Genomic DNA, 224,419 nt, shown 5'->3' with positions numbered 1-224,419 from the left:
AGATGTATTTGCTATCATCGTCGGCAATGTAATGTGGCCTACCTGTGGCTTATGGGCCTATATACCTGTCCCGTTGTGCAAGGTTTTTTTTTTAAATAAAATGGAAGCTTTTTCAAACAAATCAGCTACATTTTTTCCATTTTTTTTCTCACATTTCTGCTAGGAATGATAACAAAATTCATTCTGCTAGATTTTCTGTCAAACTCGTCCCCCCCCCAAAAAAAATTCCGTCAAATTTAGCCGAAACTCGGCTAAACCGGTCCCTCTGTTCAGGACACCACTGTTGTGGAGACGGCACGCTGTTGTCACACTGTTGTGAAGGCATGCACTAGTATTGGCCTATATCTTTCACCTATTAAACAGTTGAACAAATTTCCCGCACACATTTTTTGTTGTACCGAATTCGTCGTAGTCGTGGAGAGATCTGAGAGTAAACATTGTCCATTGTTGTTTTTATTTACACGCACATAAACGTGATGAATGAAGTGCATTGTCGCTGCGAGTTTGACAAATACGGGCCAGGTATTACATATATTTGTAGAAATTTTCGCAGTTGTAAATCGCAAGAACAGTAAATAGTACTTATAATACAGTCTCGGATATAATTCGCATAATGACTTTGTATCCGAATGTCGGATGAAGGCCATGCATTTAAGTGGGGGAAACACGAATGCCAAAGGATCTCAATAATTAAAACGTAATTAATCTAGCTGACAGATGGCCAATATAGATGGCAAGTCCCTCGGGTTTGTTTTTAATCCGCAAATCTGCAAAATGCTTTGAAACCGAATGTCATCTGAAGTGTATTTTGGTGGCACGACAAACCCTATATTTTGGATACCAAGGAATCTTAATACGTACTTTATATGGGTCTACCCGATGTTCCCCAATACCGATGTTCCCCGAAATCCTTAGGATTAGGGTTAGGGTTAAGGTTGGGGAACATCGGTATTGAGGAACGTAGGTATGCACCCTTTTATATGAGGTGTTGCAAATCAATCTCAGATATTTCTAAATAACCCTAGTTTTAAACACTATAATGGACCTAACTTTTGATAGTGTCAAAGAGAATTTAAGTTTGCTGTAGAATTCAATTTATACATTTAAGTATTAGAACTTCACACGTGATGCTATCCCAGTCCCATCATGTCGTGCAAAGTCGTGTGTTCAGACGATCAACCCGAAAACATTCCCCGTACAGCACAATCCGAACACCGCTTGGTCATATTACAGTAAAGTATCCTGCTGACGAACACAAATAAGAGACCGCTGATCGAAGAATACACCATGGTCCCTGAAGCCCATCTGACAAGGTACAGGTGGACCACGTCGTCACTGAATTATTCTTCAATGCGTGTATATGCACAGAACAAAAATGTTGGCTCTGAGAAAAATAAATAAATATATACTCTACTTCAGATTGGATTTTCAGATTTTATCTGTTGGGCAAATCTGCATGGTTTACAAAGTGATTCGGGTTTCAAAATTTCAATAAGAATGGACGCAGACCCCCTTTCTTGACTTTAAATCTTCAACGCATGTTCTTCTTTAGCGAGCGAGTGCTCATATTCGCAGAAAGCTAAAATTGTCATTCATAAGAACAGTTTTGAAAACTCAAAAGGAAATGCTCCTGGGCAATTTTCAATGCGATAAATAGTTGGACGTCAGGCAACCTATGAAACCCATGCTACGGGTACATTTCGAAACGTGCGGTACTGGTGTTTGCTGTCTGATATGGAACGCCATTCATTGCATTCAGTGAGAGAATAATACCCCGATCTACTACAAACAGAATTTGGCTGAGTTCAAGACCCCTCGTCAAAATGAGTGAATTGAATTCCAGACTTGAGCACATCAGACAAAGGGGAACTCGTTGACGAATATTCGTAATGCCAGCTGCAGATGTGGAGGAACTTCAGCCAAGTGTATAGGCAGCGCACACATTTTTTTCCCTCAGAATTTCCTCATGGCCACAATTAATAAAAACTTTGTTTCCTGCAAGTATGAATTTGGAATCGGTCATTTTCTTCTTGTCACAATGTTGAAAGTCACACCAAATAGACTGCAAAGCCATGTAAATATACAGGGTGAGTAAAAAGAAAGCGGAACCCGAACCCCAAAATTATATTTCATATTTTAAAAAAAATGTAGCACCAAACATAATGATGACTGGAAAGCCAATTTCATATGCTACTTTAAGATGAAAAAAATTACTGAAATTGCTCAATCCGTTCAAAGAATATCACCATTTAAACACAATGACCCTAAAACCTCTTTGTCTCTCCCCGGGTTCGCCAGTGACTGTACAGCCTGGAAATAATGTGAGGTCGTGTTCTTTCGTACATTACCTTCTGTTTTGAATCTGTAACTAGGCGACAATGCGAACGTCAATGCGAACGTAATAGGGATACATCATCACTAACACAATGTTTGCGATGAACCGTTGAGTTTCACCGCGAAACAAACATCATTGCTCAGTTTCTCTTGCCAAATGGTCCTCACTTTGGAATACGAAATCAAAATGCAGGACGGATCTGCAAAAAACAAAAGAGCCGTCTAGACGCCCCCACCGACAAAAGTAGGGTTTTTGTCAGGAGATAAAACACGAGTTGTAAGTTGGAAAGAAAAACGTCGATCTTGATGAAGAGCACTAGGAGTACATCTTTTACGACGAATGACTGTTTTCATTAAATTAAGGTCATTAGTCAAGTTTGTTACATACGATTCTTTCTTTGCCGTTTTTTTAGCCAGTTATTTGCACATCTGTTAATTTTTATCTCCTCTCTGACTCTCTACTTCAACGTTCAGCGTTAAACGCAAACATCTCCAGTTTTATTTTTAAATTTTTTTTTTTTTACAAAAGGCACCATTTTAAAAGTCGAACAGCAACGGAGTCAACTACATCAGGTTTTTTTTATTCGAAAAAAAGAAGGAATCTCAAAAATCTTCAGTGGTTCCCACCAGACAATAAATTTATACAATCACAAGTTTGTGTTAATTTAATACAACCATGCAGACTGACAAAGTACACAGTTATGATTATGGTGATGCATGACGATTGATTAACAACTCTGATGTCTGCCTAGATACTTCAACTGGACACAGAAAAAGTTATATGCAAATCATAGGGAAAAAAATAAAAAAATAAACCCAGACCGTATAGACTTAACCTCTGGTCTGATTTACCTATAGTCATTACAGTCAATTTTATAAAGGCAACACTTAATGGCAACACTTAGTTGAAAATTGGTGCACGAAACTTTCAGTTGGATGAATTGGAGGCTAAGGAGTGCTTACAATCTGAAGTTGGTAGATTCTACACTACGATACAACAATGGCGGGAAATATATGTATTAACACCAAAATAATGTTTGAACAGAAACGCGGCGGCCACCTTTGTTTTCCTACGCCCTAACATTCTCGGAGAGAAACCCAGGCAATTATGCTGAAGATGACGTTGTGATCTTCACGAAGCCCTCGTCGTAGCTATTTCAAAAATGGCCGCGGAGTTTCGGTCAGAGTTCGCGATACCGACGATATCCACACGTTAAAATAAAGCCCGGTTCATACTTCATGCGAAAGCGAATGCGAAGCGAATTTGACGTCATAAAACATTCGTTGCGAAATTCGCCCGATTGAAATATGTTCAACTTTTACGAATTCTCAGCGCGAATACTTGCCACGACGTCACAAATTCGCGTTCGCTTTCGCTTTCGCGCAGAGTAGGAACCAGGCTTCAAACCATGCTGCGAATTCTCCACGTATCGTTAGTCCCATCTTGGCATCCGGGTACTAACGATAGCTTCATTTTTCCACAGTGTTCATTGTCTCTCGTCGACTCATCGGTACATATCCAATTATTGCTCAAAAAGCACTGCAAAAGTAAGAGACACTGGAACGTGTGACAGTAAACCTAGAAAGTCAGATATTACAAATCGTGGATGTACTGTGTGTGTATATTTGACTTGGATGGACCGATGCCCTCCGATCTCAAATGGAGCTACTGCCTCGCGAAAACGGCCATCAGAACAGACGACACAAGGACTGCAAGAGCGGCTGAAACCTGGGTGGATCCACCTGAAAAGAAATGTTAACTTGATCAGTCCCGAGTCGAGTTTCATCATTTTCGTTAGTCTAAAAATCCTATGTTGGCACGTGAAAACAAAATTGATTTATTTGTTTTGTGTTGCTTTCTTGGCAAACTTGTTTCTTTGAGACTTTGAAAAGTTAAATATTTACAACATCATCTCTATGAAAACCCTCCTAAACGTATCGCCATTACGCAAAACATAACGTACATGATGAAAAATGTTGCAGGACTGCTCAAGCATGGTTCACCACGCCCACTTGGGGTCAACATACAAATTGAGGTCAGAGTTTTTATGACCCCGCCCAGCTGGCGGGTGTTGCACGAAACTAGTGATTGAAAAGAGGTAATCTTCACAGTTGCCACCTCTTTTTTTAATTTTTTTAATTCCACTGATAAGTGTTTACATCGAATGATTTCATGAGTTGCATCAGTTGATTTCCACTGATCTTGGTCATGGATTGTACGGGCTCATGAGCAAAAAACGCTGGCTGTAAGATCGAACTTTTGCAAGCGCTAGTAAACATGGTGCGATTTCACTGATCTTCTGAACAGAACTTGCTTAACAATTTTTCTTGCTAAAAACAAGTGCAAGTGCACAACTTGAAGCTCTGGCCGTCTTGCAAGAAGTCTTGCATGAAAGTTTGCATGAAATCGATCGAAATCATCCCTGCCAGAACTTAAAATACTCTATGAATTATACCTTCAAGTTAATTAATTGTAAATGAATTAAATGAATTAATTAAATTGTTAATGCATTTTTCCCCCCCAGAAATTATGTCTTTTTAAAAATTGTACATTCCTTGTAATGTAATATTAAGCATATTTAAAATAATGTGAATTATTATTACAACGTCAAAGCTTGAAAAACCCTTCCATTTACGTTATGAGCAACGGGTTATGCATAGGAAAACATTTATTCATATTTAAAAATACAAATAAAATGGTTATTTGTATTTTAAGGCAAAAAACTTGAAGCTGGTCTCCATATTTGAACACTTTTAGGAAAGTTGTGGACTTTTTAAGCAATCGCCGCTAGAGTCCTTCTTGATTGCATTTCTCGGTCTCCGCCGCCTCCCCCCCCCCGAAAAATATTGATAAGCATTGCTAAATCTCAACGTACTATTTCATTGACACAGCTTTAATCCCCCTTTTTATTCATTTATCCGTTCATTCATTTATTCCTTTATTTATTTCTAAATTGATTTCTCTGTGTATTCGTATTTTTAGAGTTTTTTCTTCCTCAGTGAAATTCCCGCTGGCATTTTACACCCGGTGTTCTATCAACGGGTTAATTCACCTTATAGCGTCATGCGCGTTTACCTACCTGCCGTAACCGGCGCCCTTCCCCATAAACCCAACTTGATAACGTCATCGTGTTTCACAGGTCACCGTACAAATAGATACCCAGTGTCCTATCTTCCCCTCCCTTGTATCTTTGGGACCATCCAAATGGTAAAATGACTGCCGGACTCACTTGTTGGAGTGACTGGTGTGTTAGTAGGATTGGGGGCATCAGTGCCGCCGCCTCCCGGTGCCGCGGTAGTGTCGGCCGCGGCCGGCGGATCCGTGGCTGTCATCCCCGTGGTTTGAGATGTGACCATTTGGAACAGCAACACGCTGACAAGAAGGGCAACAATAACCTGAAAGGCAGATACAACGATACACAATTTAGTCATCAAGATTAACTATCCAAAATGTTCTTCTCTGGATTATATTTTTCCATTTTTGTATAATTGATCTGAAATTGGATGGATAGGGACATTGCAATTACAAAACTCGAAGATAGTACGGATTGTGACGAGACTCGAAGATAGTACGGATGTAATTGCAATGTCCCCTATACATTGCAATTACATCCGTACTATCTTCAAATACTTGCAAATACGAAAAATTATTCACTTTTCAACCAGACATCGAAATAAGTCGGTTCACATTAAGTTACGGGATACGAAATTTTGACAATATTTCAGTCCTTGCTGAGTAGACGACTGGATCCAGCCTCTATCATCGGAGTCGATAATGCCTAATGTTGGACCGCACCAGCCTACTCGCAGGATGGATCTGAAAACGTTACCGAGCGTCACCATTGTGTGTGGTTATTATTTCACAGGCCGAACTATACAACTATAAAAAGTACGAACTATACCCAAAAAAGGGCTTTCTTTTAGTTCAAGAATCATTCAAATTACAATAATGTGGCACCAAAAATAATAATGACTGTACAAAAAAAGTGTTCCTCCAGCAAAACAAAACCATTCACATACATCCCTATCACGTAAATGTTTCGCTTGGCTGAAAGAACACTTATTACCTTTTTGTGATCAAGGGCGGATCCAGAACACAATTTTTTTTGGGGGGGGGCAAAAAAAAAATTTGGTCCCCCCAAAAAGTGGGTCAAAAATTTTTTGGATTCTAGATGCTCTGTGGTGCGATCTGAGGCAATTTCTGAACACTTTAACCAATGATTTTTTTGAGGAAAAGATGGTGGTGTACTCATTGCCTGCCTTTATTGCGATATCACATAAAAAAATAAAAAAAATTGGTTTCGTTTTTTCTTGGGGGGGGGGGGGGGGCATGGCCCCCTTTGGCCCCCCCCCCCCCCCCCCCCTGGATCCGCCCTTGTTTGTGATGCCGTGGACAGAACTTACTACGGTGCGTTCAAAATTCCGTAACTTGATCAGTACAGTCATTATTATTTTTGGTGCCACATTATTGTTTTAAATATGAAATGTGTTTTTTTTTTTTTTTGGGGGGGGGGGGATGGGTTCCGCTTTTTGCACCCTGTATACAATTTTTTTTCAATAAGATACAAATGTGGATTCATATGAAATCTTTAAAGGGTTGAGTGTGCGCCTGAACTGACATCACAGCAACAACAACGAAATTGTCAGGATGGGCATTGTAAATATTGGGAAAAAAGGGTACTTCAAAAGATTCCTATATCACCAAAAAACAGGTGTCGTAGTTTCATTGATTCAACAGGACGGGATACTAGCTCAAAATATGTTTTCATTGAAAATCCATTTCGTTGAGCGCTTGTAAGATGTAATTGCAACGGGGATGATCTTTTCTTGTTTCATCGCCGGAGTAAAGGCACCATGCGATTACATTGAATAAATTATGTTTGTTGAGCAGTGAGGCAACGCAAACATTTCGAGTGGTTGGGGTGAGTATAGAGAAAGTGGGGGGAATAAACCTAATCAAAATATTGGTTGAATTGTAACGTCGTGACCAATTGGAGAGACAGCGGAGCACGCGCCTTCAAACCGGACTTTGCCCCTCATCATTAATCAAGATGCGAGCTTGCCTGTGCATGCTTATAGCAGACAGTGGAATATATTCGAAACATAGATTCTTTTTTGCCCTTATTAAATGAAAATGGCATAGGTCATAAAGAAGCAGGAACAAAAACCATGAAAATACATAATAAAAGCAGAACAGAAGATCCTTGCAACCTTTTTTGTACACAACCTTGTCCTTTGAGTGCTTCCTTTCTCTTACAATAGCATTTAATAATAGCAACTCAGCATGAACATTAAAATATGCAATTTCCTCATACGAATAACAGGACACGCCCATCCGCCGCACCATTAATTCCAGATGTAGCTACGATGATAGGTCTGGGTACAATAACGGAGACAAAATCTCAATCATAATCCGAAAGTTCACAGTGAAAAAATATAGATTACGATTGGGCGTGATTGTGCAGACAAGATGCACGATAAGACTCCCAGTGAATAGACGCTCTGAATCAAATATTGAATTGTGCGGGACCATTTTACGATTAAATGTCTTCGTTCTTTTATTTCCCTCGGAAAATAGCTCACGTGGTATAGTGTGCACGACGCGACGCCTGGCGCAAACGAGAGTTTGCTATAACGAAACCGCCTCCCACAGTATTGTGTAAGTGTAATGAAGACCAGCACAAGCGCTGCCGCATTGTTATGTTTCACTCCGTTACAGAACGAAACTGAATCATAAAGCACGTGACTCCATATCCTTGTTTAGGGAGACATTGGATTTGTTCACATTTACTTCCTCTTGTGACTTATAGCAAAAATACGGGCAGCCCTATAGAAAACATGCACATCACTAATTGTAATATTATTCCGTAAACGGCTGTTTGCCACATAGCATTATTAAGTGTTGGGACATGGGGAGTCGCCCCCATCAGGCAAATTGGTGTTACGCACACAGGCGCAATTTCATCTGGCTTTTACCTCTAACATCATTTCCCACGAAAACATAATTTCCCACGAAATTATAATACATGGAACTATCAATGAAAACTGAAATATGATAGGTGCACACAGTTTACTTCAAAAACATGCGTTTGAGACAAATATGAACTTAAGTGTATTAATTTATTTTGGTCCTTGACAGTCCAGCCGTTTTAATGCTAATGTAAACGTTAATTAATTGCTTGAAAATTGAAAATTGAAAATTGAAAATTGAGGGTTTTAATGTTGTAAGACCTGCTGGTATTCCAACACTAATTTGCACTATATGCATCGCCAGCAGGATGTTGATAGCTTTGGCTCGTATATGTCATTTGATGATGTTACTGTTGGAAATAGCATAGCGTCTGTATTTCCAGCGTTTGTGCAATATGGTTAGTGAGCAATATAACTAAGTCAGCTATTGTCTGCGATCTACGAACTTGCGCCAGGATGTCGCAACATCATAATTTAGCAAAGCCCAGGGGTTTTCGTTTGAGATGCCCTTGTGATGTAGGCCGTCTCAAGGCGTCCTATCGTTTAAAGTTGCGTTTCGCGTGCTCTTCAACCAATTCGATTTGTGTTCTAGTATTGATATAAACTATACGATTTATCTTTAAAAAAAAAATCCTTTTTGCCTTTTTGGGATGTCTGCAGCCCCTTGCTTTGGGCACAGACAGATCCGCTTTGCGAGCAGACTGGCTCCCGGTCCATACAGTGATTTGTGGGGCGGGAACCAGCCTTTACTCCCGCGAGAAAGGAATTATTGTCTGACACTCCTTGAACAAGAAACACGGTGTCGATGTCTCATTCAAAAGTGAATAACTTTTGCATTTCTAGAAACAAAAAAAAACAATTTAGAAAACGAATCCATTTTTCGGGATACTCTAAAAGAGCATACGGGGAATTGGAGAACGCCCCTTTAAGCAAGGCGTCGATGTGCCAGACTGTTCTGCCGGGTTACAATGCGATTCGAAAGATGCAGAGATGAAACATAATGATTAGATTAGACGCCGATGCGATAGGACACAATCGAGACTATTATAGCAAACGATCAGTACAAAAATACATAGATATAACATAAGTAGAATAACAGCTTTAGCTCCTAACAATGTGGCGGTTTTTCCTTTTTAGTCGATCCAAAATCTGTAAAAATATAAGAAAACCTATTAAACATAAACCACAGCTCTTGAATGCAAACAAAACATCATAGCTTAAGTCTTCTATAGAGAAACACATGTCGCCTTCTGCACCCAAAATCCTTAAAAATATTTTTTTTTAAAATTGTTTACAGAAAAGTAAATAAATGCGACACTAAAAACCCGATACTGACCTTATACATCATGGTGATCTGTTGTAGCTTCGCTAGATTCCTGGTTCAACTTACTCCTTTTTTTGCGCGACGACGCGTCACTTCGGCAGTGCGAATCCGTTGACAGCTAAATAACTAAATGTCGGCCGGCGCGGGGACGTCGAGCTATATCTCCAACGGCCCGCCCTCGGAAAGCAGCGTTACATCAGCTGTCGCTCCTCCCTCTGGGCTGTTGACAATAGGGACAAATGAGAGGCACTGAACTTGATGTCGACTGAAAACAGTGACTGATATAATAATTGAATTGGTTAAACTCTTCTTCGTTTGCGTGGCTTTATTATAAAGACTATCATCTGATGCCTAGCTTGGCAAAAACAACATTTTGTTCCTTTGTAACTTTTTGGGAAGTTTCATCATCAGGCCACTTTTGAATTTCTCCCTGTTTTTGGCACAAGTTCTATTTTTCTCAGTAGTCTTGTACTTGCAATAGAAATAATTATAGGTTTTCCCCGATATTCTAAAAGATGTTTCATTTCACCAACTCTATCATTTAATTTCGTCCACGACAAATTTCTCACGCTTTTAACAAAAACAATTTAGTCATTAATACCATTCAATTATAAAGTTTAGTCACCCTCTTTAGTCACCGGGTCGAGAATGTTCGTCATTACAGATCAAATCCGTCTAAGCTGTTGCCGAGAGGCAGCATTCAGATATCGAATTCTTCTCATATAAATCAATAATTAGACGAATTTGATTTCTGAAGAACTCGATTCGGCGCAGATGAGACGATACTCCGGATCGAAAACATGTGCTCATTGTTTGAATTTGTTTTGGACTAAATTTGAAATTGTCTGACAAAAGACGAAATTAAATATTGCAAGTGCACTAAATCGATGTTGCCGGACGAATTTGAATATAAGAATTGGTGAATTCGAACGAAAAATGTTTTAAAATGGCCGGGAAAACCTATATTATAGGGCAATACTTCAAGAAAAACTGAGAAAAAAAAATATCATTTTTTTCCCAAGCTTAGACGGCAAGGGAAGACAAAAAAACATATGCTTTTTAGTAAAACCCATTAAGTCTCATTCATTGTAATTTTATGCAAATAGCGGGGGGGGGGGGGGGGGGGGTGGAAGGTGGGGGATGTTAAATCCTCTTGCGATGCCTGGGTCCAAAGGTCGCTGATGATGTTCATCGAGGCCTAGAATACCGTGGCATTCAGAGACGAAGTGACTCAAATCGGGATGGAAACAAACAAAAACTGTAGCAGGGAGATGCGTATTCACTTCCTCACGAAAGGGGGCAAATAAAGCTAAAAGGTGCGACAAGCTAATGATTGATTGTCCATGCCATTATCGAGTTTCACCCAGAAAAAATCATTTCTTATTAGTTTGCTATTTTTTTCTAGCAATACCAAATTTATTCCCTTTTGAATTCGGCACTGAACGAAAACAATCTCCAACGTTTAGTTATATACGGCATAATTGTTTTACAAATTTCGAATTATTTTGCGACCCGACAATGATTTTAGTTCTCCTGGGTGGACTGGTTCCGCTCTCAAGCAGAATAGATAATGCATAGACCGGGAACCAGTCTACTCGCAGGACGGGCCTACTTGTGCGCAAAAGCAACCAAAAAGAAAAGTCCCAACAGTACCCCCCAAAAATTCCCATTTGCAGAACAGCATGGTCATCACGTGTTTAAAGTGAGTCGGGGGCAGAATAAGACCGAAAATCGGTATAGGGGTGTTGCATGTTATCCCGATAAGCTGCATTTGAGCGGGCCAAATGTTTGGAAATGTCTGGAAACTCGGCTATATTGTTTGTAGTAAATTATCAGGAAACTGTCATGTTGTCTAAAAACAGACACCTGAAAAAAACTTGCTTTGTACGAAATTTTAGTGATTTTTTTCGGGGAAACCCCCGACTGGTCTATAAGCGGCAGCTGGCGGGAAATTGTTCAGCTCAGTACACTGCAGTACTGTGCCTTTTTAAACTTAATGATGAAATTGAGAAATGTTGTGTTTCAAAGAAATAAATATTACAACTTAACAAAAGCGCGACTGTGCACAAAGAAGCACATTCAACAGTCTGATGAAACTTCGTCCACGACAAACCAACTTCGTCACGGGGACACTGACACAAAAATTAAGGGGAAGTCCCTGGCATTGTAGAATCTGACCTGTGTACGTACGTATTCAGGTTCCATGCACACACGCACCCTTTCATGTTCAAGGTTCTCGTCTGCGTTTATTTACATTACCGTTTCAGTAAATGCCGACGAGAATCTTGAACATGTTGATATCTGAGGATCGTTTTCAAATGGGCGGACTACCATTAGAACCACACTCTTGGAAAAAAATGGTTCGGTTAACTTATTCTTTATGATGGGACTTGCGGTTTTGCCGAAGTCAATTGAGTGTGATCGGCTGACTGATAAGGTTTACGCACAAAGCCCTAGGCCAGTGAGGCTTTTGTATAGAAGGCTGGCCGAACCACTTTTTGCAAAAGTGCGCCGGTAATGACTTTTAGGGGTGATCATATTTGAAGGAGAAACTCCGCAAAAAGTTATTAGACCCCCCTCCCGAAAAAAAAGAACAGAAAGTTGAACGAGCTTAAATAATCTGATCACGTGTCCTAAACAACCTGCAGTTAAAAGTCATAATCAACCTGCACAAGGACTAAAACTTGACCGCAAGAATAACCTCGGGTCACTGTTAAAAACAGCTGTAGGCATATCGTCGCTTTGCTCACGAAGTGACAAAAACCTCAAAATTGGACAAAAGTTCATTCTGAGATAATCGCATTTGAAGTTATTCATTTTTTCAAAAGACATTTTCGACCATTTTGCAGTAACGGAATTCGGAAATTTTTACATTGTCCGATAGGATATGATTAGCTCTTTGTTAATTCATAGTTGTTTGTTAAAAATAGTTCGTAATTAAACAGTAATTCATTAATAAAACTTTTTTGCACTTCGTGAGAACATCAGAACTTTGGCTCCCATATTTTGCCAATTACTTTGTACACAGTTTATGTCACTTCGTGGGATCATGAATCGCGGAGGCTTTACTTATTTTGTACTTTTTTCGATGCAACAAACTTGTTACTTTTGCGCGTCACGACAGTTGAGCGCGCGCGCGTCTGTTCTTTTTCAACATCGAGGGCGCGCGCGTGTATGCTTCCATGCTGCCGCGTATAGACCATTGTATAATTTCTGGCCCTGCTCACGAGGTTACTTTTTGTCACTTCGTGAGAACATTTTACACTTTTTTACACTTTGTGAAAATGAAAATCACCGATTTCAGGCTTTTTGTCAATTGTTTGTTTACAATAATTAAGAAAGTAAACAATATTTTGCCTTGAAACTTGGTCAAATTGTTCCTTGAGACAACTATAATAAAATGGCTAGTAAAACTCAAATCGAATAATTATCGATTTTCGAGGTTTTTGTCACTTCGTGAGCAAAGCGACGATATGCTCTACACGATGGAATTACCCATAAGATGGAATTTGCGTCGGGCGGGCATGTAAATCAATATAAGGTTGATTACCAGGTGTAGGCCTATCCAACCAGAGCCCAAAGAAATTGAAGCAGAAAGAAATGAAGAAAAGAAACGGTATAATTATTACAAAATATCATTCTAACAGAAGACATTTTTAGTACTATTGTATTTGAATACATTTTCTTCCAGAAAATATAACACTCAATACAGTGTTTACGTTATAGTACAGAAACAAATGATGTATTAATTTTTTTGCTGCTTCCAAAATGACTAGCCTATACTGGATGAGTCACGAAGAAATTGACCGAATTAGAAAAAATATTTAAACATATGTGGTTCGCTCAATTTCATAAAAGCAACATAGGGACAAAGTACAAGTTATTTCACGCAATTCGCATACTCTATTCCCAAGTTAGGTCAATTTTAATAAAGAGATCACAAATTCAGCTGTCCACCACTGGTGATTCACCGTTCTACGAACTGATGAATACCCATTGAGTACAATGAAACATAGATGTTTCCCACCTCCATGAATGAACAACTTGCAAAGGAAAACAGGCAAAACCCACTATCACCATTTCAGAGAAACAGAGTTGACTTGTTCCTCATATACGAAATCCGACAGTAAAAATAATGTTTCAGTCTTGATTCAAATGATTCAAATCTCATTTGTAATGTTATGCCACGCCTGTGTGTAAAATAATCTGTAATTCTCATTCAGCTCAATAGTTTCCCATTGCATTCCATGCACATCTACAAAAATAGGTTCTTTCTGTAAAAGACATAACTTCTGATGGCATGGATCAATTTCAGCAATTCGTTTTTTTCAGATGAGTGGAAGAACGTGCTCTTATAAGACATACTTCATTGGTGTATCAAATTGGATTGCCTTTGAAGAAGTAAATCATTAATCCAGGTCGCTTTCCTTTTGACTCAGTCTGACTCAACATATCCGGGCACTCTATCACATCAATCTGCGACCTTTGTTAGGCTGCATATATACCAATGCTCCCCAATACCTATTTTCCCCAACCCTAATCCTAACCCTAAGGAATTTGGGGCACATTGGCATTTGGGAACATAGGTATTGGAGAACATCGGGTAGACAGACCCCATTTGTTAGTCATTCTGAATCAAGTGAATAGAATTTTGTGCACTCTGAGGCCAGCAATACTAGGCTTACCTAGTACAGGGCGAGTCAAAAAACACGAAACCCAAATGTCGGGACTATTCTTTTATTGAAGTTCTGCATGTAGCACTTTCAAAATCTAGGATATGAAAGCCCAATTCATAAGCTTTCTTTTAGTACAAGAATAATTAAAATCACTTACGTACTTTTGAAGTTTTCAAACCACCATTTCAAAGTTCTGTCCACGGATCACACAAAAGGTGTGCGTTCTTTCAGCAAACCGAAAACAATTCACACAGATCTCTATGTGATTTGTTTTCGTTTTGCTGGAAAAACACTTCCTTTTTTGTGATCCGTGGACAGAACTTTAAAACGGTGGTTGTGTTTAAAATTCCGTAACTTGAAAAGTACATGAGTGATTTGAAAGCTATTGAATTGGGCTTTCATATCCTAGATTTTGAAAGCGCTACATGCAGAAGGCTTCACTATAACAATGGTTCCGACATTTCGGTTGTTTTTTTATTTACTCAACCTGTGTTGTTGTACTAACATTAGGCTGTGGTGGGAAAAAACGTATAAAACGGGTAAATAAAAAAACATGTCGATATCACCTGCAACACATCAATCATATCATATCTACATTGACATAATTTTCATTTTAATAAAAAAAACACCCAGCCAGACATGCACATATTGCCATTGTGTTTGCTGACTCTACTCGCACATTGAACCGTGAACAATTGAACATTTTGTTGCAATACCGAGAACCAAGTAACATATTTTGAAAGTATCCTATACTGATGGTTCTATGATATTTGAGCAGATTGACGCCTCTTGACCTGTAGATTTTGACCAATCAACGGGCGCTTTCTATATTGGGTCTTCGGTCATTTATGTCACCCGTTGTCGCGTCATAGACATTGGATAAAACAAATCTAGACACAGCAACAAAGGCTGTTATCACGCGCTCTGTATTATGTTACGCGATACGCGCCCTGCCGTTGTTGTATTACAAAACACTGCATTCGAATTGACCAATCAAACATTTAGTCCTGATTTGGGAATGAAATGACGTCAAGATTTAGTAAAATCGACCCCTATTTGCTGAGGTGTGGGATCGCATAAATCTGCATGCTGAGATATATCAGACGTTTTAACGGAGACTCAGCCTAATTGATAGAAACTAGGAAAAGCGAAGTTTATCCACTGCCCTCAAGCTTATATTGTCGGCGAACTATAGGGGCCCCAAGTGTGCCTTAAAGGGCTCATGAAACAAAGTTGTCGTAGGGACATGTTTCGTAGAACTTTCTTCTCCTATCAAATGTATGAAAACTATTTGAAATCATTTTGGTTAATTTAATTGAAAGTGCACTTCTATATACATACAAAAATGTCCATGCTTTTCCGGACAACCGAGGGCGCTATTGCTGTGATGTCATTTCAGGAAGACACTGTTCAGTTTAGGGGTTTTCTGTTCAAATTGTGTAGCCAAAAATACGGAAGCGTATTTAGGATATGACCGATTTTTTTTTTTAGGCCCACTACTTCGCAAGGGCGGATTACTATTTCGCCCGGGCGGATTACTATTTCGCCCCGGGCGGATTAGTATTTCGCCCGAGCGGATTATCATTTCGCCCGGGTGGATTACTATACCGCCCGGGCGGATTACTTTTCCGCACGGGCGGATTACTAATTCGCCCGGGCAAACTACTAATTCGCCAGGGCAGATTACTATTTCTCCCGGCTGGGCAGACTACTAATTCGCCCGGGCCAATTAGTAATCCGTCCGGGCGAAATTCGCCCGGGCGAATTAGCAATCCGCCCGGGCGAAATAGTAATCCGCCTGGGCGACATAGTATTTCGCCCGGGCGAATTAGTAATCCGCCCGGGCGAAATAATAATTCGCCCGGGCGAAATAGTAATCCGCCCGGGCGAAATAGTAATCCACCCGGGCGAAATAGTAATCCGCCCGGGCGAAGTAGTGGGCCTAAAAAAAAATCTGTCATATCCTAAATACGCTTCCGTAAAATACACTTCCGTACAAAAATGTGCTCAGTGAAAACGTGGATGACAAAAGTTTGCTCATTGGCTTACTGCCATGTACTGACACAACGAATCACCGAAGAACAAAAAAATTACAGCCAAAAATATCCAAAATTCTGACAATTTGCTGCTGAGATATTTGTAACATTGAGGTTAATGCCTGAACTGACATCACACTTTTGCTCATGAATATGGAAACTACATTAGCATAAAAAACCCAAAACACCCCTGAGAAATGGCAAAATAAAAATTCAAAATAAGGTTAAGTAAGACACAAATGCATTTTCAAGAACTGCTTTGAAAAAAAAAAAATTCATGAGCCTTTAAAATAGTCAACCCATAAATTAGGCAACAATGTGTCCCCTTTTTCAGCCAAGTTCCAAAGTTCTTCCCATTTCCAGTAAATAAGGCTCAATAATCGCTTTGACACTTGAAATAAATTTGGCGAACAGAACGGTGTCTGCTTGTGACTGGTGTATGACGACCCTAGCTCACTCACACCCCTCACGACATGAATTGATTGGGTTTGTCAATGTCAACAAAGGTTTGCATGGCCTTTTTTCACGAAAGAGTTAACCAGGGGGTTCCCGGTATCTGAACCGAGTCCAGAAATGAATCAGACAAGTAAGCAATGACAAGTTTTGTTATTTTCCTGTTCATCGATTTCACATGCAACCATATTGATACATCAATGGAAACCATACACACCCTTACACTGGTTTCGGTTCTCTTTCTAAAAGGAATTGCTATTTTACATCAACAGGGTAAAACAAAAACGAATTAGACTAAATAAGCACAGGTTAATGGTTACAAACCCCTTGAGAAGGAAACAAGTAAAATACCTTTGTGCTTGTGTGGTAAAGATGAAGTCAAAAGCGATCGAGTTATTATTTCCAAGACTTTCAACAAAACGAAAGTGCCTGCAATAAAGAAGTCCACTTTCACGATGCTGTTCAAGCGAATAAATCATTCCATTTATTGCCAATAACACTATTGCTCGAGTCATTCGAGAGCACATGATCTACTTGACAAACAATACTTATGAGAAATAAGTGTACAACAGATTCCACAAATGAGAAGTACGTAATTTCACGGGTGATCTACTTTTGGCAACCAGGGATGCACAAATTCGCAGAAGCAATTTGCAACAGAACAGTTTACTCACGTAATTATTCAAATGACACACATTCCAATTTGCATCTTATTAAAATAAAATTACACTTACGAACAACTGCACTGAAAATCTCGAGCAGGATGTTACAAAACGTTTTAGTTCCTATCCCTTTATTTCGTCGCACGAAGCAAACTCAACCAAACACCAAATTCGGCCCCAGGTTCAAACTGTATGAGTGCATGTCTGCTTAAGATTTTGCTTCACTTTCTTACCTTTCCAAACGGGTTCTACCCGATGTTTCCCAATACCTACGTTCCCCAAAATCCTTAGGGTTAGGGTAAGGGTTAGGGTTGGGGAACATAGGTATTGAGGAACATTGGTATTGGGGAACATTGGTATTAGGGAACATAGGTATTGGGGAACATAGGTATGCAACCCCCCCCCCCCCCCAACTGTCCAACGCAAATTCGAGGCTAGGTTTTATGTTTTTTTTTTTTCGTGGGGGATCGGAGGCATGAATAACCGTTTAGGATAATATAACATCATATAGCATTTGAGGTAGTTTTACATGTACATCAGGATCCAACTATATCATAAACCCATAAACCAAACGTACACGTACATATTCAGAGTCAGATTCTGTTGGGTACTATAAATTACTCCAAGTTGGACTCTGTTGGATCTAGCAGACAACTAAAAATTAGGCACAGTTGGATTCTGTTGGATTGTACCGTTGGACCCTGTTGGATTTAGCAGGGTAGTCCTGTGGAACCCTTAGGGGGTTAGGGTTAATATATATACACAAATCAATGAATGCAGAGCGAGACAGAGACAAAAAGAAATCCACCTCAATGGATCCTGGACCGCCACTGTTTTCACCCAACAAAAGCTCCTGACAAAGATGGGTGGCCATTTGAAATTCAAGGATATTATCCACAGCTAGATAAGAATCACTCTGCTGTCTGACATTTCATAATGATTTTTCTTCTCATACTCAACAAACAATGGGACCTTTGATATTTCACATTCAAATGCATGGACTTTGAATTCCCCCATCACCCCACAAAGCGCAAAGATGTGTACAGTGTAAACGTGTGTGTACTTCTCAAGTCACAAGTGGATCGCCCACGAAGCCTGGTGAGGCAAAGCCTCATAAAGTATAAAATGCACATATTAGAATAGGCAGCACGACAAGCATGCTGATGCTAATGAATTTATCGAATGGGTGATAAAATCTATCAAAGAATATCTTTCTGGGGGAAGCAGTAGAAATAATAATTACATTGACGTTCTGACTTTCAAAATCACACACTTCTTTATGTTAAATGTGGACATTCCTTTGTTTTTGTGGAGTAAAGAAAAACCAGTGAAAAAAACTCATTTCACTCAAACTGTGAAAACTCTTTCAACCCAATTTTTTTCTATGATTCCCTTCAGTGTTTCTCTTTATTTATTAGATAAACCTAACCCCAAAATGCCTCTCGACCTGTTTTCCAGAGAGGGGGAAACGTTGTGTGTGGACGTGGGCAAGTCCGCACAACGTCACTGCTGCAGGTACCTAGTTTATGTGGACATCTTTTGTTCGGAAGTCCACACGGTGAATGTAATGCTTGTACACCCATATGTGGCAGAAATCCTGGATCGTTGCAGTTCAATAACCCTAGAAAGTACATGTATCAGACTGCCTTAATTTACGGTTGGTTTAGAATTATTGTAGTGTTCCTGGACCATCTAAGTCATTAGGGAAGGCTGCATATGCCTTGGTCTTTGGCAAGTCTGTAAAAGCTCTAGGTGCTAGTGCGAACAGTCACAACTGCTCTTTCTGACTCACATTTCAGACTTGATGGCAAATCTTGTGGAATAGGAGCTTCACTGCTGATAGTTGTGACAAGTATGTGTACAAAGAGATACCTAAGGAGAATATTAGTCTCATCTCTAGGGCTTTAAAACCATTCAAACAAGAAAACTGTCCAATTTAGAAGAAACACTAATGTCCGAGTCTACGGTATTTCCGGTGAGAATATGTATCCAAGTCTACTGAAACACCTTTCCGGTTAATTTTCCCAAAATTCAGAGTTGAAACATTCCCGCACAGGAATGCTGACATCTTTGGACAACTTTTCCTGGTTGAACTTTTTGGCATCTTTAGGACAAACCCTGGTCCTCTTGCCTGTTGACTAGACACATCTGCAGAGCTGGCACTAACACAGCCTCTCTGGTGCTTTTTTGGGTATAGGTAAAGGAATGTAGAATCTAAATCTAGAATCAGTCATCTAGCTTCAGAGGAGGATCCGAATGGAGCGGTCAATTTCGGGTGACTTCAAACCATGCACGAGAATCTGTCTTCATCCACCAATCAGTATTCCTCTTGGCTTATGGATTAAATCTAATAAGAGTATCTTTTGGATCTTTTCAGTGGTTTCACTTTCAAAGTTGCTCAACAAGGATCCTTTTTAGATGGATGTTCAAGTCAGGTCCCACTAGCTTAGCTGTCTTGTACTCCCTTGGCTCCATACAAATATGACTCCAACAGTGGTACTTCGCAAAAAATGACCAGCTTATCCCGAACCTCATCACAGTCCCTTAAATAATAGAGGGAATGTCAACCTCAATGTTTCTGCCAACAGGTACAGGCCAGCAGAACCCTGAACACTCTTTGGTGCGATGCTAAGAATCTGTTTTTCCTGAGAGGTCCAACCCTGGTGCTTGGGGTACTACTCCAATTTCGTATTAACAAGCCAAGGAAAGGTAACTTCTTTTTCCTGATCTTCTCAGAAGACGGTGTCCAAGTGCTGAGACAGTTCCATCCTGTTTTTTTATTTTGCGGCAGGAGGCATCAGTTGCCCTCCAGTGACAAAACTCCTGTGTGGATTATCACAAGGCACAATGCTTCATTTGTTGGATGTGCGACTTCTTTCTGGCAACCTGTCACCTAGCACTTGGAGGATTACTCCGGTCCTTCTTTGCTTTCTTCACTTCCTCCTTCCATTCTGGCATCTCCTGCTCCACCATGTTCCAGTACTTCTCCTGTTTACAAGGGAAACCAGAGGAAAACAAAAAAACAGTGGATACTGTGAAATGGTTATAATGACAGAATAATGTACAGAATATGTACTGGTGACTATTATGTTAAGTAAGATTTGAGTGGATACTGTGAAATAAGTGGATACTGTGAAATGGTTATAATGACAGAATAATGTACAGAATATGTACTCGTGACTATTATGTTAAGTAAGATTTGAGTGGATACTGTGAAATAAGTGGATACTATGAAATGGTTATAATGACAGAATAATGTACAGAATATGTACTGGTGACTATTATGTTATGTTCCACTTCCACATGTGGTACAACAGAGAGTAAGGCCGTGTCCAAAATGGGCTTCCAGAGCTACGGCTACGTCTATTGTCAGCGCGTCCCCGCGTATTTTCAATGGGGGCAGACCTAGATCTAGCTCTGGACAGCTGATTCGGATGCAGCCTAACTATGGGAGAGCTCGGTCATAGGTCATATTAGCATACAATAGTCCCATTACTGACATTATCATTAGTTGTAGAGTACACTGCCACATTGATTTACATCTGGACAACTTACAAACATGTATTATTTTTTCTTTTTTTTGTGGGGGGGGGGGGGGAACAACTCAAATGCATTGTTCTGAGAAGACAGCTTTTCAAAGATTGGCTTAATTACAGATGGATCGATGCACCTCAAGAAACCTTTCGGTTTTGGTAGCATTATTGCACAAAAACCTAATTAATCGTAAATGTATGCTCCTCTTATCTTCTAACGACTGAGTCGCATAACTTATGTTTTAACGACCTTTGGGCATCATTGCAATTGACAAGGGACTACTACACGTACTACATTCTTTGCTGTCCGTGAAGCATTGTTTCAGCATGATCAAATATCTTCTGAGGTGGAACATAGTTACAATTCAAAAAGATGATGCATTTCTTGGTAGAGGACTTCAATGTTTCCATGAAATGTGTTGGAGATTCACATGTACCGGTACATGTACTATTTTAACCAGTTCGCTCCGGCATTATTTTTGCCGAAAATTTCCATTTTCGGAAAAAAGGCAAAATATTAGCCAACTTCTGATATACAGCCAAACACCACAAATACTGATTTGCAAGAGTCATTTGAACAGTATTTGTACGATATTTCTTGCCGAAACCTCATATTTTTCAACACTCCTGGGTGTAAAACAGAGCGTAAATTGTAGAACAATAGACCGTGCACACCGGCCAATTCAAGATCAACGCACGTTCTGACTCCACAGACTTCACAGACTTTGTGTGTTGTTTGTACAAAAGACACGCAGTGTGTTTGTACAAAAGACACGCGGGATAAGCGTGTGTAGACGTCACTTGGAGGCGAGTCGAGGCATGCTTGAGGTTTTAACCCGTCAGCAGTGTATAAAAACAGCTAGTGTGTTAACACGGCCTCCGACGCCAACTGGTTTAAGGTTGGGCAAACAAATGTGTCAAACAAAAGACATTTTCCAACCACGAAATGTAGTGCTTGCCATTTCACATTAAAACAGATGACTGTTTTCCCACAACTACATCTTTTCCCCATTGCAAATATGTTGTTTTACTGATTTCAAACTAAAAACCTACAGATTGTTACTGGTATTCTTGTCTGTTGCCTAAATACAACTTGCCAGAATGTTAATTTGGACACGCATACAACTTCTGTACCATACTATGTAAATTACACGTATACATGTATGTAAATTCCATTTTTTGAATAGTAATACTATTAGTATGTAATTGTACATACTGAACATGCATAGCTGCTTACGGATTTTTCAAATTGCATGTTCACCATCTGTTGATGTCTTTTTCATATAAAAAGGCCACTCTGATTAGCATTTGGCATCTGCAGGCAAATGTTTGGTTTTACGCACACATAAACTGCACTATTTGTGGCCAAAAAAATATGTATGTCATTAATTGAACAGCTGTTTAGCCCAAGAAATAACTTAAACGTACCGGTACAGTCCATCATTTGCAGCTATCCAAAAAGTAACTGACGCAATTATTGTTGAAAAGCATACTTGGTTTAAAGACAGTAATGGGACTAAACTCCCTGTGAAATTATTCTTTCTGGCAAGCTGTCGTCAAGCTGGCAAGGTGAAACCAATGAAAGAAGGCAGATGTATCATTGAAAAGTTCCGTTAGAAGTTCATTTTTTTATTCGGCGGAGCACGTGCAAGGGTTGACACAATGATGGTGAAAAATGAGAGTGCTAGTGTTGCTGTGATGCCATTTCAGGAAGACACTGTTCAGCTTAGGGGTTTTCTGTTCAAATTGTGAAACCAAAATATGCCCACTGAAAACATTGGTGAGAGATGTTGCTTATTTGCTTACTGTCATGAACTGAAACAACGAATCACCAAAGAAAAGAAAAGTTACGACAGCAAAATATCAAAATACTGGCAACCTTTGGTGCTGAAATAGCTGTAACATTGAGGTTCCTGCCTGAAATAACATCACACTCATGAATATGCAGATTCTCATTAGCATAAAAAACAAAAAGGCACCAAAATACCCTAAAATGGCACAATGAAAATAGAAAATAAGGTTAAATAGGGTACAAAGGTGCATTTCCAAGGACTACATTAACCCTAACTCCCTAGGCCTTTTTGCTAGGATGTAGCCTCAATCCTGCAAAATCCTCCAATTGGCCAAATGGAAAAATTGCATAGCCTCAATCCTGCAAATTCCTCCATTATTTCTTGAAAATGGTCCATGGAGGGGTAATGACCACTGCCTGAATCCTGCAAAATTCTGCGACAGTGAGTGTCAATAGGTTGAGGCCTTGACCAGTGACATCCTGGAGCAGTACGGTGGATTTCAAGCATAAACTAGGCCTATATTTATGCATGGCTGAGCAAAAACAATGCAAGGTCTGGTCCAAGACCTTGACAAAGTGCATCTTATAAAACAGTAACGCACTTTTGCCATGTAAACTCAATCCTCCAAATTCCTCCACTTTGTCAAAGAGGATTTTGAAGGATTTAGGACGGTTAGGGTCAAACCAAAAACATACATTACATGAGCCCTTTAAGCCTGTAATATTTTTGTCTTCATGTGTGACTGAATAATTTGGTATAAATCTTGGAAAACCTTGATGACATGTAAACTGTCTGTTACGGGAATTTTACAAGGATTACGAACCGAATGGCATCAAAAAGTTACTCAAAAGTGTGAAGACTGCATAATACAACTAACAGGGTACTAAAGGAAGAACAAGGGTTTCCAACTCAAATCAACAAAATCCAACACATTTTAACATATAAAAATATGTTTTATATGCATACTTTGTGAACTGTGAATAATGACAGAGACTAAATTTGATTGTTTACATTAACAGTTCATAATCCTCCTGTGCCACAGTGCCCTGTGTGTCTTTAAAATGTTTGTGATGTTCATTCTTTAAAATTCGTGTGACATTAAGGATCCCCCGATCTTTTCAGAACCTCAAACTCATTAGAAATTTGTCATATTATTGCTACCTTCACTATGCAAACCTTTACTTAGGCCAAAAAAAAAAAAAAAATAGTTCTGCTTCTGGATACCCTACCTATTTTTTGGGCGGGAAAATGAGGGACCCCCCCCCCCCCGGAAAACATCAATTACTACCTTTTAACCTTGACTACACACAGACATCTCCATATGATTGTACACACCAAAAAAATTGCCAAAAAAGAAAAATTCTGAAGCAGAAGTAATAGAAAGCAGAAGTGTTTTTTTTATGCCTTTTCTGATATGTGATAGTAAGTCTGTTGTCTGTTCCACAGTGTAGTTTTACACTCAGCGAGAAAGCATTGGAACACAGACAACTCATCAGACGCCTCTGTCGGCAATGTTAGGAGAAAAGACTAATTACTTATTTAGGATTCGGATAAAAATTTAAGCAGGTACAGTATACAAAATTGATCGGCCTGTGAAAAATGCTTCTTCATACCGGTAGCCTTGACCTTACCGCTTTTGAGCATTCTCCTTAAAGTACCAGTACATTGCAATGGTGGAACTCCGAATGAGATTTTACTGTGTAAAGTATTGTACAGCGCTCATGTTCGTCATGAAGTGACGCTCCTGGTGCTCCAATATTACTCTGGCCTTAGCACGGCTGCCATTACGGCGCTCAAGCATTGAAGGAATTTCTTCCTACCAGGTACCCATATACTACACCTGGGTGGAGAGAGGCAATCATGGTAAAGTACCTTGCCCAAGTGCACAAGCACCATGTTCCCCATCAGGATTCGAACCCATGTAACCACGGCACACGAGTCGAACACCGTAACCGTTGGACCACAGCAACCCAATACCTTAAGTTTTGGGACTCTCATACATAAATATAAATTTCAACACTTAAAAACCCGTTCACACGTTTTAATACTACATTCATTTGTTCACAATGGAGACAAGCAGGGCTACATGTAGATAAGAGCTATCCAAAGCATTGACATACATGTACGTGTACACATGTACATTGTACATGCATGCATGAACTGAAGTATTTAGCTAACATAACAGTGTTTGAAATAGGGTTATCAGTTGAAAAGGGTTGACAATTTAGGTCATACTGGTATTTCAAAATTGACCCTTTGTCCTTGCTAAATCATTGTGCAAAGGCGCTTCTAAGAAATTGTTTCCTGGTTCAACCAACCTGATCTTGTGCCACTTTCATAATGCTGATAGTGTACATGTAGCGGGTGCATACCTATGTTCCCCAATACCTATGTACCCTAACCCTAACCCTAACCCCAACCCTAAGGATGTTAGGGAACAAAGGTATTGGGGAACATCGGGTGGACCCCATGTACATGTAGTTTAGTAGAAAACCTGTGACAACTTGTATTTCATGGCTTAGACATGCTGACAATTGCGCTTGCATGAAGATTTCTAAGGTTCAGTAGCTATTTTAAGCCAATTTTGCCCCTAACTTTTGCCTGTACTTTGCTGCTCATACTGCTGATCACGGATTCCCATGACTGCAATCAGCACCATGAAATAAGGCCTCTGACAATTGGAGAGAAAAAAATTACCAAAAAGGTGAATACAGGGTGTCTAAAAAATGTAACTGTTAATCTATAAATATTAGCATTCTCTTTTTGCAAAACTTATCTGCAGAGTCTGGAGGCTTTATCCCATCTTATTTGGACAAATAAGTACAGAGATACAGCTAATTAAATGAAAGGACTTGAATGCCAAGTTGGGCCACTTGGTATCTAATAAAAGGCATTCACATACGTCCACCACATAAAAGGTAAAGAAAGTGGCCCAAACAGATGTTGACAGTGTTTACAATTTTTGCCGTAACTTTTTAACAAAAGGTCCAAATCACACAGAACACAAATCCCGTCAAGGGTAAAGAAACACTCTTTCGTCTTATTTTACACTTTTTTTACCACCCCCTCCCCCCATAAAAAAACCCGAATTAGGTTCTTCAGCAAAAAATGCTGTTTGACTGCTACATTTTTTTTTTCAGACACCATTTACATGGCACAGGAAGCTGCTTGAATAAAAACAACAAAATCTGAAAAAGAGTTTAACCCATCACAAACTGTACTACATTGTATTACATTCGTTGATGAATCCATTAAACCATTAAGTGCTCAGGCAGTTTCCAGCGTTACACTTAGTGATATGAATGGTGGTTTGGGGATGGAAAAGCGACTAATGGATTAAGATGTTAACAATTACATGTTGATGTTGGTATGTATTGTGACAGCTAAATTATGCCAAATGTCAAATGTCAAATACATGCACATGTACCAATACATGTACATGTACCGGTACATGAACCATTTAAAATTCAATGAAAACCATGCACACACCTTTGCAAATATGCTTAAATAAACATGGGTACAAGTCAGAAGATGTTCTGCAAAGGAATATGTCATCAGGAATTAATTATACGCAATAGGTAATGAACAATTTTAGAATTACACAAGGAGGATGAGCAGAAGTATCTAAGGCGCACAAGTAGGGCCCGATGTTACAGAGAGGTACGGTTATACAAAGGCATGTGAATGAATAACCAGAGACTCTTGGGTTTTGATATTTCACAATATTTTTTATACCGAACAATACTGAATGTTGTTGTTAAAATACCAAAATACCGAAAAACTTAAGTATGCATGGAATATAAATATCCTCTTTTAGTGTTCCCTCTAAAATGTGGCCAGATGTGTGCAAAAAACCCTTTAGAGGAAGTAAAAGGAAGAAAAACTTGAACTGCAATTGTTTAAATTATTAGAGGTTACGGTATCTAGACTATAATAATTGGGGTTTTTGCTTACTAGTCTTTTCAGCAGGGCCTATATGAAGTTCTGCTGATGCCACCTGGGTGCAATTTGCCTATTATTACATGTGCCAATAATTTTTTTGTTTATGACGTATATGTATGTTCAAATGTATCTGGTAATACCGCATGTCGTGGTATTTTTTTTAATTAACAACATACGGCACCAGGGAGTCTCAAAATCAAAGCGAGCAAGGTGAGGTCTAGTATTTTATAATGTCTACAGGTACACGATGTACATAGTGCATGTACCCCGTCCACAATGAATTTACAATGCACACACTGAAGGAAATACAATGGAAGTTTGATGTAGCTACAGGTGCCAGTGGTGTATCCACATGTACATAAGAGGGGGCATGGGGCGAAGGGGCGAAGGGGCGAAGGGGCATAGAGGGGGGCGGGAAAAAACAGGCCCCCAACTCGAGGCCTGTGTCTCCACCCACAAATTTGGGGAAGATTGTGTTTGGGTTATAAAAGTTCCCTCGCCAGGAAAATGAGCTGAAGCCTCTCTCCAGTGCCCCTGCCCTTGCAAATTGGACCCCAGTTTAGGCTTCTGTCTGCTTCACTTGTTGCTCTGCTAGCTGCCGTTCATATTATTAGCCCCTCGGCAGCCACGTACATCCAGCCGTACATTTTCAGAACATCTGCCGGGACATCAAACAGATCTACATAACATGTACCCGATATGTTTGTTTTTAAAACAAAAGCTGAGTAGCTTGAACTTTGTAGCATTATACGTGTGTGCATTGACAGGGTTACTCTGGTTGTTTAATTGATTTCCTTTTCATTTGATTTTCAAAGATGGTACATGTAGTGTAACTGGGAAACGTCAATGGAAAATTCAATATATGTGCCAATAAACCAAGCATGCAACTGTGAAGTCACAAAATAAGAGGCAATTCCAAGATTTAGAAGACAATGTTGTTCACTTATTAAAGGCAGACATGTATTAAAAGAAAGACGACATTGGCAGATCAAAGGATATGTGGTAGATAGGGACTATTTAAATCCCTTCAATTTTATCAAAATGTTGACACTTTTATTGTTTAAAAATATGAAGATAGCCTATGACAGGAAATTGACTCCAACAGGATTTGAACCTGCACAGGATTTTTTTTTTATAAAATCGTTGTTTCCTTCTAAAGCTCTGGTTTTGTCCCTTCCCAAATGGGCATTTATTGATTTTGACCGAAACCAAGTCTTTGCCTCCCCCTTCCTCCCTTCCATGAATGGGAAAAAAGAGAGAAATGTCCCACCTTGACCAGTGATGTGGATTGGTGAGATCCTACGCCTGCTTGAGACTGGCCAAATTGTTTGCAAAATTTGGACATTTGAAACATTTTGGAGCGAATGTGTTGGGAGATTGGACTACTGCCATCGTTCGTAAGGACTCTTCTTAGACTCTAATCGATGGAAAAGAAATACACAAAAGCTGTGTGACTGAAACCAAAATCTATTGGGGTAGACCTAATAAGTAACTCTAACGATAAAACTCAACACACTTAGACGGCCTCATGTTCAGTTCCTCAAAGGCAAATGACAGTGGTACAGAAACAAACAAGTTGGGGACACATCCAAGATCAAAGGGGACGACGAGAGGCCATGGGGCAGGGGAATAAACAAGGAGTGTTCCAGCGGTTGAAAATCAAAGTGGATGAAGAGAGGCCATGGGGCATGGGAAGGAACAAGGAGTGTGCCAGTGGGTGAAGATAAAAAGGGATGAAGAGAGGCCATGGGGCAGGGGAATGAGCAAGGAGTGTGCCAGTAGGTGAAGATCAAAGGGGACAAAGAGAGGCCATGGGGCATGGGAGGGAACAAGGCGTGTGCCATAGTGGGGGAAGATCAAAGGGGATTAAGAGAGGCAATGGGTCATGGGAAGGAATAAGGAGTGTGGCAGTGGTTGAAGATCAAAGGGGATGAAGAGATAGAGGCCATGGGGCAAGGGAATAAACAAGGAGTGTGCCAATGGTTTAAGATCAGAGGGGATGAAGAGAGGCCATGGGGCAAGGGAATAAACAAGGAGTGTGCCAATGGTTTAAGATCAGAGGGGATGAAGAGAGGCCATGGGGCAAGGGAATAAACAAGGAGTGTGCCAATGGTTTAAGATCAAAGGGGATGAAGAGAGGCCACAGGGCAGGGGAAACAAAGAGTGAGCCAGCGGGTGAAGATCAAAGGGAATAAGAGAGGCCATGGGGCAGGGGAAGGACAAGGAGTGTGCCAGTAGGTGAAGATCAAAGATGATCAAGAGAGGCCATGGGGTAGGGGAAGGAACAAGGGTTGTGCCAGTGGTTTAAGATCAAAGGGGATGGAGAGATGCCATTGGGCAGGGAAAGGAACAAGGGGTGTGCCAGTGGGTGAAGATCCAAGGGATCAAGAGAGACCATGGGGCAAGGGAAGGACAAGGAGTGTGCCAGTTGGTGAAGAAAAGATCAAAGAGGATCACCAGAGGCCATGGGGCAGGGGAAGGAACAAGGAGAGTGCCAGTGGGTGAAGAGCAAAGGGGAGGAAGAGAGGCCATGGGGCAGGGGAAGGACAAGGAGTATGCCAGTAGGTCACCTACTGTAGGTTAAGATCGAAGAGGATGAAAGGAGGCCATGGGGCATAAGAATGAACAAGGAGTGTGCCAGAAAGTGAAGATCAAAGATGACCAAGAGAGGGCATGGGGTAGGGGAAGGAACAAGGGGTGTTCCAGTGGTTCAAGATCAAACGGGATGAAGAGATGCCATGGGGCAGGGAAAGGAACAAGGGGGGGGGGGCAGTGGGTGAAGATCCAAGGGATCAAGGGAGGCCATGGGGCAGGGGAAGGACAAGGAGTGTGCCAGTTGGTGAAGAAAAGATCAATGAGGATCAACAGAGGCCATGGGGCAGGGGAAGGGACAAGGAGAGTGCCAGTGGGTGAAGATCAAAGGGGACGAAGAGAGGCCATGGGGCATGGGAAGAAACAAGGTGTGTGCCAGTGGGTAAAGATCAAAGATGATGAAGAGAGGCCATGGGGCAGGGGAAGGAACAAGGAGTGTGCCAGTGGGTGAAGATCAAAGGGGACGAAGAGAGGCCATGGGGCATGGGAAGAAACAAGGTGTGTGCCAGTGGGTAAAGATCAAAGATGATGAAGAGAGGCCATGGGGCATTGGGAAAAAAAAGGATTGAAGGGGGATATAAAAAAGAGGGGGGGGGGGGGTTGTAAAGAGAGGGATGATGCAGGGGGAAGGAGCAAAGGAGCGTGGCAGTGGATGAAGTGATACAAAAAAACCTAATAATATTCAAGTTTGGCACAATTCTGGAATGTGGGTCGAATTGCTCCTTTGCAGCCAGTCACCTCCACATTCTGTATGACAAACAATCCTCAAAACGATACTTGATTACAGATGTGCATCTATTCCACCGCTCAATGGGTTTCCTGGGCACATGCACTGAGTGGGCATCGTTAAATCTCTCCGAGTGGATTTGGTGACTCATGTGCATTTCTGTCTGGTTCCCATGACGATGAAAATGACATGTATCACCATCAGCACTGCGTCCATACGAAAATATTTTCTATAGCCATTATGTGTAGTGACACCGGTACCAAGCTTTGCAAGCTGAGATTTGCCAATATAATGTGTTTATTTATTTATTTATTGATTACATTTCTTTACCCAGGGTATGCCTGAACAGTTCACAACATGTACAAATACAATACATTACAAATACAACACACATTGTAAAGCAACTACCGGTATTATAAGGCCAAATTTTTTTTTATAGTTCTGCTTCCTGTTACCCTACCTACCCTATTTTTACAGCCCCTACCCTAATTTGTTTTTGGGAAAAGTGAGGGGAAAACCCCGAAAAGCATCAATTACCGTAGGCCTAATACCATTTACCCTTGACTGCACGCAGACACCTCCATTTGGCCTAAATATTGTACAACTACAAAGAATCAAATTAGGTTTTTGCCCTTCACCGACGTTTAAACACTGTATACTCAGTGTGTTACCTCCCGAGTGAAAGTTGGAAAAAAATCACTCGGTAGGGACTCGAACCCACGACCTCCTGCTTTCTAGTGCAGATGTCGAACCAGCCAACCGATCCCATTAGCTCGGTGGTCGAGTGGTAAGACATCTGCACTAGAAAGCAGGAGGTTGTGGGTTCGAGTTTCACCCGAGTGATATTTTCCAACTTTCACTCGGGAGGTAACACACTGAGTATACAGTGTTTAAACGTCGGTGAAGGGCAAAAACCTAATTTGATTTATATCACCCCGACGCAACATTCCATCTTATGATATTACAAAGAAACAAGTACAGTTTGAAATGACATCGCTAACAGACTTTCCCAAAGGCCCAAAGTGAAATAAGTGAACACGAAGAAATTGGACATTTCTTGTGCTATCAGGAAATATATTCTATTCATTGGCTGAGTATGGGAGGTGCGAAAAGCCTGCAGAAAACCGTTTTGGGAGAAAAACAGGAAAATTCCCAACCAGCTCCTTATTTTCGCAACCATGCCTCCTTATTATGGCAACCATTATGTTCAATACTGCAAACTATGTACATTTACAAATCGACTGGTTAAAAACTAAAACTAATTAAGTTATACAAACAAGAAAATCTACAACAATCACACTGTTGACCCTTCAACATCATTATCTGCATGTAAATGTACCCTTCCAAAAGATACATGTAGCTGAATACCGCTAATTGAGGAAATTGAAACGGCGTACAGTAGGCCTAATCCTTTTGAAACTATGTAATTGAACCATGTGGTCGTGACAAGGGGAGCTAAAATTTGGGGAGAATAAAACTACTACAATAGAAACCGACCCTGTGATGAGCGAGCATGCTCAATCACAGGTCATATTTAGTCATAACTCTTGACAATGAAGTCTTGGAAAAGCACAATGCACTTGCATTGTGCTGCAAACAAAAGTTCAAACCTGAGGGAGGAACACCAACTGAATGCACAGCCAGGGCAGCTTATTATTGCAGTGGCTCAATGAGAACAAAAATGTGTTTCTTGAAACTAGCTAGGCAAAACATGTTTAGCTTCCTATGGAGCGGGCATGCACTGTCGTTGGATGATTGGGTACAAATTCAGAAGTCAGAATAACCAAACCTTTAATTTATGAAGACACAAGGAAGTAAAATAACTTGAAAATTGTTCTTATCAGCGGCTTACACCTTCTACCATCTTCAGCAGGAGAAAAATAAGGACAAGTGCTTTTATTTCCTTGTTTCTTTCAGAAATGTATTGTTTACTTTTGATATTGTCTGCCTGAATTGGACTCAACTTTGGGCACACACAAACGTTACACAGGGAACTAAGGGTCATCGTATTTTGTGTCATTTCCTTCTTTCATTTTAACACTTGTTTTTTTTTTTCTATTTCATTTATGCTCCGTTGTTCTTAATCATATTTACCCTGGCTTCTTTTGGTAACTGCTCTCTGAATTACGCACGTCTACTTGGCCTGATAACACGTGCAAATGTGCCGAATTGAGCTCGAGAATGCAAGGAAAACGCTTTTAGCAAGCACCAGACTACATTGTAAGTAACTTAACACAAGTATCAAATTGATTGATATAAGACGACTATCTCTGAATGCTGTCAACCAGCAAAAGCTGAGACGAATTCTATCTGCGTTGACAAATATTCTTGACCAAATACATAAGTATCGTACAAGGATGACCAACTTCGAAATTGAATGACAGCCTAAATGACTAGTTTGATTTTGTTAAAACTTGTGAAATTCTTCTCAGACGAATTGGAATATTAGAATTGGTGAATTGGAAAGGAAAGCGTTTTAAAATTTCTGGGAAAACCTATAGTCTGCCCGCTCACTCTGCATGTCAAACTCAACAAAGGTAAATCTCTGGTTCATTTTTTTTCCATACACGTGTTGACATTCACAAAAATATGGAAAGACGGTGCTCCCTGTTAGACTGTAGAGTCATACAGTGTACCTGGTACATTCCTGGTACATGTACAATGTACCGGTGGATCAATTCCAATTCAATTCAATAGACATCTATTTCCATACATTGCAGAGAAAATTATGAACACAGTATAACTACAGGTAAGATAATTAAACAAATATATGGAGGCCAGAAAGCAAAAGCCTGCTACGGAATGGCCCCACTAGTGTGGTCGATTGCTGCACTGTATCTCTGGCCACATGCCAGGTTCTCCCCATTACTGAGGAGTTTCTCAAAAAATTACGCAAGTTTCCTTACATCTGGTTGTATTCTATGATGTCTAAGCTGTTCTCCTGTTGAATGCTTAGGTGTCCTAATATCCAATTTTTCAAGAAATTTAGGTATCTTTTTGGAGCCCATATGCACGCGAAAATCATCTGTTGATGGCAGCCATTTTGAATGTACCGTCAGAAGCGAAGACCCCAAAGCTGTGATGTTGCGTTTATGCAAATCGATCTTGTCACTCAGGCACGCCAGTTGCGAAGTGACGGCTGTTTTCTGTACAATCTCTCAACCGACAGTATTATAGCACGCAGCAATAGTACAGTATTGGTGAATCAATTGTACAAGGAACAGCCGTCGCATGGCAACTCGCGCACCTGAGCGACAAGATTGATAAACGCGACGTCACAGCTTTGGGGTCATCGCTTCTTACATTCAAAACGGCTGTCATCAACAGACAATTTTCGCGTGCATATGGGCTCCAGAAACATACCTCAATGTCTCGAAAAATTGGACATTAGGACATCTAAGCATTCCAGAGGAGAACAGCAGAGACATCATAGAATACAACCATATATAAGAAAACTTGTGTAATTATTTGAGAAACTCCTCATAGTAGTGAGGAGAACTGGCGGGTGGCCAGAGATACAGCGCAGCAATATCGCAGCCACACTAGTGGGGCTATAGTTACGGAAGTCCGATAAACTGTATTCTGAAGAATTAAATAAGAACAGTAAGTACTATATGTTGAAACCAAAAGTAGAACTACACTCCAAAAATTGAAGCGTTTAATTCCACACCCACATGAGCTCAATAAGCATGATAAGCAACCACACCCCAAAAGTGCCAAATCCAACACTCCAATTTATGCTAAATGGGGGATTCTGCCAACCCGAAGTAGATCTTGGCCATTGAGTGACGAAAAAGTATGACACTCAGTGCATACATAGAACAACTTACATGTACATGTAATATGAACATACCCAAGAAATATCATGAACCCACGATCAGAATTTTAGGGTTTTGATATCAAAAGATATTCAAGACTCGAGGCTAAAAAGTCAGGAAAGCTCGGGTCAGGAAAACAAAGCAAGGGTATCGCGGAACAAGTTGAGGGGGGGGGGGCAGATTTCAACCCCCCCCCCCCCGCCCTTTCAGGGTTATGGAGTGCTGTGGCCTCGTGGTTAAGGGCACTGGATTCGTGGTCTGTGGGTAAAGCTGCAGGTTGTGGGTTCAAGTCCAGCACGGGGTCATGGTGCGTGTGCCCTTGGGCAAGGCACTTTGTCACTCATTGCTTCTCTCCACCCAGGAGTAAATGGGTACCTGTGAGGGCAGAGATGGTTATTGTGACTGAATTAGCTTCCTTGGGCCTAACAGGCTGCATCGAGCTGTATACTCCCCAGGGAGCCGAGGTGGTATTTGGATTTTGGAATGTTTAATTGGCCCAATGATCAGGGGTAATAATAATGTAAAGCGCTTTGATCTTAGTTAAAAGCGCTACAGAACCTGTTATTTTGTTAAAGGAACACCCAAGGGACTTAAGTTGCATCGCCAGCCAAACTCTGGAACTGCTGATCATATTTGGTTTTTAGCATTTAGCACAAAACCAAATTGCTCTTTTCAGAACAAGGAGAAATAAATACTTTAACATCCCTCATTGTGTGGGAGAGTTATTCTTTGTGTATGAGTCATAAACAAACTCAGTTTACAATGTACATGTACAAGTTATGGCTGCAAAATTCCATTGACCACAAATTGTGATTTATGGATTGCTTGCAGTGTGCACTAGCGTTTCCTCCTACCGTAGCTTGTTGCGCAAACTCCAAACACCGAAACAGTTGGTTTTTGTGACAAAGGTACAGTGACAATGAAGTACTTGCATTAGTAATGAATCATATTACATACATATGTGGGTCCAACTCCACTCACTGAAACGGCAGGTTTTTGTGAGGAAGCACGGTTTCAAAGCCGCCTCACTTCATTTACATGTAAAAAGGGTAAACCTCATTGTTGGCCTTAACACGCAATGTGTTGTGCTATGGCCTTGGAGTCTTTGCAAAATGATGAAATCAAATGTGGTCTTTTTTTTTTTTTTGAATTTAATTTCTGCACAATGTGGGCGCCATTTTTGGGCAATAGCTTTACAGCGCAGTTTAACGGGGGCGTCTTAGGCATTGAGGGGATCTGATAAATCATGATAAAATATGTATCATCCAAATTGTTTATGCTGTCATTGGAAAATCTAGCTGCTGCCGTTGATCATGCGGCACAGTTTCATCTCTGTTGTGCATTAAATAAAGAAGTGTATTCAAGTGAAAAAAGCATCAGCTCTAAATTCTTCCCACAATAATTTCTGCCGTGATGATGTCACCATATTGGAACATTTTGATATTTTCACCACATTCAAGATATAACAGAGGATTTTGCGGGATTGAGGCTGTATGCATTTTTACATGGAGGCAGTTTGAGGATTCTGCAGGATTGAGGTTGCCTCCTAGCAAAAACGTCCATGTAGTTAGGGGTGATCATTTGAATTTTCCTTGTTGGGGACCTGAGTATATCTGCGCTCAACAAAATCGACCTGAACACACAGCAGGCTTTGCAAGATTTGTGAAATGCATGGTATCACAAACCAGCAAGATTTTGTAATTTTTATGAGGCTAACACACATCTGTGTGGAAGTGCAGTGCCACAATGCAAAATAATTCACACAGGCAAATGCCCGCATTCATACATTTTTCTTTTATCGCCAAGCCTGCAAGTTGTAACAGCATGCAAACACTCTGATTCTAAACCAACAGACCGTGACAAGTTCAGGTAAAAAGTCACACACAATAGCCCAACTATTATAACTTCATGTACAATGCACATCCCGTGTACATGTATGCAGATCACTGTTAAGGCCAAAAAAAAAAATAATAGTTCTGCTTCCGGTTTCCCTACCTACCCTATTCTGACAGCCCCTACCCTAATTTTTTTATGGGAAAAATGAGGGGAAAAAAAACACCTAAAACCATCCATTACTAGTACTACCTTTTACTCTTGACTGCACGCAGATGCCTCCATATGATCGTACACATAAAAAAATGCCCCCCCCCCAAAAAAAAATTCCCTACCTGCCTACCGTATTTTCAAATGCCATGTAAATGCCAATAATTTGGCCTTATTCCTTTACATACCTTATTTCAAATATTGGTAACCTGACAATTAATTAATAGTAATTAATTTCTCACGGGGTAGGCTGGTGCCAGCCAAACAATCAATATCGAATTTGCTGAAGAGCATGGGGAATACAACTTAAAAAAAAATTTCAAGTTTTCCTCACAAACTAACGAAGTTGTGAATTTATACACAGGAACATGTTTGTGCGGAATGGGAAACAAAGCAAAAATGAAATAAAATTAAACATCCATTAAAAATACAAACAGAACGTGGCTAAACTGAACAAACAACTACCAAATAAACAAAAATATTACAGTCAACAGATGTTTGAATCCTATTGCACTATTAGTTACCATGGTAATATTACGGATACCAAGAAATATTCTGCATTCATTTTGCATTAATTTCTATGCATTAAATTTGCATTATTTCCAACCATATTTTTATCAGTTCTGGATCCTCCCATGCGAGCTTCTAATTTGCATTTTAGTTTTATTACCCTTGCCATAACAGATGTGAATATATTACAATTATTAAAGGGAATATATACATCATTTGCTTTTGCTGTAATTTTCAGAAATGGATGGAATTGGGGGGTTGGAAATATAAGAGAGAGTTTAACTCGGCCTCCGAGACGATGTTTGCTCATGAAAGGATCCGAGACCGCGGGCTCCCGCGTTGCCAAAATTGCTCCACGTCCGTGGAAAAATGCGGAGGGTGTCTTCCGCCGAGTCAGACACTTCGGGTGGTCCTGATTTTCCCGTACGGACCGGCGATCCGTTTCGTCGATTTTTCGTGACTGCGTTTTGCGCAGGAATTTGCCGTCGTGTGCGCTTTCACGTTGACTGCCTGGCCGCCCCCTGTGCTGGCTTTTCTGCGTGTCTAGACTGTGCGAGGTCAGCGAGGTCAACGTAGGGGTTCCGTTTACGTGTTCTACTCGGCCGTTCTGCAAAAGCGTTCACCAAACGGTTGTATGGGGTGACCTTGGTAAAATATTTTTTCTCCATGGTGCGTGGCCACCAAGTGTCCCTATTCTTTCATATGCTTTGCTTGCCGCCCCTGCGCTGAGTGCAACGAATACTCAGAATGACTACACATTCATGACATTAGTATGCCTTACGCGGTCTGACCAATCGAAAGTCTACACTGCGTAGTACTTCCGGGCTATGCGTAAAACCGTCGATGGCAACGCGTACTGCAGCCTGCTCCACACCCTGGAAACGAGGTTGGGTCTGCGGTGCTCGCTATTTGAAGCGCAAGCATGTGACGTGATATAGTATAGTGCTCTGTTGCTTCCACACGTGTGTTAATACAGCTCCATGCTTCCACCAAGGCTGAGCGTTGTGAGTTCGCTGCCCGCCACGTATAAGTGGTATAATTCAGTGTTGCGTTATAATTTCGGGGGCCTGTTTGGGATCAACGAAGGATCGATGCATTGCTTCAAATATTGCGATCTTAAACGCAGTCACAAAAAAATCGACGAAAAAGTGTCCGACCCGGCGGAAGACACCCTCCACATTTTTTCCACGGACGTCGAGCGATTTTGGCGTCGCGGGAGACCGCGGTCTCGGATCCTTTCAGGAGCAAACATTTCCCGGAGGCCGAGTAATTAAACCCTGCTCTTATTTAGATGGTTGAACCAACTTGAATAAAAGTTGAATCGACTTTTTCCTCGCAGACGGTCTCGCAAATTATAATTAGAAGTTCAAGTTTACGTTTTTTGAAGAGTCCAATACTGAAACTTAATTATGACCTTCCTCCATCATTCAGACCGTTTTTAATTTTATGGTAACACTCAACATTTTCATTTCAAATGACACCTTCACGTTTTATTGCATTATGATTTATTGTCAAAACTGTACAATCAGCCTTCGCCTGTGTACTACAGTAACATTTTCATGTTTTCCCAAATGCGACTGCCTCACAAAATGCCAATACAGACCAACAGGAACATTTACAGGCAGTTGCCATGGTACATAATTATCATGTGAAATCGACTGGGGACAGGTGGAACCCACCCGCACCCCCCCCCCCCCCCATTTTAAAGCGGGGGACATTGTTTGCCCCCCCCCCCACTTTTTCTTCCCCGAATAACAATTGTAGCCTACAATAATGATTCTATTGTTCAGAAAAATGTAGCTGATTCAATCACTCCAAACTCAAAACTTTAAAAGATGATCTTTTGCTCAAACACGGTTTTAGTGGTCAGAAATTGTCTCAGATCACACCACAGAAATTGCTTTTCTATAACCGCATGTCTCCCCAACTATATCCCCCATTTACATTTAACTCCCAACATTTTCATCCCCAACACTACGCCCTACCCGATCTATGATCGGGTAAATCAGCTTGTAGCAAATATAGTTACATTGACTTTTTTGAGGTTTTGGGTTCGAAAATGCTATAAAAACCAAGAAAACAATCATTTTCCTGTAGTCTGGTTCCCTGACTCCATTTAAGAAGAAACAGAGCAGTTTACATACACTGGGGAATTGTAAGGTCAGGGAACCAGTCTAGCTGGCTTGTACCCGTTCATAGGTGTGTAATGGATTGCAAACAAGTGCGATGGTCAACTGGGGCCAGTATTTGAAAAAAAGCCAGTTTTTCCAACGCTGGTCGGCCGATCAGCGTTGGAAATTGATACAAAAATACCACTTTTCTTGAAAATGACAGTATACCAGGTGCCATGATTTGACAGGATGCTTTACACTGTCATTCACTAACAGTCCAGCAAGGTATTTCAAAATGATTTGGTAGTTTTATTTTTTGATGTTTGCAAATGTTGTATTTTCCCTTTAATGCAATGGTTCACTGAACACTGTTGATGACACAAGTCTGTTGTTGACAGTGGTGTGTGCAAGATCAATGACAGGAGCCCTCTTGTGGTCCAACTTGTCCAATGAATGAAAACTGACTGCTGGCATGTTTTGAATTCACATTTTGAGTAAACCCCCATAAAAAAAACAAGTGATCTACGGACTGCATGTGTCGCCTTTTTCCGCGGACAATCTCTATAGTTATGTTCTTAAAAAGAGTGAAATTTTGTGCATTTTTAAGTGATGACATCCAATTTTGGAAGTGTTGTTGTGAACCCCCACCCAAGGATCACTCTAAGTTACATGAAACTCCATCAAATTCTGTCGACAAAGAAACATTTGAAGCATATTTGAACAATGACCTCTAATGACCCCTACATGACCTTTGACCTCAGTAATCCGACGAAGAATTGTGTCTTCCCACCCAAGGGTCACTGCATCTAAGTTTCATCAAAATCCATGAAAGCATGTCAAAGTTATACATTTTTTTTCAAAAACTCAACTGAAACTTTACCATGTATGGTCATCCCAGCAGATGGGAGTTCTGGGGTACTTCCATTGTTGTCCTTTTATTCCTTTTCTTTAGAATATCACCTCTGGGGTACCATTTTTCTAAGGGTGAGTAGTGGGGTAGCATTGTTCCCTAAACTTCCCTTTGTATGAGTACCCCACAAGTAGCTGTCAGAAGTACCGACGTACGGGTCTACGGTCATACGATCATACAGAATTTAGGACTAGTTGGTGTCTCCCAAAACTTCATTTAGGCGACACAAAAAACAACCTTATTACCAAAATGATTTGTTAACTTAGTTTTCAAGGTTTTCTTCAAATATTCTAATTTGATGGATTCTTGCTTTTGTGAAAGGGGTTCCCAAAATCTCAATGTGGACCGCGGTCCGATTTTGAATAGTGGGAAAGGTTTAGAGTTGATTTATTATGAGTCACATACAGATCCTAAGTTACAAGACATGCAGGAATTAATCCTGATCAATTCTGGCACTTGAGTTGCCCAAGCCAAATTGTAGGACTAGAGAATCTTGTTATTTGTAGCTCACTACCTTTTGTGCTAATAATGTACATCCAGAGATCAGCTTTCTCATTCAAATGTCTCCAATACAATTTCCTTTATCTCTAACTCATGAGTTTGGACATTCTGATTACGGGAAATGGGTCATTTAGGAGACATTCCCGTAGTCTTGTGCGCAAAATGTTTCCGTCTTTAATGTCAACTAATCCCAATTTTACCTTATCCTACCCCAACGAATTTCGGTATATTTATGTCTTGGACCACGAGCAATCGATTTAGACTATTTGCGACAATAAAAATTTGCCTCTAAATAGGAGCTGTGGCATTAGGGAGACCTTGGAATGTCTCTCTCATGTCCGGTGTCTCCCTAAGGTATAATTAATGACGACAAAATGTCTCCCAAAGGTATCATTAACATGGTTTCTTTCCCCATTTTTTATATGAGTGTTTTTAATGACTTCTAGAGGTTTCCTTAACAACTACATAACCAAGAAGAGCTGCTGTACATAAACATGATCTGGTACACGGTACCCTGTGGAGACATGTGCACAGTAGGGAACAAAAGATTGTATATGTCTCCACAGGGCAATTTCTATAGATGAACACGTCTCCACAAGGTTATCACGAAAAAGATATATGGATTTTACTCCAAAATTAGGAATTTCCAAGGTGTATTGATCCATCGCAAATTGAAGTATATTATGTAAGGGATGTTAAGTCCGAATTTCAGCCCAGGAAATTAATTCTGGTAAAAGTAGGAGACTTTTGGAAGTGCACTTTCAAAACTCAAACATTTTATTACACAAGAACAAAGAAATGACTCCACAAGGATACAAATTCCAGTATGTATGTACGGTACATGTATGTGTCTGTTTCCAAGTTTCTTGTTTTTTTTGCTGGGCTATTTTACAAATGAACAAACTTATTTCATCCAAGTCAAATGGTTAGATAGTCTGGTTCCCAGACCAAAAGATTCTGACTATTCCTGATGAATCTTAGGTCAGGTAGCCTCCGGTAATACATTGTATTACAATTTAAGTCACGTGACTAAAACGGGAGGAATTCCTCCTTTTTCTGAAAATTTCGAAAGTTTACCGAATTCGTTTCGTCGACAATCGGATAGTGCCCGAGTATTTCCGAGTATAATATAGGTTTAATTAACTGCTGATTGCTTAGGCCTATTAAATATTTTTTTTAAAATGAGTTGATAATTAAAATTCATTGCTTTCATTCAGAAAACTTGAAATTCAACGAAAATTTTGTGCATCAAATATACTCAGATTGTATGGGCGAATTTTTCGCTGCGTCATATACAATTTTGAATTTGACGACCGTTACTGAGATTTTCCAAAACTCGGTCTTCATTCGGCTCCGCCTGCTAACAGTGCTAATTGGGTGCCGAATTTGGAAGATTCCAGATCAACATAAGTCAATGTTATCTTACAGAAACATCAAACTGTATTATCATAACTGTATGATATTACGAAGCAAGTGACTTATTTAAAAATTTGATCAGAACATTAAAAGCTAAAAGTGATAAAGCGAAATCTGAACCGAAGTCGAGCTTTGAAAAAGGGCCGTCAATGTCGTCATGTTTATTTTTAGCCACGGAGGCTGCCTGACCTACAATTTAGACGTGAGCGTCGGGAATAATTGTCAGGTCTGGGAACCAGACTAATGGTTAGGTTGAATTACCTTGAGTGTTGTCAGAGTCACAGACAGGGGTCTGGCTGCCTGTATCTTAGCATCAGTCTGGCACTGTACAATCTCCTGTATCAGTAAACAAAAAGATCAACAGTTGATCTTTTTTGACTCACACAGATACCTCCTTGATTCTTCATAAAATTCCCCACATTTTGGGAAAAAATCCTGGACATCTCTCTCATCCTGTCTGGCACAGGATGCTGAGAGTCAAAGGAGCACTGTACATGGGGCCAGGGATGTAGACGAGTCCATCACAAGTCCATCACATTAAGGCCTCCAGTCCAAACTCAAATCACAGGCTATTTACATGAGCTTTGACAAAGGCACTTCTTTAACATTGTTCATCCACCGTTTCTTGTGACTGGACTTGTGATGGACTTGAACACATCCATGCATGGGGCTTGATCACTGATGCCCCTTCAAAATTGATGAAGAAGAATATGTACCATTGGTTTTGTGCACAGTGTATCAGGATTTTGGAATATCCAGGGAGATTCCTAGAAAAAAAGGAAGAATGGGCCAATTAGAATGCCATGGTCCAGTCACTGCGGTGGACTTGATTCCAAAACACTTTTAACCCTCTGCAATACCTGCCTTTTTCAGAATAAAATATGAATGTACCGGTATGAATATTTGTTGTAACAAGAACATACAGTTCCCTCCCCCCCCCCTCCCTAACACATCCATTTCCAGGTTAACCTCGGAATAGAAACTGAAAAAAATAGTTGGGTTGTGGGTCATTCCATAAATTTGGGGTCCAAAGTGTCACATTTGTATGTGTCCCTGTTACACCTGACCTGTGTAGTTTTCCATTCAAGTATCATTAACATTGACTTCAAACTATTTTTTAAAATTAGTTTGGCAGGTACTTTGCCAGCTTTACATAATCTCTCTTGGAGATAGTCATGGAGTGTCATGGCCTAGCGGTTAAGAGTACCAGACTCATGCTCTGGTGTTTCAGAGGCAACAGTGGCGTAGGTTCGAGCCCGGGCCCGGACACTTGTGCCCTTGAGCAAGGCACTTAACCATAATTGCTTCGGATGGGACGTTAAGCCGGAGGTCCTGTGTGCCTAACGCATGTAAAAGAACCCAGTAACACTTATCGCTAAGAGAAGGGGTTTGCCCCGGTGTTTCTGGCCTCCTAGTTATACTCTAGTTATACTGGCATCCTAGTTGTGGAAGTCCTTAGGAGAAGAACCAACCAAGTACAAAGATAGAAGGCATTAAAGAGTGTGTCCTGAATTACAAAATCTTACACATGTCAGATGGAACAGGGACACGACATATTGAACCCCAAATGTATGGAATGACCCTTGTAATACCACATGTAGCTACTTTACATAAAAGAATACATCTAGTACCCTAAGCCCCACCTCTATTAAGTCCTGGTTCCTCTGTTTAGCCTGGTTCCAGTGGTGTGCCACCGATGCACTTAGATCTTGGCTGTCTCCAAGACGTATCTCTGCCTGCCTCAATAACGCCTCACGCCTGGCCAATCTGTTAATGTATCAGCAGGAATAATTCTGTCATGGAGCATACTTTTTGGTACATACTGACAAAGAACCCAAACTTCTTTTCATGAAGGAACAAACGGGAGAATACTTCACCTGATCCGCCACTTTAGAAAGTCAGGCATGCCAAATCAGGCATGCCAAATTGGGCCTGCCAACAAGCTTTGCAACAAGCAGTTCAGGCCGCGCCTGCCAACAAGCATTGAACATGAGACTCACACATTTTAGGTATATTCTTACGCTCTCACGCACACATAGGATTTCTCAAGCTAAAAAAAAGAAAATAATTGACTCCAAACTCAAAATGATGTTTAAATTATTATCTTTTGCTGACAAAAAGAAATGGTTAAAGAGGTCAGATATTGGATTTTTTTTAATAAAGGGAAATAAAGTCCGAAATTGTAAAATGGTCTGATTCCCATCTTGTGAATACGAAGTTACAACGATAATGTTGACATGGAGCTAGACCCGTGAACGTGGCTTGTAAACTACGCCACGCTCTTGTACATGTTCGAACCAAGCGAAATCGTCCTTCCGTGACAAAGACTGAACATTGCCTTACCGTGTGATAAGTATTCACATATCAAGCTTTCTTGAACATGTTGAAATCTGCTTTTAAGCCAAATCTGGCATTTAAACGATATTCGAGGTAAAATCTGGCAAGATCTCGACGTCCTGCAACCTCCTCCTGATGCATGTGATTTACCACGTGATACATTCTGCGGATAATTTGGTATCGCACTGACGCTCCGGGCACTCCTGATGTCCGGATCATAAGTGCGATTCAAAATTATTAGCTGCGTTTATCACGTGGTCTTGTTATTGGCCAATCATATGCGCCACATGAAGCAGACGGGTAGCTCGGAGGGCTCCGATAATGTTGCACGCAAATGACCCTGGGTACTCATCCAGGGTCATTTGTCAGGGTCACTTGTCGGGTTAAAATCTAATTTCTACATGTTCGTATGGGTCTTCATTGATGGCAAATTTTGTCGAAATGACACATCCTGAACACGCGGACAGGCAAATTTAGATTTCTAGGTGAGTACTCAACATCCATACGAAATTATGTATGGCGGATCGATTTCGCTAGTTTCGAAAATACACAACAGCATGGCGTTGTATACAACGCCACGTTCACGGGTCTAGCATGGAGCCAGACTAAAATTTGTCACTGGAAAATGTCTAAGAACAAAAAAACAGTAACTGCGCATGTTCAGTGCATATCCGGCAAGCTAATGGTTACTAAAGGTTTGCTGTCTCCGGCTAAATATCGGCAATCGTGTAGTGTAGGGCCCCTGTTTTGTTTTGATCAAATTAGAGTCAAAAATGTTTTTTATTGCTCAAACATCTGAACCAGAACATCACCTTTACAATCAAAAGCAGACTTTTCTCAATTTTAATGACACCCGTTTTGCAATTTCCCTCAAAAAATCAAAACCCTGCCCTGTATCTATGACATACCGGTTTATTGAGAATGTCGCCAACTAGTTTGGTAGGTCCAATAATTTTAAAGTAGATTTTTGTTCCCTTATACTTATAATAGGAACCGGGGTAATCCTTACTTTTAGGACACCTCTATTTTTTACAAGTTCTGTTCAAAACTGACTTTTGCAGATGACTGTCCAGTACCAAAGTGACTTTTGCAGGCTAAAGCAGTCTTTTTTCTTCATATAAACTCATGTTAGTACTTAGTTGTAATTTTGAAAGCACTTTCAAAGAAAATGTGACTTTCCTACCTTCTTCTTTTTTCACAGTCAGACGTGCATGTTGTAGTTCTCACACGCATGAAAGCCCTACATAATGAATGCCCAATGCTGATTGGCTGCTAAAAAAATAATAATTAAGATGTTTATTTTTTATCAGCCAATCAGCATCGAGCTTTCATTGCATCGAGCTTTCACGTTTGCCATCTTGGTTTTTGCATGGGTTTTTGAGTCTGTTTTCTGGTTGTCATCGTCGTCTTTTACCCCTCAATTTCCCTCTAAAATCAAAGCCCTGCCCTCTTTCCACAAACTTAAACCTGCTGATACTCAAGAAGGTGTCATTGCCAACTGTTCAAATGTGTCAAGAAATATCAGAATGTCACTTTTGAGTGTCATTTAGTCAGCTGTTTTGGTGAGTCTTTCCCTTCCTATATAGGAACGGGGTCCTAAAAGTAAGGATTACCCTTAATCTTATGGTCTGGGAACCAGACTAAAAATAAATAAGTTAGTCTGGTTCCCAGACCAAATGATTCTGACTAGGCCTATTCCTGTATCTTTTGGTCTGGGAACCAGACTAAAAATAAACAAGATGTTTATTTTTTTATCAGCCAATCAGCATCGAAGCTTTCATGTTTGCCATCTTGGTTTTTGAGTCTGTTTTCTGGTTGTCATCGTCGACTTTTACCCCTGAATTTCCCTCATAAATAAAAGCCCTGCCCTCTTTCCACAAAATTTAACCTGCTGATATTCAAGAAGGTGTCATTGCCAATTGTTCAGATGTGCCAAGAAATACCAGAATGTCAATTTTGAGTGTCATTTAGTCAACTGTTTTGGTGAGTCTTTCCCTTCCTATATAGGAATGGGGTCCTAAAAAAAGTAAGGATTACCGGAACCGGGCCCTACACTACACGATCGCCATATCCACTGCCATTATCATTAACCCTAACCGCCCTGAATCCTCCAAAATCCTTTTTGCAAGTTGGAGGAATTTGCAGGATTGAGGTTACATGGCAAAAGTGCGTTGCTGATTTCGGAGTACGCACTGTGTCAAGGTCTTGGGCCGGACCTTGTGTTGTGTATGCTCAGCCATGCATAAATTTAGTCCTTGATTATACTTGACATCCTCCGCACTGCTCTAGCCCCACTAGTGTGGCCGTCGGTATGCTGCGCTGAACCTTTGGCCACACACCGTGGTACCGCGCGCTACTGAGGACGAAGTTTTTCATAAAATTCAGGGCAGTTTCTTACATTTTCAGTTTCTTACTTTCTTATGGTTGTATTCTATGATGTCTCCTATCACTTCTGGGATGCTTAGCATGTGCTTAGGTCTAATGATGTTCCATTTTCCGAGATATTCTTCAATCTTTCTGGAGTCCATATGCACTCGTGAAACGTCTGGTGATGGCAGCCATTTTGAATGGGACAAGAGATGACCTCAAGCTGTGACGTCGCGTGTATGCAAATTGCTTGTCGAGCGCGCGAGGGCGCGAGTTGCAAATGCGACGGCTGTTTCCTGTACCATGCATTTATCGTCAGGGGGCCACGTGCACCGATCTCTATTCAGGATCTACGGCACAGGAAACAGCCGTCGCATTTGCAACTCGCGCCCTCGCGCGCTCGACAAGCAATTTGCATAAACGCGACGTCACAGCTTGAGGTCATCTCTTGTCACATTCAAAATGGCTGCCACCACCAGACGTTTCACGAGTGCATTATGGGCTCCAGAATGATTGAAGAATATCTCGGAAAATGGAACATCATTAGATCTAAGCACATGCTAAGCATCCCAGAAGTGATAGGAGACATCATAGAATACAACCATAAGAAAGTAAGAAACTGAAAATGTAAGAAACTGCCCTGAATTTTATGAAAAACTTCGTCCTCAGTAGCGCGCGGTACCACGGTGTGTGGCCAAAGGTTCAGCGCAGCATACCGACGGCCACACTAGTGGGGCTACGCACTGCTCCAGGATGTCACTGCCTCTGCCTCAGCCTATTGACCATGTTGACAGTCATAGCCGGAGGATTTTGCAGGATTCAGGCAGTGGTCACCCCTCCATGGACCATATTCAAGAAACAACGGAGGAATTTGCAGGATTGAGGCTATATGCAATTTTTCCATGAGGCCAATTGGAGGATTTTGCAGGATTGAGGCTACATCCTAACAAAAAGGCCTAGGGAGTTAGGGTTAAACAACACATGTGCTTACATTTCTTCGTGTTTTTCATTAAGTTCGACTTCCTTCTGCAGCAATCTATCTGCCATGTCTGTGTGTTTATGCTTGGTGTATGCACACTTACAAGCTCAAGATCAAAACATGAGAGTTGGAATAAAAAGACATGATTTTGAAAGGCAGCTGAGCTACGCTTGTGAATTCTCAAAAACTACATCATTTCAATTGGACTGGTTCCTGCTCCCCGTACGTACATAATGCATTGAAGGTTGAAGATTAAGGAGCTGGAACCATTCTAACATTCCTATTACCATCCTGTTGAGGGCGCCCGTCCGACTGATAAAGGTAATACACCAGCAGGAAATTGAGGATGCACACCTGTATTAAAATCCCCATAGACACCAGTGCTAAATGCCCATACTTCAAAATTCTTTTAAAAAATACTCAGAACTGTCACAGGTATTCAAGCTGCACAGAAAATTGATGAGCAACCTTTTACTCTATCTTTTTCAATTTTTGGTTGGTTGACAGTTGACTTTTTGAGAAATTCTCACCCAAAGAAGACGACGCCGGCACCTATTTTCCCCAAAGCGGAAATGTAATCGTCTTGAAAAACGATCCCTGCACAATTAATATGGCAAAATAGCGCCACTGTCAGGTCCAATTGCATCCAAAATCGAAATAAATAATCCTTTTTCAATAGTCATATGGGCGTAGCCAGCGGGGGATGGGGGGGGGGGATTTACCAATATTTTGTAAAGACTGCCCTTTTCTATCCAAGTGCCGTTTTTTTATCAGCGTTTACCCACTGCCCCCAATATTTTGAACGAGTACCCCTTTTTTTAACGAGTGCCCTTTTTTTCCGTACAATTTACCATTTTTTTTAAACCAAAAATTCGTGCCTTTTTTGGCAGCGGCCATTAGGCCGAGGGAATGAAAGTCATAGACATACCCAAGAAATTTCATGACTATAGGTCAAAGGGTTTTGGAATTATGGCTAATTAATTATTCATATGTACGAATGGCAATTCTGCTCTGTATACACGACGTATATGGGAAAATTCAGTTTTCACGAAGCTAAAAAGTCATAACAGCTCGGGTGGCGAATTTTTTTTTTTAGAGGCTATCGCGGAAAATGTTGAGGGGGGGGGGGGGATTCCGCCCCGGCCCCTTTAGGGTTAATGTCTACGTAGTGACATCATGTATAATTTTACCTGATTCTGGTTAGTGCTTCAGAATAATGAATAATGAATAATGAAAAAAAAACTCATTGTGTTTCAAAATCAGCAGGACGGTATTCTATGACGTTCATTCCCTCGGCCCTATTGTGTCGCCCTGAAAAGCGCCATTGCCCGTTTGTGTGCGTAATCGTCTGTTTTGAACAGCGCCCCCATTCTGAAGATGGCCAGCCCCCGCCCTCCCTCGTGGCTGAGCACGTATGTGCGAGTGCCCTTTTCAAAACATTTTTACCCCCCCCCCAACTAAAAATTCCTGCGACGCCTCTGATAGTCCCATACGACCAATCGGAAATTGAACAAAAAACATCAAAAGTATGGCTGCACTCTGAAATCAAAATGTCGGAGCTAGCTACAAAGTTACGAAAGTTACCCTAAAGCGCGCAGCGACCTTAATTAAGATTTTCCTTGGAGTGGAAGAAATTGACGGCAAAAAGATGCAGAAGGACGCCCACTCTGACGATAAATTTCAACCAATTGCTTTTCTGAAAATCCTCTTTAGCCTCTTCATGCATCTGAGGCCGTCATGATTGCATCTGCTGCTGAGTCCCATGAGACTTATTAAAAGAAAGCCCCGTCCCAACACTTACAGTATGAAGGACCTTTTTACACGACATCAATAAGCGAATCGCTGCCATGGTTTTCGGCATCTTCGACTAGGCCGGCTGTGTTTTCGCCTTAAGAGTAGCAATTATTGCTCAACTTTTACTGTAAACATTTCCAATGCCCTTCCGCAAGCGGTAAGCTGTGGGACTGTCTTAAGTTCGCACCTTCGTGCATACTCGAGGCACGTTTTGTTGACTCGGTATCCGAGGGTAAAGGGCCGCCTTGTTTGGCCTCCATTTTAACGGTGCATATCGACTTCAATAATTGATTTGCAGTGAGGATAAGGTTGGACCGGGAACCCCCAGATGGAGTCCTATACAGGGTCGACAGAGATTTCATTTTTAAAAGTTACAGGACTGGCGGAGTTTAAACCAAAAGATAAAAACGGCGAGTTGTCGCCGCTTAACACGGGGGCGTCGCAAAACAAAACAAAACGTGTGCCTGTTGTTAGCGTGATGTCGTAACGAACAGCGCCACCTATATTGCCCGTTGCGGCATAATATGTCAATGTATTCTGAATTGAAAGGACGACGATCGAGAGTTGCCGACAAAAACTACGTGGATGCGCCTCCCAGAGATGACCTTGCTTATAACACCTTAAATAAGACCATGGATTCCTCCATGGTAAGACCCACTCCGCAAGGGAGCATTATAACATGTTCCCCCCCCCACACTTTTGGACCGAAGGGGGGGGGGGGGGAGGCTATTGGATTAATCTCCCCCACACACCTGTTTACGTTATATACGCAGTGTGGACATTCCTTTGTTTTCGTGTAGTTAAGAACAACCTGTGGAAAAAACTCCTTTTACTCACTCTGTGAAAAATCTTTCAAACCAATTGTTTTTCTATGTTTCCCTTTAGTGTTTCTCTTCATTTTGCCACAAATAAACCTTTAGAACCCAAAAATGCCTCTAAACCTGTTTTCCAGAGAGGGGGAAACACTGTGTGCACGTGGGCAAGTCCACACAACGTCGCTGCTACCTGGTTTATGTGGACCTCTTTTGTTCGGAAGTCCACACATTGAATGTAATGCGTGTGCACATTCAGTCATACACGTTAATTTGTTTATGGTGTAAATCGAGGATTTTCTATTGTTCCTCTTCCCTTTTCCTTTGTTTCGCAACAGCTCTCATTGGTTTTGTACGCGTTTTCTAATCGAGGTCGTCCTCGATTTGGTTCCTGTCCTCGATTCACCGATGATGTTGCACGTGTGTGTCCTCGATTTACACCATAAACAAACGCCCACACATTTTGTTCATGATGAGAAGCAAAGAATGAGGATTTTGAGGTATTTTTCGAACTTCCCACAACCAAAACGTATTCAATACAGCACTGAAAAATGCCATTTTGATGTAGGCCTACATGTATTGAGGGAATTAACGTGTTTAAGACCAGCCAGTCGGCGCGGTCTTTATCAACCGTTTCAAACCGGCCACGTGATGGGCTTTCGACCAATAGGAATGAGTAAAATCCTGGAATAGCCCTTTATCATGCTGCCACCATTTCAGTCATGTTCCCTGTATTCAATAACAGTGCTGAATGATAATGTTTTTTGTGTGCAAAAAGGAACAAGACCATTTTCCCTTTCAGCCTCGTTTTGGTTAGGTTGATTTGAATGGGAAAAACCAAAATGGCCGCAACATGATAATGGTCATAGATGCGCCCAAATGAGGCACACAACGCGTTTTAATCGAAATGATGTTAATTGGAAAGGACATGCACAATACTGTGAATATCGTCTTCAACAATAATACATATTGCAGTGGTGATAAAATCAATGGCTTTAAACTGGGAACTAGCTATAGGCCTATGTGGAGGAATTTTACCTTTTTCATTCTCCCCCCCCCCCCCAAATTTCTTCCCTAAATTGTGTTTAATCAAGTCCTGATGATCGATAAAACAAAATTCATCCTTTTTCTTCTCATTCATGGCTCTGGAGGATTCTTTTTACAAGTGAAGTTAAATCCGAGAAACATCCCGTTACCAAATGACGCATGCGCATTATGGTCACTGACTTTATACAAAACTGTACTTGGTTGCAGAAAAAAAAGTACCCTTACAGTCCAAGCTGTCAACGGCTAGCAAGAGAAGTTTCCGCCTACTCAAATTGTTCCTAGCTGTCATGGTGGGTTCGGAAACCAGACTCTTTACAAACAGTTTTAGATAATGAGCTACGTATTCATAGTATTGAAAATGCCATCAGAGGCTTGGCTTGACTTCCTTCTATTTTAGCCAGGGGATCTTGCTGCTGGGAATCTTGGTAGAAGTTGACTCTAATTATATTCAACCATAAATTTGTTCAATTTTTCGCAATCAGAAATATGACTTAAAACTCACATTACGGTTAGTAGTATAGTGACATCTTTTCAAAAATTTGACAAAGTTAGACATTGAAAACCATTTTATTTTAATCGTTGACGAAAAAATTAAAAGTGGCTAAGCTCCATAAGACGAATTTGCGGAGCCTGACGTACGGAACGTTTGACCAACATCTGCTCAATCTGGATATTCCCCAGATTTTGGATTATTCTCGGGTCATCTTTTTTTTTGAACGAAGAAGATATCATTCAGGGACTGTCGAGACAACTTTACTATGGGTTCAAGTATTTCCGTACCACTTGACTCGGGCAGTTCTCTCGCTCTTACCATGGAGCAAGGACCTCTTACACGCTGCATATTTGCTGGCAAGAAAAAAAGGTCCCCCCTGTGCATTCGTCGGTCCAATCTCAGAACGATGCCGAGCATTGGGGCTTGCTTAATGTCCCTTCCGGGAAGAAACCCAAGACATCAGTTCGCGGCACTGATTCCGTGACAGTCGGACCGACGCCTAAATCATCAATAACGTACACATGAGCCAATGTCTTTGCTTCAAAATAAAACGCCTCTTGCAGTATCATCAGAATTTGTCCGATTGGTATACATTTTGACCAAGGTGACAATATTGCTTTGTAATTACGGGCACCGACTGTACCTATCAAATAGGGGGGAAAAATCATATTCTATAGATCTCAGGCGATCGCTGGCTGTTGCAGGAAATTACATTTTGGCCAATGGCACCTGCCATCCGGTCCTTTTAGAAACCTCCAATGAGGGAAGGTCAATCGAAAGACAGTGTGACTTCACATGATGTCTGACGACCGCAAGGAAATGTTTAAGAAACTAAACGGGAGGTCACCAATTGGCCGTGTTCCGGCTGTGTGTATCGCTCTGATATCTGGGTGTTTTTGAGCTTGTTTGATGTAGATTCATTTTGTGCCGAGATGAATAGTTCCAATTTAAGGCCGTAATATCCATTCATGACTTTGTATTAAAGGGAATATACAACATATTTGCTTTTGCTGTAATTTTCAGAAATGGACGGATGAGGGGATGGAGGGGGATTAAGTTTAATAGCAAATATTTTTACACTGACTCGTTTGACGTTTTGTGTTCGTAGATGCTGGAGAAAAAAAAACACCAAGAAAAACAATCATGTTCCTGTAGTCTGGTTCCCTGACCCCACTTAAGATGAAACGGAGCCATTTGTAGACTATAAGGTCAGGGAGCCAGTCTAGCGCGCTTGTACCCGTGCATAGGTGTGTAATCGATTGCAAACAAAATGCAGACTAACTAAATATGGTAAATTGGGGGCAGCGGCCACTTGTTTTTCCGACGCTGGTCGGCCGAACAGAGTTGGAAATTGATACAAAATACCACTTTTCTTGAAAATGACAGCACACCGAGGTGCCATGATTTTTACAGGATGTTTTAGACTGTCATTCACTAACAGTCGAGTATTTCATAATAATTCGGGTTTTTTATGTTTCGAATGTTGTATATTCCCTTTAAACCCAATTACACAATATCTTAAAGCGACCGGAAGCAAGCAGTGCTTTCATTTACAAAATGTTGTGGCAACTTAAATCAGGATCCATGAAATGAACACTTATTAGGACACATTTCATGCAACTTTCTTACCCCTCTTAAAATGTAAGGAGACTATTTGACATCCATTTTTGGTTAATTTTATTGATAAGTGCATTTCTTTAAACATTTAAAATTGTCCATGCTTTTTCCGGACAACTGAGGGCGTTGCGGCTGTGATATCATTTCAGGAAGACACTGTTCAGTTTGGTTTAAATTGTGAACGCAAACTTTGCTCATTGAAAACATTTGTGAAAAAGGGTTGCTGATTGGCCTCCTGCACTGACACAGCAACGAATCACCAAAGAAAAGAAAATATACGACAGAAAAACATCCAAAATCCTGTCAACTATTGATGAATTACAGGATGCAAGAGCTGCACTGGAAAGTTAATTTAGCACAACTCTAAAAAGTCAGTTTTGTTTTCGACATATTCTCTGAAATACTGTACCACAACTATGGCAGGATGTTTGGTACTATCTACACACTAATTAAGTTTCGTTTTTCAAATGTCATTTCCCGGTTTCATTGAAATCGGCATCAGTCCTGCTACAAATCAGGATGTTTTGTTTCCGTACTTATATCATAGAGTCATATTTTTTTAACACAACAGGGTAATCCATAAGATGGAATTAATGCGGTACCCGCTGCTATGTACATCAGATTCGAACCAGTCAACCGTTAGCTCGGTGGGCGAGTGGTAACACATCTGCATTAGAAAGTAGGACGTCGTGGGTTCGAGTCCCACCCGGGGTGATTTTCTCCAACTTTCACTCGGGAGGCAACACACTGAGTATGCCGTGTTTATACGTCGGTGAAGGGCAAAACCTAATTTGATTTACTACAGGGTGAGTAAAAAGAAAAGAAACCCAATTGTACCCCCTAATTTTGAAGAATTTATGTTATGTAGCGCTTTCCTAATCTAGGATATAAGAGCCCAATTAATAAGCTTTCTTTTGGTGAAAGAATAATTCAAAAGTCGCTCATGTAGTTTTCCAGTTATGGAATTTTGAAAACAAACACCGTTTTTTTTAAATTCTTGTCCAAGGATCATATTTAAGGTACGTGGGCCGGATCGGGAATTTCCCCGTGTTTTTCCCCGAAAAGGGTTTTTTTTTGGCGGGGTTTTCCCATCCCCTGACCAGTAAATTTATGCCAAATAATTGAAGTTTAAAATAAACTTGTGTTGTGTGTATATAGCTTTATTTGTGAAACATTTCTAAAATACTTGTTTTTGTAAGTATTAATGTTCGTCGTCTGTTTCACCAATGCTCTTTTTGCTAATAATGTTTTCTTTGTTTTACATTATTTAATGATTTGTAATGAATGCAGCTAGGGCCCCTGCAAAAACCAGTTTTAAACTAATTGGACATAACCTGTGTAAAAAATGAAATATTTAAATAAATAGCACAAAACAAAACCTTAAGCTTGCAATTTCGTGAAATTTGATGTTCTGGGGGCACATTATTTCGCTTTTATTTTACACATTTTAAATTGGTGACACCATGGACGTTAGGTGTACCTCTATAGTTATGTATGATTATTCATATCCAAAGACGAAAGGGCAGAATTTTTGGTCAGATGGTTAAACTAAGATTAATTTAAAATTTTTGTTTTCAATGATTTGTTCAATTTTATTTGACTGAAGAGCGCACAATGGAAGGAAAAAACCTTACATTAGGATCTGATACACCGTGCCCTCTGGAGACGTGCACACAATAGGGAAGAAATTGATTGTATACGTCTCCACAGGGCAATTTCTATAGATGAATACGTCTCCGCAAGATATTCACGAAATAGATATGTGGATTTTACTCAAAAACTACGAATTTCCAAGGTGAGTTGATCCGTCGCAAATGGAACAGTTTTAGAAAAGGGATATTAAGTCCAAATTTTAGCCAAGGAAATACCTATTTGTAAATCAACCAAACGTAACAATTGTTCACCTATGGCTGATTGTTCACAATTGTTACGTGTGGTTGATTTACAAATAGGTATTTTAAGTCAAAGTCCAATAAATGGACAATGCCATGGTTGGTTGGTTTTCTCTTGTATGATTGACAACAACTGATGACAGGTCTTTCATAATAGATACCAAGTAGAATTTTTGAAAAGCACACTTGACAAAAATCGACATTTTAAAATTGGTGATTTGAGTCCCCAGCGCAGTTGGCAAATGGAGGCGAGTTCACATTTAAGCATTTCTGTCCCTAGTGGATTGATAGTATGATCCATTTTTTTGGTAGATAACAACAAAGACACATAGCATTCTTACCATGCATAATAAGAAAATTTATGCATTCAGGTTTGCTTGAATTTGTAAAAAAAAGAGAGCGGAGCATTTTTTTGGGGGACACCCTGTACAAATATCGCCGCACCATGCATTTTGCCATGGGGGGGGGGGGGGGGAACTTGTATTATTGTACAAGCTAAGGAATATTTGAAACAAGAGCGCTGAATCTCATTATTTTTCTGACGATGTGAGGGGTGCTATTCATGATATACTGTTTGCTGGGTCCACACTACCAATCTGTCTGATCAAATTGTAAAAAAAAATGAAAAAGGAAACACTTTCTGGCAGACACTGTATACTGTAAATTTACTCAAGTTCCGGGAACAAAGTCCTGTATAGGAAGTGTAAACAGAACGTGCCGGGCACGGTCAACGGGCCCCGCCCGGCCGTGCAGGATCGTGTGTCGCCGGTAAGTGTACATTATTTCCCCCTTGGAATTGTTCAAATTAACGGACGACTTCTGAGTAGACAGATACACTATAATTAATGTGGACATATTGGTTTGACACAAAAGATAAAGTGGCTAAAATATGTGAGCTTTAATTGAATTGAATGGGTCTAAAAAAAGGTTGGTCTTCACTGCAAAACAGCACAGCAGTGCAACACCATGGCCATTCAGAGCCGCTCTGCTTCAGTATCTTTATTGAATGAACACAGAAGAAATTACTGTTATTACAAGCCCGGCTTCTTGGCCCGGCGGACGGGTGGCGGTGCGTTAACCCTAAAGGGGCCGGGGGAGGGAATCTGCCCCCCCCCATTTTTTTCCCACGAAAGCCTCGTAAACAAATTGTTCGCGACCCGAGCTGTTAGCCTCAAGCCTTGCGCATCTTTTGAAACCAAAAACATAAAAATCAGACCACGGGTTGCCGCGCAGGGAAATAATTTCCGGTGCTACGCGCCGTGAAAACTGAATTTGCCCATATACGTATAGTGTATAAACAGAGCAGAATTAGCATTCGTGCATATGAATAATTAATTAGCTATAATTCCAAAACCCTTTGACCTATAGTCATGAAATTTCTTGGATACGTTTATGATAAGTTGCTTTATGCCTGTATCGAGTTTCATAAATATTCGTCACTCGATGGCTGAGATTTTAGGGGGAACACCCCCCCGGCTGAGAGATGGTCAAAATAGCCCGGCCCTTTGGCCCCGAGGACCTCCCATTCTATAGCTGCTTTGCTGTCGGCAATTCAGGTCTTTCCACTAACTTCCAACCTCCAGCCATCTTGTTGCTTCGAGCCAGACAGATATAAGTGCCTCTTAAGATATCATCATACAGCCTTCCTTATTTATTCTCAGGGTCCCATTTCCATTCTCCATTAAAAAAAACCAATCATAAGTGATGTAAACTGTAATTTGCACAAATCACATCCAGGAAATAGTAGTCATTGAGTCTCTTGCACACCTACTAACGGAACGAAAACACAACGTCAAATATTTCAGTTTTGGAAGGGTTCTAAGTCGTCTTCAGTGTGTATAGTCTGGTTCCCTGACCTGTCAATTTCCCCCGACGTCTAAATTGTAGGTCAGGCGGCCTCCGTGGCTAAAAATAGGCATGAAGACATTGGCGGCCCTTTTTCAAAGCTCGGCTTCGTTTCCGAATTCGCTTTACCACTTATAGCTTTTAATGTTCCGATCAGATTGTTAAATAAATCACTTGCTTCATACATCATACAGTTATGATAATACAGTTTGATATTTCTGTTGACCTGAAATCTTCAAAGTAAGGCACCCAAATAGCACTGTTAGCAATGAATATTAATTATCAAATCATTTTTTTCTTAAAAAGTGTTTAATAAGCAATTGGGCAATTAATACAACCTATGTAATAGGAATTAAATACCCAGGCGCTATCCGATTGTCGTCGAAATGAATTCGGCAAACTTCGGACATTTTCGGAAAAAAGGAGGCATTCCTCCCGTTTTAGTCACGTGACGCGTATTGGTAATACAATGTATTACTAGCGGCTGCCTGACCTATAATTTATCAGGAATAGTCAGAATCTTTAGGTCTGGGAATCAGACTAGTTCAGTGTGATGGGGGGGGGGGGGGGTTAAAAACCTCTATGATAATTAAATTTCATCGTCAACACGACCAGACTAGACATCTCTGCTTGGTTTGGCTATTATACAGGGTGTTTCAAAAAAAGGAAACCCAACTTCAAAGAATGAGTATGGACAGACGATATGTTTAATGGCTATAAAACTGGTATCATCTGAAAGAGTAATCTCTATGCTTTTCAATGATACCGTGTTTAGGTTTTCTGAGTCATGCATCACTGAGTATCATTGTCTTGAAAATTAGATGCAAAAATGCAGTTGGTTCACTTTCATAAAAAAAAACCACTGGGCACAGTGTGCCTATTGTTACGGAAATGTCTGTGAAATGGCTTGAATGTTAATCCTCGGGAAAATGGCACATTGTTTTGAACATGGCTTGGTCAAAACGAGAAATTCATGACAAACAATAAAATCCAGTTTTGAAACCAACCCGACTTGTTTTTTTTGTTTCCTTTTATGCACTCGTGTCTTCTTCTTGAATACTTATTCTCATGCAAACATGCCTATTGTGTTTGACATGAAAGTGAACCAACTGCAATTTTGCATCAAAATCTCATGACAGTGGCGCTCAGTGATGCATGACCCTGGAAATGTAAACAAGGTATCACTGAAAAGCATAGAGATTACGCTTTCAGATGATACCAGTTTTATAGCCAGTAATCATTTAGTCTGTCCATACTGGTTCTTCAAAGTTAGGTCTCCTTTTTATTGAAACAACCTGTATGCATGCATGCACTTTCACTATCCTAACCATTTCTTATAAAATGAATAAGAATCAACAATTGAATGCACGTTCACTTTCCTATATCCATTTCTGATAATGAATCAGAATCAACATCTGATTACTGCACCTTCCTCAGCGGAGAGAAACTGGACGAAGCGTCTTAATACAGACTAATCGACCACACGGCCGCAACGATATACCCAGCTGTATAGCTTGACTGCATCGTCTCACTTTCACTCAATTTCGCCATTTCGCTTTACAATCTCCAAATTGTTGTTTCCCTTTTATATTTGTCAGTTCCACACTCCGGTACCCCCTTTCTTCTCCCTCATCCTTGTTCCCTGCACGCGTCCCCCCTTTATGGGGAGTGCATTCCACTCTCGCCCCTCACTTTCTTTTGTCCTGCTCCTTTCATCCGTGCAACATGTGTTTCTTGACCATGCAAAATGTCATTTGCCAACGGAGAAAGATTCTGGTTGAATTAAAACGGGAGACCTTTGACCTGTTTTTCACTTTGGTCAGAATAATGAATCTGCCAGGAACGTCGGAATAGTGACAGTAGATCACTTGAATTTATTTATTTATTTATTCCATTTCTTTACCCAGGGTATGTCCAAACAGTTTGAAAATTGGTGTCAATTGGGCCCTGCATACATCACAATTATTAAATGATGTTGAACAAATGAAACTCATCAGGAAAAAAGTGCATTGGTGAAACAGACGGCGAAGGTTATTTACAAATTCAAGTATTTCAGAAATATTACAGAAATAAAGCTATATACACAACATCAGTTCGTTTTAAACATTCAATTATAATGCATAAATTACTGATTACTGCAGGGCAAAAAATCTTTGGGGGAAAAACCACGGGGAAATTCCCGATCCCAAGAGTCTTTCGTTATCGTAAAATTTAGTGTCCAAAATAGTTTCAATTTCTCAAAATGTCCAATAAATTGTTGAGAGAATTCGTTGTGCCAGATGAAAACAGTTTATTATTTCAGGTTCTCCATGATATATTTACATTCACACAATTGAAAAGAATTTATGAAATCATAGGCTAATATAAAAGCAGTATCGCAGAGAAAATCTCAAAGATAATATATACTCACTAGGTTAAGTCAATACATATTCCATTTCTACGAAAATGTTATTTCCATACTTTCAATTTGTGCAAATAACAAAAACATAAATTTAAGATTATATACATGTGGATGAGAAGCACAAAAATCATAGAATAATCATGCACGATTTATAACACCATGGAGGAAGGACGACACCAATCGCTCCCCAGACACTACTTGTGGTTGCCCGGAAGCCTATCAATAAGATGGATAGAATATCCCTCTGTAACGAGCACAGAAACCTAGCGACCGATCACGTACAACATACACCGGACTCGGCCAATGAGACTCCGTTCTCTATACTCGCACCACACACACATGATACAGAATGAGGTTGGGCTAATGAAACGTTGTTTGGTCAGTATTTTGTTACGGAACAGCTCGCTGTTTTTCGCACCACGCGCTCAGCTCATTATATTCCTACACCACACTATAGTCATGTTGCCGGTACCCATCACCTGCGCCATGCGCTATAGTGAGTATAAATCACAGCACGCAAGCTTCTATCTTCAGTAAGTGAATGACAGGCATCAGCATCACACAAAGCACATTATACGCTTATAGTTATTCAGTATTGCCCTAGTCGACTTGTTGCAGACATTGGTGAACGATGTGGACGTTTGTGTCTCCAGCTGTACCCCTGTGTGTGTTGCTGGCGGTGTTGACTTCTTCGGCTAGTGCCGCAACCAGTGAGATGACACCAAGCGACAGCACGACGCAAACCCCGGCGACTGCCACGGGGACGGACCAGGGACCAGTGTCCCCGCCATCAGCAAGCGACCCGGTTACGATGACTGACGAGTCGCCAGTCACAATCACCCAGCACGTCCCCACACTCAGTGACCCGTTGGCGTACGCGAGCGCCACGGTGCCCCAGGAAGATGGACCCACCACGGATACCACACGGTCTGAAGAGCAGAAAGCTTTGATACCGATCTATCTGAGTGCCTACTTCACCTTCGGTGGAGGTTGGGATGGGAGTGGGATCCTACCAGCCTGCCAGATGGCTCTGGAGCACATCAACCAGCGTCCGGACATCTTAGCAGGCTACGATCTGAGAATGATTTGGAATGACACACAGGTAAGTCTCAATTTCGGAAGAAAAAAGAAAGAAAGGAGTGTGGACAATAGTTATGATGAACTAATCACGAGCAACTTCTGAAGACAGAATGCTCACTTGAAGCTCACATTGCCTTCGAACTTCAATCCTGTAAACAATGTTTAACAACAAAACTTTTTAAACTCTTGAACTCGAAATGAGGTTAACAGCTTCGTTCGTAATATTTCAGACATGTGCATGAAAACTTGTGTCTCGTATTGTTTCGTAGAATGGCCTTGGTGTTTCTCTTGCTTACACTTTAAAATACAATTTTTTTTGCTGACAAAGGAGGAAACGGCCACATCATGAGGTGTGTCTTATCTAAGTTTTCTGCAAATTTTATATACATGTAATATACAATTTGTTCAAAATCTGAAAAAAATCGAAACGTTTAGTGAAGAGAAAAACATAACAATACGGTTCAACGCACAACAAATTTTAACGACGAGAAAATGACTCTTTTATGGAAATTTCACAATTTTGACGTAGATGTGGCGGTACCTTATAGCAATGTATTCAGAGCTAGAGTAAACGGAGCGCTTTCGAAACACGTCCTGCAAATTACATTTTCACTTCTGTTAAAACGACGATGAAGTAAGCCATGACATCTTTGATTAGTGTCATTGTGTTTGGCGTAGCCAAAAGAGTAGGGTTTTACCTTTAAAAAGTTTGAAATTCGAAAAAAAAGGGATGTGTTGAAGTTAAAGGTCAGAAACTAGTTATGTTTAGTTCCTTATATTATAAGTACAGGATGAGTAATACAAAAAACTGCATTGATGCAAATGAGCCATCTTTTTTTAAAAACCAAGCTGACGTTTTGAACTTTTTAAACGTTGTAAGAATGACATATTCGTTAGTAACCTTGTGTGAAAAAACAAAGTTACTTGCATTTACCGTTTGTCTTTTGTGAACCTTTTTTTTTTACTGCGGTACCCGATTGACGTTTTTGTCCACGAGGCAACAGGATTTTGCATACGAGCGGAAACGGTACAATACAGACATTATAGACAACACAGATTTATGATTAAACTTTAGCACACGGTTTATTTTTCTGTTTCACTCCTTTATGTTTATATAAAGTTCCTCTGGGCTATACTACAGTTACTGCATGTGTCCTTCATTGTTCACACAATTGCAGCTCTGCCCTCTACTTGGCAACCCTGCAAAGCAGTGCATGTCCCAGCTCTAGACCTTATGGAAAGAACGGCTCTGGGGGACACAAATTGTGCTCTTATGCAATTTTTACACGCCTCGTGGACAAAATCGTAAATCAGGTACCACAGTAAAAAGGTTCACAAAAGACAAACGGTAAATGCAATTAACTTCTTTCTTTTTTTACACAAGGTTACTAACGATTATGTTTACAAATTTCAAAACTTCAACATGGTTTTGACAAAAAAGATGGCTTCTTTGTATCATTGCAGTTTTTTTACTTACCCCGTATCTTTGTTTTTCCGGTTGTTTGTCTCCGAAATGTTATTTTCTTTTCACCAAAACGTTTGGGATTGGGGATGGTCGAACCCCCCCCCCCCCGAAGCCACGCCATTAATCATGACAGGTATCTCAGATGGTGAATTTAGTGTTCACGAAGTCAAAATAATATATTGTCCGAAAACAAAATAATACAATTAACATTTCTAAGCTTTAAATTTAGAGTTAGAGTTACACAATGATGGTCATAAGTGCAGAACGAGCATTTCCAGTAAAACAAGTTGCTATCGTGCAATAATTTGTAATGCATCGAAATGGGAATAAATGGAGGAAATGCAAAAAAATAATAATAAAATAACGACCCTAAAAGCAAATGGATTTATGAAAAATGTTATGCATCGAAGAAGATCCATTCGTTATGGGAATAAAATGGTGGAAATACAAAAACAAATGGTGGAGATAAAAATGGAAATTTTAAACAAATAACAGCCATAAAGTTAAATTGAGTAAATAAAATTTAATAGAACAAAACAAGATATGTAGCAGGCTTGTTACAAATCTTGACTATTATTTAGATCAGCATTTATTTTCATTTAAAAAAAATATTTTTCGTTGTAAGAGAAAAGGTGTTGTTCGTCATATTCAACGAATACAGTGTATTATTCTGTTAAAGAAGCATCTATTACACTCTGTTCATTTTGCATTTTATTTTACTTTTTACCCAAAGAATTGTGTTTTTAATAGAAGTTATGTGTTCTTAAAAATAAGATAAATTAACTGTGTTGCTATACTATATTGGAGGATTTAATCTGATAACGAAACCATGGAACACTGGACATGAGTGAAGGACCCATGATGGAAGGCACGTTTGCCATCTTTTAACTGTTATTGCATCCATGCATGATTCAACAATTCGCACCGGGAAATTGAAACAGTGTAGCCAACTAAAACATATCAATTACAAGGAGATCACACTTGGATGGAATGATCCACAAGAGAACATATATTTTTTGTAGTGTATTAACACAGGGGCTGCTGTTATTTATCATGTGATTTCTTTAAATTTTACAGTACTTGATTTTTTTGAATGTTTAAAAAAAATGTTTCAAGTGACCTAAATCTTGCAAATGATTTACATTTAAATCAAACAATCCTGCTATAAAGCACTTTGTTATGGTAGTAATCCTCAAATGCAAACATCCCATAACATCGTTCAAATATTGTTTTTGTTTTAAATTTGATGCGTATATGCTGTTTGCCACAATACTTTTCATATACAACTTCGTAGTGACTACTAAATATATTGCAAATGATTTACATTTAAATCAAACAACCCTGCTATGAAGCACTTTAGCAAAGTAGTAATCTTCAAATGCAAATATCCAATAACATCGTTCAAATATTGTTTTTGTTTTAAATTTAATGCCTATATGCTGTTTGCCACAATAATTTTCCTACACAACTTCGTAGTGACTATTAAAAATAGTGTAGTGACTATTAAGTTGCAAATGATTTACACGTAAATAAAAAAACCCTGCTATGAAGCACTTTGGTACAGTGGTAATAATCTTCAAATGCAAACTTCCTATAACATCGTTCAAATAATATTTTTATTTTTAAAATTGATGCGTATATGCTGGTTGCCACAATATTTTTCCTATCCAACTTCGTAGTGCCTATTAAATCGATTTATTATATCATATAATAGCACATATAATAGTACTAATAGCACAATGCTGTATCGACATAATACATTCGATTCAATGCAACATTTCTTTCTATTCAACCCAAAATGGAAACAAAATGTAAATTGAGAGAAATCAAGGAAAAACATGCAGTTATTCAAACTCGAAATTTTTTTGTATATCATTATCTATTACATGTATACATACATGCATGTTATCCTTAATAGAAAAGGTTACAAAGGATGCCTTTCCAGAAGCGTGTATATAATACACCTAACCAGTTAAGACTGTGTTCATATTCGTTCATTTCTAAGATCATGCTACAAAGTTCAAGTACCTGTCTCGTTCGCAAAACTGAGGCATCACTCGGCAGGGACATTACGTTTCTTTGCTTGAGTTTCAAGTGTCCATCCATGCTCTTCACACTCACGTCAAACTTCAAGACGTCTAGTTGTTTTCTTTTTGTTCAATCAACCATGCCGACACTATAAAATTCTCGGCTTTTAATAAAGACATATATTAACTTCGTAGATGGCTGCTTGAACGTCCTCATGTTGCCCGGCAGTTATCCATCATGAACACATTTTGTAAACATGGCGGGAAAAAGAAGAAGCAGAGTGGGTAACGATACTGAGATGACGGAATAAGATTGAAAGACATCACGGAAAGACATAAGGCTGTGGGAATTTGGAGCATTAAAGTAACCAAGCTTCATACGTCGTCATAAATGACGGGGAAAATGTGTTGAAAATAGTCGATGGTCATGTAATTACCATTGGCATCGTTATTCACATAACGCCATCAATGATCCTACGTGCTTGATGACTATTTTAAATATTTTTTTGGTATTGCTTTCCAAGTATAACTGTTTATTAACTGCGTTTTGCACTGGTACGTGCAACATAAATAACGTGTCGTCATAAATTATGAGGAAAATGTGTTGAAAATAGTCGACGGTTTACATGTAATTACCATTGGCATCATTATTTCACATAATCGCCATCAATCTGACCTGCTTTTGACGACTATTTTTAAGTAGGTTTTTCGTATAGCTTTCCTAGCAGAACTGTTTATTAACTGCGTTTTGCACTGGTACGTGCGACATAATTGTCGTGTCGTCATAAATGATGGGGAAAATGTGTTGAAAATAGTCGACGGTTTACATGTTATTACCATTGGCATCGTTATTTTCACATAATCAACATCAATCCTACCTGATTGATGACTATTTTTTTAATTAGGTTGTTCGTATTGCTTTAACTGTTTATAACTTCGTTTTGTACTGGCACGTGCGTCTGTATATGAAAAACCACAGTGGCTTTTCTATACAAAAAAACCCACTCAATTGAAACAATAATGGCTTTCCTGCTCACAGCCGGCCGGCTTTATGCCCCGACCCACTTCCTATAGAGTGATAATGTATTGAGGTCAAATTGCTCACCTAAAACCCGTAGAATCTGTCGTTTATGAATTGTTTTGTGTGTATTGTGTAATTTATAACAACTCAAATAGGCTTATTCATCGCATTCCGTTCCTGACTGTATTGCATGCTTTTGGCACTGTTTCTGTAGAATGCCATGGTCCAGTGGTTACGGTGTTTGACTCATGTGCGATGGTGCGTTGGTTCGAACCCTGCCAGGAACATGGTGTTTGTGCCCTTGGGCAAGACACTTAACTACTATTGCCTCTCTCCACCCAGGAGTATAAATGGGTACCTGTGAGAGTATAGATGACCGAATGTGCGCTCATATCGTCTGCCGCATTGTCTCATGGCCTGATGAACGGGCAATAAAGCGCTTTGAGATTGTTGATACGATGGAAAGCGCTATAATAAGCATTAAAAGCTATTTATTTTACTTCAAAACAACTTCAAATTTGGCGGTTGAGTTTTGTTTGACAGTATGCTTTAACTGTTCTTATTCATGAGTTTGACGCAGATGTTGTTAAGGATTTCAGGAAAAATAAGGGAATGCTTCTTAATTCAGGCTGCTCTCGCATACACCTGTTGCTACGCATTATTTCAAGCCAATCAGTTGAGGGGATTAAGTCTGGCACGAGGCAACTATTTGAGGTAGCACTATTGTTTTTTTTTTATTGACGTATAGTTTCTCTATAGGCCGACTTAATACATTTTTCACAGCGTGTTCTTCATGTGGTAATATGCAAAATGACAAGAAATCCAAATACAATAGAATGTGGTTCTTGATGAGTCTGGTATTTTGCCAGCTGCATGGATCGACATTTAAAAAAGAAGAAGCAGGCACCAGTAGATTTAGGCGCTGGGGGGGGGGGGGGGGGGGGGGCTGGAACATTTCATGGGGGGGGGCGTCATGTAGATCAATGATAATTTTTTTAGAAACTCACAATCTCAGTGGGGGGGGGGGCGACAAGCTGTCGCCCCCCCCCCCCCACGGCCCCCCCCGTGGCTACGCCACTGATGCAGGCACAATGCAGCCTTATTTTACTGTAAATTGTTTTTTTAAATATGGCTTTAAACATTAGAGAATGTTTAATTACAAATTTTAAATTATTCATTGAAGCAGATTGGCATTTATTAGAACTTAATTTGCTTTCATTTCTCTTCGCAAGTTCCAAAATTTAAGATTTTACCTAACTTTCAATTCAATATGGCCGACTCGTGAATCAGGCCCATGTGTCATATAATTTATGTACATGTATTCTCACAGAAAAAATATTGTACTTTGTATGAGGTCGATTAACATTTAAGGAGCACCAGTCATATTTCGTGGTGGTCCCTCATGCATGGCATGTGCTTTCCTCTGTCGTACATTTTTTATGAGCTTTGATCGCCAGCAAGCAATTTTGTCATGTTCGACTGTATAGCTGGTAGGAATCGATTACGTCTGAAGCCACGCAGGATCTTTTGCAATCACCTGGAAGCGCACCCAGCGATTTAATAACTGAAACCTTGCTCAAATTGAAGATTTGGTATCAAATGCCCTGTGAAATTATCTCAAATACACTGTGCAGAACACTGACATTGAAGGTGTACCCGCGAGCGCACTTACATTAGCGACGGAATACAGTTATTAGACAAAACAATTGTGCATATATAAAATACACGTTTTCACTGTTTCCTCATTCAATCGACTGAGCTGAAACTTATACTTACCATTTCATTTTGAGGGATCTCGTTAATTAAGACGAACAAGAATAACAAAAAACAACTAACCAAACCTTTAAACATCAAAGATGCTTGTTTTTGAGTAAATCTATCTTTCACGAAAGGGTTACTTGGCAACCCCGTCCCCAGTGCTTACTTTATTTCCAACCTTGTTTCCAATAGTAAGCCTTGGATAGGAAACTGTCTTTCTGTATCCTGATTTGATACCGCAATTGGCTAGTATTAGATTGATATCGTGTACTTCGTGTTGTTATTTCCAACGTGCATTACGTGTTTTTCTTTGATTTCCAATTTGTTCATATTAATATGAAATGTGATACTGCATATTGGCGGGATAAGATTGTATCATTTTAAAGGGAATATACATCATTTGCTTTTGCTGTAATTTTCAGAAAGGGATGGAATTGGGGGGTTGGAAATATATAGCAAATATAGTTACACTGACTTTTTTGAGGTTTTGGGAAACAGAGCAGTTTACATACATTGGGGAATTGTAAGATCAGGGAACCAGTCTAGCTGGCTTGTACCCGTTCAGAGGTGTGTAATCGATTGCAAACAAGTGCGATGGTCAATTGGGGCCATACAGTATTTGAAAAAAGCCAGTTTTTTCCAACGCTGGTCGGCCGACCAGCGTTGGAAATTGATACAAAAATACCACTTTTTCTTGAAAATGACAGTATACTGCACCCGATTTCAAGAAGCGGTGCGACGCGTCGCAACTCGAGTTACGACGTGTAACACGTCGCAACTCGCGACGCGTCGTATCATCCATTTCACGAAAGTTGCGATGTTTTGAACGCGTCGTAAGTTCCTTGACAACAGCTTAAAACACGTCGCCAGGTACGACGTGTCTAGTGGTCGTCGCAAAATACAAAGAGTCCCTTTCTAAGCCAGTTTAATGCCATAAACATTACACAAACGACATTATAATACCGAGGCAATGTGTGTAAAGTTGTAAATAGAAAATTCATTGAATAATTATGAAGTAGACTGGAATATTGCAGTTGAAATTTCAAAATAGCTATACAGTCCATTGAGAGCTTGTTTTCCTTTAAAATTGCATCGCACGGCCACCATTTTGTTTTACGTTTTAACAAATTTCGAGCTGAGATCCGACGACTCTTTGTTTAATATGAGACGACTATTTACTGTATGCTGACTATACTGACATAAAACAGTCATCAAGTTGTGCTATAAATACACCTACGACGCGTCGCACTTACGACGTGTTTCGTGAAATGGATCGCAGGACGCATCGCAGCTGCGACGCATCGTAGAGATACGACGCGTCGCATCGCTGCAATGCATCGTAAGTTACGAAGAGTTTGATGAAATCGGGTGCAGGTGCCATTATTTTACAGGATGCTTTACACTCTCATTCACTAACAGTCCAGCAAGGTATTTCAAAATTATTGGGTAGTTTTATTTTTTGATGTTTGCAAATGTTGTATTTTCCCTTTAACTTCGAAAACAATCGTGTTTTCGTAACTCACGGCGCGACGAATTGATGCTGTTTTTACCCCAGACACCGCATACTAAAACAAACGCTAATGTAACGCACATGCAGGCACCAGACTATTCCTTCTTTTGCATACGTGTGCAAATGCAAATGATCCAATACCAGGGTGAGAGAGCAGGTGGCGGTGGGCGCGTACTGCTCGACACCCTGGGACGAGGTTGGGTTAGGCCTACTTGGCACTTTCACGTGGGCTTACGAACCACTGTCATGCCTTGCAATTCAAGTTGCAGATGTGTGCACCACGGAGCAGGATGGAAAGGTGTCGAGGCCATCAGGTCTCAACGAGGTCTTTGCAATAACCGCCTCGGGGGTTATATAACCAAACCAGTCATAAACCTACTAAAATTGCCTGCATTAAAAATAAAAGACTCCCTGTGTACAACACAAATGGTAATTAATTGGGTTGTTGAAACGTTTCATGTGTTTTAATTTCACGTTGCAAGTTGCAACCTGCATTTTGTTTTAATGTGCGGCAAAATGTGTGTGCGCCCTATCCAATCTGTGACAAAAAAAGTAGTGATAGTGGAATACAGTGGTACATTGTTTTGATTTTTTGGGGGACAAATAGGTGTTGGTGCTTTGAATTCTTTCAAACAACATCATCATTACGCCTACATCTGTGTTTCTCAAAGACTCGTCATCACACCGTTACTACCATAACCGGTGTCGTGGACTGTCACTTTTATTTCAAAGACCAAGAATAAATGACATCATATTCATCTAATGTCACGCTCAATAAGGCTGAATGGATGTTTCAATATTATTGTTTAAATTGTGATAAAAACACGAGTTCCCTTTCTTAAATTTGTAGCATCTATTGGTGATGTAATTGAACTTGGAAAGGGTATCATCTGTCCAATAGCTGTATGCCAAGCTTTTTAGCTATGCTTTGAGCTCAGCCAGCAACCGTAAATTTCATCCCTTCTCCCACGCTGATGCACAAGCCACAATATTTCTTGCTAACCTGTGAAATACACCGATCGTAAACACATATTTTCCTGCCATATTAGTGCATCAATTGGAACCTGTTCGGGATGTCGTATCCCTACTGACAAGTTAAAATTCTTTGCTTTTCTCAACACGTATAGACACTTACAGAATGAACAAAACATCACAGTTAGATCCAACAATTGCATTATTTTATTCATCTGGGGCAATTATTTTGTTTGATGTAACTAAACATTTTAGTTATGATCAACCTCATAAAGAGGGTGGTCATATATATCTCGTTACTCCCAGCTATAAAAAGGGGAAATTAATGCACAATGACAACGTGATCATGGATCAGTTTAATTAATCAAAAGGAAATTTAAAGGAACGTCTACGTATACTATTAATAAACTTAATAAATGACAATATTTCTGGTCGAAATGGCACTTCCCTCATATTTTTTCGGGTTATTTTGTCCCAGAAACCTCAGCAAAAATTTCAATGTGATCCAGAATAATGCCATTTTTGTACTGTGCTTTCGCGTTGATGTTTGACGGGTTAAATTTTGATTTAGAAGTTTATTGGGCAAAAATTGCCATTGCCACCCCCATGAAAAATTATGATATTACGAAGCTCTTAAACTGCACAATGTCAAAATGTCATTCTCGATCTTCATACTGAGTAGGTAAAAGTGTGGAAGTTCGGTACTCGAGTACCGAACTTCAAGTGGTTATAGTGTTACTACTATCTACTGGAGATAGTAGTAACACTATATGCCTTATAATCGTCCAGATGTTAATAGCCCTTCAAATAGCAATTAAGCCCACTCATACCACGCGATAGGTAATTAATTTCTCTTTCGTGAAAAGCCAATTAAATTATCCATTCATGTACTAAAATGTAATGGATTGATCATTGAATTGGATTTGAATCGCATCAATTAAAATATTTTTCCCTTGGGCCGGCGCTTTGGTCGATGCCGTCCATAGTGTTGTGTGGTTGAACGGTTTGAACGCACCTTTTCTTTTCAATTTACATAACGTAATTCTTGTTACTGTCTATCCATTACATCACGTAAGCAATGCTCGTCAACCTTTTAAAAACCAGTATACGTTGTGCTATCAAGTAAGCTTTTGTATCCATGAATTTGTCTACGAGAGATGTGGAAGTGTTCATTGTGATGAGTAATTTCTTCATTTTCCATTGCAATGCCATTAGTTATTTTTGGCATTGAAAGCGACTTAAAAAAAACCTTGTCCGTAACGTTTTGTGTATTAGTATATAAATAATGAATGTTTGTGAGTGCAATGGTAGTAATAATTTCATGAGGTGACAGATGAAATGTTCCATTCCAAGAGGCGAAGCCGAGTGGAGTAGAACATTTCATCTGTCACCAAATGAAATTATTCTTCTCATTGCACGAACGTGAAACATTCGTTATTTGTTTTATATAACACCTACATAAAATAATCCTTGTCATCTGATTGGTTGACTTTTAATAGCCAATTTATTCAGGTTAAAAACTGTTTAAAAGTTCGACAAGTTCACTATATTTAATTTATGCAAACTGTTTAACAGGTTGAGAACCATCATATTCAATTTATCTCGATTTAAAACAGCGCCACCACCAGCAGCAGTGACACCGTGCAATGGAAGTTCTATTCACCGTGCAATAGAACTTCCATTGCCCTGTGCGCTGCGCGCCGCGCGCGCCGTGCGTTTGGACGAATAATTCAATGACATGTGATCAACGACCCACCAATCAGATGACGACGATTCATTTAGGTGTTGTATAATTGTTCTTATACAACACCTGAATAAATCCCCGTCATCTGATTGGTGAATTGTAGATCACGTGACATATTATTATTCGGTATAATGCACGGTGCGACCATGCGTTATACCCATGCGTTATACCGTTTCACTTTGCGCTTGTTCCATGACGCGGTATTTGCGTGCAAAATGCATGCTGGTGTGCGCGTTCAGCGTAGCGCATATTGTTCCAAGGATCCAGCGCTACAGCGTTGGGTTCAAACATTTTCGTGAAGGGGTAGTTCAACATCTTTAAAATCAAAATAAATTGTAGTTTATAATTTACCAATCAAATGACGAGAATTTATTCAGGTGTTGTATAAAACAAATAACGAATGTTTTACGTTCGTGCGATGGAAAGAATAATTTCATTCGGTGACAGATTGAATGTTCTATTCCACTCGGCGAACATTCAATCTGTCACCTCATGAAATTATTCTTACCATCACACTCATAAACATTCGTTATTTGTATAATATTGAACCCGACGGTTGGGTTTAGTTCCATACAAGCCCTGATATTTTCGTCAACCTGTTTTGACGGCCTACTTTACTAGATTAGTAAGGTTATTTAGGTAATTAATTCCATCTCTTTTGTGTGACACATCACATTCGTGCGGCCAATCAGTCCAGTCGCGTTTCTTAAAGGGGCACTAGGTTCTGAAATCCCCGACAATTTCATGTTTTGGATTGTTTACCTATCTAATTTCAAACATCTGGTTGAAAGGAAGCCAATCCGATGTCTTACCGTTCCCGAGAATTGACGAAAAAAAAAACCGGTTGTTTACATCGGACACGACGGAGTACGAATATTTTTTTTCCTGTCGTTCTCAGTCAATGAACGATATAAACATTGTGTGTTTTCAGCACCGTGCTCGCGAACAGTGGTGACCAATCGCCAATGCGCAAAATATGGTTTCTTACACGTCCGCAAAAGGCGAACACTTTACGGATGAAATCACAACTAGCACCCAAACAGCTCGATTTTTTGGGGGTCGCCAAAGTGGATCCCGAAAGTCGTTCTCGCACGCATAATACAGGAATAACACAAAAACGCCCAGTTTTTAAAGGATAGTTGTGTGGATATTTGTATCCTACTTTTAAATGTTCTTTCTGATAAACATCATTTCGTTCAATGCGCATTTTGTAGCCCAATTGGGCTGTTTCAGGACACAGTGTCCCTTTAGCTTATTTTTAATACGCATGGTTACGGGTTTGCTTGTAAGCCATTGAAGAGCCTGTAAATTCACCCCTAGTGGTGTGCTTCCGAACCCCTTGAATACGAAAATTAACGTACACAAATTTGGAACTATTTTGGTACATTGATTTCTTAAGAAAATCACCCTCAGAAAAGGCCTTTGTAAAATTGTTACTAGCATATCAATTTATGGAAACTGAAAAGTCATGGTGAAAGAGCAATATCGTGCAAAAATTGACCTGTCACCTCCTAAAATCTAAAATACATTGCGACTGGAGGAACTCGGTGTAATCGGACAAAGATGAAAATTTATGAAATGATTTTGTGGCGGTCACTGGGCGAAAACTGAAACTAAAGTCGGATAATTAAATGTGTGTTTTTTTTTAACTTGAAGGACTCATTATCGGCTCTAGGTAGGTAGGTCTTCGCGTCGTCATACATTTTCGTTCTCATGCAAGTGAGCGATGTGAAAAACAAACGTGATGGAACAAGGACACCTAGGTACGAAAATGTCAGATGTGAAAGGTCGTAAGTAAAATTCGTTTGTACTCATCTCCAGCTGATTTCTCGTCATCACGGTTTTCTTGTGGAACTAGTGCCTAGATAAAATTCCAACATGAATGTTTCTTGGGTGACTACTACGGCTAGAATCCACACTGTCAAAAATTATAGCAAGAGAAAGGGCAGCCCAGTGTAACATGCCCAATAGCGGGTCACGCAAGGGGTTGGCCAAAGATAAAATGGCGTACTTGTAGGCTCCATTGTTGGGGATTGGATGCCAGCAAATCGATTTAAGATCTTTGAGACATTATTACTTTAAATGAATGCCGTCCTATCATTTCTTACGATTGAAGAGAACTAAAAACACCCAATGAAATGACTTGTGTTTAATATATTGATGACAACGAGAGAGGTATATACATTAAGTAATGTAGTTGCTATGCTTTGAGCATTCATCTCCAGTCGTTTGATTGTAAAGTTTAAATAATATTTAACTGTAGAGACCTGTTATTGATATCGTATAAATGGACGACCTAATTCGTTATAACTTACCTCATTCAGCCAATTGTGGATTTATTGACATTGCCAAATCAGATAGTGTTTCTGCCGGGAAGCACACAATACTTGGCAAGTTTTATTTTCATGCATGGATATAAAAATAGTCAATTGCTCATTTTTTTAAAGATTTTTTTCTTTCTTTCAATAACACCTTCTGAGGAAAATCCTACTTGTACCGTCTCGGTTTTTTTTAAATTTTTTATATGTAATTATATAATAATACCGTGGTCAAAAGGCTTTTACTAGACCAGCATGCGATTTTTATAACATCCCATTCCCATTTATCTATTGTATTGATCAATATTTCTGACGTGATAACATCAACAATTAGGTAATGACATTAGTCATACCAGACTCGCACAGTCGAATACAACGCCGATCGAAGCCAAAGGGCCAGCCACTTTCAAATCCGGTGGCGTTCTTATTGTGCGAATAATACTGCCGCATGAGAATGACACCATTTGGCCGTGGGTGTTTTTAAATCGTGCTGACCTAGATATTGATTGCATTGATTCAGATTATAGTTCTACCCGTATCTGTCATCTTCATTTCTGTGGAAAAAAAGTTGCCAGTAAGCTCATTGCAAAAATGGGAAGCTAACTTGAGAATCAATTTCCCAGCTACTAAATGGTCGGTTTCTGCACAGTATGTCCTTTTTACGAGTATATCTGTGACACACAATGACGGTGGATTCAACATAGAGTAGTTCATATAAACTTGGGCGTCAATTCTTATCTGGTAAAGATTAGGAAAGGGGAGAATGACTACGGATGTAATCAAGTAGAGAGGGAATCGTTGATTCACTTATTTTGTACTTGACCCAAATGAGTGAATTGACTCAGAAGACCTTGAATATAGATGTGCTTTCAGATCACGAAACGACTTTATTTGGCATACTTAACCGAAACTGGATTGCCCTTTACTTAATTCTTCTCCGGTGCCGTTATCATATTTATAAAAGTGAAGATGAATGGTAGTAAACCGTCTTTCATATCATTTAAGAATGAGTTAAAACGGTACTATGAATAAGAAAAAATGTATATTTATTACAAATGGTAAATTTGCTAACCTTGATGTGAAATGGGATCCCTTCTTTCTTTTATGTGATGACTCATTTAGTTTTCTGTTTTGCACTTATTGTAACACGCAAGAGGAAAGTTTGTTTTAAATAAGTAAGAGTTCCCCCGAGGGGGAAAAGATTATAGTTTTCAAGTTGAATGTAGATATGAGCAAGGACATTTCGTTGTCGGGAAAGGAGACACATGCTATATAAAATACCATGAGCTTCACAGTTGAATGTAATGGTCATAGGCAATGCATGAATGATGAAGGAAATTATGGTACACACTACAGTGCCTTCGGACAATATTGTTAGGCTATAGTTACTTTAAAAGGCTTTCGATTGATGGGATATTTATTATCAATCAAAACAACGTTTTCAGGGTCTTCTGTTAATCTCGAGACAATACTAAACCTTAGAATGGTAACTTGCCGCTTGCAGGCCTATTCTGATTCGATCCCGCAATAACAAGTATAATAAATTTTTTTGAGTATACTCGCAAATTTTATTTCTAAGTTGCATTACGTTGTTATAAATATCATTTTTTAAAGATCAGGTTGAGCCCTTTGATTTTGTGAGAGCATAGAGGAATATTTCTTTATTTTTTGCAATAGCACGCATGTATTTATCTACATTAGTCAAGGTCCTATCTATAACCGTTTGTTAAATGGTGTTTTCCGATCTGACGCCACGAGTAGGCGCTTCAGTCTGTATCCTAGACAACCCAATCAAAACCGTTCATTGACGCTTAATGATGTATTCATAACACCTGGCTGTTGCGCAGGTAATAGAAACATAATTAAAAAAATATTTTTAAAGATATATGATCCACTATCAGGGCTAGGGAGAAATTAGTGGTAGCGTACTGTCCGACACCATGCAGACGAGGTTATAGCAAGGAGATACATTTTGTAAATGAGTCATTCCATAAATTTGGGGTCCAAGAGTGTGACCTTTTTGTGTCCCTGTTACGCCTAACCTGTGTAATTCATCATGCTAGTATCATTAACATTGACTTCACACTATTTTGTATTTGTTAAGCAGGTACTTTGCTTTATCACTCTTGTCTTGGAGAGAGAAGGCGTTAAAGAATGTGTCGAGAATTTACGAAATTAAGACTTATAACATGGACACGAAAAACAATGTATCCCAAATTTTAGGAGTTGCCCAAATGCAAACGACCACTTCACTACTCTCATACCGAGTATGGATCAGCTGGGTGCAACTGCAACCAGTCCAATATTTAATCAGGATTGTCGACTGAATATATGCTGAATGAGAATTTAGTCGAAAGCTAAAATGGGCGGCGTTTGTTGTAAGTTTTCGGGCGCGTATAGCAAGGTCATTTTGATGGGGGTGGGTAGACGTGCAGAAGGGCACATTTAGCGTCGCTAGATCATCTGTGCTGAAATGTAGACAGGTGTTTTTTTTCCAACGGTCACCCGCCCTCCGTAGAATGAAAAGTCGGATGCTACGCCGCTGCTTTTCCAGTTAGTTCATATGTTTATGTTGTTTTAAGATTATTGTATAAGCGTGGACATTGCAACTATCCTTCCCAGTACGAAGAAATCCGACACAAAGAAAGTACTAAAGTAGTCTCGTGCATGTCATCTTCTGGTGGAAATTGTTACCGAATTCAAAGGTTTCATAATTATTTTACTTTTCATGAGCTTTCATACTATATCAAACGCTTTTTGTCGAGCCCAAGACGGCGCGTTTCAGACGACAGGACGTCTTTGAAACCCAGAGAGCCCAAAGGAAAGGAAACACAACACCGAAACTTCTAGACGTGCTTCAAAGATAATATTAAAATCCGAATTTCATCGACGAAGCCACTGAGGCGTATATCTGCGTCTAAAGGCCAATAAAAACACTTTGTATGTAAAAAAAAGTGAATAACCTTAAATAATGCAAGGCTATACATGGCCTGCTTTATATACGACTTGTGTAAATATGACAGCAGTTGTCATGAGAAGGCCCCCAAAGTAGCCATTTTAAATGATGGCTGCGCCGTGTAACACCTACACATGTCCTCGTAAAATAAATTGGAAAGATTATGAGGCGTCTGAATGGCTTCCCGTATGGGCCCAAACAAAATGCCAATGTAATGCTGCTATTCGATCTATTACCGCTTATACCTAATGAAAAGAACAGCCATACAATTATACAGTTACTCATGGTACAACAATAAGGCAATCGTTATTGGGAAAATAGCGAAATAACGACTCTCTATAAATTAACCACCATGTACAAGTAACAAACCCTTTTGGCATCCACTTGACCGAAATTCGATTCTAAGTGCAAAACTATGATCGATGGTTCGTAGTATAAAGACAGGTTTTATATTTGGTCTGTCCAACTTCCACTCCACACATATTTTTCAATAGTCACATAAATAATAAGGTTTCGTGCTACATGTAGTATTGTATTCCCTTGCAGACTGAGTGGCAGTGTCGGCGAGTTGGGTTGGGGGGCATGAGGGATGGCCAAAATCCTCAAATTAACCCCGGCCGTGAAAATTCGAAGGTCCGGGGGGGGGGGGTGTTACAACATGGACACTATACACTCTAAAAACTCTCGGTTCAGATTTTACCCGGAATCATGGTTATTTGGAACCTGACACTTTTCCGGGTCAAAACAACCCTTTTTCAGGCCGAAGTTACCCGAAAAATGAGTCAAACAAAAGTCATTTTGACTCGGAAAAGTGTCATTTTGACTTGGAAAAGTGCCCATTTTACCCGGCAAAGTTTCATTTTGACCCGGAAAATTAAATTTTGACATAAAAAAGTGTCATTTTGTCCCGGAAAAGTGTCATTTTGACCCGGAAAAGTTTCATTTTGACCCCGTAAAAATGTCATTTTGACCCAGAAAGCCATTTGCCCACATAAAGTGTCTCGTTGTCCCTAAAAGTGTCATTTTGACCCGGAAAAGTGTCAGGGTCCAGAACACCCGGATTCCGGATTAAATCTGACCCGGGATTTAGGGTGTACAACGTGTAAACGGTTGGGTCTAAAAAGAAGCTGAAGCAACCCCGCCCACTCGACAGCTGTAAGAAATCGACACTGAACATCGTATGCATCTCGATTCTATTATACCCCTTTAAATATAGCATTTGCAGCTATCCAAAAAGTATACTGACGAAATAATTGTTGAAACGCAATCTTGCTTTGGAGATAGTAATGACACTAAAATCCCTGTGAAATTATTCTTTCTTGAATGCTGTCATTGTAAAAAAAAAAAACAATAAAAGAAGGTCATTTCCAAAGACGCGTCTCAAGACAATAAACAAAAAAGATGAGCAAACACCTGTCTTCACTGATGACGCACATTGCAAGGGGTCTATTCCATGTAAAGAGGAAATAAACTTAACATCTTCGAGTAGACCGTCTTTGCATTGATGAAGAATCTTCTAATTAAAGCCATTGAAGTATTTATAATTGGGTGTTGGTCATTTCTGCCGAGGCCGAGCAAAAGCCATGCTTTAAGCCTACTGCGTTGCAAATTTTACGGCCGACCTGCCCGACATGTGGAAAGTAATTGCGTAGGCCTACGCCGTATAAGTCATGCAAACTCAGTTAAAATAGACTTGTTCTCCAAAATTAATGTTCCCCATGCACGTATCAATGAACAAGCATTGAAGTTACATTGCAGATGACCTTTTATACATGTCAATCAAGCATCAGTTTTCTTATCGCTATAAGTACCAGACAACTTCCTTTATGATGCCATTCGCAGTGAGGGCAAAATATCCGGCATTTGTGCAAAACAGGTGTTATACGTACTTCAGTTTAGCAAAAAGGGGACATAATTAACATCATCTCCCGAAGGAGTTCCCTCTTCAATATTCTCCGTTGCCACATTTCCGCTTCACTTCAAAACCCATATATCAGACGGGGCGCTGTTCATATTTTATTCACGTCGAAAGATTAATTGCTTGGGCCTATTAATCTTTCAACAAGGACCCCCATTGTAGTAAAGCATTAATTTGTAATACTTTTCTGATTCTTCTTCAACATGTATAAATCAAAGTTGGGAGTATTTTATTTATTCATTATGTTTAAGCTCTGGCTACAGAGTTTCTACTTGGTACGTGGGTGTCGGTCGGTCGGTCGGTCGGTCCCCGAAATAATTGACCAAAAGCAAAACCTCTAACGGTGTGCCACATGTAACCATCAAATTTGAATCTTCACAAAAAGCAAACCGAATGCATTGATAATTAACCAAAATTGTTTGTAGCAATTCGTGAAGTTGTTAATGAAATATTGGTATAAAGGGAGAGAAGATATGTGCAGTAATGTTATAGTCACGTGGCATAATAGCTCGCTGTAAACTTAAAGGGCTTCTTCGTTAGTTTTTCGTTCGTATTGGAATGCACAACTGTGCACTATACATCACCTTGGCCAACTCCTGCCTCAGGCCTACGGTCACTTTAATGGGTCTCCACTCTCCAATGAGGGAGGACAGATTTGCATTATCAAGGTCACTAAGTTTGCATTGTTACGTTCATCATATGGAAAATCCTTTAATTCAATTGACAATCACGACCAAGTGAGTAATTGTAATCATTTAATTCAAGACGGCCGGAACTTATTGTCCACTCGCACTTGTTGTTTTAAACGTGTCACCTTCACTTTCATTAGTAGTATTTCCCCATAGCCCAAGAAACAATCCTTGTTTACACATCGTTATATTTACCTCATCAAAGTTATAAATAAAAAACAATCAAGGATTATAAAAAACAATGTGAAACAACTATTAAAGACCAAAATAACTTTAACACCATCACAAACTTGAACAATATGACGTCATGAAAACATGACCAATCAGCGAGCAAATAACAGCGGGCAACGAGAACACACCATTCCATAATTTGCAATCTTAAGGATGTACGCCTCAACAAACCTACCGTATTTTTATCTGGAATGTTTTAATTAAAGGGGAAAATACTATTCCTTTTTTATTTGGCGTGTGCAACCTTCTAAAAAGCTTTTATTTTCTCGTTCAAAATTGGATAACTTTTAAATCGGGAGTAATTTACTAACAACGATCTATTTTTTTGTAAGGGGTGAAACTCAAAAATAGCATGCATGGAAAGTACGTCTTCATCCCGTTTGCCTTTTTAAGTCACGTAACCCGCCATTTCACGGAGTATCATGCGATGCGGTCATCTTGGTCACGTGCCATCGTGGCTCGAGTATTGAGGGTGCGGATCCAGCCCAAACCAAACAATTCTCTCAACGTTCAGTGAAGCATTTCACTTTTTTTGAAACTGGACCAAGAACAGCCAACTTTCACGTGCTGCCGAAGTAATGTCTGGGATAGTAGCTTCTAAAACCAGTAACCTTGATACGTGCATTTCAACGGTTGTACTTCTCAAGAGATGACATATGTTTTTTTTCTCTGTGTTGGAAATATCCATGGGAAAATTGTGCAAAGATAATCAGAAGAGACAAACACGGGGACCGCCTTGTGGTTTGGTGTGACAAACACCAGCCTTCTTTACGTAACTCAAGTGTTGTTCTTTCAAATGAAATCAACGATAAAACCTTCGCTAATAGATACCCGCAAATGTAAGCGGATTCTCAGCAGAGTAAGGTCAGTGGCCGCATCGAGGTGGTCTGACAACAAACGCATGGGCGTCGCGAGGGTTGCCCCCCCCCCGGAAAAGCAAAAAAAAAAAAAAAAAAAAAAAAGCACAAAGAAAAGAAAAAGAGGCGGAAAGTCATATTGGTGTAAGTTTAATTGGTGGTGATGGTGGTGGTGGTGGGGGGGGGGGGGGGGGTTGGCAAAATGTCCTTGCCCCATCTAAAACTGATACATCGAGAATATATTATTGAGAAATACAGGAATTATTTTGGAAAAATATGTTTTGCTCCCCTCTAGAAAAACTCCTGGCGACGCCCATGAACAAACGCAAACCTTACGTTCACGAAAATATAGGCCTGTTATTCTTTCAAATTAAATAAAAACAAGTTTTCACGAGTTAATAACGACAAATTTTGAGCGGATCCAACCATGCACGGTCAAGTCTCTTTCGTTAAAAAAACTGATAATTATAGGAGACAAAATCATCTGAATGGTGTCTGAAGAATGTACTGTTAATCATCGGCCATTGTGCGGTGGACTGGAATGCATAATTATGCATTGTATACCGAAACGCATGAATGCTTGTGGTTTTCCCAGTTATACAATGAAGGTTAAAACCATTTACATGTATCATCTCTTAGTTTGCTCCTTGTAATCCTATATTTCGTATATTTTTTTGTTGTGGTTGGCGTGGGGAGAGGGTTATCTCAAATTACAACATGTAGCCCAAAAATATCAAATTCGATTCAACGATTCTTGTTTGGTAATAAAAAGAAGAAGAAATGTTTTCAAGATAACAGATACTGTAATGTTTCTTTTCAGATTCAGAAAAGGTCAATTAAAATGAAGACAATAGGAATACTGAGTTGTTGTTTTCGATGAAATCGAAGAAAGTCGTCCATGAAGTCGGTTAATGAATACCCGCAAATTGAAGTTGATTGCATACGGAACGTGTAACAACATGGGAATGGTGCGGGTACGGGATACGTACGTGTGCGGCTCGGAAAAAAAGAGAGTTTCTGTATAATTCACAATTTTGCGTGGTTATTTTCATAGGGTAAAACAGTCGGCCTATGTTGATTTGGTGATACAACCATGCAACGAGTTTTTTTTTCTCTGAGCCGCGTACGTGTAGGTATATCCCGGGCCCTCGCCAGAACTGGGTAGGCCATACCAATCTCACTGACTGACTTAATCTTATGAACTTGACTGCATGGTTATCTTAACTCACTGAATGACTGTCACTTGTGAATTAGACTGATCTGATACACCGTGCCCTCTGGAGACGTGCACACAATAGGAAACACAAAGATTGTATAGTCTCCACAGGGCAATTTCTATAGATGAATACGTCTCGAAATAGATATATGGATTTTACTCAAAAACAGGGAATTTCCAAGGTGGGTTGATCCGTCGCAAATTGAAGAGTTTTAGAAAAGGGATATTTAGTCCGAATTTCAGCCAAGGAAATTAATTCTGGTTAAAATAAGAGCATTTTGAATCCACGCTTTTAAACTCGAAAACATTACTACACGAGAACAAAGAAATGTCTCCAAAAGGATACACATTTCAGTATGCCTGGCTTAGACTGGTTATCTATCCCACCGACTCGCCTAGACCACTCAGCCTTACTTACATATCCTTGTTGGGAAGACCTTTGATTCAGTTGTTTTTTTTTGTTCTTGTTTCTATTGTAATCTCAAACTCCATAGCGTTCCCCTTATGGGTACATAGGGGGAAAAAAGAATTACTGAGATTGATCCATGTCATCAGAAGTTATGCATGTTTTACTAAAATAACCCATTTTATAGCTGTCCATGGAATGTCATTGGAACTTGCTTTTGAGCTGAGTGAGAATTACAGATTACACACAAGCATTCAAATACAGATGTGATTCAAATAATTGAAATCAAGACTGAAACATTATTTTTTACTGTCAGATTGTGGGTTTTGAATATTTTTCTGAAATATTGATGGCGATTATTTTTTCTTTGCAAGTTCTCGTTCTTTCATCGAGGTGGGAAAACGTCCATGTTTCAGTGTACTCAATGGGTATTTATCAGTTGGTAGAACGGTAAATGATCAGTGGTGGACAGCCGAGTTTTGGGATCTTGTTATTGAAATAGATATAACTTCGGAATAGAATATGCAAATAATGTGAAATTTTCACAGTTACAAGTCAATAAGATGTACTTAATATCCCTATCTTTTTTTATGAAAAGAAAGCAAGCGAAATATTAAAAAAATATTTTTCAAAATTCGGTCACTTTCTTTCTTTTACTCACCCTGTATGTGATGTATTATCTACACCACTATCTGCATTAGTTTGGCACCTCTTGTTTTAATTATTTGCATGATACATGTATAGGCAATAAGTCAGGTTTCCATGCCAACGGCGAAATTGAACTTTTCCTTTCCATCGCGTCACCACTACAGCTTATTCTTTACTAACTTTATATCCATTCTGAATCAATAAATGATAATGTTGTGCACTCTGAGACCAGCTCTACTAGGCTTGCCTCGTTTCGTTTAACGCTAAGCTTACTGTTTTGACTCCCGTTTCTTTTTATACGACAGTGCGAGGCCGGCTTGGGAACCCGAGTGTTTTTCGACCAGTTGTACCGCGAGCCCCAGAAGATCATGATCCTAGGCCCAGCGTGCTCCACCGCCACGCAGGCTGTGGCAGAGACGGCCTACTATTGGAATCTAGTCACGGTGAGCAACTAGGATTAAGAATCTTTTCCCTAAAAATCTTTTTTTTTTTTAGCTGCGGGATAGCAGTTCAACAAATCATCATGTCTCTCCGTTAGTACGTTCGTTAGTTAGTTAGTTAGTTAGTTAATTAGTAACAAACGTGGACATCGTCTATTGCTCCTACATGTTTTGACCGATTTTAACCTAACATTGTCAAAAGTATCAGTAGCCCAGCCCGAACATGTCACATGACCATACAAGGGTCAAAGGGTCATCATGGGGCTACTGGGGTCAAATATCTGAAAACACTACTTCTAGAAATTACACGGCACAATCACACAAGGGCGGATCCAAAACACAATTTTTTTGGGGGGCCCCAAAATGTGTTGTTTTTTCGGTTTCGTAAAAAAAATTGATTCAAACATTTACGGCGTGGTGTAATTCGGGGCCCGCTTAAGGGTTCGGAATATGTTTGGACTGTAGATGCTCTGTAGTGCGATCTGAGCAAATTTCTGACCACTCTTACTAATTTTTTAAGCAAAAGATGGTGGTGTACGCAGTGGCTGCCTTTTTTTGCGACTTCACGTAAAAAAATGGGTTCGTTTTGGAGAGGGGGGGGGGGGGGGGTGAGCATGGCCCCGTTGGTCACCGACCCCTGGATCCGCCGTTGCGATCTCGTGACTCAGGCATGAACACAAACTCGTTGGCCCGCAGCTTCCATGATATTTCCAATCGAGCTGATTCTAAGAGCACATTATAAACTGAAGTGCTTGATGTGTAGCATTTATTAAAGCCATGCACGTACGATCGTTTGTGTCCCAACGTGTTAAATATCACAACTCCTCAGTCCCGATGTGGGTTTGTTTGCAGTAGATTCTAGAATTTCGCGCATTTTGCTGGTTAATAACACCTTTCGGGAACAGTTCTCTGCTGGGGTATGCTCCTTTTTCCACTTTCATTGATTTTCCCTAGAGTGAACCCGCCATCAAATCGATCCCTTAAAATTAGTCAAAACATTCATATAGCGAGGAGTTATACCACGCGTTGATAGGCAGATGTTTTCTTGAGCGGAATCGATAGACTCCGTACGGTGCAAAATATCATATGTGCCACAAAATGTGCAATGCACTTGCACTGGTGTTTAAAAATACTTTAGGCTATTATCTTCAAAAATATAATTTATGCGATCGGCCATTTAATTCAGTTGTTTAATTGTTATCCGTGTATTTCCCTCAACTTCCATTAACTTAGTTCTAGTTCATTAGGCCTATACTTCATTATAAGGAACATTAGGAATTTAAAGGCATTATGAATACACTATTTTAATATTACAGAACGATTGTCTGCATAAAATGTGTTAAAGTCGTTATTTGCGCAAGTTCGTTATCTTCTGCTGAATTTTTCAATTTTTGTTCAGTTACTTTTCAAAGTTACGAAAATGCTGAACATTTAGCAATTTTATTGTAATAACTGATGCGTTTAATGCGCCACGTTCTTTGATTCATTCTCGCAGATGTCGTATGGAGCCGCCTCGTCTGCACTGTCCAACCGCAAGAAATTCCCCTTCTTCTACCGGACGTACATGCCGGATGCCATGTATAATCCCGCGAGAATACGTCTGATGCGAGAGTACGGATGGAGACGGGTGGCAACGATTCACGAGAACCACGAGTTGTTTTCCCTGGTAAACCATGAAATTATTCAAATCCCTTTCAGTTCAGTTCAGTTCAGTTCATTCAACATTTATTCCCATAATGCCATGAATGTAATAAAGTGAAGTAATAAATAATACTATTAAGATTATACAGGTATAGATAGATGAGAAATAAAACGATATGCAATTATGGAGACATCTTCCTAAGCCCCGGGGCTTGTATGGATGTGCCTTGACAAAACAAAACCGAAAAGACAACTCAACAAATACAGAGACAGACTAACAATCGGACAAACATAAATACAATACACATGGGGATGAATGTAAATATTGAAGGATAGATTGACAAAATAGATAATGTCGTAAATGAATAACTCGTGTAACTAGTCAAAAATCAAAACTATGCATAGATGTTGTTTAAGTATAACATAATCGAAAAAATATATAAACAGATGAATCAGCTGATCAAATAAATAATGAAAAACAAATGAAGCACACGTTAACAGTAACGAAAACAAACAAAATGAACGATAGACAACGAATAAATTATAATCTTACGCATAATAAAAAATTAATAATAAGGTAATGGGTATTTAAAAAGCGCACGTATCCACCATTATTGGTGCTCAAGTCGCTACATCATTATTACCCTGCTCATTGAGCCAATGAAACATTCCAAAGACAATCTCTTCTCCCTAGGGAGTATACAGCTTGATGCTGCCATTTCGGCACAAAGCAGCTTAAATCAACCACAATAACCATCTCTACCCTCACAGGTGCCCATTTACTCCTGGGCGGGGAGAAGCAATGAGTGACAAAGTGCCTTGCCCAAGGGCACACATACCATAGCCACAGGCAGGTCTCGAACCCACAACCTGCAGAATAACCCGAAGACCACGAATTCAAGACCACGAGGCCACAGCGCTCCAAACTGAGCAATCAAATGGCAAACAGAAATACCCGAAGAAAATAAATTGTAAATGAGGCAATTATGCAATGGTGAAGAAATAAATACACCAGTAAACAAATATAAACATCTTGGGCTGGATAATTGAGACAAACGCAATTACCAAATAACAAGTACATTATTCAGAGCATGAATAAAATTAAAATATAATAACTGACACGTAGTCAGGGCTCACATCCAAATAAAATTAAAATTCTAAGTCAGAATGGAAAGTCCATGATTTTTTATATGGCGAACCGAACTGAATAGGCAGGCGTGTCAGGCAAAAACATGCAAACTTTGATTTTTCTAGGAAATTTCCAAACTTGATTAGACATGTCATGGAGTGTCATGGCCTAGCGGTTAAGAGCACTAGACTCCTTTTCTGGTGTTTCAGAGACAACAGTGACGTGGGTTCGAGCCCAGGCGCGGACACTTGTACCCTTAAGCAAGGTACTTAACCATTCTTGCTTCGTCCTTCGGATGGGACGCAAAGCCGTAGGCCCCGTGTGTTGTATAAGGCCTAACGCACGTAAAAGAACCCAGTAACGCTTATCGCTAAAGAGAAGGGGTTCGATCGCCCCGGTGTTTCTGGCAGGAAGGCTGTGTATACATCAAGTTGGTGTGATGTTTCCCCCGGGATGGTTTGCCGACTCTCTGATACAGATAGAGATACATGGCAGCCGGGTTCAACGTAAAGTCGGTCAATAAATTTGTTTGAAGTCAGGATAATTGATTTCGGAAAATCTGGATCAAGTTGAGAGCTAAAACATTGGGCTTGCGTCGATTTCCATTCAGTTCTCAAGGACTGGAGAAACTGGAGAAACAAAACTTCAATAATGCAAAGAAGCTATTTTTTTTCAAAACCAAGTTGAAGTTTTGAACTTTTTAAACTTTGTAAGAATGACATATACGTTAGTAACTTTGTGTGAAAAAGGACGTGAATGGCATTTACCGTTTGTCTTTTGTGAACCTTTTTACTGCGGTACCCGATGTACGTTTTTGTCCACAAAGCATCAGAATTTGGAACCCTAGTACCATAGTAACCTCGTATGAAAAAATAAAGTTAATTGCATTTTCCACTTGTCTTTTGTGAACCTTTTTACTGCGGTACCCGATAAACGTTTTTGTCCACAAAGAATCAGAATTTGTACCCTAGTACCATAGTAACCTCGTATGAAAAAAATAAAGTTAATTGCATTTACCACTTGTCTTTTGTGAACCTTTTTACTGCGGCACCCGATAAACGTTTTTTTGTCCACGAGGCATCAGAATTTTGGGAGTGGAAACGGTGCAATAAAGACATTATAGACAACACAGATTTAAAACTGACTGAACCTTAGCTCAAGCTTTATTTTTTCTGTTTCACTTCTTTATGTTTACGCAACGTTTCTCTTGGCTATACATGTACTATAGTTACTGTGTCCTTCATTGATCACACAACTGCAGCTCTGCCCTCGACTTGGCAACCCTGCAAGGCAGTGCATGTCTGAGCTCTAGACCTTACGGAAAGAACGGCTCTGGGGGACACATTTTGTGCTCTTATGCAATTTTGTTTTCAAGCCTCGTGGACAAACACGTAAATCAGGTACCGCAGTAAAAAGGTTCACAAAAGACAACGGTAAATGCGATTAACTTCGTTTTTTTCACACAAGGTTTCTAAAGAATATGTCATTATTACAAAGGTTTGAAAAGTTCAAAACTTCAGCTTAAGTAAAAAAAAACAAAAACCGATGGCTATTTTGCATTTTGCAGTTGTTTGTACTTACCCTGTACAGGGTGAGTAAAATAACCCGAAACCTAAATGTCGGGACCATTGTTTTAGTGAAGTTCTGCATGTAGCACTTTCAAAATCTATGATATAAAAGCCTGATTCAAAAGCTTTGTTTTAGTACAAGAATCATTCATATCACTCATGTACTTTTCAAGTTTTAAAGTTCTGTCCACGGTTAGACATGGTCAGCTGGGTTCAGCGTAAAGTCTGTCAATAAATTTGTTTGAAGTCAAGATGATTGATTTCGCAAATGTGGATCAAGTCGGGAGCTAAAACATTGGGCTTGCGTCGATTTCCATTCAGTTCTCAAGGACTGGAGAAAGGAGAAACAAAACTGCAAAAATGCAAAGGAGCTATTTTTTTTCAAAACCAAGTTGAAGTTTTGAACTTTTTAAACTTTGTAAGAATGACATATACGTTAGTAACTTTGTGTGAAAAAGGACGTGAATGGCATTTACCGTTTGTCTTTTGTGAACCTTTTTACTGCGGTACCCGATGTACGTTTTTGTCCACAAAGCATCAGAATTTGGAACCCTAGTACCATAGTAACCTCGTATGAAAAAAATAAAGTTAATTGCATTTTCCACTTGTCTTTTGTGAACCTTTTTACTGCGGTACCCGATAAACGTTTTTGTCCACAAAGAATCAGAATTTGGAACCCTAGTACCATAGTAACCTCGTATGAAAAAAATAAAGTTAATTGCATTTACCACTTGTCTTTTGTGAACCTTTTTACTGCGGCACCCGATAAACGTTTTTTTTGTCCACGAGGCATCAGAATTTTGGGAGTGGAAACGGTGCAATAAAGACATTATAGACAACACAGATTTAAAACTGACTGAACCTTAGCTCAAGCTTTATTTTTTCTGTTTCACTTCTTTATGTTTACGCAACGTTTCTCATGGCTATACTAAAGTTACTGTGTCCTTCATTGATCACACAACTGTAGCTCTGCCCTCTACTTGGCAACCCTGCAAGGCAATGCATGTCTCAGCTCTAGACCTCATGGAAAGAACGGCTCTGGGGACACATTTTGTGCTCTTATGCAATTTCTTTTTCAAGCCTCGTGGACAAACACGTAAATCAGGTACCGCAGTAAAAAGGTTCACAAAAGACAACGGTAAATGCGATTAACTTCGTTTTTTTCACACAAGGTTTCTAAAGAATATGTCATTATTACAAAGGTTTGAAAAGTTCAAAACTTCAGCTTAAGTTTAAAAAAAAACCACAGATGGCTCTTTTGCATTTTTGCAGTTGTTTGTACTTACCCTGTACAGGGTGAGTAAAAAAACCCGAAACCAAAATGTCGGGACAATTGTTTTAGTGAAGTTCTGCATGTAGCACTTTCAAAATCTATGATATAAAAGCCTAATTCACAAGCTTTGTTTTAGTACAAGAATCATTCATATCACTCATGTACTTTTCAAGTTCAAAGTTCTGTCCACGGATCAAGTCCACAAAAAAAGGTGTGCGTTCTTTCAGCAAAACGAAAACAATTCATACACATCCTTTACGTGATTTGTTTTCGTTTTGCTGAACAAACACTGAACTTTTTTTGTGATCCGTGGACAGAACCTTAAAACGGCGGTTGTGTTTAAAACTTGAAAAGTACATGAGCGATATGAATGATTCTTGAACTAAAAGAAAGCTTATGAATTGGGCTTTCATACCCTAGATCTTGAAAGTGCTACATACAGAACGTCACTTAAACAATAGTCTCGGTTTTTTTTTACTCACCCTTTATTTTGCACATGTTGCTTCTAGATTTTGGAATATATGCCTTTCCAAGTGCAACATGTGCGTTTCTGCATGTGTGCATTGAAGCACAAAGCTGATTCAAATTGCCTTCCCTTGAATAGGATTAAATGAGTCACATTCGTCGTTTTTGGAAATCGTCAAAGAACGATGTAAGTTGTCATATTGGACAGAACAATTACAATTAAGGGACACTCCCAATTTAATAATCACAGTCAGGGTTTTTCCTGCGTTTTTTGAAGGGTGGGGTGGTAGTTGAGAAACTAAAATGGTCAATCAAAAAGGTGACACAATCTTATATGCGCGATTGCAGTTACAGGCTGATATTCACTCCCTCCTTTTTTCCAGGCCATAGACGACTTGGTGACATTGTTGAAGGAGGCGAACATCACCATTATCTCATCTGAAAGTTTCTCCGAAGATCCCAAGAACCAGATTGAGAATCTCAAGGTATATACCTGAATCACGTCTGTTTATATAGGTTTTCACGGCCAATTTCCTGAAATGTTCATTCACTTCTGGAAATCGGTCATTCGTTTTCGTCTGAATTTGAATGCACGTCTTTAATCCCATTTCAATTCAACGAAACTTCAATCGTTTTCACTGTCCGTGCATTCGGTTTTGAGATACAGACGGCCAATTACGTTACCTGTGCATTCATTTACGCAAGCATACCTTTTCTAAATTGGATCAGGTACAGCTAATTTGATTGACGGTTAATGAAAAAGAAACCCCTAATTGTATCTCATGCCAATGGTACTTAACTTAACGTGAAATAGAATGGTGAATGTTTGAAATCGCCCTCTAAAAGCGAAAAAGAAGTCTTATCAGCGAATCTGAATGGACATAAACGAAAGGTGCTGCTCAATCACTTAATTGAATGAACTGAAATGGAATCGAATGCTCTGGTAGCGAAAATGAAACGCGTGTTCAGAGAGATTATCAAATTCAGACGAAAATGAATTACCGATTTTCAGAACTGAATGAAAATTGGCCGGGAAAACCTATATTAACCAATTTGGCGTTTAAGAATTCCTGAATATACAATATCAAAACATGATGATACTATTCCAATGTAAACGTATTATTCCATATTATATAAGATTCTTACTATTGAAATCTCAGTAACTCGACTAAAATTGTTATACCTCTGTCTTGAATACTGCATTTTCATTGGCATAGAACGATCACGTGTTAAGTTTATAAAAAGTTATCGCAACGTGCTATGACTTTGTATACGTACAGTGTGAAATGCTTGTATCGTTGGTACCCACGCTATATTTTCATCATGTTTTCACACATGAGTGGGAGCAGCGAACCAGCAGACGATCAGCTGTTTCGAATACGCGACATGCATGTGATTTGCCGTTAGATTGCCATGATTGTTGTGTTTAGTGCTGTTTGTTTTCGTGATTTTTACATCAAAATCCAAAAAATCCATGACAGATGTATAACAAAACAATTGTTGACTGCTGTGATGTAGGATATGACGTTTTGAACACCCTAGGGGCGCATAGCACCTGAGGCGAAGCCGATGGTGCTATAGGCCCCGAGAGTGTTCAAAACATCATTTCCCACATCAGAGCAGTCAACAATTGTTAAATATCAATCAAACGTAAAAAAAAACGTGTTGCAAGAGGTTTTATGCAATAACTAAATACACCACAAGCTCATTGGCGTAATTGGGGTCTAATTTGTAGGGGAGGGGGCTGGGGTCTCATTTTCAGGAGGGACACTTAATAGGTTTTAACAGTCTTCCCAAACTTCTGAGTGGGGGAGGCACTGGGGGAGGAGAACATTTAGCAGGGGGGGGGGGGGGTTGAGGGGGGGGGGGTGTCGCAAAACTCCGTCCCCCAGTTACGCCACTGCACAGGCTTAACGATTCCCATTGTGTACTTTTGAAGATAAATTTTGTGGGCTGAGATTTTCAACATATTTGGACACTCATCTCAACAACAAACTAGACCAAAAGACTAATTAGTCCTGAAAAGCTTGACATTTGGAATGGAACAAATTATATAAACACGTGCTTATCAAAATGGATACATAACGCTCCGAACCGTATACCCCACGGTAGACGATACAATGGACGCTCATTCGTAACATTATACGAATCAACTTAATGAGGCCGTGCCAGCCATTATGTGAAATCAGGCAGTTTGTCTGAAAATAACGGCGTGATATGGATAAAGCCTTCATTAGGACTAACGATCGAACTCCTAAAAGTACGAGGGACACAGTCACGCTTTATATAAGCAGTATTATATAGTCATATACGTCGTGACTGACCGGCATGCATGTTCGCTTCTTGAGATCCGCCGCTAAAAGATTCCAATAAAGATACCAGACCTTAGTGTACAGGTCCATTTGAACATCTGTAAATCGCAAAACTTCGAGATTGAGCCAGGTTTTAAATTTTTATACAAGAAACTTTGCCTGTATTGAATGACTTCAATCATGGATTTTAGTCTGCTCTGTATTTGGTCCACATAAGTATACTAAGAACGAAGATTGGTATAATTGAAATCGATTGGGATATAGAGGCAGACGTTGTTGGTTCAATCTGTGCGACCGATTTCATCATTTGTAATTTGTGCATTTTGTTCGTTTGAAGCATCAAAAGATTTCCCAATCGAAAAAATGATGCTGAACAACTAATCTGATGAAGTTTCAGCTCAGCTTCAGCTGTATATGTGGAGAAAAACAACATTTTAGGTCCTCGATTTCAAATCAAAAGTTGTTGAATCATGTTTTGAATTGGGCCTGAATTCAGCGTCCGAGACGCGTTCTCACTATTAATCGATTGCAGCTACGCGATGGCGCGCACCGATCCGACGCGCGCTTCACCGAATAAAAAAACTACCAACGGAAATTTCCAACGGTGCGTCTTAAGAAGCACCGTTGGAAAGGCCTTTTTTTCGTTGATTTCTTCAAAATGACAGCATGCCAGAAAGAATAATTTCACAGGGAGTTTAGTTTCCTTACTATCTTTCAACCAAGTATGTTTTTCACAATAATTACGCCAGTTATTTTCGGATAGCTGCAAATGATGGACTGTAGCTTTAACCTTCGTGGCTTAGCATTTGTGCGATTTGTGCGAAACCTATTTACTTATAGGGATATATAATGTCAAATGATAGTATAGACTAAAAATAAATTGCGCTACAAAAAAATCTGCGGGAAGAGTATAGTTGGAGTATATTTTTATCCTTTTCATTCTGAAGGCAGAATAATGCCATAAACGAAAGAGTTACAAAAATAGAAACATGATTTGGAGATCCTTTTCAACGCAGCACAGTAAAAGAGTTGTAACACGGATACAAAATGTACACATTACAAATGATGGACTATGCCTTTAATATCCATGAGAGTTTTGAAAACTGAAAGAGCATATCTGTGTTTGTTTGGTATTGAGATCCAAACAAGATTTAAAGTAGATCCCCAGTCAATCAAGCCACACCGGACCACAGTGTAAGAGCATAATGCCCGAAACGTGGAGATCTCCCGGTTCATTTTCAGAACCACACAAACTCACACAAGAAATTCCTGTCACATGCTGTCACCGCATATACTGTTATTGATAATGAGCATTGTTAATGGTTGTTCTTATTCAAGAGCCAGGATGCAAAGATCATCGTCGGAAACATGTACGAAGACAAGGCCAGGCGGGTGTTTTGTGAGGTAAGCTGTCGGTTACTTTGTAAACTGTGCCTTCAGTTTCAGGTGCAATGTGATGAAACTAAATTTAGAAGTCATCATAAGGAAAAGACTGCTGTCATTGGGTCACTAAAAATCGGAAAGTACATGAATACCCCTTTACGCCAGAGCAGATCCAGAACACATTTTTTTTTAGGGGGGGGGGGTGGGACCAAACCAAATTGTGGTTCCCATAAAATTACGGCATGGGAGTTCGGGGCCTGTTGGTGTTCTACACAGTGTCTACCATTATTGCGACGTCACTTAAAAAAAAAAATTGGCTAGCTCTTTTTTTATGAGGGGGCATGGCCCCCGTTGCCCCCCCCCTGGATCCGCCCTTTAACTTTAAAACCCTACTGATGAAAATAATTATTATTACACACATAATATTATTACCTTTGAAAGACAGATCTTATTACAGGTGTATTTTCAATTAATTGTAAAATTTAGTTTCATTTCTTGGTGTTTCCCTCTTTTGCGCAATTTTACACATTTTTTGGGGGGTTTGAATGAAGTAAATGAAACTAACGGTTCATTCGAACCAAACCTGGACCATCCCGACATTAGACCGGACACACGTGCACACGAGGACAAGCAACGGCCTCGCACTTTTGTGCTCTCATTGGTTGCTGTATGAATCCTGGCTGTGCCGCAGCCGCCGCCACTTTAGTTTGATTGGCCTATAATGTAGCAGAATTATGTTGTCCCTAATGTTGTAGGTCAATCTGACAATCCACGCGCTGGCCGTTATCAGACTTTAAATGGCCCGCCATTGAGTCTGTGTTCAGACTCCCCCGATCTGAGCGAGGCAACTGCTGAGTCCAACCAGACTATAATTGCCAAGGTTTTGTATGTGTCTGTTTTCCCCAATGTTCAGGCTTACAAGCTAGGCATGACCGGACCTGACTATGTCTGGATGATCATCGGCTGGTACCGCGAGAACTGGTGGATGGACGAGGATCCCAACATCCGTTGCACAGTCCAAGAAATGAACCTGGCCGTAGAGGGCGCGCAGTACCTCTCTACGGAGAGCTTGCAGCTGAGCACCTCCACAGAGCCGACCATAGCTGGCATTGTGAGTATAGCTTTGCAATGTGTTCGTCTGAACAGTCTATTTACTTATTGCACAGTTATTATTATGGTTTCTTTGCGTGGTGATTTCAGTTTGCGTTTAGGATCAACATGGGATGTGGGCAACTATGGTAAGTGAAGGAAAGGGTGTGAAGCATTTTCCGATTTTTTTTGCTCTGTCCAATGTTACCGTGGGAATAAGATATATATGAAACATTTAAAATATACACTAGCACATCAGTGTTGAACTAAAACTATGTTAAATCTTAATTGAAAAACTCACCGAATATAAAAAAAAAAAAATCATATCGAATATTTAACACCGAGATTTTATGCAGTGTGGAAGATCAACACTGCACTGTGCGCAGGTTTTAGTAGTTTTATAGTGTTCACTATCCTTTTCTTGTGAACTTTGCTAATGTTCTTTATAAGAACTTACATAATGGTTTGTTGTTTTGAAGTTGCGTTGTAAAAAACGCAAACAAACGTATTTCAAATATGTTGAATAACTGGTTAAGAAAATTTAGGAACAAGTACAACTCTCAATAACAGCAACAAATTCCAACCGTGGTTCAAATCACAAATGAACCAATTACTTCCTGAGTAATACCTGATTATATTGAGACAAAATTCCAGGAGGAACAGAACAATGCCAATTAGATGTCTTAGGAATTATAACGAGGTGCTTTGTGCGCGTCACTCCTTCCGTTTCCGTCCTTCTCTGCCTGATTAGACCCCGACGGAGTACGAGAGGTTACTCCGTGATCGCATGACGTGGCCGGAAAACGTGAGGTATACCTGGAACAGCCTGGCTCCCTACGGATACGACGCTGCCTGGGCCATCGCCCTAGCACTAAACAAGTCCGTGGAAGTCCTCAAGTCTGAAAGGTATCTGTATGCTCCGATCAAACTTAAACTCAATAAATAAGTAAAATGCTCCACCCCTGAAAGTGTAGTCATACGGGAATACTTCTCAACATGAGTGCACCCGTGATCAAATTAACTGTTTTCTTGTCTAACCTGACTACATTTCTACCCCTCAGCCGAGAGGCTCGAGGGGTATTGTCATCGCCTACGGCGTCCGTCCGTATGTCCGTATGTCTGGCCGTCTGTCCGTCCGTCCGGGCAGCTTAGTTTCCGGATGATAACTTGAGTTAGAAATGTTGTTTGGGATTGTAACTTCGGTAGGGGGTTGCCCTTGGGAGTAGGCAAGTTGGGATTGGTTTTGAGGTCAAAAGGTCAAAGGTCAAGGTCACCGTGGTGAGCTGTAGGTAAATGGTTTCCGGATAATAACTTGAGTTAGAAATGAGATTTTGGTGTCTAACTTTGGTAGGGGGTTGCCCTTGGGAGTAGGCAAGTTGGGATTGGTTTTGGGGTCAAAAGGTCAAAGGTCAAGGTCACCGTGGTGAGCTGAAGGTAAATGGTTTCCGGATGATAACTTGAGTTAGAAATGAGATTTTGGGTGTCTTACTTTTGGAGGGGGTTACCCTTGGGAGTAGGCAATTTGGGATTGGTTTTGGGGTCAAAAGGTCAAGGTCACCATGGTGAGTTTAAGGTAAATGGTTTCTAGATGATAACTTGAGTTGGAAATGAGATTTTGGTGTCTAACTAGGGGGGTTGCCCTTGGGTACAGGCAAGTTGGGAATGGTTTGGGGGTCAAAGGTCAAGGTCACTGTGGTGAGTTAATGGTTTCTGCATGATAATTTCAGGTAGACATGATATTTGAGTTTAGAATGTCAGTTTGCCCTTTTCGACAATCTTCGGCTGAGGGGTTTCAACAGCAACGCTGTTATTTTGTTTTGATAGTTTACTCTATTTGTGCCAGGCAACGAACATTGTAAAGCTCTAGCTATAGCACTTTTCTCTAACACGGGATATCCATTTTTATAGTCATGTATTAAACCATTGCTATGACGTCACACTATTGTTAAAAGTGTGGATTCGGATCTACGAGTCTCTTACACTGGTCACAAAGTGTGGATTCGAAATTACACTTTGAACACGTCGGACAATTGTTCTCCATAATGAGCATGAATAGGACCGTCTGCGTGAAAATTTGCTTTCCGAAAATTACCAATGCATCTTCACTGTCAGATTCTCCGCCGTCACTGCAAAATCTACTTTTAGTCAGAAAGAGATCGTCGTCTGAACTATCCATTTTGACTTAAGGAGCCTATACACACAAAATAACTTGGTTGTACGGGTGTGGCGATACACATGCTAAACACGCCAGGAAACACTGTTGCAACCTGACGCCACTTCCGTGCTTGTGTATATACAAAGTCTATGGAGAGTCATTTCAAGTATTTCCCAACAAAATTGGAAACATTTCTCAGTCCCAGATTCATGTCTTATTATCATTTTTGCAACCAATGACCTTAATTGAGATGACACATGAAAAAAAAGTGGCGTCAGGTTGCAACATTCTTTCCAATACTTCTGTTGACGCAATGGTTTAAGTCGAAGAATACACTCGCAAGTGTGGATTTTTGATTTACGAATTCACACTTTCTCGTGTATTCTCCTTAACAGAAGATATATGTACAAAGAAACAAAATAGTGAAGAAGAATTTCATTAAAAGAGGTTAGAATTCAGTTGGAGATAGCAGGCAAGTCAGGTGATCCAGTGCTAAATTATACAAGACCAAAATACATTTTCTTCATCGCACCTTGATAATGAAAACGCTCAAGTGGTTTGTCTTTGCTTACCAAACATGCTGTTCAATCTTAGAGAACAGTTGAATTTGAGACAACAGGAAGTGTCTATTATGTAGGACCAAAAAAACCCACTACTGTTGAAATAATTTCAGATTCAATAATGTTGGTCAGGGACCTGGTCACTCTTAACTTGCTGTGAAAAACTCAAGCAGTGCCGCGTGTGTTAAGTTTCCAAGCTGCAAGTTGCAAAGAATTTTCTTGTTCAATTCAGACATATGCATGCCGTCCATTTAGTTTGCTGGATCATCGCGCATGCAGGCGCACTTTTTTTTGTAAACATACTTTCAAGCTATTCGAGGTTATACCTACAAGTTTGAACAAACCGGTGTCATTTTAACACCAAAAGGGCCACCACTGACAATGTTTACACCAGTTCAGTGTTTTGCATTTCAACATCAGAGTTTTAGCTGAACATACAAGGAGAGCACTTAGGCCCTTGGTCTCGATGATAGTTCGTTTCGTTTTTGTTGTCTTGCTGGGAAGGTTAACGTTGTTGCTGTTTTTATGATGAATGCAAAATGTTATACAATGTTACTCGGAAGGTACTATAGTTCGTGGCCCTTGAATGACGCGTGCCTACCTTTCTGCAAAGTCGACCCTTTTCTAATTCGATTACGCGATTTCAGCGTCACTGGAAATCCATTACCCAAAGTTCAATCACAATGGGCCGGGGAAGTACAGAGAAAATGATTTTCCCCACCACAGGGCAAAAATGTACAACTAGGTTCGCAAAGTGCCGTACTCAGCTGAGGTCGGTGCATGTGAGATTTTCAATTTCAATAAAATGTCCTTTCGTGCAGGCTTTAAATCGAATCTGTTATCCGAGTCTAACTACTGGATTATAATGTCTTGTGGTTGGGGAATTGCCAAGCTTGAGCATTAAAGCTGAGTCGTCTAACTACTTTGATTGAGGAGGAATATTGTGAGTGTTTGGACCCAGACAAGCAGCTGTGCAAATATTTTGCCAGAGAACTCGGACTTGCAAATGAATCTAACTCTCTTTGCAAGTAATTGAACATTTTTAGAATACCTTTTGTTTAATTACGTATAACGAATGATGAAAATCCATCGTTTCTCAGGATTAATCTCAAAAGAAACAATTTCGGTTTTACCTTTTCACGGCCACGGAAGATTCATCCCCTTTTCAAATCTCGGTCGATATTTTCTTTCGAATTCGGAAATGAGTTAATATGGAGCATCTAAGCCTAGTACATTGATATAGGTTCAGGCCAGTAGGCCAGAACGTTTTGTGATCATCATTGCATCTCACAATTTACTCCACCAAAAACGATATCGGCATACATGTTGTATGTCCAAAGTTTATAACATTGGTGTCAAAATGTGCCCAAACATCGGTTCAAAATTATGCAGACTCCTCGCAAATAAGATGCTTTGCGATGATACAGGAAAACAATGTACAATGGCGGATTACAAGTTACATATTCACCAAGTAACCCTCTCACTTTCCCCGGGCAACATTTGGCATTAGGGAATGAAAGTGGCAGCTCCTCACATCCGCTACAAGGAGAAATGCCCTCCCCGGGTTTTATCCATCTTAAAGAAAATGTACACATTTGCACACATAAAAAAAACCAACCCCCCAAAAAAACCCATTAATTATTATGAAAAAACCTTTCTGGACTGTCAGTAAATGGTTAGTCAATTTCCAACGCTGGTCGGCCGACTAGCGTTCAAAAGACCTGATTTTTTTGTTCAACTACTGCCCCCAATCACCAAATTTACTAATACCACATTTTGTTTGCAATCGGTTACACGTCCGTGAGCGGTTACAAGCCAGCTAGATTGGGTCCCTGACCTTACAATTTCCCGACGTCTTTAACTTGCTGCGTTTCATCTTGGGGTCAGGGAACCAGACAACAGGAGCATGATTGTTTTTTTCTTGTTTTTTTTTAAGCATCCACGAACATAAAACCTCAAAAAAGTCAGTGAAGTAATATCTGCTATAAAATACTCTCCCCAAAACAATCCATTTGTGAAAATTACGACAAAAGCAAATGTTGTATATTCCCTTTAAAAATCGTGGGGGTGGGGGGATTTCATCTATAGTAGCGCTTAAGAGGTGCTGCCGCTTTCATTTCCTTTAAATAATGCCAAATGTCGCCGGGGAATTAAGGGAAGAAGTTCCTCCCCGTTTCTTCGCCGGATACGCCTGTACGGATTCCGCGCCTTTTCCCTGAAACTCCCTAAAACTGCTTTGCCATACGACTGCGTTTTCTGTCCATTGCGACGTTCTCAAATCGAACGAATGCCCTTTTTTTAGGTATGGAAGGCGTCTGGAGGACTTTACTTACGACGATCGTGAAATGGCGGAATTGTTCTTCACCCTCCTCAACGAAACAGAGTTTGATGGTGTTTCTGTAAGTGCTTTTAATAATATTGTTAAAGGTTAAATACAAATATGAGTTTTCATGTGTTGATAAACTCTTTAATTAAATTGTCGCATACGCCCGATGAAATTGTTCACCTTTTCGGTCATATATTACGAGGCTAAAGGGTAATCCACTTGAACAATGCAGTAACCCAGCACAACAAAATCCGACCCAATCCAACCCATCACAACCGAACCCATACAAAATCATTCCAATTCAACCGATCCCGACCCGACCCGACCCGACCCGACCCAATCATACACTCGAAGCTAAAATATAATCCACTTTAACAATGCAGTGACCCAACCCAACGAAATCCGACCCAATCCAACCCAACTCAACCAAACCCATACATACTCATTCCAATTCAACCGATCCCGACCCGACCCGACCCAACCCGATCCAACCCGATCCAACCCAACCCAGCCCGACCGAATCATATATTACAAAGCTAAAATATAATCCACTTTTAATAACAGTGTAGTAACCCAAATCAACGAATCCAACCCAACCTAACCCACCCAATAATGTATTTGCCTGCAATCGGGGACCCCATATTGTCCCTCTTTTGTTTCTACCTTAACTTTTTAGGAAGACTTCATTATGTTTTGTACGAGAATCCAAATTAAGGACCTCTCGGGAATTCGATTCGGGACCCTACTGTCCTCTATTGTTCAACGTTTCCAATTGAATGCAGAAACATACTCAACCCAACCCAAAACTGAACTTCAGTGTCATTATGTGCGAAGTAACATATCTCTCTGGGTTGGCTTCGTATCTTCCAGGGTCCCGTTGGATTCAAGGGTGGCGATCGAGTTGGTATCACGCAGATCGAGCAGTTGCAAGGTAAGGCGCTTTCTCTACAAAAAAAAGTTTCCCGTTAAATAAGACCAACGGAAAAAGAGGGAATAGTAATGCAATACAGTGCGCCACGCTACTTTAGCTATTTATAGCAGCCAGTTAAAGGGGAAAAAGGTCGACATCCGCGCGAACACCAGTCCTTGTTAATAACGACTCGGCAGTTTTTACCTTCATGTCGAGCGCTCTTTGAATTTGATTCCTTTTGCGGGAATACCGATGAGTTTATTTTTGGAGCTTCAAATACATTAGCGCGTGAGAGTGTCAGTGGCACTGCATGTAAACACTAAAAGAAAGGTGAATGACGTAGCGGCTGGACGATTAATTTTCGACCGCCAGGTGAAAAAAATGGCGTCTTCAATATAGACCCTCGTGTCAATTGTGAATTGCTCGTATTCTGTAAGAACGAAAGGGGTGGGGTGAGATGTATGAGGGCTTGCTGTACGGCACAATGGCAAGCAATTAGAGATAGATAATCAAGTCTTTCGCAAACCAAATAGAAACCAATTCACGCTTCAGTTTTATTCATTTGGACATCCGATCTCTTGCCTCAAACTCAAAGAGTATAATTTCTTTTATGTAAGTACATCAGATCTTATTCTCCCAAATCGTCATTTTGTATATGGTCAAATTTACTGTTTACTGCTGTTACATTAAGTGCCTACATAATTGTATTATTCCTGTGTCATTATTACTGTTGAAGGTATGGAAATAAATATTCTGTTGAATTGAATTAAATGTTTTGTTGAATCACTATATAGGCCTAATTTGACTTCTTGCCATCCAACTTTTCAACAAGAACACGCCTCAGAATTACTTGTTAATAATCAACTGCCTGCAGTTTAGGTAATAAGGAATTTGAACAATCAGTCCGTGTTCTATAGCTGCCCATAATAGCCGTTAATGAGTTAAATTTGAGGCTATGACGGTAGAGGATTTAGTACCGAAAATTCCTTGTTCTCAACACTTTATACCAGGCCGGTGAACATGGAATTGAACAGGAAATGGCCATTTGTTATGATTTCAATATTGTTTTTTTTTGTCCATTTGTTTAATCCCCCAGCTTCCTGTCCAGAAGGTTGGTTTCTTCACCACTCCACCTGCTTCCTGTTCGTGTCACAGCCCGTGCTTCCGTCGTCCGAGGCCGGGGACCATTGTGCTGCCTCCCGCACCGGTGCCACCCTCGCGCACCTTGACAGCGAACTGGAGCATGATTTCCTCATTGACACCTGGACTTCCGAAATCCAAGCGGCTCCAGACAGGTGGTATGTCGTGTATTCACACTATATAGGCACAGCTGCGTTCTGCGCCACCCACGCAGTGCGTTTCAACTCTCCCAGTCTTAGATGAAAATCACTTGGAGACTTCAGAGTTCTTTTTCTCAAAATGTGTGGTATTGATTGTTAATACGGAATGCGTGGTTAACCTACGCCCTAGCTAGTCAAACGTGTGGGACACTGATTCTTTTCATGTGCTTCATAGAGTCAATCTTGAACATCTCCGTAATGAAATTTATGTTTACATTAAGAAGCAGCCAGCACCAATTGCTTAGAATGGCTAAGAATGGCAAAGCGCAGACACCAAACCATGCCAGAAATGGAGGTACACAGCACGTCCCAAAATACCCGCAACATCTTTTGCAAAGCTCTAGCGTCACCGCGGAAACACGTACCGCCATTAGTTTTATATCATTTTAAAGCTTGGAATCTTAACTTTATCCCTGGTAAGTATTTGGTCTGATTTGCAAAAGGATTTTAAAAAGAATTTGTGTTCAAATAAAGGCATGTCAAAAACAAACTCAACCGATTTTAAGGAAAATCATTCGTCGTTCTTTTTTATTTTCGAAATTCTTCATCATGTTAATGATGTGACGATCTCATTGCCTTTTACTTTCTGCGTTTCCTTTTTTTTTCGATCCACGTAGACTATACACCGCATAACAAAACTCTCTTTTGAAATTCATGTGCAAGTGTAACTATTCAAAAAGTGCGCTCAATGTGTGACTCGAGTTTGCATGTGATGTACGGGCAGTACCGTATCATCGATTTTCCTTGAAATCAGTTGGATTTGTTTTCGACACTGGTTTATTTTAACACGAATAATTTTCAAAATCTTTTAAATATCAAACCAATACTCGCCAGGGAATTTCTAAGCTTTAAAATGGTATGTCGACGCTAGAGCCTCGCAAATAAAATTGCGGGTACTTTTGGAGTCGATGAAGTGTATGTCCAATAGTCTGCGTGGAGAAATACAAAGTTAACCACGCGAGTGTTATCACATGAATTCGGGATATAGACATTATTCCAATTAAACTCTAATCCCTTTTTTTCTGGTTTTGAAATTAGGCTGGTGCTCATGTTGCTGATGCAGGGGGATGCAATGAATACGTCTTGGATTCCCACCGGCAGTTCTCCAGATGTCACCGAAGATGGCGCATGCGTGTACATAGACTTTAAAAATGGCGGGAAACTGCAGAGGACAGATTGTGATGCTCCATTGCCGTTTATTTGCCGTGTCCATGCAGGTACGAAAAAAATTAATGTAAAATCTTCTCTTGAAAATGATTTAATAACACGTTCTCTTTATCAGAGAAGAATATAGGAAAGACACTTCAAATAATATTTTCAGTTCATAACAGTACGGACTTTTAAACAATAAGATTTGACGATTTGTTTAAAAAAATACGTCGGGCGAAAATCTTCATCGAAAACATTTCAAACAATCCGACAAACATTATAATGTTTATGTTATGACACATTTCAAGGATAAAATGTCTAATCTTTCACGCTTTAGCTCATAAAATGCGCCGAGGAGTAGTTCTGAATGTGAAATAAAAACATTCAGGAAAACCAATCGTTACACGTGGTGTGGACGAAAACGTGAATATTCAGCTTTCCGGAATTTACTCCTTCTCTTTACAGAGTTTGCTGAAAGGCAAGTTGCACTGTACAGCGCTTTGGACAACGAGCTAGTTTGGCGGAGGGAAATCATTTGGCCAGGTGCGTCGCCATCACAAAACAGTCACGTTAACAGAAAAAAATCGATTACATTCAAAAGGTGATCTGGGTGTGCGCTTTGCAGTTATTATCAAGATGGATTTGGACTTAATATTTCTCCCCGAGCTCTTCAACAAATTCATTTAGGGTGCTTTTGCGCATCCAACGCAAGAAAAATCCATCGCAAAAGCAGCGATTTTTGGTTTAACACCGTTGGTATCTATGTACAATTATACCTGTGATCCTATATACTGGTGCTTAACTTTACGTCCCAGTTTGTGCAATGCTCTGAATAATTGCCTTGCCCGAAATGATTCGAAATTCGTGAAGTAATTATTCCGTATTACTCAACGTGAGATTTATTTGAAGAGTCACTTTGGTACTGCTAGAAAAAAAAAAATTGAAAAAAAATCTATTTTCGGAATGACATTCGACAATACCAAGGGGAGCAACTTTAATTAAAAACCTTCATGGTTTTGGGCTACATGAACATGCATTGCTACATGCAGATCTTTCCCGCACCAAGTTTGTGACGTGTTTATAAATTGTCATTCAACAACATAACTCAACGGAAACTGAAGAGAAACCAATGAGTCCACCAAAGTTCGAGAGTTATTGACTCAACTTAAGCATCATAGGCAACAATCTTGCGATTACAACTCCACTAACACCAACATCAATTGGTTGTTTTGGAACTATTTAAGATTTTAAAAGGTAAACAACACCGTAACTTAATATAATTTCATTCTTGCATTATGTAAAACAAAATTTACACCTTTTTGTACTTTAAAAATGATGTTGGTTGCTTTTTAGAGAATCTGCTTCTTACAGCAAACCATAAACGAGGGTTATTAGCCTTCTTTTGTGAAACAAATGTCTATTCATAAGATGGAATTTGCGCCTGGAGGTAATACACTTTGTATACAGTGTTTATACGTCGGTGAAGGGCAAGACCTAATATTGAAACAAAATGTCAATAGAGAGTTAAGGCAGTGTTTTTTTCGGGGCAGGTGACGGGCCTCCACCGGACCGAACGCCGCAGTATGTCATGGAGATTGTCCGGCAGTACCAAGGGGTGTCTCCGGTGCTCTACTTCTGCGTGTCCGGAGTAACGGTCGTCTGCATCATCGTGTCCCTTTGCTTCTTGGCCTTCAACGTGAGGTATCGTCAGCAGAAGTAAGTAGGCCTACGTTCCTATGACCTACTCAGTCCTGAAACTCCAACATGTGTATAATGCACGCATGCGCAAAAGCAATGGTGAATAAGGACCAGTGGCCAACCAGTGATTAGTTATTCACTATATACATTGCGCATGCGTATTGATGTATTTGAATTGTGCACTTGTTGTGGTTCCGACTACGGTTTTGGCCATTGATGATCTATGGGATATGGGCGTGGCCTTGAACAAAATTGCTAATTTTGGCAACCCAAACATGTTGATGCTCGCGCTAGAGATTCAATTTAAACGAATGCCAAATGGTCTGTTTTCCCCCACAGGCATGTGAAGATGTCGAGCCCTAATCTGAACAATCTCATCATCCTTGGTGCCGTTCTGGTCTATCTCTTCGTCATCGTCTCGGGGCTGGATACCAACATAATCTCGCAGGAGATCTTCGAGATCATGTGTTATGTAAGAGGATTAAATTTAAAATTTATTTTCCAAACTAAACAAAATCTGATGTTGTATGGACTCTGAACACAAGCATCCACTCACAGGTTACAAAGCCAAGCTGCTTATTTGGGTTTGTTACCACACGCACAAACCAGATCTGATACACCGTGCCCTCTGGAGACATGCACACAATAGGGAACAAAAGACTGTATACATCTCCACAGGGCAATTTCTATAGATGAATAGTTTCCACAAGGTTATCACGAAATAGATATATGGACTTTACTCAAGAACTAGGAATTTCCAAGCTCTGTTGATATGTCGCAAATGGAAGAGTTTTAGAAAACTTTACTACACGAGAACAAAGAAATGTCTCCACAAGGATACAAATTCCAGTATGTATGTGCATACACGCGTTGTGTCCCTCCATTGCAGTTGTTCGGACTTTCTTTCATTAAAGTTGTGTTCTGGATTAACAAATTTAGCCTGTGCGAAAACCGTTAAATGTATAGCACAAACTGCATATTCACTATTTCTTTTTTTCTCTCGAAATGCAAGGTATTGCATAAATTGAACTGATTGTTCCAACGTAAGCAAGTTGCTTTGTTCGCAGCCTGTACAGGCCCTATTACTCGTTAACAGTTTAATCCTTTTAGAAATACGGAGGTAGGCCCTGATAATTTTGTTCCTGATTTGTTCTTAAAGGTGAAGACATGGACTCTGTCCGTAGGATTTGTGTTGGCGTTCGGGGCTATGTTCAGTAAGACGTGGAGGGTGCATCGTGTTGCGGCCTTCAAAACCCCCAAACGTCGGGTAAGAATGAGCCAATCGGTATTCCAACCGCCTTAGTACAACCAGATTGGTCATCCGATATATGCAGTAGATATATGCGCGCAACTTAAAGGAGGCATTTTAACTATAGATCTGGATTCTGCCTTTAAGTAAGAGCATAAATACTAAGCACCTTGAAACTTGGTGCTCAGGCCTATTCAAAGTTTGGGAAGTATTGTAACGTAATTTGGAACAAATTTTCAAATGAACCTCACGGGGAAACTGACTAGGTGAATTATAACAATTGAAAAGTTGAACAAAGAATTTGTTTGGAGCGGGGCATGAACCTGTGAGCATCGGAACGGTTATCCAGACGTCGCAGGTTCAAGCCCCGCTCCAGTCAATTTCTTTGTTCAACTTTTCAATTTTTCTAATTCACCTAGTTAGTTCCCTTGTGTGGTTCATTTGAAAATGTGTAATAAAAAGCCGTATGCTCTCTGAGTGATCCAAGGTCTGTATCGTGACTTTGGCCGTGATCCCTGGCCGTATGGCTTACTGGTTTATGGCTTCTGACTAGCGCCCCTTGAACAAAGATATTGACTAATTGGGGAACCGCCAACATAGGGCTGGATAGCTCAGTTGGTAAGAGCACCGGAACGGTTATCCGGAGGTCGCAGGTTCAAACCCCGCTCCAGCAAATTTCTTTGTTCATCTTTTCCATAATTTTGAACAAGAACGTTTTGTCAATTTGTTGGTACCCGCTATGATTTGTCACGCATACGGTGAACAGTGAATCCGAAAGGAAAATCATCCAAGTTTGATTCGCGCACGCGCAATTGAAATACTAAACTAACTTTCCGTGGCGGTAAACTGACTTACCATGACCATGACGGATGTCTTAGTCGTGGTGGCGCTGTTCATGATATGTCGCACCTTCCGAGGCACTTTTTTTGGTTAACGTTGTAGTATTTTCCCAAGGAGAAATATTTGATAAATTGAAAAAAAGGGCCAGAATTTCTTCCAAAGTTGCAAGATCAGTCAGTATATCGTTGTATCCGTTTACAAATTAGTCGCACAAGGAAGTGACGTATCACGTATGACAGTTACTGCACAATAGACTGATCGTGTGCACTAGGCCTAAGTACATAAAGAAAGAATACACTAGCCACAACTTTGTGGTGCTTGATATTTAATCCCGAGTGATCCGTCACTTTATGGTACAACGAATTTATCAATTAGCACTTGATAATACTGCGGATCCATTACACAGCCTCATGATAATATGAAAGCGTCGGTTTTTTTTGCAGATCGTAACGGACAAGCAACTCTTCATCATGGTGTTTGTGCTTCTACTTGTTGACGTCATCATTCTGATCCTATGGCAAGTGATTGACCCCGTCCGGCTTCAATCAGTGGACCTCTATCAGCAGGTCAGGAAGTTTGAATGCAACATTCTTTCAAGTACATGTATCAGAAAAACATATTTTAGGGTAGATCTTATATCTTTAGGGCAAATCAATTCAAATTCAGTTACTGCTGTGCCGTAATTCCCAAGACGTTGTGATTGCGGTTAGTGGGTGACAGAGATCCGTTGCGATAACGCCCTCTTGCGGCAGGTGATCGCGCACACCATTATGCATAGAACAACGTCTTAAGACCAGTCTATACAAGACAATTGGTCCGCTTTGCGTGTTGTCGCGGGTATTGCAGCCTGGTTCTGCCAGATTTTAGGTGAATGGATTTCGATTCAAACATCGTTCAAAAATCTTGGCTTCGTCTCCAACTTTGGCTGCATCTCTGACTACAGACACCCTTAGATATATCCACCATAAAACAAAACAATCACTTTAACTATAACATTGGCCATTATTTTGGAGTTCTTCAAGCATATTATGAAACTATTATTTGGCGGTATCCCCATGGCCTAAAATATCATGAAGCCTGAGCTGGAAACTAGTAAGAAACCGGAGTTTGGAAAATACCCAAGTAACGATCTTGTCTTTGTCAATCTACAATAATGTTAATACTTAAATGAATTGACCACGCTTTCTCGCAATATAGGATGACCCAGAGATACCGAACAGAATCATCCAGCCTTTCATCCGCTACTGCACCTGTGATACCCTCACCTACTGGCTAGGCGCCCTCTACGGCTACAAGGGGCTACTGCTCATTTTTGGCACCTTCCTGGCATGGGAAACGAGAAAGGTATGCAGTGTGACTTCAATTTTTATGAATTTTGGTTTAAAATTGATACAGACATTAATTACCACTTTAATTTTGAAGTGATGCTGTCGACTTGAAGCATGCATCTTCCTTGAAGAACGGAACTCCTGGTTCATCAAACTTCTTTTGGAAGAATTAAAAAAAGGAGTAAAGTGCCCTTCTACGGGAATAGTCCCTGTAAGGAGCAAACATACCAAAACAGTCCCGCGTCCAGAAAATATCTAGATCTATTCAAGATGCTTGAAAGACTGAAAATATGATGTTTTCGATTAGGCCAAAAATAACAAAGTCTCCAGTATCTGGTATGCGCGCGCGTCACCATAGCCATGCGCGTCGGCAAAATGGAAAAGTTTTTTTTTCAATAAAAGATGATGTCTCAAAACCGCCAAACTCACTGGTTTGACTGGAATCCTGCTGCAGCACAATTCTAACGTGTTTTTAGATAGGGGTATGATCGAGAATAAGCTTTATGTGAACTCTCTGGACTCCCGTACATTTGCACTAATTTAGTCGGGCACCATTTGCAGTCATCAGCCGACATTTGAAGCAAAAAAGTTGGGTAAAAAAAAAAAAAAGCCGCGTCGCCGCACCACTTTTGGGCGAGCTCCATACCAAAAACCGGAGACTTTTTTTTTTGGCCTTAATGAATGCCTTCTGCATATAAACTATCTAAGCATGCAGCGTGTAGGAATATTCCTCTCTACCTTAAAGTTCTAAGTTGTAAGTTTGATTGAATTTTAATGATGTGTACCATTGCTCTAATATGTTTATCCTCGGAACGAATTTTAATTTTGTTTCAACGAATCAACTACTTTCCCCCATGATTTTGGTCCTCTGCAACCCTTTACACAATGTATTTCATTTAATGATCCCACCGTGCGAGAGCCGAATTATTGTCGAACCGAAAATAAGTCGAATTTTGTAAAGAAATAATCTAATAACTATAAACATCGGCTTTTGATTTCGTTCAATGTCTTAGTAAACATTAAAAAAAACCGTTTATATTGCCAGGAGAAAAATAAAAAACAAATGTATTTTTCGGGGTGAAACCTCGAAACACCACAGGGAATGCATCTTTATTAGCGCTAGCATTTCTAAGTGGTTTAATATCGCGTGCAGGTGTCCATCCCAGGGTTGAATGACAGTAAGCTGATTGGCGTCAGTGTCTACAATGTAGTCATCCTATGTCTGATCGGTGTAGCTGTCAGTGTCGTCATCAGCAGTAACCCGGAGGCCCTCTTCGTCTTCGTCTCCTGCATCATCCTCTTCTGCACAAGCATCACACTCATTGTGGTCTTCGTTCCCAAGGCAAGTTTTTTCTCTCTTTCCCTACAGGGTGAGTAAAAAAAGAAAACCCAAATGGCAGGACCATTTTCGTAATGAAGTTCTTCATGTATCACTATCACAATCTAGGATACAAAAGCCCAATTTATAAGCTTTCTTTTAGTACAAGAATCATACAAATCACTCATGTACTTTTCCAGTTACGAAATTTTAAGCACAACAAGTTCAAAGTTCTGTCTACAGATCACACAAAAGGTAAGTGTTATTTTAGCAAAACGAATACAATTTACATAGGGATATGTGTGAATTGTTTTCGTTTTGCTGAAACAGACACTTTTTTGTGATCCCTGGACAGAACTTTTAGATGGTGGTTGTCTTTAAAATTCTGTAACTTGAAAAGTATGTGAGTGATTTTGAACTAAAAGAAAGCTTAATAATTGGGCTTAGATATCCTAGATTTTAAAAGTGCTACATGCAGAACTTTATAAAGAAAATAGCCGTGCCATTTGGGTTTCCTATTTTTGACTCGCCCTGTGTTGATATCGCCAACCATGAGTCCAAGGGCTACTGAAGTATACGTGGTGACTACAAACAAGAAACAAAGAAGCAGCTTGATAAGAGAGACGTTGATATCTTCTTTAAACTTTGATAAGTTATAAGAAAGGGGAAAAGCTAGATCATCACGGTGTGGCAGTACGAGGAAAGGAATATGAATTACTTCACCTTACTAGCCCCTTTAACGCATTCGTTACCATCACCGGTCCAGAAGTTATGCTTGGGATATAATTATGTGGCTCGGTAAAAGTTACATGTCTCAATCATTTTGCGTGGTTATTGTATTGGTTACACTAACGATTATGCGCACCTCACGCCCAATTAAATGTAAAATATGGGCCGGATAAAATTACCACAGACAAATGCAAAGCTAAAGCAGATATCCTTTAATTTCTCACAAACTACTTAACACGAGACTTTTCATCTTAATGGAACATATTAATGACACTCTTTTGTATACATGCCATGGAAATCCGTTCATGCAAACAAGATATCTAACAGATTATGCAAATCTATGGGGTTTTCACCCATTCTTATGGGATGGGATATGCATCAGAGTGACAATCTGATTCACTGATACCACTGACTGTGTAAATCCCATTGGAATGGGTGAAAAAACTCATAGCCATTTACGATCTGTTAGATCTCTGGTTTGCATGAACGGATTTCCATGGCAACCATTTCCTGGTTTGCATGAACGGATTTCCACAGTATAATTAAATATGCTCCATGAAGATGAAATCCCCATGTTAACTATTTTTTTTTATTTTAATTTTTTTAGAAAGAAAGGATATCTGCTTGCATAACTTTTTGGGGGATCGACACCCTATAGGTCTCCCCTACCTGCACCATTTCTAATAGTTCCTCGATATTAGCATTTCCATCTATGCACGAAACATTGAATGAGCACACACCGACTGATATTAAATTGGTATCATTTTTTTGTCACGGGCTTTTTCCATTCTAAAACGGTGCAGATCATTGCAGTGGTCAAGTACCCCGACGGTGATCCGACACAAACGGCGGCCAAAACTCGAACCAACCTGAGCGAGACGTCCAACAGCGTTACCACGACCAGCTTAACCACAGAGAACTTGCAGCTCAAATCCAGGATCCGAGAGGTAAATAAAGACCAGGAATCAGTTTCCGTAAAGAGGCTCAGCAGAAAATCCGTGTGCTTAGCATAAATCAGCTTGGAAATAGTCACATGCGTATTCATGGCATGTCGGCTGCTAAGAGCTTTTTTCTGCTTAGGCATATTAATTGTTCTTGCCTTGGATCTGAAGAGGAAACCCCTCCCCCTTCAGCACCTGACAAATGTTACGATAATAGTAAAATGGGGCCAAAAATTAATAATGGAATGCTAAAGTTCCTAAATTTATTCTCCAATTGCCTTACAATGCAGGAGGAAGCACTGCAGATATCAAAATGTTCCTCAGGCCATGCCCTGGCCCCCCTAGCAGGGCGTGCCTTAGGTACGCCTTCTCTGCCCCCTTTTCATATGAAACCCCCCCCGTTTCCTAAAATCTAGATCCGCCTCTGCAATGGGGACCGATACAGGTCAGTAATACTAATAGTCGTTCATTCAAGCAGTCAATACGCTTGATGAGGGAAATTAATGAGATATTGTACACACTTTTTAGTTATTGTCCATGCTTTTTTTGAGTGTGACCCCGAAAAGAGGCTGTTTTTAAATGTTTTTTTTTTCTAGTACATGTATTATCAAAGTTTTTCACTTTTGAATGAGATATCGAACGAAAAAAAATATTCCCACGTTTACTTTACAGAATCCTTAATGTACAAAGTTTGAATTATTCGAGGCCCGCAAAAAATTCATTCATCGCAGGGAGACTGGTCATTACCCTTATTAGAATTGAGAACAAAGGGACCCGGACCGAGTTGCAGACGCCCTCAATTATAAGAATTGTGCTTTTCGTTAAAATCTAATACAGAATTCGAAAATTCGTAAGAAAAACAAACATCGGATTTTTATCTTAAACAAGTTTCCGATGATTGTCTTTTTCTTCATGTCCAGTTGGAGAACCAGATCAAGGCAGCACAGGGCCCTCACCAGCGTGGCCCGCATCCAGAAGCAGGAGATGGCTGTGGATTCTGGTCATGTGGACTGGTCTGTGGCTTTTCCCCATCCAGAGGGAAGGACTACAGTGCTGACGAAACCATCACTGAAACGCATTCCCAGCCAGTTGCAATAGACGAACCCTCCGGTGTGAGCACAGCTGCTGTATGAACCAATCCGCGTTGCCCACTTTTTGTGCTTACTGGTGTGGTTTTCTACCATTTACAGAGATATTCCATAGCTCACTTTGGTATTTCGCCCAATACACTCACACCTAGTGTCGTGTTCAGAACTTCGCAAAACGGACGTGTGATTGGCGTTCAGGCATGGAAGCATCACTCTACTTTCAAAATCGGATTGATGAATATATTAGAGTTATACACGGTGCTTTCAAATCTTGCACCGACAATATTAGGGTGTTCCTTACACCTCAGCTATACGATTCCTTATTTGAGTACTCTGGCTGAATATGTGTCTATTTTCTGCTTCAAAAAATTGATTATTTGTTTTTTTATATTGGACCAAAGATTAGCGTATTTTTTTAATGGTTTAGGACGTTACAGGCTCTTATGATTCTTGAGCAAGAAACGAAGCCGGACGGAGACCTAGCCGATGTTTGGGAAACGCCCATAAATCCCGCGGAACGCAAAGTAAACGTTCATAATTATTGAGAAATTGTTGTTTATCTTTTGTGGAACTATTTTTCGTATAGTGTTTTTCAGACTCGTGTGTTTTATTCCTGTGAACTAAAGGCAATGTAATAGCGCATATTTGTAAGTTCTTTTCGCATAGGGTTGCTGCACATGATCGCTTCATACTGACGGGACACCGCAGTTATGTACGGTTCTTAGCTGCTGGGATGTTTATTAAACAATTCAGTGAAAAAGAAAATTAACTTTTTTTGTTTTAAATAGGTCCAGTGCAGCATTTGCGATTATCTGAAAATATATTGACCATTTTTTGACAGAAAACCGCTGGAATAAATGATCCTTACACTTGAAAGAAAACAAAATATTGTCTGCTGAAAACTCCCTTTTCCAGCTGCAGTTAATATCAACGTAGTCGACATACCAGCGTGTGTCTCTGGTAACGTCTTGGGAACTGACTAAACATCTGTAGATAGTGAACACACGCCTATATCGCTTTCGTGTTTGAACAAAAACTCATATAGGCATACGGCATATTTTTCATTTTGTATATTCCTGCATACAGAAAAAGACAAAAACATTTTGACCGATCTTCAGAAGCACCAATCCCATCCTAGTGAGGAGCGTTGAAAAAATATGAACAATATTTTAAGAACAATTGTAAAAAGGTGTTTTTATTTCACTTTTCTTCAAATTTTAACCCACTATTCTGTTATACACTGATACCTTCTCTGCACTTCTTGTGAATAACTATGTAGACTGCAGATACTGATACACCGTTTGGTCAGGTTATTCCGTGAATATTGTTACTGCACTGTAAGCCATGTAGGCTTGAGTTCGTTATTTTTGTATTTTTGTACACGTCAGGTGTCAGCTAAAACAGTATATGTTTGTCTTAATTAAAGAACACAAAGCCCTATGGGTATTCCATATCTTTAAATGAGTGGTTGAAGTTAAGATGTGTTTTAAATTTCAAGAGTGTAAATGTCATGTAGTATATCTGAATCATCTTCCGTCCAATTTGTGATTAATGTTCTTATCTGGAGTTGGAGGTATTTCTTTTTAAATTTGGATGCAAAAAATATATTACCCTTGCTTCCAATACGTGTCTTATATAAAAATCATATCGGTGCCTAAAGTCGTTATATATATTATGACATTCTATTAAGCCCGTATGTATTTTAAATTTTTTTATTTATTTATTTATTTAGTTTTTGTTTGTTTACAGTTTTACATTGTTTTAACGTAAAGTTAAACGGACATTGTTTTAACATCCAATAACGGGACGGGTACTACGAGACGGGAACATACCCCCCCCCAAAAAAAATTCCAAAAACAACTGAAATTTGTTTGTATAGGCTTCAGTAGCTCAATCCATTACTCTATTTATGATAATAAAAGGTATGAAAATAAAATCTCGTCCCTGCTGATGAAACAAATACTAATATCGTGCAATTGATATTAACATAACAGGGTATTTTACCAAGATGAGGATAGTAATGCGGAAATGAAAATATGGAAAATATGTACATGGTATAAAAGCTTGAATTTTAACATTTGATATTTGTTTAGTGTTGTAAATATCAATGAAAGTAATTTGAGAACATTTAATGATTATATATTTTTCGTCACAAGCACTATTACAACTTGTGTCTGATTGGTGAGTAATTTTGTAAGGGAATTGTCCAAAACTGTTTGTATCGTTGGTTCTTTTGAAACAAAAAAGTTCGAAGCATTTTTATCCTGAATCAGTATAGTGAGATATACTGAAATCTGCACCAGATGAAATTCGTTATTATTGGCGCAATGTGAAATGTTGTTTTTCTCTTCTTTTTAGATAGTCTAAGCGGTATTGAAACGAACTTGTCTCCTTCGTTGGGCAACGTCATTGAGCTTTATGTAAGACTGTTGACTTGATTTCTAACAAGTTTGAAAAAAATGGAACACAATTTACTAGGTAGGCTTATTACGGATTGAATTCATAAAATGACTAAGGAGAACTCAGGAGAAGCAAATTGTGAAGTTTTGTGTATGTTTGTAATAAAAAATAGATATTTTGAATAAGTTGTGTTGTGGTATATGTACAGCGTTTTTGTTTCGTGTTCCTGTTTTGAGTTTGACAATTTTTATCATTGATAATATCCAAGATGATTTAAAGATGAATTACTGCAGGCTGAAGGTTAACGCCATCGGGTTTTCTTTGAACAAATAGAAGTATTCATGTACCGTACTGTTGCAATCTTACGAAAGCATAACTTTCAGTGTTGTAGAAGGCCTACTCGTGCTCTTACTTACGAGAACGTTTGTTTGGTACGTGATCTCGCTCGCGTGCTCGCGATATAGTTTACTCGTACTCGTACTCGTACTCGTTACAGTGTACACGTACTCGTACTTGTACTCGTACTCGTACTCGTGACAGTGTACTCGAACTCGTCCTTGTACTCGTACTCGTACTCGTACTCGTACTCGTTACAGTGTACACGTACTCGTACTTGTACTCGTACTCGTACTCGTGACAGTGTACTCGAACTCGTCCTTGTACTCGTACTCGTACTCGTACTCGTACTCGTTACAGTGTACACGTACTCGTACTTGTACTCGTACTCGTACTCGTGACCAGTGGCGTCGCCAAGGGGGGGGGGGCCAGGGGGGGCACGTGCCCCCCCTGGAAAACCTAGTGCCCCCGAGTGCCCCCCCCCCCCATCAAATGCTGGTGCCCCCCCCCCTATCCTCTGCAAAATTCTGCGCGTTGTTAAAATCATTACCTCAAAAATAGCAATTTCTGGAGATATCTTCAGATCGAATTTAGCATCAAATGTGGCACCATTTTGCATCTAGCCCATCCTCCGTATGCGAAAATCCCCTTAGACCCCTCCCCCAGGACGGCGATCCGTATCCACCTAAGTGCGCCCCCCATCAAATGCTGGTGCCCCCCCTGTGCCCCCCCCAGACTGAAAAGTCTGGTGACGCCACTGCTCGTGACAGTGTACTCGAACTCGTCCTTGTACTCGTACTCGTACTCGAACTCGTACTCGTACTAGTACTCGTACTGGTACTAGTGCTGGGGCTCGTACTCGTGACGTATATTGTACTCGTACCCGAAAAACATTTTAAGACACGTGACACATCGAAATTTGCTCCTATACTCCTGGAAAGTACTCATACTTTTACTCGAACTCGAGTATTATCGGTGCAACAGTTCCGGATTTATACAAACCGCTCCAGTGGTGCGCTGTACACCCGTCCATGTTTGGGGTTTCCGTGTCCAATTGACATAGTAGTAAAATTCCTCCTTTTCAAGTTCAAACCAAATATGTCCACACAGACTCAACTTCAAGGGAAATAAATCATGGCTTTTGTACAGGACTGAACCCGACAGTTGCGGATCAATTTCGACAGTTCCGGATCTGCTGGTTCATCATTCGTCGTGTTTCATGCCTTCATCATGTAAACTGCACACAAAACTGCATCGTGTGCCAAGGGCGGATCCAGAACACAATTTTTTGGGGGGCCCAAAAAAAATTGGTCCCCCTAAAAAGTGGGTCAAAAAATTACGGCGTGGGGTTCGGGGCCCGCTTAAGGGCCCGAAATTTTTTTGGATTCTAGATGCTCTGTGGTGCGATCTGAGGCAATTTCTGACCACTTTAACCAATGTTTTTTGAGGAAAAGATGGTGTGTACTCATTGCCTGCCTTTATTGCGATGTCACATAAGAAAAAAAAAATTGTTTCGTTTTTTAGGGGGGGGGGGGCATGGCCCCCTTTGGCCCCCCCCCCCCTGTCGTGTGCATGGGTGATCCGCAACTGTCGCACGCGGGCGAATACGGCAATTCATTTAATACAAATGCCAAAACACATAATTACTCAGTAATATTTGAGATTATTTTCTTACAAGACTCCCCTAATTTAATGAAAAAAAAACACGATAAGTGTTGATTACGTTCCACAGGAAACCAGAATTTCGCCTTTATGCGCTTCCTTTCACAGGCCAGTTACAAAACAAGCGGTCATTTCGCCGAACTGGACCGTGGGTGATGTTTAAGCGATTTCCGCAATTTCCTTTTCCCGACAATTGCAAAAATGATAAACCTTCAAATTGGTGAAAACAAAATCTTTAAAAAAAGTTTGGTCACACTTGAATGAATTTTTATTAAATCAAGTGACCCGGAACTGTCGATGATCCGGAACTGTCGATGATCCGGAACTGTCGATGATCCGGAACTGTCGCACTCACTGTACAATTTGCTGGCATTCGTATACTTGTACTCGTAATCATGACAAAGGATACTCGTACTCACACTCGTACTCATGGCAAACTACTCGTACTCGTGAAAATGAACTCGATATACAACACTGTACATACTGTATAATAATAGCAAATAGCGACTCAACAGAAAGTGGCGAATACCTCAACCAGCTGTATGAAGGCATCATCACAGTTGCACTTAGTACACCAAAATTGCACCCGACAGTGAGTAGCAATCTTCAACTTGGGCGCTGATTTGAATTCAAATAATATGCTGCAAGGTTTTAACGATATTTTGTTAATGTCTAAAACCGGTTAGGGGCCTGGTCGCCGATGACAGCTCTCGTCTTCGCCCCAGGCCATTATCAGCGACCAAACCCATGGTTTAAACCACACGCGTTTAAATAACTGCTCCATCACACTGTCATCCCTAATTACTAACAGGACCTCGGGGCAAGATTGTAGTTCAATCTTGCACCGTATGTGTTCCACCGGTGTACACTCAAACTAAGTAGTCCTACACTTAAGATAAGTGAAATCAAATACTGGTATTGTGTGTTCATTAAATTCGTGACGTAACTATATTTTAAACTGTCTGAAAGGAATTAATAACCTTGTCCGGCTATCATGACGAGATACCAGCAGAAATAATGGTGGCGTTCCACTTGACGACGATGAGCCCCTCAGCTGTCTGTATGAAACGAGACCATAATGACATAGGCTCTTTTGTCTGTTTGTTCAAAATGGGTTTTGAGAAGTAAACCACCATACCAACTTCTTTATACTCTACAATTTAATGTGATATTTTACAATGGACACTGTGCATGTCTACACAATTTTGGCCATCGCCTGTTGTCCATTCACCCCAGTGTTGGTGAAATCACAGACTACGGTGCAAGTTTCCACGTTAGCGTTACCAGACAACAATGGGACGGCTACCGAGCAGCCCGCGTCGTCTACCGCCCCGGTCACGCCTTTGTACATTGGCGGGTTCTTCGCTTTACCAGGCGGCGGGCTTGACGCCAGCGACGCGTTGGTGGGCGTTGAGATGGCGTTGGAGCACATCAACAGTGGCCTGAATGTCCTGGCTGGCTACGAGCTGCGTATGGTGTGGAACGATTCAAAGGTACGGGTATATGGCCCAGTAATAAGGACCATTCGAAATGGTGCGTGTACGGTGTACGTGTACAGCTCGTGAACAAGTTGCTTGTTAAATCACCATTTTGCGTGGTTATTTCATATGGTCATTTCAAATCAAAGTGTTAAGTATTTATGTGGGTTTGGTGAAATAACAACACAAAATGGTGATATATAGTAGGCCTACCGTGCGCGTACCATTTCTAACGGTCCCTACTAGGCCTATCCTATATTTAAAGATCCAATGCTGTCTGATGTCTGTGTATCTATCTGATGTCTGTATGTCCGTCTGATGTCCGTCTGATGTTTGTGTGTCACATTGTTTTTGTAAATGGCCTAAAGAGTGAACAAAATGCAACGGTAATGGAGAGACTTGGTTATTATACACAGGTTCGTATTGGTATATATATGCCCCGATTTCACTGTCCTCTGAAGCCTTGGCAGGTGCAAAAAATGATTTATTTGTGTTGTTTGGCTTTTTGAAATTTTTTTTTCCTTTAGACTTTGAATAGTTCGACATTACAACATTATATCTATGAAAAACACTCCAAAACGTGTCGCTATTACATAAAACATAACGTTCATGATGAACAATTTGGCAAAACACCCTCCGAAGGTACCCGTCGATCGTACGAATTCGTACGATATGAATATGCATCACGAAACCTGACTCCAAAAAACGTCGATTGAGGGCGCACTGATCATTTGTAAGACACCCAGCTAGCAGGTGCCTCCCGCTGATCTCTGAAATATACGTTCGCGCTCCGCAAATCCTGCACGTAAACACATTCTGGAAAGCGCACAATTAGGCTACAAAATGCGTTTTTTTTCACGAAATGTTAAGCCCGGTTAAAGCCCGGTTCATACTTCATGCGAAAGCGAATGCGAAGCGAATTTGACGTCATGAAACATTCGCTGGGAAATCCGCTCGAGTTGAAATATGTTCAACTTTTACGAATTCGCAGCGCGAATACTTGCCACGACGTCACAAATTCGCGTTTGCTTTCGCTTTCGCGCTGAGTATGAACCGGGCTTTATACGTAGTTGGAAGGATCAATTAAAAGTAGAATACAAACGTCCACACAACCATGCTTTAGAAAGTGGCCGGTTTCGGTTTTTGTGTAATTCTTGTGAGAACGAATTTCAGGGATCAAAATGTTGAGTCTCAAAAATTGAGTTGTTTGGGTGCTAGTCCTGATTCAAGTCGCACATGTTACTTTGAAAACCTTTATTAAAACGCCTGTGTGTTCATCCCTTTGGTACATGGGCTAATTTACATCGGTACTTTTTGGGGATTAATTTGGTCACGTGATATCGGCGGCTGCCCGTGACTTATGACTGGTCAAAACACACATAGTCAGAATCTCTAGGCATTGAAATCAGACTATTAATTTTTATCGCAATAGTACTTTCATATTAAAGCTTGTTGTAAACAGCGCGCTCTTTTTTGTCCTAAAAAAAAGAAACATTACATTTTGTAAATAATGAAAGGTTTGCGGAAACACCATGTGCAAATAATTAATTATTCGCACATGGTGTTTCGCAAACCTTTCATTATTTAGGATCTCCACCATGCAAAGCCTCAAATCTTACTTAATTACATTTTGTCTTCATTATAGCCAAACCAATAGGGATCAATCAAGCGAGAAGGGTTTAAAATGTAGCCATGATGACTGGATACGATTTATGACGTTAATCGATAACGTGGTACCATGCATTTTTCAAAATGCATGACGTAGAGGTGCACTCACACTCATGGTGACATCATTTTGTTCGAGTTGATTGGTGGACATTGTCCACCTCCGTGACCAAATCGGCTGGTGCTCTTGAAGGGCTCACTGCTAGTTTAGTTTTTTCTTCGTTTTAGTTAATGTTTGGCACTCTTCTTCAGTGACATACTGATGCATGCCGACCTACTGCCAGTCTGTTGGTAAATTGCGTTAAGAGCCATAAATGATTGCATTCGTCAACCCGTAACGAAGCCGTTGCATTAAAGTCCGGCGTTAATGCACACGGGGTTGCTGTGATATAGTTGCTGTATACTACCACGTACCCAAACGAAACATTTGCGCGTTGTGCTGCTGCACGAGAGACTCGAGTCATCACATCATTTTCGTAGTGGCTAAAATGAAGGCCGTACGAGTCTGCAGGTTCGTCTTCTTCACGATGTGTTGGTTTCCCAGTTTCGACGCCCAAACGCTACCGGGAACTGTGGTTCCCCTCGGCAATAACGTGTCTTTGACAGACTGGAACGAGGCGACGGCACCGACCGAGCCGTCTGCAACTGCCCGAGGAGGGGGCGAGTCCGCAGCGAAGATACCACTGTACATTGGTGGGTTCTTTTCGCTTCCCGGCGGGGGCTGGGACGGCAGTGGGGTTCTGGTCGCCGTGAATATGGCGTTGGAGAGCATTAATGCCAACCCCAACGTCCTGGCCGAGTACGAGCTGGGAATGGTCTGGGATAACTCGAGGGTAAGCCAAAACATTGCAATCATCTTTCCGTTTCAAATCACTCATACGCAGGTTCACAGATACCGTCAGTGTTTGCAGTTTGTTTGAAGTTGTCCTAACCTTGCCAATTTCCCCACATCGACAAGCAAGGCTTGATGTCTTTCTCCGAAATAGCCTCCGGATGAAGACGCGGTTTGATGTGTGAATGAATTTTAGAGCCGAATCTACTGCGACAAATTGTTAGGGGCTAATTAGACAGGTCAATGCTCTTTTTTTACCGACACCCTTATGTTCCGACAACCCAAAGATGCATAAGATTGTGTTACTCCCGGTTAGAGGTTAGGGTTAGGGATAGAAATATGAGCAGTCGGAACATATAGGTGTCGGAACATAGGTGTCGGAACATAGGTGTGTCGGAACATAGGTGTCGGAATATAGGTGCCGGAACATAGGTGTCGGAACATAGGTGTGTCATCATTAGGAAAGTGTAATTATGTTGTATGATGCTATGATATTGAATTATTGATGTTATTGACGTGTTATGTAGGCAGTGGCGTAGTCAGGAATTTTTCAGTGGGGGGGGGGGGGGGGGGGGGGGGGCCGCTGGGGGGGGGGCTGGAACATTTCATGGGGGGGGGGGCGTCATGCAGGGGGGTTCGGGACCCGCTTAAGGGCCCCGAAAAAATTGATTCTAGATGTTCTGTGGTGTGATCTGAAGCAATTTCTTACCACTTTCCTCCATGCTTTAATTTTCTCAGCAAAAGATAATTATTTGGACATCGTTTTCGAGGTTGGAGTCATTGAATCAGTTATCGTTATTCTGAGCTATAGGCGTGCGGTTTGGGGCCCGCTTAAGGGCCCCGAAAAAATTGGATTCTCGATGCTCTGTGGTGTGATCTGAGGCAATTTCTTACCACTCTAACCAATAATTATCTTAGCACAAAAGATAATAATTTAAACATAATTTTCGAGGTTTTCTCAGCTAAAGGCATAAGAAAATGTTTTGAACATTGTTTTCGAGGTTGGAGTCATTGAATCAGCTACCAGAATTCTGAGCTTTAGGCGTGGGGTTTGAAAAATGTTGGATTCTAACTGCTCTGTGGTGCTATCTGAGGCAATTTCTGACCACTTTAACCAATATTTTCTAAGCAAAAGATACATTGTAGTAGGCCTAAATAACAGGGCCCTGTAAATGAGACACGAGCTCAAAAATCTGTCCCCCACCCTTCAAAAAGTGTGGGGGGGGGGGGGGACATGTCCCCTGTTCCCCCCCTCCCCCCCAGGATTGACGCCCATGGCGTCATGTAGATCAATGATAATTTTTTTAGAAACTCAAAATCTCAGGGGGGGGGGGGGCGACTGGGGGGGGGGCGACAAGGTTTCATGGGGGCGGTCGCCCCCCCCCCACGCCCCCGGTGGCTACGCCACTGTATGTAGGGCATGATTCACACGTTGCATCACCTTTTTATGATGATGCTAGGCCTATAGAGGCTTACTGATCGAAGAAGACCCACGCTAGTCAGTTAAGTTGTTGACAGGGGTTTGTATAAACTCTGAAGTTGTGACACTGACTCTAGAAAATTAAGAAATGATTGTGCAAAATCCCGACGTGAATCAGTCCGAAATTAACATAAGCAACAACAATTTTTGTTCTTTCATGCACTTTCACTCTTTTAAATGGTCCAGATGTCCTATGCTCCGCCCCCCCCCCAAAAAAAATCACCTCAGCCTGTGATTAGGACAAAATTAATTACAACTTTGTGAAACAAAATTGCAACGTTGCTAATGAAATATAAGTAAGATTGAAGCTTTTCCAGCCGATTTTTGTGGCTCTTAAGATGCGCTAGATGCACTTTTACGAAACGATAATTATTTGAAAAATATAAGATGTAATGGTGTTCATGCCTTGAGAATTAACTAACCAATGAAAGCACATACTCTGGTCACGTGACTTGAAGATGGCAGCCCCCGTAGAAAGTGCCAGCGACTTTATCTTAGAGGGCAAGCTGGTTGAGTTGTGGCCAGATTATCCTTGTTTTAAAAATGGGTGTAGACACAAGAAGGCTTTAGAAGAAATTGCAAAACAATATCATGAAATCACGTGAATAGAGTATGTGCTTTCATTGGCTAGTTAATCTTTTTAGCTCAGCACGTAGCTCAGGCTGACCGCACACGGTGAGTTTTTCGCCTCGCGGGGCGAAACAAATCAGACAGGATAAATATGTGCCTCACGGCCTCGCGAGGCAGAAAAACTCAGCAAAAATTGACAGGACACGGTGATATTTTGTAAGCTACGTGCTGAGCAAACGGCCTCGAGTGACTTTTTGCTCAGCACGTAGCTCTCGTGTGCAGTGGGCTTTCGTAATCAGAAACACTGACTTTTGTTAATCTCCCGTCAAGCACCTTTAAAAAATGTATAAGCAACAATGGTGAGGGTTATTTTATCTGATGGTCATTTACCCATCGTAATAGTGCGAGACACTACAGCCTATAATTATTGCGTATGAATTATTGCAAGACGAATTCTTGGATATGGAGTCCTTGCTTAATATTAATGTATCTGGTTGTGTATGCATAATAGGCAAACTGAAGGCTGATAGCTATGGCCAATTTTTAATGGCTTTTCGAACCTTTAGTGCATAAAACGGACCCGCAGACTACCTGCAGAAAGATGTGCGCGATCACATATGCATGGAAATCATTGTTTGAGTTCTACATTATTCAACAGGTATCGCAACTGCAAACAACTTTTAAATGGGAGCAGACAATTTGTGGTTCATTTATGTTGCATTCATAAATACCTGAGATAGTTTGCCCATTCCTATTGGTCGAGAGCCCGTCACGTGGTCGGTTTTAAACGGTTGATAAAGACCGGCTGGCCGGTCTTAAACACTTTTCCAATGTCACATGAAATTTTGACTCCTATGAAATCCGGTGCCTTTTAGTTACCTCGTCTTCAGCTCGGGTAATTATCAGCATCCAGACTCCAACCAGTTTTAAACAGACTGTTTAAAGCCGGCCAAGCACACATTTGTTCCAATAGTAATTAACTGTTTGAAAGCCTCTTAGAATATACCACAGAGCAAGGAAACATACCAGGAAGTTGAGGACAAAATAATCTTTACCGAAAATGCTGATATTATTGACATATTGATGGAATTGGTCGAATACAAGCAAGCATGAATATGGAGTCCTGCATAATTAGGACCAAAATGGTTGAGCCTGCTGTGGTATGCGCCAGTTTAACAAAAAGTTTTCATTTTAATTTCAAGGCTAATTATTTGAGCAGCTGGAACATGTTTCTGAAAGATTCCCATGTCCATGAATGGCTTCGCAGTACACGAATTGTCAGTGTAAAAATCGATATGAGCTGTAATGGACTTCAGTACATGAATGTTTGTCGAGTGATTGGAAATATATACTCGCTTTATTAAATGTGTGGGTTTTATTCAAATTAGTGAATCGTGAATTTTCATCATGGGCCTCCGGTATGCCTTTTAAGGTAATGCCGCGCAGGTTTTCCTACATTGTAGAATGATCACTGATCACTATGGTGAACATGCTATAAAACTAAGTGCACAAAATACATACAAATTTATGAATAAGAACCAGGTGGTTCAGCAACACGGTGAGTACCAATGCCAAGTTAAAAAAAAAGGTTAAAGAGAGATGCCAGCAAATGAAATGGTGGTCGTTGGAGTAGTTGAAGCTGTCCATGGCATTGTATGGTAATCATGTCAGTTTCTTCAAATGATAAACATAGAGTTCCATTTTGTTGTCGCTGTGATCCGGATTCCGGATCATTTTGACCTGATAATCTTTAGGGTCAAAATGGCACTTCCGAGGCAAATTGACTCTTCTCCGGATCATTTTCCGGGTCAGTTTGACCCGGACACTTCGGCAAAAGTGTCATTTTGATTATAAAAAGGGTAATTGAAATTGGGCAAATAAATTGGGCCCTGATATTTTTTTCAGGGTAAAAAATTACCCTTTTTATAATCAAAATGACACTTTAGCCGAAGTTTCTGGGTCAAACGACCACATGATTCCTTTCTTAAGATCACCATGTTGTGTTACCCGCGCTAGCAGAACAATTCCCCTGTAAGCACAGAATCCTTAGTTACGGATGAACGCATGCGCAGAAGCCACGAATCGAAAATCAATAAATCCAAATCTCATTTATTTGAAAAGTACCTCAAACTTAAAAAGCACTTAATGTCAAAAGCACTTAGTTATGTTTTAAACATTGCCTCATACACGTAATCATAAGCTAGAAAAAAATGTAATTGATGTAGAACATAACGCATCGACTTATTTTGAGCAGTGCTTCGCAAATCGCGAGGGAAAAAAGCCTTTCTAAGCCGAAGCCGAGGATACAGCCTGATTGAGTTGAATATGACACAGCCTCTGCGTAAAAGATGTAATTAAAGTCCACGTCTCAAGCAGAAGGGACGTTATGTGCTAATCAAGTGTTCACACCCGAAGGACGGTACTAATTAACTCAACTTTTCCGCGCTCTTGTATTTACCGTACCGACGCAATCACTGACTGACATATCCCCCTAGGTCCTGCATTACGGACCATTAACCAGTACATTTCGAGGTGTTCATCACGTGTTAAGTCCGGTTCATACTTCACGCGAACGCGAATGCGAATGCGAAGCGAATTTGACGTCACGAAACATTCGCTGTGAAATTCGCCCGAGTTGAAACATGTTCAACTTTTACGAATTTGCAGAGCGAATACTTGCCATCACGTCACAAATTCGCGTTCGCTTTCGCTTCGCGCCGAGTATGAACCGGGCTTTACTGGGTGCGATGCGATTTGTAAATCGCCCGGAAATACATTTTACCAGAAGGCAACGTCGGTGCAGGCGTAGCAGAGTTGAAACACCAGAGTTCTCAATATCGAATATAACAGCAAGCACAAGGTAACAATTTGAACATGAATAAAACTGCTGCAAACTGCTGACTGACTGTATTGACCTGAAATGTACAAATCAAAAACATTAAGAGGGCCGGTAGGCCTGATGTTTTGATCTTGACAATATCTGCTGTAAAGGCAAATAACAGCGGTACAAGAAACAAACATGTAGGTACTCACAAGCATGCAGGGTTGGAAGGAGAAACACAAAAGAGGGATAAAAATAGGGGACAGACCGCGATGTAGGAAAAGATCAATGGGAATGGAGTGGAAGAAGGAAAAAGTGTGGAAGTGGTTAAGAAATAAGGGGGGGGGGATGAGGAAGAAGAGATGATGCAGGGGATGGAACAGAGTAGTATGGCAGTGCGTGAAGGTTGGTGTGAATAGGAGGAATAGGAGGGGATAATTAGGGAAGGGGAGATGGATGAGGCAAATGGTGAAGTAGAAAGGGAAGGACAATATAGGAGACGTTAAATCTCAAGAGGGTTAGACAGGAGAATTATCTGTAACAAATGACAACGTTTTCAGTATACAAGTCTCATAAGGGTGCCAGTAACTGATGGGTGGAATTGTGTGTCATGCCTTGGCCAGGGCCGAGGAACAAGCAGAAGGAGCTGATATGAGGAGCAAGTTAACATTTAACCCTAACTCCCTAGCATGATTTACTAGGAACCAAACCCATCCTGGCAAATTCCAACCATTATGGGAAACTGTAAACATTGTTTCTGACTCTGATTCTGGAGGTGTACCAACCCAATGTAAAAGACTGTCAAGGGAAACTGTACCAATCCTGACAGATTCCAACAAAACATGCCGTTGGGGTTTGATGGGTTGAGTTTTAAATTGAAGTCAGTTCACGTGGTTCACCTTGCAGTTTTTGGCAGATAAAATAGTGAATCGACTTATGGAATAACATGAAGAAATAGCTGAGAAGGGGACAAAAACCAAGAATTGTATTAATTGCATCAATATTTCCACCCCCCCCTCTTGTGTAGGTTTTAGTTTGGTTAAACCTGCGATTTCTATGCCTGTTAAATGCGTAATCATAATAATTTTTTTAACAGCAATTATCCAAACACACAGATGGACGAAAACTGCAGACAAGGACTGACAACTGATGAACCACGTCGTGTTAAATTTCAATCCATTGAAAGCGTAGTTTTTTCCACAGATAACAACAAGACTAATTTCCGTTGTTCTTCATCTTGTCTGTTTACAATTTAATCGAATCCATTATACTCCCGGTCGTAAAGAAAAAGAAAAACAAACAAAAAGGAGAAGAAGAAAGAAAGAAAGAAGAAGACGAAAGAATATGACTAATTGAGAGAAGAAAGGACAGACAGTGGACTCTTTTTGGTACAGGATATTAGTTTTTATCTTGTCAATGTTATTTGAACGAATTTGAAAGAAGTGGTGATAAATGTCTTTTCATTCTTCTCCTTGACCTCTCCCTCAATTATCAATAGCATTTCGTCCCTCAGTAAAGCAAGACCGTTCCAAACAAAATGACAAATCTCCCGTCTAAGAAGTTAAGTAAATGATTTTAAGGCGCTAGAGCCATTTGTATATACTGGATTTACATCTCATACAGATAAATCAAAATTTAAGCTAAATCGGTTTACGGTTGGGTTTGTTCTGAAGTATAGGCCTACATGATTGAGTTCTGCATGAACTATGTAATTATGTAATTCTCAAGTTTTGTTGTGAAATGTGAACCGACCCCCCCCCAACAATTCACGTCACTAGTGTTTTTTTCCTTTGCAAATATTGCTATTGGAATTCTATAGAAAACGGTCAACAGTTTCATACACTTTGTAATGTATGCATAGAACAGAGTGAATATCAGAGATTAGAGTAAGTTCCTTCACTATTATGAAAAACCACTAATTGATAAAATGTTACTAGAAGATTTATATTCCATGATCCGGTCACAAAAAAGTGCTGAGCCAAAGCCGAAATGCAAATGAGTTAATGCTCCAGCCGAATAATGTAATTTCCCATTAATTAATCCGAGGCGGTCATTATGAACAATTGGCCGTCCTTATGAAAACAAATAGTGTTGAATAGATGTACACAGTGCATTTGTAATACGCAACCAAAGCCAAGAGGATAGTTATGATTTTGTTCATTGCTATCGTAATCTTAATGCTCTTCGAATTCGCATTCGCTTGAAGTATGAACCGACATTGCTGTTTGACTGTTCACTTTGTACGCTTCCTTTTTATGCAGGGCGGTCCAAAAAAAAAACGTTTACAAGTTTTCAGACGCAAGATTTCTTGGAATTAGGGAGAGACGTAAAAATTGTTTCAAAATATTCCTAAACTAGCATCTTCGTGTTATATCTGGTGAAAACGGCTCTGAAAAAAAGCCTAAATTAAGAAATGGTGATGGTTCAAAGACAGATGGTCAGAAACCAGTTTGTCCGCACGCAAGTCTTAAAGAGATATGGTCAACACTGCACGCACAAAGAACTGCAATAATTGTAATTAGGTCTACATGACTGCCATAGCTGTGGACAAACTAATTTTTGACCATTTGTCTGTAAATGACCGCTATTTCTTACTCTGAGCTTTTTTCAACGTCGCTTTCACCATATACCACCAAGATCTTGTAGTTAAGGAATATCTTAAAACAATTTCAACATGTCTTCAATTTTGAGAAAATCTACCTCTGAAAAAAGTGTTAACTGTTTTTGGACCACCCTGTAGGTTTGTAAATCGAGTGTCTTCTCGTTTTACGGGCTAACCTCTGGCCGGTTAATACATGACGCGAATACGAATGCGAAGAGAATTTGACTTAAGGAATAATTCGCTGCGAAATTCGCCAGAAATAAAATGTTTTTTATCTTTTGAAAGCTTAACCTAACGTCAGAAATTCGTGTTCGCGTTTGCTTTCGCGCCATGTGAACCAGCCTTTACATGTATTAAGAGACATCTTTTCAGTTTGCCATGAAATATTTGATATTACCCTACGTACAATCCAACAGTTATTATTTGGCCCTCTTTTATGTGTCTCCTAGCTCCCACTTTTGCTCGCCGAATCGAAAGTGATTTATTTATATTCTTTTATCTGAAACTTTTAATTCAAGATCAGAACGGAATATCTTATTTGTAATATTTGCCACATTATCTGATCTATCTCTGTGCCCGTTGTTGTACAAAAACATGGTATCCAAATTGACCAAATCAACAGCTTTACAGTCCAGAGTCATGTCGACTCCGATTGGCTGGCGCGTGGGGTTGCATAATGTGCACGCTTACGTATATCAGACGTTGGACCGGAGACAGAGAGGGCTCCTTTGGACAACGGGTGACACTCAGACTAAGCCGAAAGAGGAGCCGGGTTTGAAATACGAAAAGTTGTCAGATTCTTCAATTCAACACTAAGTGGCCAATTCAAGAATTATTTTTTTTCCTTTTTATGTTGGTAGTGTGACGCCGGTCTGGGAACCAGACTCTTCTTCGATCAGATTCGGCTGCCCCCACAGAAGTTGATGCTGATTGGGCCCGCCTGCTCCACCACGGCACAGGCAGTGGCCCAAACGTCATTCTACTGGAACCTCATCACGGTAAGTATGACTTTCCTCATCAGCTATCTGACCGAACCATCGATTCCATACAATAGTCGAATCAAACTGATTGAACCACTCTAAGGACTGTGAGATGCATGCAAAGACAACCGACTGCATTGTTAAACAAAGTAAGAAAATGAAAAGTGCGTCGTTTGCCTAATGACATATGACGTAGAGGTCAACTTAATTCGAAATATCCACACATGTACAATAAGACACTGTGTCAAGGCGAAGCGTACCGGTACTGCATGGAGAAGTATACATGTGCTCTGAAAGGTCTCCGGACAGAGTCGACCTGAACCCATTTCAGATTTGATCTGACACTGGTATATCAAAATGACACTTCTCTGAGTGACTTCTCCGGGCCATTTTGCTCGGAAATGTTGTCTCTACACACAGATAAAACTGTCATTTTGACTCAGAAGAGTGAAAGGTCAAACCTGACCCGGATGCCGGGTCGAATATGACTCGGGACTTTTAATAGTTAAGGCCCATCAGGCTATAAAGAAGACATTTCATTAAAGGCGAGTAATAGCTATATATATATATGATTTCAGAAGCTTTGATAGTGTTGTCTCGGATGCATACCTTTGTTCTCCAATACCTATGTTCCCCAATACCGATGTTCCCCAACCAACGTTAACCCTAAACCCTAATCCTAAGGATGTCGGGGAACATCGGTATTGGGGAACATCGGGTAGACCCCGTTGTCTCTCTTCATATACATGCATGATATGAGGTTATGTCTTCAGTCTCAATATAATAGAATATGAGAATACCGACCTCTCCAATACCCAACACACTAACCTCAATGTTCAGTCAATGTTACCCAATATTGTCCCACGTAGGCCTAGGTTTTGCTTTTTGGCGCACAATTGGTCCTTTATTGTGAACATTGGCGAAATCGGCCATTGTCAATGTTCAGCCATTGTTAATGCCCAAATTGCCATTGTTGCCATAAAGGACCAATTTTTGTGCCAATGGGCAAAGCGTTCGTGGCCCAATATTGGGCAATACTGGCTGAACATTGGTCACCAATGATCAGCTAATGCTTTGCCAATATTGCCATTGCTGACAATATGGCCAAAAAAAAAAGTCTCCGGTTTCTGGTATGGAGCTTGCCCCAAAAGTGGTGCGGCGACGCGGCTTTTTTTTTTTTTACCTGTTTTTTTTTTTTTTTTTGGCTTCAAATGTCGGCTGATGACTGCAAATGGTGCCCGACTAAACTTAGTGCAAATATATAGGAGTCCAGAGAGGCCACATAAAGCTTATTCTCGATCATAACCCCATCTAAAAACACGTTAAAATTGTGCAGCAGCAGGATTCCAGTCAAACCAGTGAGTTTGGCGGTTTTGAGACATCATCTTGTATTGACAAAAAACTTTTTCATTTTGCCGACGCGCATAGCTACGGCGACGCGCGCGCATACCAGAAACCGGAGACTTTTTTTTTTGGCCTATAGGACCACTTTTTGCCAATGAGCAAAACATACATGGGGCCAATATTGGGCAACATTGGGTCAATATTAGCCAAGTTCTGGCAAGGATTGGCGTCCAATATTGGCCCACTGTTTCGCCATGATTAGACCAATATTGCCACTACTGGTGCTGGGTTGGGGCTGAATCTGTAAAGTGAAATCTGCATCAAGTGCATGCATGATTTTCCAATTAACAGTCCTATGACAATAACCCTACGTACTAATGATGTCACACAAGGTTTACTGAAGCGCATTGCGGGATTGAGTGGGGGTCGCCGCATCGCACCGCGCTCGCTAAAGAAAACATGTAGTATTGTGTATTTTAGGTCTGAATTAATTTAATTTGCGCCACGAAAGCTATCGAATATGACCCTCAAACGTGACAAAACCTTTTCTCAATTAATGTAAACTCTATTCCAGGTCGATGATTCTTAAAAATAACGGAGAATACAGGTATGCACAACGCTAGTCACGATGGCCATAATCGCGCGGTATTACTAGCGCGCGTGACTGTACACAGCGGGCAACCATGCACTTGTATGCGTTAGGAAGTTTCGGGGAAACCATTTTGGTCCGAGCTAACTCGGTCCCAAGTCAACTTGGTCCCAGGTGCCAAACAAATATAGATGGAGAAAAGCAATATTGCAATTTGATTCACAGAACTTGCATGATCTGTCTTTTTGTGTAGGCCTATGTATTTCCGTGGTTATAAACTTTTCCATTTTTGATGTACACGTATACATTTGGTTTCTATTTATCGAGGTTGTATACATGTATACCGATTGTACCGCTTGTACTTGAAGCATCGTGTAATTGCCTAACAAAATCTTTGGTCCTAGTCATCCGGTTAAATATTACCTTGTTAACTGTCACAAGTTCACTATCATAAGCTTTACCACAGGAAAAAAGATAGAGTTGTTCACACACATGAATGAGGATTCTGCTGAGTTTATAATGCCCTTTACTTAAAAAATGTACCGGCCGATGTACATAAGGTAAAAAAAGAGAGATAAACTGAACGATATTTAAAAAAAATCCACAAAAAGGTGAATAACGGTTTTATTTTTTTGGTATCCATAAATCTTCTTGCAGAAATTGTGGCTGACAGAGGATTTTGCAGATATTTATATGCAATTACCGGACTCGGCTGTACGGACCTCGAGGTCATAAAATGGCGACTATTGTAACAGAGTTACAGAGGCGATACTCGATACTCAAAAGAACGGTTTTGAGGAGTCGGTACGCTTAAACCAATGTTGGGCCAATATTAGGCTTATTTGGCAATGCAGGTATACATGCCATGCGATCTCCGCAAATATTCATCCAATATGGGCCCAATATGAGCCCAATATTGGAATAATTGGCCCAACATTGGCCAATTGACGTGAACCTAAACCCAATATATTGGGTCAATGTTTTGTGCATAGCTTGGTAACTAGCCTGAAGCTGATAGATGTTCGCTCGAATCTCTCACGACACGATCCTAATGTCAAACCTCATCGATGCGTTTACGATGAAAATTCACTTTATGTAGGCCTATATACGAAACCTCAATTTCAAACACTTACCTCAGCGAATAATGGAGACAGACTTTGATATTGCTCATGGTTTGAAAAAAATATATACAGCGTAGCTGGCATTGTGATTCCAAAATATTATCGTGCTGCTAAGGCCATCATTGTTTATCTTTCGTAACGCAAGATGGAATAATTGGACATAATTTCTTCATAAAAATAAAAGGAACTATCGCGTCGGGATGCTGGCTGCTTTAGGCCAAAAAAAAAAGTCTCCGGTTTCTGGTATGGAGCTTGCCCCAAAAGTGGTGCGGCGACGCGGCTTTTTTTTTTTTTTTTACCTGTTTTTTAAATTTTTTTTTGGCTTCAAATGTCGGCTGATGACTGCAAATGGTGCCCGACTAAACTTAGTGCAAATATATGGGAGTCCAGAGAGGCCACATAAATCTTATTCTCGATCATGACCCCATCTAAAAACACGTTAAAATTGTGCAGCAGCAGAATTCCAGTCAAACCAGTGAGTTTGGCGGTTTTGAAACATCATCTTGTATTGAAAAAAAAACTTTTTCATTTTGCCGACGCGCATGGCTACGGCGACGCGCGCGCATACCAGAAACCGGAGACTTTTTTTTTTTGGCCTTAACAGTAAACACAGAGACAGTGTTTGGTGAATATACAAACTGCAAGTTATCCTTATTTGGCCTTTTTCAGGAGATTCAAAAAACATTCAGTAATAGTAAATGCAAATAAAGATACGATTTTGAAAGTTCTGAAAGACAGTTATAAAATTGGTCCGCGCAGGCTTGGACTTTCACCTAGGTCGACATTATTGTTATAGTGGTGTCGGTCCCCTTTTTGTTGCCATCTCCTTTCATCCATGGCTTTATAGAAAAGAGTGCTTTAAGAGTTCTTACCGCCGATGAAAACCTCTCTTGGTCGTGCTATACTCCGTTACTTATTGTGCTCAGGGGCTCGGTGGCTCGGCGGCACACAAGCGATAATTGTTTTGCGGAATAACAAAAATGTGATAATTCTTAAAGTGATGTAATTAAACGGCGACTCAGCCGTAGCTTCGATTGTCTACCGTGCAACGACCTGTGATGAAAAAAGAGTGTACTTCCATAATAGGCATGCATCTCTCGACTCCATGATGTACAGCATTGTCCCTGAAATAAAAAAAAACAGGATGTGTCTGACATCACAATCAAATTAAATTTGTTTAAGGTTTTGGTCTGTCTCGTCGGTAAAAAAATAATTAATTTTGGTTACAAAATTGCATAAAGGTTCATTGGTTTCCATTGAGAATTTATCGCAGCAAATTCAATTTGTTATCGAAGATAACGGAATAAGAGGTGACTTTGCTGGTTAGAATTAACCAGCCTTTATAGCAGTACTTTTGACATACATTATTTTCTTAGTTTTGATTGGCATTTCTAGCATCTGATAGAGATGATTCGTGTTCACAATAAGTTTTGCCCTTCTCCGAATTAAATTGAAACCGATGTATGCTCCGTTCTTTCAAGAAATTAAAAGCCCACTACATCCTTCATACTTGGAAATAAAGTTATTCGCACCCGCTAAACCGACTAAAAATATTTTAAAATGATTTACGTATAGATCAATTATCACACACAAATTGTGTATCGCAACCATGGTAGAAAATGGTCCTTTGATTTAAACAACTTGCCTTAGAACAGTTATGGTAAATTCCCAGTTATATGTCATGTTCATGATCCATTTCAACCGACATGTCTTGGTGTTCAATCAACGGTACTACTACTCCCAACACTGTGTCTGGACAGTGAGAAGGTCTGCTTGATAAACAATTGCAATTATGTTGGCCGTGGGTTTAGTTCCCATTCAAAATGCAAGATCCGCCCGTCGATAAAAATAGGCTTGTGATTTTTCCATTGCCCCCCTCCCTCGTCCACACAGAAAAGTCGTGGGAGAAAGTATATTGGCCCATATGATGTTAGGAGAAATTGCTGGGTTGAAGCCTTTTCGCTAATTGATGCACAACCTAAACCAAACCGTTTGTGATTGTATCTTTGCAAACACTGACTCTGTTCAGCATGGAGGATCCCTGGGAAGTCTACCTAACAGACACACTGGCGCCGATGCATGTTCTATACATAGCGCCTTGCAACAAAAAAGACGGGCCAGTTAAAATTCTGCGAACAATCTAAATAATATGATACAATTTTCATTTGATGATGCGCCGGTATATACATAGACTTTAATTTGAAGGCAATCGCAAAGACCGGTACAGCAATGGCGTGCACTTGGTGTTAAATTAAAGCCAATGAAGGTTTTCAATAAGTACAGTTTTTGTACTCTTTGCCTCCAGATGTCGTACTCGGCTGGCTCCTCTGCGCTGTCCAATCGGGTGGTCTTTCCGTACTTCTATCGTACCTACATGCCGGACGCCATGCTGAATCGGGCCCGGATACGGCTCATCAAGGAGTTCGGTTGGCAGAGGGTGGCCACCATCCACGAAAATCAAGATCTCTTTTCTCTGGTAGGTGCATCACGCATTGAACTACCTAGGTTTGATTTGTCAAAGAGAAATGGAAAGAGTAGGCCATGGACGATTTTTCAAATGTAGGATCGAAACCAAGGTGCTGTCTTTTTTTCCCCGGAGAAATAAAAAGGAAAAGTACGCAAAAAAAGTTCCTCCAGGCAATGTGACACCTTTGTTCGATTTTTTTTTTTTTTTTTAGTTTTGTCCCATTACATTTGTCTTTATTGACACAAAATCCCGCTTTTCCCAATTGGTGGAATTTTTTTCCTTCAAATTTTGTGTGTGTACGAAAAGAAGTGTTTGTTGGAATTCGGTTTTTGAATTTTTATTATGGTTATTCATAGTCCTATGTTTTTACAAATAATTTTATTTATCATTAATTTTTTATAAGATTCACACTGAGAACAACGTTTACCCAAATCTCGTTTTTAATTAGGCTTTCATCAAACAGCTTTCGGAAGATGTGATCCCGAACCGAAAAAAAGAACCCCAAAATGCTACATTTCATAGTTCATTTTAAAGCTAAAGATCGGCGTTAACATAGTTATATAACTTCAATCAATTTACAGTCAATTTAAGAATTCAATAATAAAGGCCAAAACATGTAGGATCATGAATATTTCAAAAATATTATTAGCTGGCTTGACAAAAATTCGCTGTCTGGGTCGTAAGCTGTCTTAAGCTGTCTGGGTCTTTGTTGGCGCAAGTACTCATGGTATTCCTAGCCGTACGGGCCGTTATCAACCACCTAAACCAGAGTTTGACAGAGTAGTTCATCTTTTTGTGTAGGATCCGTGCTCCTATCTGCCCTACTTTACCATTATGCCGCGTATTATGCCGCGTCGATACATTTCATTCAGATTTCTCTCTTTCTTACTGGGGCGTTCTTAAAATGGTCGTTTTTGAGTGGCTTTTGTTTGCAAATTCTATAGCTAAGAAAAAATGCCGTGCTTGCCTGAGTTGACCTGATTCATTGGTTCTATTGTATACAGCAGTTAAATGAAGGGACTTTCTTCATGTTTGAATTAACTCCATGCATTTTTCAGTGAAGAACGATGGTGGTTTGCATAATTGTTTCGCAACCAAATTGTCCATATTTCTTCTCCAGATGGGATGATTTTATCTTGTTGACCATTTAATCTGGTTGTCTTGATATACAGTCTGATTGCTTACTTCATCAGTGACGATTGACAGATATTCTGGAACGATTCAGTACATTGTAATTTACTGCTTTTTACATTGTACATTGTAATTTGTACATTGTAATTTACTGCATTTAGATATTGGTAGGGTCTGAAAGTAACTTGATTTCATCATTTTTATCTTATTCGTCGATTGCTTGCTTGCCTAACTGATGAACTGATGTCTCACTGCTAGATTCTGTACTTTTCCTCCTATTTTCTCTTAAAAAAAACCCACTTAGTGTTTTATTTCCTCTTTCAATTTTTATTTATTTCATTGTTAAAACTTTCTTAAAAGGTTAAATGCATACCACATCACGACCCTTTTCTCTTGCCACCTTCAGGCCATCAATGATATGATCAATCTTCTTAAGGCAGAAAACATCACTTTGATTTCCTCGGAGTCGTTTGACGAAGACCCGACCAACCAGGTTGCCAACCTTAAGGTAAGTTGCGGACATCGTGAGTCCAAAGCTGCATCCTTCGTTTCAGAAATGTTGAATCCGTACTCCAATTGGGCACGCGCTTGGAAGATCTATGTAAATGCATGATACTTTGTATTCCATGGTACACAATATTGGGCACCTTTAGCGAAAATCAAGGGTTGTGCGTAAAAAAAAGTTCATTAGAAAAACATGTTTTCTGAAACACAAAAAGTACTAACTTGATAAAGTTATAATCAGGCACACTATACAAAAAATATCTGAAATTGTTCTTAGAGCTTTTCACAGACCCACGTTATAATTGATTTTACAGCAGTTTTGAAGTTGAAATTACAACTTTAAAGTAAATTTCCCTTTTTGACAGAATCTGGTCAATTTACAACATTTTGTTGTAAAATTACCACTGCAGAGTAACGCGTTTTGACTGGAAAATTGATGTGCTATCTATAGCTTGTTTCATTTTTAAGCAGATCATTCCGATGTTGTTATCTGTAAATACAAATTCAGCTTTTAATTGTTATTTGGAATAATGCACGATTACATCCCAATTGTAAATAAATAAGAAAAAAGCCCTGCACTGTCTTTGAGAAAGGCCATCTTTGTAATGCCTGCGTGATTTCACAATAGGAGGGACATGTTACAGCAAGCTCCAGTAAACTTGTTGGGACGAATGCTGGGATTCATAATGCGTAAAAACGGCTCAGGCGGTGGCGCCACTTAAAATGCTGTAATGGCGTCATAAAAATCCGAACATGCGTAGAGTATAGTTCTCATTGCTCAATACATACGTCAGCGCTGATGGGCGTAACCAATTCCCAGTTCTTCACGTGTGTTCATCCTCACAACCGCCTCATCACACCAGTGATCTATACACGTATAATGCATGCATGCATGCGAATCTCGATATGAATATGACATCAGGTGAATCGTTGCTAATTACGGTGCTGTGTCACAATCCTTTGATATAATTCGAGTTCTTGATCATTGGTCGAAACTGGTGCATACCTATGTTCCCAAATACCTATGTTCCCCAACCCTAACCCTAATCCTAACCCAAACCCTAAGGATTTTGGGGAACATAGATATAGACCGTTATCATGTTGCGGCCATCTTGTTTTTTTTTCAGGAATTGCCCTAATGTAAATTAATTAATTGTTTTGTAATAACAACTTACAAATTGGTTGTTTTGCAACTTTAGTGTCAAATCATTTCACACAAATGCAGCAAAGGAATCCTCAACACTTACTGTGAAACAAAATAAGCAGGAAATTGTCTGGCGACGCTGCTGCCATCACTTGTGATGAACATTTATATATTTTTTTTCAGTGCATGCAGGTCATTATAAGTCTATGCAAAATTAGACGCTTTTGCAAGAAATATGAAAGTTTGTGGCCTATTTCAAGATTGATGTCCCTGCGTGCTCCACCCTGCGAGAAAAATTGGCTATTGAGATTTTTCAATAGGTTCAAGACTGAGGGGACATTTGTTCTTTTTCTTTGCGTGTCCAAATGAAAAGAAAAAAGCATGGGCTGTGTTTTAAATTAAGAGCACGTACATTGCATACAATACAAAATGCAGATCATGGAATATCAACATGGGCGTCGCCAGGATTGGGTGGGGGATGGAAGGGGCATGGATAAATGTCCCCCGTCCACCCTCGAAAAATGAAAATTTTAGAATATGCTGTAGAAAGTGCAAGGATTTTTTTTTTGGGGGGGGGGGGAATGTGCTTTGCCCCCCCCCCCCTTCTATCGAAAAAAATCCTGGTGATGCCCATAAATATCAACCGACCTCCGCCCTGCACCAAAAGATGAATCACCTCGTAGGTTCTGCAGGGTCGGGTGTTGGGGTCACAAGATCCGTGTGATCAGCATTAATTAAGATCCATAAATTAACGACTTATTTTGATGGCATCAGCGAAACGATCTGAAGGCCTTTCCCCCTGCATTGCATTTAAACACAGTGTCATGCCGGGGTGTTTGTACTTAAAGCGGTTGATTGTCTCTTTCCCCTTCATCCATTAATGATCAAGGTATCGTGCCACTGATAATTTTTCTCGTTGATTAAAGCATAATTATATTGTAGTATCTTCAGAGTTCGTTGAACTGACAATTGAACTGCAGTTGATGAAACTCATATACAGCGTTTTTCTTTCTTTTTTGACACTATAGAAAATAACATCAAAAATAATTCACGTAGTCTTGGATACAGTTTGTATAGGGTCAATGTGTATTTGATAAGTGGAATGAATTATCTACCTAAAGCCTGCAGGCAGAACAAAATAGAGCTGACATTAATTTTGTACAGTATTGACGACATGACATAAACGTATATGTTGATCATAGAAAAAGACCAGTTTTAAAAAACGGAGGGGAAACCATTTAAATTGATGGAATCCAATGAAGAGCAGATGAGGACTTTCATTGTTAAGAGTGCTATACCGGTGGTGGGAGGAACCTAATTAACCTTGCCTCCCTAGTGTCTTAGTAGGCAAGGAATCACCTGGTGATATAAATTTAAATTGTTGGTGGATTCTTTTGTCCACTAGGCGCTGGATGCTCGCATCATTATAGTCAACATGTACGAGAGCAAGGCACGACGCGTCATGTGCGAGGTAGGTATATTTTTAGCAGTGGGGTATCCAACTTTTGAGGGGGGGGGGGTGGTACCCATCTTCCAAATGGGGGCGCTTTTTAAAACTGACCGATTTTTGTAAATTGGTTTTGTTTTCTTTTTTTTCATGTCAGAACTCTCGAACCATTTATGGAAATAGTTACTGAAAAATATCTTTTAAAAAAATCAGCCGGGGGGGGGGGGAGGGGGGAGGTGCCCCTCCCCCTTCCCCTCTGGTACGCAACTGACTTTTAGGATAAAGGCCTACGGTCGAGTGGGTTAACGGGCACCCGCGCACGGGTATATTAATGGAAGACTGGGGAAGTGATGGAGTTTAGGCAGTGTGCGACGTGGGCTTTTAGAGCTTCGCTCGTCTCCACCTTAAGCCTTAATTCACGAGTCGGCCATGTTGAATTGAAAGCGCGGTATAATCTTCATTTTGGAACTTGCGAATAGAATTGATAGCAATGAAATAAGGTAAATTACAAATTAATGCCAGTCTGCTCTGATGAATAACTTCAAATTTGTGATTAGACATACCCTAATGGTTTAAGCCACATTTTCAAAAAAAAAAAATGAAAGTGAGGCTTAGAACGCATAACTAGTCTGGCACCATATCATTAAACAGTTGACAATTCATAAAATACATTCAGGGAACACGATTACAAATGGCTTCCTTATGAATAAGGTGTGTATATTACGTAGGGAAATATTGCGCTCTTTCGCGCATGAACAAATCAAGTGCTTCTGTAAGACTTTGTAAGGTATAATTCTTGAGTGCAGTTAGACAAAGAGATAAGAAAAAAAAGAAAAGCAAATGGGCGACCTGAAAAGGACTAATTGAAATCATTGTTCTGAACACCAACAAATAAGCCAAGATCTTAAAGCAGACAGCTGCGTTTACTCCCTTTATTTGGCAATCACACTTTAAACAATTTCTTTATAATAATAATAATAATTACCGTACTCTTTTTGCTACAATAACGCGACTTTCCCATAGACTTGTGCACAAACCTAAACTGCCACCTAACCCAAGTTTACCTTATCCTTTTTCCACGAAATTCGATATTTTTACTAATTGGACCACAAGGAATTGATCTAGATGGTTTGCGACGGTAACATTCCTTGTCCTGAGGGTCGTAACCACATAAGGTGTGTCGCCCTTTTGTGGACGCAGTTAGCAAAATCTGCCGCCCGATTCTAGCAAACAGCGGAATAATAATAATAATAATCATTGTTTTCTTTTTCCTTGTCTTGCACCAGGCTGCCCGCCAGGGTATGACTGGCCCTGGCTACGTCTGGTTTCTTTTAGGCTGGTTAAGCTACAATTGGTGGAAACTCGACGACCCTACCGTCAAGAAATGTACCACGGCTGAGTACAAAAGCGCAGTGGAAAGCTCGTATTATATCGGCTTCGAGACCGTCTTGTTTGGGGACGATGACGCAGTGACGGTGTCTGGAATTGTAAGAATCACTTCTTTTTTTATTTCTTTCTTTCTGGTAATAAAACCAAGGATTCCTCAAAAGCGCCTTTGGCACTGTAGCTTGAAAACCCGAAAAACTAGTAGAGAGCAGACAATGAGAAGAAATTACAGTTTTAGAGGTGGGAGGAAAACCCCAGAGTATTCTGAAGAAAACCCACGGAATCCGAGGTAGGGACTGAAAACCCGATTTACATATTGGCCCAGGCAGGATTCGAACCCGGGTCACAGCGGCGGAAGGCGAGGAAAGCACCGCTACGCCAACATGACTCATTGAGTCCATGGGCGTAGGGAGGGGGGGGCAAGGGGGGGCACTTGCCCCCCCCCCCTGGAAAAGCAAAAAAAAGAAGAAAAAAAAAGGGAAGAAAAAAAAAGAAAAAAGAAAAAGAAAAAGAGGCGAGAAGACAAAGTGGTGTAAATTTAATGAGTTGGGGGGGGGGGGGGGGCAAATGTCCCTGCCCCTCTCTAAAACTGATAAATCGAGAATGTGTTGAGAAATACAAGCATTATTTGGCAAAAAAAAAAATTTGCCCCCCTCTAGAAAAAATCCTGGCGACGCCCATGATTGAGTCTTAACTGCTATGGTTTTCTGTTATCACTAGAAGAAACACTCACACAAACCATTATCCAAGATGTGACCAGTTTACCATTTACGTGCCTGTGCAAATTTCCATGTCTAGATATCAGATTTGAGTGTTAACGAACTGGTACTTTGCACACCCCAAAGGCCTCCTAACACAGATGTATACATAATAGAATATCACCAATGTAGACCTTTTTATGGGCCTTTTTGGTAAATCTGAGTATCATTTTGAACGATAATAGTTTTTGTGCAAAAAGGAACCAGACTATTTTTTCTTCCAGCCTCGCTGCAAAAATAGTCGTTGAAGGGCAAAAACCTATTATTTGATTTACATCACCCCGACGCAAAATTCCATCGTATAATAGTTTATGCGGTACCCGCTGCTATGTACATCAGATTCGAACCAGCCAACCGATCCCGTTAGCTCGGTGATCGAGTGTTAAGACATCTGCACTAGAAAGCAGGAGGTCGTGGGTTCGAGTCCCACCCGAGTGATTTTTTTCCAACTTTTACTCGGGAGGTAACACACTGAGTATACAGTTTTTAAACGTCGGTGAAGGGCAAACCTATAATTTGATTTATATCACCCCGACGCAAAAAAAATCCATCTTATAATAGCCTCGCTTTGGTTACGTTAATTTGAATGGGAAAAAATCGAGATCGCCGCAACATGATAATATCAATTGAAGTCGCAAACTATATAGGAGTGAAGATATTTCTAATGACCGACTTGCCGGTTCCCGATTTTTGCTCTGTACGGTGTTCTTGGTATCCCTTAAGTCCATATAATGTTTGAACACCCCAGACCCAATTAAATTGTGGGGACCATTACGGGAGGTAAACTCATCCATAACTTATGCACTCGTGTTTTGATACAATGACTACCCTCGATCATAAACGATGTACATTACGAAATAATTATGTTTGGTGACGCAACTAAGAGGCGAGGGGTACTGTCTGTGACTCCAGACCCAAGCTCTCTTCTGCGGCCTCTGCTCGGAATTTGTAGAAAAGAAAAAGTTGTTAAATATTGTGTATAGTGGCGTAACTTTGGGGTCTAAATTAGAGGGGGAATTGTAAGGTCCTGATTTTTTTCCCTTTCTTTTTTGGCGTTGCGTGGACGCAATGTTCTTGGCTTATCGTTTCAAAATGTCAAAGTTGGTATATACGTGCTTTATCAAAATTTTGCTTTTCTTTTCCGAACGAAATTTAAAGGAATGAAATGTTCTATTACAAATATTGCTTGTTTATTTTTGCAGGCCTTAATACAACTTGGTTTTAAATGGCGCGCTCCAGTTCAAAATTTGCGCACTCTATTCATAATGAATTAGGAGCGTCTTAATTCAAATGTGGAAATTAAATAATTATTTGATTACTTATCATAGGCCGTTTTTTCTTGCGATGTCTCATTGGAAAGCTCTTAACTAATGTACTGCTAGAAAATTATCAATTCAATTTGAAAAATCTATTTTTCAAGGTGCCACTCCCAAAAAGCAAGTAGTTCCTTCACTTTATTATTATTGTTTGTTACTAAGACGCCGCTTGAATTCGACAATGAGGTACGAAGGAGACTGGCCTTACCGGAAAATAGTGGGTACACCTACAACGGCATCGCCAGCTTCGGTTACGATGCGGCATGGGCCATCGCACTAGCACTGAATGAATCAGCCGAGGTGAGTCAATGTTGCCTGTTGGTCATTAACCCCCCCCCCTTGATGTCCTATTAAAATGGCATTTTAAAAGGCCAATATCTACAGAACTACAGGTCTGATTGGGTTGAAACTTGGTTTGTACTTAAATCGGGATGTGTTAAAGATGAACATTTAAGTGACGTCACGATGACGTCATCGCGTGACATGTGACGTCACATTAAATGTATATATTATGAAGTCCTATATCTACAGAACAACATGTCCGATTGGGTGTAAAGTTGGTATCCACCTAGACCGGGACGTGTTGTGGATGAAAATTGAAGTGACGTCACGAAGTGACGTATCTACAGAACTGATCACTCTAGCGCACATCATGTCAGTCCTATATGACATAATTTTTTTTTTACTGAAACAGCCGTTTGTTTGTACACAAATATATAGTAGGCCTAAATCCAGCTCTGCTTTTTTGCTGCTTTTTAGTGGGAAGAGGGGGCTTGAATGGGCGGCAAAGGTAGAGTGACCTGGAAGTATCTTAAGATGATTTAGGTGTCTTTAAGCGAAGAGACACAGTAATTTGGATAACCTTCCAGATACTCTTGTTAACTAATGACGATATCTACCCTCACTCCATCCACTGAATTATGTGCAACTGTGAGCTGAAAGCAGTCAAAACGGAATTGATACCAGTTTAAAAAAACACGTAACAAGTACGAACATCAATAAAACATTAACGTACAATGCATTTCATTTGTTGTTATATGGCTACATACCCGCTGATTAATGACGTGTGAATACATAAATATGATAATATGCTGGCTGATTTCGTACGCTTTTACCGAAACCCATTTAATCATTCACCATTCGATTTTAAAGTTTGCTCACCCTCTTTAGTCACCGGGTTGAGAATATTCGTCGTTACAGATCAAATTCGTCTATAAGCTGTTGCCGAATGGCAGCATTCAGAGATCGAATTCGTCGTATATATATCAATTACACGAATTTGTTTGGCGTAGACGAGACGAAATCGAATACTCAGGGACGAAAACGTGCACTAATTGTTTGAATTTTCTTGAACTAAAGTTGAAATTGTTTCACAAAATCATGCATTGGATACTCATTAATTTCTCATTAGATTCTGAAGACGAAGACGTTTGAAGACGGTAGCACCCGGCGTTTGGAGGACTTCACCTACGATGACAAGGAGATGAGTCAGGTCTTCTTCGACTCACTTGACAGAATCAATTTCTACGGCACATCGGTATGCCTTTAGCAGACCGAATTTTCATAACGTTAGATTCCCTGCGTCTTTCTTGTTACATCAAATTGGGTGGCAGCACAGCGCAGTGAGCGAACATTGATTACAATGTATACATTAAGTTAATTCAGAATAGATATTTCATGCTGTCACGTAGGAAGACATACCATTAGTTGATAAAGACCGGCTGGCTGGTCTTAAACACTTTTCCAGTGTCATGTCAACTGAAATTTGAACTACTATGAAATCTGGTGCCTTTTACAGTTTTATTGGTTGAACGCATTGATCTTCATTAGAAAGTATTTCCAATGGAGTTCAATGGTTGAACGTTCACAATCTTCAGGTAGGCATGCGCAATACTATACCATCGAGTCAGTATTTTATAGTCCTAAATTCACACTACACCGGCACAGCTGCGTTCTGCGGCACATCTCATAGTACGCGCGGCGCGCACCAATCTCCATATAAGCAGTTTTTTACGACACATACCATAATCCAGCTAGAGCTAAATTGTCGAACAAAATCGTTGGAAATGTATAATTTTTGAATGGGAATGAATAACTATGTATTTTGGCCGGTATTAAACACTACGTTTAAGGCCGGGGTCTGGATGCCTTCGGCTTGGGTGATTATCGGTATCCAGACTCCAACTGGGCCCAATTTCTCGGCTCTGCTTTAGCGAGAAATCCCTGCTTATTAAAGCAGAAAGTTCCGTGCTTACGATAAGCGTATTTCACGTGTAAGCGAGGAATTTTGGCTTCTACGCATGCGTACATTCCGTAACTAAGGATTATGTGCTTACAGGGTTAGCGCAGAATATTTCTGCCAGCGCAGTTAGTACAAAATTATGAGGCCCGGAAAGGGACAGTATGGAAATGTTTTTTTTTTGTAATATGCTAATTCGTTCCCACGAATTGCTAACTCGTTCCCACGAATTGCTATTTCGTTCTCACGAATTACTAATTCGTTCCCACGAATTGCTTATTCATTCGCACGAATGCTAATTCGTTCGCACGAATTGCTTTTTCGTTCGCACAATTACTAATTTGTTCCCACGAATTACCAACTCGTTCCCACGAATTACTAACGCGTTCCCGGATCAACGAGTTAGCAATTCGTTCCCACGAATTAGAAAATCGTGGGAACGAAAAAGCAATTCGTGCGAACGATTTAGCAATTCGTGGGAACGAGTCAGCAATTCGTGGGCACGAATTAGCAAATTACAAAAACCATTTCCACCCTGTCCCTTCCCGAGCTTCATACAAAATTATGGTGATCGTAAGCGCGGAATTCTGTGGTTAGCAGAGCCATGGAATTGGGCACTGGTCTTAAACCGGCCAAGCACTCAACTATTCCCTTTTTACCAACGATACTAGTACTCGGTGTAAACGAAGAAAAATGCACTTTACTTGATATTTTTAATCGTCACCGAGTGAGAGAAGCCCTTTGCATGATGAACATAAACAGTGTCCATGTCGGTATAACAAATCAAGTCGGCACTTCAGGACTAAACGTGTGTATGCGACAACTATTGTCGCGATACTTGTCAAAGTACCTTTAAAGCTTCGCAGTGGTGACTCCGACCTTTTTGTCACTGTCTTTTCATCTCTGTTTCTGATATCTACCCCATGTTGTTTGACATTGAATTCAGTGTTCTTCTCGTGACAGGGTCCCGTCAGCTTTCTAGGTGCAGACCGAATCTCATTCACAAAGATAGAGCAGTTGAAAGGTAGGACTTATTTGACTTTGCTATTTTTAACGAAAAAAGAATGCCAGGTGAACAAAAATATATGTCACGGTTAAAGCCATTTTTGGCTTGTCTGTGGCAATGAAAATTTACCAAGGCTTTGTGTTTAAAATAAAGCACCCTTTTTCCCCACCAAGAACCGTTCCTGCCTCCATTTTGATTTTACCTTTTGCGTTCGATTGTTTGCTTTGCATTCCTCGACTGCCAGTCGGCTGCTGGCCCAATTGGATAGAGCACAGAGGTAGATGTTACATGTTTGTTGGCGACCCGGCTAGCAGGGAGGATGCAGTGGCATATTGTCGTGCCAACGACAACAGCCAGCTGGCATCGGTGGATGTTGACAATGACACCGAAATCGACTTCCTGTTTCAAGCACTACGGGAAGCAAAGGTCAACGATACGACAGAAAATAACAAATGGTACGTTGATGCCTACCTTGAAGACATAAGACCTAATGACGTCACGCTTTGTTTACAAGTGCGCTTTCCTACGTGAGAGCCAGGTGGGACGTGGCTCTCGATATGAAAGCGCACATGTAAACAGAGCTTGACGTCATTAGGTCTTAGGACCATACGTCATTAGGTCCTAGGACCATTTATACTGCTGTCATGAACTGCTGTCTAAAATCACTATTTTAAATTTTTTTCACCAGGACCCAATACGCTATAAGTGATCAAGTTATCGCTGGTATTCACTCTCAAGATTTCACACAGATAGTATACGCCCAACCAATCGACAGACAGACAAACGAACAGATGTGAATCGCGTTATTTTTGTTTACAGAAGGCTGATGGACTAGTTTCTGTTTCGTGTACTGAACAATTGCAGATCACTCAAAATTTTAAGTGGTGAATGGCAACAGGGGTAGTTATGTACCACCTCTGTCTCAAGCGTAGCTATTGTTTTGCCAGGCATAGACATTTCAGAACAAGATTCCGGAGAGAAATGAATATTTTTTTTCTTCTCATAATTGGTTAGTTGGAGTCTTAAAGGGGCACATTTGAGAGAATGCGCCCAGTAGGGCTCAAAACCACGTTTATCACAAAATGAAAAAAGGAAAGATCGTTGAAAAGTAGATTACGAACGTTCACATAACTGTACATTGAATAGTTGCTGTTTTCGTGTAATAACCGTGAAGGAATTTTGCTCTGTGTGATTCAAAATGTTGATCTCCAAAAATCGACAATGTTGGCGTGGTTCGTGGTATCTGACAGTGCATTGAAACAAGCAGTTTATACGGCGCCAGTCTTTTGCTGACAGTTTGGCTCAAAACGGCTGCCTCGTCTGGTGAAGACTAACGTGAGTTTCAATGATTTCTCCGTAAATAATCACATATTATTGTGGATTTTCTGTGATACAGACCCTTTTTGAACTATTGCAGCTAAACGATTTAAAGAATGACAATTTAGTGAAATCAGGATGAATAGGCCTCCTATGCACAGTTTAATTACCTGATATTAGAACTAGCCCAGTGTTCAATTAATTAATTAATTCATTAATTTTCTTTCAATTAAATCACTCCGGTGGGACTTGAACCCACGACCTCCTGCTTTCTAGTGCAGACGTCTTACCACTTGACAACCGGGCTTGCTGGATAAGTTGGCATGGTTCGAATCTGATAGCATCGGGTACCGCATTAACTATTCATGAATTGGAATTTGCGTCGGGATGATGTAAATCAAAATTTTGTTTTTGCCCTTCTTCGGCTTATTATCACTGTATACTCAGTGTTACCTCCCGAGTGAAAGGTTGTGGGTTCGAGTCCCATTCGAGTGATTTTTTCCAACTTTCACTCGGGAGGTAAAAAACACATTGAGTATACAGTGTTTGTACGTCGGTGATATTGATTTACATCACCCCGACGCACCGTCCATCTTATGAATTAATTGTTCAAATTCCAATCTTAAGTTGTATACTTCACTGTATCTTATGGCAGGCTTATCGACACGGTAGGCGACATGGATTTCAACTCCACCAATGCAACTTGTTCAGCGTTGGATATAGCAGGTGATGTTGGCCTTATCGCTCAGATCAGCTGCTTGCCACTTCCATTCATATGCGAGGATGAAGCTGGTCAGTTTCTCAGTTTTACCTAATATTTCTACAGTTGAAGAGATCAGATTAAGATTAGATTTCTTTATTGTCATGCCTAAAATGACATGAAATTGATTTCCAAGTGTACAATTAAAATTAGGTATAGTTACATACGATACATTAAAAATAATATACCAAAAAATATGACTAAGCCAAAAATATATTACTATGCACAAAAACGCAATTACTTTATATATCATACAATCAGCACCAGGAAGCAAAGAAAAAATATCTTTGTTGCTTTTATGAATTGTATTTGGACAATGCATGATGTAGATCAACACGACCCGTACAAAATGCAATTCTATGCATTGTATATAATTGATTAATGATATTGTTTATCTTCAATTCTTTGTTTTCCCTCCATTCCACCTTCCAAATAAAGCGTGACCAACATTAATCTGTTTGATTTTTTTCCAAGCGGGCTGTGTGTGCGTTTTATGTGATTCAGAGACGATTGAAAAAGTCGAACGTAGGAAAATGTCATACTCTCTAAATTCCAAAAAGTGTAAATTCACTCCATTCGAGTGAAGATTCACTCCCACAGTCGAAAACTAGGGACTAGACGTTTTAGAGTGAAATTCCTCCAATCGTAAAGATCGTGTTTTCACTCGAGCTTCGTCTGAAGTGGTTCTTTTTTTTTCAGACTAGGCCTATATCAATAAAACATGAGAGTGATTTTTACTCTAAAACGTCTAGTCCCTAATTTCACTCTTTGGAATTTAGAGAGTAAACTATATCTTTCTGTATTTAAGTGGTGCCCTTTAAACTATTTGAGTTGTGCAATTGAAGCTTTTTATCGCGGTATATTGCGCATTAGTTGGCGTAAAATGCTGATTGTGTTGGATGGTTCTGTCACAGTCTGAACGAAGGAAACGTGCCCATACTTTGCGCAAAATGTTCACTTGGACTGCACTCTTAAAAACGCCAAACTCCTGACTGATTTTCTTGACAAGTAACTGAAATTAAAGTTGCCAAAAAAAACCACAAATCGATAAATTTACCTTATTAACCGATCTGTTTTCATGCAGTGAAAGATCCTAATAATACAGGGTGAGTAAAAAAAACCCACGAGACCCAAATGTTAGGACCGTTGTTTTAGGGAAGTTCTGCATGTAGCATTTTCAAAATCTAGGATATTAAAGTCCAAACATAAGCTTTCTTTTAGTACAAGAATCATTCAAATCACTTATGTACTTTTTAAGTTACGGAATTTTAAACATAACCACCGTTTTAAGGTCTGTCCACGGATCGCCAAAAAAGTACAGTGTTCTTTCAGCAAAACGAAAACAAATCACATAGGGATGTGTGTGAATTGTTTTCGTTTTGCTGAAAAAACACACACCTTTTTGGTGATCCGTGAACAGAACCTTCAAACGGTGGTTGCGTTTAAAATTCCGTAACTTGAATAGTACGTAAGTGATTTGAATGATTCTTGTACTAAAATAAAGCTCATGAATTGGGCGTTTATGTACTAGATTTTGAAAGTGCTACATGCAGAACTTCAATAAAACAATAGTCCCGACATTTGGGTTTCGTGTTTTTCCTCACCCTGTACTTGTAAATTGTGACACTGCCCGGCTTTAATGTTGCTCCCGCTGACCCTGAAAGGCAAAGACGAGATTTACCGTCTTTAAGTTAAATCACTTGTTTTTACCTGTTCTCATAGGAGCGCATGCAGTTTTACATCTTATGTTTTTTAAGGCCCGCCATCTCGACTGAGAATAAACCAAGGGGCTTTTCTGCAATCTATATGGGATTTGTCAAAATTCTTTGTTCTTTTGCCTTTATTAACAGAGTATACAGAGGTGAATATTGGGACTTACGATACGGCAAATGATGTGCTGAGGATGACTTCGGAAATCATATGGCCAGGTATAAAATCTTACTCTTCACAAAATTTCTCAAAGAAATAATTTGCAAGATGTACTGTGTTTGCTATTTTCAAAAATATTTCAAAGTAATACAAAAGTGATTCACTTTTGATCGAGATATTGAAAGAAACAAATTGCTCAAGTTTGGCTATGCAGTAACTGCTTAACAAGTTCTGAATTATTTACGGTCTGTGGCAATAATTCAGCTCATACAGGGTGGACTGGTCTCCCCCTATCAGAATGGATAATGTTGAGATCGGGAACTAAACTCAATGAGGGGATCTTTTTGTTTGCCAGAGCAAGTCAAACTAAAAGACTTTTCCGAAATGGTTGCATACATTTTTCGTTAAATAAAACAAAGGCAGCATCTTTTATCAGCACATTATAAAAATTTAATATCATTTGAAATCGTTTTGTTTCTTGCAACAGAAATGTCTTTTTCCCCAAGTTGGACACCGTTTGCCAAAAATAAACACAAAATGTGTTAATGGTGGTTTAAGGAGCAATACAATCAATCTGAAGCAGGTTATCAAAAGAAATAATAAACTGTCAAAATTTCAGCATAGTAGACATCATGCTTTTTGAGAAAGCTGAAAATGCATCTTTTTTTTCGATGCAAAGCACAGGTTTCTGTTAAATGCGTGATGGTTTGGTCCAAACCATTGAACATGTTTCTTTGTAATGTTGTACAATATTTATAATAGTTGCTTTACGATCAAGCAGTAATCCCATATGCTTTCATTTTATTTCATTGTGGTGTTTTGTATTTGTAATGTACATGTATTGTATTTGTACATGTGCGTAGTCGTTTGTAGTGTATGCAGGGCCCCTATGGAAACCAGTTTTAAACTGTTTGGGCACACCCTGGGTGAAGAAATGTGATAAATAGATATCTCGCGAGGAAATGATGATTATTCCTCGTTTCTCGAAAGGGCAGCATTCAGGCGCAAAGATTTCACAGTACGCACGATTCTATACAATGTATTATTTGCTTACAATCAAGTAGAATATTTCGTATACAATATATTATTTGCTTACAATCAAGTAGAATATTTCGTGATATTTTGAAAGGTTTATGACTATTACCTCTAAGTGTGTGGTTCATGGCAATGCTGTTAGTGTGGGATTGTATAATTGTTTTTTTTTATCATTAATTTTCACAATTATTTCTTTCTTCATCGACAGGTGGGGAAGTTCCGCCTGATAGAACGCCGGTCATTCGGATCGACAGAGTTGAGGAATATGTTGGTATCGATTTCATCGTGTTTGTTAGTCTCGCGTCCTTGGCTGGCATTGGCATTCTTCTGTCTCTATTCTTTCTTGCTTTTAATATCCGGTACCGTGCCCTGAGGTAAGTTGAAGAAGCGATTTAATAACGATGTATTTTTTTTTCAAGTTGGAGATTTCCCCAAGGCCAAGGTTGATTCGCTGGTTGATTGGTTGGTTCAGTGGTTGGTTAAAGGGATATTACGGCCTGCAATATTAAGCTACAAAACGCGTAAAAGGAAAGAGCATTTAAAAGAAAAATATAAACGTCCACACAACCATCATTTAAAAACTGTGCGTTTTTGTGTTATTCCTGCGAGAACTATGCGAGAACGAATTTCAGGGGTCACATTTTGTCCCGAAAAATCGAGCTGTTCAAAGCTAGTTGTGATTCCAGCCGCACAGTGGTCGCCTTTTAGGAACATGTAAGAAACAACATATGTGTATTGGTGCTGTGTGTAATTTCTGTGGCACGCACAACGTGTATCATGCATTGAATGAAAACGACAGGAAATACGTGTGCACACTCCGTCGTGTCCGATGTAAACAACCGTTTTGGGGGTCTTTTCTCGGGAAGGTATGACATTAGGTTAGTTTCCTTTCAACTAGACCTTTTTAAAACGCATAAGCAAACAATCCAAAACATGAATTTTTTTGGGATTTCAGGCCGTAATCAACCTTTAAGTATCTGGTTGACTGCTTAAAACTGATACTTGTTGTCGAGCTAGTCGAGCTAGATACTTGGTGACTGGCTTGTTAAACAGCTGGTTGACAGGCTGATTGAATGGAGCGTTAAACAGCTTGGTTGACTGGTTTGTTCACTGTTTGGTTCACTCCCCGATTCAGCTGGCTGGTTCATTAACCGACTGACTTGTGGATCGGGCTTACGTTGGGAGTCTATGGGTGCGTTCGATTACTTCCCCCGCGCTTACTCGTGCAAGCCCGACAGCGTTCGATTTACCTCTCACGTGACTTCTCGCGCTTACTCGAGCCTGGCCCAAGTAACCGACTCGCCGAGCCGGCTACTTGGGTAAGTATCCCATAAGGCCAACCAATAAACATGGCTGCCAACGTGAGGTCCGGCGGGCGCCTCATGATCAGTCCGAAACGGGCTTCCAGAGCTACGGCTACGTCTATTGTCAGCCCGTCCCCGCGTATTTTCAACGGGCATGGACCTAGACCTAGCTCTAGACAATTGATTCAGCCTCAGTGTCATGTCAAAGTTCAACTTTCCAGCTCTTGCACGAAACTTTACCCGAACCCGTTCGTTTATTTAGCTCCACTGCGCATGTCTGTCATCACGCGAGGAGCCAGGCGCGAGTAAGCTGGGGGAAGTAATCGAGTGACGCACTCTATAGGACCTTAGACATTTTGCTGTTCATATATTTGACCGTGCCTTGCTTCGGAGTTCTGTTCAAATTTGGACGCTCCAGCTATACGCCTTTATCCATTATGTGAATTGCATTTTCAGATGAATGCCCATGCTTTTGTTTTGTTTTCCAGGATTGTCCGAATGTCCAGCCCTAATCTCAACAACATCATCCTGATTGGCACCGTCATTGTTTATGCATCGGTTGTCCTGTATGGAATCGATACGAATTTGGTGGCCGAAAAGCACCTGGTGCTGTTTTGCCATGTATGTAAAAATTAATGAATATTTGTGTTTGCCTTCAACCCTGCAAAAAGACCCAAGACATAATGACGTCATGCTTAGTTTACATGTGCGCTTTCCGATGGGAGACAGGTGGGGAGGCCAGCAAATCGTCCCCACCTGGCTCCCATAGGGAAGCGCACTAGTAAACAAAGCGTGACGTCATTAAGTTTTAGGTCTATTAATCTGCTTTTGTAAGTCACTGGAATCCAAAATCGTCTCAGATGAAGTTAGTTTCTTTAAAACTATTTGAATCAATTCTTTTCAAGGTAAACCCTGAAATTATCAGGATCCTTCTTGAGTTTACTTTTTTCACTCGTTTTGTGAAACATCCCTCTAAAGCTTAGTTTCCATATATCGACGTTAATATGCAGATTGCGCAGACAGTGCGCGGAACCGTCTGCGAGATAGTTTGTGTCTTTCTGGGTTGTCCGTGCGTGCGGATGAAATATTCACATTATGTAAACAGTATGTCCCCAAAAAGTGTCCGTCTGACTATTTTTGAAATTACTACAAAACCATGAGGTCAATTGTGAATTTTGTTCGGGGGGTTGTGCAAATACACCTAAGCCTTGGCCTAAACCCCTAGCCTATGGGTTTCATTTCATGTCAGTCACGCATCACTACACAATTGTCAATTGATCACACTTTTCGACACTGTGACCAAGTTCCTTGCCTTATTCATTATCAGTACTGTGTTAAGTAAGATGTGTAAGATCCTTCACGTTGTGAAAAGGGTTGCAGTTGGGTTTGGAATCATTTTCCTGGCTATCAGTCATCATGGCAAGACATCAGTTTAATGCTCAAGGGCAAATTATTCCAATCCCAAAGTTTGCCCTTTTTTCTCCACATGTAGGATTGTACACAGCATACAGAAAACGGCACTGACATTGATTGATGCATGGCACTTGGTCACAGTGTCCAAAAATGCTGTTGTGCTAAATTGACAATTGTGCAGTGATGTGTCACTGAAATTATATGAAACTCAAAGGGGTTGAGGCCAAGGCTTAGGAGTATCTGCACAATTAACATTTTTCAAAGTTTTTGGGGACAAACTGTATTATGTCTGCGTAGTAGTTTGGATCTTGTCTGCGTTTCTTACCGACATGGAAACTAGGCTTAACTTGTAAATTGTGTCGCAATTAACTGTATTTTTTTGTTGAAAATAAATTTTCTTAAAGTTCAAAAGAAAATGCTTTCACTGAGATTGCTTTATTTATTGAGTTAAATTTATCTCTCGCTTTGAGATTTGAAGAATTGCCTGACATTCTTGTTTTGCTATGAAAAGCCAAATGAATACGAATACTGAATAGAAATTATAATTGTCAGTATCGGTTCGGACACTGTTATTCTTAGAAATACGTACGTCATGGTAAGATGTAGCTTACTTGAGAAGACAGGGACCAAAATAGACCAGAGAATTGGCGTGACTACGCGTGACATTGTGACACTGTTTTCCCTATCCACAACACAACATGTAAAGCAACGTAAATTTAATGAAAGACTGCAGAATATCAACTGCAGTGACAAACGTGTTTTTTTCATGAATTGTATTCAAATAACCTTCAAGTTATAAGAAATGTGCAGGCTACAACCGCAATATAGGCATACCAAAAATGTTTGCCAAAACGCCAATGCCATAGGAAGCAAACAAACAAACACACCCAAGTGATGACAAATCCATCGTTATTTTCATTTATAATGTTATGTTCATTCTCAATCCGTTGGTGTAATGTCGCCTCCCTTTTCTATTTTCTTCTCTCTAGATCAGAGTGTGGTTTCTCGTCGTTGGGTTTGTTTTAGCCTTTGGAGCGATGTTCAGTAAAACCTGGAGAGTCCACAAAGTGGTGGCGAGGAAAACACCCAAGAGAAAGGTGATTTGGTCTGTCATTTCGAATCCTAAATTTGAAGGTCTACACTTTCCTGAAAAAGGGGCCTTTGGTGTTTTTATCATAACTTTGTCATTCTTGTTTTCTTTTGTTTTTTTAAGGGATTCAGTTTTTTTATTCATTATTTATTACATTGTTAAATTGATTGAAACACATTCAAGGATATTTCCGTCAGCCTTGGTGCTTAATGGATGGGAGGAAAATATTTGCACCATTAACGTAAAAGCAAAATCCCAAAATAAAGGTTTTCCCGGCCAATTTCCTGAAATGTTCATTCACTTCTGGAAATCGGTCATTCGTTTTCGTCTGAATTTGAATGCACGTCTTTAATCCCATTTCAATTCAACGAAAGTTCAATCGTTTTCATAGTCCGTGCATTCGGTTATGAGAAACAGACGACCAATTACGTTACCTGTGCATTCATTTACGCAAGCATACCTTTTCGCGCAGAGTTCTGGAATACAATTTCGTAAATGTGCAATCAAAAGCACGTTTTTCGCATTCAAAATAGCAGATTACATCACAGAATTCCAAACCTGATACCAAAAAGTGAAATAGAATGGGGAATGTTTGAAATCGCCCTCTAAAAGCAAAATGGAAGTCTTGTAAACGAATCTGAATGGACATAAGCGAAAGGTGCTGCTCAATCACTTAATTAATTGAACTGAGTGAAATGGAATCGAATGCTCTGGTAGCGAAAATGAAAAACGCGTGTTCAGAGCAATTCTCAAATTCAGACGAAAATGAATGACCGATTTTCAGAAGTGAATGAACATTTCAGGAAATTGTCCGGGAAAACCTATACTTAAATTTAAGTTTCCCAATTTTTTTCCTGCTGTGTTTCACGTGCGTCTCACAGGTTGTTCAGGATCGCCAGCTTATTCTGATGGTAGCTGCTCTGCTCCTGATTGATGTTGTCATTCTGGTACCATGGCAACTCATCTTCCCGTGGCATGTGGATAAAATATATCTTCCTGAAAAGGTAAAGGTCAAGGAACTATATATCACCGCTCGATAAATCGATAAGGTCTGGAGGGCAATGGGTCGAGGGGTCATCCTTTACTAAATCAAGAGCCAAGAAAAATGTGTTTTGGATCCGCCTGTCATATAACACCCAATAAGCAGGAAACACCAAAACGCCCGTGAAGTGAATATTATTAGGAACATAATTTTGTGCTACTTTATATGTCTTTTCAATATATGAAAACTAATTGACATCCCTTTTTTGGTTCATTTTATTGAAAAGTGCAATTCTTTCACCATTTAAAATTGTCCATGCTTTCCCGGACAACTGAGGGCGCTGTTACTGTGATGTCATGTCAGTAAGACGCTGTTCATTTGAGGGGTTTTCTGTTCAAATTGTGCACCCGCAAATTTGCTCATTGAAAACATTTTGGAGAAGCTTTTGCTCATTGGCTTACTGCCTGTACTGACACAACAACGAAAATCATCAAAGAAAAGAAAGTTTACGACAGGGAAATATCCAAAATGTCTGGCAAATTGTGTGCATAAACTATTTGTAACATTGAGGTTTTTGCCTGAAATGATATCACAGTTTTCCTCATGAATATGGAAATTCATATTAGCATAAAAAAACAAAAACAAAAAAACCCCACTAAAATACCCCTGAAAATGGCAAAACGAAAATTGAAAATGAGGTAAAATGGGACACAAAGGATAGCTTAAAAAAAAATACATTTAAAGGTCCCTTTAAAGCAGATTTAATCATAGTTTTAATGCACACAAACCCTTCTTCTTCTGCAAGTTCTTAGCGAAAGGGAGGAGGTATGAGAGGCATGAGGCCCAAGCGGGGTGGAGGGTGGGGTGTGCTCCCTGACCACTGCGGTGCAGGTTGCTATCATTCAGGGTGTTGTGTCTAACATGACGTCGAACGAATTGGGACATTCGCATTTCTATTATCTCACCCTGACAAACAATGCGGTGATTTCTGTGTTTGAGACTACACGTTTGCGCTCCCTTCACCGGTGCGCGGTTTTCATTGAATGACTGATACTCGGACTACCAAATGTTAGGCCTTAGTGCGACATTAGAAATCTCCTGTCTAATTTAAAGATAACTATAAAAAACAGCGTTATAAGAAATGAAAGTTATTTGATGGCGGTGACGCCAATGATAAATGGTTTGATAAAAATGACCACGAGAGCACACTGTCAACAATTTTCAGGAGGAAAAAAAGGTTTCTTTTTCCCGTCAAAAATAATTTGTAACTGTGCACATTTTCTCACAGTTTGTGTGTTTGTGGCCATATATTTAATTTTTAAAAGTGCAGCATTCAGAAAACAAATGTTTATAACTGTTTACTTTTTTTTCTTCAGTGAAACTATATATTACATTAAAGCCTGACTATTTCTCAATCCACTCCTTTTTATCCTATTCCATTTGGGTCTTTAGATCCAGAAATACAATCAGTTGTGTGAAAGGGTGTAAATTTTACTTGGGCCACTCTCACCTGGATATGCTGGAGCTGGGTTAAGCACTAGGCATTGAATAGGCATTGAAGTTGGTGACATCACAGGTGAGAGTGGCCCAAGTAAAATTTACAGCCTTTCACTTAATTGATTGTATTTCTGGATCTAGGGACCCAAATGGAATAGGGTAAAAAAGAGTGGATTGAGAAATAGTCAGGCTTTAATGTAATATATAAATTCATTGAGGATGAAGGAAAAAAAGTTAATCAGTTTTAATTTTTTGTTTTCTGAATGTTAGACTTTTTTTGGCACACTCTGTGTGACTGCCACACATCATGATGTATCTCTAACGAATTGCATGTCTTGAATTTTGCTCTCATCAAGAAACCGGGAAGTGTCTCATCCTCCTGGTGATCCATTGTTTTCGGTAAATTCTTCTCTGAGTGAATTTCCTTCCTTCCGATTTTGTTTTCCTCACAGCAAGACACAGAGAATGCCACGCTGATACTCGTTCCGTACATTACGATGTGCACTGGGGAATACTACCTGTACTGGACGATTGGCGTGTGTTCCTTCAAGGGACTGCTGCTGATCTTTGGCGCCTTCTTGGCCTGGGAGACACGACAGGTCTGCACATATGTTTCTATTGCATTCCTATAAACAAAGCCTGACAACGTGTAATCACTCGAAGATTTTAAAAAATGCCGACATTGTTACTGTTTTTAAGTCATAGTAAGAGTAACGAGTATATATTACTGAACAGTATTAACGAAAGTTAAATTGACCAAGTAAGCGAATAACATGCCTCGTTTAGAAATATAAAGTAATCTTTATCTTTCTGCTGGAAAGGGCTTCTTTTTTATTTATTAATTAATTTGTGTGTGTGTGTGTGTGTCTGGGTGTGTGTGTGTGTGTGTTTTTTTGGGGGGGGGGGGGTGGTTAAAGCGGCTAATCAACCCCCTCCCCCCCGTCTCACTACTTTGAGCGGCACTCACAGTCCAGACATGCCCTCGCGTGCTTCCCTACACAGGACTCCTCACTAGAACTCAATAACTGCTCACTGGGTTTAAGAATTACCAACGTTTTACAGAATGGTCCAGAATTACACCTCATACAGAAGTTTACTTTTTAACAACTTCTTAGAAATGTGTGGAAGACAGGATATGATGCTAAGAACTTGAAACACTCAAACTTGTAGCTGCAGTCTTTTAGTCAGATACGTGCAAGTTCGACTGTTCTCTCGTCAACGCTGACTACGTCTTCTGAAGAGTCTGCAAAGGAAAGTTCCGTCCTATTGTTTTATCAAGCTTTCAATTGCTGTTTGTTTGCAGGTGACTATTCCAGCACTGAATGACAGCAAACTGATCGGCATCAGCGTCTATAACGTCGTCATACTATGCATCGTGGGTCTAGCTATCAACTTGGTCCTTGGTCGAGACCCACAAACTCTCTTCATCTTCAATTCGGGCATCACCATCTTCTGTACCACGCTGGCGATTCTTATTGTTTTTCTACCGAAGGTGAAGGCAGTGAAATAATTTTAAAAATTATCATGGAAATCATACCGCTCAATTACATGTTCTTGACATTTAAAAGTTGTTACGAAACTGTGTCTCCAAAAATAGTGATTATAATTATTGACATTTCGTCTGGTTTAACCAGACCATAACCGTTTTCTTCAGTATTTAACAGGAATGGTTTGAACGAATGTTTTCACATTAACCTGTTGTTCTAGTAATAAAAGTGTTGTTAATTGGTCATCGGAAATATTTTATGGGGTATTTCTACGAATTGTATTTGAATTGTATTGTATTTTCTGTGCATGGTGCAGGTTCTAGCCGTACGCAAAAACCCTATGGAAGACCCCATGCGTGAATCAACAACTAGGACCATGACACGTAATTCCAACGACAGCATGAACAACAATAGAGAGATGATACAGGAGAATCGCGCACTGAAAGAAAAGGTTGCACAGGTAATGACTTTCTAGTCTTTCAACTGTTGTGGTTTTTATAGGCAATATAGGCCTCAACAAAAAAAATGAGGCAGAATCAAGATTGAAAACTATACATTAAGACAAATGACGTAAGACAACGGGATTCCCTATAGTTAGAGGCCTATGTCCTAACCCTTGAGCCCCCAAACAAAATTCAGAGAAAAGGGAAATCTATTTGAAGCTAGTCTTTGAATTGAAGCTACGACTTATCCTTACCCCGAAAATAAGTCCCCCATCAATGAGTTATATGTAGGATCATAGTTACATTACCTCTCGTAACTTTTTTCCGCTTCATGTAGCTTCAAAAGCAACTGAAAGAAAGTCAAGAAATCAAAGGAAATGATAATCACCTGCCAAGTGGACCGACCCACAGTCAGATAAGGACGCGGGCGTGCAACCTGGGCGTGTGGTGTTGCGGGCTCATCTGCGGCTGCTCACCGGGTGAAGTCGACCAGCCTGCCGCGAGCTACAGGGAGGACGAAACGGTCCAATCCGCTCACATCAACGAGGTAGACCTGTCGCTGGAGATGGCGACAAGCACGACGGTCGGCACACCCATCTCCAATGATCCGAATCACGCAATACAGTCAAATGAGTGACGGCGAAATAAGTTTTTTCCAGGGCTTGTTTACTTTGAGCTTCGGGCAAAAACGAAAGGCCAAGAAGCTGGGTGATTAACGAAAGGCAGCTGGGTGATAGACTAGAGACCTGCAGAACTCATATAATGACGGACAACGGCCTCCAAGTTTTCAGTTTACATCACCCATGGAGGAATAAGAACACACTTACTCCATGGTTCACCGTAACGAATGTACTTTCCTTCACAGTTCAAAAGGACAGTGACCAACCCATGGCCGGTATATCTGAGAGATTACACCCACTGACGCCAATAAAGAAAGGCCGTCAGTTTTGTCATTTTCAAATTGACTTTCATAATGTTGCACAATTTAAAAATTGATATTTTGCAAAAAACAAATCAATACAATATAGCAAACCGAAACGATTACAAACCCCAAAACCCCAAATTCATATCCTTATGTTTTAGGTGCAAACATACATCGAAATATCTACAAAATCATGAATGGCGGCCTGTTTGAAATTCAAAATGGTCGCCATAGATGGTTTTAAAAATATTCATAAATACCTAATACAGTTCGCCTCGGGTATTATTATCACCCATCCAGACTCCAACCGGTCTTAAACAAAGTGTTTAATACCTCCGAAACACACATCTATTCCCTTAATTGCACCAAGGTAAAGTTCATTGAGTACTGTATATGAATACGAGGGAAAATGTCCAATAATGTCGTAAATGTGATATGATAATACAGATAGAATAATGAAAAGACTAGGCGATGTATTAGGTAAAGTTCTGTAGGTCATGTTCCACGCTACCATGTACAGTAATCAAGTAACCATGGGAGGTATAGGTCAAAGGTTACATGAATATGCATGGTCCATTACAGTAACTTGTTTTAATAACGGATCCAGGATTTCCCAAAAGGGGGTGGCAGGGGTGTCGAAATCCAACAATTTGGCAAGGGGGTGGGGTTGGGAATGGATGAGGTGTGGAGCAGTAAGTCAAGATTGCAATACATGTAGTAAATTATGGCGTTATTCAAGAAAGACATATGGGATTTGTTTGGCATCTTGTGTATAGTCAACAGTCGGGTTGGTTAGCCATGCACTTACACCTCAACCTTGTATCCGCCCTTGAGTCTAATATCTATTTAAAGTTCATTTCATTTAAAGGAAATATTTATTGTTTACTTTAGTTTTGACTTGGGTGGGGGGGGGGGGGAGGGGTTATGAAGTAGTAACACTACCACCTTTGTCTAGAAGTATATTTAATTACTAACAGCAATTGGAGCATTGAGCAACTACATTTCTCTTTTATGTCGGAAGTGGCTATGTCCGTGAACGAGGCTGTTCAAAAAGTTGGTAATTGTTTTATCTGTACATTACAGACTTATGTAAATTATTTATAGAGCGATATATGAATACATTTTAACGTCCTCCCTGCACTGTTTTTTTTCCCAGAGTACTATGTCGGCACGTTTGTATAAATTAAAATAAGTGTTCAAAGTATACTTGGTGTGCAACATTATAGAATTGTTGAGAAGGACCTATACAATGTATTTTTTATAAAACTATCCTTGAACATGCACTTTTGTGTCCCATTAATTTTCACCTTATTTTGCAAGTCTTGTTTTGCCATTTCTGAGGGTATTTTGATGGCTTTTCTGGATTTTTTTTCAATCCACATTTCCACATGGGAAAAAAACTGTGATGTAATGCCGGAAAAAAACGTCAGTGTTACGGCTAGTTCAGCACAAAAAAAATGCTAGAATTTTGGATAAGTTGCTGTCATCAATTTCTTTTCTTTGATGATTATTTTGTTGTTGCGCTAGTACATGGCAGTAAGCTAATGAACAACCCTTACTCACAAATGTTTTCAACAAGCAAATGTTGGGATAACAATTTGAACAGAAAACCACTGCAACAGCGCCCTCAATTGTCCGGAAAATCATGGGAAATGTTTAACTGTTCAAAGAACTGCACTTTTGAATAAAATTAACCAAAAAGGGATGTCGAATAGTTTTAATACAGTTAAGAAGAGTAGAAAGTTGCACAAAATATGTTCCTAGAAACAAAATCATTGCTTGGCCCCTTTAACAAAGACAGCAAGAAGCTGACTTTGAGTGCAGGTCAACTCGCCCAATGACCAACTCGTCCATTTCCTTCCAACCCGGCCTGGTCAATGCCCTTATTAACTCACCTCCTAGCCAACTCGTCCGACCAACTCGCACCCTAGCCAAGTAACTTCAACATACTCGTCCGCGCCAACTCGCCCCTAATACACTCTCCTCTTGTCATTTGGCTCCAATTAACAACTCACGATAGTCAAGTTGCCCCGGTAAATTCGTCCCCTAGCCAACTCGCCCCTTAGTCAAGTCGCCCCTAGCAAACTCTCCTCTTGTTAATCTGGCCCCAATAACATCGAAGTCGTTTTAAATTATAAAAAAGTTATTATTACACATGAATAAAAACTAAACAGCCATAAAATGGTACAAAGACATAAAACATAATTCAGATGTATCATTTGTGCGTTATAGGTGCAAACACACCCATGTTTGTTTTACATAGTGTGGGCATTCCTTTGTTTTCGTGTAGAAGAAAAACCAGCAAAAAAAACCACATTTTACTCAAACTGTTAAAATTCTTTCAACCCAATTTTTTATTATATGATTCCTTTAGTGTTTCTCTTGATTTTTGCCAGGAATAAGCCTAAGACAAATGATGTAACCGGGCTTTGGCCTAAATTTAGCCCCAACCCTGCACCTCAAAGTCCTAAAGTGTCGGAGGGTCTGGGAGCTATAAACGTGTATAGCGCCCTCTCGTGATTATGACTCAAAAATTGACAAAAATTCCAACGTGATTCCAATTTCATAGGCGTAGCCGGCAGGAGTGGGAGTGGTGTGGGTTTGGGGGGGGGGTTATCCCCCAGTATTTTGTAAAGACTTCCCTTTTTCATTCAAATTCATTTTTTTCACCAGCGATTACCCCCCCCCAATATGCAAAGAGCAGTGGCGTAGCCATGAATTTTTCAGTGGGGGGGGGGGGGGGGGGGGGGGGGGGCGCTGGGGGGCTGGAACATTTCCTGGGGGGCGTCATGATCAATGATAATTTTTTAGAAACTCAAAATCTCAGTTGGGGGGCCGACTGGGGGGGGGGGCGACAAGGTTTCATGGGGGGGGAGGCTGTCGCCCCCCACGCCCCCCCCCCCCCCCCCCCCGTGGCTACGCCACTGGTAAAGAGTGGCCCTTTTTTGTTAACAATTCCCCATTTTTATGAACAAGTGCTCTTTAAAAAAAAAAGAAACCGTGCTCTTTTTTATGCCATTGGCCGTTAGGCCAAAAAAAAAAGTCTCCGGTTTCTGGTATGCGCGCGCGTCGCCGTAGCCATGCGCGTCGGCAAAATGAAAAAGGTTTTTTTTCAATACAAGATGATGTCTCAAAACCGCCAAACTCACTGGTTTGACTGGAATCCTGCTGCTGCACAATTTTAACGTGTTTTTAGATGGGGTTATGATCGAGAATAAGCTTTATGTGGCCTCTCTGGACTCCCATATATTTGCACTAAGTTTAGTCGGGCACCATTTGCAGTCATCAGCCGACATTTGAAGCCCCCCCCCCAAAAAAAAAAAACCAGGTAAAAAAAAAAAAAAAGCCGCGTCGCCGCACCACTTTTGGGGCAAGCTCCATACCAGAAGCCGGAGACTTTTTTTTTTGGCCTTACGGGTCCTTTTTTTTTTTTTTAATTTTACGTATGTATCGCCCCAAAATGCACCACAAATTGTCCGTTAGTGTGCATAATTCAATTTTCAATTTCATATTTCAATTCAACTTCCTATTTATTTCCGTGCTTCATGAAGAGAGAAAAAAACATATATATACAAACTTTAGAGAAAAGGGTTAAACAATAAAGCAGTAAATATCAAATTAACAGCAAAAAGAAAAGAAAAAAGAAGCAAATAGAGCATGGGGCTGTTTTCATAAGCAGAAGCTTGTGGAAAACGGCCGAAGAAACTACACAGGACATACAAACAAACACAAAACCAACAAACAGACAAACAAAAACATTACAATGGTAAGCAGACACGAGACAGGGAACATATACTGATGACAGAGGCAATACGATGAATAGATGGCAAAAGGCTGTATGAGCCACAAAAAGAAAAGAAAAAAAAAGATAATCAAACCAAATATTTGAGGGAAAAAGAAACGCAGTAGACTCAACCAGGAGAGAAGGCTAAGATGCATAATGGGAGATGAGAGCTTGCTTGTATGAAGACTTAAAAAGACCCACGGACCTAAATATAACCCCTGACATAACTGTAGCTCAAACTTTGTACCTCAATATAGCCCATGCCTTAATGTGCAGCATCAATGTAAATGTAGCTGCAATATGTCTGAATTTTGTATACACCTCACATTTAACATACAAGGCATGAAGGTGTACAATCCGTTTCTATATTTTTAAACTCTGGCCGGAGCTTCTACATGTCACTTGGTGGTCGTTCGGTTTGTACCCGGAAACTTGACCACAAATAAGGCCCTATACGTTTCCCACCAAATAAAACTACCAAATTACACTTTTCCAAAAAAGCAAACAAAATTGATTTTATACTTTACGAAAATTGTTTGTAACAATTCGGAAAGATGTTTATGAAAAGTTTGTAAATAGAGGCAAAATAATTTTGTGCAGTATTAAATGTTACGGTCACGTGCACGTGGTATTTATCACAAATCGCTATAAATCTAGGTAAACATCTAAAGACTAATGGATTTCCTCATGCTATTGAGTTTAGTGCTAGGTACGTATTTGTCTTTCACAGCGATGCGGCGTTTGTCCTTCGCGCGGTGCGGTGGTGCATGTCTCTTTCTGCCGAGAGGGCAAGTTCATTTTCACGGGGTGTTTACAACGGCGGGGGGGGGGGGGGGGGGGGGGGGACACCAAGGGGGCCATGTGCCTCCCCCCCCCCCAAATAAACACCAACCCAATTTCTTTTATTTTAAGTGGCGTCGCAGAAAAGGCAACCACTGCGTATACCACTATCATTTCCTGAAAAAAAATGGTTAAAGTGGTCAGAAATTGCCTCAGATCGCATCACAGAACATTTAGAATCCCGAACCCCACGTCGTAAATTTTTGACCCACTTTTTGGGGACCCTCCCCCGCCAAAAACAGTTTTCTGAACCCACCCTTGGGAATTTCTCTCTTTCGGTGTGATGAACTCGCGGCTGCAACTCAATAACTCGCGGCCGCGACTCAATTGTGGAGGCTGGACAGATATAAAACCCCCTTTGGAAAATGAGCTTCCCCCTCGAGTGAGACAGAGACACAGATTCTGAAAGACAGATGAGCCACCATGAAAGATAGATGGACCACAGCGGAAGAGACGCGCATCCCTTGGCTTTGGTGCCCCCTAGACAGCTGGTTCATGACATGATATAAATTTCTTAAATATTTCCTCGTGCATCATGCATACTTATCTTGCTTTATAGGTCAAAAGTTAATACATCTACATTAGCTTGTATACGACAACCAACGGCTGTACGTCGACTTTCATTTTTAGGGTGTGTTGCGCATAGGAAATACTTTACTTGGTGAAGTGCAGTGTAGCCTATGTTGTTGCCTGACATTATAATTATAAGTAAAATGCATGGTTCATAAATAGAGTCAGAGTCGTGCATGAGAGATCAATGGCCATCTGAAACACTTCTCATTAAAAGTACTTTTTGGACGGAAAAAGAAAAGTCTTACTACAAAAGTGATCCTTTGTCTCAAAAATGAGAGTACTGCAAGTTTGTCTGATTGCTGTGATCTACTCTAGCGAGATCTTACCAGCAAACGGCTCAGCACCGGAGGCGGCGCCGTGTACATTCGCATTGGCTGAGCGCGGGAAGTACCAGACAGTACCACAGCGTGTTTTTGCCTCCTCGGTCGGCCTATCCAGGCGTCATTGCGCCGCCGAGTGCCTGAAGAAGGATATTTGTCGACAGTTTTGCTACGGGAAGACCACCGGGCAGTGTGTGTTGGAGGATGCCAGCTTAGTCCCAGTGAATGTACGTGCGGCTATGCCCGGGCTTGATAACTGCACTTATTATACCAAACAAGGTAGGAATACCATAAATATTGATATAGGGCCTACGTGTCCAAAAAAAAAATTCCTATACTTTTTATCCTAAATAACTCTGTTGTTTACCAATGGAATTAAACCAAAATTTCAGTGTATGTAAACAAGGCATGACACATTATATGGAGCGGCGTCCTCCAATATGGATACAGTGCTGGAGACGTTGGTGAAGGTGCGTGATGCGGCTGAAAGCGAAATAACGCAATAGTTTTGAGAAATAACGCAATGGTTTTGCGAAATAACGCAATAGTTTTGCGAAATAACGCAATGGTTTTGCAAAATAACGCAATAACGCAATACTTTTGCGAAATAACGCAATACATTTCTCCGTCATTGCGTTTGTATCCATTGTGCTCTTGTCGTGGTACGGTACGGTTTTGCTTGAAAGGGGGCGGGGTGCTGAAAACAAGTAGGCCTATGTTTGATCTTGTCAGAAAACGTTCACATAATAGACATTTCTGTGACATTTTTGCCGGGGCGGGGGAGGGGCAACACATTTTAAGGGATTTTTTTTTTTTGGGGGGGATGCGTCAATATTATACGCCCAATATTCCACAACGCTGAAGAAAACTAATACATTTAAACGAACGATCATTATGTACATAAGAATAATTTTCCAACTTTAATATGTTTTCCCCTCCAATATCAGCCCCCGCCCGAAAGTACATAACCGGTCCATTCAATTTAAATTGACAAAAGGATGCCTTGCATCAAGAATCACTTTTGAAAACTGTATACTGATATGAATTAGGAAAGTGTTTTTAAGCATGTTAAAGAACTGAACGAATTTTTACAAGTTTTTCAAAAAAACTGTACTTTTAACTCTCCAAAGCTCTCCATGCTTTTATGGGGTCATTATAGGCAGTGTTGGATTATGGAGATCGTTGGGATGACTAACTATCAATTTCCGTCTGATAAATGCCAATGTTCACTAACATTCGTGAAATAAAATTCGTCATACAATCTCCAGTCATTGCTTTAGGTTTTTGATCCCTTCTTCCGCTAATCCCCTTTACAAATCCAGGATCCGCCATGCAGGTTGGGCTTTTAAACACCATAAAAACTTATCTGTCATAAAATAGTAGGCCTATATATGTTCAATCATTCAGACTCATGCGTTCCTTCATTCCTTAGCAAAAACTATTGCGTTATTTCGCAATACTATTGCGTTATTTCGCAATACTATTGCGTTATTTTGCGTTATTTCGCAAAAGTATTGCGTTATATTGCAATACTATTGCGTTATTTCGCAATACTATTGCGTTATTTTGCAATACTATTGCGTTATTTCGCAATAAAAATATTTTTCTACTTTAAAAAACTGGCACGAACGGGCTTCCGTACAAATGCAAAAAATGCTTGTATATTTTTCTTTTGCACTTCAAAGAACCAAATCAACTTCCCATAAATCGTGAAATTTCAAGTATTCCGACGGCTACTAATAATAATCAATTATTGTCACCGTCATATTTCTCGTGAGTGGATTAACCACCCGCACGTGTAGAGCTCTTCTTGTTCAACGAGAATCCGCGGCCTTGGGAAGAAATGCCCGTTGCCATAGTATAATGACATTGAAACGTATTTTAGAAACGTACATAGACAGCATCCATCCTCACAGCCTCCGTTGCTAGGGTGGGGTGGGATCATCAGTTGTTTGTCAGCACAATCGTTGTCCTATATAGGTAAAACCGTCTAATAGCCACAACGAATAACGATGCCACATAATGTGTGATGGTGTCAAGTCTTTTCCATCTTTAAGAGCATATATATGTCAGAAGGTGCCCCTACCCCCACCCCCACCCCGGCCAAGTGCCCGGGAAAAAATCACTAAGTGGTCTGTCGGGTCATAAATTTTTGTCGGCACCACCTTTCACCTTTCAAATTTGTCTGAATATACCTGTCACTGTCAGCCCCCAACGCTCCCCCAGTGCTAAAGGGCCTGTCACATTATATGCGATCTCATAAGAGACCTTACGGCGACCAAAAATATTTCATAAATTTAACAATCGCAGCGCGGACGCAAGAAAATGACAACTTGCTGTATCAAAGAAGCTTAAGCTACGCTCATACTGTGCTCTTCCCGCGCTTACGATGCGCTCAACTCGCTCTCTATGCGCCCCTGTCAAGCTCAATTACTCGATCTAGTCGCTGCCGCTGCGCTGTCACTGCGCTCACACTACGCTCTGCTTGTAGTTGATACGTCCTAGCAGCTCGCGTCGCGCTCTCTATTCGACCAAAATACGCTCATGTGACTTCACTTGCGCTGTATAAATACCACGACAAAACGGTCAATACACAGTCCAGTTTCAAAATTATTCTACAAGTACATCGCAGTCGAGTTACTTTCTCATAGAGACTACATCGACTGCCTTGCGCCTATAGGCTGCCTCGATGCCACTTCAATGTCGCACGATTCACGCTCGCACAGCGCCCGAGATGCGTCATTACGGCGTCCTGGCCAGAGCGCAGAGGTGTTGCGATTGTTTTGAGCATGTTCAAAGACCGTGGCGCTCATCGGAGACCATTAAGACCCTCTGGCGCCCTTTGGCGACCTATGTAGTTGTAGCTGCGATCTAGTAGTTGTTTTTGCGCCCCAGCTATTTTTCAAGGACGCAGTGAGAGCGCATATAAGACCGCAGACAGTGTGACAGGCCTTTACAGTGGGCAGTAAAACCACCTTACAAAAAAACCAACTTATTTCGAATTTATAAATACGTCAGTTATTGGTGTTTTTTTGTTTTAGCTAGCCGTACCCTGACACTCAATATTCATGTCATAATGGTATCGATTTGTTTCCAGACGGTTTCAAGGATGGTTCTTGTTCATGTTGACTATGACTATTTTTTGTGCAACCAAGCAGCGGCGTAGCTACGCCGCTGCAATCAAGATGTGCACTGAACCTTCAATTATGACATGAAGGAGTGCATTAAAATGTGCGGACTGCGGAGATATCAAAGCCTGTTTCACTTCGGGGGCGGCCCAAGGTTTAGTCTGTGGAACAGCCGCTTGAACAGCAAGCGTCTATGATGTGTGCAGATTCGGCGAATAATGATAATGCCAATAAATGGTGAAACTTCAAGTATTCCTACAGCTACTAATAATAATTGGGAAGAAATGCCCGTTGCCATGGTAACATGACAGTTTAGAAACATACACTGACAGCCAGGGGCGTAAATCCGGGGGGGGGGGGATCGATGGGGGTATATATTCCCCACATTTTGACTGGGGGGCCCATTGGATCATTCCCAACTTTTTTCGTGATGAGAAACCAGAAAAAAGGCGTTTCGAACTTCTAAACAAGCAAAATGTATTTAATATGCCCAATTTCGCTAAAATAGCATTCGAATTAATCTTGATAGTGGTCAATTTGAAGCGAAGTAGCGCCCTGCTGTCATTCCCTTGGTCTGTATATAGATTTCAGGCCTTTAAATTCGTTTTAAGACCTGACATTTGCATGTTGAACACATCCTAAATTGAAGCTATGTCATTCGGTTTAAGTGATCATTCAATTAAAAAGTCGGTTTGGTCAAGGGTTATTTACATGAGAATCCTGTTTTCGTTTTCATTTCCGCGCATTCTATATAGCACTTTTTGCATTCAAAATGAAAGTCAACGAAGGTATACGATGCGAGTCTTTTCATTTCTATCACCTTTTGATTATTTCTGCTTCATGTCGTGGTCCATTTGTGTGTTTCTGGCCCCTCCTCTTGACAGGTTTTCCGTCTGCCAGGTCTCAGATACGCGGCTACAAATTGACCTGGCAGTAGATCTGTTTATGCCAAGATTGTCGCAACATTATTGCATGAATCTTCAGTGTAGGATGGCTAAAAAAAATCCTCCAATAACTCCTTTAAGACTATTGTCAGTAAGATTTGAGGCTTTGCATGGTGGAAATACTAATGAATGAAAGGTTCGTGGAAACACCATTTGGGAATAATTTTTTTAACTAATAGAATGATTCTCAAAAGAACCAGAGGTATAAACTCGACGTTCCCCGCCAGTATGCTGTGACCGTCTTCAGGAGAACGCCTAAACTCTATTATGAAAGTAAACACTTATTAAATGCGAAATCGATGAAGAGTGAGGTTGCATCCCGTGGGGATGCCAAGTAGTTGGGAGCTTGGAGCAAGCTTGTGCCCACTGAAATGAAACAGTAGGGCTGCAGTCTTTTCAAGACTATATGCCAAAATTAAAATTTCCTCTGCCTAATTCACGTCCTATCAGCGTTTTAATTAAAAAAAAATCATGGATAATGGCGCCATTTTACTCTTTTTCGTCCCCCCCCCCAAAAAAAAACCCCCTGAAGTGGCAGGCTAAACACTTAACATAGGTTGGTGGATAATGGGCTGTGAAATTAGCTTACCACCCCAATCGATGAGGAGATATATGTGATTATAAGACCGCAGTAACATTTTAATTTCAAAACTTCCAATGCGTGATGTTATATAAAAGGAAACGTTTATTAGTAAAGAGCCAGCCTCAGAATTATACAACCGACCATTGACAAGTTCGCAGATAATCTGAAAATTGCTAGTATTTATAACTGCACTGACTGGATGACAATCAGTGGCTGTTTTAGAGCGTCCCTCCCCTTGGATAGCCTGAGCATCATCCGTTGTTACATGTTCAACGGAGCCCGCAAGCTCCGCTACAACGTCTGATATTACGTGTACATGCTATTTCTATGCGTCCCGGCCCCGTACGCTAGCCAATCGGAGTCGACTTTAGAAATTGTGACGTTAATTCGACCAGAAATTCGGCCTTAGCTGTTGATTGTTCAATTTGGATGCCATTTTTATCTTTTAAACAACAACGGGTTTAATAGCGAAGACCCGATATAATAGAAGGCGCCTGCTGAATGGTCACAATCAGGAGGTCAAGACACAGTCCTGTTTTACATAATAAATTGCCAAATCTGTTCGCGTATATATTATGCGCTTTCTGTTCAAGCGGCTGTTCCACAGACTACCCCTTGGGCCGCACATTTTACACTCCTTCATGTCATAATTAAAGGTGCAGTGCACATCTTAATTGCACAAACAATTACAGTGTTGTAGTCGAGACCGGATAGTCCGAGACCAAGACCGAGACCTGAAGTTGCGAGACCGAGACCGAGACCGAGACCAGCCCCTTCAAGGCGGACCGAGACCGAGACCGAAATGGTCCGAGACCGAGACCGAGACCACGGATAATAAATAACAATAATCTAAATAAACAACAAGACACTAATTACAGCTGAACAGTCTGTCCTTGAGATGTTGATGTTCATGGGGATGTGAAGGAAGTGATTGAAAGTTAGGAATCACTTGTACTTGCTTAATTGTGTCATGCGAGTGCTCTTCGTGTTTGCTTCATGCCATAAATTACAACATGGCAACAGAATTTGTTATTGTCACAATCAATTAAAACAATTGGAAACAACCTAATTTAAAGAAGGGGAAAACCTAGTTTGATGAACTCCATCTATTTTTGCCACTTTTTAAAAAATATATTTTTTTTAAAAATATTGTTTAGGCCAAAAAAAAAAGTCTCCGGTTTCTGGTATGGAGCTTGCCCCAAAAGTGGTGCGGCGACGCGGCTTTTTTTTTTTTTTTACCTGTTTTTTTTTTTTTTTTGGCTTCAAGTGTCGGCTGAAGACTGCAAATGGTGCCCAACTAAACTTAGTGCAAATATATGGGAGTCCAGAGAGGCCACATAAAGCTTATTCTCGATCATAACCCCATCTAAAAACACGTTAAAATTGTGCAGCAGCAGGATTCCAGTCAAACCAGTGAGTTTGGCGGTTTTGAGACATCATCTTGTATTGAAAAAAAACCTTTTTCATTTTGCCGACGCGCATGGCTACGGCGACGCGCGCGCATACCAGAAACCGGAGACTTTTTTTTTTTGGCCTTAACTACTATAAAGTGTAAATCTGATGAAGAAACTCTAACTTAGGAGTACGACAATTTGTACTAGTTTTTGCAAAACTTGAACATGTTGAAACTTGACAAAAGTAAAAAGTTAAAGGTGGATGTTTCATCTGTTATAGGAACTCGGACCCTAAACTCCACAGCCACCCCTTGGTTTCAGCAATGACCACTAACGGATATTTAAATGCAACTTTAATTTTACATTGGACCTCCTTGTAAACCTGATTCGAAAAAAAATTGGAGCAAGAAAATATTGATTTATTTTTAAAAATTTCAGTCATGGAATATAGATTTGTACATGTAGACATGTGATTCTCCTTCCAACCCTGCATGTTTGTGTGTCCCCTACATGTTTGTTTCTTGGTCCTCTATCATTTACCTCTGAAGAAGGCCTGCCTAAGGCTGAAATGTAATGCCACTTGATTTTTGTTTAATGTCAATAACGTTACATATACTATAGAAGATTGATGAACCATATTTGCCTGATCTATCTTCTATTAATCTGCCCGCCGTCATCATCGTCATGCATTAGCCTATTTGAGAATATGGCCGACACAATAGAAGGGCGCTGTCACAAACTGAATGTGGTGTGCGAGATGTACTTTTAGGATTCATGGCTCAGTGCGCACGCCTCTCTGTGTTTTGTACCGTGCCATCGTATCGCCCGCATCGGCTACTTTGCTGGGCGATTTACTTAAATATTTTAGTGATTAACAAGTACGACATATTGCCAATATATTAATCGTTTATTGCGATGGCCGTAAACAGCATATAGCGATTAATGGAACACAATTCTTCTCGACTCATGCAAATGCAATTGACATTTAGGAAGGAGACGAGGCAGGCAATTAGACTCTATTTTTGTGTGACCATGGCAGTAGCTCAATTTGTGTTTATCACAGATGAAAAGATGAATACATCGCGAGTCAAAAAGAAAGTGACCGTATGATAAAAAAAAAATGGCACGCTCTATTTTGTAAAAAAATATAATGGGGATAAAGAACATGTTATTGAGTAGTAACTGTGAACATTTCACGTAATTTGCATACTCTATTCCCAAGTCGTGTCTATTTTAATAAAGAGATCAGAAAATTCAGCTGTCCACCACTAATACCAATTTAGCAGTCTACGAATTGATGAATATCCATTAATAAATGTAATGGAAAAAAAAGTTTTCCCGCCTCCACGAATAAAGGAAAAATTGAAAAAGAAAATAGAAAAAAAATCACCAATATTTCTAGGGAAAAAGAGTTGAATTGTTCCCCATATTCAAAATACAAAATCTGACGGTAAAATAATGTTTCAGTCTTGATTCATAAGATTTAAATCTCAGTTGTATTTGGAATCAATGAGGATGGCTATAAAGTGCTTGTTTCAACAGATCATCCCACAATAAAAACGAGAAATAAGAAGAGGAGCAATGGTTATTGGACTATGCCTCACTCACTAGAAAGTGAAGAGAGACGTGTCCATTAGCATCACACTGCAGTCACATTTGCCCTAAACTGATTCTTTACTTAACCCTAAAAGGGCCGGGGGCGGAATCCGCCCCCCTCACTTTTTGCCCAAAATATCGAGACCAAAGGGGACCGAGACCGAGACCAAGACCGAGACCACAGCTCCCGAGACCGAGACCGAGACCGAGACCGGCAAAAAGTGGTCTCGAGACCGAGACCGAGACCGAGACCGGTCTCGAGACCTACAACACTCAACGCGAACAAGAACCACCCTTGAAACTGTCTGGAAAAAATCGATGTCATTATTACCTGAATATTGAGTGTCAGGCGGCTAGCTAAAAAAAAAAAAGAACCACCACCACTAACTCACGAATTCATTAATCGAATTCACCTTCCAAAAAATCCAACTAATTTCGCATTGATGAATTCTTGAGTTATTGTTGGTGTTTTTTTGTTTTTTTTAGCTAGCCGCCTGACACTCAATATTCAGGTAATAATGACATCGATTTTTTCCAGACAAATTCAAGGGTGGTTCTTGTTCGCGTTGATTGTGACTATTGTTTGTGCAATCAAGATGTGCACTGCACCTTTAATTATGACATGAAGGAGTGTAAAATGAGCGGCCCAAGGGGTAGTCTGTGGAACAGCCGCTTGAACAGAAAGCGCATAAAATATACGCGAACAGACTTTGCAATTATTATGTAAAACAGGACTGCGTCTTGACCTCCTGATTGTGACCATTCAACAGGCGCCTTCTATTACATCAGGTCTTCGGTATTAAACCCGTTGTTGTTTAAAAGATAAAAACAAATATGGCATTCAAATTGAGCAATCAACAGCTTAGGCCGAATTTCTGGCCGAATTAACGTCACAATTTCTAAAGTCGACTCCGATTGGCTAGCGCACGGGGCCGGGGACGCATAGAAATTGCATGTACACGTAATATCAGACGTTGTAGCGGAGCTTGCGGGCTCCGTTGAACATGTAACAACGGATGATACTCAGGCTATCCAAGGGGAGGGACGCTCTAAAACAGCCACTGATTGTCATCCAGTCAGTGCAGTTATAAATACTAGCAATTTTCAGATTATCAAAAAGGGATGTCAGATAGTTCTCATACATTATAGAGGAGAAAAGTTGCACAAACTATGAGCCCAAGTAAAATTCATGTCAAAGCCTGGTGTATTTGGCACACCCTAGGAGTAGGCCTATATAATTATCAACATCCATGTGCCTTTTAAAACTACCTTGGCTTGATGGCGAAATTCTTCACCTATATGCGACAGCCAAGCGTGATCGTGCACACCAAAAAGGGGCACTTGCTCAGAACAAGGGGCACGTTCCGGAGGTGGGAAAGCGGAGGAAAATAATATTTGCTAAATTTTTATTGAAAATTGCACTTTTTTTGTTAAACCTTTGAAATGTTCCATGTTTTTCTTGACAAATGAGAGCGCTGTTGCCGTGATAGCATTTCAGGAGGACACTGTTCAGTTTAGGGGTTTTCTGTTAAAATTGTGAACCCAAAAGTTGCTCATTAAAGACATTTTGTGGAAAATTACAGAAACAACGAAATTTACGATAGCAAAATATCCAAAATAATGGACAATTTTGATGTTGAAATAGCTCTACATTGCGGTTTCTGCCTGAAATGACATCACACTTTTGTCCATGAATATGCCAATTTGCATTAGCATAAAAAACATAAAGACACCAAAATTCCCTTTAAAATGGCAAAATGAAATCGAAAATAAGGTTAAATAGGACCGAAAGTGCATTTTGCAAGGATTGCATTAAAACATTACATTACATGTGCCCTTTAAATTATACTTGCAATGTTGGTGTATTATTTGCAACACCGCTGATATGGGCTACTACATTGTCACTTTTAAGCAAATTGTTCGAAATGTGTATACAATATAGTAGTTATTCTATAACAACACGCAGGCAGCTTTTTTTTTGCCCCATGTCTCTTCAAATAAAGACAACAATAAGCTATTATCAGCAAATAATAATAATCAGCAATTTGAGAATTGTTTTCGGGTTGAACTTGAAAATATAACAGGGAGAGCAACCGTACATATACGACTTCAATTTATTTCCAACGATTGTGTGGAAATAAATTGAACAACTTGTAAAACTAGAAGAGTCTGTTTTTGATAAGACCCAACATGACGAATGAAACCTTTGCCCATTCACAGTGTGCAGCAGTACCACTTACCAGCTCTCATCCTATCAGTACCAGTTCCTGTTCCCTGCTTTCGATGGTGAGACCGTGTTAGACTTCGCTGTCAAGGCCATTAATGCTGCGATGGTCCTGTTCTCGACCGATGGCACGACTGCGGGAATAAAATACGAACTTGGTGAGAAAACTTTTTTTTTTGCTCAATCAGGTCAGTATTTGAATTATTTATAGCCCGATAATGAATAGGTTGCTCATTCCCATTGGTCGAGAGCCCGTCACGTGGCCGGTCTTAAACGGATGAAGCCATGGCTGGCTGGTCTTAAACACTTTTCCAGTGTGACATGAAATTCGGACTCCTATGAAATCCAGTGCCTTTTATCGTTTTATTGGTCGAACGTAGTAGGCATGCGCAATACTACCAGTCGAGTCAGTATTGTTTTGAAATCGTTTTCGAAACGACTGGCTTTGGCTTCGTCTTCAGATCGGCTTAACCTAAGGAGATTTTAGGCCCCCAACTTCTGGAACTCCAGCTACATTTTGGTGCCGGTTATGCTTCAGGCACATTCAATCGGTTGATATGAAGGCAAAAGTTGTCCCCCCAGATTTTCTCAGGCCAACAAAAGTGCCCCTCTCGTATTAACCAGATATTGTGCACCTTTTAGAGATGAAAAAGTACCCCTCGAAAGCACAAACACCCCTCTCGCAATAATAAAATTGTGCCCCTCGCAAGATAGAAAATCGTGCCATCAAAAACAATAGTGCTCCCCTCGCGACAACTTCTCGAGATGTAAAACTGCCCCTTGAAAGCACAATTTTATTAGTTCCCCGCTCGCAACATTAAAATTGTGCCCCTCTCATGGAAAATTGGCCTTTAAATATAATAGGGCTCCTCCTCACACGAATAAAATGGTCACTGAGCTGGCCAAAAAAAGTTTTTAAAAAGGCAGCCACTACGCACGACAACATCTTTCCTAAAAAGAAAAATTGGTTAAAGTGGTCAGAAATTGCCTCAGATCGCAAAACAGAGCATCTAGAATTATTTTTTTTCGGGGCACTTAAGCGGGCCCCGAACCCCACGCCGTGAATTTGTGGATTCACTTTTTGGGGGACCAAATTTGTTGCCCCCCCCCCCAAGAGAATTGTGTATTGGATCCGCCATTGCGGAGGCCGAAGGGCTCTTGACCACCGACGGCAGGATGCTTCTTTTTCTGGATAAGTGCCCCTTTTTGGTGTTGCCCCTCCCCGGCCCCCAGTTCGAATAGCGTTGCGCCGCCCCTGGGTAATTCCCGCACCCTAAGGGAGATATGTTATCATCAAAAGTAATCAGGGGCGGCAGAACCGGGGGGGGGGGGGGCACTTGACCACCTCACTTACCCAAGTGCCCCTCTTACGGACATAAATGTGCCCCTCGAGCATAAATCTACCCCCTCGAGATGAAAACAAAACTGGCCCTAAATTTTGGATGATTTGTTTTCAGTAACCACTTCTGAAAATCGTATAGAGAGTTCTGATAAACGAGGAATATGAAAACCAAGCCCCAAAACCCTTTACAATGCGTCCTGAAAATGGACACCTAATGCGTAGTTTGCATAATGGCCGATTTTGAAGAGCGCCCCCTATTTGGAAAATGGTACCAGCCCTTCCCCTCACCCCCCCCCCCCCCCAACCACACTATTTGATTTTACGGAGGCCAAGTGTCCGGTGAGAAAAAAACGTGTCGACATTATTTTCAGCACGGATGTGTCCAACCAAAACGCTGCTGCACCGACGGAAGATGCCTTTTTAATACTGAGCAAGTGCCCCTTTTAGGTGATGCCCCCAGTTTGAAAACTGTTCCGCCGCTGCTAAAATTAATAGCTTAATAAGTTAGTATAAGATAGATAGGGGAGGTGTAGGAAATATCCTACATCGATGCCCCGTGATTCAAAACCCACTTGAGGGTGTAGGTTTAGATAAAGTTATAGTGTTAGGGGTCACCCTACTACTCTTTAAGAGGTCACAATCGGTCAAAATGTTCTTCCTCACCTCCTGGCATACTGTGTACAAACCAATGGGGGTCGACCAATATTGACCCAAGTACAATGACAAGGCTGACAATGCATGTTTCCATAGGAGGGTTAAAGTTATGATTTTCGTGCACAAGTCTCTGGGAATGTCTCCCTTATAATAAGGTACCATTTATAGTAGTAATAATAATACTAATAGTCGTTTTGTTATTTTTTATTTAACCCCGCTGTGTACATTAACAGTTTTGGGACTAAGTTATGGAGCCATCATCCGGGAATGCAGGCAGTGCGCCATATTGCATTCGGCGTCGATCCCTGGTGGTCTCTTGAGCAAGTGGGAGTTTCGTCGCTTTTGGCTGCGGTACGACCGAGGCACCTTCGTTGTAGGCAAATACCAGGAGCAGGCGTTCTTTCAATGGACAACAACCCCGGCCACTCCTATCAGGTTCATCGGCTTGGGCAACTGGGACAGCCCCAAAACTTGGGTTTTCTATCATACCTGTCCGTGAGCTTGAGGTCTATAATGTCTAGGGGAGAAGGTACGCAGTGGTGTAACTGGTGTAACTTAAAGAAAGGGTGGGCATGGTCCCCATTAAGCCCGGTTCATACTTCACGCGAATGCGAATGCGAAGCGAATGTGACGTCATGGCACGTTCGCTGCGAAATTCGCAGAGTTGAAATATATTCATCTTTTACGAATTCGCAGCGCAAATACTTGCCATGACGTCACAAATTCGCGTTCGCTTTCGCTTTCGCGCCGAGTATGAACCAGGCTTTCGCCCGCACGCGAATTTCTTTTACCCAAAAGACATAAGCAAATGGGGTTTTACGCTATGCGGTTTTGGACTTTACTTCCCTAAAAACATGAGGAAACAAAATATACAAAAGGAAAAAAAAAGGGATTCGAACCTAATGAAATTCGGACTTTATTTTCCTTAAAAAAAAAACAATCCTCCAAAGCCGCAAATTAGAAAAGAAAAAAAAAGGAAAAAATTAATGAGGTTTCGACTCACACCCTCCGATTTCAAAACCATGGCATTATCCAGCTGAGCTATCGCAGAGCTCGACAGCAGACTGTGATTTATGCCATTATACCTGCGTACGTATTTCGCTCGTACCCCCCGCCCTGCAAACAGGGCGCTGGTAAGGGCTGATCAGCTTCACAGAATCTTGTGAAGGATGTGCAGATTGACCTTCGCGTGCAGCTAGCGCGCGCTACGCATGATGGGCACCGGAAGCTAGCTTGTGTGACGCGTTCTAGCTACGTCACAGGTCACGCAAATCTATCCAATAAGAGCTCAAATGACGTCAGCCCTGACCAGCGTCCTGTTTAGTCTGGTTCCCAGACCAAAAGATTCTGACTATTCCTGATGAATCTTAGGTCAGGCAGCCTCCGTGGCTAAAAATTAACATGACGACATAAATGGCCCTTTTTCAAAGGTCGGCTTCGTTTCCGATTTCGCTTTATCACTTTTAGCTTTTAATGTTCGATCTGATCAAATTTTTAAGTAAATCACTTGGGAATGCTTCGTAATATCATACAGTTATGATCATACAGTTTGATGTTTCTGTAAGATAACATTGACTAATGTTGATCTGGAATCTTCAAAATAAGGCACCCAAATAGCAATGTTAGCAGGCGGAGCCGAATGAAGACCGAGTTTTGGAAAATCTCAGTAACGGTCGTCAAATTCAAAATTGTACATGCCGCAGCAAAAAGCTCGCCCATACGATCCGAGTATATTTGATGCACAAAGAACCCCCCCCCCCCCCCCAAAGCAGCCCCCCCCCCCCCCCCCGCGCAATTTGAACGCGAGTTTCACCCCCGGCGGTAGAGGTTTCCCTAGAAACCTTTAAACATTTTGTCAAACCCTTAATTAAATTCCGGAATGGCCAGTTTTCAAAATTTTGAAGAAAAAAAATCAGGTTTCTTATCATGTATTTTAAGGTTGAACTGACCGACTTTTACCATGCACAAAGAAAAGACTACGTGTACACCATGTCTATTGTTATATCTCGAGGTTTCCCAAGAAATCTTTAAAATCTTGTCAAACTTTGTGTTAAATTCCGGAGTGCTCAGTTTTCCAAATTTGAAAAAAAAAATCACGTTTCTCATCATATACTTTAAGTTGCACTAACCGAGTTTTACTACCCAAAAGACCTCAAATCTTACAGCTATGTCTAATGTTATTTCTCTGCAGCAATTCGAAAGTTAACTTCCGGATGAGACGTTTAACGAAAACGATCTGCATCGTTTACTTTTGGCGTAAATCCTTACGTGCCGGCGAGGGGATGGTGGATGATCATTATACATGTACTGCAAAATTCTAAATATTAACCGTCAGTAAAATTGGAAAGGCGATGCAAACTTGCGCGCTTACATAAAAAAACGGTGCATTAAAAAATTCTGTACCGTTGCTTCTCTGTTTTTCAAATCTTTAATATTGGACTGTTGGGAAGTTACAAGACAACCTCAAATTCGGCATTTTTTGGGTTTTTCATAAAAGAAATGGGGGGGGGGGGGTTGACCCAATGGCCCATTCCCCCAGGTGGAAAAGATATCCCCCCCCCCTGCGGGATTTACGCCCATGCCCACCAACATTACAATGGTCACAACAACGCTTTAACAACAGGGAAGCACCCCTTATCAAATGAATTCAGCGCAATTTATCCAATAAGTGGTTTTCTTTTAATCAATTACTTTTAACAGCTGCTTTTGTGGCAGGGCCAAGATTATCTTGTAAATGTTTTATGTATTTATAATGTATTGAATAGGAGTAGCTCCCCTTAGTAAAAAGAAAATCATTTTAGTTTAAGTTTAGATGCCCCCGGCCCCCTTCTTGGTAGTGTGTCCCCCTGCTTGTTTACTTTAGCCCCCATGTTCCCCCTATACAAGCTGCCACACGGTTAAGCCACATTTAGTTTTAGCCAGCAGACCAGCAGAGACAAGTTCTATACAACGTGTATGTTCCTCCTAACTGGAGTGTTTTCCTGCTTGGGTTTGTCTGCTGTTGGAGTCATTGGTTTTTAGTTCATTTCTGTGTTTATAAAGTCATTTTCCACTAGTGCTGTGTGGGTTTTTGGTTTTTAACTTTTTTTCTTCGATTTTGACCCAGATTGAGGTTTTTTTTAGTATATGAGAATTTTTTTTTCTTTCTTATTTAAGGATAGAATTTTTGTTTTTGTTTTTTTTGTTCGAAGATATTTTTTGTAAGACTAAATTAAATTTTTGAGACGTCCATTTTGTTTCCTTGATTCCTTTTCTTTTTGCCCCAGCTTAAAAACTGAATCGCGACTTAACCATTTTGAACCAGGATTTTTTCTTACGAGCCATTTTTTGCCGTTTCACTTTCATTGGATTGTAAAGTTGGCATTTAACGTATTCACAATTTAAAGTAAAACATTATTGTGTTGGCAAAAATCTAGGTCTTTAACCCCAACTCCCTAGTGGTGTGCAAAATCATATTGAAATTGGAGGATTCAGGATTGTTAGGACTATTGTCGTTGTAGACATATAACTCAATAGTTAACATCTCTTTTTCTGCCATAAAAAAAAGCAGAAAAGTAGACTTAGCATTTTTCTGCTTTTCTGCTACCAGGAAAGAAAATGTTACTGTTTACCCTCCTAGTGGTTCAAAAGCGGACATCTGCTTTTTCGCTTAACAACCAGAAAAGCTGATTGAACAGTTTGAACAAATCTATTTTCTACTAATTTTGAGTCTCCTTACCATAGTTAGGAATGTGTCAGCCCATGTGGTTTTCATACCTTGCACAGTGCTGTAATAGTTTTACATTATTATGCAACAATGCTCGTTATAATCTCAATATCGTTGTTATTTTTTTTCCGTAAAAGAGACACCTAATGAAGATGCAATTGATTGCGTCAGTCTGAATTCACAAATAAGGAGACCTTAGAAATATGTAGGAGTAGGCGTTTGTGCTTATCATGTTTTCGTGGAGAGACAGACATTTTTAAATAGCTACAATTAGTCCAGCTGATAACATGTGTTGGAATTGTGCATTTTGTTTTCATAAAGCACGCAATTTTGTACAGAGGTGAAATGTTATATTAAACGTACATTATGGGGCCATCAGAGATTCAACACGTTTACCACTTTTAAGGCCAATATTCTATCAACTAAGCTACGTTTACCCTAATTTGGGGTTGTGCATTTTCGGATATGAATTGTGTACTCTAGTACCTGCATCTGTGCAGTGATTTTGTACCAGTGTATATATGAAAAGAACAGACCGACTACTAATTTTAATTAGTAGTCGGTCTGTTCTTAAAATTAAAATTCACCTGTAAATTGAATTAAAATTCACCTGTAAATTGACAATCTGTACACAATGACACTTTTCTGCGACAGTTTTAGTTGTGATGCACCAAGCACTTTAAGAAGAAATGTTTCACCACTGTTATGCCAAAAAAAAAAAAAATACTCGGTCTCTGGTCAGCGCGCGCGTCGATTTTAATCATGCGCGTCAACTTTTTTTTCTTTCTTCAAATTAACACGGAAGCTACAACAGCGCCCTCTATTGCCGCGCCTCCTCAATTTTTTGTACCAAGGAGCACCAAGAAATGGAGAAATTGCACCAAGGCAAATGATAAAGGCCACCAAGGCAAATTATGGAGGACACCAATGTATAATGAGGACACAAAAAAGCAAAATAGTACCCACCTTGTCTGTACAATACAAGCTTGAAAAAAAAAAGCCAAACCCCCCCCAAAAAAAAAAACCGCGTCGCCGCATCAATTCTGGAACTTCGGTCTGACCAGAGACCGACTATTTTTTTTTTTTGCCTTACACAATTTCAATTTTGGAAGATTAATGTATGGGTCAATGGCTAGAATTTTGTTAATTTGTCATAATATGATAATTTCAACTATTTCTTTGACGTCACACTAAGTAAATATACTCCATCAACATGAAATGCTGATGTTGGATACTTTTTGAGAAATTCAAAAATGTCTGCTTGCACAACTTTTTTGGGGTCACTCTGTATTTTGGTTAATTCTTAATTTTTTACACCAAATTAATTTTCTCTTTGGATTTTTTAATTTGCCGCGCTAATAGGTTTTAACTTAATGTACGTGGCGATGATATATTTTTACTTAAAGTGCAGTATAAAAATATTCTTTTTAATTTTATTTTCAGTTTTCTTTATTTTTCTTTTAATTCTCATTTTTAAAATTTTATTTATTACTTATATTTTTATGTTAAACTTTTAACTCAATTTTTATCGTTTGTCTTTACATTCGCATTAAAACAAAAATGAGTGGCTATACCTTTGTTAAAGTATTAACTCATTTTTATGTTAGTTTCATTATAACTTCCTCCGTTTTTTAATTACTGGCCTGTGCCCCCAAAAAAGATGATTAACAAAAAAAATCCATAAGAGAATGGATGAATAACCAAAGAAAGCAATATGACCACTAAAAACTTACCTAATCAATTCTTCTCAGAATGTATTCCAAAGTAATGTATTTTCGTTACTGAGATAAAATATCTTGGAAACATAGAGTTCCATCATAAAATAACTTTACAACTCGGAATGCAGTGATAGCCCATCATGAAAACGCTGAATTCCATCTGTGAAACGTGGAAATCCGTGGTAGGTTATCTTGGAAACGTGGCATTCGGTGATAGGCTATCATGAATAAGTGGAATTCCGTGATATGCTATCGTGGAAACGCGGAATATTGTAATAGCCAATCACGAAAACGTGGAATACCGCGATAGGGTATCTCAGCAACATGGAATTCCGTGATGTTATATTGTGGCAAAGCAAAATGCCATGATATCGTTAGCCTGTCACAAAATCCCACGTTTCCACGATAGCTCACCACGGAATTACATGCTTTCACGATAGCCCATCAGCGAATTCTATGTTTCTTTGATAGGCTATAACGATATTCCACGTTTCCGTGATAAGCTATCATAGTGTAGCGCAATGCATTTTATAGAGGGCGCATTTTAGTTCTTTACTGGTAGCCAGCGGGGTGCGCGTGCACTCACCCAGGTTTATGGGGGCGCCAGCCAATTGCGCCAGTGTATATAAGCGGCCACGCGCTCAGCTTCGCTCTCTTTCTGCTGTGGCCGGATCCCGAGCGCGGTCTCAGGAAAAGTTGCACTGTTCTAATCTCCCACAATTAACCAATAATCAATCACCTATAGTCACAGTGGAGGGAGCCTCGTACTTTGTGTGAGTGTAATTGATAAATGATTCCTGCTTCATAATCCAGATAATTAAGTAATCTCTGAGTTTGTAAGGGAAGTGTTTGAGGATAAGATCACGTAGGCGAGGTGCCTGGGTAAGCGAATAAATATTCTTCCGAAACACATATCTGGTGTCAGGTCCCCATCCTTCCCCAGTCCCCCTAGTTAGTCCGCTTGGGTTGTGTGAGCGAGAGAGCGTGTAAGGGTGATCCTTTGGTAGTCTGCTGCGGGCCTGGCGGTAAATCTCCGCCGAAACGGATCTGCGTACCCGACCGTAGAGGCTAGGCCGTTCGTCGCTACTCGCCGGGGCAGTCGTCCGAGGCAGTACCGCTACAATAGTATTCCACGTTTCCACGATAGCCTATCACGGAATTCCACATTTCTGTGATAGGCTATCACAGTATTCCACGTTTCCACGATAGCCTTTCAGAGAATTCCATGTTTCCAAGATATTTTATCTCAGTAACGCAGTAACGCGGATGGTCATTATACGCTTCCGTACCTACCTTAGTGCAGCCAGATGTATAGCCGGGCTGTGGCCTAAATGTAGCCCCGACCCTGCACCTCAATGTACGAAAGTGTCGGAGCTATAAACTTGTATAGCGCCCTCTCGTGATTATGACTCTAGAAAATTCCAAGGTGATTCCAATTTCATAGGCGTAGCCAGCGGGAGTGGTATTGGGGTGGGTTTTTTTTTGGGGGGAGGGGGTTGACCCTCCAGTATTTTGTAAAGACTTCCCTTTTCCATTCAAATTCGTTTTTTTCACCAGCGATTGAAACCCCCCCCCCAATATGTAAAGAGTGGCCCTCTTTTGTTAACAATTCCCCATTTTTATGAACAAGTGCTCTTTAAAAAAAAAAAAAACCGTGCTCTTTTTGGTGCCATTGGCGTTACGGGTCCTTTTTTTCTTTTTAATTTTGCGTATGTATCGCCCCGAAATGCACCACATATTGTCCGTTAGTGTGCATAATCGTCGGTTCCCCCCCCCCCCCCCCGGCCAAAACAAAAAAATGTTAAACGGTACGGAGGCCATGTGTTCGGAGAAAAAACACCAAGTCTTCATTTCAGCACGGGTGTGCAAGTGCCCTTTTCCAGAAATGTGTACCCCCAAACAAAAATGACATACGCCCCTGAATTTCACTCACATTCTTCCTGAAAGCATTCCGATAAATCTCTCAATTACTTCTTCGATCAAACGTAAAATCCCAGGTTAAACCCAATTTACCAAATGATCTGTGCAGTGTTCGCCGTCCCTATAAACGGCCGTGCGTTTAATTGTACTAAAAGTCAGTGCATTTTATAGATGATTTTAAGGTATATTTTGTGTTTTTTTTTGTAACGGATACATAACGTGGGTGTTCATTATACGTTGTTATATGAGTACATGTACATGTACGTGTGATCTTAAAGGATTATGCCCTTGTATCAAATCATTATTGCTGGTTAAGTTGGTGTAATTTGGGGCTTATAATAGCTTATCTAATTTCTCAGTTTGTCAGATCATTTAGTTGATACTGGGGAAATTCTTGTCTCAGACTAAATCATGCATTTTCATGTCACCTCATTATTATAAGTTTATTATATTGTATTAGGCCTAATTCGGTTTTCTTGTAGAATCACGGCCTCCATCACACGGCCTCCATTGCAGTACAAGCCTCCATAACACGGCATCCATTACAGTACACGGCTCCCATTCTACGGCTTACAATTACACAACTCAGCCTTCATCAGTCAATCCACCTATCAAGCTTATTACTGTCTTCGTCATTGTAATTGTATGAACAATCAGTAATTAAAGGAGCGTTAATCACTAATCATAGACTCGTCACCAGTCTCCTGTCCTGCCCTGTATTTCACTCAATGAAGCTCGAGCCCTAAATGTCGCCCCAACGCTGGAAATAAAACCCGAACCAACATGTAGCCCCTGTCCTAAATGTAGCCCAACCCTGCACCTAAACGTAGCCCCTGTACCTCAATGTAGCCCCAACCCTGCACCTAAACGTAGCCACTGTACCTCAATGTAGCCCCAACCCTGTACCTCAATGTAGCCCCAACCCTGTACCTCAATGTAGCCCCAACCCTGTACCTCAATGTAGCCCCAACCCTGTACCTCAATGTAGCCCCAACCCTGTACCTCAATGTAGCCCTAACCCTGTACCTCAATGTAGCCCCAAACCTGTACCTCAATGTAGCCCCAATCCTGTACCTCAATGTAGCCCCAACCCTGTACCTAAATGTAGCCCCAATCCTGTACCTCAATGTAGCCCCAACCGTGTACCTCAATGTAGCCCCAACCCTGTACCTCAATGTAGCCCCAATCCTGTACCTCAATGTAGCCCCAACCCTGTACCTCAATGTAGCCCCAACCCTGTACCTCAATGTAGCTCCAATCCTGTACCTCAATGTAGCCCCAATCCTGTACCTCAATGTAGCCCCAATCCTGTACCTCAATGTAGCCCCAATCCTGTACCTCAATGTAGCCCCAACCCTGTACCTCAATGTAGCCCCAACCCTGTACCTCAATGTAGCCCCAATTCTGTACCTCAATGTAGCCCCAACCCTGTACCTCAATGTAGCCCCAACCCTGTACCTCAATGTAGCTCCAATCCTGTACCTCAATGTAGCCCCAACCCTGTACCTCAATGTAGCCCCAATCCTGTACCTCAATGTAGCCCCAACCCTGTACCTCAATGTAGCTCCAACCCTGTACCTCAATGTAGCCCCAACCCTGTACCTCAATGTAGCCCCAATCCTGTACCTCAATGTAGCCCCAACCCTGTACCTCAATGTAGCCCCAACCCTGTACCTGAATGTAGCCCCAACCCTGTACCTCAATGTAGCCCCAACCCTGTACCTCAATGTAGCTCCAATCCTGTACCTCAATGTAGCCCCAACCCTGTACCTAAATGTAGCCCCAACCCTGTACCTCAATGTAGCCCCAATCCTGTACCTCAATGTAGCCCCAACCCTGTACCTCAATGTAGCCCCAACCCTGTACCTCAATGTAGCCCTAACCCTGTACCTCAATGTAGCTCCAACCCTGTACCTCAATGTAGCCCCAATCCTGTACCTCAATGTAGCCCCAACCCTGTACCTCAATGTAGCCCCAATCCTGTACCTCAATGTAGCCCCAACCCTGTACCTCAATGTAGCCCCAACCCTGTACCTCAATGTAGCCCCAACCCTGTACCTCAATGTAGCCCCAATCCTGTACCTAAATGTAGCCCCAACCCTGTACCTCAATGTAGCCCCAACCCTGTACTTCAATGTAGCCCCAATCCTGTACCTCAATGTAGCCCCAACCGTGTACCTCAATGTAGCCCCAACCCTGTACCTCAATGTAGCCCCAGTCCTGTACCTCAATGTAGCCCCAACCCTGTACCTCAATGTAGCCCCAACCCTGTACCTCAATGTAGCCCCAACCCTGTACCTCAATGTAGCCCCAACCCTGTACCTAAATGTAGCCCAAACCCTGTACCTCAATGTAGCCCCAACCCTATACCTAAATGTAGCCTCAATCCTGTACCTAAATGTAGCCCCTGACATACATGTAGCTCAAACATTGTACCTAAATGTAGCCCGTGCCTTAATGGCAGCATCATTGTAAATGTAGCTGCAATAATGTCTGAATTTTGTATACACCTCACATTTAATATACACATTACAACAAGTACGCACGGGTGAGGTGATAAACTTAACGAACTCTGATATCATCATTTCATTTACATACAGCCAATTACAGCGCGAACTGGTTTGGTTTGGGAAGTAATGAATACACATTTAGCGAATACGCAGTGACCTGATTTAGCCGCGTGCAAACGCAGTAAACAAATGACCATTAGCCAATCAGCATGCAGTACCGCGCGTGAAGAACAAGCTGCATGCGCGCAGCGAGTTGCACACGCGCGCGCGTCCGGCGCACACACAAGCCAAAATTGGGTTATCGGCCGATTATACAGTCGATCAACTTCAGATTGATTAATGGTTTTATGAATATTGAAAAGTACGTAGGCCTACATAAATTTTTGTGAATTTCATTCAAGTTTGGTTTGAATATTCACTAGAGTTGACAGCAACTAGCTGTGCAGTTTCTTTATGAATAAACTTCGTGAGTGACAGGCAAATACACTGCCCCGTATGCCATCTGGCCGAACGAATCGGCCACCTAAAACGCATGTATTGTTAATGGATGTCTGACATAGTCAGTGTGCAATTGCTGTCGTTTTGAATTCGAAAAGTACGTACATAAAATTTTTAGCAGAAATATTTGGTTTCTACAGCAAGCAGACAAACTAAATGTACATGGGGTACAGTTAGTATGTTCAGTACCCGTTTCTTTTAGGAGGTATGGTTTCAGTAAGTCGAGGGTGTATGCATTAGCCTATACCCATCTGTGTGTGAATACAGCGTGTATTTCAACGCTGATCGTTTGTGTGGAGGATGGCCATTTACTTGTTGTAATGAAGGCATGAAGGTGTACAATCCGCTTCCATATCTTAAACCCTGCGCAGAGTGACCTGCTGCCCTTTGGGCCCCAGGTAACCGATTTTTTTGGAAAAAAAATAATTGAGGGCCAATGACGGTCACCTATCATCTAATCCTCATTCGACCCTTGCCAAATAAGCTGGTTCAATGAACTTTGCAGCCAGGGCTTCACCCAGGCCGTGTCAACAAACTTTCGACCAGGCCTCCTGCCAAGTCTCATTGAAACATTGTAACTTGACACAACCATCTCCCTTCATAGCCGCAAACCACCCCCCCCCCCCCCCCCCCCAGCATTTTGAACTCATGTATGCGGTGTTTTGATATGTACAATGTGCAAAGACCTCCTACTCAATTGTATAAACCCTCCTAGAACTGGTATAAAACCAAAACAATAGGTATATACGCGTAAAAGTACGTGCTGCCCACGACTCCAAGTATACTCTTTTTGTAAACGCTGCGCAGGGTACTCTGGCCGGAGCTTCTACATGTCACTTGGTGGTCGGTCGGTCTGTCCCCCGAAACTTGACCAAAAATAAGGCCCTATACGTTTCCCACAAAATAAAACTACCAAATTACACTTTTCCAAAAAAGCAAACAAAATAAATTCAATACTTTACAAAAATTGTTTGTAACAATTCGGAAAGATGTTTATGAAAAGTTTGGAAATAGAGGCAAAATAATTTTGTGCAGTATTAAATGTTACAGTCACGTGCACGTGGTATTTATCACAAATCATCTATAAATCTAGGTAAACATCTAAAGCATGGTGTTGCATTAGAAAGGGGAACTCGCAAGCTACACGCCAATGTGACTATAGAGGTCGCTGTTCATATGGGTCTGTGTAAACTACAGCGTAGATTACATGGCAGATTTTCATGCAAGACAGCCAGAGCTTATTAAGCACTCGCACTTGTTTTGTTATAAAAACCTCTCGGTCCAATTATCCATATTAGCTGCCTGTTAAATTAGCAACCCTTGGGTGTATTGTATCAGGGCTCTAGGCCTATGTAAATGTACATGTATAATGAGGTGAACATCTAATGTCATGAACCAGGGTATTTGTTCTTATTTGCACAATCGCACCCTGATGTTTTTATGCCCTATGCCTCGATGATCGTTCTGTCAGTTGATTCACAAAAAAATAATGTGCAGAGGAACAACACTTCAAATGTAAATTTTAGCCCACAAGACTTCAAGTGTATATAGGCCTATTTAGACCATAAATTTGAAAGTTGTGAGTCACTATAAACCTACTGCGTAAAGCATGAGGCGAATGCTCAACATTATGTATCTCCATGATGAAAATAAAATAAGTTTAATTTGAACTTTTTTCCCAGAAGTGAACTCAACAGAATGAGGAAATCCATTAGACTAATGGATTTCCTTATTCTATTGAGTTTAGTGCCAGGTACGTATTTGTCTTTCACTATTATTCGCGAACAGATTGGCTGATTAATTAGGCAAGACCCCGCCTCTTGACTTCCTAGATTTTGACCAATCAGCAGGCGCTTTCTATAGGTCTATCGGGCCTTCGGTCATTCACCTGTTGCGCGTCACAGACATGGTTTTAAATAAAATGTCACGGCGCGCGGCGCTCGGTACAAATGCGCTCCCGGCTGTTGTTGTATTACAAAACGCTGCATTCGAATTGACTAATCACGGCGCGCGGCGCTCGGTATCATGTTACGCGAATGCGCTCCCGGCTGTTGTTGTATTACAAAACGCTGCATTCGAATTGACCAATCACAGCGTTAGTCCTGATTTTGGGATGCAGTGACGTCACGATTTAGTAAAGTCGACTCTGATTAGCTGGCGCGCGGCTTGCATAAATCTGCATGCTTTGACATATCAGACGTTAAGGGCCTGTCAAATTATATGCGATCTCATAGGAGACCTTACGGCGACCAAAAATATTTCATAAATTTAACAATCGCAGCGAGGACGCAAGAAAATGACAAATTTCTGTCTCAAAGACGCTCAAGCTACGCTCATACTGTGCTCTTCCCGCGCTTACAATGCGCTCAACTCGCTCTCTATGCGCCCCTGTCAAGCTCAATTATTTGTCGATCTAGTCGCTGCCGATGCGCTGTCACTGCGCTCACACTACGCTCTGCTAGCTGTTGATACGTCCTAGTAGCTCGCGTTGCACTCTCTATTCGACCAAAATACGCTCATGTGACGTCACTTGCGCTGTATAAATACCACGACAAAACCGTGAATACACAGTCCAGTTTCAAAATTATTCTACAAGTTCATCGCAGTCGAGTTACTTTCTCATGGAGACTACATCGACTGCCTTGCGCCTATAGGCTGCCTCAATGGCACTTCAATGTCGCACGATTCACGCTCGCACAGCGCCCGAGATGCGTCATTACGGCGTCCTGGCCAGGGCGCAGAGGTGTTGCGATTGTTTTGAGCAAGTTCAAAGACCTTGGCGCTCATCGAAGACCATTAAGACCCTCTGGCGCCCATCTGGCGACCAATGTAGTTGTCGCTGCGATCATGGAGGAATAAGAACACTGCGATCTAGTAGTTGATTTTGCGCCCCAGCTATTTTTCAAGGACGCAATGTGACAGGGCCTTTAGACAGGAGATGGCTAAGTGGATTACGGGTGATACTCAGACTAGCGCCGCGCTGCGGCGTTTGTCTTTCGCTGTGCGGTGGTGCATGTCTCTTTCTGCCGAGGGGGCAAGTTCATTTTCACGGGGGTGTTTACAACGGCGGATCGGGAGGGGGGGGGGGGGGTGGCAACTGGGGCCATGTCCCCCCCCCCCAAATAAACACCAACCACATTTTTTTTTAAGAGACGTCGCAGAAGAGGCAACCACTACGTATACCACTATCATTTCCTTTAAAAAAAATGGTTAAAGTGGTCAGAAATTGCCTAAAGAACATTTTAGAATCCCGAACCCCACGTCGTACATTTTTGACCCACTTTTTGGGGACCCTAGCTCCCCCGCCAAAAACAGTTTTCTGGACCCGCCCTTGTGAGTTTCTCTCTTGCGGTGTGATTAACTCGTGGCCGCGACTCAATGGACCGATCCAGTAAGCCCCTCCCACTGTGCACTGGGCAAATTAACACGTGCTCCTCTCCAATGCCACACTGTATTTTCCTGCCGCGCGCATCATACGCGCGTGCACGCATGTCGGACTTTTGTGCACGCACGTCAGAATACCATGGGGCGGTGCTTACTGGATCGGTCCATTGTGGAGGCTGGACAGATAAACACCCCCTTTTGAAAATGAGCTTCCCCTCGAGTGAGACAGAGACACACATTCTGAAAGAAAGATGAGCCACCATGAAAGATAGATGGACCACAGCGGAAGAGACGCGCATCGCTTGGCTTTGGTGCCCCCTAGACAGCTGGTCCATGACATGATATACATTTCTTAAATATTGCGTCGTGCATCATGCATAGTTATCTTGCTTCATTATAGGTCAAAAATTGATCATGCGTAAAATCTACATTAGCTTGTACGACAACCAACGGCTGCACGTCGACTTTCATTTTTAGGGTGTGTTGCTTGGTGAAGTGCAGTGTAGCCATGTTGTTGCCGGACATTATAATTATAAGTAAAATGCATGGTTCATAAATAGAGTCAGAGTCGTGCATGAGAGATCAATGGCAATCTGAAACACTTCTCATTAAAAGTATTTTTTGGACGGAAAGAGAAAGAGTCTTACTATAAAAGTGATCCTTTGTCTCAAAAATGAGAGTACTGCAAGTTTGTCTGATTGCTGTGATCTGCTCTAGCGAGATCTTACCAGCAAACGGCTCAGCACCGGAGGCGGCTTCGAGTACATTCGCGTTGGCTGAGCACGGGAAGTATCAGACAGAACCACACCGTGTTTTTGCCTCTTCTGTCGGTCTATCCAGGCGTCGTTGCGCCGCCGAGTGCCTGAAGAAGGGTATTTGTCGACAGTTTTGCTACGGGAAGACCACCGGGCAGTGTGTGTTGGAGGATGCCAGCTTAGTCCCAGTGAATGTACGTGCGGCTATGCCCGGGTTTGACAACTGCACTTATTATACCAAACAAGGTAGGAATATCATAGATATTGATATAGGGCCTACGTGTCCAACAAAAATTCCTATACTTTTTATCCTAAATAACTCTGTTGTTTACCAATGGAATTAAACCAAAATTTCAGTGCATGTAAACAAGGCATGACTCATTATATGGAGCGAGTTTCATCAGCTTTGTGGAAATAATACTTTCAGAATCTGCCACTTTCCACTTGGCGTCCTCCAATATGGATACAGTGCTGGAGACGCTGGTGGAAGGCGCGTGATGCGGCTGAAAGCTTTTGAAGGAATGCAGGATTACCCCTGCTGTCATTGCGCACCTCCGGCGGCATAGTCAGTGTTCTCATCCTGGGGGGGGGGGGGGGGGGGGGGGGGGAGGCGCACAAAAATGTCATCTTTGCTGAAAGGGGGGGGGGGAGGGGTGTTCGAAACCCTCCCAGCTCTGTCAAAATTTGTATTTTGTTCATAGAAATTCCTTAAAAATAAGCCCAACCACCCCCTCCCCCCCCCTGCTCTGACACCCAAAAAAAATTATACTGGTAATAATGTCTGCGCCTGTGGCTGTGCACAAAATACGGACAGAGCCAGCTTGGTTATGGGGTATTAAAGTTATTTTGTAATACTTATATAGTGTTAATAATCGTCAAATTTAAACAGCGCCGGTTGAAAGTATGGTACGAACCCTCCCCCCCCCCCAAACCTATCGATTTTCGGAGGCAAAGTGTCCGGAGAAAAAAACCCTGTCTACATTTCAAAATATTGTTCTGATGAAAAAAAAAACCACCTGCGAAACTTCCTAGATCCGCCCCTGATGCCCTTTTGCTGGGAATATTTGGTGATTACGCGCTATTGCGTATAAAGGGCGTGTGCGCATATGCCCTTCTGCCAGGCACTTCCAGCTAATCATGGTAACTCATACGGCTGTGCTTTTCTTCGGATGCCCAAGTGGGGGGGGGGGGGGGGGGGGGGGGCCGAACTTTTTATGGGGGGGGTGCGCCCCCCCCCATCTCATCGATCGTTTGGGGCAATGCACACACCACTGTCTCCAGTGCTATAAATCAACATTGGAGGACGCTAAGTCGAAAGTGGCAGATTCTGAAAGTGACTATTTTTTTCGTATGACGTTTATTATATCTCATCCTCTTGAAAAAAGGAAATAGAAATTGGAATTTGGTTGATGGAATATTACAAAGTTCTACACTAGGGTGACAACGCTCTTGAAATTCCAGAAGGAAATGTGGAAGCTCGAATAGGTTGTCAAATGATTTTTCATATTGCCAAAATGACGTTCGACTGACGTTGAAATTTTAACACAAATGTACAGAAGCCCGTTCGTGCCAGGTTTTTAAAGTAAAAAAAATAATATTTTTATTGCGAAATAACGCAATACTCTTGCGAAATAACGCAATAGTTTTGCGAAATAACGCAATGGTTGTGCGAAATAACGCAATAGTTTTGCAAAATAACGCAATGGTTTTGCGAAATAACGCAATAACGCAATACTTTTGCGAAATAACGCAATAAATTTATCCGTCATTGCGTTTGTATCCATAGTGCTCTTGTTTGTCTCGATACGGTTTTGCTTGAAAGGGGGCGGGGTGCTGAAAACAAGTAGGCCTATGTTTGATCTTGTCAGTAACGTTCACATAATAGACATTTCTGTGACATTTTTGCCGGGGCGGGGGAGGGGCAACACATTTTAAGGGATTTATTATCTTTTCACACCAGCCCCCCCCGTATTGAATCGTGTGCGTTCTGATTTTTTTTAAGACACAACCGACTCAAAATGGACAGAATGCACGAACGCGTGGTGACAGAAGAGAACTAAATGATTCCATCGCAACAAAGTACTGCATAAATATAATAAGCAATAAATTACCAATGCAGTTGAAGGAAACTAACTTTAGAATGTGAATAATTACTTGAGTATAATGGTGAATCCACAGTGCACTCGTATTGTAACAATGCAGGGAAATTGTACATATATAATTACGTTTAAAGGAATGGTTGTTTGGGTTTTTTTTGGGGGGGGGGGATGCGTCAATATTATAAGCCCAATATTTCATAACGCTGAAGAAAACTAATACATTTAAACGAACAATCATTATGTACATAAGAATAATTTTCCAACTTTAATATGTTTTCCCCTCCAATATCAGCCCCCGCCCGAAAGTACATAACCGGTCCATTCAATTTAAATTGATAAAAGGATGCCTTGCATCAACTTGAAGAATCACTTTTGAAAACTGTGTACTGATATGAATTAGACAAGTGTTTTTAAGCATGTTAAAGAACTGAACGAATTTTTACAAGTTTTTCAAAAAAACTGTACTTTTAGTCTCCATAGTTTAAAGCTAAAGCCCGGTTCATACTTCATGCGAAAGCGAATGCGAAGCGAAGTTGACGTCATGAAACATTCGCTGCGAAATTCGTCCGAGTTGAAATGTGTTCAACTTTTGCGAATTCGCAGCGCGAATACTTTCCATGTCGTCACAAATTCGCGTATTCGAGTATGAACCGGGCTTAAGACGTGCTTTTATGGGGTCATTATAGGCAGTGTTGGGTTATGGAGATCGTTGGGATGACTATCAATTTCCGTCTGAAAAATGCCTATGTTCACTAACAAGATTCGTGAAATAAAATTCGTCATACAATCTCCAGTCATTGCTTTAGGTTTTTGATCCCATTTAATATTTGTCTTCCGCTATATAATCCCCTTTACAAATCCAGGATCCGCCATGCAGGTTGGGCTTTTAAACACCATAAAAACTTTATCTGTCATAAAATACGACGTGAGAATTTGTCTATAAGTAGGCCTAAAGTAGGCCGAAGTATAGGTTCAATCATTCAGACTCATGCATTCCTTCATTCCTTCGCAAAAACTATTGCGTTATTTCGCAATACTATTGCGTTATTTCGCAATAGTATTGCGTTATTTTGCAATGAAAATATTTTTCTACTTAAAAAACTGGCACGAACGGGCTTCCGTACAAATGCAAAAGTGCTTGTATATTTTTCTTTTGCACTTCAAAGAACCAAATCAACTTCCCATAAATCGTGAAATTTCAAGTATTCCGACGGCTACTAATAATAATCAATTATTGTCATCGTCATTTCTCGTAAGTGGATTAACCACCCGCACGTGTAGAGGTCTTCTCGTTTAACGAGAGTCCGCGGCCTTGGGAAGAAATGCCCGTTGCCATGGTAACATGACATTGAAATGTATTTTAGAAACGTACATAGACAGCATCCTCACAGCCTCCGTCGCTAGGGTGGGGTGGGAGCATCAGTCGTTTTGTCAGCACAATCGTTGTCCTATATAGGTAAAACCGTCTAATAATAGCCACCACGAATAACGATGCCACATAATGTGTGATGGTGTCAAGTCTTCAAGGGGCGCCCAAAAACATTTGCTGAAAGGTAGACAGGTTTTTTTCACCAGACACCCGACATCCGTAAAATCACATAATGTGGAAGGGGGGGGGGGGCTGGCTGGACAACATCTTCCCATGGGGCGCTGTTCAAAACGTCGGTACATAGACCATGGCTGCATTAGAGCATGGTTAGACAGTAACTATACCATTATTTGCTTTCCAAGGGACGTTACAATAAACAGCCACTCACGAAAAAAAATGGTGAAAAATACGCACACAATCGCGGAAAAAGCTACTTTATGTTCTTCCAGCTAATCATGGTAACCCATATGGCAGTGCTTTTATCGGATGCCCAGTTTTCAGTGAGGGGGGGGGGGGGGGCACGGGAGCCGAACTTTTTATGTGCTCTGCACTTTCAATTATGACATGAAGGAGTGTATTAAAATGTGCGGACTGCGGAGATATCAAAGCCTGTTTCACTTCGGGGGCGGCCCAAGGGTAAGTCTGTGGAACAGCCGCTTGAACAGCAAGCGTCTATGATGCGTGCAGATTCGGCGAATAATGATAATGCCAATAAATGGTGAAACTTCAAGTATTCCTACAGCTACTAATAATAATCAATTATTGTCACCGTCATATTTCTCGTAAGTGGATTAACTAATGATATTAAATGTGATATGATGTCCGCGATGAATCAAGTGTCTCAGTGGCTCATTAAGCACAAACTGATTTTAAATGTGAGCAAAACTAAGTCCATGATTTTTGGGACTCATCCACGTCTACCCACATTTGCCCAAGTTCAGATTACAATCGACGACGTGGTTATTGAACGAGTTAATCATTATAGGCCCCCCCCCAAAAAAAAGTCTCCGGTTTCTGGTATGGAGCTCGCCCAAAAAGTGGTGCGGCGACGCGGCTTTTTTTTTTTTTTTACCTGTTTTTTTTTGCTTCAAATGTCGGCTGATGACTGCAAATAATGCCCGACTAAACTTAGTGCAAATATAATATGGAGTCCAGACTCTGGTCTCCAGAGAGGCCACATAAAGCTTATTCTCGATCATAACCCTATCTAAAAACACGTTAATATTGTGCAGTAGCAGGATTCCAGTCAAACCAGTGAGTTTGGCGGTTTTGAGACATCATCTTTTATTGAAAAAAAAAAAACTTTTTCGTTTTGCCGACGCGCATGACTACGGCGACGCGCGCGCATACCAGAAACCGGAGACTTTTTTTTGGCTCAAGTATCTCGGAGTCGTTCTAGATGAGCAACTGACATGGGCCGACCACACTGATTATGTTGCCAAGAAGATCTCGCAGAGAATAGGGTTCCTAAAACGTTCTGCTAAACCATGCCTTCCTAATTCCACCTTCAAAATGTTAAGTTCCGCCATGGTTATTCCATTGTTTGATTACTGCAATGTGGTCTGGTCCAATTGTGCACACTGTCATTTCGACAAATTGATAAAACTGCATAATCGTCTTGCCAGAATGATTCTTAATGCTCATCCTAGAACACATAATTAGCGATTTACATGAGGCACTCTCTTGGTCATCATTACCATCCCGTTGGGAATGTCACACAGTGTGTCAAGTTTATAAATGTCTCAATAACCTCAGTCCAGCGTATCTCAGTGCACGTTTTGAAATGCCATCTCATACTGCCAACACTCGTTCGAAGTCAAACGGCTCATTACATCTGCCCATTGTTCCCAAAACAAATGCCGCCAAGCACACATTTCAGTATTGTGGGACCCTGGGATGGAACAACCTAACCACAGCCCAGCGAAAGGCCAAGTCTTTAAATATTTTAAAATCTCTTTTTAAACTAATTTTACATGGCTTTCTCATTTTACTTCATTACTTTTAATTTTTTTTTAATTTTATTATTATTGTTTTTTTTTATTATAGTTTTTCATGGTTTTAATTTACGAGAATACCTATAGTTACTTTTTAAAAAAGCATTCCCCCACAATTTTTTTTTTCAATTCATTTCTTGTTTATTTCATATAGTAATCTTTGGACTTTACTGGTTGTTTTATTTTATTCTTCTTCTTTTTATTTCAAACGTTGTCATTTTTATTTTTAATTTGTTTTTTGGTGTTTGTTTGCTTAGCTCAATTTTATTTCTGTGCTGTCGTTAGTTACTGTTTATTTCAGTATTTTAATATTTAAGTTTAAATTTTATTCCCATTCCTATCTTTTACGTATCTGTTTTGTTTTTGTTTGTTTCTTTGCTTGTTTGTTGGGGTGTTGGGGTGTTTGTTCTTTTGTTTTTTGGAAGTCTTTTATTTTTTTAACTGGTTGATTTTTTTGCAAGTTTTTCCTTTTTTTTAATTTTCAATTTCGTGATATAAATTTAAAATTTGTTTTTGTTTTTGTTATGTTAATTTAATTTCTGTGTTGTATTTCGTCAGTGTTTATATGTGCATCTTAGTGTTTAAATTTGTTCTTATTTTTGTATTCACACCCCTATATTTTACATATTTGCATTTTTGTTTCTTCATTCTAGTTTTTACTTTTACTTAATGTTCTGAGTGATTTTACCTAATATTTTTCTTTTATTTCATTTTATTCTTATCATTTTATACAGGGCCCTCAGTAATTGCAGTTTTTAACTGATGAGGCTACCCTGTCTAAATAAAACTATAAATAAATAAATAAATAAACCACCCGCACGTATAGATGTCTTCTCGTTTAACGAGAGTCCGCGGCCTTGGGAAGAAATGCCCGTTGCCATGGTAACATGACAGTTTAGAAACATACACTGACAGCTAGGGGCGTAAATCCGGGGGGGGGGGAGGTCGATGGGGGTATATATTCCCCACATTTTGAGGGGGGGGGGGGCCATTGGATCATTCCCCCACTTTTTTTCGTGTTGAGAAACCAAAAAAGGTGTTTCGAACTTCTGAACAAGCAAAATGTATTAAATATGCCCAATTTCGCTAAAATATCATCATCATCATCATTCTCTGTGGTCCGTCATGGGGGACGTAGAGCCACCCAGCCCGTACGATTTGTTGCAGACTGCCACAGCTGCTGTGCCGGTGAGTCGTGATCTGCTTCTAGCTGGCGCATCCAGGTGTTGCGTGGTCGTCCTCTGGGTCTCTTCCAGGCAGGGCCAGGAGGGAGTCCCCCTCGAACATCGACGCACAGCTTGAGGGCAGCATGAGCTGGGGTGTCTTCTGGGAGTCGACGGATATGGCCGCAGAGGGAGTGGTGTCGCCGTGAGATGGTCACACGGATGTCCTCGAGACCGGTGGTTTCCAAGATTGATTCGTTGGAGACGAAGTCTAACCATCGGACACCGAGTATCCGCCGTTGGCATCTGATATTAAATGCTTGAAGCCTACGTCCATCTTCTACCAGTAATGTCCAGGTTTCTGACCCGTAGAGTAGGACGGGGAGAACGCATGTTGTGTACACCCTCAACTTGGTTTTGAGGTTGAGGCGCTTGTTCCGCCACACACGATCTAACTGGCCAAAGGTTGAAGAGGCAAGCCCTAGTCGTCGGCGAATGTCGGGAGAAGAGTGACCTTCGGAACAGATATCGCAGCCGAATAGCATTCAAATTAATCTTGATAGTGGTCAATTTGAAGGGAAGTAGCGCCCTGCTGTCAGTCCCTTGGTCTGTATTAGATTTCAGGCCTTCAAATTCGTTTTAAGACCTGACATTTGCATGTTGAACACATCCTAAATTGAAGCTATGTCATTCGGTTTAAGTGATCATTCAATTAAAAAGTCGGTTTGGTCAAGGGTTATTTACATGAGAATCCTGTTTTCGTTTTCATTTCCGCGCATTCTTTTTAGCACTTTTTGCATTCAAAATGAAAGTCAACGAAGGTATACGATGCGAGTCTTTTTATTTCTTTCACCTTTTTATTTTTTCTGCTTCATGTCGTGGTCCATTTTTGTGTTTCTGGCCCCTCCTCTTGGCAGGTTTTCCCGTCTGCCAGGTCTCAGATACGCGGCTACAGTTGACCTGGCAGTAGATCTGTTTATGCTAAGATTGTCTGCAAGTTCATGATAGTCTTGGGCATTGCCATCGAAAGCTTCGATCAAACGACCAGACCACGGTCTACATTTGAAATTCTCATGTCACGCCCAAGAGCTGGCATATTGACATTTCTAGTGCTTCAATCTAAAAGTTTGCATGGGGTTCAGAGTAGTGGCAGAGTCTTGTGGGCGACAAGTTTTTATATTTATATTTCCAAATTGGAACAAAACCATATGTTACCAAATGTTTAACTCATATCTACGAAGCTGTACTAGGGACATGGTGAAAAACCCCAATTTTCTCTCCTTTCAGCTTACTCGTACGTACGAGGTTTTTTTTTCTTATTTCGGGCGCATTTTGAAGTATTCACTGTGCATTTCGAAATAAAATTGGAAAATCACGCCAACGTAAATTTCTCGCTAACTTTGTAATTGGCGGGTATAGATTTTATGACCGGAAATGTTTATAGTCTGATAAAATCTTACTTACTGTGAAATTTCAGGTAAAAGTTTTGCTCTAGCAAGGCGCTGGAGGCAAAAAATCAAAGTGCGCCACGTGAAGAGCCGCACAAAGTTAGAGGACATCAACAACACATGTATTTCCAGTTCATGAAATTAGTGAAAAGCTGTGGAAAATGGAGGCATTTACATTGTGAGGTTTTAGCAGTACCTCAAAGTTTATTTTCAATTATATTAAATGTGACTTGTGAGTCGGACGCGGACTCGACTTTTGTGACTCGTGACTCGGACTCGATTCTTGCAACATTATTGCATGATTCTTCAGTGTAGGATGGCTAAAAAAAAATCCTCCAATAACTCTTTTAAGACTATTGTCAGTAAGATTTGAGGCTTTGCATGGTGGAAATACTAATGAATGAAAGGTTTGTGGAAACACCATTTGGGAATAATTTTTTTAAATAATAGAATGATTCTGAAAAGAACCAGAGGTATAAACTCGACGTTCCCGCCAGTATGCTGTGACCGTCTTCAGGAGAACGCCTAAACTCTATTATGAAAGTAAACACATATTAAATGCGAAATCGATGAAGAGTGAGGTTGCATCCCGTGGGGATGCCAAGTAGTTGGGAGCTTGGAGCAAGCTTGTGCCCACTGAAGTGGAACAGTAGGGCTGCAGTCTTTTCAAGACTATATGCCAAAATTAAAATTTCCTCTGCCTAATTTACGTCCTATCAGCGTTTTAATTAAAAAAAATTCATGGATAATGGCGCCATTTTACTCTTTTTCGTCCCCCCCCAAAAAAACCCCCTGAAGTGGCAGGCTAAACACTTAACATAGGTTGGTGGATAATGGGCTGTGAAATTAGCTTACCACCCCAATCAATGAGGAGATAGATGTGATTATAAGACCGCAGTGTAATATTTTAATTTCAAAACTTCCAATGCGTGATGTTTTATAAAAGGAAACTTTTATTAGTAAAGAGCCAGCCTCAGAATTGTACGGCCGACCATTGAGAATTTCGCAGATAATCTGAAAATTGCTAGTATTTACAACTGCACTGACTGGATGACAATCAGTGGCTGTTTTAGAGCGTCCCTCCCCTTGCATAGCCTGAGTATCATCCGTTGTTACATGTTCAACGGAGCCCGCAAGCTCCGCTACAACGTCTGATATTACGTGTACATGCAATTTCTATGCGTCCCCGGCCCCGTACGCTAGCCAATCGGAGTCAACTTTAGAAATTGTGACGTTAATTCGGCCAGAAATTCGGCCTAAGCTGTTGATTGTTCAATTTGGATGCCATTTTTTATCTTTTAAACAACAACGGGTTTAATACCGAAGACCCGATGTAATAGAAGGCGCCTGTTGAATGGTCACAATCAGGAGGTCAAGACGCAGTCCTGTTTTACATAATAAATTGCCGAATCTGTTCGCGTATATTTTATGCGCTTTCTGTTCAAGCGGCTGTTCCACAGACTACCCCTTGGGCCGCCCCCGAAGTGAAACAGGTTTCGATATCTCCGCTCATTTTACACTCCTTCATGTCATAAGATGCAGTGCATATATTGATTGCACAAACAATAGTCACAATCAACGCGAACAAGAACCACCCTTGAAACTGTCTGGAAAAAATCGATGCCATTATTATCTGAATATTGAGTGTCAGGCGGCTAGCTAAAAAAAACAAAAACACCAATAACTGACGTATTTATCAATGCGAAGTTGGTTGGATTTTGTTGGAAGGTGGTGTTCCTGCCCAGTGTTAGCACTGAAGGGGGGGGGGCGTCGTTGGCTCAGGGGCGACGGAACCGGGGGCCGGAGGCAGGGGGGGGGGGACATTTGGTCTCCACATAACTAGGTAAAAGAAACACAAAGAGCAAGGTGGACAACGTATTCATAATTTGTTCCTCATCTTACATATGACGAGGAAAAAAGTAATGAATACGCTGTCCATCTCGGTCTTTGTGTGTCTTTTACCTAGTTATGCAGAGAGAAATGTTTGGGACAATTAATTGGGACAATTTTATTTTCCTCCGCTTTCCCACCTCCGGAACGTGCCCCTTTTTCTGAGCAAGTGCCCCTTTTTGGTGTGCACGATCACGCTTGGCTGTCGCATATAGGTGAAGAATTTCGCCATCAAGCCAAGGTAGTTAACTAAATTAACTCGCGGCTGCGACCTTTTTAAAAGCCTCATTGCCCACACACCTTTTCTGCTTTCAATAAAAAGTCATCAATGAGATGACACCGACACTCACAATAATTGCAAAATGGACCATTATAAATTGACTATTGGACTTGAACGAGGTCAGATTCAGCTATAACCTTGCGACAAGTCCACTAGACTAGTTCCCGACTTGAATAGGAAAAGCTGATGGTTCACAATGGCTTTTTATAGCAGGGCCAAAATATTTCGATTCGTGAAATTAACTTTCATGTATCAAAGCAAAATCATCAGCTATAAGGTGGCCGCTTGGAGCAACGTTTGCGCATCTTTTCCACCATGGAAGCTCTGAACATCAGCTTCAACACATCCTTTAACATTTCAAAAATATAATCAAAAATCAATATTCACCTTTTTGATGTTCACCATCTTTCAAAATAAACTGAATTTTCATGAGCAAACTTAACATGGGTTTGATTATCATGTTTTCTAAGATTGCTGAACTTCTGTCTAAATGCCTCTAGTAACATTATTCGTACACGTTTAAAATGACAGCCTTAACAATATCATAGTTTGTGCCATCTTCAATTGGAAGTGCGTTAATGACATGAATTTTACTTGGGCTCATAGTTTGTGCAACTTTCTACTCCTCTATAATGTATGAGAACTATTTGACATCCCTTTTTGGCCAATTTATTTTTATTGAAAATTGCACTTTTTTTAAAACCTTTAAAAATTAATGTTCCATGATTTTCTTGACAAATGAGAGCCCTGTTGCCGTGATGGCATTTCAGGAAGACACTGTTCAGTTTAGAGGTTTTTGTTAAAATTGTGAACCCAAAAGTTGCTCACTTTAAAGACATTTGAGGGGAAAGGAACTGAAACAACAAAATTAACGATGGCAAAATATCCACGGTTATGGACAATTTTGATGTTGAAATAGCTCTACATTGCGGTTTCTGCCTGAAATGACATCACCCTTTTGCCCATGAATATGCCAATTTGCATTAGCATAAAAAACATAAAGACACCAAAAATTCCCTTAAAATTGGCAAAATGAAAATCGAAAATAAGGTTAAATGGGACCCCAAGTGCATTTTTAAGAATTGCGTTGAAAACTTACATTATGTGGGCCTTTTAAATTATACTTGCAATATTGGTGTATTATTTGCAACACCGCTGATTTCATAGGCTACATTGTCAATTTTCAGCAAATTGTTCGAAATGTGTATAACTGTCGTAGATATTCTATAACTTCACGTGGAAAGATGTTAGCAATTATAAGCAAATAATAATAATAAGCAGTTTAAGAACAACTTTTTTTCGGGTTGAGACTTGAAAATATCACAGTGAGAGCAACTGACATAACGACTTCAATTTATTTCCAACGATTGTGTGGAAACATATTCAACAAATATTTGTGAAACTAGAAGAGTCTGTTTTTGATAAGACCCAACATGACGAATGAAACCTTTGCCCATTCACAGTGTGCAGCAGTACCACTTACCAGCTCTCCCCCTATCAGCGCAAGTTCCCGCTCCCTGCCTTCGACGGTGAGACCGTGTTAGACTTCGCTGTCAAGGCCAGAAATGCTGCGATGGTCCTGTTCTCGACTGATGGCACGAATGCGGGAAACAAATACGAACTGGGTGAGAAAACATTTTTTTTGCTCAATCAGGTCGGTATTTGAATTAATTATAGCCTGATGATAATTAGGTTGTCCATTCCCATTGGTCGAGAGCCCGTCACGTGGCCGGTCTTAAACAAGGGCGGATCCAGAACACAATTTTTGGGGGGGCTAAAAAAAATTTTTTGGTCCTCCAAAAAAGTGGGTCCAAAAAATTACGGCGTGGGGTTCGGGGCCCGCTTAAGGGCCCCGAAAAAAATTTGGATTCTAGATGCTCTGTGGTGCGATCTGAGGCAATTTCTGACCACTTTAACCAATGTTTTTTTGAGGAAAAGATGGTGGTGTACTCATTGCCTGCCTTTTTTGCGATGTCACATAAAAAAAAAAAAATTGGCTTCGTTTTTGGGGGGGGGGGGGGGCCATGGCCCCCTTTGGCCCCCCCCCTGGATCCGCCCTTGGTCTTAAACAGATGAAGCCATGGCTGGCTGGTCTTAAACACTTTTCAAGTGTGACATGAAATTATGACTCCTATGAAATCCAGTGCCTTTTATCGTTTTATTTGTTGGACGTAGTAGGCATGCGCAATACTACCAGTCGAGTCAGTATTGTTTTGAAATAGTTTTCGAAACGACTGGCTTTGGCTTCGTCTTCGGCTTAACCTCAGGAGATTTTAGGCCCCAACTTTTTGGTGCTACATTTTGGTGCCGGTTATGCTTCAGGAACATACAATTGAATGATATGAAGGTAAAGGTTGTCCCCTAGATTTTCTCAGGCCAACAAAAGTGCCCCTCTCGCGGTTATAATGTTCCCCTCGTGATGAAAACAATATTGCCCCTCAAACGCATAGGCTACAATGACATGAAAACATATGATCACGCTACAAATAAAATTGTCTCATTTCTTGTTAATATGGAAAACTGCCCCCCCCCGGCCCCCCCAAAAAAACACAAGTGCCCCTTTCGCATTAACAAGATATTGTGCACCTTTTAGAGATGAAAAACTACCCCTCGGAAGCACAAATACCCATCTCGCAATAATAAAATTGTGCCCCTCTCGAGATGGAAAATCGTGGCATCAAAAACAATAGTGCTCCCCTCGGGGGCAGCGGGGCCAACCAACCACCCCCCCCCCCACCCAAAAAAAAGTTTCAATAAAGGCAGCCACTACGCCCAACAACATCTTTTCCTAAAAAACAATTGGTTAAAGTGGTCAGAAATTGCCTCAGATCGCAAAACAGAGCATCTAGAATTAATTTTTTTCGGGACACTTAAGCCGGCCCCGAACCCGACGCCGTAAATTCGACCCACTTTTTGGGGGACCAACTTTGTTGCCCCCCCCCCCAAGAAAATTGTGTATTGGATCCGCCATTGCGGAGGCCGAAGGGCTCTAGCTCTCACTTTCACACCGACGGAAGGATGCTTCTTTTCTGGATAAGTGCCCCTTGTTGGTATTGCCCCTCCCCCGGCCCCCAGTTCGAATAGTGTTGCGCCGCCCCTGGGTAATTCCCGCAATTTAGACCCTAAGGGAGATATGTTATCATCAAAAGTAATCAGGGGCGGCAGAACCGGGGGGGGGGGGGGCACTCGACCCCCGTATTTACCCAAGTGCCCATATCGCAGACATAAATGTGCCCCTCGAGCATAAATCTGCCCTCTCGAGATGAAAACTCGGATAATTTGTTTTCGGATAATTTGTTTTCAGTAACCACTTCCGAAAATCGTATAGAGAGTTCTGATATGAACAAGGAATATGAAAACCAAGCCCCAAACCCTTTACAATGCGTCCTGAAAATGGACACCTAATGCGTACGTAGTTTGCATAATGGCCGATTTTGAAGAGCGCCCCCTATTTTGGAAAATGGTACCAGCCCCCCCCTTTCCCCCCTCCCCCCCCCCCCAACCACACTATTTGATTTTAAAGGGGCCAAGTGTCCAGTGAACAAAAACGTGTCGATATTATTTTCAGCACGGATGTTTCCAACCAAAACGCTGCTGCAGCGACGGAAGATGCCTTTTTAATACTGAGCAAGTGCCTCTTTTTGGTGATGCTCCCCCCAGTTTGAAAACCGTTCCGCCACCGCTAAAAGTAATGGCTTAATAAGTTAGTATAAGATAGATAGGGGAGGTGTAGGAAATATCCTACATCGATGCCCCGTGATGCAAAACCCACTTGAGGGTGTAGGTTTAGATAAAGTTATAGTGTTAGGGGTCATTAAAGATAGGATATTTGTGCACAAGGCTCTGGGAATGCCTTCCTTATAATAAGGTACCATTTACAGTAATAATAATACTAATACTCGTTTTGTTATTTTTTGTTTAACCCCGCTGTGTACATTAACAGTTTTGGGAATAGGTTCTGGAGCCGCCATCCGGGCATGCGTGCAGTGCGCGGTATTGCATTCGGCGTCGAGCTCTGGTCTCTTGAGCCAGAAGGAGTTTCGTCGCTTTTGGCTGCGGTACGACCGAGGCACCTTCGTGATAGGCAAATACCAGGAGCAGGCGTTCTTGCAATGGACAACAACCCCGGCCACTCCTATCAGGTTCATCGGCTTGGCCAACTGGGACCTCCCCCAAACTTGGGTTTTCTACCATACCTGTCCGTGAGAGTGAGGTCTATAATGTCTAGGGGAGAGGGTACGGAGTAGTGTAACTGGTGTAACTAAAACAAAGGATGGGCATGGTCCCCATCAGCCCTTTTTTAAAAAGTCATTGAGTCTTTGATAACCCCTCCAGTAACACCCCCCCCCCAAAAAAAAGCAGGCCCCCCCCCCCTGCGCAATTTGAACGCGAGTTACACCCCTGGCGTATGTCCTTCTTGTAGGAGCTGAGGTAGAGGTTTCTCAAGAAATCTTTAAACATTTTTGTCAAACCCTTAATTAAATTCTGGAATGGCCAGTTTTCCAAATTTTGAAGAAAAAAGAAATTTTGCGTTCCATATTCCTGCAGAAAAATTTCCGGAAAAGTTGTTTCATTCCATAAAATAAACAGACCCTTAACTTAACATGAGTTTGGTACATGTGTACACGGTTGTGGGTGAAATAACAATATGTACTTAGATGTACTTTATTATGTGTAGGTGTTTTGGCAAATGTGGTTGATTGTGATCACGCTAATTAGCATAATTAATATTTACATTTACGGAAAGTCCGTAAAATTACGGCAAAAATACGAAACATTTCACTTTACGGAGTCCGTAAATTTACGGACATTTTTAACAGTGTACACTGCAAAATTCAAAAAATTTACCGTCAGTGAAATTGGAAAGGCGATGCAAACTTGACATAAAAATGGTGCATTCAAAAATTCTGTACTGTTTTTTCTCCGGTTTTCAAATGTTTAAAAACAAAATTCCGTTTTTTCAAATATTTGACTTGCTAAGGACCGTTAGAAAGTTACAAAATAACCTCAAATTCGGCAATGTTTGGTTTCTTATAAAAGAAATCTGGGGCCGGGGGGGGGGGGGGGGTTGACCCAATGGCCGATTCAACTAGGTCGAAAAGTGGGGGATATATCCCCCCCCCTGCGGGATTTACGCCCATGCCCACCAACATTACAATGGTCACAACAACGCTTTTACAACAGGGGAGCGCCCCTTATATAATGAATTCAGCGCAATTCATCAAAAAAAATGGTTTTGTTTCAATCTCTTACTTTTAACAGCTGCTTTCCTTGGATTGTAAAATTGGCATTTAACGTATTCAAAATTTAAAGTAAAACATTATTGTGTTGGTAAAAAACTAGGTCTTTATGTGTCGTTATAGACAACACAATAGTTAACATCTCTTTTTCTGCCATAAAAAAGCAGAAAAGTAGACTTAGCGTTTTGAATTTTTCCCTACTTTTTTGCTTTTCTTCTACCAGAAAAAGCAGATTGAATGTTTTGTCAAAACTCATCATCCTAATTTTTTTGCTTTTCTTCTACCAGAAAAAGCAGATTGAATGTTTTGTCAAAACTCATCATCCTAATTTTTCTGCTTTTCTGCTACCAGGAAAGCAGATTTTACTTTTTACCCTCCTAGTGGCTCAAAAGCGGACATCTGCTTTTTCGCTTAACAACCAGAAAAGCTGATTGAACAGTTTGAACAAATCTATTTTTACTAATTTTGAGTCTCCATACCATAGTTAGGAATGTGTCAGCCCATGTGGTTTTCATACCTTGCACACTAGTGCTGTAATAGTTTTACATTATTATGCATTCATTGGCCTCGCATAACTTAAATAAATGCAATTCAACAGTGTGTTTGACCAAAAAAGTAGTAACAAGTTCAGTATCATTTGTTATTTTATCATTTATCTTCAAATCTACAAAAATCTGATCATAACCAAACCCTTAGCTTATTTGCATTCCTTGAAAAATATGGATATACACTGTTTAAAAACAACATATAAATGTACTTCGAAGAGAGACCATATAACGTACTCTATTTACAATTATTTCACTGCTACTATGGACGCCGCTTTTATTACCATAGAAACGTGCTTTTTCAGTTATCGTAATAGTCTTTGTGCTTGTTACTGAGGTCCCAATTCAACAAATGACGTAAGTGATTGTAGTGAAAGCGATAGTAGTAGCAGTGACATAATAGACTCAACAAGTGACATTCTAAATCGTAGCCAAGACTGCGTTTTTAATCCAATTCCTTTAGACGAAGATGACTCTGGTGATCCATTATATAATTCACCTGGTACTAAATACTTTACTGAACAACAGGCAAAAGCTATGACTCAACAACTATCATGTGACGAACCTATTTCTATGTTAATGCGAATATCAAATTTATTAGCTTATACCGAGTGACCACAGTGCATTCCTTCGGTGTGACTCTTTCACAAAAACATTTGCGAGTAACAACTGTGGAAAGAAATCTCTTTCTTGGAAGAAGTAAGTGTGGTTCTAAAAAAGAACCGTCCTCACCCTCCTGAGGACGGACAGAGCACACTGTCCGAAACGTCGAGTTCTTCACTCAGACAACCGGTTCTTTTCAGAACCACACTTCTTTCTAAGAAGAGATTTCTTTCCACATGGTGTTACCCCTTACCCGGAAATGTTTTTTTTTAAATTTTATCCTATCCACCATGCAAAGCTTCAATAGTTATATAACGTTTACCACTGTTAAGGCCCATATTCTATCAACCAAGCTATGTATACCCTAATTTGGAGTTGTGCATTTTCGGATATGAATTGTGTACTCTAGTACCTGCTTCTGTGCAGTGCTTTTGTACCAGTGTATATACTAAAAGAAAAGACCGACTACTAATTAATTCACCTGTAAAATGACAATCTGCACAAGGTTACACTTTTCTGCGACAGTTTTAGTTGTGATGCACCAAGCACTTTTTAAACATTTCAATATTGGAAGATTACTGTATGGGTCAATTGCTACAATTTTGATAATTTGTCAAAATATAACAAATTAAACTATCTCTTAGACGTCACACTATTGTTAAAAGTGTAAATTATTTCATGAATCTACACCTAACTGTAGATTATTTTACAAAGATTATTTTAAGAATCTACAGTTTTGTTGTGAAAAGCCTCTGCAAACAATTCCATGTATAAACGGGACAAGACCAAAAAAAAAGTCTTTCAATGAAAGATGATGTCTCAAAACCGCCAAACTCACTGGTTTAACTGGAATCCTGCTGCTGCACAATTTTAACGTGTTTTTAGATGGGGTTATGATCGAGAATAAGCTTTATGTGGCCTCTCTGGTCTCCCATAATATTTGCACTAAGTTTAGTCGGGCACCATTTGCAGTCATTAGCCGACATTTGAAGCAAAAAAAACAGGTAAAAAAAAAAAAAAAAAGCCGCGTCGCCGCACCACTTTTTGGGCAAGCTCCATACCAGAAACCGGAGACTTATTTTTTTTTGCCTAAACTTGATTTTTTATTTAAAGTAAAAGTCCACTTTATGACGAAAAGAAATTGAACCTTCAATGGTACTTCAAATGTACGAATTTAAGGAGTTATTTTCGAAAGAATTTGACACGTACCTGATTTTAATAACTAGCCTACTATTTTAACGTTTCCCTTTAGCATAGGATGACCTCCCAAAAAAGTTGTTTAAGCAGATATCGTTAAATTTCTCAAAAAGTACCTAACATGAGTATTTCATTTTGATGAAGCATATTAATTATACTGTGTATACTGTGTAAAATCCGTGAAAATGTCATGGAACCCACTTATGCAAACCAGAGCTGTAACAGATAATAAATTGATACAGTTATGTCTTTTTCAACCCTTCCAGTGCGAATTACACATTGCACTGAAAATCGCTCAACCGGCACTATGGGTCTTTTCATTCACTGTATCACATTGGAACGGGCGAAAAACACACTGCCCTTTATAATCTATTGTATCTCTGGTTTGCATGAATGGATTTTCATCAAATTTCGCTGTGATTATACACAAGATCAGAGTACAAACAATATACCCCATCAACCTGAAATGCTGATGTTAGATACATGTACTTTTAAAGAATTTTACAGATGTCTGCTTGCACAACTTTTTTGGGGTCACCCTGTATTTTGGTTAATTCTTAAATTTTTTTTTAATTTGCCGCGCTAATAGTTTTTAATTTAATGTACGTGGCGACGATATATTTTTACTTTAAATGCAGTATAAAAATATTCTTATTTTATAAATCATAATGTTCACCTGAGCAGGGTTGTTAATAAAGGTATTGTGTACTACATGCAGCTGTTGACAGTTCTTGAAACAAGTATTTTGTGTCAATTTCTTTGGTGTTCCAAACAGTCCGAACACATAATAAATTGCTTTTATTGGACAAAACAGGTTTTAGGGTCATTGTGTTTAAATGGTGATATTCTGTGAATGGATTGAGCATTTTCAGTTAATTTTTTTTCATCTAAAAGTACTTTCTGAAATTGGCTTTCCAGTCATTATTTTTGGTGCAACATATTTTTAAAATATGAAATATATTTTTTGGGAGTGTTCCACTTTTTTTGACTCACCCTGTACAAGTATAAACTCCATTTGAACGAAGACAGTGTGTTTGCACTAAACACCAGTATGTGGGCGTGTACAAACGCTGCCTTGTGGGGTACCGGAACAACGGGAGGTACCCCACAAGGAATGCTCACCGACTTGCGGGGTACTGTTTTGGTACCCCACAAGTTTTTCACGAAATAGATATATGGATTTTACTCAAAAACTAGGAATTCCCAAGGTGGGTTGATCCGTCGCAAATGGAAGAGTTTTAGAAAAGGGATATTAAGTCCGAATTTCAGCCCAGGAAATTAACTATGGTTAAAATAAGGGACACTTGTGTGCGACGTTGCAAAATTTGTGTACAAAGGAAGTACCCCACTTCTATGCCTATGTAAGCGTGTGTGATTGTGACTGTGTGAGACTTTCAATGAGGACAATTGTACATGTGCATGTGATGAATGGAACACAAGATGTGCACCCATCTGAAGGGTTAACGAAGGGATCTTGTCACGATGCAAGCACAGGGCCAGGCAAAGTTGAATAGATCGTACGAATCTACACTTACTCACAAATGTGGAGAATGTGGTCAACCAGGATCTTTTTTGCATAAACTATAGTTGCACTAAGAAACAGGTAAAGTCAGAGAATAGACTCGGAACTGTAGATTCGTGCCAGAACGGACTTGGCTTCGCCACGTCCTTTCTTAGCACGAATCTTCTATTCTCTATAACATAATTGTGATGTTACTAGTGGAGCTTACTCCTACGGTCTTGCTTAACCATATTATTTACAATTACAAATGGAATGGTCAGCCCACTTTGAAGGATTAAATTAAACTATCCAAGACAAGGGCATCTTACTGCCAAGCAAATGGTAGCTTTTATTCACATTCCCGAAAAAAAATCACATATTTCACAAAACCTAACAACTTGATGTTATTTCTGTGCTAACGACAAAAAGTGAAATATACAACACAAAATTACACTGCCAATGTCAAACGTTTCAGAACATTTTTAGAACATTCAAGGACCATTAACTCTTTGAGTACGGATAAATTCCCTTAATTAAAATGGAATTAAAGTAACTATTCATGAGATGGAATTTTGCGTCGGGGTGTAAATCAAATGAGGTTTTTGCCCTTCGCCGACGTATAAACACTGTATACTCAGTGTGTTACCTTCTGAGTGAAAGTTCAAAAAAATCATTCGGGTGGGACTCGAACCCACGACCTCCTGCTTTCTAGGGGAGATGTCTTACCACTCGACCACCGAGCTAATGGGATCGATTGGCTGGTTCGAATCTGATGTACATAGAAGCGGGTACCGCATAAACTTCTGAAAGGGAGGAATATTATCGCTCGGACTTTTCCAGTTCATTTGGCTTCGCCTCGTGATATGGAAAAGTCCAGATTTTACCTTGCGACAATATTCCTCCCATTTCACTCTGAGCCACTCAATATTTGTATAATATACAACACAAAATTCACTGCCAATGTCAAATGTTTCAGAACATTTTCAGAAAATTCAAGGACCTCTACATCTTTGAGTACGGATAAATTTCCCTAATTAATATGGAATTAAAGCATATTTGAGCAGATGTATCTAGAGGGCGCTACTTGGAGCAAATACATCATCTCGCCATACACGAGGAGTTTGCGGAGGCATGCACAAAATCTGTTTAATGTTGGCATGTTACAAAATAAATAAATAAGACAACGGAAAACAGGTACAAAACCCTTCAGATCTCATTAGACTGGATTCGGTGGGGTTCGGTAAACTGCTCAGTGGAGAGGTAGAAGACCATGGGGACTACCACCAAGGCTAGCAGGGGGAGGTTGGAGGGTGGGTCGGCTAGTCCCGTCAGGGATATGATGCCATAAGCGTGGCACAACCAGTGGGCCAGGAGAATCACCAGGTTGCGCAGGTTGGAGACAAGCTTCTTCGGGGTCTGGGAAGGAGACACATTTAAGAAATCAATTTAAAAATTATTCCACTTTTTGGATTCAGTCTTCGAGGAAACGGCCACCAGGTGAGTTTGTTGATTGGGGTCTGCTTGTGTAACGGTATACAAATATAACATGGTTTGAGTGGATAGTCGATATTAGCTCACCGAGGTATTGGAAGTTGACAAACCAGTTCCCAAGGGGAAGTTGAAGGAACTAGTTTGTCAACTTCCAATCCTGACGGGAGGGGAGCTAATATCAACTAAACCATGTTATCTTTATTTTACTATACAGGGCGAGTCAAAAAACATACAACCCAAATATCGGGACTATTGTTTTAGTGAGGTTCTTTCTTTTAGTACAAGAATCATTCAAATCACTCAAGTACTTATCAAGTTACAGAATTTTAAACACAACCACCGTTTTAAAGTTCTGTCCATGGATCACACAAAAGGTGTGCGTTCTTTCAGCAAAACGAAAACAATTCACACACATCCCTATGTGATTTGTTTTCGTTTTGCTGAAAGAACACTTACCGTTTGGTGATCTGTGGACAGAACTTTAAAACAGTGGCTGTGTTTAAAAGTCCGTAACTTGAAAAGTACATGAGTGATTTGAATAATTCTTGTACTAAAAGAAAGATTATGAATTGAGCTTTCATATCCTAGATTTTGAAAGTGCTACGTTCAGAACTGCACAAAAACAGTGGTCCCGACATTTGGGTTTTGTTTTTTTGACTCACCCTGTACCTCATACATATTCAGTTGCCGAATGTTCCCGATGCAGAAGCTTGTCCAGCTCACAAGATGAATATTATTGCTCAACCTCAGAAAAGTTCAGTTTGTTTACAATACAGTAACTCCTAAGAGTTCGGCATTGTGTACAATTTTGTTTCTAGTAAAGGAGGCATCTTTATTATCCACAATATTCTCCAATTCAGCATCATTGAGCTCGGGAAAATGCTAATTAACATTTACGTGTGCAACCAACTTTTCATGTACACATAGCTTGGGCGATGTTCGCATGAAGGTACTACACGCATGTGACAGTTCCACAATTGCTTCGTAAAGGGCCTGCGTAGTAGACTGTCGCACGGCAGTCTATTACGTATGTGTATTGACATGAATACTCACAGGAGCTTAGTAAACAGCAAAAATAGCATCTGGCACGTGATGGTGAATGGACCAGTGAGAATTCGGCTCTCGATCATGAATATGTATGAGGTATAGTAATTTCATCTCTTTGATAATCCTGAGGTAAACTTTGGAAGCCCTAGTACAGGAAATGGTGGTATTTTAGGGATGGGCCGTATTTTGAAACTTTTGACATTTTAAATTAGGAGTGTTGAATTCAATAAAAAATGAGATTTTCGGTTATTTTTTTATTAAAATAAGCCTTGTATACCTGGTACTGTCCAAGAGCTTTACAGAAAACATCTCATGAGCCTGTTCGGGTGGGATTTGATTCAAACCACAAGCTCCTATGATTGCATCTCAAAATTTCTTAGACGGCACCGAGTATCCGCAGTGTTGCTGGTGAAAAACCAACTGTTCAATTTAATCTTACAAATGCTGACAATGTAGGTATCAAGCTGGAGATGTATAATGCTGAAAATGCATGTACTCCTGATCCTGGTACCAAAGCTTTCTCCATTGTTTCTCACGGCAAATGTTGAAAGCCTTCACAGAGTACAGTAAACTCCGGCTAAACCGGCACTCTTGGGACCCAAGAATTTGTGACGACTTACGCGAATGCTGATATATGCTATAAGTCATCATTTTGCCGACTTACATGAATGGTCTTTTGCAGACATGATTCATTGCACAAATTGGCTTCGAGTTACCCTGGGAATTGATGTTTGAGTTGAATCCAGCAAATTAATCCTGAATTGTATTATCACGTTTGGGGTATTGATAGTACAGACCACGATACATGTGTACAACTGTACGTGCACAGTAACGAATTAAATGCATGTGTGGTCCGCTATATACCACGCACGCATTGACTGCAGCAGTAGTCATTCAATAAGACGATCCCCAAAATGGACAGAGCGCATGCGTACAGCCTAGAGGTGGTACTGGTATTGATATGCTCACAATGCATATGCGATGTATGCAGCAAAGATCCTATAGTGCCGCGTAGTGGTATGCAGTAGGACACCCTTTTTCAACACCGATGCATGCAGCGATCTCGGGCCGTGCAAAACCACTTTTCACTCGACACTTTGCAAACCGCAGGATTTTGTAATGCTTTTTATGGAAAAGGGACCGAGAGCTATCGAGACCGAGAGAGCCGACTTAGAAACAAAAAATTCAATGGAAATGCATTACGGACAATCGGGACTTTAGTCAGACGGCCGACTTGAGCAATTTGACGGGTTGTACGATGTCTGTTTAGCCGGAGTTTACTGTATTTATGCTTTTTTTGCTTCAAAAATATGCCATCAAATCTGAGATTAATGTCTTACCTCAATTTCTGAATAGGCAAAGTGGACTGCATGCATCAGGAGGGATGAAATGATCAGGATGTAAGGGAAGGAGTAGTCTGCAAAGAGAAAACAGGATGAAATGGATAAACTAGTGCAGCTAGGCTATAAGCTTCTCGCACCAACCACTGGGAGGCTATGGACTGCGTGCAGATCAATAGACAGCCCCGTGTGACCACCCACAAGCACTCCAGTGTGCACGATGTACCAAAAGCTTGTGCACACAGGTTTGTGTTTTCAAAACATGCGGGATTTTACACAGCTTACTTAACACAGCACTGAAGTCGATTAAGGCAAGGAACTTGGTCACAGGGTCCAAAAATGTTGTGATCAATTGACCATTGTGCAGTGAGGTGTGACTGAAATTAAATGAAACTCATAGTGGTTTAGGCTAAGGATTCAGAGTATCTGCACAATCAATAATGTTCAAAATTGACTTCGTGGTTTAGTAGTTATTTCAAAAATAGTCAAACGGACACTTTTTTTGGGACATACTGTATTGCAAAAAGATTAAACCTTTTTGATTGAGCAGTGTAGTGTATTTGTGCGATTTGCTGTATTTTTCACACAAGTGAGAAACATGGCACCTAGATCAAAGCCTTTGTCCATGCGAGTTTTGTTACATCGTGCCAGGAAGTCAAAAATGATAAAAGTTACGACTGAAGGACGTACATATTAACCCTGCACACAGCGCATGGAGAAGGACCAGCAAAGGCAGGAAGTACAGTGCAGCATAGATGGAGTTCCTTCCCTGATTCTTGCAGAGTTTGACGGACAATAATGGTCGGAACAACATCATCAGCAGCAGCTCAAATGTGTAGATCACAAACACCACCGTGTACCTTGAGATATGCCAAACATATAATAACATTATAGATTGAAAGGTAATATACAACATTTGCTCTTGCTGTAATTTTTCAGAAATGGATGGATTTGGGGGTTAGTATTTTATAGCAAATATTGTTACACTGACCTGTTTTGTGTTCATAGACTGATAGATGCTAAAGAAAACCAAGAAAAAAAATGTTGTTCTTGTAGTCTGGTTCCCTGATCCTACTTCAGACGAAACGGAGCAATTTATAGACGTCGGGGAATTATCAGGTCAGGGAACCAGTCTAGCTGGCTTGCACCCATTCATGGATGTGCAACTGATTGCGAACAAAATGTGGACTAACTATTAAAATTTGGTAACTTGGGGGCAGCATTTGAAACAAGTCAGGTTTTTTCCAACATATGGTTGGCCAACCATAGTTGGAAATTGATGCAAAAAATTCACCTTGGCACACCAGGTGCCAAGATTTCACAGGATACTTGAGATAATTATTAACCAACAGTCGAGTGAGGTATTCATAATCATTTGGGTGTTTTGTTTATTTGATGTTTGCAAGTGTTGTACATCACCTTTACATCAAGCTCAAAGCAACTGGTGTGTCAATTTAAGAGTGTATCTGTCGCGATAAGACAAAGTCGAGACAGGACTGACTGGATGACATGGTATAAGACGGGATGGAATAACAAGACAGAATGGTATGGGACAGGTCAGGACATGACAAGATTGTATGGGGCTAGACAGGAGCTGGTAACAGGCAGGACAAGATGGGAGAGGATAGGATGTGTAACACAATATGCAAGAATACTGTGCAAAGGTCTTTTCTTTGATATTTTTTTCAAAAATGTTTTAAAATTATATGACACTACCGTTAATGAATGTTTGCTTTTAATGCCGGATGAAAGTCAGAAAAATTATTCCTTGACATTTGATTAATCCTAACCACCCCAACTCCATCAAAATCAACCCCTCCATTTTGGTGGATTTGGGGGGACTTGGTCCAGAAGGCCTGGCGTGACTAAATATTGATGGAGTATGATGGACTTGGGCCTAATGGCCTGAAGCAGTGCTAGGGGTATCCGATTGATTTTGCCTAGCTTCCTGTACTGCTATTGTGATAAAAGCCATGTGTAGCAAGTCCATGAATGTCAACCAGTGCGTCAGTGGTGGATTCCATTATGTTACGTACAGTTTTGTATTGGACGCACAATGATTGATGGATTTTGATGGATTGGTCCAGTTCCTAGTAAAAGACGCTAGGGAGTTAGGTTAATAGAGTGAGCGTGAATCAATACTCTTTCCATTACTTTGCCCATACTGGGTACAAATCTTATGTTTTCTCATTTGGGTTTCCATTAGTCTTTTGAATAGGGACCTGGGTTAGAGTGGGTTTTTCAAATGCATTCCACCCTGATTGCCTTGGCTGCAATGAAACAAATGCTTGAAATCAACAAAACGTAAATCTTACAATGGATAGACGGCTTCCTGGGTACAGTGCAGTGTTCTCGTGTAGTCTGGTGTCGGGTTGTTGAGCATTGTGTACCAATCTGAGAGCGTCTGAACTCCACAAGCATGGATAGTCAGGCTGCCTGCAACATGAGAGGTTTTAAGTGTTAGCCAAAGCTGCTGTTAATGCTTCCAAGATTTGAAATCAAATTTAAAGATAGAGTATATCATTTGCAGCTATCCAAACAGTAACTGACAAAATTATTGTTGAAAAGCATACTTGGTTTTAAAGATAGTAATGGCACTCAACTCCCTGTGAAATTATTCTTTTTGGCAAGCTGTCATTTTGAAGAAAGCAATAAAAGAAGGTCATTTCCAAAAATGCGTCTAGTAGTTCGTTTTTTAATTCGGCAAAGCCGTGAATGCGTGCGCACAAAGACAGAAAATTTACCACAGCAAAATAAAATCCAAAATTCTAGCAACTTTTGGTGCTTAACTCTAACCCTCCTAAACCCTCTACAATCCTCCCAGCAAATTCGGAGGATTTTGAAGGATTTGAAGGATTGAGGCCAAATGGCAAAAATGTATTTTTGGAGGACGCATTGTGTTTGAGCTTGTAGGCTATACCCTGTATTTGTTATGCATAATTGAGCCCTGCATTAATTATGCTCGATATCATCCGCACTGCTTCTGAAAGTCATCGGCACTGCCTCAACCCATTAACAGTGATTGTTGGAACATTTTGAAGGTTTGAGGCAGTGGTCACCCCTCCACTGAACAAATTCAGGAAATAACTGATGATTTTTGGGGACTGCGCTGAGGCTGAATCCAATTTTCACATGGTGGCCATTGGAGGATTTTGCAGAACTGAGAATAGTTCCTAGCCAAAAGAGCCTAGGGGGTTAGGGTTAGGGTAACACTGAAGTTCCTGCCTTAAATGATACCAAAGTTTTGCTCACGAACAGGAATCAATTAAAAAGGCATCCAAACACATTTGAAAATGGCAATATAGAGATTGAAAAGAAGAAAGTTCAATAAGACAAACACAAAAGTGCATTCCACAAACTTTTTTTCGTGGGCCCTTAAAAGTTAAGAATTATTTTCCCAGATTTTTGATGCACCCTTGACGCACCTTTGGGTTCTATGAGAAGTAATGTCATCAAAGTTGCCAAGATGCATTCCACTACTGCTGCTCCATGTAGTAAGAAAGCACTGTTGTGGAAAAAAATAAAGAAAATATGAATCAGGAATATTCTTACCTGAAGCCTCTACAAATACCAATACAAGAGAACTTTGCTATATTAATAAATCAATGGGGTCCACAGTTGATTTTTCAGAACTGTATAATTGTACATAACATTTAGGAGCCACAGTACAGGGGATGTTTGTTAATAAGGGAATAATTATGTGCTTGGCCAGTTCTAAAGCTGGCTAGGGGCCTTGCCGCGGTTAAAGACCCTAGCCGAACCATTATCCGTGGCCAGGCCCCTAGACAGTTTTTTAAGTACCGTAATTTTCGGAATATAAGCCGGGCGGCGTATAAGCCGCAGCACGCAAAAATCTGCAAATTAAGATCTGAAGTCGGCGTATAAGCCGCACCGGCGTATAAGCCGCACCGACCGCAGCGGTTTCAATTTTGTAAGGCCTACAAATTCTAGTCAAAATGCTCTGAACCAGTTCCATTTACACTACAGAGCTATAAAAAGGGCCACAAAAGTTGTATCAAATCATTTACAATCGATACTCTTACAAACAAATATGGAAATTGATGATGAGAAATAAACAACGGGAATTGCTGCCGGCTGCCCCTACGGTCCCCGGCCTTAAAAGTTAGTGCATGGCCCAGCAGCCTGCGCCGGTGAATGACAAAATTTTCCCGCATCGCAGCACGTGAGAGTGTATGCAACCCACCGTGTGTTGTCTGACTGGAGCACTACAGATCTTGCTTTTGTGGCAACAGATGCTGATTTGTTTGTCCTAAGAATAAACAGGTCCGGTTACTCCTCAAAACTTATCAAATTTTTGTAATTACTAGTGAGAAGTAACGTTAAAAGTTCAAGTTTCGATCGTAACTTTCTTCAAAAATAGTCAAAACCAAAGATCCTGTAGCGCCGTAGGAAACGAAGCTGACATTTTTATGGACGAATCCATTAATTTTGTAAGGGGTGATTTAGTCCCCTCTTTGAGTTTTACATCGTTTCTTGAATACTTTCAAGAAAAAAATATATATTGTGACATTGAACAACTGATTATCTAATTTAAAAAATGTTTCGAATACCATAAAAAGTATTAGTCGTCTTTTTTTGTTTTTAACAGCGGAAATATTGTTAATTATTGTTCCCAAGAAAGTGCACCACCCCTTCATTACCACAAATGGTGTGGTCCGCTGGGGAAAGCATGCTGCATGCATGCAGCTGCTCGTGTACCATATCACGTACGGCTGGTCGCAAGCGTCGAAGACAGCTTTCACCGTACATTTTACCGCTCGGTACCTTTTGGTTTTGGTTTGTTAATGACTTTCTTAATTGATAATTCATTTCAGCAACACATCTCTTCTTGTACCAGTACATTAAATACACATGTGAATCTCACTTTTATTCTTCAAGGCTCGGCGTATAAGCCGCCCTGTGTATAAGCCGCAGTAAACATTTTCATGGGCAAAATCAACGTATAAGCCGCGGCTTATATTCCGAAAATTACGGTACTTGTTGAAAACCGGCCAAGCACATATTTATTCCCATTCATAAATACCTTTTGGTCTAAAAGTCGAAACAAGTCCAAAATTCACAAATTTTGTAATGATTCTGTTCAGTAATTTACTTCATGTTTTGTGAAACACCCCTCTGGTCCTGTCCATGGTATGTGCCTCGCGTGCGTAGTCCTGAAAATCTCCTTATATGGAAACTGGAGTGCGCACGGCGCGTACTGCACGATGTGGCGCAGAATGCAGGAATTGTTTAAAACCAACCGGTGCATCAGCGTTTAAAACCACCCACCTGACAGGCTCTTGACCAATAGGAATGGGTAAACTGTCTCAGGTATTTATGAATAAGGTAACAATTGTGGTTGAGGAGTTTTTAACGTCTGGTTTAAAATCAGTTTATAGGGGCCTGGTTGCCGATAATCGGCGAAGAAAATTTGCAAGATTTTGGAAAGTAATATTTGGGAAATAGTTGGTTGCTCCTAAATTGTAAACTGTAATGCTTATACATGTATAGCGCTTTTCATCGTATCAACAAACTCAAAGCGCTTTACAATTATTCCCCCGTTCATCAGGCCACGAGACCACGCGGTAGCCGATATCAGCGCACATTTGGCCCTCTACCCTCACATTCATACTCCTGGATGGAGAGAGGCAATTGTAGTTAAGTGTCTTACTGAAGGGCACAAACACCATGTTCCTGGCAGGGTTCGAACCCACGTACCACCGTACATGAGTAAAAAACACTGTAACCATCACAAATCCATCACAAATCAATTCAAGAGTCCAGTCATATGTGCTGGGAATTGTTTTTAAATGACAATTAAATGCCTTTGACACAATTCATTTGGACAGCTTCAGACTTGACATGGGACTGAACGATTTGTGATGGACTTGCGAGGACTTTTGATGGAGTCGACTACAACATCAACAAGATGCCTTAGCAAGTAAGCACTTCTCTGCACGGCCAAAGTGCCAGGGATGAAACCAAACCCAGCTGACGAGGACAATGACAGAACAGAGGGATGAGAACACAGTGGGTTCTCACCGGTATCCCTTGGAGAAGAAGTCAATGAAGAAAAGATGTAATCCAAGCGACAAGTTGACCATGAAGCCAATGTAAAGCCAATCGTAGAACAGGGGCTCCGATGTGCAGGGCTCACAGATAGACATGGCATTCCCACGTTGACCGCGGGGGCATGCCTGCAGGAGAAATTTAATTTATTACTTGAGTAGGCATGGCTCAAAGGACAATTCATTCCCCCCCCCCAAAAAAAAACCCCACCCAAATCGACAACAACAACAAAGAATTGGCAAAATCTACCATAAACCAGCATCTCTGTTACACGGAACCTAAATCGGATATAAAACATGGACAAGATGCTTTGAAATGTCTTTACTTTTTTACTACGTCTCTACTATGTTTACTATTTTTTTACTATGTCTTTACTATTTCTTTACTATTTCTTTCACCATCCACAAGCATGACAAGGAGGTTTTGGAGGATTTTAGAAGATTTAGGAACCCGCAGCCTTTACATGAGACTTGATGCCCCTGCACAGCGGAAGATATTTCGGGGATACAGGAAGGTTCAAAGGAATGCCAGGGTTTTTTTTTTTGGGGGGGGGGTTAACAAGCATTTGCTTACCAAAAATCCCTTGACATCCTTTCTTCTATCCAGTCAATTTTGTTTTCAATTAAGAAACTGGAAGAGGGAGGTACCTGTTTTTAAACCAATATTGTTCTCTACTCGTTCCCTTTCCCTACACAGATTTGTGAAATACTAATAGAAAAAAGAGAAAACAGTTACAAAGGATATGCCCTCTCAAATGAGGTACTGTCCCCCTCCACCACAGAAATAAGGTTCTGGATCCAACAGTGCATACTTACATGCGGATCAATCTATAAATTTGGGCTCTGAAGTGGAACATTTCTCCTGTCCCTGTTACCTTCGTACTTTGTAATTTGTCAATGAAGTATCATTCTGAATGACTTATACACAGATTTGTTATTTGTTGGGAAGGGAGATTGCTATTCACAATCACTCTTGGAGGATGTGACTGCATTAAGAAGTGCATTAGAATTACAGGGAAATGACCCATGTGCAGTGCATTGTACAATCACGTATTCTGATATTAAATCCTTACAACGCAAAGATTTCACACCATGTTCGGGCTTGCATGGAATCGTTGCGACTAATATACTGGTTAGGCTGGTTTACACATGGTATAGCTGTCCCCAACAGTCCTGAATCCTCCAATTTCAATACGATTTTGCACACCCCCTAGGGAGTTAGGGTTAACCCTAACTTCCTAGGCATTTTTGCTAGGATGCAACCTCAATCCTGCAAAATCCTCAAACTGCCTCCATGTAAAAAATGCATACAGCCTCAATCCTCCAAAATCCTCCAGCAATCACTGTCAACATGTTGAGGCAGAGCCAATGACATCCTGGAGCAGTGCGGAGGATTCCAAGTATAATCTAGGCCTAAATTCATGTGTGGCTGAGCATAAACAACACAAGGTCTGGCCCAAGACCTTGACACAGTGCATCCTCCAAAATCAGCCGCACATTTTTGCCATATAGTGGCAATCCTGCCAAGTTTTGCAAAGAGGATTTTGGAGGATTTGGGAAGGTTAGGGTCAGTGAGGGATGAGTCATGTGTGCAAAAATGCTGTTTCGTTTACTCACCCCACATGGTCCGTATGAATCATTAGTGCTTGTGTTTAGCAGCTGAACCCTGCCGCAGTAGGGTCCCGGGCATGTCTTCTGACCTTGAACCAGACTCCCTTGGTCTGAATTATAGACGAAACAAAACAGACGGCCGTTAATCACTACTCTTAGGATGCATACCACTTAAGCACATTTCCAAATGATTTCACATTAGAGATGGCGATATATGTACAAAAGTTGCCAATGTTTGCTACATTGGCAACTTTTGTGCAAGTGGAATGCACGTCGTTATCTTCGAGGGGTCGAAATGGATTGACGAAATGCAAAGGGGTTTTCAAAAGGTAAAGATTCAAATCGCATTTAGAGATGGTACCAACTTAAAGTGAGCTTGCACCCTTGATCATGTCCATTTGTAATGAACAGACAGTGAAAGTACAATATACACAAAAACCCTGCTCAAAATAAGCACACACAACTTTGAGCAGTGTAGTTTTCCACTGAGCAAGCTGTCCTGTGGCAAGTTGACCAGGGATGGGCAACCTGGGTTGGAGTGATCTAACCTGGGGGCGAGTTGTCAAGTGATGTACCAGTGGGTAATTATAGAATCTACACACTAGGCCTGGGCGAGTAGTGGATTCTTCTACTCGAGTACTCGCAAAGAAATTAGTCAAGTACTCATGAGTACCTGCTTTTACTCACGCAAGGACAAGTACCCGAGTAGATGAAAAACCATGAGAACGAGTAGCATAAACCACTCGCGAGTACTCGACTTACTTGCCCAGCGGTACTACACACCCCTGCATCAGAGTAGTGACGTACCAAATCATGTATACAAATTTGTATGATGGTATTTACAATAATGTAGCTACTTTTTGGACCCACTTTTTTGAACAGCTTATAATGCACCTAACACTGCGGAAACGTGACACGCCCCCAAAATGACACACCAAATAAGGACTTGACGCTAGTGTTACAGCCATGTAAGTACATAATACACCTTTGACACACCATTCCAAGGGGTCATAGGGTTCATCTTACAATGACAGATGTATTAGGCAGAACAAAAACACTTAGGCCTAACACTTTCTTTTGTTTCCCCCCTTTTTTGGGCCAAACAATGAAAGTTAGTAAACAAAATAACGCAGTGGCTATTTACGGCTATAGTGACGGCATTGCAAACAAATAAATAAATAAAAATTGCATATCTATGTTGTGCCCATTCTTAAAAATCACGCATTCTTAAGAATGTGCATGCACATTCTTAAGAATGCGCAACTGGATCCTTGCGCAATCTTCGCAAAAAATAACTCTTCCAGATTGAGCGCACATTCTTAAGAATGCGCGACAAGATAACGGTCTTGTCGATGCCGAGCACCGGCTGCGCTTGGCGAGTCTAGCTGCATCCTCGTTCACTGATTCTCAATAATTATACTGTTGCAACGCAAGGCGCTGAAAAGTAGAGTGGATATGATAAGTATAGGCGTATTGATATGGGGGGGGGGGGCCGGGAAAAAATAAGAGACATAATAATACTAGTGGAAAGAATTCTGATTTTTGGGATAATAAAAGTGGGGGGGGGGGGGGGGAACGTAAGAATGAAGAATGTGAAGAATGAGAATGAATACTGCGACATCCCATAGTGCTAATGCTATTTCCCATTTAAATTGCCACTAATTTATTGTTCACACCCCACCATTACGTCGCAGAGCTGGATTCTATCTAGTCAAAAGAGCAATTTTGGCAGCTTCTGGACATCGTTTTTTTTTCGTGGCATGCATATGATACATACAGGGACTTGTAACTTGTCTAGCCTAAACAAAGCACTTCCCAGACTAGTTCCCAGTCCTCCGTTATTACAAAACTTCCCATAGTGGGCAGAAAAAAGCAATAATAACAGGTTTAATTTGATTCAAATTATCGTAGTTATACGAGTACAGAAGCATAGAACATTTTCTGTCCTCTTTATATAAATTGTTTCCCTTTTAACCGCTATACATTTCATTTAACATAATTATGTTGTGCAATGTTTGTTAAGATTGGGCAAAATTCATAAATTGTGCACGTGATATTCCCACCCAATCTTAAGAATGAGCGCTCATTCTTAAGAACGCGTGCTCGTTCTTAAGAATGGGCGCTCATTCTTAAGAATGCGCGCACATTCTTAAGATTGCGTGATTTTCAAGAATGGGCACAACATCTATATCATATACAGGGTGGTGCAAAAAGAAGAAAACCCACTTTTGACAGGAATTTTAACCTACTTACTTAACTTATTTGAACTGTTTGTTTTGTAATGTAGTGAAGTATAGCTCTTCAACCATACGTGGTAAAAAAATCTTTTAAAAAATCAAAAGAATAGTGTTTTATGCTAACTTGAATACAAGTCACCAAAATGACTGTTGTCCACGTGTAAGTCATGTAAGTCTAGTGTAATAATAGTGTTTTTGGTCTTCAAATCAAGCTCCGGAGCTCAGTCAAGCAGATGGAATAAAGCCATCCGTGGACAAACAGGTTTGACACATGAAATTTTTACACTACAATATCTCAGAGACAAAATTTGCATTTGCAATCATTTTTTCGTCACTTAAGTTTAAAGATCAATATTTTAATAAATTGAATTTTTGAAATATGCTCAACAAGTAGGTGAAAATTACTGTCAAAAGTGGGTTTCCTTCTTTTTGCACCACCCTGTGTGACTGCACTTTTCCAACCAGAGTCTATGGGGGACGTGGTATTCCATATCCGCATTCTGCAATTTTTCAACTAATGAAAAGAAGATGGAAACTTTCAATCCGACACAAAAGTTGGAGCATACAAAATATCTTAAACCATGGTGCTGTACAAAAACCAAAAATGAAATTTTGCATTTATTTCAATATAAGTTCAAAACTAACAGTTTTCTTTGATTTCGTTGGTACCCTGCTCTGATTTTGCACACAGGTGAACTGTCTCCCGAAATAAATCAACTGCTCGTGCGCAAGAAAATTTCTTGTTTTGAACTTTTAAGTTTTATTAACGAATTAAATGCAAAATTTTGACATTTATACCACCATCAATGGTTTAAGATATTTTGTATGCTCCAACTTTTGTGCAAACGAAAGTTTTCATCTTCTTTTGGGAAAGATTCCCATATCTGGCCATCACTTGTCACCCTATGCACAAACCCTATGGGACTGGTCTGAAAATTTGTGTTTTCTCAGTAAAAATTCAAAACTTGCCCCTGCAAATTTTGATTTTTTAGGACTTAATATCACTTTCTCAGTTTTTGATGGCTGATAGTGATACTTATGTTATAGGTCATTTAACTTAAGGGAAAAATTACTGATGGCCAGATATAGGAATCTTTCCTTCTTTTGATTTATAGATGAAAAATTGCACAATGTGGATTTGGTTACCACGTCCCCCATACATAGACTTATGTGCATTCATCTGCTTATTTCATGTATTTAATTTATATAAGTAACAGGCCTATGACAGATCTCGCGAAGTGCGATTGGCAAAATTATTGGGGGGGGGGGGATGTTGCAACCTGACGCCACTTTTTTCTTCATAAATCTTCTCAATGAAGGTCAGTCCTTGCAAAAATGATGATA

At 40.5% G+C, this 224,419-nt stretch overlaps 5 protein-coding genes across 7 annotated transcripts in view; 2 read left to right on the top strand and 3 right to left on the bottom strand.

The window, feature by feature from the left end:
* Positions 1 to 19,267: 19,267 nt before the first annotated feature.
* Positions 19,268 to 47,245, bottom strand: LOC119740442 (uncharacterized protein C3orf14-like). Its single transcript, XM_038215756.1, has 4 exons — positions 47,047 to 47,245; positions 42,995 to 43,118; positions 41,613 to 41,687; positions 19,268 to 20,443 (listed from the first exon to the last, which is right to left on the bottom strand). Exons 1-4 carry the CDS (start codon positions 47,100 to 47,102, stop codon positions 20,345 to 20,347), a joined length of 354 nt encoding a protein of 117 aa, XP_038071684.1. The 5' UTR covers positions 47,103 to 47,245; the 3' UTR covers positions 19,268 to 20,344.
* Positions 47,246 to 59,247: 12,002 nt separating this feature from the next.
* LOC119740441 lies at positions 59,248 to 113,267 on the top strand. The gene is made up of 20 exons (XM_038215755.1): positions 59,248 to 60,037; positions 82,057 to 82,194; positions 83,687 to 83,857; positions 88,651 to 88,752; positions 91,918 to 91,983; positions 92,876 to 93,073; positions 93,803 to 93,957; positions 98,069 to 98,165; positions 98,963 to 99,023; positions 100,099 to 100,300; positions 101,381 to 101,559; positions 101,957 to 102,034; positions 103,042 to 103,207; positions 103,529 to 103,661; positions 104,349 to 104,456; positions 105,722 to 105,844; positions 106,476 to 106,622; positions 107,760 to 107,948; positions 109,457 to 109,600; positions 110,515 to 113,267. Exons 1-20 carry the CDS (start codon positions 59,567 to 59,569, stop codon positions 110,725 to 110,727), a joined length of 3,141 nt encoding a protein of 1,046 aa, XP_038071683.1. The 5' UTR covers positions 59,248 to 59,566; the 3' UTR covers positions 110,728 to 113,267.
* Positions 113,268 to 116,135: 2,868 nt separating this feature from the next.
* On the top strand, positions 116,136 to 159,362 carry LOC119741448. Of its 2 annotated transcripts, none has more exons than XM_038217200.1 (20): positions 116,136 to 116,573; positions 127,389 to 127,526; positions 132,868 to 133,038; positions 134,567 to 134,668; positions 137,214 to 137,279; positions 138,542 to 138,742; positions 140,878 to 141,015; positions 142,127 to 142,252; positions 143,918 to 143,978; positions 144,205 to 144,415; positions 145,933 to 146,069; positions 147,888 to 147,965; positions 149,150 to 149,315; positions 150,734 to 150,866; positions 152,648 to 152,755; positions 153,630 to 153,752; positions 155,680 to 155,826; positions 156,531 to 156,719; positions 157,031 to 157,174; positions 157,495 to 159,362. In XM_038217200.1, the coding sequence occupies exons 1-20, from the start codon at positions 116,259 to 116,261 to the stop codon at positions 157,792 to 157,794; spliced, it is 3,054 nt and encodes a 1,017-aa protein (XP_038073128.1). In that variant the 5' UTR covers positions 116,136 to 116,258; the 3' UTR covers positions 157,795 to 159,362. The 2 variants fall into 2 exon arrangements, with proteins under 2 accessions (XP_038073128.1, XP_038073126.1); XM_038217198.1 differs by lacking the exon at positions 116,136 to 116,573 and adding an exon at positions 118,343 to 119,056.
* Positions 159,363 to 183,903: 24,541 nt separating this feature from the next.
* On the bottom strand, positions 183,904 to 189,707 carry LOC119741387 (feeding circuit activating peptides-like). The gene is made up of 3 exons (XM_038217136.1): positions 189,627 to 189,707; positions 184,912 to 185,127; positions 183,904 to 184,575 (listed from the first exon to the last, which is right to left on the bottom strand). Exons 1-3 carry the CDS (start codon positions 189,705 to 189,707, stop codon positions 183,904 to 183,906), a joined length of 969 nt encoding a protein of 322 aa, XP_038073064.1.
* Positions 189,708 to 209,602: 19,895 nt separating this feature from the next.
* Positions 209,603 to 224,419, bottom strand: part of LOC119741714 (JNK1/MAPK8-associated membrane protein-like) — a 16,669-nt gene continuing 1,852 nt past the window's right edge. For both annotated transcript variants that reach the window (XM_038217580.1, XM_038217582.1), the window contains exons 2-8: positions 220,845 to 220,948; positions 219,202 to 219,356; positions 216,585 to 216,664; positions 215,475 to 215,595; positions 213,850 to 214,019; positions 213,160 to 213,236; positions 209,603 to 210,697 (exon numbers count right to left, since the gene is read on the bottom strand). In XM_038217580.1, the coding sequence (XP_038073508.1) occupies positions 210,488 to 210,697; positions 213,160 to 213,236; positions 213,850 to 214,019; positions 215,475 to 215,595; positions 216,585 to 216,664; positions 219,202 to 219,356; positions 220,845 to 220,948 (917 nt within the window). In that variant the 3' untranslated portion in view covers positions 209,603 to 210,487. The remainder of the gene's footprint in view (positions 210,698 to 213,159; positions 213,237 to 213,849; positions 214,020 to 215,474; positions 215,596 to 216,584; positions 216,665 to 219,201; positions 219,357 to 220,844; positions 220,949 to 224,419) is intronic.

Source organism: Patiria miniata, unplaced genomic scaffold, assembly GCF_015706575.1.
Source record: "Patiria miniata isolate m_02_andy unplaced genomic scaffold, ASM1570657v1 HiC_scaffold_5, whole genome shotgun sequence".
NCBI lineage: Eukaryota > Metazoa > Echinodermata > Asteroidea > Valvatida > Asterinidae > Patiria > Patiria miniata.
The sequence above is the reverse complement of the archived record's forward strand: the minus strand, read 5'-3'. Positions and strand labels throughout refer to the sequence as shown.

Excerpts from the sequence above, each read along its gene's own strand:
- LOC119740442 (XM_038215756.1), bottom strand. The coding sequence starts at position 47,102 with ATGGCAGATAGATTGCTGCAGAAGGAAGTCGAACTTAATGAAAAACAC. Across the intron at positions 43,119-47,046 it reads AATGAAAAACACGAAGAAAT|ATTGGCCAGGCGTGAGGCGT; the intron begins GTAAGCACATGT and ends ATACATTAACAG. Across the intron at positions 20,444-41,612 it reads TGACTCTGACAACACTCAAG|GAGAAGTACTGGAACATGGT; the intron begins GTAATTCAACCT and ends CCTTGTAAACAG.
- LOC119740441 (XM_038215755.1), top strand. The coding sequence starts at position 59,567 with ATGTGGACGTTTGTGTCTCCAGCTGTACCCCTGTGTGTGTTGCTGGCG. Across the intron at positions 60,038-82,056 it reads TGATTTGGAATGACACACAG|TGCGAGGCCGGCTTGGGAAC; the intron begins GTAAGTCTCAAT and ends TTTATACGACAG. Across the intron at positions 109,601-110,514 it reads TCAAATCCAGGATCCGAGAG|TTGGAGAACCAGATCAAGGC; the intron begins GTAAATAAAGAC and ends CTTCATGTCCAG.
- LOC119741448 (XM_038217198.1), top strand. The coding sequence starts at position 118,712 with ATGAAGGCCGTACGAGTCTGCAGGTTCGTCTTCTTCACGATGTGTTGG. Across the intron at positions 134,669-137,213 it reads ACCAGGTTGCCAACCTTAAG|GCGCTGGATGCTCGCATCAT; the intron begins GTAAGTTGCGGA and ends TTTGTCCACTAG. Across the intron at positions 152,756-153,629 it reads GGAAAACACCCAAGAGAAAG|GTTGTTCAGGATCGCCAGCT; the intron begins GTGATTTGGTCT and ends TGCGTCTCACAG.
- LOC119741387 (XM_038217136.1), bottom strand. The coding sequence starts at position 189,707 with ATGGCTACACTGCACTTCACCAAGCAACACACCCTAAAAATGAAAGTC. Across the intron at positions 185,128-189,626 it reads TGGTTGTCGTACAAGCTAAT|GTACAGGGTTGGGGCTACAT; the intron begins GTAGATTTTACG and ends GGCTACATTTAG. Across the intron at positions 184,576-184,911 it reads AGGGTTGGGGCTACATTGAG|GTACAGGGTTGGGGCTACAT; the intron begins GTACAGGGTTGG and ends GGCTACATTTAG.